This window comes from Odontesthes bonariensis, chromosome 3 (genome assembly GCF_027942865.1).
Source record: "Odontesthes bonariensis isolate fOdoBon6 chromosome 3, fOdoBon6.hap1, whole genome shotgun sequence".
Classification (NCBI taxonomy): domain Eukaryota; kingdom Metazoa; phylum Chordata; class Actinopteri; order Atheriniformes; family Atherinopsidae; genus Odontesthes; species Odontesthes bonariensis.
This window is the reverse complement of record NC_134508.1, coordinates 2,218,704-2,506,356: the sequence shown is the minus strand read 5'-3', so window position 1 is coordinate 2,506,356 and position 287,653 is coordinate 2,218,704. Positions and strand designations below refer to the sequence as shown.

The following is a 287,653-nucleotide window of genomic DNA, read 5'->3' as shown; positions in this document are numbered from 1 at the left end:
CAGACCTTCAGACCGAACCGCCGCTCAGAACTTGTTTCCTCGGTGTCTCCTTCTAACAGCTCCGACAAAGAAGCGGCAGGAAGGTTCCGCGGGAAGGCTCCACAGCGCCGCCCTCTGGTGGGAGGCTGAAACTGCTCACAGAGACGGGCTGAACCCGTGGCTCCCGGGAGTAGCCCCTGACCGCAGACTGGGGCGGAGATCAACGTTGAGGGGGCGGGGCTCAACATAGAACAACACATTGAACCACAGAAGAAGAATGTGTGGAGGAGAAGAAGTAGATTCGTGAAGAAGAGCATAGATATCTATGAAGAAGAGTTTGCAACAGTTTGCAAAATGGAAGTAAGCAAGGTTTTTCTTTTTTAATGTGCTATTTTGCTAGCCTGGCTGACACGTCCACATCTCGATGAGATGGTGGTCTGGGAACTAGGTGTGCATTTTCTCGTATTTGAGGCGTGGTTTACGAATGCCTAGAGCCGTTTATTGGGCGCTACGAATGTCTATCAAATGACGTCAGGTTCTTCCCATGCTGCTTTGCGCGCGATTCATAGCCAATTGTATCACTTATACCAGATGACGACAGAAATTCGACGAGGAAGAAGAAAAAAATGGAAAATAAAAGTAAACTTGCGCTCTAAGCTACTTAAATTGACAACAAAGTAGGCCTATATGCTATATTCTACATGATTTTTTATGAATTGAGTTGTGAATTTATTATATCAATGGAGAAATTGAGCAGCCTTGCTTTGTTGTCTACAGTAGTAGATCAACCCTCATCTTACTTTGAAGCTCCCAGATCAAGGAAGTGACGTCAACGAAGCTTTAGCAGCAGAAAAGCTATCAGGCTTGTGTTGATAATAATAAACTCCTGGACTATGTACAAACTTCCAAATGCATCGTTTTGTGAGTACAGACCATATTTGTACTACTGTAGAAGTTTGGTGTCATGGCATGTGATTTTAGTGTGGTAATTTTGGAGATACTGCCAGGGTCCGTTAGCGCTTGTACGAAGCTATTCAGGATAACTCAGTAACTCAGCTGATGTTCAGCCAATATCGGAAAAACTTCGGGTGGGCTACTTGGCTGGATGTCACGGTTCAAATGACCCCAGGGTGAATCTACTCCGAAACACTTTCTAAGGCTGCATCGAACGGTAACGTTGTGTCCGCTGTCATGTTGGATTAACGCTCTACAAGCTTCGGTGTAGCGCATAGACGTCGTCATCGTCTTGCTGCCCCCCCCCCCCCGTTCTGTGACTGGTTCCCAAACTCTGGCAAAAATAAGGGCGGCGGTTTCCAGGCTGACTTTGCAGTGAGAATGAAATCGAGCGCAAAGCAGCATGGGAATTCCCAGGCTACTATTTTGCAATATATGTGACAGACAAGGAAGGAAGTAACATTTTTTTCATTTTAAAATATGCTATGCTCTCTGTGACGATACACTGTGTTCTTAGTTATTAGCTTACACCCCGGAGAAGACTGAGAAACTCAGCGCTAACTTTCAACAGCATGTGGTGACTTCCGGTTTTCAAAAATAAACGAGAGCTGTCAATTTTTTATTTAAAAACAAAAAAGAGAGAGATGTGTGTCTCATAAAACAAGTTTAGTACTATGCCCCTACACTTGTTTTTTTTTTTTTTTTTTTTTTAATAAATATTAGCATTTTAGCACAATAGCTTCCAGGTCATGTGACCTATTGGGTAAAAATGAGCATAAATCAAATTTTGACAGTCCTCATGTTAGCAGACAGTTACCTGTTCTTCATCCATGCTCTTCAGCATCCGTGACATGACATGAATCCAAATTTGTTTTTGAAAAATGAAAAAATGATTTAATATTTGTGGTCTTGTGGATTTCTAATGATTACTTTTTTGTGTATTCTTTCCCCCTCTGATGTGTAGAGACACATTAGTATTCTGTTAGATGGTGACAAACCAACGGTGACAGAAAGCACCAACAGTGGACTATTTCACTGTCCCTTCTGCAGATACAAGGCTGCAAAACCAGCAATGGACAACCACATTAAAGACCATTCCTCGGTGAAATGCAGAGGTGCGTCACACATATTACACATTTTAATTAAAAGGATTTTTTCACAGGTATGAATCTTTTTCCTTTTATTAATGTCATGTTCATGGAATCCAGTCATGTTTATTTTTTGTTTTGTGTATGTTGTCTTGTTGGTGGTGATGTTACCTCCAACACCGAAGCTTCGAAGCATCCTTCAAACTCGCTGGAAAAATTGTCAATGGGTCTCATATTAAAGGCAGAGCTCAGACAGACACACCTGAGCTGACCGATCACGTCTCAGTCTGACAGGTGAGACGACCTGCCTGCTCAGCCAATCACGGCGCAGCTGTGCTTTACTGTGGGAGGGACTCAGATTCCCCTGCAGGTGTTCTGCACATGCTCAGAACTGCGCTGGCGCTCGCTTCCTCAGGCAGCTCAGCAGGTCAGAGGGGGTTTCCATGACAACGCTGCCCACACAGTCCAAAGGTCGCCTGGAGCAGCCACAGGTGAGTCGATCACATGATCCCCTGTCTGGCAGGGTGACACCTGATAGGCCAGAGCCGGCGGTGGTGATGTCACCTGATAGGCTGCGACCAGGCAACCGGGAGAGGAGGAGGAGGAAAAGAAGAGAAACAGACAGAAAGACAGAAGAAGAAGAGGAGTAAAAGAAGAGAAACAGACAGAAACACAGAAGAAGAGAAACAGACGACAGACAGACAGAAGAGGAAGAAAAGAAGGAAAACAGACAGAAACAGAAGAAGAAGAGGAAGAGGAGTAAAAGAAGAGAAACAGACAGAAGAGGAAGAAAAGAAGAGAAACAGAGAAGAAGAGGAAGAAAAGAAGAGAAACAGACGACAGACAGACAGAAGAGGAAGAAAAGAAGAGAAACAGACAGAAGAAGAAGAGGAAGAAAAGAAGGAAAACAGACAGAAAGACAACAAGAAGAAGAGAAACAGACAGAAGAAGAAGAGTTGAGGCGATGGAGCAGAGCGTGATCCGCCTGAGTCACTGTCAGAAGGAGATCTTCTGCCTCCTGGTCCCAGAGGAGTGCCCCAGCTGTGGGGGGCAGCTGGGGGGCAGCCGGCTGCAGGAGGCCCCGGTCAGCCTGCCCTGCCCCCTCACCAACGGCCACAAGAGCTCCTGCTGCCTGCTGGTGGCACCTGCACACGACAACCTGGACAGGTGAGGTGCACACGCTCCCCCACGGTCCAATCAGAGTCTGCCTACAGGACCAGGTCCAATCAGAGTCTGCCTACAGGACCGAGTACCGGCAGAACCGGGCCAGAGTGGGTCCGACCCACCCTGACCTGGTCCCTGACCCGGTCCGACCCGGGCTAACTGTGTCCTGTGTCTGCTCCACAGGGACTTTGACGGGACGTCGGACCTCCACACCGGCATCTCCAACACTGCAGGTAAGACCCACCTGGGTACCACATACGGTTCTGATTGGACCCATCTGTCTCTGTAAATCCTTTAAAGGTGAATTCTGTGGGGAAATGTTCAGAAATCCAACTCCAGATATCAACAGAACCGAAGGAAACACCAGATAACAGCTGAGCTGTGCTGCTCAGAACTTTACGGCAGGTCCGGACGCCTCAGGAACAGAACTCGGTACCGCTGGGTGGGACAGAGTCAGAGTGGTGTGAGTTCAGGAGCAGCAGAAGAAGAGGAAACAGTGGCAAACAATGGCCGCTTCTCAATATGCGAACTTGTCTGTACTTGCGTACTCGTGTACTTCTGAAACGTCATCACCGAAGGACCGAGTACTGTTTCCAATTCAAAGTACGCATCCAGACAAGTGCGCTCCACAGGGGCGCCGCTAGGGGTTTTGGGCCCCCAAACAGCCGGCCAGGAGGTCGGCGAAAATTTGTGATGCTATTTTACATAAAACTATGCATTTTAATGGTATTTCTGACTATCGTTCCCATATTTGTGAAAAAAGAAAAACATGACAGTTGAGGTCGGTAAACACTGAGCACGAGGAATCCAATGGAATTCATTTATTTACTCTGATTATAAACTCTAAATTAGGCTACCTGGAAAATACAAAACATAAACTTAATGTTTCCATAACACATAAAGTTATTGTTACCAGTAAATTGTAAATAAAATATATTTGTGATTATAAGTTAGTTAATAACTTAGTGTCATATTATTTTTTGTCAGTATTATAATTTTATTAGGGCCTCTCTGGGCCCCTCTTAATCATGGGCCCCTAGAATCCTTCTCCTTTTACCTCCTTTTACCTTTTACCCCCCTTTTTCGGCGCCCCTGACGCTCCACATTCCCGGATGTGTGCTGGCTCCGCCCATTATATCCAGTTTGCTTCTGAGGTGACTTCAGACAGCTTGCTGTCCCAGAAAGCAGTGCGGCACGAGCAATGATGAACCCAAACGGGCCGCAGGGCCGGTATGTTTGCTGACCTGTTCCGGTTACTATGGTTACTGAAACTGGCCTGCACAGCGTCAGCAATTAAAGGAAAGAATGAACACCTTAAAAGGGATAGTTCACCTCTTTTTGACATGAAGCTGTGTAACATCCCATATCAGCAGCATCATTTCTGAACATCTTCTTACCCCCTGCTGCGTCCTGTGAGCAGAGTTCCAGCCTCGTTTTGGTGTTGATGAAGGTAGTCCGGCTAGTTGGCTGGGGTTTAAAAAATAAAGCGTTTTGCTTCTCAGAACAATATGCGTTCAACAGAGTAATACATTTGCATCACAAAATGGTTCTCCAGGAAAAAGTCAGACCTCACAATCGCTTGGCCCTATTTTCTCTCCCTTCGTACAGACGTTAAAAGACACTTTTTGCTTGAAATAAGCAAAAAAAAATCTGCCAATGGAACTAGTGAAAATCAGCTTGTCAAGATTTCTTGAAATAAAATGTGATATTTAGGACTTTTGAGTTAAAAGTGATCTTGAAATTAGCTTAAAAACCTCTTCAAATGGAAAAAAAAGCTCATTTCATGTGAAATATGACTCAAAACAACTTCTCAAACTCAAACTTTTTCACTTAACAAGATATTCCAGATGTATTGTACTAAAACAAGTGTCTATATCTGGCTGAAATGGTGCTTGTTAGGCAGTTGTGTCTTATATTAAGTGTAATGAGATAAATTTTAATCCATGTGAACTGAACTGCTTCTTCTGAGATGTGAACAACACGTTCTGCTGCATCACTCATATCACAGCAGGCAGTGATACGCAGGGAGAGAAAATAGGGCCAAGAGATTGTGAGCTCTGACTTTTTCCTGGAGAACCATTTTGTGATGCAAATGTATTACTCTGTTGAACGCATATTGTTTTGAGAAGCAAAACGCTTTGTTTTTTAAACCCCAGCCAACTAGCCGGACTACCTTCATCAACACCAAAACGAGGCTGGAACTCTGCTCACAGGACGCAGCAGGGGGTAAGAAGATGTTCAGAAATGATGCTGCTGATATGGGATGTTACACAGCTTCATGTCAAAAGAGGCGAACTGTCCCTTTAAACCAGAAAGACTACGGTTTACATGTTTTCAAAATAAAAGCGCTGGTAGTGACATCGTACACGCTGCTATTAAAGAATGTTTTGATGTAAATATCCCGTCTTACATACTGCTTTATCTCTTGATGTTAACAAAAAGATCTCAAAAGATATTGACAAGATGTTATTAAACTTTATATGGAGGTTTAAGTTTTAGTTTTAAGTTTAAGTTAAGATGGGTTCTTGATAAATTGTTTAAACCAATTTATTTTGAAAGTATTATTTAAAGTGTAAAAGTCTGCAAAGTTAAGGCCACCATGATCATACGAGTTCATTATTACTGATTTTTTTTTTTTATATAGTATTCTTTAATAGCAGCATGTACGTTGTCACCAGCAGCGCTTTTATTTTGAAAACATGTAAACCGTAGTCTTTCCGGTTTAAAGCACGGACCAACTCCTGTCCAATCAGCGACGATTAATTTCGCCCGAGGGTACCTACCTTTTCCGTTTTGGTTAATGTTGTTGTGTTTTGCACTTCAGGGCCACCGTACATCAGTGATGTCACTACATGCAAATTAGGTGATTTATTCAATTAAATTCAATTTTTATTTATATAGCGCCAAATACAACAAATGTCATGTCAAGGCACTTAGATAATAAGGTCCAATTCAAACCAATTGGAATTCAATTCATTGTAATCATAATTATTTATAAAATAATCCAATTCGTTCATATAGAGCCAATTCAAAAACTATTTCCTTGCTAAGGAAACCAACAGATTGCACCGAAACTTGTCTTCAGTCCAATCTCCCGTCACATTTACCACCTTCCTAATCTCTGGGTCACACAGTATTTTTTCCCTTTTTTATCTCTGACCATTTTTTAAGCTGCTGCCTTTTTCTTTAGAAAAAACCTCGCAGCTGAAAGGATTAAACGTCTCAGAACCTCGACTAAGCCCGCGGTCGCAGAGCGAAGAGTTCGCGTTGGGTTGCAGGGAACTAAAATAGCTTTAGATGTCAGATGGAGCAAAGCCTTTCAGAGCTGCATGTCTGGTCAGGAGCAGTTCGTGGGGAGCTGATGTAAAGAGGCCAGAAGGAACCGGTCAGAACTCTGCCCGAAGCTTTTCGGATCAGCTGAAACATTTTCAGAGGATTTATTTGGACACCAAAACAAAACGTCACTAATAGCCCATCCCAGATGAGCAGTTTATCAGCATCATTTCTGAGAAAGGATGCTCCTGAAGTTGGTAACAGTACGTAAATAAAAGGAAACCGTTCAGAGATTAGTTGAATACGCGAGTTAAAGACAGTCGAACCGGAGGACAAAGTACCGCCCAGAGTAACTTTACAGTTTGAAAGTGAGTCTTTGAGATTGATCTGACAGATTTCTGCTTGCGTTTGATAATGATGCGTCCTCCACACTTAACAGAGTCAGTTCCGGTGTTCCACAGGGTTCTGGACTCGGACCAGTTCTGTTCTTCCTTTACATGCTTCCTCTGAGTAATACCTTCAGGTCTGTAAAGCTCTCTGGGTCACAGGATCACCGTGGAAACGTATGCCAAGTTCCCGATGACACAGGACGTGTGTTCAGAGAGAACAGAACGGGGTCCCAGTCCAGAACCCTGAGGAACACCAGAACCGACTCGCCATCATTTACATGTAGAAGCTGAAATCTGTCGGATAAATGTGAGAATCCTCATCATCACCTGCAGGCTTAAAGGGATAGTTCGCCTCTTTTGACATGAAGCTGTGTAACATCCCATATCAGCAGCATCATTTATGAACATCTTCTTACCCCCTGCTGCGTCCTGTGAGCAGAGTTCCAGCCTCGTTTTGGTGCTGATGAAGGTAGTCCGGCTAGTTGGCTGGGGTTTAAAAAATAAAGCGTTTTGCTTCTCAGAACAATATGCGTTCAACAGAGTAATACATTTGCATCACAAAATGGTTCTCCAGGAAAAAGTCAGACCTCACAATCTCTTGGCCCTATTTTCTCTCCCTTTTTTTTTTTGCGAGATCTCGCAAAAGTTTTTTTCCCACGTCAGTGAACCGGAAGTAAAACAGACACAGCGATGGAGGAGCCTACCCATCATCCGTGGGAGAAGTTTATTGATTTCTATTTTAGTATTGGCCTAACATATAAAGACATCAAATCCGTTCTTGCACGTAGACATGGCTTTGACATAAGTGAGAGACATCTGAAATCGCTGTCTGTTTTACTTCCGGTTCACTGACGTGGGAAAAAAACTTTTGCGAGATCTCGCAATACTTTTCGCGAGATCTCGCAATACTTCCATATCCCTTTAGGAGCTCCGTAAATATGGGATGTCATACAGCTTCATGTCAAAAGAGGCGAACTATCCCTTTAAAAAAAGAATGGAAACATCACCTGTTCAGCTTTAAAGGTGCTGCTGTTTGTGATCAATGAAACATGTGATTGATCTCATGATCATCCACCTCACAGGGAGGCAGCCCGGTCACCTGATGTATCACCAGTTCAGACTTCATCAGTTTGTTTTTGTTCAACATACCTGTGTGTGTGTGTGTGTGTGTGTGTGTGTGTGTGTGTGTGTGCGTGTGTGTGTGTGTGTGTGTGTGTGTGTGTGTGTGTAGGTGTGGTGTACAACTACACCCGGGACGGCGTGCGCAGGGATCAGAGCGGCTGGGAGCGCTGCGTCAGCGTCCCTCTGGTCCGACCCGACATGTTCCACCTGCTGGCTCAGTGGGACCAGTACCTGGAGCGCTTCTCTGAGGGCCCCACCTGGGACCCGGCCTGGCACAGGTAGCCCCCCGCCTGCCTCCGCTGTGTGCCCCGCAGGGGTGGAGCAGTGATTTTTAATGTGGGGGTGTTACAGGGGGGGGGCACATGAGCGCCACATCAAGCCCAGAGACATGACGCTGAAGTTGGCATCCGATTTGCGAATTAAATGGATGGGCATAAAGGGCCATTTCACTGCATTTTTTGCATTTTGATCGCCCTAAACTAAATCCTGTATGGAAACTACAGCTGTTACACTGCTCAAATCTGGATGGAATTATTCTAAAGAGAGTACAGAGACTTTAAAACACATTTTATGATTTGTTAAAACTTTATTTGGTCATTGAAAATTCAAAAAGGTGAAATCATCTTGCTGTAAAAGTTCCCCACGGGTGCGACGCCCATGGTCTGTCTGTCTGTGTCTCAGCTTCCACGAGGACGACCACAACTGCCTCAGCTTCTGCCTGCACTTCCTGAACGGCGTGCTGGCGGCGGAGGGCCACAGCCCGCTGAGCCGGGACGACTTCACCCGCTGCTTCATCCTGCCGAAGATGAGGAGGGTGACCAAGTACACGCGGCTGTACCGGCACATCCAGAGGCACCAGTTCTACCTGGTGGACAGAGCGCAGGACGCACACACCGCCGATTAACCGGCCCGTTACCATGGAAACGGGTCTAACGCACTCACCTGTATTGTACAAACAGTATTATATTTCATAATGAGCCACATTGTTGCTGTGTGTGTGTGTTACCTGCAGCCTAAAGGTGCCTTCCTGTAGTTTTATGAACTCTTTAACTTGAGCATTCTGCATTTTCTATGATGTGAATCTGCAACGAAGACTTTTACAGTAACCTATTAAAAAGTTTAAACTATTTTCAATGGTTCCACAATAAATACAGGGTTATTTTCCACAATGACCGGTACATTCATATCCCGAATGAGGACGTTTTAGAGAGATTATGTTTCCAGAGCAGCTGCAGATACTGAAACACAACCGGTTGTGATTGTAAGAGCTCTGGTGGTCTTCTTACTCTATTTAGATGGATGGATGGGTGGATGGATGGATAGATAGATAGATAGATAGATAGATAGATAGATAGATAGATAGATAGATAGAATAGAATAGAATAGAATAAAATAAATTTAAAATAAAATAAAAATAGTGAATAAACATTTGCCACATACAAATCTACAGTATTTTTTTTCCTCTCTGAAAGTAGAAAAGAATCTGAAAGAATCTTCTTTAAGACTTAATAGTTCAAACCGAGAGGAAATCGGTTCTTTACAGGCCGTAATTGAGCTTTTAAGTGTTGTATCATCTGTTAAGGTTAACGGGTCAAAGAGTGAAGCTCTGGAAGTCAGTTTCAGCTAAATAAACCTTCCAACTTCCAGTCCTGTGCACCCTTCATTGGCTCCCTGTCAGCTTTCGGGTGAAATTGAAGGTTTTATTGATTGTTTTTAAGTGTTTAAACTCTACGGGCCGTCTGCTGCAGCCCTACACTCCTCCCAGAGCCCTGAGGTCAGCTGACCAGCTCCTGTTGGCTGTTCCCAAAGCTGAAGACCAGAGGTGATGGAGGTGATGGAGCATCCAGTAGGGCTGTCAGTACTGCAAAATTTGGTATTGATCCAATACCAAGTAAATACAGTACAGCCAGTTTTACCGATACTTTTTACTACTACCATCTACTTTTGTGTAGGGGAGAGCAATGTATCATAATTAATTAAGTGAATGCATCATCAATATGCAAATTTGAATGAAAACTTGAATTTTCATGATTATTAAATTATTATGTAAGTTTTCCTTTAATTAATCATGTTTATGATGATAATAAAACACAGGAAAAAGTTTTCAGGCAAATAAAAACACTTTTATTAAGTAACTCAGAAATGTTTATAAATCAAATCAAATCAAATGTATTTATAACACATTTCATGTACAGAACAGTTCAAAGTGCTTCACATAAAATAAAAGCATTGCAGCAGGGAGTGGAAGAAGCATTAAAATACATAAAAGAATATAAAGAGAAACAAATAAAATAATTTAAATGAATTTAAAAACCAGCAACAGTCCAGATAAGTTCAAAGATATCGTGCAGATTTCATGCATAGACACATGAGAACAGAAATGTCTTTAACCTGGATTTAAAAATGTCTCCATTTGGTGAAAGTTTAATCTCCACTGGCAGTTTGTTCCACTTGTTTGCAGCATAACAGCTAAATGCTGCTTCTCCATGTTTAGTCTGGACTCTGGACTGGACCAGCTGACCTGAGTCCTTGGATCTAAGAGCTCTGCTGGCTTTTTTTTTTTTTTAATTTCTCTTTTTTTGTCTTGTTGCTGCTGTGGCAAGTGAATTTCCCCGTTGTGGGATAAATAAAGTACAATCTAATCTAATCAGTTTACAGAATACTCATTCAGAAATATAGAAATACAACAAACTCTGAAGAGAATCAACATAATAATGGGGTATTTTGGTATTGAGAATGAGGAGTCACGTGAGCCGGTCGGCCATGTTGGCAGGAGATGCTATTGGTTGCCAGGGGCAACGCCATCAGAACTTAACGGAGGTGCGCCAATATATTCCAGATATCTTTAAATTTCCCGCATTTGTCATTTCGGCAGGACAGAGACGAATACAATAAAAAAAAAGAAGGAAAGCAAAGCAATGCAGAAAGATAAGGCGAAAGAAAAGCGACCTTACAGGGACAAGCGCAAAGCAGCGGTGTTTGGAGAAGCTCTCGGGATCCTTACGGGCTCCCTGCAGCAGAATGGCACAGAGACCTGGACCAGTTACCTCCGTGCACATATAGGACATAGTAAAATATAGTAGTAAAAGTCACAAATCTTTTAGAATCTTACGAGACTTTCTGCTGTGGCTGGGTGCAGGACTTGGCCATCTACAAGCCAATACTTCACTGTGTTATCATCACCGCTCAGAAAGTTCTCATTCATCCCATATTCATCAAGCTCCCTCTTCAGCTCTCTGTTTTCTTCCATAAGACTGTTGATGACATCTCGCCTGGATGTGCAGAGTCCACGTCCCATGTCCTGGGCTGGTGATGGCGGCTGCTGCAGATGCTGGGTCCTGCGCTGCACTTGCCGCTGATATCGAGCTACATCTGTCTCTTTAACATCATTGTGGCCTAATCGCAGGGATGGTTTCCAGTCAGGATGGTTCTCCAACATCTCATATGACGGCTTACCTACAACAGAATAAACAGTTTATGAAAAAATCTATGCAATCGATGGCAAACCCATCACAGAACACATGCAAAATAAAGATACAGCCTGAGAGGGTAACGCTGCTCATGGAATGGCAAAAGGCCTGAGGGGGTACACATTAACACGTAGGGCTCGGGCACACGCGCTGCATTCTGGGATATGGTCGCCATATTGGAGGCACAATCTATCTTAAACAAACCGAGGCAAGACAGAGATCAAGGACCAAACAGTGAGAGAAAAGCATGTTAAAATGGAAGAAAGGATGTGGGATATACCGGGATACATTACAGAAGGAAGCCAGAGATCGGTACATACAGAAGATTGGCGTTATAAACGGACTGGACCCCAATGAAATACCGAGCAAGGAATGGAGTGTCGACGAAGATTTACTGCCTAAGTTCACCCTTTCGGACATAATTGCGTATATAGTATGTGGTGTCAGTGCTTATACTTTGCAACAGTTTCAATTCTAATGACACTTTACACTTTTGTCATGTTACTCTACTTGTAAATAAATAATGAAACACACACACTTGGCTGTATCTCAAAGCATATTTATTTCAGACGACTTCAACTTTGCACAACACTCCTGCTCATGGTGGTCAGAGTACAACATACAGACACAATCTTGTCACAGAATGTTTTGTCTTCACCTTCGCATGGCAAAACTATGTTGATAGGTACTTTTGCTGACAAAAAGGTGTTTCTGACAGTTCCAATCGCCCTTTCCACGTGAATTCGGAGATGGGCAATTTTCCTTGTATTTTCCACATTAAATTAAGATTAAGATCAGATTTATTGTCATGTATACATGCATACACACGAAATTTGTCCTCCGCTTTTAACCCATTGAGACATCCCTTGCTTCCAACTGACAGTGTCCTCTTGTGAAGGCGGGGATCTTTACCTCAGCACACAAAAGTCTGTAACTTACCAGAATGAAAATGCAGAGAACACACTCTCATCGACACCGGGATTGAGTGGAAAGTTATGTTTGGTCGTCTTACAGCAGCGATCCATGCTAGTCGACGACGCTTTGTTATCTCGGACACTTGGTCTCCGTGGGTGCGCCTCCAAGCAGGAAACCGGTAAAAAGATAAACCATTTACGATCCCCCCCCCATTCCTGTCACGGCTTACGCTATTGCACCCCGCGACACAGCAACGTGCGACCATAGACAATAAGTAAGATAGATAAACCAACGAAGAAAGTTAAAAGACCAGGCGGGAGTACGTCCTGCGCAGTGGAAAACAATGTAAACAAAACAGTTCTGCGCCTCCAGTATGGCCGCCGCTCACGTAGTGACGTCACATGGGGAGGGAGGAAACCATCTTTTGTTGCTCTCAAAGACGAACTCAAATTTTATTTTAACTCTTTAGAAGGACTGAACAGCCGATATGCCGAAATGATTATTGATTTAATGGCAACTTATCATTTTTTTCCCTCTTTTGGTTAGTTGTTGCACTGTGCCCCGCCTTTTCAATGTTTGTCTTTGATGTGTTGTTAAAATAAATAAAAAAATGGGGAGCAGCCAGGAGGAGGAACAGCCGGAGTCGGCCGGTGTTTCCAGTCGGACAGATATTTGGTGACACCACAGCGTCCAACCCCAAAACAAACCCTCGTGAAGCTGCCAGGTTAGCTCCACGGTGTTCAGCTGTGCTAACAGTTAGCTTCAGCCGTGCTAACAGTTAGCTTCGGTTAAGCTCCAGCTCTGACCCGGACCCGGCCGGTACCGGTACCGGCAGCATGCAGGCGGACTTCCGGCCTCCCCGGCGGCGCACACGGGTTCAGGAGGGCTTCGAGGCTCCGCTGCCGGTGACCCGGATCCCGGAGGAGCGGAGCCACTACCGGGCGGAACTCATCAACCAGCAGGTGCTGGTCCGGCACCCGGACCACATCCAGAAGGTCCACAACCAGGTCTGTCCCGGTCTGCTTTATGCAGAACCGAACAGCGCAGCTGGATCTCAGCCAGGTCCAGATGTGTATCACCATGGCAACCGAAGCTGGAAACCTCACCTCATCTCAAGCCAATTAGAGTCCAATTTAATCCAATTCATTAAATTCCAAATTAGTCCAGTTCACACAGAGCCAATTAAAAAAGTAGCTTAACTCAGGACACCAGCAGACTGCATCTAAACTTCTCTCTGATCCGATCCCCCGTCCTGAGCGTGCACTGTGGAGAGAAAAAACTCCCTTTGAACAGGGAGAAACCTCCATCAGAGCCAGGAACCAGGAACCATCTGCCTGGACCAGCTGGGGCTGAGAGGACAGAAAAGAGGGGACAACAAGCAGCGTAACACCAGGCCAGAGATACCTGCTGAGAGAGAGGCTGTGTTCGAAAAACCGCATACTACATACTACATACTACATACTACATACTTACATACTACATACATACTACATACTTACATACTACATACATACTACATACTTACATACTACATACTACATACTACATACATACTACATACTACATACTTACATACTACATACTACATACTTACATTCTACATACTTCCATACTGCATACTCATCGATCAGACAGTATGTAGAGCGTTTACCCACAATGCATTTCGCTCCTGCCCGAGCCGAAATCAGCCGGCCTGAAGCTGATTTCCCTTAAGCTCTAAACTCTGTAAACTTTAGCAACATTTGAAACATTTTCAGGTGAGAAAGTAGTCGTTTAGATCCCCAACGTGTTGAAAACCTGACAAAATACCGGCTGTTTACAGTTTTGTTCCCACGAGTTCGGCGCTACTAAAGCTAGCCGCAGTGAGCAACGCACTTCCGGTTATTTTCACAAAATAAAATACCCGTTGCCTTTTATCATAGGGAAAGCCATTACCATACAATTGGTGCTTTTGTTTTGAAAACAGGAAGTGAACCGACCCTCGTTGTAGCTAGCTTGAAACTTCCGTTTTGACAGGAAATGACGATCGACGACGTCACGTTACGTTGCATCTTGGGTAGTTTGAGTATGAGTAGTAACCTCATGATGCATACCCAACATTTCGGAGAATCTAGTATGCATCCGGGAACTTCTCGCTGACTCAAACTCGCTTACTAACTCAAAAAGTTAGTAGGAGTAGTAGGAGAAGTATGCGGTTTGGAACACAGCCTTTGTCTCAGCTGCTGTGTTACTGTCAGTGATTCTGATTGGTCAGCTGAGCTCACCTTTGTTCAGACTTGAGTTGTGGGACAGGTGAGGTGTCCAGCATCCGTTGCCCTGGTGACACATCAGGTAAGAGGTGAAGAGGTGCAGATCTGAACCTCTGACTCTGACCCAGGTCTCTCTGAGATCACCTGACTGTCGCAGTGCCTGTTTGCCCTGAGTTTAGCCTCACAGGCCCAACCGTCTTTTGCTCTTTTCAGGGTTACTTTGGGAAAGGCGTCCTGTCCAGAGCCAGACCCGACCACAGCATCTCAGACAAATGGGAGCGTGAGTTTACACCTGCACAATGACTTCACCGTCGGTCTGATCCAATCAGAGCCGCTCAGCGCAGTCAGCTGGTCTCTTTCTGTTACAGAACACGAAGGTTTGGTCCTCCCTGTCGTCTCTCTGTCCAGGTCAGTGACATCACTTCCTGTCGTTCTTCACTGGTGTCCGGTTTGTTTTTGTTTATTCTGATGACCCCCCCCCACTTCACAGGTACGAGGAGCTGCTCAGGTGGGCAGAGGCAGCTCTCTCTGCTCAGGGATTGGATGAAGAGGCTGCCAATCAAACCATGCTCAGACTGACTCAGGCGGTGGACTTGGAGGACGTGAGGAGGGGGATGGGCGGAGGCGAGGAGGCGGGGCACGAGAGAATGGAGGAGGCGGAGTCTGAGGCGGGGCCAGAGGCGAAGAGAAGCTGCAGGTAGAAACCTTCATTTCTAATCTTATTGAAGGAAGCAGTTCTGGCAGAACCAGTTCTGGACGGGTCCGGTAGTCCTACAGATCAGCTGTCACACACCTGAAAACACTCCTGTCATCATTCAGGTCGGATCCACAGGACCAGAACCCTGAACACGATCCTGATCCTGGCTCTGACCAGGACTCTGACTCCGGTCCAGATTCTGGTTCTGATTCAGCCTCTGAACCAGAACCTGCACCTTTAGTTCCAGGTCCTGGTTTTGTCTTGGTGGTCTCTGAAAATGAGGTGAGTCCTCATCTGAGGCTGTTATTTATGTGTGCTTGTTTGTGTTTACATGTTGTTGTTTAGATGTTGTTGTTTACGTGCTGGTTACGTGTTTTTGTTGTTTAGATATCGTTGTTGTTTAGATGTTGTTTACGTGCTGGTTACGTGTTGTTTAGATATCTTTGTAGTTTATGTGTTAGTTATTTACGTATTGTTTGTTACCAGTTGTTGTTTCGATACAGTTGTTGTTTAGATGTTGCAGTTTATGTGTTGCTGTTGACATGCTGTTGTGTTTTTCCAGGATGGAGGCGGAGTCAGGGAGGTCAGGCGGAGTCCCCTGTCATTTACAGAGTACCTGCAGCTCAGTCTGGAGGAGGTAACACACCTGCCAGCTCAACTGTGTGCTCACCTGTCTGCTCACCTGTGTGCTCACCTGTCTGCTCACCTGCGTGCTCACCTGTCTGCTCAGCTGTGTGCTCACCTGTCTGCTCACCTGTGTGCTCACCTGTCTGCTCACCTGCGTGCTCACCTGTCTGCTCACCTGCGTGCTCACCTGTCTGCTCACCTGTGTGCTCACCTGTCTGCTCACCTGTGTGCTCACCTCTGTACTCACCTGTGTGCTCATCTGTGTGCTCACCTGTGTACTCACCTGTGTGCTCACCTCTGTACTCACCTGTGTACTCACCTCTGTACTCACCTGTGTGCTCACCTGTCTGTTCACCTGTGTGCTCACCTGTGTGCTCACCTGTGTGCTCACCTGTATGCTCACCTCTGTACTCACCTGTCTGTTCACCTGTGTGCTCACCTCTGTACTCACCTGTGTGCTCACCTGTGTGCTCACCTGTGTGCTCACCTGTATGCTCACCTCTGTACTCACCTGTGTGCTCACCTGTGTGCTCACCTCTGTACTCACCTGTGTGCTCATCTGTGTGCTCACCTGTGTGCTCACCTGTGTACTCACCTGTGTGCTCACCTCTGTATTCACCCATGTGCTCACCCGTGTGCTCACCCGTGTGCTCACCTGTGTGCTCACCTCTGTACTCACCTGTGTGCTCACCTCTGTACTCACCTGTGTGCTCATCTGTGTGCTCACCTGTGTGCTCACCTGTGTACTCACCTGTGTGCTCACCTCTGTATTCACCCGTGTGCTCACCCGTGTGCTCACCCGTGTGCTCACCTGTGTGCTCACCTGTGTGCTCACCTCTGTACGCACCTGTGTGCTCACCTGTGTTCTCACCTGCGTGCTCACCTGTGTGCTCACCTGTGTGCTCACCTGTGTGCTCACCTGTGTGCTCACCTGTGTGCTCATCTGTGTGCTCACCTGTGTGCTCACCTGTGTACTCACCTGTGTGCTCACCTGTGTGCTCATCTGTGTGCTCACCTGTGTGCTCACCTGTGTACTCACCTGTGTGCTCACCTCTGTATTCACCCGTGTGCTCACCCGTGTGCTCACCCGTGTGCTCACCTGTGTGCTCACCTGTGTGCTCACCTCTGTACGCACCTGTGTGCTCACCTGTGTTCTCACCTGCGTGCTCACCTGTCTGCTCACCTGTGTGCTCACCTGTGTGCTCACCTCTGTGCTCACCTGTGTGCTCACCTGTCTGCTCATCTGTGTGCTCATCTGTGTGCTCACCTGTGTGCTCACCCGTCTGCTCACCTGTGTGCTCACCTGTGTGCTCACCCGTCTGCTCACCTGTCTGCTCACCTGTATGCTCACCTCTGTACTCACCTATGTGTTCACCCGTCTGCTCACCTGTGTACTCACCTCTGTACTCACCTGTGTGCTCACCCGTCTGCTCACCCGTCTGCTCACCTGTGTGCTCACCTGTGTGCTCACCCGTCTGCTCACCTGTGTACTCACCTCTGTACTCACCTGTGTGCTCACCCGTCTGCTCACCTGTGTACTCACCTCTGTACTCACCTGTGTGCTCACCCGTCTGCTCACCCGTCTGCTCACCTGTGTGCTCACCTGTGTGCTCACCTGTGTGCTCACCTGTATGCTCACCTCTGTACTCACTTGTGTGCTCACCCGTCTGCTCACCTGTGTACTCACCTCTGTACTCACCTGTGTGCTCACCTGTGTGCTCACCTGTATGCTCACCTCTGTACTCACTTGTGTGCTCACCTGTATGCTCACCTGTGTGCTCACCTGCCAGCTCATCTGTGTGCTCACCTGTGTGCTCACCTCTGTACTCACCCGTCTGCTCATCTGTGTGCTCACCTGTATGCTCACCTGCCAGCTCACCTGTGTGCTCACCTGTGTGCTCACCTCTGTACTCACCTGTGTGCTCACCTGTGTGCTCACCTGTATGCTCACCTCTGTACTCACCTGTGTGCTCACCTGTGTGCTCACCTGTATGCTCACCTCTGTACTCACCTGTGTGCTCACCTGTGTGCTCACCTGTGTACTCACCTGTGTGCTCACCTGTGTGCTCACCTGTGTACTCACCTGTGTGCTCACCTGTCTGCTCACCTGTGTGCTCACCTGGGTGCTCACCCGTGTGCTCACCTGTCTGCTCACCTGTGTACTCACCTGTGTGCTCACCTGGGTGCTCACCCGTGTGCTCACCTGTCTGCTCACCCGTGTACTCACCTGTGTGCTCTCCTGTGTGCGCACCTGTGTGCTCACCTGTGTGCTCACCTGTGTGCTCACCTGGGTGCTCACCCGTGTGCTCACCCGGGTGCTCACCCGGGTGCTCACCCGTGTGCTCACCCGTGTGCTCACCCGTGTGCTCACCCGTGTGCTCACCTGTCTGCTCACCTGTGTGCTCACCTGTGTGCTCACCTGTATTTCTGCACCAACAGGCATTCTTCCTGGTCTACAGCCTGGGCTGCCTGTCTGTCTACCTGCACCAGGTAACTCTCCGTCTCCAGCCTGTCTTCTGTCGATCTGTAGAATCAGAAAGTGACCTCATCCCTCTTCTGTCCTGTGATTGGTCAGGAGCCTCTGTCAGTCATCCAGCTTTGGAGGAAGCTCCGGACACTGCATCCCGACTTCATCAGCTCGTACGCAGCGTATCATCACTTCCGCAGCAGGGGGTGGGTCCCTAAAGGAGGGGGAGGAGCCAAGTACGGCGTTGATCTCAGTAAGACACACAAACACACCTGTCAGGTGGAGGCTACTGTGAACATGTGACCCGGTAAGCTGAGCTGCTACAGAATGCGAAGCTGACGTTACGCCGTGTTGAATTCTGGGAGTTTTCATTACTTGAGTTCTGGCCCAGGTTACTAATTAGACCATAAAAGTGGGTCAGATTCTGATCGGGTCTTTTGTGACTGGGGCGTGGTTAGTATTTGTGGGGGCGTGGTTTCTATTAATGTGGGCGGGATCTTTTGTGACGGGGGCGTGGTTAGTATTTGTGGGGCGTGGTTTCTCTTTATGGGGGTGGTGTCTTGTGTGACTGGGGCGTGGTTTCTATTTAAGGGGGCGGGGTCTTGTGTGACTGAGCGTGGCTTGTATTTATGGGGCGGGGTCTTGTGTTACTGGGGTGTGGTTTGTATTTATGGGGGCGGGGTCTTGTGTGGCTGGGCGTGACTTGTATTTATGGGGGCGGGGTCTTGTGTGGCTGGGGCGTGGTTTGTATTTATGGGGGCGGGGTCTTGTGTGACTGAGCGTGGCTTGTATTTATGGGGGCGGGGTCTTTTGTGGCTGGGGCGTGGTTTGTATTTATGGGGGCGGGGTCTTGTGTTACTGGGGTGTGGTTTGTATTTATGGGGGCGGGGTCTTGTGTGGCTGGGGTGTGGTTTGTATTTATGGGGGCGGGGTCTTGTGTGACTGAGCGTGACTTGTATTTATGGGGGCGGGGTCTTGTGTGGCTGGGGTGTGGTTTGTATTTATGGGGGCGGGGTCTTGTGTGACTGAGCGTGGCTTGTATTTATGGGGCGGGGTCTTGTGTTACTGGGGTGTGGTTTGTATTTATTGGGGCGGGGTCTTGTGTGACTGGGCGTGGATTGTATTTATGGGGGCGTGGTCTTGTGTGACTGGGGCGTGGCTTTTATTTATGGGGGCGGGGTCTTGTGTGACTGAGGCGTGACTTGTATTTGTGGGGGCGTGGCTTGTATTTGTGGGGGTGTGGCCTTGTATTTATGGGGGAGGGGCTTGTGTGACTGGGGCGTGACTTGTATTTGTGTGGGCGTGGCTTGTGTGACTGGGCGTGGTTTGTATTTATGGGGGCGGGGTCTTCAGTCACCGATCGAAAAACATTGATCATGACATTTTGTCGTGTGTCTGTTTTCAGTGCTGTACAGGAAGGGACCACCTTTCTACCACGCCAGGTAACACACACCATCATCACGCTGACGTCCTGTGTCGCAGGACTTCCTCGCAGCATCAATGTTTGGAACGCTCTGAGCTGCAGGTCGGTGACCTCACACCTCCTCAGATTGACCCTGTCCTCTCCCCGTAGTTACTCTGTGGTAATCGAGCGGACTGACGAGGCGTTTAGGGGCTCCACGTTGCGCCCGTTCTCATGGCGCTCTCTGGCTGCTCTCAGCAGGATCACGGCTAACGTCTCCAAGGTAACGGCGTGCCAGTTGTTTCCTGTCAAGACGCCGCAGTTCCTGTGTCTCTGATGGTGAACCGTGTTTATCTGACAGGAGCTGATGCTGTGTTACATCATCTACCCAGCCGACCTATCAGAGGCAGAGCTGGACTCACCTGTGTGCCTCAGCAGGCTGAAGGTTCAGGTAACTCCTCCTCCTGAGCTGGTCACGTGATCTGTGAAGTCACACTTTTAACATTCAAAGGAAATGTACTTACGATTTCTTGTGACCTGAAGTTCTTTTGCCTACCGATGTTGAACACACTTATTGTAAGTCGCTTTGGATAAAAGCGTCTGCAGAATGACCGTAATGTAATGTGATGATGAGGTTGAAGCACATGGATCACATTTACATAATCTTAAAGGTAGAGAGGGTGTCTGCTTCCTGAAGCCAAACTGGCAGCTGGTTCCACAGAGAGGGGCCTGATAACTGAAGGCTCTGCCTCCCAAACTGGCAGCTGGTTCCACAGAGAGGGGCCTGATAACTGAAGGCTCTGCCTCCCAAACTGGCAGCTGGTTCCACAGAGAGGAGCCTGATAACTGAAGGCTCTGCCTCCCAAACTGGCAGCTGGTTCCACAGAGAGGGGCCTGATAACTGAAGGCTCTGCCTCCCAAACTGGCAGCTGGTTCCACAGAGAGGGGCCTGATAACTGAAGGCTCTGCCTCCCAAACTGGCAGCTGGTTACACAGAGAGGGGCCTGATAACTGAAGGCTCTGCCTCCCAAACTGGCAGCTGGTTCCACAGAGAGGGGCCTGATAACTGAAGGCTCTGCCTCCCAAACTGGTAGCTGGTTCCACAAGAGAGGGGCCTGATAACTGAAGGCTCTGCCTCCCAAACTGGCAGCTGGTTCCACAGAGAGGGGCCTGATAACTGAAGGCTCTGTTGGGAAAATATCTTACAATGAGATCTTTAAGATATGATGGAGCTCGGTCATTAAGAGCTTTATATGTGAGGAGAAGAATCTTAAATTCTATTCTGAATTTAACAGGGAGCCAATGAAGAGAAGCTAAAACTGGAGAAATATGATCTCTGCTGTTAGTTCTCATCAGAACTCTGGCTGCAGCATTTTGGATCAGCTGGAGACTTTTCAGCCCAATAATAAAGAGTTACAGCAGTCCGACCCTGAAGTAATAGATGCATGGAGCAGTTTTTCTGCATGACAGACAGGATGTTCCTGATTTTAACAATATTACGAAGATTAAAGAAGGCGGTCCTGGAAACCCGACTGAGCCGATCTGCTCGGTCGGTGGGTTGGTGAAAGTTTGCTCATGTGGTTTTTGTGTCTCCTCAGGAAGTGATCGTCAACAGGTGGGTTTCCTCCAGAGAGCGAGCTGAGCAGGACGACATCTGATTGGCTGATTAGCAGTGATGTCACAGAGAGACTGGTGGGAGCCAATCAGAAAGAAGACGGATGTGGATCCAGAGGCTCCTTCAGCTCTGAGGACGAGCCTCGCTGAAGTGTAGAAACGCTCAGATGCTGTAAATCTGGTCCATTAGCTCTTCATCCTGACCGTTCATGTGTTTGGCTCCTCGGGATTCGCCACCTGAGAACCGCAAACCTCCTTCACTGAAGAGTGAATCAGCATTTCTGTTGTCAGCTCTTGTTCCCTCGCTGTAATCTTTCAGTTTTGTCCGTTTTCTTCCCTCTGAGCATCGCAGACTGCAGCTGTGGGTAAAACTGGTGACTGAGAGTCAGAGCTCATCTGTCTCCCTCTGAACACTACTCTGATGGAAATTTGATGAAGAGAGGCAAAGATTTCAAAAACTGTACAAGACTCCAGCTGTTCAGAAGACGGAGACAACAACAAATCTCTCTTCACCCCGTATGTTTGTTGTTTTGTGCAGGCTGATCTAACATGGTGAGACTGTGACTTTATAACTAAAGTTATCATTTCAAACAATAAAAAAGAAAGAAGTGAAATATGTTGTTTCTGCTGTTCTTATTTTGATCTTCATCTATCTCAGCACAGCTGGATAAAAAATTATCCTTTCTTTAGTAGAGGATGCTCTAATTTTTCATTCATTTGAATGGAAATGTTCCTACGAACAAAACAACACAGCTGACATCATCACTGTTCTCCCAGAACCAGTTTGAACCAGAGGACATGAATGAGGTTCTCAGGTAATAAAACCGCAGCCAGAATAATAAAAAAACACACTTTAATGCGTCTTTAAGCCATCCTATTAAACCAAAAACCGCGTTTTCAGGAAGTTTAAAAATACTTTTCTCACGTTATTGATTACCTTATTAATTAAACAATCTATGATACATCACCTGATAACTACTTTCCTTTTCTGTGCCCTCAGCTTGGAGATTTCTGTTTAATTTCTTAAAGACTACAGGACTTTTTGAAAGGATTTATTTTTTTTTATTTTTTATTTAGTGAAATGCTTATTTATTTGTCTATTTTTTTTTTTTTTATCACTCCTTCGTCGACGCTCCACACCCGCACCAGAGCTTTTTATAGTCGTTTATAGACGGTTTATAGACGCACATACATAATTGTACCGTTGGTGGCGGTAATGCAACATTACGGATGCTAACCGCCAATAAATTACAAGAAGAAGAAGAAGAAGAAGAACATCACCTGATCGCGCTGTGTTTTGATCTCACCGTACCAAGATCTCGCGATAACACCGTTCCTTAGTGGTCGCCATTTAAAACGACGACCCGGCTGACGTGCGAAGCCCAGAAAACTTCTTCCGTGAACAGGACAGAACCGACTGTAAGCAGATTCTCCTCTTCCGAGCCGCTTGTGAGGTAAAACTCCACTTTTGTAACTGCTGTGGAACCGATCGGCCGAGCAAAGTTCCGTTTGGAGCGGGAAAAACGTTGAGGCCTGGTGGGCTAGCTGTTAGCTGCTAGCTGCGGAGGCCCGGGGCTTCTCATCCGCCTGAGAGCGCGCTCAACCCGGACACGCGGTCACTGTGACGCCGAGGCTCCAGACCCAGAACTCCGAAGTGTTCTGTAGTGTGAGCGATTTTAGGATCTGGTCTTTAGGGGTGCCCAACCCCCATTGTTCACAGAGGCACATTATTTCTCACAAATTGAGGTAAACTAGTACATTTATAAATTTTGGAGCCGTATTAGTTTTGCTTTGAGTAGTGTTTTCCCCTACAACATTCAATTTTGACCTCTTCATTTCAAAAGACTGTGGCTCGACAGGGATAACAGAGAGCCTGAGACAAATATTGAAGATAATTCAACATTTATTTTGGGAGTAAAGAGTTAAAACAGAAACAAATGCTAGAAAATAAATCAAATGGTCACTAAAATAATGAATCCTTGAGCAAAAAAAAAAACCCCACACTTTGTAATCACCCAAGGCTAATAATATCAAGAATGCCTTTTGAAATTAAATAAATAAATAAAACACACAAAAATTAATAAATTAAATAAATAAATAAATATGTGCCGACCAATCAGACGAGATGTAGTTGATAAGTGGACTGCTCACAAACCTCATTTTGAAGCAGGGTTGCCAGATTGGCCAGTCGCACCAAAGTATTGCGCAGGGGCAGAGCAAGTTTTTTGCATAATATAATATTTTATAAATGTGCTGAGCCAGGGGGTGCCGAGCTATCTCACGGTGGTGCCTTGGCACCACTAAAAATACCTTAGCCTCGCCCCTGCTGGCCGCTGTTAGACATCCACAGGCGGCCGCTGTTAAACATCCGCAGGTGGCAGCTGTTAGACATCCACAGGCGGCCGCTGTTAGACATCCGCAGGCGGCCGCTGTTAAACATCCGCAGGTGGCAGCTGTTAGACATCCGCAGGCGGCCGCTGTTAAACATCCGCAGGTGGCAGCTGTTAGACATCCACAGGTGGCCGCTGTTAGACATCCACAGGTGGCCGCTGTTAAGCATCCACAGGTGGCCGCTGTTAGACATCCACAGGTGGCAGCTGTTAGACATCCACAGGCGGCCGCTGTTAGACATCCACAGGCGGCAGCTGTTAGACATCCACAGGTGGCAGCTGTTAGACATCCACAGGCGGCAGCTGTTAGACATCCACAGGCGGCAGCTGTTAGACATCCACAGGCGGCAGCTGTTAGACATCCACAGGCGGCCGCTGTTAGACATCCACAGGTGGCAGCTGTTAGACATCCACAGGCGGCAGCTGTTAGACATCCACAGGTGGCCGCTGTTAAGCATCCACAGGTGGCAGCTGTTAAACATCCACAGGCGGCAGCTGTTAGACATCCACAGGAGGCAGCTGTTAGACATCCACAGGTGGCAGCTGTTAGACATCCACAGGCGGCAGCTGTTAGACATCCACAGGTGGCCGCTGTTAAACATCCACAGGCGGCCGCTGTTAGACATCCACAGGTGGCAGCTGTTAGACATCCACAGGCGGCAGCTGTTAGACATCCACAGGTGGCCGCTGTTAGACATCCACAGGTGGCAGCTGTTAGACATCCACAGGTGGCAGCTGTTAGACATCCACAGGTGGCAGCTGTTAGACATCCACAGGTGGCAGCTGTTAGACATCCACAGGCGGCAGCTGTTAAACATCCACAGGCGGCAGCTGTTAGACATCCACAGGCGGCAGCTGTTAGACATCCACAGGTGGCAGCTGTTAGACATCCACAGGCGGCAGCTGTTAGACATCCACAGGTGGCCGCTGTTAAACATCCACAGGCGGCCGCTGTTAGACATCCACAGGTGGCAGCTGTTAAACATCCACAGGCGGCCGCTGTTAAACATCCACAGGTGGCAGCTGTTAGACATCCACAGTGGCCGGTACCTGCTAACTGTTTACTGTCTTGTATAAAGGTTTATCAGAAACTCTGACACCTCTCTTTATATGTGCAGAACCATGGCGGATGACCTGGACATCGAGGCGATGCTGGATGCTCCGTACAGGAAGGTGAATGTTGTTTTCTTCTCCGTATACCTCAGACTGTCAGCTGGACTCTGCTGCTCCTCACTCAGCTGAACTGGACCTGCAGAACCGTGAAAAGGTTCTCCAGCAGGGCTCGTTAGGCCACGTTTGTTTTGTGGTCTGAGCTCCTTTATTCTCCTTACACAGCCTGAACCCTCTGAGACGAGCTTTCTGTCATTTCCATAAGGAGTCTTCAGGAATAGTTCCCCAGGCTTCTTGAAGGACATCCCAAAGCTCTTCTTTGGATGTCGGCTGCCCTTCTGATTTTTGGAGTTATTTACCTCTTAAATTAAAATAAAGGTAGGCAGAACAGACTGAGGCTGTGTTCGAAACCGCATACTACTCCTACTTCTCCTACTAACTTTTTGAGTTGGTATACGAGTTTGAGTAAGCGAAAAGTTCCCGGATGCATACTAGATTCTCCTAAATGTTGGGTATGCATCATGAGGTTACTACTCATACTCAAACTACCCAAGATGCAACGTAACGTGACGTCGCCGATCGTCATTTCCTGTCAAAACGGCAGTTTCAAGCTAGCTACAACGAGGGTCGGTTCACTTCCTGTTTTCAAAACAAAAGCACCAATTGTATGGTAATGGCTTTCCCTATGATAAAAGGCAACGGGTATTTTATTTTGTGAAAATAACCGGAAGTGCGTTGCTCACTGCGGCTAGCTTTAGTAGCGCCGAATTCGTGGGAACAAAATTGTAAACAGCCGGTATTTTGTCAGGTTTTCAACACGTTGGGGATCTAAACGACTACTTTCTCATCTGAAACTGTTTCAAATGTTGCTAAAGTTTACAGAGTTTAGAGCTTAAGAGAAATCAGCTTCAGGCCGGCTGATTTCGGCTCGGGCAGGAGCGAAATGCATTGTGGGTAAACGCTCTGCATACTGTCTGATCGATGAGTATGTAGTATGCGGTTTCGATACTACAAGTCATCAGTATATTAATGCACTTTCTACACAAACTGATTAGTTGTGTTCAGAAATTAAACTAAATTCTCAGTAACTTGAAAAATAGTAAGAAAATCAATAAGATATATTTTTAGGGGTGGGCGAAAAAAATCGATTCAGGTACATATCGCGATTTATTTATTTATTTTTTATTTATTTATTTATTTATTTTTGTGATGATTTTAAAAATCGATTTTTCTCCCCGGAATCGATTATATTACATCAGATCCATGTCCAGAAAAACTTAATCAATTCATTACATTAAGTTATGATAAAACTAGCCCACATCTGTGCCGTGTAGACATTTCAATTAATTCTGTAACTGTAAACTTTAAAAAAATGCTGTACATGTTAAGTGCCTCTTTTTTGCCTCAGTTGAAATAAATGTCAGCTGCTGGACTGACTGACACAGTGTGATGTGCATTGTTTATGGGAACGACATTCATTCTAGAAGTTTGATTCAACTTGTTTGTTTCTTTTTTTTTTTTTTTTTTTCCAAAGATTTCTTTATTGGTTTTTCAAAGGTAAATACAAAGGTTTATGATCTTTTCATGTGATGTATGTCCAGAGCCCAACAAGTAAGGCAATTTGAGTGGCTGACATTAGGAATGATACCACACATTGGTTATAAAAACAACAAAGAACAAACCAGACCCCCCCCGCCCCCCAACCATATACAGTACACCATTTAACACAAACTAAACAGAAACATAACATGGACAAATAAATTATAAAAGTAATAATAACAACAACAATAATACCAAAACTTAAATTACAAGATAAAAACATACCTACACAATACACAAAGCCTGCAACCTTAGAAAAAGTTACCACAGTAATCCATTTCCTGTAACACATGCACACAGTTGTAGTCTGTCACAGAGGGGAGGTTCAACTCGTCAATGTTCTCAGACAAATATCCCCATGTTTTTGTGAACTTGCGGGCACAGAACTTGTTTGTTTCTTAAGAAGGAAAAGAAAATTGCAATTACTGATTATATCGAATCGCAATTATCAAGAATCGTGATACAATCGAATCGTGACCAAAGCATATCGTCCCACCCCTAATATATTTTCTAGTGTCTTAAAGTGACATCATGAGTGAAAACACTGATCAGAACCCAGAAATAATCAGGTAGGAAGCACAAAAGAAGGTCCCAGGTGTGTGTTCAGGTGTTTGCTCAGGTGTGTGGCAGCAGCAGAGTCGGGCTGACACATGATGATGATGATGATGATGATGGTGGTGGTGGTGGTGGCTCAGCATCTTCAGACTGTCATGAATAAACGAACATCTATCTCTCTTTGTAGACTTGCCTAACGATTTCTCACCTCTACTCCCCTGAATGCCACTGTGATCAGACACCAAGGTAGTAAAAAGCCCCATCATGCTTTGCTGTTCTGTGGTCCCCATGGCAACATGACTGGGTCCCCGGGTCACCCTAAACTACCCCCCCACCCCATCCCCCTCCACCCCCTTTTTTTGAGGAAGAGCAGAGGATTCTGGGAGTTGGTTAGTCAGAGAGATTGCTGGTTAATCACCTGACTCGGGCCCGGTGGGATCAGATTCCGGTCCCATCTGATTGGCTCTGATCCGAGGTCGGCCCACAGAGCAGGTTGGAGTGGGCGGGGCTTACCACTAGGTGCACAGAGCGTGTTGAGGCCGCTCTCTGGCTTCAGAGACGAGGACGGAGTGAGACGTCCCGTCTGTTTGAGCAGCTCTGCAGGAAGCGCCAGGCTGGGACAGGTTTAGTATGGAGGGCTCACCCTGGTTCTGGTTCTGGTTCTGGTTCTGGTCTGAGTGAGCGGCTGAGACTCCTGCCTCCTTCAGATGAGCCCCAGGAACTGAAGGACCGGACCCCCCCATTAAAAAAAGAGACTGACGTGTGACCCCACCCCTCACAGACAGAGAGACTGACCTCTGACCCCCCACAGAACAGCCTTTAAATGAATGTTCTTTAACTGTTCGTGTTCTCTCTGCCCGCCCCTCCCCCGCCCCCTGAATGTTCCGTCCGCCTCCTCACGCTGTTCTCTGTCGACCTGCTTAGGAGGACGCCAAGACCCTGAGCCCCAACGGGCAGGACGAGCGCACCAAGAGGTAACACCTGTCTGTCTCACCTGTCTAATCTGTCTCTGGCTCACCTGTCTGTGTCTCACCTGTCTCTGTGTCTCACCTGTCTCACCTGTCTCTGTGACTCACCTGTCTCTGTGTCTCACCTGTCTCTGTGTCTCACCTGTCTCTGTGACTCACCTGTCTCTGTCTCACCTGTCTCTGTGGCTCACCTGTCTCTGGCTCACCTGTCTCTGTGACTCACCTGTCTCTGTCTCACCTGTCTCTGTGTCTCACCTGTCTCTGTGACTCACCTGTCTCTGTGACTCACCTGTCTCTGGGACTCACCTGTCTCTGTGACTCACCTGTCTCTGGCTCACCTGTCTCTGTGTCTCACCTGTCTCTGTGTCTCACCTGTCTCTGTGTCTCACCTGTCACTGTGTCTCACCTGTCACTGTGTCTCACGTGTCTCTGTGTCTCACCTGTCTCTGGCTCACCTGTCTCTGTGTCTCACCTGTCTCTGTGTCTCACCTGTCTCTGGCTCACCTGTCTCTGTGTCTCACCTGTCTCTGTGTCTCACCTGTCTCTGGCTCACCTGTCTCAGTGTCTCACCTGTCTCTGTGTCTCACCTGTCTCTGGCTCACCTGTCTGTGTCTCACCTGTCTCTGGCGCTCACCTGTCTGTGTCTCACCTGTTTCTGGCTCACCTGTCTGTGTCTCACCTGTCTCTGTGTCTCACCTGTCTCTGGCTCACCTGTCTCTGGCTCACCTGTCTGTGTCTCACGTGTCTCTGTGTCTCACCTGTCTCTGTCTCACCTGTCTCTGTGTCTCGCCTGTCTCTGGCTCACCTGTCTCTGGCTCACCTGTTTCTGGCTCACCTGTCTGTGTCTCACCTGTCTCTGTGTCTCACCTGTCTCTGGCTCACCTGTCTCTGGCTCACCTGTCTCTGGCTCACCTGTCTCTGTGGCTCACCTGTCTCTGGCTCACCTGTCTCTGGCTCACCTGTCTCTGGCTCACCTGTCTCTGTGTCTCACATGTCTCTGGCTCACCTGTCTCTGGCTCACCTGTCTCTGTGTCTCACCTGTCTCTGTGTCTCACCTGTCTCTGGCTCACCTGTCTCTGTGTCTCACCTGTCTCTGTCTCACCTGTCTCTGTGTCTCACCTGTCTCTGGCTCACCTGTCTCTGGCTCACCTGTCTCTGTGTCTCACCTGTCTCTGTCTCACCTGTCTCTGTCTCACCTGTCTCTGTCTCACCTGTCTCTGTGACTCACCTGTCTCTGGCTCACCTGTCTCTGACTCACCTGTCTCTGTGTCTCACCTGTCTCTGTGACTCACCTGTCTCTGGCTCACCTGTCTCTGGCTCACCTGTCTCTGTGTCTCACCTGTCTCTGTGTCTCACCTGTCTCTGGCTCACCTGTCTCTGTGTCTCACCTGTCTCTGTGTCTCACCTGTCTCTGTGACTCACCTGTCTCTGGCTCACCTGTCTCTGTGTCTCACATGTCTCTGGCTCACCTGTCTCTGGCTCACCTGTCTCTGTGTCTCACCTGTCTCTGTGTCTCACCTGTCTCTGTGTCTCACCTGTCTCTGGCTCACCTGTCTCTGTGTCTCACCTGTCTCTGTCTCACCTGTCTCTGTGTCTCACCTGTCTCTGGCTCACCTGTCTCTGGCTCACCTGTCTCTGTGTCTCACCTGTCTCTGTCTCACCTGTCTCTGTCTCACCTGTCTCTGTGACTCACCTGTCTCTGGCTCACCTGTCTCTGACTCACCTGTCTCTGTGTCTCACCTGTCTCTGTGACTCACCTGTCTCTGGCTCACCTGTCTCTGGCTCACCTGTCTCTGTGTCTCACCTGTCTCTGTGTCTCACCTGTCTCTGGCTCACCTGTCTCTGTGTCTCACCTGTCTCTGTGTCTCACCTGTCTCTGTGACTCACCTGTCTCTGGCTCACCTGTCTCTGGCTCACCTGTCTCTGTGTCTCACCTGTCTCTGTGACTCACCTGTCTCTGGCTCACCTGTCTCTGGCTCACCTGTCTCTGTGTCTCACCTGTCTCTGTGTCTCACCTGTCTCTGGCTCACCTGTCTCTGTGTCTCACCTGTCTCTGTGTCTCACCTGTCTCTGTGTCTCACCTGTCTCTGGCTCACCTGTCTCTGGCTCACCTGTCTCTGTGGCTCACCTGTCTCTGGCTCACCTGTCTCTGGCTCACCTGTCTCTGGCTCACCTGTCTCTGTGTCTCACATGTCTCTGGCTCACCTGTCTCTGTGTCTCACCTGTCTCTGTGTCTCACCTGTCTCTGGCTCACCTGTCTCTGTGTCTCACCTGTCTCTGTCTCACCTGTCTCTGTGTCTCACCTGTCTCTGGCTCACCTGTCTCTGTGTCTCACCTGTCTCTGTGTCTCACCTGTCTCTGTGTCTCACCTGTCTCTGGCTCACCTGTCTCTGGCTCACCTGTCTCTGTGTCTCACCTGTCTCTGTGTCTCACCTGTCTCTGGCTCACCTGTCTCTGGCTCACCTGTCTCTGTGTCTCACCTGTCTCTGTGTCTCACCTGTCTCTGGCTCACCTGTCTCTGGCTCACCTGTCTCTGTGTCTCACCTGTCTCTGTGTCTCACCTGTCTCTGGCTCACCTGTCTCTGTGGCTCACCTGTCTCTGGCTCACCTGTCTCTGTGTCTCACCTGTCTCTGGCTCACCTGTCTCTGTGGCTCACCTGTCTCTGTGTCTCACCTGTCTCTGTGTCTCACCTGTCTCTGTGTCTCACCTGTCTCTGGCTCACCTGTCTCTGGCTCACCTGTCTCTGTGTCTCACCTGTCTCTGGCTCACCTGTCTCTGGCTCTCACCTGTCTCTGGCTCACCTGTCTCTGTGGCTCACCTGTCTCTGTGGCTCACCTGTCTCTGGCTCACCTGTCTCTGTGTCTCACCTGTCTCTGTGGCTCACCTGTCTCTGGCTCACCTGTCTCTGTGGCTCACCTGTCTCTGTGTCTCACCTGTCTCTGTGTCTCACCTGTCTCTGGCTTACCTGTCTCTGGCTCACCTGTTTCTGGCTCACCTGTCTCTGGCTCACCTGTCTCTGTGTCTCACCTGTCTCTGGCTCACCTGTCTCTGGTTCACCTGTCTCTGGCTCACCTGTCTCTGTGTCTCACCTGTCTCTGGCTCACCTGTCTCTGTGTCTCACCTGTCTCTGGCTCACCTGTCTCTGTGTCTCACCTGTCTCTAGCTCACCTGTCTCTGGCTCACCTGTCTCTGACTCACCTGTCTCTGTGTCTCACCTGTCTCTGTGTCTCACCTGTCTCTGTGTCTCACCTGTCTCTGGCTCACCTGTCTCTGTGTCTCACCTGTCTCTGTGTCTCACCTGTCTCTGTGGCTCACCTGTCTCTGGCTCACCTGTCTCTGGCTCACCTGTCTCTGTGTCTCACCTGTCTCTGTGGCTCACCTGTCTCTGGCTCACCTGTCTCTGTGTCTCACCTGTCTCTGTGTCTCACCTGTCTCTGGCTCACCTGTCTCTGGCTCACCTGTCTCTGGCTCACCTGTCTCTGTGGCTCACCTGTCTCTGTGGCTCACCTGTCTCTGTGTCTCACCTGTTTCTGTGTCTCACCTGTCTCTGGCTCACCTGTCTCTTGCTCACCTGTCTCTTGCTCACCTGTCTCTGGCTCACCTGTCTCTGGCTCACCTGTCTGTCCACCTCCATCTTCAGCCCAAAGGCTCAGGTGTTGGTCAGTGCCCCAGGTGGCTCCAGCTGAGGACACTTTTTTCTTGAAGCTGATTGGCTTTCTCCCGTGTGACAGGAAGAGGCAGAGCCGCGACAAAAAGCGCAGCCGCAGCCGGGAGCACAAGAGGAGCCGGAGTCAGGAGCGCAAACGCAGCCGCAGCCGAGAGAAGCGAAGGAGTCGCAGCCGAGAGCGCCACCACAGCCGAGAGCGCGGGGGCCGCTACAAGGACCACCACAAGCAGTGAGTCCACTTCCTGTTGGCCACAGCAAGAGCTCGCCGTGAGCGGCGGCTGCAGAATGTAACGGGAACACAAGGGGGCGGTGTTGAGTTCTGGTTTTCAAAGCAAAAGGGGAACATTAGAAAGAAAAGAAGAAGAAGAAGAGGTGAGCAATCTGAAGCTGACGGTCTGTTTATCTTCCAGCCGCCGCTGGTCCCGGAGCAAGAGTCCCGTCAGGCAGGAGAAGACTCCGATCAGGTGAGGCTGCCGGGTCTGAGCGCATCACGGTCCTCTGAGCGCATCGCGGTCCTCTGAGCGCATCACAGTCCTCTGAGCGCATCGCGGTCCTCTGAGCGCATCACAGTCCTCTGAGCGCATCGCGGTCCTCTGAGCGCATCACAGTCCTCTGAGCGCATCACAGTCCTCTGAGTCTGCGCTTGCTGCTGACACCCTGTTGTTGTTGTTTTGCAGGCTGCCCATAGACAACCTGACTCCAGAGGAGCGAGATGCTCGCACGGTGTTCTGCATGCAGCTGGCGGCCCGAATCCGACCCCGAGACCTGGAGGATTTTTTCTCTGCAGTGGGGAAGGTACGCCCGTTTGTTCCCACCTCTGCAGGGTCACCTGACCAGGAAGTCGGCTAACGCTTTCACAGTAAAATCTTAGGCTGTGTTCGAAAACGCATACTACTCCTACTACTCCTACTAACTTTTTGAGTTGGTATGCAAGTTTGAGTAAGCAGAAGTTCCCGGATGCATACTAGATTCTCTGAAATGTTGGGTATGCATCATGAGGTTACTACTCATACTCAAACTACCCAAGATGCAACGTAACGTGACGTCGCCGATCGTCATTTCCTGTCAAAACGGCAGTTTCAAGCTAGCTACAACGAGGGTAGGTTCACTTCCTGTTTTCAAAACAAAAGCACCAATTGTATGGTAATGGCTTTCCCTATGATAAAAGGCAACGGGTATTTTATTTTGTGAAAATAACCGGAAGTGCGTTGCTCACTGCGGCTAGCTTTAGTAGCGCCGAATTCGTGGGAACAAAATGGTAAACAGCCGGTATTTTGTCAGGTTTTCAACACGTTGGGGATCTAAACGACTACTTTCTCACCTGAAAATGTTTCAAATGTTGCTAAAGTTTACAGAGTTTAGAGCTTAAGGGAAATCAGCTTCAGGCCGGCTGATTTCAGATCGGGCAGGAGCGAAATGCATTGTGGGTAAACGCTCTGCATACTGTCTGATCGATCAGTATGTAGTATGCAGTTTCGAACACAGTCCTTATGTCCATGTTGAGGCTCAGCTAATCATCGCTGTTAGTGCTCTGATTACTCCCAATAACTCCAGTGATCCCCTGGTTCTGGGTGTCATGCTCATGATGACCGATGATGAGCTCTGCTGCTGCGTTCACTTGCACTGTTTTGGGTGGTTGGTTGCCGTGGTGACAGCCGCTGTGCTCCTTCCGCAGGTTCGGGACGTGAGGATGATCTCCGACAGGAACTCTCGCAGATCGAAGGGAATCGCCTACATTGAGTTTGTGGAGGCCAGCTCGGTCCCTCTGGCCATCGGACTGACGGGCCAAAGGCTGCTGGGAGTTCCCATCATCGTTCAGGCCTCCCAGGTACGTCCCGCTCGTGTTCAGCACCTTTAAACTCATGGCGTGTTTGGGCCACTGGGCTGAGCTGCAGGAGCGGCTCGTTAAGAAGGAAGTGGCGGTTTCTCTCTGAGGCCGTGATGACATCACACGGTGGAAACATCCAGATTAGGGCTGTAGCGATACACTAATCTCACGATACGATTCAATACATTTCGATACGATATGATTCGATACATTTGGATGCGTTTTGATACACTTCGATGCGTTTTGATACACTTCGATGCGTTTTGATACACTTCGATGCGTTTTGATACACTTCGATATGATTCGATACATTTGGATGCGTTTTGATACATTTGGATGCGTTTTGATACACTTCGATATGATTCGATACACTTACATAATTTTCTGGGTGAAAAAGGGACAGTGTGATTTGACATGAATCGTCGCTGATTGGACCGGTGGTCCGACCTTTGAACCGGAAGGACAACACCGCCAGACAAACAGAAACAAACGAACATGTCACAAACGTGAGAGCTGTGCACTTTATAACAACATTTTTATCAACTAATTTATCACTGTTTTGTAGAATGTGAGCCCCCCTGGCATTGTGTTGTATTACCTTAATGTTCTGTGTTTTCACTCATTGGAACGTCTGACTTTCAATACAGTTTGCTTTAAAAAAAAAAAAAATAGGTTTAATTTAAATTGAAAAAAAAATTATATATATATATATATATATATATATATATATATATATATATATAAAATAAAATAAAAAAAAATTTAAAATTATCGATCGCAGTATCAATAAAATTGCTCAGCCCTAATCCAGACTAACTAAATTCGGACCAGACTCAGAGTTTCTCCATCGCGCTCTGCCTCATGTTTTATTTTGGTTCCGTTTCCGGGTTTAACTGAGCTAGTGTCACCTGACCCCATCTCTTGCACTCTGATTGGCTGTAATTACCTCGCTGATGGCTCGCTCACAGCTCCGTCTGCTCCAGAAAGTGCAAGATATTCAGTCGTGGCGGCGAGCAGATCACGTCTTAGAGCTTTCACACACGGCGATCGATGGCGCCATTTGAACCGCCTCAGACTTACCAGTTTGTTTGTTTTTTTAGGGCTGGGCAACGATTAAAATGTTTAATCTAATTAATCACAGGATTTCCCTGATTAATCTCGATTAATCGCATTTGTACGCAGAATCCAAAAATGAATCCAAAAGTAGCGTATAGCTTTTAGCATTTAGCTTTATTTTAAATGTGCTGCCATATGAATGAAAGTGCCATAACATTTGTTGTGCAAACACACTTTTAACATCAGCATCTTTCTGTAGTTTTTATGTAGAAGTCTCGCTCCACTGTCTGTTTCCTTGAATGACTTGCTGCTATCAGTTGTGTGTTTTGCCTTTAAGTGATATTTTAGACTGGAACTACTACGCTGAGAAGACAATTCAACTTGGCAGTGTTTACAGATGACTTTGGTTCTGTCGACTCCGCCGTCTGGAAGAACTTTAAAATGAAAATGGCCGGGTAAAAGTTCCGTACCCTTCTCCATGTTTGGTGGATCCGCCGATTACTTTCTTTTCCTGTTCCACAGCAGACAGCAGCAGACTTTTACAAAATAAAAGCCTGTGAGCAGCAGACTTTTACAAAATAAAAGCCTGTGAGCAACAGACTTTTACAAAATAAAAGCCTGAGAGCAACAGACTTTTACAAAATAAAAGCCTGAGAGCAACAGACTTTTACAATAAGAAAATAAATAATAAAACCTGCGCTAATGCGCGATAAAATATTTATCGCCGTTAAATAATTAACGAGTTGACTTGCCCAGCCCTAGTTTTTTTTGTTTTTTTTTTGCGACCTCCAACGTTTTGGTGTGAAAATATTCAATATTTAAGCCACTGTTGTGCGTGTTTCCGTGCAGGCAGAGAAGAACAGAGCGGCGGCTGCAGCTGCAGCAGCCAACAACCTGCAGAAGGGATCAGCAGGACCAATGAGGCTGTACGTCGGCTCGCTGCACTTCAACATCACAGAGGAGATGCTGCGAGGAATCTTTGAGCCGTTTGGACGGGTGAGGCACATTCACGATTGGTTACTGATAGAAAGGAAGTGCCGTTATTTGGGTGACATATCATTGTGCAGGAGACTCGGAGCTTTCCAACGACACCGGTCATGACAGACTTCAGTAAACAGACGAAGCTCGGCATGGCGCGTTGGAATGCTAACTTTTTGGTAAATTCTGGCGAAAAGGACTGCTAAGTAAGCAAAATGTCATAAAATAAACATTTTAATTTATGTTTTCAACATTTTCTTTATGGCAGGTTGAAAGAAAAACATATTGAAGGAGTAGACTGGCCCGAAATCTCAAAATTGAACCACTCCATGAAAAATCACTGTTTTTGCCTGCCGGGTCTCGCCTTAAAAAAAAAAAAAATTAAATAATAATAAATTTAAAAAATCGATACGTGCGGCTGATAAATCGATACTTTATCGGGAAACGAAATATCGATATATTATATATATCTATACATATATATAATATATCCCGGGCTCTAAATTAACTTTTTTGATCACCAGCCAATGTGGCTAGTAAGTTTCTGAAGTTACCAGCCAATCAGAATTTCCACCAGCCACATATTTTTCCGTGCAAAAAAGACAGATGAGAGCCACTGAATTCATTTGATCAAGAAACATGTAAATAATAGTTAATCCACTTACTCGCACATCCATGCGAAGTCAGTGACAGGCCTTCCTTTTTTCCCCGATGGCGTGGGCATTGCGAAAAAGTAACTCCATCTTCTCAAACTCGGACGTCTTCATTGAGGCCAGGCTCCCTCCAGCGTCGCTCTCTTCGATACGACACGTTTTGGCGGTTTTCGTCCTCAGGCTCTCCTGATGACTTCGGGCGCTCTCATGATCCTTTACCGCCTCTACTTTGAAATTATTAGTTCCTGCCAAGAAATGATTCGTTTTGTGTTTTTCTTTAGCATACGTTCGGCAACCCTGACAGAACATTACGTTGTTTTCGTGATTATACACGAGCCACTCACGACCAGTTAAACATTTACAGTTACATTTCCTTTTATTTTGTTTTGTGAGGTTCAATATCATCCTCCTCCCTTCCTTTGGCAGGCAAATCTTTTCTCTTCACGGCCGGCTGTCCCAACCATCGCCACATTTTGTTTGTGTTTGCGTCTGTATTTGTATTTGTACCGGCGTCTATCGTATTTCCAAACCAAGAGTGACCCATGCCCGCTCCCCTCGTACGGCCGCCTCGGCGGATGCGTTCCCATAGAAACTGCGGTCGCGCATCCCGCGCATAGACTGTATATAATAATTTTGCGTCCCGCGAAATAGATGGTAAAGTTCCTCATTTATCATCGGCCAAGCCGGTTAGTGAGTTTTTTTTTTTTTTAATACACACCAAAAATAACTTTCACCCGCATTTGGCGGGTGTTAATTTAGAGCCCTGAATCTATCTATCTATCTATCTATCTATCTTATCTATCTTATCTATCTTATCTATCTATCTAATCTATCTATCTATGCTCTGACGGCTTGTTTTTGTGTGCGTCTTTCAGATTGAAAGCATCCAGCTGATGATGGACAGCGACTCTGGGCGCTCCAAAGGCTACGGCTTCATCACAGTGAGTGCCGCATCATCACAGTCACCAATCCCTCTGATTGGCTCACAGTCAGCTGTCACATGTGTGGTTGATGTCAGTTCGCAGACGCTGAGTGTGCTAAGAAGGCCCTGGAGCAGCTGAACGGCTTCGAGCTGGCCGGGCAGCCCATGAAGGTGGGTCACGTGACGGAGCGGACCGACCCCTCCATGGCGTCGTCCTTCCTGGACAACGACGAGCTGGAACGCACCGGCATCGACCTGGGAACCACGGGCCGCCTGCAGCTGATGGCCCGGCTGGCTGAGGGTGAGGCCACGCCCCCCCCGTCGCTCACGGCTCATGTCCGTGTGGTCGTCCATCACCTGTAACCTCTCGTGTGTGTGTGTGTGCAGGTACCGGTCTGCAGATGCCTCCTGCTGCTCAGCAGGCGCTACAGATGAGCGGCGCCATCGCCATCGGAGCCATGGCAGCCGTGTCAGGTAACACGCATCATCATCATCATCAGCTGTGAAAAGGCTGATGTTAGAGGACAGACATGATGACCCCTCATACCTGTCAGGGTTTAACCTGACATGGTCTGCCATACTTTTTATTTGTCCCTAAGAAGCAATAATCAGAGGGTCTGCTCTGCCTGGAAACATGGGGGAAAAAAAATGTGGCCATTTTAGTGTATGTACCCTTAATTTTTTGATAGAAAATGTTGGAAAATTACAATTTTCCACAAATCCTCAGTGGGTTGGGTAAGCTGTCAATAAATGCTGACAACATCCAATGAAATTCTAACTCTTAAAATACATTTCTACATGATTTTGGCTCAATTTAATGCAGAGAAATCAGTTGTTGGTTTTTTTTTTTTTTTTTATATTTTCATCTTTACTTCATTGGCAATCAATTATTCCCCCAAATTATGACATTAGTCAATATGCCATTCTGGTCACCAAACAATATACTCATTCCACAGAAGAAATAGGAAAAATCCAACCAAAACCATTGGATCTGTGATGATTTCACTGCTCGGCCTCGTTGGCGATCAACAGGCTCAGAACCTCAATAGAATTTTAGCTTATTCTCAAAATTCCGAAAGACAGACTGGATATTTTAGCATCGTGGCACACTGAGTTTGAAACAACCAACCGACGTTCACCAAGAGACACCAACAGTTTATCAGGTGCACGTCAGCTGACCTCTTGTCCTGTCTGTGTTCCAGCCGCCATGAATCCGGGTCTCAACATGAGCTCCGGAGCTCTGACCCTCCCGTCTCAGCCGATCGCCACTCACTGCTTCCAGCTGTCCAACATGTTCAACCCCAAAAGGTGAGCACTCACCTGTGTGTGTGTGTGTGTGTGTGTGTGTGTGTGTGTGTTCTGATGTGCGAGTCCAGTTTCAGGTGGAAGATGAAGGTGGACAGAAAAACAACAGAATTCTGATGCTGCACAGGTGCACTGGGACAAGGACCCTGGTCCAGTTAGATGGGCGAGTGAAGCCCGTCCTTAAGGGGTTGGACAGGGGCTGTGTTCGAAACCGCATACGACATACTACATGGTACATACTACATACTCATCGATCAGAGAGTATGCAGAGCGTTTACCCACAATGCATTTCGCTCCTGCCCGAGCCGAAATCAGCCGGCCTGAAGCTGATTTCTCTTAAGCTCTAAACTCTGTAAACTTTAGCAACATTTGAAACATTTTTAGGAGAGAAAGTAGTCGTTTAGATCCCCAACGTGTTGAAAACCTGACAAAATACCGGCCGTTTACAATTTTGTTCCCATGAATTCGGCGCTACTAAAGCTAGCCGCAGTGAGCAACGCACTTCCGGTTATTTTCACAAAATAAAATACCCGTTGCCTTTTATCATAGGGAAAGCCATTAGGATACAATTGGTGCTTTTGTTTTGAAAACAGGAAGTGAACCTACCCTCGTTGTAGCTAGCTTGAAACTGCCGTTTTGACAGGAAATGACGATCGGCGACTAGGGATGGGCATAATTAATCGATTAATCGATGATTGATCATTAAGAATTTGGTCGACGAAATTCACTTTGTTCGACGAACCGAATGTTTTTTTTTTTGTTTTTTTTTTCAAATTGTTACATGCGAGCTTCCGTACGTCATCGCCTAGTTCTTATCATGAAGAGGTCGCGGCGAAGTGTGGCGTGGGAACATTTTCGTTTAGAAAATGACATAGTGCACTGCAATCACTGCAATGCATATTACAAATACAATTCATCGACTACTACAATGATGTATCACTTAAACAATGCGCATCCAAGCCTTGTGATAGACGGTGGTGGTTCATCTTTATCTCAGCCTAGCATTGACTCGGTGTTAGCACAGAGCAGAAGGAGCTGCAGCGCACATCGAGCAGAGAAGATCACCGAACTGATGGCGAAGATGATTGAAACTGACATGCTCCCCATCAGTGCCGTGGAGGGCAAAGGTTTTCAGGACTTAGTACAGTTTCTGGAACCCGAATACACCATGCCGTCAAGACGCACCGTGACGAGGCGGATCGAAACTCATTACAAACAGCGGACGCAGGAGCTGGCTAGTAAGTTGACATGGGCCTAGTTATGCTATTTTTTAATATAAAAATGTTAATGATTAATCGATTATTAATCATTAATTCTCCCGACGATCGACGAAGAAATTTTCATCGAATGCCCATCCCTATCGGCGACGTCACGTTACGTTGCATCTTGGGTAGTTTGAGTATGAGTAGTAACCTCATGATGCATACCCAACATTTCGGAGAATCTAGTATGCATCCGGGAACTTCTCGCTTACTCAAACTCGCATACTAACTCAGAAAGTTAGTAGGAGTAGTAGGAGTAGTATGCGGTTTCGAACACAGCCAGGGGTTGGACAGCGGTTGGACAGGGGTTGGACAGAGGTTGGACAGGGGTTGGACAGAGGTTGGACAGAGGTTGGACAGAGGTTGGACAGGGGTTGGACAGGGGTTGGACAGGGGTTGGACAGAGGTTGGACAGGGGTTGGACAGGGGTTGGACAGAGGTTGGACAGAGGTTGGACAGAGGTTGGACAGAGGTTGGACAGAATGTGTAACGGTGTTTCTTTGTTTCAGCGAGGACGCTCCCGGGTGGGAGGTGGATATCCAACATGACGTCATCGACGAGTGCAACAAACACGGAGGAGTCGTCCATATCTACGTGGATAAAAACTCAAATGAGGTACGCGTCCTCTGCTGATGACATCACACCCTGACAGAGCGGTGTGTAGTGAGACATCCTGTCAGCGCAGAGCATCTCTGACCTTTGCTCTCTTTCAGGGGAATGTTTACGTCAAGTGTCCGTCGATCCCGGCCGCTATGGCCGCCGTCAACGCCCTCCACGGAAGATTCTTTGGCGGTAAGTCTCGCTATCTGTCATGTGACTGCTGTGTTGTGTGCTGCGGACCAATCGGAGAGCAGCTGTGACTGTCTCACCTGTGTTTCAGGTAAAATGATCACGGCGGCATATGTCCCTCTGCCCACCTACCACAACCTGTTCCCAGAGTCCGCCACCGCCACACAGCTGGTGGCGCCGCCCCCACGACGGTGACTCAGCAGCAGCACTGCCCTGTGATTGGACATTGAACATTAGAGCCCACCCCTCATTTACATCCTCTCCTGCTATTGGTCGACAGTAGTCTGTTTTATTGTAGTTTTTCAGGTCTGCAGAGGGTCACCTGGTCATGTGACCCACACCCTTTACTTCCTGTTTTCTTCTTCTCATGATATTTTCTGGGCGGGGTCTCCACATGGCCCCACCCTCACCCCTGAATACTGTCCAATGATTGGCTCTGTGAGCTGTGAGGGGGGCAGGGCCATGAGCTGTGTCAGCTGATTGGTTGGTTTGTATTTAACTGTTTTTCTAAACCAGATTTGATTTTGTAAATTTATTGATTAAATTTATTTTCATGTCGGCTGCGTCTCCTTCCTTTCACAGAACGCTGCAACAAATGACAACAAATGTCATCTCAGGGCACTTCCATGTACTTTATATACATGGAGAGGTGCATCATGGGAGCTCCCCCAGCAGGCTGGGCCTATATCAGCAGAACTATGGGATGTTTCAGGGTCACCTGAGCCATCCCTAACTATAAGCTTTAATGGATAGGAAAGTTCAGAGAGACAGGAAGCAGGGGGCAGAGAGAGGGGGAACAACATGCAGCACAGGGCCAGCTGCAGCGAGGACTATAGCCTCTGTACATGGGGCGCCTGCTCAGCCCACTACGCCACAAACCACCCCTGTTTTATTATTTATTTTATTTTGTAAAAGTCTGCTGCTCACAGGCTTTTATTTTGTAAAAGTCTGCTGCTGTCTGCTGTGGAACAGGAAAAGAAAGTAATCAGCAAATCCACCAAACCTGGAGAAGGGTACGGAACTTTTACTCTGAATTAATTTTTCAATTCTGCGTGCAGAATCATGCGATTAATTAGATTAAAAATTTTAATCGTTGCCCAGCCTTAATTATTTGGTTAATTATTCTTTCTTTTGATGTTTTTATTTGCGTTATTACTACTCGTAGTTTTTCAACCAAGCTGTTCTTTGCCATCAACAGTTGGTTGGACCTTTTTGGAGTTGGGGGGGGGGCATGGGAGAATTTTCTCAGCAATAAAGTGATGAGTTACAAGCAGAACCAGTTTTTCACTCCTTTACGCTGCAAACTGTAGATTAACGAGACGGCAACAGTCGATTAATCATCTTTATTTTTACAGTCAGAGGAAGCATCGGGCTGTTTAATCAGAGTAAACGCAGTCGCTTCACCTGCTCTGCTCGCCGCTCAGGAAGAGCAAAGATACAAATATAGGAGTCCAGTGAGTTCAAAATGAGGTCATGTGACCTCTGACGGAGTCTGTTCCCTCCTCGAGATGAAGGCGAGCTGCAGGCAGCAGGGCGCCGCTGATTGGTCAGCCGCTGCGGTGTCAGAGCTCACTCAGGTGGACGACCGTGATGGTGATGTCATCGCGGTACCTGCGGGCCAGGTCCGTCGGCAGGCTCAGCATCTTGGCCAGGCGGTTGGGGGCCACCGCTCCGTAGCCGTCGTCTCCCAGCGTGTGGCGCAGCAGGTGGGTGGCGGCGTTCTGGTCCTCCAGCACCGACAGGACGCGGCCCCTCCTCTCCAACAGGAGGCGCTGCAGGCCACCGAGCGTCATGTCCTCGCTGGGAACGATGGGTCTCTGCTGCTGAAGACCTGCGTCACAAAGCCCCAACACATGATCAGAATCCACTTCCTCAACCTGACCGCCAGGCAGGATTTACAAAAAGTGTAATAACACGAGGACTCTGCGTGCAATAACTGCCAGGCTGACACTTAAAGGGACAGTTCGCCTCTTCTGACATGAAGCTGTGTAACATTCCATATCAGCAGCATCATTTCTGAACATCTTACCCCCTGCTGCGTCCTGTGAGCAGAGTTCCAGCCTCGTTTTGGTGTTGATGAAGGTAGTCCGGCTAGTTGGCTGGGATTTAAAAAATAAAGCGTTTTGCTTCTCAGAACAATATGCGTTCAACAGAGTAATACATTTGCATCACAAAATCGTCCTCCAGAAAAAGTCAGACCTCACAATCGCTTGGCCCTATTTTCTCTCCCTGCGTATCACTGCCTGCTGTGATATGAGTGATGCAGCAGAAAGTGTTGTTCACATGGATTAAAATTTATCTCATTACACTTAATATAAGACACAACTGCCTAACAAGTACCATTTCAGCCAGATATAGGGACTTGTTTTAACACAATACATCTTGAATATCTTGTTAAGTGAAAAAGTTTTAGTTTGAGAAAAGTTGTTTTGAGTCATATTTCACATGAAACAAACTTTTTTTTTTTTCAATTGAAGAGGTTTTTAAGGTAATTTCAAGACCCCTTTAACTCAAAAGTCCTAAATATCATTTTATTTCAAGAAATCTTGACAAGCCGATTTTCACTAGTTCCATTGGCAGATTTTTTTGCTTATTTCAAGCAAAAAGTGTCTTTTAACGTCTGTACGAAGGGAGAGAAAATAGGGCCAAGCGATTGTGAGCTCTGACTTTTTCCTGGAGAACCATTTTGTGATGCAAATGTATTACTCTGTTGAACGCATATTGTTCTGAGAAGCAAAACGCTTTATTTTTTAAACCCCAGCCAACTAGCCGGACTACCTTCATCAACACCAAAACGAGGCTGGAACTCTGCTCACAGGACGCAGCAGGGGGTAAGAAGATGTTCATACATGATGTTGCTGATATGGGATGTTACACAGCTTCATGTCAGAAGAGGCGAACTGTCCCTTTAAGCCTTGTTTCCACTCTGCAGTCTGATACGGGTCGGGTCGCTTTGGGGTCAGCTCATTTAAAATAAAGCTAAATGCTAAAAGCTATACACTACTTTAGGATTCATTTTTGGATTTTGCGTACAAATGCGATTAATCGTGATTAATCAGGGAAATCATGTGATTAATTAGATTAAACATTTTAATCGTTGCCCAGCCCTAGAATGAAAAGTATGGTGTTGACCTGCTCTGTATGAAAAGTGCCCTGAGAGATGTGCACTCATATTGAAATAAATCTACATTCTGAAGCAACCCGTGTATTTTAGAAAACTACACTGAATTATAAGGCTTAACAGAAGATCGCGCTATTGTAGACTTAAGGCCGAGTTATACTTCTTTTAACTGCCCTTGCGCTTTCTTCTTGCGCGTGTGTTAATGGCTCGAGACGTTTATGCTTATTTAGCTTTGCCGGCACTTGCGTGTGCTTCTTGGCAATTCACCGCCAGGACAGGAGGTGGTAGATAGTGGCTTGCGTCTTTTTTTTTTTTTTCACGTTGCGTGAAGTTTAGAAAATTGAGGTGACACACAGAAGCACGCAAGGGGGGGCTTGCAACCGCGCAAGGCCTTGCGTTTCTTCTTGCGTCTGGCTTTGCCTCTTGCGTTACCGACTATAAACCAGGCTTTAACATGTAAGGTTAGAATTACATGATTTTAATAATGGGTCGTGATCTAAAGTGGGCCCATCTGAGGCATGAAACTCCAGGGCAAGGGTGTAAGTTACCATAGGAACAACTCTTCCAAAGTTTGGGAAAGACGGAGTTGTCCCTACCAATATTTTTGATAATATTCTAATAAAAACGTTTTTTTACATAATGCATTAAATATAATATTTTTCCCAAACTCATTCGTACTATTAAGCAATTGATTTGAAGCAAACTATTTTTCCGACGTGCCCTCTCATCGCAATGTTCAGTGTAACCTGAAAAGCAACAAGGTTAGATATGCTGCCATTTGGTCGGCTGAAGGGTTGCTGGGAAGCGTCCCGACCTTCTCCTACTACTCCTACTAACTTTTTGAGTTAGTATGCGAGATTGAGTGAGCGAGAAGTTCCTGGATGCATACTAGATTCTCTGAAATGTTGGGTATGCATCATGAGGTCATGACGCATTCTCAAACTACCCAAGATGCAACGTAACGTGACGTCTAGCTAGCTACAACGAGGGTAGGTTCACTTCCTGTTTTCAAAACAAAAGCACCAATTGTATCGTAAAGGCTTTCCCTATGATAAAAGGCAACAGGTATTTTGTGAAAATAACAGGAAGTGCGTTGCTCACTGCGGCTAGCTTTAGTAGCGCCGAATTCGTGGGAACAAAATTGTAAACAGCTGGTATTTTGTCAGGTTTTCAACACGTTGGGGATCTAAACGACTACTTTCTCACCTGAAAATGTTTCAAATGTTCCTAAGTTTACAGAGTTTAGAGCTTAAGGGAAATCAGCTTCAGGCCGGCTGATTTCGGCTCGGGCAGGAGCGAAATGCATTGTGGGTAAACGCTCTGCATACTGTCTGATCGATGAGTATGCAGTATGGAAGTATGTGGTATGTAGTATGCAGTATGTAGTATGTAGTATGCAGTATGTAGTTTGCAGTATGTAGTATGCAGTATGTAGTATGTAGTATGCATTATGGAAGTATGTAGTATGTAGTATGGAAGCAAGTAGTATGCAGTATGGAAGTATGTAGTATGCAGTATGTAGTATGTAGTATGTAGTATGTAGTATGTAGTATGGAAGTATGTAGTATGTAGTATGTAGAATGGAAGTAAGCACTATGGAAGTATGTAGTATGCAGTATGTAGTATGTAGTATCCGGTTTCAAACACAGCCGATGTCTCTGACCTGCCAGCTGTTCCCCAACCAGCTGGACCACCCTCTGTCGGTGCATCAGCTCCCACAGTCCGTCTGTCGCCAGGACCACAAACTTGTCTGCGGGCCTGATGAGGTGCCGCGTGACCTCCGGCTCGGCGCTCAGGTAAGGAGGGGTCAGGTAGTGTGGCGGCAGCGTCCGGACCGCCTCGTTGACCGCGGACAGGACGTCTGGTCTGGTTTCGTACACTCGGCTCAGCATCTCTGCCTTCCATTTGAAGCGGACGTCTCCGAACGCCCTGAAGGGCAGCAGCAGACCCAGGAGGCGGTCGTGCCGGACCACCGTCCTCTGCTCCGAGGACGGGTGCTCTCCCAGAATCCTTTGGAGCTCGTCTGGGTTTTCAGCGTTGTGGTCGTTGGTGAGGCTGACCGCCGTCCAACTCCCGTCCGCCTCCTGAACTCCCAGGATGGCCCGGCTGTCGCCAAGGTTGGCCACGTGAAGGACGCCGTTGGAGACGTGGATGACGCAGGCGGTGGAGCCGGACAGCGCCACCCGGAGGGGGGAGGAAAATGGCAAGCCCTCCCCAGGAAGGGACGCCCGTCTGTGGACAGAGAAATTGAAACATCTGGAGGTTTCAGACGGCGAAACCAAACATTTCTCTACCAACACAGGAGGCGGAACGGATCCTACAAACTGGACCTGCAGGTTCCAAAGGGTTCCAAAGGGTTCCAATGGGTCCCAATGGGTTCCAATGGGTTCCAATGGGTCCCAAGGGGTTCCAATGGATTCCAAAGGGTCCCAAAGGGTTCCAAAGGGTTCCAATGGGTTCCAATGGATTCCAATGGGTTCCAATGGGTCCCAAGGGGTTCCAATGGGTTCCAATGGGTTCCAAAGGGTTCCAAAGGGTTCCAATGGGTCCCAAAGGGTTCCAAAGGGTTCCATTGGGTTCCAAAGGGTTCCAAAGGGTCCCAATGGACCCGCAGGACCAGAACTGAGAGCACAGACCTGGGTGAGGACAGGGACAGGTGGACCTGGGCCTCCACCGACAGGTCGTAGTCAAGGCGCCGGAAAGCGCTGACCAGCGCTGAGGTCACTCTGTCGTCCTGCAGCCAATCAGAGAAGAGAGAGGAAATTATGTCACCACATGTGAAACATACAAAAATACTGGGGGGGGGGGGTGTTTGGAGGTTTGGGTCTCTATCGTTCTGGTGTGTGTGGTTTTGGGTATCTGGTTCTGGTATTTAGAGGTTTGGGTGTCTCTGGTTCTGGTATTTAGAGGTTTGGGTGTCTCTGGTTCTGGTGTGTGTGGGTTTTGGGTCTATCTGGTTCTGGTGTGTGTGGTTTTGGGTCTCTGGTTCTGGTATTTGAAGGTTTGGGTCTCTCTGGTTCTGGTGTGTGTGGGTTTGGAACACCTGGTTACCTCATCCTCGCCGCTCTCCTCGCCCTCCTCGCCGTCCTCCAGCCTCTCCTGCCAGTAGTTCCGGAGGCTCTGGAAGGAGATGGCCGACCCGTCGAGGCCGGTGTGGTCCTGGGGATATTTGTGCCACTCCAGCATTGGCGGCACCGCCCGCTCCTCCTCCACGGCGCTCTCCAGCTCCCGCAGCGTCCTCAGTGGCAGCATCGCCACGGTGACGTAGTAGAAGAGCCTCTGGTTGATGGCGTGTGCACACGCTGGACCTGCGTGACCGTCGAACACGCCGAACAGGACACCGCCGCGGCCCGGCAGGCAGGTGGCGCTGCTCCGGCGGTCCTCGCAAGGGTGGTTAGACGGCAGCATGTTGCTATGGAAACCCAGGACACCGTGGGAGGCGGGGCTTCGTAGGAAGGTGTGGCTGTACTCGTTGGCCTGGAAACAGATGACGAACCTGATGGCGTCTGTAGATCAAACTCTGACACTTTGAAAGTTTTTCGTTCTCACCTTTAAGATCCGGTTCACCTGAGCTGAGCCCATCTGCCCCCCCTCCTGTCCCACCTGGAACCTTCGCTCAATGCCTGATGGGTAATGGAGTCTGGGGAGCTCAGGCGGAGGGGGACAGGCGGGCAGGGAGCGCCGCTGCTGGAGCCCAAACCTGCAGCGCTCTCCGATGGTTCCGGTCCGTCCCAACATGGCCGCTGGGCAGAACCAGAGGAAGGAAGCCTGAGAGTGATGAGCAGAAACATCAGAAATACCCGAAATTATCTTTTTAAAGTCCAAACATGCAGAACCGTTCAGAGCCTTCAGTTATCAGGCCCCTCTCTGTGGAACCAGCTGCCAGTTTGGGAGGCAGAGCCTTCAGTTATCAGGCCCCTCTCTGTGGAACCAGCTGCCAGTTTGGGAGGCAGAGCCTTCAGTTATCAGGCCCCTCTCTGTGGAACCAGCTGCCAGTTTGGGAGGCAGAGCCTTCAGTTATCAGGCCCCTCTCTGAGGAACCAGCTACCAGTTTGGGAGGCAGAGCCTTCAGTTATCAGGCCCCTCTCTCTGGATCCAGCTGCCAGTTTGGGAGGCAGAGCCTTCAGTTATCAGGCCCCTCTCTGTGGAACCAGCTGTTTAATTTCTACCAGCTCTCTCCCTCCATCTCTTGTTCCGTCTGTCAGATGTTTAGTCGCTCTTCTTCCTTCTTTAGCAATAATGGTACATTTAACAAATTTAGTCTTTTTGTAGTTTTGGAGGCGAGGTTATCTGAACCGGAATCTCGGCTCCACACCATTGCAGTCACCCAATAGCTAACCAGGTCCCTGTAGCCAGTGTGGAGCCACCTAGAGTAGCTAATCCCGTTAGCTGTGGCTTCACGTTAGCCTATTTAAAACTGCTGGACTGACATTCATCTCTTTGTCTTTGAATATTTATTTGTTTTTCCATATTTTAGATTTTTATTTTCCCCAGTTTGTTTCTTTATCCTCATCTTGTTACAGTTTCCTGCACCTGCTCTGTCGGAGCTCTTTGTAACCTGTTTTTAACCTGTAACCAAAGCTGCTGCTGAAATAAACATATTATTAGTGTTATTATTATCATTTAGAACAACCTGTTTTTAACCTTTAAAAGCTTCTGTTGAAATAAACGTATTATTACTGTTATTATTATCATTTAGAACAACCTGTTTTTAACAGAGAGCTGATGAAGTCACCGTCATTATTAACCCCTTAACGCCTGAATTTATATATCTGTATATAAAAAAATGTTTTGTGTGTGTTTTAGCCTTTAAGTAGATGGTAAATAATGCTGAGATTATTAATTTCACTTTTGCACAAAAAATAAATAGAAATTTTGGTATGTTGCAAATTTGCAACAACAGGCATAATGGTCAATAATAAGATAACAACAACAACCTGTTGCAGATTTTATATAAATCTGCAACTCCGTCGCTTTGCGGTCCCACTAGAAACAAGTGCTTGTCGAAGGTTCCTAGGTCCGTAGTGAATATGAACTAACCGGCATTGGGGGAATAAAGATGCTATCTCAGCTGGTTGATTGATTCAAACGGTTTGTAGCATATATGCGACAATAAGCGTTAAGGGGTTAACCCTGTCCCAGTTTCCTGCACCACCGTGCACACACATGGTCTGAGGACAGGTAACGTGCACATGCTCTTCCTCTGTAAACACGGTTCATCTGGTCCTGGTCACCTGACCATCTGCCTCACCTGGAAGCTCGACTCTCTTTGTTTGACTTTTGTTGGGGAAACGAAGGCCGAGTGTTTAAATGGACCCAACAGAACCGAACCAGCAGAGGTTGGTCTGAGCTCTATGCAACACTCACCTGTGGCGTTCAGCTGTGGCGTTCCCCTGTGGCGTTCCCCTGTGGCGTTCACCTGTGGCGTTCCCCTGTGGCGTTCACCTGTGGCGTTCCCCTGTGGCGTTCCCCTGTGGCGTTCCCCTGTGGCGTTCACCTGTGGCGTTCCCCTGTGGCGTTCCCCTGTGGCGTTCACCTGTGGCGTTCACCTGTGGCGTTCCCCTGTGGCGTTCCCCTGTGGCGTTCAACTGTGGCGTTCACCCGGCTGTAGACTGTGCAGCTGCCCGTCCTCCTCCTTTAACGCCGGCTGATCTCAGAACACACGTTGGGACTGTTTGCTGGAGCCGCCTACTTCCTGGTTCCTTCTGTTTTCAGGCAGGAATCATTCACACTCTGACCTTTGGTTGCTCCAGTTTGTCAGTAATCGGTCACCTATAAACCTGAGTCACGGCTCATTTTGACCCACTTTTCTCTCCAGCGCTGCTTCAGCTCATTGAGGTCTGCAGCTTTGGTTTCTGCACAGCTCTCTGAAGGTCCCACCACAGCATCTCAGTCAGGCTGAGGTCTGGACTCTGACTGGACCGTTGCAACACTTAGATTTTTATTTATTTAGTCATTTATTATTATTATTATTATTATTAGTTAGTAGTAGTATTTTTTTATTAGAATTGGTATTATTATTGTTGTTGTTAATATACATATATATTATATTAATGATATATTAATATATCATTGTAAATATTAATAATATAATATAATGCTCACGTGGGCAATGACAGTGAGACCTGGAAGGGCGTGATTGGGAGGAACGGCCCCCCCGATCTGAATCAGAGTGGTGTTTTGTTATTGGACTTCTGTGCTCGTCACGGACTGTCCATAACGAACACCATGTTCAGGCATAAGGGTGTCCATATGTGCACTTGGCACCAGGACACCCTAGGCCGCAGCTCGATGACCGACTTTGTTGTATCGTCGGACTTGCGGCCGCATGTCCTGGACACTCGGGTGAAGAGAGGGGCGGAGCTGTCAACTGATCACCACCTGGTGGTGCGTTGGCTCCGCTGGTGGGGGAGGAAGCCGGTCAGACCTGGCAGGCCCAAACGTATTGTGAGGGTCTGTTGGGAACAGCTGGCGGAATCCCCTGTAAGGAGGAGTTTCAACTCCCACCTCCGGCAGAGCTTCAACCATGTCCCGGGGGAGGTGGAGGACATTGAGCCCGAATGGGACATGTTCCGTGCCTCCATCGTTGAGGCGGCCGACCGGAGCTGTGGCCGCAAGGTGGTCGGTGCCTGTCGTGGCGGCAACCCCCGAACCCGCTGGTGGACACCAGTGGTGAGGGAAGCCATCAAGCTGAAGAAGGAGTCCTATCGGGCCTTTTTGGCCAGTGGGACTCTGGAAGCAGCTGATGGGTACCGACAGGCCAAGCGGAACGCAGCCTCGGCGGTTGCTGAGGCAAAAACTCGGGCTTGGGAGGAGTTCGGGGAGGCCATGGAGAACGACTTCCGGACGGCCTCGAGGAGATTCTGGTCCACCATCCGGCGGCTCAGGGGGGGGAAGCGGTGCACCGTCAACACCGTGTATGGTGAGGGCGGGGCTCTGCTGACTTCAACTAGGGACGTCGTGAGTCGGTGGGGGGAATACTTCGAGGGCCTCCTCAATCCTACCTTTAAAAAGGGGGACCGGAGGGTGTGTTCCAACTATAGGGGGATCACACTCCTCAGCCTCCCTGGTAAGGTCTATTTGGGGGTACTGGAGAGGAGGATCCATCGGATAGTCGAATCTCGGATTCAGGAGGTGCAGTGTGGTTTTCGTCCTGGCCGTGGAACAGTGGACCAGCTCTATACCCTCCGCAGGATCCTGGAGGGAGCATGGGAGTTCGCCCAACCGGTCTACATGTGTTTTGTGGACTTGGAGAAGGCGTTCGACCGTGTCCCTCGGGGACTCTTGTGGGGGGTGCTCTGGGAGTATGGAGTGCCGGACTCCTTGATACGGGCTGTTCGGTCTCTGTATGACCGGTGTCAGAGTTTGGTCCGCATTACCGGCAGTAAGTCGGACATGTTTCCTGTGAGGGTTGGACTCCATCAGGGCTGCCATTCTGTTCATAATTAAAAAATAAATAAATAAATTGTATTCATCCCAAGGTACAATTGACCAGGAGGACATAGATAAGTTCTTGTCACAGGCACACCTGCCAACCCAGTCCGAGGAAAAACAAAAAAAAAACAGGGGGAGATGTCACATTAGAAGAGGTTCAGCAAGCTATTAAAAAAATGAGCTCTGGGACGTCCACTGGGGATGATGGACATAGACAGATGTTTATAAGGAATTTGTGGACCGAACAGCACCAAGGTTAGAAATAGTGTTCAGGGATGCAATTGAAAGTGGCCAAATGCCAGAAAGTATGCAATCGGCTGTAATTACTCTGATACATAAAAAGGTAAGAATGCGCAGCAATATGGAAGCTATTGCCCGGTGTCTCTAAATGTAGATGCAAAAATATTGGCCACGATATTGGATATAAGGCTAGAGGCGCACCTGCCCAGTCTTATTCATCTGGACCAAGTTGGTTTTATTAGAGGAAGGTCATCTGCAGATAAAGTTAGGAGATTACTTCATTTAATTTGGCAAGTAAGAAATAACCCTGAACCTGTGGTCGCTTTCTCTCTCGACGCTGAGAAGGCGTTTGAAAGAGTGGAATGGGGATATTTGTTTAGGACACTATTTAGGTTCGGATTAGGCTCCTCATTTATAAAATGGATTAGACTTCTATACTGTAACCCCAAGGCCTCAGTGTTAACAAATGGAAGAATGTCCCCACATTTCCTCCTTCACCGGGGTACAAGGCAGGGTTGTCCGCTGAGCCCCCTAATTTTTGCATTGGCGTTGGAACCCTTAGCAGCTGCCATTAGAAATTACACAAATATCAAAGGTATCCAAGCTGGAAAGATGGAACACAAATTACTTTTGTATGCGGATGACATTTTGCTACTGACCACAAATCCGGAAACAGCTGTCCCTCAGATTCTGTCTGTGATTGATACCTTCTCTCATATCTCAGGTTACAAAATAAATTGGGGAAAATCAGAAGCAATGCCCCTCTCTAGACTGTGTCCACCAAGTATTAGACAGAATTGGCAGTTTAAATGGCTTCCTTCAGGTCTAATGTATTTAGGGATAAAGCTTCCACCAGGTTTAAAAGATATAATGACAGAAAACATTCTCCCCGAGCTTTTGAAAATCGAGAGCACCCTACAAAACTGGGCTAAATTAGGGTTATCTCTGCTGGGAAAAATAAACATTCTTAAAATGATGGTTGTTCCACAGATTAACTATATCATACACCTACTACCCATGAGCTTCCCTCTTACACTACTTAAACTAGCTGTGTGCTGCAAATAGCCTATGTGCTGCAAAGGAGGACGGAGGTCTCAACCTGCCAAGAGTGGACTGGTACCACTATGCCATTTCTCTTAATCAGATGGCCAAAATATATACTGCAGAGGACCAAGCTCCGGGTTGGGTCTTGATTGAAAAAGAACTTACTGAGCCAATCCCGTTACAGGCTTTTATTTCACAAATTGAGGGAGAAATTCCATATAGGAACCCACTGTTGTTGTTTGCAAGGGAAACCTGGCAAGCATCACATCGTCTTATATAGACTAAACCCTTTTTTTTACTAGAAGGTCATCCCTTTGGCATAACAAACTATTGAAAGTGGGAAAAAAAACTCTCTATTGGAAGTCCTGGATTGAAGCAGGGATTAGTTATATTGGAGATGTTTTTGAAGGGGACAATTTTATGTCTTTTACACAAATTGCAACAAAATACAGAATCCCAAAACGAGACTTTTGGAAATATCTGCAATTAAGAAGCTGTGAAATGTCTGCACAACGAAAACTTCCCTTGTTACCTCAAACTGAGTTACAAAAACTAGTCCAGAGCAACCAGGGGACTAGGGGTGGGGCATCTAGATATTACAGTCTTATGAGACGATCCCACCCACCAAAATTTGAGGGTCTCAAGAGAGCGTGGGATGAGGATCTAACTACGGAGAAGTGGGAGGAAATAACCGGATCCTGGTATAAGACATCTAAAGAAATACAGATCCGCTTAATTACATATAAAATCACACATAGGCTTTATTGGACTCCTTGTAAGATGGCGAGACTAAAGCTCTGTGAATCCGACTTGTGCTGGAGATGTGAGACGACTAAGGGAACACTTTTACACATGTTGTATGAATGTGAAATGATACAAAACCTTTGGGAAAATGCAATATTGTTCATCAACAAAGTGTTCAAGACAAACTTATCTCAGAGCCCCGCCCAGTGTATTTTGGGCATAATAACAGAGGGAACAGACTTATCATTCCAGCAAACTTTATGGTGTAGATTGGCCCTTACTACAGGGTGCAGGGTTGTTCTAAGACACTGGAAAACCAAAAATATTACACCATTTAAAGAGTGGTTAGGAGAAATGAACAAAAGCTACGAGCAACTGATTTTCAGGCAGAACAATAAGGAGATATTCATGAAACTATGGGGTCCCTTCATAAGTGTTGGGCGAGATGGTTGATTGGTGGGGCAATGTTGTCCTAACTGTGACAAAAGTCTGATTTGTTGTCGGATGGTGACTGTGAGAGTGAGGGAGCCAGGTGAGATGCTGGAGATGTTAACCCTGTGTATGTAGATGTATGTAATCATTTTTATGTTTGGATTAGTTTATGTAAGCATTTTTTAGCGAGTAATGTTTTGTGTGTGGGTTGTTTTTTTTTTGTTTGTTTGTTTTTTTTGTTTTTTTTCTCATGTTATGTTGTTTTATTCTTGTCATTGTTCATGTATGTTGTTCCTTTTGTTGTACCGTTGAAAAGCAATAAAAAAGTGAATTACCAAAAAAAGGGCTGGATTGTAAAACTACAAAACAGGTGTTAGATCTCCAGTTTTAACCCCTGTACAGGTGGTCTAGTCCAGTTCTCTGTTTAAAGGGTCAGAGCCCACAGCTATTCAGATGACTGCCTATTGTACAATCTGGGAATGCTTAAATGTAGAAATTAAAGCTCCGCCTACATCGACTACGGGCAATCAACAAACATTACGTGTATGTTAAACAAAGAAAGAAACGGGCAACCGGGATTTTCTCATACAGAGTTCCCCCTGAAGGCTTTATAAGCAGCAGAGGGAAGGTCACCTGTTGTCTGAGACGGACACGGACAGAGGTACGTAAAGATAACTCTCTGAATATTTGTGTGTAATAACTGTGTATGAGGAAATGTTCTGGGCAAGCCGGAACAAGCAGGTGTCAGTCTGACAACAGAGAGACATGAAAGGAGGCAGGAGCAGGGAGAGAATGGCAGCTGCAACTCGTAGCTAAACCAGGTGTGCGAAGTGCGATATGGAATCACTTCGGCTTTAAGACCAATGAGCACGGTGACGCCGTTAACACGGAAGCACCACGGTGCCAACGGTGTTACAAAACATGTCGGACGGGTGGAAACACTTCCGACTCGGCAAAACACCTGAAAGACGAGCTCCAGACCTGCAGGGAAAGACAGAATATGAAGCTCAACCCACTACGCCACAGACCACCCCAAAGCATAAGCATTGAAACGCTTGATTTGGTTGTTCACCAACCCAGAGGCTCCAGTTAAAAAGAAGCAGAGTCACAAATGAATAGACAAATAAACTTGTTGGCCAATCAGATCAGTGTTTACCTTTAAAGGAGAATTCCAGCATTTTTACAAACATATCCCATCTGTTGGAGACCCAGGAAAGTTGGCCAAAGGGAAAAACGCGAGAAATTTTCATGCCTGCTGCGCAAAGTTTTCCAATTGCGCTGATTTCCATGGTCCTTTAAGACCATAATAGATGGTGAAAATCCTCTGTGCAGGCCTCTTATTGCGTGTTTCCACTAGAACGCAGTACAGTGGAAACCGCTTATAGTGATCACGTTGGTCCAGAGCCAATTTGAACACTATAAGCGGTTGATTACTAAAACCGAAGTTGTATTACAGTACAGGTATTTCACTTATTTTTTATGGAGAATATCATCTAAATGCCATTTGTATCGTTTTTCAATGAGAAAAACTAAATAAAACGGATAGCTTCAGCATTTACTGAATTTTATTATCATGCTAATTTAATTACAGTACTGCGCAGTGCGCAGACATACTGTAGGCTAACTCAAATACAGTACGTTACTTATTCTCTGCTGGGCCGCCGGTGCATTTTTTTTCTTTCAAGTCAGAAAATAAAGTTTGAATTCAATCCGCCTTTCAGCACCCCTGCTCGGATCTATGGTCCTCCGTGCCGGTGTTCTGTCGATTTGTGCTACTTGGTGTGAAAACAAAACTTAGAAAATCGGCTCGGCGCATGCGCAAAACCACAAAGTAGCAATTCTCGACAAGTAGGAGAAATCGAATGAACACCGGCCTCCCATCTTACAAGAACCAGCCTGGAGCTTCCAGCGGTCACACGCGCATTCAATCCGCTCTCCAGCACCCATCCTCGGACACATGCTCCTCCATGACTTCCTTTTTCCAGCCATGATTCGCGCGCTTGCTGCCCGGTGTCAACTCGTTACGTTAGCTAGCGAGGCAGAAGCAGACGTCCAGAAAGGAATCAAGGGAGTAAAAAATAAAATAGCTACACGTAGTTTTAAAATTATTTTTGCACATGTTTACATTCATAAAATGGCCAAAAATGAACATTATAAGCGGATTTCTTGATTACTATAAACAAATTATTTAAACAGCATTTGTATAGAAATGATTCCGTCCCAAGCCTTTTGATCTATATAAGCGGTTGATTACTATATCCGTGACCACTATAAGCGGTTTCCACTGTACCTGCAACCGGGTAGACTGTTGGTACCACCTCAGCCTCGGTTCCAAGCGGGCCGAAGCGTTACTAAAACGTAACGTCAGCCGACTGCCTTCCACTGATTGGGCGATGAGTGTCGTCACTGGAAGCATCATAACCGCGCGACGACCGACTAGAATTTAAATAAATACAAGAGTCAAGACAAGACTCCAAATTTTACCGCTTCAGTTTGTACCGCTACGAGATGGCTTCGCAGAGGAAATCCACTCCTTGGTCGGTCGAGGAGGTCCGGATTTGTACGTTGCTCGGCGCCGTGTAAATGACGTCACGGAGGTTTCGCGCAGCCGTGTTACGACGACCCCACCCACATCGAGGAGGCACAAAGTGATACTCGGTTGTAATGGAAGCACAACTAAACCGAGCTGTGCCGAGCTAGTGGAAATGCGCCATTAGACCTGTGAACTCTTCCTGTTACTCTCTGATTGACTCGTTTACCATCTCGTCTTCGGTGATGTTTCATCTTTGTTCTGATTAACTTATTTCCTGCAGGAATACTGACACCAACATGAGCCGCCAGCGTGGGCTGAAGATGACTTCCTGCCACCTGGGGTATCTCGACTTAACGCCTCAGTCCAGCCCACCCTTTACCCACCTTCTACCCTTGATGAAGACTCAGAGGAAAGTTCTGAGGAAGGTTCTGAAAGAAGCTCTGAAGAAAGCTCTGAAGGAAGCTCTGAAGGAAGCTCTGAAGGAAGCTCCAAAGGAGGCTCTGAAGGAAGCTCTGAAGGAAGCTCTAAAGGAGGCTCTGAAGGAAGCTCTGAAGGAAGTTCTGAAGGAAGCTCTGAAGGAAGCTCTGAAGGAAGCTCTGAAGGAAGCTCTGAAGGAAGCTCTGAAGGAAGTTCTGAAGGAAGCTCTGAAGGAAGCTCTGAAGGAAGCTCTAAAGGAGGTGTAGTAAATTCTGAGAGAGGTCAAAAACCGGTGTAAAAAATAGTGTTGCACCGATACCGATACCAGTATCGGGCGGGGCCCTGATCGGCATTAAAATGGCGGTATCGGTATCGGCGAGTACCAACAAATAGGGCGCCGATACCATTTCCGATACTTGTATGACACTTGAACGTCTCACGACACTCGCTACACTGTGTTGTGATCACTGTGCAGCTATCGCTATTGGCCTGCTCCAGACCAATGAGAGCGGGCCAATAGCCGCTCTTAACCAATGCCGGGGCAGCTTTTTCTATGTGTGAGGAGCAAGACGTCTGGCGACAGGCACTCAGTCAGCTGGGGAGGGTGTCGTTCGCAGTCATCTAGAGCTGCCGGCGACGAAGACAGCTAGCCAGGGGGAGTTTGCAGCGCGAGTGTGAGGAGGGGAGGCTGGGTGCCTCCTGTAGTCAAAACAGGGTCCACGATAGAGAGTGCTGGACCGCCATCGCTCCCTGTGCGGTCTTGACAGCGCACTACCAGCCGACAGCCAGTTACCGTCTTCGCCGTCCAGCAAAGCCCCGGGGAGTTGGACGGCGGCACAAGCTCAGACCCCGGGGGAGGGTCCTGCCAAGTGGGCGAGTTAAGTATTCCTCTCCTTTTAACTTCGTGTTTTAGTGTTTATGTATAGGTCGGCCTATTGTTATGTGGTATTGATTGGTGGGGTTGCGTGGGGAGGAGTGACGGGTCTGTGGTTAAACGGGCGCCATATGCTGCAGGTTAGCCGCGTGTTTTGTGGTGTGTTGACTCTGTGTGCTGTTTAAAGCGTGCCTTAAAGCCAGTGAAGCTAGCCTGACTTGTAGTGGGTTTTCATTCCGTGTGCTGTGTTAAGGGTTAGTCTGTCGTGTGTGTCGCAACCAAGGAAGACTGCGTTCCCAATCCTTCTCTCTCTCCATTAGATCGGAGCCCCCCACCCCGTGTGTTTTATGAACTTGTAAACTAATAAAGATTTAACATTTTACATCCAAGTAGTATGCAGCTCTTCATATATATATATATATATACCAATACCACTCTGTTTGAAAAAAAAAAAAATGTTTTTATATATATATATATATATTTTTTTTTCAAACAGAGTGGTATCGGTATCGGCCGATACTGCACAGCCAGGTATCGGTATCGGGGCCAAAAAATGGTATCGGTGCAACACTAGTAAAAAATGAGTGATGAAGAAAGCTGCTGAAACGGACGTAGTCAAACAAAAGAAATCTTTATTTCTGTCATCAGGTCCGTCTCAGTTACAGAAAATGCATCCTCTGGGAGAGTCAGTGGTCAAATCGAAAAACTCTCTCCCGGGACGAGAAAGTCCTTTACTTTTAAAGAAGATTCAAGGCCACTGGTCCAGGCGTAAAGCCAAGAGATATGTTCTAACTGCAGGAATGTGTTATATCAAATCTCCCTTATTTGGTAAACTGTTAAGAATTTGTTTTCAGTGTCTCTCAGTGCCTTGTACGGAAACGCGCGGAGGCGTCTTGAAATTAACCAGCTGTGGACTCATTAAACTCTGGTTCGTCCATTTTGTCTGTGGACTCAATGAACTCAGTTCAGATTTCCTCATGTGCCTTGGGCCCCATTTTGCCTGTGTGTCCATACACCTCAGAGGCTCTGAAGGAAGCTCTGAAGGAAGCTCTGATGGAAGCTCTGAAGGAAGCTCTGATGGAAGCTCTGAAGGAGGCTCTGAAGGAAGCTCTGAAGGAAGCTCTGAAGGAAGCTCTGAAGGAGGCTCTGAAGGAAGCTCTGAAGGAAGCTCTGAAGGAAGCTCTGAAGGAAGCTCTGATGGAAGCTCTGATGGAAGCTCTGAAGGAAGCTCTGAAGGAGGCTCTGAAGGAAGCTCTGATGGAAGCTCTGATGGAAGCTCTGAAGGAAGCTCTGAAGGAAGCTCTGAAGGAAGCTCTGAAGGAAGCTCTGAAGGAAGCTCTGATGGAAGCTCTGATGGAAGCTCTGAAGGAAGCTCTGAAGGAAGCTCTGATGGAAGCTCTGATGGAAGCTCTGAAGGAAGCTCTGAAGGAAGCTCTGAAGGAAGCTCTGATGGAAGCTCTGAAGGAAGCTCTGATGGAAGCTCTGAAGGAAGCTCTGAAGGAGGCTCTGAAGGAAGCTCTGAAGGAAGCTCTGATGGAAGCTCTGATGGAAGCTCTGAAGGAAGCTCTGAAGGAAGCTCTGAAGGAAGCTCCAAAGGAGGCTCTGAAGGAAGCTCTGAAGGAAGCTCTGAAGGAAGCTCTGATGGAAGCTCTGAAGGAAGCTCTGAAAGAAGGCTATGAAGGAAAGCTCTGAAGGAAGCTCCAAAGGAGGCTCTGAAGGAAGCTCTGAAGGAGGCTCTGAAAGAAGCTCTGAAGGAAGCTCTGAAGGAAGCTCTGAAGGAAGCTCTAACAGAGGCTCTGAAGGAAGCTCTAACAGAGGCTCTGAAGGAAGCTCTGATGGAAGCTCTGAAGGAAGCTCTGAAGGAAGCTCTGAAGGAAGCTCTGAAGGAAGCTCTAACAGAGGCTCTGAAGGAAGCTCTGATGGAAGCTCTGATGGAAGCTCTGAAGGAAGCTCTGAAGGAAGCTCTGAAGGAAGCTCTGAAGGAAGCTTTGAAGAAAGCTCTGAGGAAGCTCCAAAGGAGGCTCCTAAGTATGTGCCTTAGGAGCCTCCTAACTTTGTGCCTTAGGAGCCTCCTTAGGATGTGGCAAGAAAGGCTTTTTTCAGCTTTTCTTCTGCTTTTTCCTGTTTTCAGTAATAGAAAGCCTGTAAAGCTTTTTACTCAACTGTAAATTGTAAACTTACAATTTACAGAATTTTGATCATCAGATAAAATTGAATAAATTTGATGAAAGTCAGCTTGGTTTGCATTTATTTTGTGTCGGTTATCAATGTGTCACATGCAGGGGCGCCACCAGGGATTTTGGGCCCCATGAAAAAGATTTTTATTTGTGTGTATTAGTGTAAATGTAAATGTACTTTATTTATTCAGCCCTTTACAGACAATCCTTACAGTGTACCAAAGTGCTTTACAGCAGGTAATAAATAAAGAGAAGAATAAGTAAAAACAAATAAAAACAATAAAAGAACAGTGAAAGCAATAAAATACAACAAAATCGATTAAGATAAAATAAGATAAAAGTGTCGTCATACTACTGGGTATTAAAAGCCATCCTAAATAAGCAGGCTTTTAGCCCAGATCTGAAGAGGCCCAGGTCAGAAATAAGACGCAGCTGGACGGGGGGCTTATTCCAGAGCCTGGGGGCAGCTTTGGGAAAAGGCTCGCTCACCCCAGGGTTTGTATTCTGACCTGGGCACTTCCAGCAGAAACTGATCTGCTGACCTCAGAGCTCTGCCAGGACTGTTAAAAGCTCAGATAAATACGACGGGGCGAGGCCGTTAAGAGCTTTAAATACAAACATTAAGAGTTTAAAATCAGTTCTGTAAAGGACAGGAAGCCGATGGAGGGAGTTCAGAACAGGAGTGATGTGCACACGTCTGTTGGTGTTGGTTAAAGACGGGCAGCAGCGTTCTGCACCAGCTGAAGGCGGCTGAGAGAAGACTGGGAGACGCCCACATAAAGAGCATTAAAACAGTCTGACCTTCAACTTATCAGGGCACGGATGGCTTTCTCAAGGTCATGACCACTTAAACACATTTTAACTTTGGCCAGGAGACGCAGCTGGAGAAAACCAGTCCCGACGACGTTGTTCATTTGTTTGTCCGACCTCAGATTTCTGACGGTTGAACTTGAAGACGAGGTGCCAAAGCCAGCCGTCACAGTGTCCCCAAACACAATGTATTCAGTTCTGTCATCATTTAAATGAAGAAAATTTTGGGCCAACTACTGCTTAACTCTTTCGGTGCCAAAGACGTCTATAGACGTCAATTGCGTTTTTTAACGGAGCGGGCTGGGGGACAATCTAGCGGAGTTCGTCACTAAATCTTAGGCTTGTAAACACTAAACAGAGAATATACTGGCAAAATTACCCGTTAGGTGGCAGCAGTGCCACTTTGCACAAAAAAAAAAGCTTGTTTTCTCAATTTTTTGGGTCAAACAGCTGTTTTTGGTGAAACCAACCTATGTTCTACTGTCTATTACTAAAAGACTGAAAATGGTAGAAACAAACTTTTTTTTCCTGATCAAAGAAGAGAGTCTACTCTTTCTTTTGGTAATTTTGGTGTGTACATAGTCATAAGACACACTTTTCTGTGGGTCTTGGAAAATCAGTCAAAATACTGAAAAACACTTGGCAGTATGGGTGTCTCTGCACTGAAAATGGCTGGCAGCCAATGAGTTAGTATCAGCAATACAATTAAACATTGTGCACTGTTACTATTTGGCTTCAATGGTAGATAAATGTATAAATCGTCTGCATGCTCCAGGACTGAAGATGAATCTCACTCCGACCCTGCGACCATCTGTGAAACCTGTGAAACTGGTCTAACATGTCTCTGCTATGTTAACTTTTATTTAATGTTCTGTGGCGGTCTTACACCAGCTCAAATGTATGTCGTACATTTGGTGAATAAAGAGATTCTGATTCTGAAACCATCCCTTTTCCTGGTTTTTCTGTGTTTTAGCTGCAGGAAATCTATGATTTTATCAGTCTAAGCAGGAGTTGGATGATAATCGGCCACGTGATGTTTAATCTTAAAGAGGAAAACATTTTAAAAAGGGCTGGATTGTAAAACTACAAAACAGGTGTTAGATCTCCAGTTTTAACCCCTGTACAGGTGGTCTGGTCCGCTCTCTGTTTAAAGCGCCAGAGCCCACAGCTATTCAGATGACTACCTATTGTACGATCTGGGACTCCTTAAATGTACCCGCCACAGGAATTAAAGCTCCGCCTACATCGACTACAGCCAATCAACAAACGTTACGTGTATGTTAAACAAAGAAAGAAACGGGCAACCAGGATTTTCTCATACAGAGGGTTTTATAAGCCGCAGAACGGAGGTCACCTGTTGTCTGAGACGGACACGGACAGAGGTACGTAAAGATAACTCTCTGAATATTTGTGTATAATAACTGTGTATGAGGAAATGTTCTGGGCAAGCCGGAACAAGCAGGCGAGCGAGCAGGAGTCTGACAACAGAGAGACATGAAGGGAGGCAGGAGCAGGGAGAGAATGGCAGCTGCCACTTGTAGCTAAACCAGGTGTGCGAAGTGCGATATGGAATCACTTCGGCTTTAAGACCAATGAGCACGGTGACGCCGTTAACACGGAAGCACCACGGTGCAAACGGTGTTACAAAACATGTCGGACGGGTGGAAACACTTCCGACTCGGCAAAACACCTGAAAGACGAGCTCCAGACCTGCAGGGAAAGACAGAATGAAAAATCAGTGAATTTTAAAATAAATCCAGATAATTTAGCAGATTTTTGCACTTTGGCTACCCAAAGAATGGTGCAGGGCTGGAAACCGAAGTCACCTAAAGCAGTATCCCAGCAGTCTAGGTATTTAGGACACTTTCAGGCTCCAGAATGTGCAAAACGAAAGTCAGCAAACTTCAAAAGGACTCAGAAGCTCATAGTTTTGAAGGGTCACAAATAGGGATGGGAATCGAGAACCAGTGTTTCAGTTCCTTGGAATCGTTTGGCGATTTTGCAAACGATTCCCTTATCGATTCCAGTGGGCGCGAATGATGTCACAGCGCAACGTTGCGTGGCGAGTCCAGCGCAGCCAGCAGCCAACAGTAAACATGGCGCCCAAGCGGTACAAACGCTCGAAAGTTTGGTTACACATCCCTAAAAAAGACGACAACAGGGCAACTTGCAAAGTGAATATTTCACCAAAGGGAGGAAATACTACCAACATGCAATAACTATGAATGAATGATTAACATTGGTGAATCTGAACCCAGCAACGTTAGCAACGTTAGCATGTCCTCGGCTAACACTGCAGGTAACTAACTAACTAATACTGCCTATCATGTTAGCACCATTTGCCTGATTGTAAAAGCTGCTGTTAGTAACGGTTAAGGTTAAATGAATGCCTTCTCAGGCATTACATTTAGATGAAATCATGAGAGACAGAGCCTGACTGGCTCAGAGCCAGAGGCTGGTGGTACTACCCCCAGTTCACCTCTACCTCCAGCTTCTCCTTTCACCAGAGCAGGAAGAGTTAAATTACCCAGGCCATGATAGACCAATGTGGACCTCACCGTTGTTGGGTTTGTGAGGTCATGACTCGTGTTACTTCTAAACTAAACAAAGTTGATGCTAATCGAGCGGTTTGTTGTCCTTTTTCTCCAAATGAGAATCGATAAGGGAACCGACAAAGAACCGAATCGTTAAGCAGAATCGAAAATGGAATTGGAATCGTAAAAATCTTATCAATTCCCATCCCTAGTCACAAACTCCTTTAGTGTTGCTTTGAAGCATAAGCATTGAAACGCTTGAATTGGTTGTTTACCAACCCAGAGGCTCCAGTTAAAAAGAAGCAGAGTTGCGAATGAATAGATAAATAAACTTGTTGGCCAATCAGATCAGTGTTTACCTTTAAGACCATAATAGATGGTGAAAATCCTCTGTGCAGGCCTCTTAGACCTGCGAACCCTTCCTGTTACTCTCTGATTGACTCGTTTACCATCTCGTCTTCAGTGATGTTTCATCTTTGTTCAAATTAACTTATTTCTTGCAGGAATACTGACACCAACATGAGCCGCCAGCGCTACGAGTGGGCTGAAGATGACTTCCTGCCACCTGGGGTATCTCGACTTGACGCCTCACAACCAAATGATAATCAAACCTACATAATGTATCATGGTACTACCCGGGCGAATGCTCGAAGCATCAAGAGATCAGGCTTTCGACGGTCTTCAGGCGGGATGCTCGGCCCCGGTGTCTACCTCAGCAGAGACCTGAAGAAAGCCAGCCGCTATCCCATCGGCCACCCGAGGTATGACAGGGTTGTCATTAAAGTTATGGTCAACGTGGGCAAGGTGATTGTCATCAATCGACAGGGCCACCGGCTCCAGAAGACCTGGCATTACCACAGATACGATAGCGCCTGGGTGCCGCCCAACTGTGGGATGGTGAGGAGCGGCCTGGAGGAAGACTGTGTCTGGGATCCCAGAAGAATCACCATCCTTAAGTACATCAAACCAAAATCAGTCTCAGTCCAGCCCACCCTTTACCCACCTTCTACCGTTGATGAAGACTCCGAGGAAAGCTCAGAGGAAGACTCCGAGGAAAGCTCAGAGGAAGACTCCGAGGAAAGCTCAGAGGAAAGCTCTGAAGGAAGCTCTGAAGGAAGCTCTGAAGGAAGCTCTGAAGAAAGCTCTGAAGAAAGGCTTTTTTTCTGCTTTTTACTGTTTTTAGTAATAGAAAGCCTGTAAAGCTTTTTACTAAACTGTAAATTGTAAACTTACAATTTCCAGAATTTTGATCATCAGATGAAATTTAATAAATTTGATTAAAGTCAGCTTGGTTTGCATTTATTTTGTGTCGGGATTTTGGGCCCCATGGAAAAGGATTTTTATTTGTGAGTGTGGTTGTTTGTCTTGTTTGTCTTGTTTGTCTCGTTTGTCTCTGCGATGGGACTGGCGACCTGTCCAGGGTATTGTTTTGTATTCTTATCTGACATTTGTGATAAAGTTTAGCATTATTTTTAATTCAACACACAGTTGCTTCCTCCTTCCTCATGTGGGGGCACTGGGGCTGTTTCAGGGGCAGGTGGAGTTGGAGAACTGCAGCACTTGACGGAACGAGGCATCATTTTGACAGGGGGGGGGGTCAACTGATTGAATATGAACTGCTTGCTAAACGTTTGACTGCATTAATTATTGAACTAAAACAACAGTCCATCCATCCATGACATACTGTTGACCCTTTGATTCCTTGACAACAACACTCACCCTCTCCACCAGGTGCTAACCTTGCACAGAAGCACCTTCAGCAACAGAATCATTCCACCGCTGTGTAAGTCCTTTCTGCCTGTGGCCATCAGCCTGTTTTATTCATCTACCTCAGGTCGAGTGGGGGTCAGTGGAAACACTACGTCCTGAGGCCAAATGTCACTTTACCCAAATCTCTAAATCCCTGTATGTTTGTATATATTGTTTCATTGAGGCTGCTAAATTGCGCACTGCACAGATTGTATTCAGTTACTTATGTTATTTTATGTTAGCTTTATTTTAGTCTTATTTTTATTTTTATTGTATTTTATTTTATATTATTTTATTTTATTTTATTTTATTTTATTTTAATTCTTATTCTTATTCTTATTCTTATTCTTATTCTTATTCTTATTTTTATTTTTATTTTATTTTATTTTATTTTATTTTATTTTATCTTGTTCTTATTCTTATTTTATTTTATTTTATTCTTATTTTTATTGTTATTGTTATTGTTATTTTATATATTCACAGTTTATTTGATTTATTTTATTGGAAGATAACCTGCATTAAACGGCACCCTCAATAGGGGGCAGCGTCGGTACCGGAAGTAGAAGCGGATGACGTAGTTCCTGTTAGGGACGACGTGTGTTGGTCGTTTGAAGCTAATTTTTTGTGTTTCTGAACATTTTTTGGACAAAAGTTGAGAATCTGCGGACATGGTGAGACCTCCAGCCTGTCAGCCTGATAACTTGTTAGCCACTTGTTGCCGGTTAGCTCCTTTCAGTGTTAACGAGGCATATTAACCAGGTTTAGCCCGTTAGCTCGTTAGCTCTTTCCAGTGTAAACATGTTCGTTAATATTCAAAGGGCGAAAAGTTCGGGCTCATAAACTAAGACGAACTGTTCTGTAGACACCATTGTTCTGTTTGAATAGCTCAGTTTGGTTCCGTCCAGCTGCGGTGCTCTGTGCCAAGTTAAAATAACATTTTTTTTAATGGAGTTTGGTTTGAGCGCTCGGTGCTCTACGGAAGAGCATTAGGGCCAGGCATAAGAAAAAATATTTATATTTTTTAAAGTTTAAATAAAGTTGAAAACTTTATTTTCGACATTTCGACTTTATTCTCGACAGGCAAAATATAAATATTTTTTCTTATGCCTGGGCCTAATACTCTTTCGTAGTGCTCTGTGCCGAGTTAAAATCAAATTTTTTTTAATGGAGTTTGGTTTGAGCTGGCTGCAGTTATTTGGCCTGCTGATCAGAGTTCGTTCTCAGAACCCGTCACAATATGGGTGTAAAAGCAGCAGATTTATGAATGGAGTCTGGTTGTAGCAACTTCACCTGCTCAGGTGACGTAGTGATGACTTGTTTGACCCATGTTGTCTCTTTTTTGTGCAGGCGAGGAACGCAGAGAAGGCCATGTGAGTACTTCCTGTGTGTGTGTGTGTGTGTCTGTCTGTGTGTGTGTGTGTGTGTGTGTATGTGTGTGTGCGCCTGTGCACGTACAAGTACAGTAGATTGATTAATATTAACCAAGGAATACACTGGCTGTGTTCGAAACTGCATACTACATGCTACATACTGCATACTACATACTTGCATACTACATATTACATACTCATCGATCAGACAGTATGCAGTGCGTTTACCCACAATGCATTTCGCTCCTGCCCGAGCCGAAATCAGCCGGCCTGAAGCTGATTTCCCTTAAGCTCTAAACTCTGTAAACTTTAGCAACATTTGAAACATTTTCAGGTGAGAAAGTAGTCGTTTAGATCCCCAACGTGTTGAAAACCTGACAAAATACCGGCTGTTTACCATTTTGTTCCCACGAATTCGGCGCTACTAAAGCTAGCCGCAGTGAGCAACGCACTTCCGGTTATTTTCACAAAATAAAAATACCCGTTGCTTTTTATCATAGGGAAAGCCATTACCATACAATTGGTGCTTTTGTTTTGAAAACAGGAAGTGAACCTACCCTCGTTGTAGCTAGCTTGAAACTGCCGTTTTGACAGGAAATGACGATTGGCGACGTCACGTTACGTTGCATCTTGGGTAGTTTGAGTATGAGTAGTAACCTCATGATGCATACCCAACATTTCAGAGAATCTAGTATGCATCCGGGAACTTCTCGCTAACTCAAACTAGCATACTAACTCAAAAAGTTAGTATGAGTAGTAGGAGAAGTATGCGGTTTCGAACACAGCCAATGAGTCTTCCTGTAACATTAAACTGTGGTTCTGCTGGGTTCTGATTGGTTCTGCTGGGTCCTGGTTGGTTAATTTGTGCCCCTGCTCTCTTCCAGGACGGCTCTGGCCCGCTTCAGACAGGCTCAGCTGGAGGAAGGAAAAGTCAAGGTCGGGTTCGACTGGATTTTAAGAAGCGTCCGTGTGATGCTGACCCGTTTATCTGGTTCTGATGCTTTTGTGTGGTACTGACCCGTTTGTCTGCAGGAGAGGAGACCGTTTCTGGCTTCAGAGTGCAGTGAACTTCCCAAAGCTGAGAAATGGAGGCGACAGGTACCGACCCAGTTCTGCGGTGTCTGGTTCTGTGTGTTGGTGGCTGTGTTGACTTTGGTCTCTGTGACTGTTTCAGATCATCAGCGAGATTTCAAAGAAAGTTGCTCAGATCCAGAATGGTGAGTTCTGACCCGTCTGTCTGTCTCTGACCCGTCTGTCTCTGACCCGTCTGTCTGTCTCTGACCCGTCCGTCTGTCTGTCTGTCTCTGACCTGTCTGTCTGTCTGTCTCTGACCTGTCTGTCTGTCTCTGACCCGTCTGTCTGTCTGTCTCTGACCCGTCTGTCTGTCTCTGACCCGTCTGTCTGTCTGTCTCTGACCCGTCTGTCTGTCTGTCTCTGACCCGTCTGTCTCTCTGTCTCTGACCCGTCTGTCTGTCTCTGACCCGTCTGTCTGTCTGTCTCTGACCCGTCTGTCTGTCTGTCTCTGACCCGTCTGTCTCTCTGTCTCTGACCCGTCTGTCTCTCTGTCTCTGACCCGTCTGTCTGTCTGTCTCTGACCCGTCTCTCTGTCTCTGACCCGTCTCTCTGTCTCTGACCCGTCTGTCTGTCTCTGACCCGTCTGTCTGTCTGTCTCTGACCCGTCTGTCTGTCTGTCTCTGACCCGTCTGTCTCTCTGTCTCTGACCCGTCTGTCTCTCTGTCTCTGACCCGTCTGTCTGTCTGTCTCTGACCCGTCTCTCTGTCTCTGACCCGTCTGTCTCTCTGTCTCTGACCCGTCTGTCTGTCTGTCTCTGACCCGTCTCTCTGTCTCTGACCCGTCTCTCTGTCTCTGACCCGTCTGTCTCTCTGTCTCTGACCCGTCTCTCTGTCTCTGACCCGTCTCTCTGTCTCTGACCCGTCTCTCTGTCTCTGACCCATCTCTCTGGTTTGGACTTTGTCTTCCAGCCGGTCTCGGGGAGTTCAAGATTCGGGATCTGAACGATGAGATCAATAAGCTGCTCAGAGAAAAAGGTCACTGGGAGGTCCGGATCAAAGAGCTCCGTGGACCCGACTACGCGGTAATCAATAACTGGTGATCACGTGTCACCTGATCGATTGATTACGCTGATCGAACAGATTGATTGACTCCCGTCTGTGTTGCAGCGCATCGGGCCCAGGATGTTGGACCACGAGGGGAAGGAGGTTCCGGGGAACCGGGGCTACAAGTACTTCGGAGCGGCCCGGGACCTGCCGGGGGTCAGGGAGCTGTTCGAGAAAGAGCGTAGGTATCCGCGCCGCTTCCCGTTTCCATGGAAACGCTCTGCTGAGTGGTGCTTACCGGTCATGTGACCCCCCCCGCAGCTACTCCGGCGCAGAGGAAGACGAGGGGGGAGCTGATGAAGGAGGTGGATGCTGAGTACTACGGCTACAGGGACGAAGACGACGGCGTGCTGCTTCCTCTGGAGACACAGTACGAGAAACAAGGTGAGTGGAACCCTGAGGAGGCGTGGTCTCAGGTGACCATGATCACATCACCGCCGGTTTAAAGCCAAGACTTCTGACGCCCAACATGTTCTGCGTTCCAGCCGTGATGGAGGCCGTTCAGAAGTGGAGAACTGAGAAGGAGTCCCGGCTGTCTGGAGACAAGCCGGAGGAGGAAGAGGAGGAGAGCATCTACACCGTCCACAGCGAAGAGGTCGAGTTCCTCGTTCCAGTGTTCTTTAGTGTTCCACTGGGAGGTTGTTAACTTGTTAACTGTTCCAGTGGAGTTCTTTAGCTTTCCAGTGGGAGGTTGTTAACTGTTCCAGTGGATGGTTGTTTACTTGTTAACTGTTCCAGTGGATGGTTGTTTACTTTTTTAGTGTTCCAGTGGAAGGTTGTTTACTTGTTTAGTGTTCCAGTGGGAGGTTGTTTACTTTTTTAGTGTTCCAGTGGAAGGTTGTTTACTTGTTTACTGTTCCAGTGGGAGGTTGTTTTCTTGTTTACTGTTCCAGTGGGAGGTTGTTTACTTGTTAACTGTTCCAGTGGGAGGTTGTTTTCTTGTTTACTGTTCCAGTGGATGGTTGTTTAGTGTTCCAGTGGGAGGTTGTGAACTTGTTAACTGTTCCAGTGGATGGTTGTTTACTTGTTAACTGTTCCAGTGGATGGTTGTTTACTTTTTTAGTGTTCCAGTGGGAGGTTGTTTACTTGTTTAGTGTTCCAGTGGGAGGTTGTTTACTTGTTTAGTGTTCCAGTGGGAGGTTGTTTACTTGTTTAGTGTTCCAGTGGGAGGTTGTTTACTTTTTTAGTGTTCCAGTGGAAGGTTGTTTACTTGTTTACTGTTCCAGTGGGAGGTTGTTTTCTTGTTTACTGTTCCAGTGGGAGGTTGTTTACTTTTTTAGTGTTCCAGTGGATGGTTGTTTACCTGTTAAGTGTTCCAGTGGGAGGTTGTTTCCTTGTTTAGTGTTCCAGTGGATGGTTGTTTTCTTGTTTACTGTTCCAGTGGGAGGTTGTTTACTTGTTAAGTGTTCCAGTGGGAGGTTGTTTCCTTGTTTAGTGTTCCAGTGGGAGGTTGTTTACTTGTTTAGTGTTCCAGTGGGAGGTTGTTTCCTTGTTAAGTGTTCCAGTGGGAGGTTGTTTACTTGTTTAGTGTTCCAGTGGGAGGATGTTTCCTTGTTTAGTGTTCCAGTGGGAGGTTGTTTCCTTGTTTAGTGTTCTAGTGGGAGGTTGTTTCCTTGTTTAGTGTTCCAGTGGGAGGTTGTTTACTTGTTTAGTGTTCCAGTGGGAGGTTGTTTCCTTGTTTAGTGTTCCAGTGGGAGGTTGTTTCCTTGTTTAGTGTTCCAGTGGGAGGTTGTTTACTTGTTTAGTGTTCCAGTGGGAGGTTGTTTACTTGTTTACTGTTCCAGTGGGAGGTTGTTTACTTGTTTAGTGTTCCAGTGGGAGGATGTTTCCTTGTTTAGTGTTCCAGTGGGAGGTTGTTTCCTTGTTTAGTGTTCTAGTGGGAGGTTGTTTCCTTGTTTAGTGTTCCAGTGGGAGGTTGTTTACTTGTTTAGTGTTCCAGTGGATGGTTGTTTTCTTGTTTACTGTTCCAGTGGGAGGTTGTTTACTTGTTAAGTGTTCCAGTGGGAGGTTGTTTCCTTGTTTAGTGTTCCAGTGGGAGGTTGTTTACTTGTTTAGTGTTCCAGTGGGAGGTTGTTTCCTTGTTAAGTGTTCCAGTGGGAGGTTGTTTACTTGTTTAGTGTTCCAGTGGGAGGATGTTTCCTTGTTTAGTGTTCCAGTGGGAGGTTGTTTCCTTGTTTAGTGTTCTAGTGGGAGGTTGTTTCCTTGTTTAGTGTTCCAGTGGGAGGTTGTTTACTTGTTTAGTGTTCCAGTGGGAGGTTGTTTCCTTGTTTAGTGTTCCAGTGGGAGGTTGTTTCCTTGTTTAGTGTTCCAGTGGGAGGTTGTTTACTTGTTTAGTGTTCCAGTGGGAGGTTGTTTACTTGTTTACTGTTCCAGTGGGAGGTTGTTTACTTTAGTGTTCCAGTGGGAGGTTGTTTACCTGTTAAGTGTTCCAGTGGGAGGTTGTTTACTTGTTTAGTGTTCCAGTGGGAGGTTGTTTACTTGTTTAGTGTTCCAGTGGGAGGTTGTTTCCTTGTTTAGTGTTCCAGTGGGAGGTTGTTTACTTTAGTGTTCCAGTGGGAGGTTGTTTACTTGTTTAGTGTTCCAGTGGGAGGTTGTTTACTTGTTTAGTGTTCCAGTGGGAGGTTGTTTCCTTGTTTAGTGTTCCAGTGGGAGGTTGTTTACTTTAGTGTTCCAGTGGGAGGTTGTTTACTTGTTTAGTGTTCCAGTGGGAGGTTGTTTACTTGTTTAGTGTTCCAGTGGGAGGTTGTTTACTTGTTTAGTGTTCCAGTGGGAGGTTGTTTAATTGTTTAGTGTTCCAGTGGGAGGTTGTTTCCTTGTTTAGTGTTCCAGTGGGAGGTTGTTTACTTTAGTGTTCCAGTGGGAGGTTGTTTACTTTAGTGTTCCAGTGGGAGGTTGTTTAGTGTTCCTACTGATCAAAGGTTCCTCTTTGTTCTACCCGGTGGTTCTCATATTTTTCCAGGTGTTCCCTGTTCCTGGAAGGTAACAGAGTGTTTGATTTGTGTTTCTGTGCAGCCTGATGATCTGGAGAGTCGGGAGGAGTATGAAGGAGAGGAGGGAGGAGTCTCCTTCATCGCTCATGTACCTGTTCCCTCACAGAGAGAGGTGACACACACACTCCATTATACACATGATCCATTCTAGGAGTCCAAACTGGGTTCAGCATGTTCCCACAGAGGTTCTTTCACTCACCTGTCTCTGAACTTTCTTTCAGGTGGAGGAGGCTCTGGTCAGGAGGAAGAAGATGGAGCTTTTGCAGCGTTACGCCAGTGAGACTCTTCAGGCTCAGAGTCAGGAGGCCAGAACTCTGCTGGGAATCTGACCCGTTGTTCTGTCTTTGCTGGTGTAAATATCTGTCAGTGTTTCTTTTTGCTATGTTTTTCTTATTAAAACCTTCCTCAGGTCCGCTTGTTGTGTTTGTGTTTTGTTGAAACATCTGAAATGGATTTAAAGCTCTTTTTTAAAAATCTGTTCAGCATCTTCACCGAAATAAAATATGATTAATAACGCGCATGAACGCAGGTTTTATTATTGTAAAAGTCTGTTTAATGCATCACATTCACACAGCAAACACCACGAAGCATGGAGTAATAAAATAAAAATAAACTAGCAGCTAACATCACCGCTACAGGTGTGAAGCTAACGGAGCTAACCGGCGCTACTTCCTGTTTTACTGGTTTCAACATAAAAGCACATATTTCAAAATAAATTTAAAAAAACTCCTGCATTTACAGCCAAGTTGAATTGCCTTCTCAGCGTAGTAGTTCCAGTCTAAAATATCACTTAAAGGCAAAACACACAACTGATAGCAGCAAGTCATTCAAGGAAACAGACAGTGGAGCGAGGCTTCTACATAAAAACTACAGAAAGATGCTGATGTTAAAAGTGTGTTTGCACAACAAATGTTATGGCACTTTCATTCATATGGCAGCACATTTAAAATAAAGCTAAATGCTAAAAGCTATACGCTACTTTTGGATTCATTTTTGGATTCTGCGTACAAATGCGATTAATCGTGATTAATCAGGGAAATCATGTGATTAATTATATTAAAAGTTGTCCAGCTCTAGTACTTATTACTTATCAGTACTTGTTGTCTTCAGTTACTTTGGAGATGAAGGTCCACTTGCCGAAAGTCTCTTCCAACATGCGTGATGTCATGCGTGATGTCACACAGCAAACAGGAAGTTCTGCTGCATAAAAATGATTGTTTCTCGTCACACTCCTTTTTTTGTGGAGTTTGTAGCTGCTGCTCAACAGAGGAGCGTCTGTGCCCGTCATGTGGTGTCAGCGTGGCGGCTGATTGGTTGATTGGTGGCAGCATTCTGCAGCATGTGATTGGCAGATTAATGACAGAAGGGTGCACGTGTTGTCATGTGAGGAGAAAACCGCTGTCAGCTGCATTCAATCAGCAGCTGGGAGCTGAACTCTGTGGCTCTGAAATAAATCCGGCTCCAACGCAGAGTGGAAGTAAAATCTGTCGCTTACAGATCGGCTGGTTTCACACCTGCAAAGACGTTCCAACACTGAACTCAATGTCTGATCTTCAGTCCGGCAGAAACGTATCTGGTTCTGCTCCTGAACCCCAGCTGGGAGCGTTGACTCAGGCCCGGTCCTGGCTCATGTCTGATAGGTCCACGTGTACCAGAACCCGAACCCGGCTGTGTTGCTCTCGTCTCTGCGGTCCAGCCTGATGCTCGGCGTCCCAAAGGAACAAATTAGTTGAATTCAAAGATGAAAAACAACTGCAGATAGATGGAAAAAGGGAGTTACTGACTAAATCTGACTTCCTGATTTTCATCAAATGCAGGATCACATCAAGTGTTTGTGGTGACATCAGGTTTCAGATCACTAGAAGAAAATCTTTAAAAAAACAAATTTCAGTTGGAAGTGAATAAACTGTGTAGCATCACCAGAAGGGGGGTCTGTTTGTCTACGTTGTGAGTGGATGTAATTCAGTAGAAGAAGTAGTTGTTCTAACAGGAAACAACAACAACTGTGGTGGACTACCACAAGAGGAGAATGGAGAGAGCTCTTCTTCAGGAACTGTTTTCATCTCGGGGAATATCTGGGGTATCGTATCATATCTGGGATGATGCTGGTTAGTCACTGAGTTTATTGTTTGTCGACTCAGACCAGAAGCAGCTGCAGAGTCATATCTTTTTCAAAACATCTCCAGAGAAGATACATCTTTCACATCAGTTTAATAACCGTTTAATTCGTGTGTTCTTATTCATGGCTTCTGGAAACAGAGGAAATGGTTCTGATTGAGCTGCAGGAGGTAGAAACAGCGGCAACAATCTCTGATGCTGCAGAAGAAGAAACAACAACAACAATCTCTGATGCTGCAGAAGAAGAAACGACAACAACAATCTCTGATGCTGCAGAAGAAGAAACGACAACAACAATCTCTGATGCTGCAGAAGAAGAAACGACAGCAACAATCTCTGATGCTGCAGAAGAAGAAACAACAACAACAATCTCTGATGCTGCAGAAGAAGAAACGACAACAACAATCTCTGATGCTGCAGAAGAAGAAACGACAACAACAATCTCTGATGCTGCAGAAGAAGAAACGAGAACAACAATCTCTGATGCTGCAGAAGAAAAAAACAACAGCAACAATCTCTGATGCTGCAGAAGAAGAAACGACAGCAACAATCTCTGATGCTGCAGAAGAAAAAAACAACAACAACAATCTCTGATGCTGCAGAAGAAGAAACAACAACAACAATCTCTGATGCTGCAGAAGAAAAAAACAACAACAACAATCTCTGATGCTGCAGAAGAAGAAACGACAACAACAATCTCTGATGGTGCAGAAGAAGAAACGACAGCAACAATCTCTGATGCTGCAGAAGAAGAAACGACAACAACAATCTCCGATGCTGCAGAAGAAGAAACGACAACAACAATCTCCGATGCTGCAGAAGAAGAAACAACAACAACAATCTCTGATGGTGCAGAAGAAGAAACAACAACAACAATCTCTGATGCTGCAGAATAAAAAAAACAACAACAACAATCTCTGATGCTGCAGAAGAAAAAAACAACAGCAACAATCTCTGATGCTGCAGAAGAAGAAACGACAGCAACAATCTCTGATGCTGCAGAAGAAAAAAACAACAACAACAATCTCTGATGCTGCAGAAGAAGAAACAACAACAACAATCTCTGATGCTGCAGAAGAAAAAAACAACAACAACAATCTCTGATGCTGCAGAAGAAGAAACGACAGCAACAATCTCTGATGCTGCAGAAGAAGAAACGACAACAACAATCTCTGATGGTGCAGAAGAAGAAACAACAACAACAATCTCTGATGCTGCAGAATAAAAAAAACAACAACAACAATCTCCGATGCTGCAGAAGAAGAAACAACAACAACAATCTCTGATGCTGCAGAAGAAGAAACAACAACAACAATCTCTGATGCTGCAGAAGAAGAAACGACAGCAACAATCTCTGATGCTGCAGAAGAAGAAACGACAACAACAATCTCCGATGCTGCAGAAGAAGAAACGACAACAACAATCTCCGATGCTGCAGAAGAAGAAACAACAACAACAATCTCTGATGGTGCAGAAGAAGAAACAACAACAACAATCTCTGATGCTGCAGAATAAAAAAAACAACAACAACAATCTCCGATGCTGCAGAAGAAGAAACGACAACAACAATCTCTGATGCTGCAGAAGAAGAAACGACAGCAACAATCTCTGATGCTGCAGAAGAAGAAACGACAACAACAATCTCTGATGCTGTAGAAGAAGAAACAACAACAACAATCTCTGATGCTGCAGAAGAAGAAACGACAACAACAATCTCCGATGCTGCAGAAGAAGAAACGACAACAACAATCTCCGATGCTGCAGAAGAAGAAACGACAACAACAATCTCCGATGCTGCAGAAGAAGAAACAACAACAACAATCTCTGATGCTGCAGAAGAAGAAACGACAGCAACAATCTCTGATGCTGCAGAAGAAGAAACGACAACAACAATCTCTGATGCTGTAGAAGAAGAAACAACAACAACAATCTCTGATGCTGCAGAAGAAGAAACGACAGCAACAATCTCTGATGCTGCAGAAGAAGAAACTCGGAGTAGAGACTGAAAGACGTTGATGAGAAGGACAAACATGGATTTTTACTGGTCAGCAGTGTTTGTGTTGTTACTCTAAGCGCCTGAAGGGGGAGCCAAAGTTCCCGACTGCAGGTTTAAAAGGTCAACGTAAAGATCTTTGAGCTCTGAACACCTGGACACCTTCCGGATCCTTCAGTTCTTCCTCTGATGACTTCTGGGTGGATGCGTCTTTAAACACCATCGATCTGTGCTGATCAGTGATTGGCTGGGAGGCCCTCCTGGTCATCAGTCACTGGTCCGGCTGCAGACTCGGACCTGAGACACACCTGTCCCTGTCAAGTGTGTCTCCTCCTGGGGGCAAACAGAGGCCCCGCCCCACATCACAGGGGGCGGGGCCTCTGTTTGCTGGTTATAACTGTGACATCACTGGGGGCGGGGCCTCTGTTTGCTGGTTATAACTGACCGGCCGGCAGTCAGAGGGACAGACGGCGTCATGTGGTGTCGAGGTTTCCTGCAGCCGGCGGTCCGACACGCCTGCACCGGCCGACAGGTCAGAGAGTCGTCTCTTTTTCTGTCTTTCTGTCTTTCTGTCTCTTTCTGTCTTTCTTTCTTTTTCTCTCTTTCTGTTTCTTTCTCTCTCTTTCTGTCTTTCTGTCTCTTTTTCTCTTTTTCTGTCTTTCTTTCTCTCTTTTTCTGCCTCCTTTTTCTTTCCTTCCTTCCGTCTGCCTGCCTGTGGAGGTGTTTCTGTCTGCTTCAGCGGGTCTTTGGGATCTAAAAGCAGCGTACAGTTGCCCTTTGGTTGATGCCAAAAACTGTGTGATGAAATTATCTTTTTTAATAGTTTTTTTTCTCTGTTATTGAAGCCTGACAGACACTGAAAGTTCCCTTGTTTTTTGCTGTTTAATCTATAGTGTGTTGAACTTTTAAATGTTTTGCTGAAAGGGGTAAATGGATGATACTTTAAAATTAGGACTGGATGAGTTAACGCATTGTTATCGCGTTAACTCGTTTTTATCGCGTTAACTCGTTTTTGCTTGTTTTTTTTAAAATATTTTTTTGGGCTTTTTATGCCTTGAATGGATAGACAGTTGGAGAGAGACAGGAGGCAGGGGGCAGAGAGAGGGGGAACAACATGCAGCACAGGGCCGTCCGATGCGGGACTGGAACCGGGGCCAGCTGCAGCGAGGACTATAGCCTCTGTACATGGGGCGCCTGCTCAGCCCACTACGCCACCGACCACTCTGTTAACTCGTTAATTATTTAACACCGATAAATATTTTATTGCGCATTAACGCAGGTTTTGTTATTTATTTTATTTTGTAAAAGTCTGCTGCTCACAGGCTTTTATTTTGTAAAAGTCTGTCCCTCACAGGCTTTTATTTTGTAAAAGTCTGTTGCTCACAGGCTTTTATTTTGTTAAAGTCTGTTGCTCACAGGCTTTTATTTTGTAAAAGTCTGCTGCTGTCTGCTGTGGAACAGGAAAAGAAAGTAATCGGCGGATCCACCAAACATGGAGAAGGGTACGGAACTTTTACTCGGCCATTTTCATGTTAAAGTTCTTCCAGACGGCGGAGTCGACAGAACCAAAGTCATCTGTAAACTCTGCCAAGTTGAATTGTCTTCTCAGCGTAGTAGTTCCAGTCTAAAATATCACTTAAAGGCAAAACACACAACTGATAGCAGCAAGTCATTCAAGGAAACAGACAGTGGAGCGAGGCTTCTACATAAAAACTACAGAAAGATGCTGATGTTAAAAGTGTGTTTGCACAACAAATGTTATGGCACTTTCATTCATATGGCAGCACATTTAAAATAAAGCTAAATGCTAAAAGCTATACGCTACTTTTGGATTCATTTTTAGATTCTGCGTATAAATGCGATTAATCGTGATTAATCAGGGAAATCATGTGATTAATTAGATTAAAGATTTTAATCGTTGCCCAGCTCTATTTAAAATCTATTCTTTCTTAATAATAATAATAATAATGATAATAAAAATAAACCTGGCTGACTCCACCCGTGTGCCCCTGCAGGCCGGCGTCCTCTTCGACGTGGATGGCGTTCTCCTCCGTGGTGGTTCCGTGATTCCTGCCGCTCAGCGAGCTCTGAGGAAGCTGGTGGACCGGAACAACAACTTCCTGTTTCCTGTGGTCTTCGTCACCAACGCGGGAAGCTGTCAGAGACTCCACAAGGCGCAGCAGCTGTCCCGCCTGCTGGACGTCCAGGTAGGACCACCGGACAGGCAGAGTTTTTAGCGTAGTTTGTTTCATGGTTACCTGAGTCATGTGACCTCTGTGTCTTTCTGCAGATCTCACCTGAGCAGGTGGTGCTGTCGCACAGTCCTCTGCACATGATGAAGGGTTTCCATGATAAGTGTGTGCTGGTGTCAGGACAGGGACCGGTGACCCACATCGCCCACACGTATCCTTCACCTGTCACCTGGAGGCTCAGGTGGGATCTGAGCCGGTTAAAACCAGAACCAGAAGAGTTCATCTGTTCAGGATTTACTGAAAAGATGAGGCAGAAAAAAAGTTTTTCTATTAAATACAAAAAAATACAATTTAACATGAATAATAACACGATTAATAACATGGTTAATAACACGATTAATAACACGATTAATAACATGGTTAAAAACACGATTAATAACATGGTTAATAACACGATTAATAACACGATTAATAACACGATTAATAACACGATTAATAACATGGTTAATAACACGATTAATAACACGATTAATAACATGGTTAATAACACGATTAATAACACGATTAATAACATGGTTAATAACACGATTAATAACACGATTAATAACATGGTTAAAAACACGATTAATAACACGATTAATAACATGGTTAATAACACGGTTAAAAAAATGGATAATAACACGATTAATAACACGATTAATAACATGGTTAATAACACGGTTAAAAAAATGGATAATAACACGATTAATAACACGATTAATAACATGGTTAATAACACAATTAAAAACATGATTAAAAACACGATTAATAACACGATTAATAACACGATTAATAACATGGTTAATAACACAATTAAAAACATGATTAAAAACACGATTAAAAACACGATTAATAACACGATTAATAACACGATTAATAACATGGTTAATAACATGATTAATAACACGATTAATAACATGGTTAATAACACGGTTAAAAAAATGGATAATAACACGATTAATAACACGATTAATAACACGGTTAAAAAAATGATTAAAAACACGATTAATAACACGATTAATAACATGGTTAAAAACACGATTAATAACACGGTTAATAACATGGTTAAAAAAATGGATAATAACACGATTAATAACACGATTAATAACACGGTTAATAACATGGTTAATAACACGATTAAAAACATGATTAAAAACACGATTAATAACACGATTAATAACACGGTTAATAACATGGTTAATAACACGATTAATAACACGATTAATAACACGATTAATGACATGGTTAATAACACGGTTAATAACATGGTTAAAAAAATGGATAATAACACGATTAATAACACGATTAATAACATGGTTAATAACACGGTTAATAACATGGTTAAAAAAATGGATAATAACACGATTAATAACACGATTAATAACATGGTTAATAACACGATTAATAACATGATTAAAAACACGATTAATAACACGATTAACAGCATGATAAAGTGTGTGCTCAGTGTATTTCTGTGACTCTTATGTGATGACTTTTGGACTCTTGACACCGTCTTCGTCAGTTTGGGTTTCCAGAAGGTGGTGACCATCGAGCAGCTCACAGAGCAGCACCCCCTGCTGGACATGGTGGACCACAACAGGAGACCCACAACACCTGTGAGTTCTGAATGAGAGACCTGCTGCTACCCAGCAGGAAGTAACATTTACTCAGGTACAAGTTTGAAATGCTTGTTCTGTACTTCATGCTTCTTTACACATTAAATATGAACATTTAAAACAGTTCATAAGTTATTAAAGTATTTCAGAAGATTCCATATTGGTTATTGACTGAATTAAATTAAATGAAATTTTATTTATATAAAATAAGAGGGTCAGCGTTGGTAAATATCTTGAGACTCGGGCCCTTACAATCACTGACCAAGTTGGTAACCTGGGAGTGTTGATAGACTCAGATCTGACTTTCAGCAGCCACATCAAAGCTGTCACCAAGGCAGCTTTTTACCACCTCAGAAACATCAACAGAATTAAAGGTTTCCAGGAGAAACTCCTCCATGCATTCATCTCCAGCAGACTCCATCACTGTAACGCTCTTTTAACTGGACTTCCCACAAAGAGCATTAAACATCTGCAGCTCATCCAGAACGCTGCTGCTGGAGTTTTAACCCGGACTAAGAGATCAGAACACATCACAGCAGCTTTAAAATCTTTACTCTGGCTTCCAGTCAGTCACAGAATAGATTTTAAAAGCCTGCTGATGGTTTACATCTGTGATCTGTTCAGAGAATATAAAGCCAGCAGAGCTCTTAGATCCAAGGACTCAGGTCAGCTGGTCCAGTCCAGAGTCCAGACTAAACATGGAGAAGCAGCATTTAGCTGTTATGCTGCAAACAAGTGGAACAAACTGCCAGTGGAGATTAAACTTTCACCAAATGGAGACATTTTTAAATCCAGGTTAAAAACATTTCTGTTCTCATGTGTCTATGCATGAAATATCTTTGAACTTATCTGGACTGTTGCTTGTTTTTAAATTCATTTAAATGATTTTATTTGTTTCTCTTTATATTCTTTTATGTATTTTAATGCTTCTTCCACTCCCTGCTGCAATGCTTTTATTTTATCTGAAGCACTTTGAACTGTTTGTACATGAAATGTGCTATGTAAATAAATTTGATTTGATATATAGCGCCAAATGTCATGTCAGTTGGCATCTCTTCAGTTCAAGCCAATTACAATCCAATCCAATCACATGAATTAAAATCCAAATGAGTCCAATTCATACAGAGCCAATTAAAAAAAGTAGCCGAGCTAAGGAAACCAATAGACACTTGAAAGAAGTGTCTATTGTCTATAAGAAGGCAGTCCTAGAAACCTGTTTTATATGTGAGTCAGAGGACAGATCCTGGTCAGAAATAACTCCAAAGGTTCCTCACTGTAGGACCAGAAGCTGAAGAAATACAATCCAGAGTAACTATATAGCTAGACAATTTCTCCCTGAAGCGCTCAGGTCCAAAGAAAACGACTTCAGTTTGTCTGAATTTAGAAGCAGACAGTTCTGAGTCATCCAGGTCTTTATGTCTTTAAGACATGCTTGTAGTCTGACCAACCTATTGGGTTCATCTGGTTTTATAGATAAGTACAGCTGAGTATCATCAGCATAGCGATGGAAATTTATGCCATGCTGCCTAATTATGTTACCTAATGGAAGCATGTATAAAGTAAAAAGAATCGGTCCGGGCACAGAACCCTGGGGAACTCCATGACTTACTCTGGTGTGTGAGGAAGATTCTTCATTTACAAGAACAAACTGAAATCTATCAGATAAATATGACTTAAACCAGCCTAATGCAGTTCCTTTAATCCCAATAACATGTTCAAGTCTGTGTAATAAGATACTGTGATCGACCGTATCAAATGCAGCACTGAGATCCAACAGGACAAGCACAGACACAAGTCCGCTATCAGAGGCTAAGCGGAGATGATTGGTAACTTTCAGCAGTGCAGTTTCTGTGCTATGATGCACTCTGAATCCTGACTGAACTTAAACATAAAAGGGAGATTGGATATAGGTCTATAATGAGCCAACACTTCTGAATCAAGAGTAGGTTTTTTAAGTAAAGGTTTAATTACAGCAACCTTAAAAGTCTGAGGTACATATCCTGTCAACAAAGACAGATTGATCAAATCCAATATGGAAGTGTCAATTAAGGGGAAACCTCCTTGAACAGTCTGGTTGGGATCGGGTCTAAAATATACGGAAGCCCAGAGCGGACGTGGTACGTATAAACTTTTTTCTGATGGTTTTCTTGAGATAGCGAGTTAATTTACCAATGGTTTTCGAGGCCACTTTTTCTCCCCAGTCCGCCCCTGTTTATATGTGTTTATATGTATTTCTGTTAATGGTTTTTACCCATCTTTACCCCCTTTCATTGAAAACTGAATAAAGTAGCCTGGGAATCAAACATGGAATTTGGAGCGTTTGTGAAAATGCACAAAGCAAATCCCGCTGGTGTGACGAACATTTTGTTTTCTCCAGATAACGAGTTATTTATCTCGTTATCTCGAGAAAACGATAACGGCGCCTCTCGTGCATCGTTCGGTAACCATGGAGACGGCCTGGTCCCCTCAGCTGGTCACTGATGACGTCGACTGTATCAGCAGGATCACTGAGGTGCAAACGCCTGCTGAGCTGCAGGCGAGCCGGCCGTCTGCAAGACAAACAAACTGCGAACACATAAAACACGTAAAACACATATAAACACATATAAACAGGGGCGGACTGGGGAGAAAAAGTGGCCTCGAACACCTTCGGTAAATTAACTTGTTATCTCGAGACAACCATCAAAAAAAAGTTCATACGTACCACGTCCGCTCTGGGCTTCCGTAGAAACACAAGTTGATGGTTTAGAAGAGACTATTGCTGTTGTTAGCTCAGAGAGATCAACTGGGCAGAAGCCGTCTGAATACAAATCAAGTTCTAAAGATACTTCTAAAGCTGCTGTACTTGATGATACATCATTGATAATAGTGGGAAGGACTCCATCAATCTTTATTTATTTTACTCTATCTATACTTTATTGGTGATCCAATGAGCTGCCTGTTTCCTGTTCATAATCAATCGGGCAGAGTTCAGCTTACTGTGTGTGTGTGTTTGTTTGTTTCAGCCATCTCCTCTTCAGAGCCTGCCCCAAATACAAGGTAACACAACAAACATGCAACACAACCAACACGAGAACTAACTACAGTCCTTCTGGTTTCATGTCATGAGTCAATACTGTGGTGGCACTCCTTTAGTTCGTCTTTCTTTACTGTACCACTTCTCGAGTCAGTCGAAAAAACGCTCTTTTTCCACGCGAGTGACGAGACATGACAACTTTCTTTGTCTTTTAAAATGTTTACTTAAAAATAACAAAGCAAATTATAAGGTCTGGCTCACGTTCAAAAGACTGTTGCTTCCACCATGTTCTGACTCGAAATTTAAGGTACACACAGTCAATTACCAGAGTTAACGTTATATAGTGACGACACATCAAAAAATTTAGAACATGGAAACATTTTTAACCTTTTTACACAACCTAATTGTGTATTTCAAACTAACATACTCTAAGCATATGAATTACAATGAAATTATCATCATTCATTTTGAACTGTTTTTAACTTTTGTTTTTAACCCTTACAAATGCATTTACCCGTCTCTTCAGTTTTAAAGACAACAGTCTCCTGCACAGAGCCAGAATCCCTGCTGGTTAACTGTTAAATAACCTCAGGATGTAGAAACAGCTGCTGGGGCATGTGACCTCTAACGAGGTTAACTGTCAGCCGGTTGGTAACATAACGGGAAAGGCCTTCAGTCTGTTAGACGTATAGATGAGCAGCAGCTCACTAATCTGTGAGGAACAGAACAACTCGATAAGGTCAGCTTTCAATAAATAAACTGGATTTCAGCGTCTGTGTTCATGACATCTGAGAGAAATCTGTAGTCACTGAAACTGTGTTTCTGCAGCTAATTATCGTCCCACAGTCTGCTTCTGCTTGTTATGTTTTCTATATGAAGTATGATTCCATTTATCAGTAATAAAGAAACCCAGCTGGGACTGGCTCGGTTTCATGTTAGAAATAAAAGTGAAGAGGAGTAATTCCATAATTCTTCTTATTCTTTCCATCTTCCTTTTTCCTGGGCTGGTTTCATTGAGACAATGTGTGGTAAAGGTGCTTTGAAAAGTCATTTTCATGTCCTGAAATACTAAATAAACCGACTTAGAGTTGCACGTGCGTGCACCTCTTACAAATTATTCAATGAGACTCAGCTGCGCTCGTGTGTGGGAACACTTTGTCTGAAGAGGATTTCGGGAATGCCGATGGCACTACCCCGTCTGTCTTTGAGGAGTTGCACGAGTAACTAGTTTGTCTTTAATCTCTGAAAATTTCACCTTATTAACAATACAAACTGAACTGAATGCCGCCATCCAGCAGATTTAAATGCCGCCATCCAGCAGACTTAAATGCCGCCATCAAATGGACTTAAATGCCGCCATCCAGCAGATTTAAATGCCGCCATCCAGCAGACTTAAATGCCGCCATCAAATGGACTTAAATGCCGCCATCCAGCGGACTTAAATGCCGCCATCCAGCGGACTTAAATGCCGCCATCCAGCGGACTTAAATGCCGCCATCCAGCGGACTTAAATGCCGCCATCCAGCAGATTTAAATGCCGCCATCCAGCAGATTTAAATGCCGCCATCTAGCAGACTTAAATGGCGCCATCCAGCGGACTTAAATGCTGCCATCCAGCAGATTTAAATGCCGCCATCTAGCAGACTTAAATGGCGCCATCCAGCGGACTTAAATGCCGCCATCCAGCGGACTTAAATGCCGCCATCCAGCAGATTTAAATGCCGCCATCCAGCAGATTTAAATGCCGCCATCCAGCAGATTTAAATGCCGCCATCCAGCAGATTTAAATGCCGTCATCTAGCAGACTTAAATGCCGCCATCTAGCAGACTTAAATGCCGCCATCTAGCAGACTTAAATGCCGCCATCCAGCGGACTTAAATGCCGCCATCCAGCAGATTTAAATGGCGCCATCTAGCAGACTTAAATGGCGCCATCCAGCGGACTTAAATGGCGCCATCCAGCGGACTTAAATGCCGCCATCCAGCGGACTTAAATGCCGCCATCCAGCAGATTTAAATGCCGCCATCTAGCAGACTTAAATGCCGCCATCTAGCGGACTTAAATGCCGCCATCCAGCGGACTTAGATGCCGCCATCCAGCGGACTTAGATGCCGCCATCCAGCGGACTTAAATGCCGCCATCCAGCGGACTTAAATGCCGCCATCCAGCGGACTTAAATGCCGCCATCCAGCGGACTTAGATGCCGCCATCCAGCGGACTTAAATGCCGCCATCCAGCGGACTTAAATGCCGCCATCCAGCGGACTTAGATGCCGCCATCCAGCGGACTTAAATGCCGCCATCCAGCGGACTTAAATGCCGCCATCCAGCGGACTTAGATGCCGCCATCCAGCGGACTTAAATGCCGCCATCCAGCGGACTTAAATGCCGCCATCTGGCAGACTTAAATGCCGCCATCCAGCGGACTTAAATGCCGCCATCCAGCGGACTTAAATGCCGCCATCCAGCGGACTTAAATGCCGCCATCTGGCAGACTTAAATGCCGCCATCCAGCAGATTTAAATGCCGCCATTCAGCGGACTCTTCCTCCGTTATCCACTGTTGAAAAGTTGTCTTTGTAGCTCTGAACAGAGTCTCTGCAGATCTGAGCTTGTGCTTTGGTTGATGAGTTCTTTGATTCATCTGTGGACAAACTGAAGACATCAGCAGAAACCGTTAGTTCTCGTCATGTTCGTACTGAATTCCTGTGTTGCCACAGCGATCATCCTGTTTGGGGAGCCAGTCAGATGGGAGACCAACCTGCAGCTGCTCATTGACGTGCTCCTGACCAATGGGAGCCCTGGTTGTGTGCACGACACCCAGCTGTCGACCCAGCTGCCCATCCTCGCCTGCAACATGGACCTGCTCTGGATGGCCGAGGCCCCGTCACCACGGTAACAGCCAAACACTTCTCACTGGCGGTCAGGTAGAGGGCGGGGCTCTGAGGCGGCCTGTCGTTTCATCAGAATGAGCTGTTGTGTCCCTGCTGTGCGGCCACAGGTTTGGTCACGGGATGTTCATGCTGTGTCTGGAGTCGGTCTACAGGAAGCTGACGGGTCAAGAGCTGCAGTACGAGGTGCTGCTGGGGAAACCCAGCCTGCTCACATACCAGTACGCCGAGCAGCTGCTACGGCGGCAGAACCACAACCGCACGCTGTCCACGGTCTACGCTGTCGGGTAACCCAACTGTCTGCAACACAGTGCGCACATACTACATACTACATACTGCATACTGCATACTACATACTACATACTTTATACTACATACTGCATACTTCCATACTGCATACTGCATACTGCATACTACATACTACATACTGCATACTGCATACTACATACTACATACTTTATACTACATACTACATACTTTATACTACATACTGCATACTGCATACTGCATACTACATACTACATACTGCATACTATATACTACATACTGCATACTACATACTACATACTTTATACTACATACTGCATACTGCATACTACATACTACATACTTTATACTACATACTGCATACTTCCATACTGCATACTGCATACTGCATACTTCCATACTGCATACTACATACTACATACTGCATACTGCATACTACATACTACATACTTTATACTACATACTGCATACTTCCATACTGCATACTGCATACTGCATACTACATACTACATACTGCATACTGCATACTACATACTACATACTTTATACTACATACTACATACTTTATACTACATACTGCATACTGCATACTGCATACTACATACTACATACTGCATACTATATACTACATACTGCATACTACATACTACATACTTTATACTACATACTGCATACTGCATACTACATACTACATACTTTATACTACATACTGCATACTTCCATACTGCATACTGCATACTGCATACTTCCATACTGCATACTACATACTACATACTGCATACTGCATACTACATACTACATACTGCATACTTCCATCCTGCATACTGCATACTACATACTGCATACTGCATACTGCATACTACATACTACATACTACATACTACATACTTTATACTACATACTACATACTGCATACGTCCATACTACATACTACAGACTACATACTCATCGATCAGTATGCAGAACGTTTACCCACAATGCATTTCGCTCCTGCCCGAGCCGAAATCAGCCGGCCTGAAGCTGATTTCTCTTAAGCTCTAAACTCTGTAAACTTTAGCAACATTTGAAACATTTTCAGGAGAGAAAGTAGTCGTTTAGATCCCCAACGTGTTGAAAACCTGACAAAATACCGGCTATTTACAATTTTGTTCCCACGAATTCGGCGCTACTAAAGCTAGCCGCAGTGAGCAGCGCACTTCCGGTTATTTTCACCAAAATAAAATACCCGTTGCCTTTCATCATAGGGAAAGCCATTACCATACAATTGGTGCTTTTGTTTTGAAAACAGGAAGTGAACCTACCCTCGTTGTAGCTAGCTTGAAACTGCCGTTTTGACAGGAAATGAAGATCGGCGACGTCACGTTACGTTGCATCTTGGGTAGTTTGAGTATGAGTAGTAACCTCATGATGCATACCCAACATTTCGGAGAATCTAGTATGCATCCGGGAACTTCTCGCTTACTCTAACTCGTATACTAACTCAAAAAGTTAGTAGGAGTAGTAGGAGTAGTAGGAGAAGTATGCGGTTTCGAACACAGCCCATGTCTACTGATGCCCACACTGTCAGATAACCAAACCTAGTGTAACCCGTCTGTTGGGTTGGTTATAGTAGTAACCAACTGCTGAGTTTGGGACCCAGTGGGAATGTGTCGCCCTTGAGCATTATGAAAAAAAAACCCCAATAAACTATAAAATCCTAAAACTGTCAAACTCGGCACCATCTGAATGCACTAACACCACAGTAACCATAAAATAACACCATCTCTGTGTTGTTTTCCAGCGATAACCTGATGACGGACATCTATGGCGCTAACCTGTACAACCGCTACCTGGCTCAGCAGCGCGCTGCCACGGCAACCAGCTCCAAGCTGGTTGCCCAGGGGACGGGGAGTCAGCTGACGATGACAGAGGAGGAGCTGGCGTCTGCTGCTCGTTGTCGCTCCATACTGGTACGCAGAGACGGTTCCTCATAGAAAATTCAATTCAGTTTTATTTATAAAGCCCCAAATCACAACAAATGTCGTCTCAGGGCACTTTGGTCCAATTCAAGCCAATTAGAATCCGAGTCATTGTAATACAATCAGAAACCAATCCAATCAAATGAATCAAATTCAATTCAATTAAAGTAGCACAGCTCAGGAAACCAACAGATTGGATTGAAACTTGATGCTCCTGAAATCACTGCTGAGAGTTAAAGGAATACCTGGCTCAGCAGAGCTCGGACTCTTTGTCAGTTTGGCTACAGCGCTGAAGAGAAACCTGGGATTGTTCTTATTCTCTTCTATCAGTGATGAATGATACAGTTAGCTTCACAAAGGGCTTTTTATACGTTATTAAACTATCTTTCCAATCCAATTGAGACTCATCTAGATTACCATTTTCTTTCCAACTGTCTTGCAGTCTGCTTTAAAGCAACTGTGAATTTAACATAGGAGCCAGCCTCTTCTGACTGATTACTTTGCATTCCTGTCCACGTTGAAAAGTCACATGTTACATCCAAACGACCGAATCCCACAGCAGCAGAGTTCAAATACAGCAGAGCCGTGAAAACAGATCCTCTTCCTTTCCTCAGGTGTGCACAGGTGTCTATAACCCCCACTCTCCGTTGCCCAGCGACCAGAACAGTGGGGTCACAGAAATGGTGTTCCATGGTCACCGAGACCTGGTGCTGGAGCCGGACCTGGTGGAGCCGAGTCATGTGGTGCAGGATGTGGAGGCTGCTGTGGACCTGTTGCTGCAGCAGGAACACTCCTACACCTGAGGGACGCCTGAGGGACGCCTGAGGGACGCCTGAGGGACGCCTGAGGGACGCCTGAGGGACGCCTGAGGGACACCTGAGGGACATCTGTAACCTGTGACTATGGTGTCGTGCGTTAACAAACTAATACCACGCCTGAGGGACGCCTGAGGGACGCCTGAGGGACGCCTGAGGGACGCCTGAGGGACGCCTGAGGGACGCCTGAGGGACGCCTGAGGGACACCTGCTGACACCTGACGACACCTGACGGACACCAGAGACACCTGACGGACACCTGCTGACACCTGAAAGACACCTGACCGACACCTGCTGACACCTGACGGACACCAGAGACACCTGACGGACACCTGAAAGACACCTGCTGACACCTGCTGACACCTGACGGACACCTGCTGACACCTGACGGACACCAGAGACACCTGATGGACACCTGCTGACACCTGACGGACACCTGCTGACACCTGACGGACACCTGACGGACACCTATTGACACCTATTGACACCTGCTGACACCTGAGAGACACCTGCTGACACCTGACGGACACCAGAGACACCTGACGGACACCTGCTGACACCTAACGGACACCTGACGGACACCTGACGGACACCTGCTGACACCTGAAAGACACCTGACCGACACCTGCTGACACCTGACGGACACCAGAGACACCTGACGGACACCAGAGACACCTGACGACACCTGACGGACGCCTGCTGACACCTGACGGACACCTATTGACACCTGCTGACACCAGAGAGACACCTGCTGACACCTGAAAGACACCTGACGGACACCTGCTGACACCTGACGGACACCAGAGACACCTGACGGACACCTGAAAGACACCTGACGGACACCTGCTGACACCTGACGGACACCAGAGACACCTGACGGACACCTGTTGACACCTGACGGACACCAGAGACACCTGACGGACACCTGCTGACACCTGACGGACACCTGACGGACACCTGCTGACACCTGACGGACACCAGAGACACCTGACGGACACCAGAGACACCTGACGGACACCAGAGACACCTGACGACACCTGACGGACGCCTGCTGACACCTGACGGACTCCTGCTGACACCTGACGGACACCTACTGACACCTGCTGACACCTGACGGACACCTGACGACACCTGCTGACACCTGACGGACACCTGCTGACACCTGATGGACACCAGAGATACCTGACGGACACTAGAGACACCTGACGACACCTGAAGGACACCTGACGGACACCTGACGGACATCTGCTGACACCTGACGGACACCTGCTGACACCTGCTGACACCTGACGGACACCTGCTGACACCTGCTGACACCTGACGGACACCTGACGGACACCTGCTGACACCTGCTGACACCTGACGGACACCTGACGGACACCTACTGACACCTGACGGACACCTACTGACAGCTGACGGACACCTGCTGACACCTGACGGACACCAGAGACACCTGCTGACACCTGACGGACACCTGACGGACACCTGCTGACACCTGCTGACACCTGACGGACACCTGACGGACACCTGCTGACACCTGCTGACACCTGATGGACATCTGCTGACACCTGACGGACACCTGCTGACACCTGACGGACACCTGCTAACACCTGACGGACACCTGCTGACACCTGCTGACACCTGACGGACACCTGCTGACACTTGCTGACACCTGCTGACACCTGACGGACACCTGACGGACACCTGCTGACACCTGCTGACACCTGCTGACACCTGACGGACACCTGCTGACACCTGACGGACACCTGACGACACCTGCTGACACCTGACGGACACCTGCTGACACCTGATGGACACCAGAGACACCTGACGGACACTAGAGACACCTGACGACACCTGAAGGACACCTGACGGACACCTGACGGACATCTGCTGACACCTGACGGACACCTGCTGACACCTGCTGACACCTGACGGACACCTGCTGACACCTGCTGACACCTGACGGACACCTGACGGACACCTGCTGACACCTGCTGACACCTGACGGACACCTGACGGACACCTACTGACACCTGACGGACACCTACTGACAGCTGACGGACACCTGCTGACACCTGACGGACACCAGAGACACCTGCTGACACCTGACGGAAAACTGACGGACACCTGCTGACACCTGCTGACACCTGACGGACACCTGACGGACACCTGCTGACACCTGCTGACACCTGATGGACATCTGCTGACACCTGACGGACACCTGCTGACACCTGACGGACACCTGCTAACACCTGACGGACACCTGCTGACACCTGCTGACACCTGCTGACACCTGACGGACACCTGCTGACACTTGCTGACACCTGCTGACACCTGACGGACACCTGACGGACACCTGCTGACACCTGCTGACACCTGCTGACACCTGACGGACACCTGCTGACACCTGACGGACACCTACTGACACCTGACGGACACCTGCTGACACCTGATGGACACCTGCTGACACCTGCTGACACCTGCTGACACCTGCTGACACCTGACGGACACCTGACGGACACCTGCTGACACCTGCTGACACCTGACGGACACCTGACGGACACCTACTGACACCTGACGGACACCTACTGACACCTGCTGACACCTGACGAACACCTGCTGACACCTGACGGACACCTACTGACACCTGCTGACACCTGCTGACACCTGACTACACCTGACGGACACCTACTGACACCTACTGACACCTGCTGACACCTGCTGACACCTGACTACACCTGACGGACACCTGCTGACACCTGACGGACACCTGCTGACACCTGACGGACACCTACTGACACCTAACAGACACCTGCTGACACCTGACGGACACCTGCTGACACTTGACGGACACCTACTGACACCTGACGGACACCTACTGACACCTGACGGACACCTGCTGACACCTGACGGACACTTGCTGACACCTGACGGACACCTGCTGACACCTGACGGACACCTGACGGACACCTGCTGACACCTGACGGACACCTACTGACACCTGACGGACACCTGCTGACACCTGACGGACACCTACTGACACCTGCTGACACCTGACGAACACCTGCTGACACCTGACGGACACCTACTGACACCTGACGGACACCTGCTGACACCTGACGGACACCTACTGACACCTGCTGACACCTGACGAACACCTGCTGACACCTGACGGACACCTACTGACACCTGCTGACACCTGACGAACACCTGCTGACACCTGACGGACACCTACTGACACCTGCTGACACCTGACGAACACCTGCTGACACCTGACGGACACCTGCTGACACCTGACGGACACCTATTGACACCTGACGGACACCTACTGACACCTGACGGACACCTACTGACACCTGACGGACACCTACTGACACCTGACGGACACCTACTGACACCTGACGGACACCTGACGGACACCTGACGGACACCTGACGGACACCTGACGGACACCTGCTGACACCTGACGGACAACTGACGGACACCTGCTGACACCTGCTGACACCTGCTGACACCTGATGGACACCTGCTGACACCTGCTGACACCTGACGGACACCTGCTGACACCTGACAGACACCTGCTGACACCTGCTGACACCTGCTGACACCTGCTGACACCTGACGGACACCTGCTGACACCTGACAGACACCTGACGGACACCTGACGGACACCTGCTGACACCTGACGGACACCTACTGACACCTGACGGACACCTACTGACACCTGACGGACACCTACTGACACCTACTGACACCTGCTTACACCTGACGGACATCTACTGACACCTGACGGACGTCTGCTGACACCTGACAGACACCTACTGACACCTGACGGACACCTACTGATACCTACTGACACCTGCTGACACCTGACGGACACCTGCTGACACCTGCTGACACCTGACGGACACCTGCTGACACCTGACGGACACCTACTGACACCTACTGACACCTGCTGACACCTGCTGACACCTGACGGACACCTGCTGACACCTGCTGACACCTGCTGACACCTGCTGACACCTGACGGACACCTGCTGACACCTGCTGACACCTGATGGACACCTGACGGACACCTGATGGACACCTGCTGACACCTGCTGACACCTGCTGACACCTGACGGACACAGTACAATCCTGAATGCCAAAATAGAAGGCAGTGATTTTTTTTTTTTAAGGACCAGAAACTTACTGTTGAAGCCCTAATATTCACATTCAGTTCAGATGTAAAGTATGTAAAGTATGTAACCTGTGACTATGGTGTCGTGCGTTAACAAACTAATACCACCAGGGGGCGCTCCTGTTTAAAGAGTGAAGAACATCTGAAGGTGCTGATGGATAATCATGTGATTGGAGACCTGTGGACTGTGAAGTTTGTGGTTGTTTTATAACTGAGCTCTGTGAGGCTCAAACAGGAAAAAGCGTGTTCAGTTTTCATCCATCGGAGGCGGTTTGCTTTCCTGTTTCTTTTCTGACTTTGTAAACAATATTAAACTGTATTTTATACGGCTTAAAAACGCTTTAAAAGCTTTTAGATTTAGACAAAAGCCTGAAACATGTGAGTATCTTTTAGAACTGAAGCTGAAGCTGAAGATACTTTGGTTTAGAGAAGCCGAGTGTTTCTCCTGTTGGTGCTTTAAAGAGATCAACATTCAGATTATTTAAAGGTGAAGTAAATGTTCTCATCTGGACTCCCAACCTGCTGATGTTGTTGTAATCCATTCTAAATAATATAATATTTATAGTTTGTTGCATTAATATAAATAACAAGTCTTTATTAGATTCTCTGACAATAAATCTTGAAAATGATTCTTGGTCCTGTCGCACATCGGCATGTTTCATGTGTCTGCAAGTGATTAAATAAGTTTTATTGATGATACTTATATTTATTTTCCACTAAAGTCTGTGCACAGGTGTTATTATATTATTATATACCATTTCTCACATCCTGTTTGTGTCTTGAACTTTATTTTCATTTAATTTAATCTCATTTTTGGTTTAAAGCCCATTTTAAACGCTGTTAATTATATTTTAACACTGTTTTGGCTATTTTTATAAACAGTTCAAATGTTTTTTTTAGTGTATGAAATCTGATGTAATTCACTTTGATCCTCATTCTAACTGTCAGTATTAAATAGATCATGTTAGAAGCTGTTTTTATAAATGAGGATCAAAGTGATCAAAAATGAACATTTTACTGTTTTTTTTTTTGTTTTTTTAAAGAAAAGGCTAAAAAGTTTCTCAGATGTTAATATTTGATGTTTTTTCAAATTTATTTTAATAATTTTCTCAAAATGAAGCAAAGCGAATACGCAAACCTGGACTTGAGAAAGTAAAAATAAGCATTTTTATGCATTATCTGATATTTAATAAGAAAAAAATAAATCTGAAGGTCTGATTGATGGAAAATCATTTTTGTTTTGATGATGTTTGTATGAGCTCAAATTAAGTTGAATTAAAGAGAAAAGTTGAGATTTTTTACACCTAAATCATGTGCAGTGGATGTTTTTGGGATAAAATACTCCTCGCCTGTAATCTGAGGCAATCTTTTCAATCTCTTCTGTTTGTGTGTGTTATCTCTTCTTCTTATTAAGCATTTTTTTCTGTGTGTTTTCAGGCATTTTGATTCCTTTTTGCCTCATTTTGCTGTTTTTTTGTGTCAGTTTTAGTGCACGCTTTAATCTCTTTCTGTTTATTTGTGGACATTTAGCTTCTGTTTGTTGTTCCTTTGAGGCTCTTTATGCTAATTCTGTGTTTTCTTTGCTTTTATTGTTTCAGTTTTAAATTAAAATAATAATTTTCTCAAAATGAAGCAAAGCAAATACGTGAACCTGGACTTCAGAAAGTAAAAATAAGCATTTTTATGCATTATCTGATATTTTAGCCACTAAATATTTGATAAGAAAAAAATAAATCTGAAGGTTTTATTGATGGAAAATCATTTTTGTTTTGACGATGTTTGTATGAGCTCAAATTAAGTTGAATTAAAGAGAAAAGTTGTGATTTTTACAACTTATTAAGCGATTTTTCTGTGTTTTTTCAGGCATTTTCATTCATTTTTGCCTCATTTTGCTGTTTTTTATGTCAGTTTTTGTCATTTTAGTGCACGCTTCAAATGTCTTTCTGTTTATTTGTGGTCATTTCTTCTGTTTGTTGTTCCTTTGAGTCTCTTTATGCTAATTTTGTGTTTTCTTTGCTCTTCTTGTTTCAGTTTTAAATCAAAATAATTACTTAAACTCATAAAGCGCCTTTAACCTGACCCGAGCATGTTTGTGTGTATTTTTTAGGAACATTTCTCTCTCTTTGTGTTAGTTTTGCATCTGATTCTGGCCCTTTGTGCTCATTTGCATGTGTTTTCCCACTGGTTTCATCTCTTTCTGGTGGTTCTGCCTGCCTCCTGCATGTCTCTGTGCTCATTTGCATCTGTTTTCCCACTGGTTTCATCTCTTTCTAGTGGTTTTGTTTCTCTTTGTTTTCACTGGTTAACTTTCCAAGGAGAACTGATAACATAATCCCAAATAAAGCCTGTGGATCAGGGGGCCCTGATACCCTGGGGGCCCCTGGGTTAGTCGTGTTATCAATGATCAGCGGTGAGATTTATGTGTTGGGAGCTAAAAAATATCTCTAAAAACCGGAGCTTCTGAGTGGTACGTGAAGGCAGCATCCTGCAGCATCTGAAGGGGAGGCTGAGCAGCGCGCACACGCGCGTTCAGTCTGTTTACACCGCGTGAAGCCTTCAGGTGGTCCCACTCTGAGGTGTCCGCGCATCACATCCTCAGGAGGAATAAAAGAAGCTCAGAGAGCCGCGTCCACGCTGAACCTGCGCCGGGTGAGTCTCAGAGGTTTCCCCCTGAAGGGATGTCGGGATGCGCGTCCTGACGCGCCGCTGGTGCGCCGCTGGCGCCTTAAGGGAAATGAGTTGTGTTGGATTAGAATGGAGACTCTAACATGTTGGTTCCACATTTAAATGAGGCTTCTTCACGTTTCTATGAGTGTGATTTGTTCCACATGTGTTCCTGCTGATGGGCTGGTGTTCGGAGGGTTGTTGGAGCGGATTAGTGATGTTCGGAGGTTTCCCGATGCGTCGCTGAGGTGTTTCAGAGGAGTTTAGGAGCTCCTGAGGTGGTCACTGAGGTGGTCACGGGGCATATAGTTGTGGTTTGGGTTATAAAGGAGGTTTCAGGGTCCATGAGGTCAAAGTTATAAGTTTTCATGGCTTTCGTGAGATTTCAGGTGTCATCCTGTGGGTTCTGAGCACCGAGTCAAACTTTTTCTAAGTTTGGTTCTCGTGTCTGTGATTTATTTGGAGTCATCATTCACGTGTCTGTGAGTGATTTAAATAAGTTTTATTGATGATACCCACATTTATTTTCCACTAAAGTCTAAGCACAGGTGTTATTAACCATTTCTCACATCCTGTTTGTGTCTTGTACTTTATTTTCATTTAATTTAATCTCATTTTGTTTTAAAGCCTATTTTTAAATGCTGTTAATTATATTTTAACACCGTTTTGGCAATTTTTACAAGCAGTTCAGATAGTTTTTTTTTGTTTGTTTGTTTGTTTTGCCTTTCTGCCGTTGAGAGCCATGAAATAATTGTCATCTTTCCGGTAACTGCTGGTTTTTGCGGAGGCTGCTCCGCTCGGAGCTGCCGCCTCTCCCCAGATGTGATGCAGGTACCGCGGCTGAGTTCAGAGCGTACAGTGCGTCTGTGTCCCCGGTGGCAGCAAACCTCCCCCCATTGTCTCAGGCCTTCCTGTTATGGAGGTCAGCACCCCTCTGCCGTACAGTCCGTCTGTGGGACCCCCGCTTCCTGCCCCCTCTCCCTGTCTCTGTGTTTAGATTGTTGTTTTCCTGCCGGCTCTGTGTCACTCTGTTGTTTCTCAGATGTTTCACTTGTTTTTGTGGAAAAAAAAAACAGCTGCAGGGTTTGTGTGTGAGAGGCAGGAGTCAAATCCTCTGAAACATATCAGAATATATATGTATAAATCCACATATAACGCATTCAGTTTTTATGTTTAGGGGGAAACTACTCGATGAGCAGAACATTTGAAGCCATAGGCAGCAAAAAGTGTCCCAAATGCTCCGATTTTTTATTTATTTATTTATTTTTAAACATATCTTTATTGCTTTTTCAGAAAAGAAAAGCTTAGTACAGAAGCATGAAAGCGCCTTATATTACACAGAAGGTGGTGAACAAGCAAAAAAACAACCATACAGCAAAAACCCACACAGTGAAAGAAAAGAACAAAAAAAAAACAAAAAAACCAAACAAACAGGAAAACCTGAAAAAATCTATTAAAAACAGATTAATATTAAGTACAGACAAGGACCGAAACAAAAAGAAACCACACAGCGACATTAGAAGCTGTTCATCAGTTAAAGGGATAAGCAGATATCAGTGTTACTATGATGTTTAGTTGGTTTCATAACTCAAAGTGTGGCTCCCTCTGGGGATGTCAGACCAGACTCTCCAGACCAATATAATCTAAAAATAGATTCCAAGTTTTATACAATAAATGCTCCGATTCAGTTTATTTTCTGCCTTTTTCCATTTCAGTTGAATTTTTAACTATTGTGGGGATAACATAAGCAATCTCAATAGGTTTTCCTCCACTGTGGTAATGGCATTTAAAAAAAAATCATTTATTCGGCTGTAAAGCATCTTAAACTGGATAAAAGGGACTAAAAAATGTTTTCCTCTTGCCTGAAAAACGAGCTTTAAGAGTCCAGAGGTTGTGGAAATGTAAAACCAACGCAGAGAGGCTGACTGGAACTTAAATAGGTCATATTGTGCTTTGTTTTTCATCCGTTTCCGCCGGCGTTTTAGAGCTTTTGGGCGTGACAGAAGTCTGTGGAAGTCCACACCAGAGGGAGCTACTCTCTCCCACAGAAGATGCTGATCCTGAAGGCTTCACCTGTTGCTTAATGACATCACCACGGAACACATGTGCATAACATCTGCCTCAGGGGCAGCTGAACTCTGCTGCTGTTGGCCAATCAGCTGGCCGATCAGCTGGCCGATCAGCTGACCAATCAGCTGGCCAATCAGCTGATCGGTCAGAGCAGACTTTAGTTTCAGGAGGGCAGGCCTTAAAGGGGCAGGTGGCCTTCATGTTCATAAATGATGTTGCTGATATGGGATGTCATACAGCTTCATGTCAAAAGAGGCGAACTGTCCCTTTAACGTCAGCTGGTTTGGGTAAAAGTGCAGAGCAGGATGATGCCCCCAAAAAGCCTGGGTGTGCAGTAACGGCACCTTTTCATGGGACCAGGCTGAGATGGGACTGAACTCAGAGTTCTTGGTTTCTTACATTTTCTAGTTTCTCAGTTTTCTTTTTTGGATTTCAGCAGGTTTCTTTTCTACGTGCCTGAATGAGACATTTTAGACACGCGGTTAGATTCAATCCTTCCAGAATAAAGCGGGTAATTTAGCTGATAAACGCTGTTGTACTCGCTGTGATCTCAGTCAGAACAACTCGTGTCAAACCAAACAATTGGGTTGGGTTTGGTACGCTGGCAAAAAAGAAGTCCAATGTCCAATACCTGAAGATTGCGTTTTGATGGTTTATTTTTCCAGCTGGCAAGCAAATAATACAGATCCAACTTTTCTTTGTCCTCTGCTGCTTCTCCTGCTCTGGTAAAAAAAACCATAAGCCCCACCCCAATCCATCCTGGTCCTATACCAGTCTCTATACTCATAGGACATGATCCCACAGTTCTTCCTGTCTAACTTAAAGCAAAGAAACAAAAAACAAACAATTATTAACCTACAAATAAACTCTGTGAATAACCCCCCAAAATATAAAGTAACCCAAGAATAAATTTGAACAAAATTCAAAGTAATGAAGATAAGGAATAAATAGCTCCAACACAGCTGTTCAGGTGGTCTGAAACAGGAAGAACTGAATTAGGAAAGTGCTCGTAGATCGATTCATCAGGTTATTTAGAGAAGCGCGACGAGCTTTAAGCACTGCCAGAGCTCGGTGTCTGTAAGTGGAGCCCATTGAAGCTACTTGACTCCCTCTCAGTCGGAGCAGAGACGTGAAGTGAGAGGCGTTTCACAACAGCTTTATCACGCCGGCCGCTGAGTGAAGTGTTAAAAAGGAGGAAGAGCGAGTGTCAGCCGGAGGTTTGCAGCTCGACAGAAAGGCAGAAAGGCAGCTGGTTCTGGACCACAGGCAGACTCTGTGGAGCGCCCTGCAGACTTTCCTCTGTTTTTAAAAGCCACAGGGAGCCGACCGGCACATCACCCCACACCATAGGATCAACAAGGCTGCAGATAAAAGTCTTATCTGATGGCTGCCGGCCAAAGAGAGGGAAGCTCAAAGCCGACCGGGCTGCAGCTTCTCCTGAGAAGCATCACTTTCTCTCCCGACCGGCTTTTTGCTTCAGTCTGGAACACTCAGAGCGAGCAGCAGTGAAATCTGATGTTGTACTCAGAGACAGAAACAGATGTGCTGACCTCAGGAAACCCCGAGAAGGAAGATGTTATCAGTCCACATCACCGCATGTCATGCAAAACAAAACAAGATCTCGTTTTTGGTTGCCTCAGCAGCACAGAGAGAAGTCTGTGAGCCTTTAAACTACGTCTTTCTGACTGCTTTTAAAGTGCACCGCCCTTCTTTGTGCACGTTCTGGGAGGGAAACCCGACTCCTCCAGACTGTGAAAAACTAAGATAATTATGTAAGATAGAGAGATGAGCTGCTGAGGCTTCAGCTGGTGACTGTGGTCATCATGAATGAGCCTGATCTCTTTCTGGATTCCCTGATGGGTTCAACAGGAGCCGTCAGATCCAGATGTGGGTCCAGCTGAGCGTCTTTAAATGACTTTAACCGTCCGACAGTGAACCCTCCCCTTCGGGGAAACCAATGTTTGGCACCTCTGTTTGTGTTTGGTGTGAAAAAGCAAACAATTAGTTTTCCCTTTTTAAAGAATCTGATGGTGTGTGTTGGTCCTGGCAGTACTTTCTCATTCTGTGAAAACAGAATACAAATCTCCGTGAAGCTTTTATTCGACCTTTGACCCTCGCTGTGCTTTGACTTCTCGTCCCCGCTGCGTCGGAAGGACGCACGGCGGCCGTCAGAGTGACTTACGAGCTGTGGGCGGCGGGTCTCTGATGGGGAACCTGACGGCGTTCAGAGAGTCAGGAGGACGGACGGGACGCGTTTCACAGAGTCCCTCGTAAACCTTTTATGTCGTCAGTCTGCAGGTTAACGTCAGTGTGGGGAGAAACGTGCTGAAAGCATAACGACCTGCTGATAAATGTCGGTGGAACTTCAGCCTCTGAGGCCTCTGAGGCCGCTGGAAACGATGGTTTCTGTTACCGTGTGCAGCGTTCATTCAGCCGTAAGCTCACCCAGAACGCTGCTGCTGGAGTTTTAACCCGGACTGAGAGATCTGAACACATCACAGCAGCTCATGGTCAGATTCTGCAGAACTTTAACATCAATTATCACAGTTATGCAGACGATACACAGCTTTATGTGTCTCTGTCACCATGGTGACTGCAGCCCAGCAGACGCACTGTGTCAGCGTCTGGAGGAAGTAAACACCTGGATGAGAGAGAATTTTCTACAGTTAAATGAAGACCTGCAGATTACAGTGTGACGCCCTCATGTCATCAGACTTTCATGTTTCAGTCCTGGTTCTGTTGGACCTCAGCGCTGCGTTTGATACTGTAGATCACAGAATCCTGTTGCACAGGCTGGAAAACTGGGTTGGACTTTCTGGAGCGGTCCTTAACTGGTTCAGGTCCTACTTAGAAGGCCGGAGTTATTTTGTTACAGTTGGCAGCTATGAATCTGAGCGAGTGGCCATGACTTGTGGAGTCCCCCAGGGGTCAATTCTTGGACCTCTTCTGTTTAACTTGTATATGCTCCCTTTGGGTCAGATATTGCAGAATTTTAACATCAATTATCACAGTTTATGCAGACGATACACAACTTTATGCGTCTCTGTCACCATGATGACTGCAGCCCAGCAGACGTACTGTGTCAGTGTCTGGAGGAAGTAAACACCTGGATGAGAGAGAATTTTCTACAATTAAATGCTATTTTAATGCTTCTTCCACTCCCTGCTGCAATGCTTTTATTTTGTGTAAAGCACTTCGAATTGTTTGTACATGAAATGTGCTATATAAATAAATTTGATTTGATCAGATCAGATTTTTTTTTTATTGTCATGCATACACACAAAATTTGTCCTCTGCTTTTAACCCATCCAGGTTGGCACCTGTTTGACACACACATGCACACGCACACGCACACGCGCACGCACACGCGCACGCACACGCGCACGCACACGCGCACGCACACGCACACGCACATGCACATGCACACGCACACGCACATGCACACGGTCACACACTCAGAGACAGATGCCAACCTGGAGTGGTGGGCAGCCATTCAGTGCCCGGGGCGCATGGGGGGTACGGTGCCTTGCTCAAGGGCACCTCAGCCGAGACAAGGAGGTGGACTGACACCCCTCCAGCTATCAGTTCCACCAGTCTTTTTAGAGTGGCGAGAGTGGGAATCGAACCGCCAACCTTCCGGTTATTGGACGACCAACTCTAACCAACGAAGACCAAACTGAGATCATTCTGTTTCATCATCATCAACCATCAAACTTTATTATATAGCCTTTTAACACAGCCGTAGCTGAAACAAAGTGCTGTACAACACAAAATAAAACAAGGCTTAAAACACAAGAACAATGTAAAAACAACAACAATATTAAAATAATAAAAACAATAAAACAATACTAGAAACAGCGTCTCATGCTGGGTTAAAAGCCAGGGAATAAAAATGGGTCTTAAGACGGGTTTTAAAAATTGGCAGTGCAGGGGCCTGTCTAATGTGAAGCGGGAGGTCGTTCCACAGTTTCGGACCGGCAACAGAAAAGGCTCTGTCTCCTCTGAGCTTCCGCTTGGCCCTCGGTACCTCCAGGAGCAGCTGATCAGCTGACCTGAGGCACCGGGCAGGGGCATAAGGATGGAGCAGCTCAGAGAGGTAAGGCGGGGCGAGTCCATTTAAAGATTTAAAAACAAATAAAAGAATCTTAAAATGGACTCTAAAATGCACAGGCAGCCAGTGGAGGGAGGCTAAAAAGGGAGTGATGTGCTCCCTCTTACGTGTTCCAGTTAGGAGGCGAGCGGCAGCGTTTTGAACCAACTGGAGACGTGTGAGGGAGGACTGGCTGACTCCAAGATAAAGTGCATTGCAGTAATCCAGCCGTGATGTGATGAAGGCGTGGATTACTGTCTCAAAGTACGAGCGTGCGAGGAATGGCTTCACCTTTGCCAGCTGCCTGAGATAAAAAAAGCTGGACTTCACAACTGCACAAATTTGCCGGTCCAATTTAAAATCACTGTCCATCTTAAAACCCAAGTTTGTGACTGTTGGCTTCCTGTATTGCACCAAGGGGCCCAAGTCAACAGGAAGGGATTCACAGGAGCCACTGGGACCAAACACCATCACTTCTGTCTTCTTCTCGTTAAATTTTAAAAAGTTTAAGGACATCCAGACTTTAATGTCTTCAAGACATAACAGAAGTGGTTTCAGAGAGAAAGCATTTTTCTTCTTTAGGGGCACATAGATCTGGCTGGGAGCAAAGAGAAGAGGGTCAGCGTTGGTAAATATCTTGAGACTCGGGACCTTACAATCACTGACCAAGTTGGTAACCTGGGAGTGTTGATAGACTCAGATCTGACTTTCAGCAGCCACATCAAAGCTGTCACCAAGGCAGCTTTTTACCACCTCAGAAACATCAACAGAATTAAAGGTTTCCTCTCCCAAACAGACCAAGAGAAACTCATCCATGCATTCTTTGTTCTTCTTCTTCTTCTTCTGAACTCTGACCGACTCGGCCACTCTCGCTTTTCTTCCTTTTCGTCTCTGCATCTCATTCATTTCAGCTGAAGCTCTGCAGAATCTGGTTGTTCGGGACCCCGTGGCTGCGCTGGGTGTTCTGGAGGTGTGTGAGCCGCTAATAAACGAGCCGAGGCGTTTCATTGAAAGAGAAGAGAAAGCTGACTTCGGTCATTAAGGGTGACGGGGTAACCTTAGGCTGGTGTGGGCGCAGCTGTGCTGGGGTGTAACATGTTGTTTTACCATCCATCAGACTCAAAAAGTGACATTCCCACATGCAGAATGTACATTAGCACGTATAACAGCCATCTATGCTGCAGAGTCCGTGGGAGTCGATGCAGATGTTTTAGGCATCAACTCAGAAGACTCAGTTACTGTATGTCAGTTAAATAAATAAGATGAGTTCATGTTTTCAGTTCAAGTGCACCGATAAATCCAAAGGGTCAGAAACCGTGTCACAGAGGTCGAAGGGGAAACTTTAATGGAGGCTGGGAGCAATTTATGGTGAAGACGAGCGAAACCCAAAAGCTTTTGTTGCTGGATGGATGGAAGTGATGCAGAGAAACGAGTGTTTCTCTGTGTTTGCTTTAACCCTCCTGTTGTCTTGCAGGTCAAAAGAGACCCACCACCATGTTTAGCTGTAGAAAAAATACCTTAAACTATCTTTTTCCAACTTTAAATTTTATGAATTTTCCTAAAGGGACCCCATCATTAGCCCCTTAACGCCTGAATTTATATAGCTGTATATAAAAAAATGTTTTGTGTGTGTTTTAGCCTTTAAGTAGATGGTAAATAATGCTGAGATTATTAATTTCACTTTTGCACAAAAAATAAATCGAAATTTTGGTATGTTGCGACACCAGGCATAATGGACAATAATAAGATAACAAAATCTGCAACAGAACAATCGCTGCAGATTTTATATAAATCTGCAACAGGAAATAAGTCCGTCACTTTGCGGTCCCACTAGAAACAAGTGCTTGTCGAAGGTTCCTAGGTCAGTAGTGAATATGAACTAACCGGCATTGGGGGAATAAAGATGCTATCTCAGCTGGTTGATTGAGTCAAACGGTTTGTAGCTTATATGCGACAATAAGCGTTAAGGGGTGAGAAAAAGTCACACTTTATTTTTGTTTATGTTTCCATGTGGGCTGTACACCACTAGGGTACAAAGATGGTCTTATGGGTCATTTCTGACCCGTGAATTATAAAAACATTTAAACACCAGAAAAAAGTTCACTGTTTTTATTTTCCCTTTCAATATAATTAATTCAGAAGTAATTACTTCACATTTATATAATAGCAATAATAAACCTTTATTATGTAAAAGAAAACTGAGAAAACAAGAAAACTGTTGGTCTGACTGACAGTTGGTTTGTGGTAAAAAAGAAAAAAAGTGTAATCCTGAAAACTGGTGATTGTCTTTTTGTATTGTGTAACAAAAAATACATGATAAAAAATGTATTGAATTGAGTTGAATAGATAAATAACAGGTGGTTTCATCATACAAAATAGATTTATCTGTGTCGCTTTTACTGAACCCTTCTCCACGTGTGCCATTCGTCTCATGCGTTATCTTTTGAGACAGATTTAACCTCCCGTTTTAAGCTGGATTTAACATTAAAACGGAAGAAAATATTGACCAACATAAGAGCAAAGGCAATAGATTTTTAAATAAAGTATCACGTCCATGGGGTTTTCCCCATGTCTTTAGTTCTGTTGAGTTTCATCACGTCTTAGTTTTAAGTTTCATGTTTAGTTTAGTTTTGCCGTTGTTCCCCATGTTCTGGTCATTAGTTTGCAAATATTTCCAAAAGTCTCGTTTTGGGATTCTTTTATTTAGTTGCAAATTGTGCCAAAGACATAAAATTGTCACTCAAAAACATCTCCAATAAAACTAATCCCAGGGGTCCATCTTTGATGATAACGATTCAGACCTTTTTTTTATAAAGACAACAACAACAAAGCAAAATAAATTCTCAGTTTCTAACCAAACTATTTATTTCTCAGTTATGCAGCTGAGTTGATGACTGGAGTTGGAACTGATCCTAAAACCTTCAGCCAGGAGCACCGAGGCGCTGGTGGAAAACGTTAGTCTGGAATCCTGAAGTATCCTGAATGCAGCTGGAAATGACACAGACTTCACCGGAGAATGTGTCACACGTTGGCTCCATTCTGTGGGGAATTTAGTTCGTTCTTCCTGCAGTACGTAGAGTTTTTATGGATATAATAAAGAGAAAAACAGGGAGGCGTTGATGAATTGTACCTAAGCCCTTCAGTCGGCTTTAACCTTGTAGCACCCACAGTTGCAGATATGCAACTGCCAATAAACCAAAAATATTGGTTTATTCCCACCCATTTTTACATAAAATGTAATGTAAAAAAATATTACACATGAATGTAAATAATTTATGTAAATTTAAAAAATCAAATAATGTAATGTAAATAAAAATATAAATAAAAATACAATGTAAATAAATAATGTAAATGAATAAAAGGCTTGTTGCATATCTGCAACTGTGGGTGCTACAGGGTTAAAACGCATGATTCATGTCCTGTTGATGGGACTTTTCATTCTGTTCAACACAAACCATTCGGGGGAAAAAGTGGAATTTTTCTTTAACATCTCCCGACGCCACAGACGGACTGTAAATCCCCCGACCACACAGCAGAGATGGCCCCGCCCCCCGGCTCCTGGCGGCTTGATACATAAAAGCAGTTTCTCAGGGTTTCGTCATGCCGCTGCTGCACATTCAGGCTGTTCTGTGTCGAGAATATGACATAAAACATTCAGATTAAAATGTCAGGAGGGTGTAAATCTTTAACACCCACAGAAAATATGCAGACAGCGTTGAAGAGCCCAGAAAAACATCCTCTTCCTCCTCTGTGAAAGGCTCTTTCTCAGTGAATGAATTCCCTCCTCTTCTTCCTCCGGCCCACAGTCATCCAGCTCCTGCTTTCAGAGGGTCTGAAGCTGAGGAATTCCCACCCTACAGCTGTGGGATGGGACACCGCTGCCATTAAAACAGATCTCCATGTGAACCCTGCACATGTGCAGCCACACACAGGAATTTGTTGTCATTTAGAAGAATAAAAGGTTGATGCGCAGGGCTGGAAACCAAAGTGTTTGCAGGGTGGTTAGAAGGTACATAACAGCAGCCAGGGAAATCAGTCACATCGTTTTAAGGTTCATAAACTGGTTTGGTGTTGCTTTAAAGGGACAGTTCGCCTCTTCTGACATGAAGCTGTGTAACATCCCATATCAGCAGCATCATTTCTGAACATCTTCTTACCCCCTGCTGCGTCCTGTGAGCAGAGTTCCAGCCTCGTTTTGGTGTTGATGAAGGTAGTCCGGCTAGTTGGCTGGGGTTTAAAAAATAAAGCGTTTTGCTTCTCAGAACAATATGCGTTCAACAGAGTAATACATTTGCATCACAAAATGGTTCATCCAGAAAAAGTCAGACCTCACAATCTCTTGGCCCTATTTTCTCTCCCTTCGTATCACTGCCTGCTGTGATACGAGTGATGCAGCAGAACGTGTTGTTCACATCTCAGAAGAAGCAGTTCAGTTCACATGGATTAAAATTTATCTCATTACACTTAATATAAGACACAACTGCCTAACAAATACCATTTCAGCCAGATATTTCACATGAAATGAGCTTTTTTCCCCATTTGAAGAGATTTTTAAGCTAATTTCGAGATCACTTTTAACTCAAAAGTCCTAAATATCACATTTTATTTCAAGAAATCTTGACAAGCCAATTTTCACTAGTTCCATTGGCAGATTTTTTTTTGCTTATTTCAAGCAAAAAGTGTCTTTTAACGTCTGTACGAAGGGAGAGAAAATAGGGCCAAGAGATTGTGAGCTCTGACTTTTTCCTGGAGAACCATTTTGTGATGCAAATGTATTACTCTGTTGAACGCATATTGTTCTGAGAAGCAAAACGCTTTATTTTTTAAACCCCAGCCAACTAGCCGGACTACCTTCATCAACACCAAAACGAGGCTGGAACTCTGCTCACAGGACGCAGCAGGGGGTAAGAAGATGTTCAGAAATGATGCTGCTGATATGGGATGTTACACAGCTTCATGTCAGAAGAGGCGAACTGTCCCTTTAAGTCTGCTCAACATTTTCAGCTCCCTGCATCCCCAGCTGAGCCTACGGGTAACACCGGTCCCCGACTCTTACCTTCCAGGTAGAATCTAAGGTTAACTGAGCTGGACTGAACTTGCATCCTTCAGAAAAACAACACAAACCTCAACAAGAACTCGAGGAATGAAAAAAACAACTTGGATCCTTGTTTTGAGAATTAGGTTTGCAGGAGGTCCACTCCTGCCCAGCATGCACCTGGCCCCCAGAAACAGCTCAGACAGAGCTGTTACATCAAACTCAGGGAATAAAACTCCACGAGTCAGAGAAACATTGGTTTAAACCAGGAGATGGTGTGTGTTGATGAGTGCCAGGAAGGATTTTAGGCTCAGAAACGGGAGCAGAACAGAGTTAACTCAGCTGCACCCGCCGTGTTATTCTGCTGTTACTGCTGTTATCTGAGAATCAAGGGACTTCTGCACAAATATCTACAGCTATTGTTGTTAACAACATGAATCAGGCAGGATTCAGGGAAAAAGAACGAAAGCCAAAACAGTCCAGAAGTCAGGACAGAAAGCTGGACCGAGTCAAAGTGACTCACTGAGCACAGGTGTGGAGGAAAGCAAAATGGGTTTAAAGAAAGGAAACACGACACAATGAGTTCAGCTGCAGCTCTGAGACTGCAGAGCAGGTTAAATGAGGTTAAACAGGTTAATCAATCTCTTGGCCCTATTTTCTCTCCCTTTGTATCACTGCCTGCTGTGCAGACCGAGCAGCAAACACCGTAACAGGTGCAGCTGTCGCTAGGTGGCTGAACGCATTGATATGAAGGGAGAGAAAATAGGGCCAAGAGATTGTGAGCTCTGACTTTTTCCTGGAGAACCATTTTGTGATGCAAATGTATTACTCTTTTGAACGCATATTGTTCTGAGAAGCAAAACGCTTTATTTTTTAAACCCCAGCCAACTAACCGGACTACCTTCATCAACACCAAAACGAGGCTGGAACTCTGCTCACAGGACGCAGCAGGGGGTAAGAAGATGTTCAGAAATGATGCTGCTGATATGGGATGCTACACAGCTTCATGTCAGAAGAGGCGAACTGTCCCTTTAAGAATAAAACCATTTTAATTTACGAAGGAACGATTTTGACTCCAAAAACTGTAAAGTTTGGAGTTTTCAGAGGTTTGACAAACGCTCTGAAGGAGGAAATGCTTTTTTTGTGTTTGTTCTCTGTTGTTGTTGCAGCGTATGAGTGTGCAGAGGTCCGTGTGAAACAGAGTCCATCATGACCGAGCGAGTCGTAAGCTCGAGACAATCCCTGCTGTGGAAGTCGGTGTGTGTGTTGGTCCTGCTGCTGTTAGGATGCACTGACTGTGCTGCTGTTTTTCCTTCCTCCTCTGCTGTTTCCTGACTGTGTGAAAGAGGCGGAAGAACAAGAAAAATGAACATTTCTACTCTTTGTTTGTGTTGCGCTCTGACTGTAATCCCCTCGTGTCTTCTTTATCTCGTCCGTGATCCTGTGATGTGTCACAGTGTGAGATGGTTTTATAAAGACAGGAAACAACTGTGGAGATGTTCGGAGATTAAGGGCAGAAGCACAGAAAGGATCAAATGTTTAATCTAATTAATCACATGATTTCCCTGATTAATCTCATTTGTACGCAGAATCCAAAAATGAATCCAAAAGTAGCGTATAGCTTTTAGCATTTAGCTTTATTTTAAATGTGCTGCCATATGAATGAAAGTGCCATAACATTTGTTGTGCAAACACACTTTTAACATCAGCATCTTTCTGTAGTTTTTATGTAGAAGCCTCGCTCCACTGTCTGTTTCCTTGAATGACTTGCTGCTATCAGTTGTGTGTTTTGCCTTTAAGTGATATTTTAGACTGGAACTACTACGCTGAGAAGACAATTCAACTTGGCAGAGTTTACAGATGACTTTGGTTCTGTCGACTCCGCCGTCTGGAAGAACTTTAAAATGAAAATGGCCGAGTAAAAGTTCCGTACCCTTCTCCATGTTTGGTGGATCCGCCGATTACTTTCTTTTCCTGTTCCACAGCAGCAGACTTTTACAAAATAAAAGCCTGTGAGCAACAGACTTTTACAAAATAAAAGCCTGTGAGCTTTTTACAATAATAAAATAAGTAATAAAACTGCGGGTGCTGCGTGTTGTTCCCCCTCTCTCTGCCCCCTGCTTCCTGTCTCTCTGAACTTTCCATCCATTAAAGGCACAAAAGCCCCCCCCAAAATAATAATTAATGAGTTAACGCGATAATAACGAGTTAGCTCGCCCAGCCATAGATGAAATACAAAGTTAATCAGAGATTATTTGGCTACTTTCCGGGTTGTCTGTGACTTTATGTTGACAGCATTAATCCTCACCTCCTCCCGAGCCGCCTGTAAAGAGTTTTCAGGGTCTGTTTGGCTGATTTTTTCATGACAGCGTTCATCTCTGGGACTCTCAGAGTAACTGCTACACACTTCATCACAATGAAGACTTTTAGAAGCCAACGTCGGGATATGGTCAGATATGTGGGGTTAGTTGCTGAAGGCAGAGCAGACACAGTGTTGGGGGGGAAAGAGGCTTTGGGAGAGGAAGAGCTGCTCTCTCTGACTGACGGACCACCCAGCCAGGCTTACATCAGGGTCTCTGCCTGCGAGGACGTGACAGCTGAGCCGCCCGGCGTTGATGCATCAGCTGCCTCACAAGGAGCCATGACAGCCGGGTCACTGCTGAGGATGTGCGGCCTTAAACCCGAGGTCAGGGCCCCGGGAGGTCGCCGGCCTGGTTCCAGCGGGGGCCCCGCACTCAGGGAGATTAGCTGTGAGATGTCACTCTCACTTTTAGAAAGAGCTGCGTTTGTTGCCACGTTGTTAACGAGAAAAGGGAAGAGGTCCACGTCAGATCAGAGCCGAGGTGGGGGAGCTGATCGAGTGCTGCCATGCATTCACTGAAAAGCTCTAAAATCGTCCTTAAAGGGACAGTTCGCCTCTTCTGACATGAAGCTGTGTAACATCCCATATCAGCAACATCATTTCTGAACATCTTCTTCCCCCCTGCTGCGTCCTGTGAGCAGAGTTCCAGCCTCGTTTTGGTGCTGATGAAGGTAGTCCGGCTAGTTGGCTGGGGTTTAAAAAATAAAGCGTTTTGCTTCTCAGAACAATATGCGTTCAACAGAGTAATACATTTGCATCACAAAATGGTTCTCCAGGAAAAAGTCAGAGCTCACAATCTCTTGGCCCTATTTTCTCTCCCTTCGTATCGCTGCCTGCTGCCGCCTGCCGACAGCCGCGCCTGTTACGCTGTTTGCTGCTCGGTCTGCGCTTCGGTCTGCTCGGTCTACACAGCAGGCAGTGATACGAAGGGAGAGAAAATAGTTCAATTCATTCAAGGAAACAGTAGCTGTTTTCACACTGAGATCCGCTACCATCGCAGGTCCAAATTGCCATTTCGTCCCGCGTCGAGCAATGTGAACGCTTGGCGTGTTGGGGACCCGTGCCGCCTGAAGCCGAGTTCAGGGGGCGTGGCCTAGTGGCAGAGCGTCACACGAAACACATAAAATGCACCTTCCAGCAGAGGTCCATCTTTCACCGTCCCCGACATGTGGCGGTAAATAACGTCCTCTGCTCGGAGGCTGAGGAGCTCGCGGACCTCCTTGTCTCCCCAGTTGGCCATCTTACAAAATGTCTTGAACTTGCAGAGTAAAACAGAGTAAAACGTGTCCTCACCTGTCGCTGTTGTTCTGAATCAGCTGTCCATTCTGTCTTTTAAACTCCTCACGTCACGCCCACGTCCGACCCGTGTCGATTGTGTTCACACCAAACTCGGCAAAAAGACTAGGGTCCGACGCGGGTCGAAAGGTGAGTCGAGTTGACGCGGCAGCCCGGGTCGGCAGTGTGAAAGGAACAGCGGACACGCTAAATTCGCGAATTAAACGCGGGTTATTCCTCAGTGTGAAAGGGGCTAGACAGTGGAGCGAGGCTTCTACATAAAAACTACAGAAAGATGCTGATGTTAAAAGTGTGTTTGCACAACAAATGTTATGGCACTTTCATTCATATGGCAGCACATTTAAAATAAAGCTAAATGCTAAAAGCTATACGCTACTTTTGGATTCATTTTTGGATTCTGCGTACAAATGCGATTAATCGTGATTAATCAGGGAAATCATGTGATTAATTAGATTAAACATTTTAATCCTGCTCTTATGTCCTGTTCTCCTGCTCGTATATAAAGGAGTGAGGTGGTTATATAATTCAGCTCAACGCTGAACCGTGCAGCTTTCAGTGCGATGATCCGATCAGAAGTTTATCAAACATGGTTTCATCACCTGAGTGTTGCTGCTTAACCGGCTGCTCAATCACAAAGCTTCAGTCTCTACAAGCGAAGACAGCCACAGGTGGAGAATATAAGACTTAAAGAGATTACGTTGCTCAGTTAACATGAACTAATGCAGCCACTAAACCCATTTACAGCCAAGAAGTATGAGCAAAAGAACGAGATAAAGCGCTGATGTCAGCAGTGTGAAAAGAGTCCAGGCTGAATGAGACGTTTGGGCATCTTTCACTGCATATGCAATCTATCAGTTCAAGAAAAGGAGGCTTTGTGCTGCCAAATTAAACAGACTGATGACCTTTAGGAGCCATTAATCATTTTCCTGGATAATGGTAATCTGTGCTTTCTTTGTAGGATTTCATCACTTTCTGAATGATTCATGTAACCATTCTGCGGTTCTTACTGAATCTGTTCACTTCCTGGAAAGTGTTTGTATTTTATAAACAAGCTGCTAAAAAGCTAATGAACATATTAGATAAAGTATTTGGTAGAAATACTCTGTGTTCACCAAGTAAAACCCCTTTTCTGACAGATCGCAGCATCCCGGCTGTCTGTCTCACGTCACATCGCCCTTTTTGTCCATATTTGCTTGTTGTAGTAGAGCGGATAAAAGCAGAATTTGAGTGGAATTGTGCAAATTATGATAGAAGCATGAAATTTGGCGTATTTGTTCTCTAAAGGCTTCTGATCAAATCTATCCGATTGGACATTTGAAAATCCAAGATGGTGGGCATTTTTTCAAGATGGCTGCCAAATTAAGGCAAGGCAATGCAATTTTATTTATAGAGCACAATTCGTACACAAGGTAATTCAAAGTGCTTTACAGCTACTTAAATCACAAGAAGGCAATAAAATCATTATAAATAAATAAATAAATAAAAACCCATTAAAAATAATCATTAAATTAGCCTCCAAAATCTCCTTTGTTTGATCCTGGTGGCCATTCCTATGTTTTCAAGTATGGTGAGTTGGATTTTGTGACTTCAAATAGGGTAGAACACAGAAAAAATTATTTTTGCAAAACATTGATATGAGTATTTTTGCCCAATAAATAAATACGATAAATACGATGTCCATCCAATGTTTAAATAAAATCTTAAATTAGGCAAGGCTACATAGAAACCAGTTTAGCAAACAATTATTCAAAGTTGTTGTTCTTTTAAGAATTTCATGAAGTAATTCTTGATAATTGGAGGTAGTTGATAGTTGACTCAACAGTAGTTTACAGAGATGGGGACTCGAGTCACTGTGACTTGGACTCAAGTCGACTCGAGTTGCTGTTTTGATGACTTGTGACTTGACTTGACAAAAAATAAAAGACTTGAGACTCGACTCGGACTTGGAAGTTAAAGACTCGGCACTTGACTTGACTTGAGACACGATGACTTGAATGACTTGAGTGTTAAGCATCTAGCATAACTTCGAACTTTGTTCGTCATTTTGAAGACGCTTGTCAAATGAGCTAATATTATCCTGTTAGCCTAGCCGGTAGTTAGCTAACGTTAGCTTGATATGATACGGGGTGGACAGGTTGGACACATTGGCCAATGATGTTTACTGACAGTTACTTATATCTTTGTCTTTTCACTTTATTAGGATCATATTCTGCAGGTAAAATTGCAATAATAAGGTAACTTGACTTGAGTTGCCCAAGAAAAAATTACTTGGGACTTGCACATGTGTGACTTGGTCCCATCTCTGGTAGCTTATATAAAGAATACTGGCAGATACTGTATATTGATGTAAAAATACATTCTCTTTTTTCTAACATTTGCATCAGCATTCGCAGCAAATATTTATCTGGTTATTTTAATAGGCTATATTTTTCTGCTCCAGGGTCGTAAAAGCATCAGCCTTTGAAACTAAATGTCAGACCAGCCATGGCTGTTAGCTCTACAAGTAAATCAAGGACCACTGACTGGACCAAGTGTTGCATATGGCAACTAGATACAAAGGAAGATCTAAAGTCTCCCCAAACTATGTCTCTATACAAATACAATGCAGTGTATCTTAAAGAAAAATGTACACTTATGTCATTCAAATATATCAACTACACACATTTCTATGAAAAATGGAACTTCGGGAGGCTAGTTTGGCAGCCATCTTGAAAAATGGGCACCACCTTGGATTTTCACAGATTTCATCAACAGGTCCTAGAGAACAACCAAAACAAAGTTCATGCTTGTATCATAATTTGAACGATTTCTCTGTTATCTGCTCCACTATTGCATTGGAAAAGGAACTAAAGCCCCCCCCACACACACACTCTCCTCCCCCCAGCAGAGCGCTATCAGGCTCTATTGTATCATTGTGTTTGTGTAGCCGATTAATTAATAAGTGCTTATCAGGACTGAGGCAACAATAAAGTTTTTCTGCCCAGCGGAGCGCTTCCTTCCTCTCCACAACCATCCGAGAAAATCTGGGAGCTGGCGCCAAGTGTCGCGAACACAAGGCAGACGGTCCCTGAAAGCCTGACACAAGGCAGAATTATTCATTTCACTGATGCGTTCTGGTCCTGGACCATTCAGAGCTTTATAGACCAGCATCAGAACTTTAAAGTCCATCCTCTGATGGACAGGCAGCCGGTGTACAGACCTCAGAGCTGGACTGATGGGGTCCACTTCTTTGGTCTCAGTGAGGACTCGAGCAGCAGAGTTCTGACTGAGCTGCAGGTGTCTAACGGACTTTTTAGGTAAAGATGCTGTTACAGTAGTCAAGCCAACTGAAGATGAATGCATGGACTAGTTTCTCCAGGTCCTGCTGACACATCAGATCCTTTAACCTTGATATATTCTTAAGGTGATAGTAGGCTGACTTTGTTATTGCCTTAATGTGTTTTTTCAAGTCTGAGTCCATCACTACACCCAGATTTCTGGCCTGGTTGGTAGTTTTTAGGTGTAAAGATTGAAGTTCTGTGGTGACCTGTGATCGTTTCTCTTTGGCTCCAAAGACGATTACCTCAGTTTTGTTTTTGTTAAGCTGGAGAAAGTTGTGGCACATCTAGTCATTAATCTCCTCAATGCATTTACCAAGAGCCTGTACAGGGCCTCGGTCTCCTGGTGACATTGTAATGTAGAAACATTCTGACAGTGAGGACACCAGGTGATGCAGAGTTCCAGCTGTTATTTTGTCCCATTCTTCCTGCAAACAGGGGGGGGGGGGGGGGGACAGGTCAGGACTGCAGGCAGGCCAGTCCAGCACCCATACCCTCTTCTTCCTCAGCCATGCCTTTGGAACGTGTGCAGAATCTGCTTTTTAATGATATTCTGCTCTGCAGAGGGAGAAATATGCAGATCCCTTCCATTCTTTCTCTGAGGAACTTTGTTTTAGACACATTTGTGGACAAACTGGAGATCCTCTGAGCATCTCGCTCCACACAGACTCATCATGGAGGCTGCTTTACAATCACTTTCACCTGTTACTTTAAGTCCTTAATTTCCACAGCCCCAACATCTTTTGGCTTGTGGGTTGAAGTTCTAACATTCATAGAAAACAATATTCATTTATAACCTTCATGAAGAATGTAGTTCAAAGTATTTTTCAGGCCGAGAGGCCAAATAGACACAAAATGCTGTCGGTTTTCAGCTGGTAAAGATGTTTAGAATGGATTCACACCTGTGCGATCTGAGAAATATGTCATCAGAAAGGAGGAAAATGATGTTAAAATGTTAATTTCTGTCTTCCAACACTCCCAGAAGAAGGGAGGGAGCACACAGTGGCTGGAGTGTAAACCATCTCTGCCATTTATAGCCACATTCTACAATTGTTCCACAGATTGTGCATCACTGCCTGCTGGGCTCCACGTTGTCTGCAGACGTGCACGGAGCACGCTCGTGCACGGCAGAGTGTAAACAGATGAACACGCACACACTGCCTCCAGTCCCAAACTGATTGTTTTATTCCTCGGAGGAGAAGTTTATTTGACTCGCTGCGGGACAATGACGGCTTTATTTTAGAGGCCATTGTCTGCTGGAGGCGGTTTATTCATCTTTTTATTTTTAAACCGTCAGAGGGATGCGTGTCCACTTGCTCACAGGTGTTTGAGCAGCTCTGCAGCTGGAGATCGGCACATTAATTCCTGGTCTTTGTGATTTTCTATATTTCATAAAATGGGAAAAACAAACATAATTCATCGTATATAAAAGTTGTTCTGGATTTAGCTTTTGAATTGTTCGTTTCATCCGTCCGGAAGTAGATTTTGGGGGTTTTCATTTTTAGATGTTCTGTTTCTAAGTAAACTTAAACCTTTTATTTTGAGCGCATCAGTTCGACTCCTGTCTCTTTACTTAAAGGGACAGTTCGCCTCTTTTGACATGAAGCTGTATGACATCCCATATCAGCAACATCATTTCTGAACATCTTCTTACCCCCTGCTGCGTCCTGTGAGCAGAGTTCCAGCCTCGTTTTGGTGTTGATGAAGGTAGTCCGGCTAGTTGGCTGGGGTTTAAAAAATAAAGCGTTTTGCTTCTCAGAACAATATGCGTTCAACAGAGTAATACATTTGCATCACAAAATGGTTCTCCAGGAAAAAGTCAGACCTCACAATCTCTTGGCCCTATTTTCTCTCCCTGCGTATCACTGCCTGCTGCCGCCTGCCGACAGCCGCGCCTGTTACAGTGTTTGCTGCTCGGTCTGCACAGAAGTTTGTGGATAGGAACAGAATTATTTTAACCACTGAGTTGTTGTGTTTAACTGCAGTTTGGCTGCTAGATTAAGCTTCATGTTGCATTTGGTTTTCATCTCATGAAGACTGTAAGTGTCGGTAACATCTTCTCTGTGATGGAACACAGGCTGGTGTGTGTGGTTAGGTTTAGGCTCAATTCTTCTGGTTCAGACCCTGTAATTACTTCTTTTGCTGTGAAAATGTATTCATTACCAAAACAATGTCAACATCCTCAAACATTTTAATAAGGGAGCAAACAATTTAATGTCATTTAAAGGGATAGTTCGCCTCTTTTGACATGAAGCTGTATGACAGCAGGCAGTGATGCGAAGGGAGAGAAAATAGGGCCAAGAGATTGTGAGCTCTGACTTTTTCCTGGAGAACCATTTTGTGATGCAAATGTATTACTCTGTTGAACGCAGTAAAGGTTCCGTACCCTTCTCCATGTTTGGTGGATCCGCCGATTACTTTCTTTTCCTGTTCCACAGCAGACAGCAGCAGACTTTTACAGAATAAAAGCCTGTGAGCAACAGACTTTTACAAAATAAAAGCCTGTGAGCAACAGACTTTTACAAAATAAAAGCCTGTGAGCAACAAACTTTTACAAAATAAAAGCCTGTGAGCGACAGACTTTTACAAAATAAAAGCCTGTGAGCGACAAACTTTTACAAAATAAAAGCCTGTGAGCGACAAACTTTTACAAAATAAAAGCCTGTGAGCAACAGACTTTTACAAAATAAAAGCCTGTGAGCGACAAACTTTTACAAAATAAAAGCCTGTGAGCGACAGACTTTTACAAAATAAAAGCCTGTGAGCGACAAACTTTTACAAAATAAAAGCCTGTGAGCGACACACTTTTACAAAATAAAAGCCTGTGAGCGACAAACTTTTACAAAATAAAAGCCTGTGAGCGACAAACTTTTACAAAATAAAAGCCTGTGAGCAACAAACTTTTACAAAATAAAAGCCTGTGAGCGACAGACTTTTACAAAATAAAAGCCTGTGAGCAACAAACTTTTACAAAATAAAAGCCTGTGAGCGACAGACTTTTACAAAATAAAAGCCTGTGAGCAACAAACTTTTACAAAATAAAAGCCTGTGAGCGACAGACTTTTACAAAATAAAAGCCTGTGAGCGACAGACTTTTACAAAATAAAAGCCTGTGGGCAACAAACTTTTACAAAATAAAAGCCTGTGAGCGACAGACTTTTACAAAATAAAAGCCTGTGAGCAAAATACTTTTACAAAATAAAAGCCTGTGAGCAACAGACTTTTACAATACTAAAACCTGCGTTAATGCGCAATAAAATATTTATCGCGTTAAATAATTAACAAGTTAACGCGATAATAACACTTAACTCGCCCAGCCCTACTTTTTGTGCTTCAGCGTTCATACCGACTGCCGAAGCTGATCAAAAACCCAAAATTACTGCAGAGTGATTTTTTTTTTTTTCAAAACTTTGTTTATTGAATTTTCATCACATAAATGACAGTTACAGGAAAACAAGTGTCGAGTTTTTCATTAATATTATCATCACCACATTCAAATGGAGACAGACAATGTACAAGACACTTGTATATAAATATATAAACAAACAAACAAAATGATAAACCAAACAAAAACAACAACAAACAAAACAAACAAACAAACAAAAAAAAAAACAACAACAAAGCAGGTCACCTATATTAAATGAACAATTAGACAGTTATACAAATGGCATTAAAGTCATCAAAGTCACATTAAAGTATCACATGTATCTGTACAAAGCATGTCATTAAAACAGATCAGACCGTGGACAGAGGTTGTTTGTCAGTTTGGGATATTAGGAAAAGTCAACTTATTTGCATACTCAAAAAATGCCCCCCATGTTTTCCTGAAAGCAGCGGATGATCCCCTCAGTGTACAACGAATTTTCTCCATGTTAATAAAGTAAAGAATGTCCTTTATCCATTCATGGCTAGTTGGCGGGGTCCTGGATTTCCATTTCATAAAAATAAGACGTCTAGCTAAGAGGGTTACAAAAGCTACCAGGCTCTTCTTATAATTTGGTACAGCAGGTATGAGGGTGACCCCAAATAGGGCAGTGACTGCAGACGGTGTAAAAGAGACTGAGGTGATCTGTGAGATAGTATTAAAAATCTCCAACCAAAAGGTATTCAGTGAAGGGCACGCCCAAAGCATATGAAAATAGGTGGCTGGGAGCTGGCGACATCTATCACAAATAGGATCAACATCACCATATATTTTAGACAATCGGACTTTAGTAAAATGATAGCGATGAAGAACCTTACACTGTAGCAACCCATGCCTAGCAGATATGGAGGAAGAATGGACTCGCCGCAGACACTCATCCCAAACATCATCCGCAAGTTCACATTGTAAATCATTCTCCCATAGCGTCCTAATAGTACGGAGTGGGGCTGGGTTTAAAGAGTGAATGAGATTATACAGCACCGAGATCATGCCCCTCGTAGCAGGCAGCGGGGTCAAGAATGGGTCTAGGCCAGTAGGTTCTGGTAAATTAGGAAAGCTGGGGTAAACATTTCTAACAAAACTACGGATCTGTAGATATCTGAAAAAGTTATTTTTAGAAAGAGTAAACTTCTCTGAAAGCTCCTGGAAAGATGAGAATATGTCATCATTATACAGGTCCATGATTGTTCTGATACCCCGCGCCTGCCAGGAAGGGAACGCTCCATCTATTAGTGAAGGGTGAAATAACAGGTTTGGTGCCAGCGGGGCCAGTCGAGAAGGAGCCTGAAGGCCGAAATAACGTCTAAACTGTCTCCATATCTTTGCAGAGTGATTTGATGCTGGGCTGAACGGCAATTAAATAGTTTTCACAGCTTTAAAGGCGCTGTGCTGTTCGCCTGTAAGTATTAACAGTTTCCCAGCTGCACCCAGTCTGCTCTGATTGTTTTCCAGGAAATAAACTCCAAAACACCATTCACAATATCTTTAAAGTATCTTGGTGCTTTGCCCAGCATTGTTGGGCTTAATAGGCGAGTTACAGTGCAAAACAGATCGTATCTAACCGTCAAATTCAATTTACGATAACGTTGAGATGTTAATTTAGACCTCCTTATTCTAAAGGATTATTAGAACCATCTGTATGCTGTATATGTGGCAGCATGCCTTCGTTCTGGAGGCTCCGCCTTCTGACCGTCTGAGTGGAGGAGCAGCGAGTCCAACGAGTCCAGAACAGATGGGACTTATTAAATCAGCAGGTTAGAAAGGGAGGAGCTGAGGTGGGTTGAAAAGTGGAAGAAACCAAGTTAAGCAGGTTCAGTTTAACTCTGTGTGGAAAGCAGCTGATGGACGAGGCCTGAACTGAACCTGTTCTCATGGAGGACTGATGCTGACCTCACATATATACAACATATAGGCTTAAATGAAATGAAATATTAGATTATATTTTAGATGCTACTAAATCACAAAGCAAAACATGTTACAAAAAAGGACGATAATTTATAGAAAATAGAAATAGAAAAATACTTTATTCATTCAAATTAGTCAAGTTGCTCAAAAAATTATTAATATTTACAATGATTGTATATTAATAACAACAATAATAATACCAATTCTAATAAAAATACTTCTACTACTACTAATAATAATAATATTAAAAATAAATGACTAAATGAATAAATGAATAGATAAAAAAAACAATCAATCAATTTGAGAAGAACTCAGCAGTCACTGTTAAAAAGCCTGATGTCTAATGTCCAGAATGTGAAAGAATTTTAAATTTGTGCTTCAATTTCAAACTGTGTGAAAAGTAAATAATGATTTGATTTGAAATATTTTTAAAAATGTCAATAAAAACATTTTAGGGAAACTAAAAGAGGAAAAATGTAGAGCGTAGATATAAACGAATAGATCGATATGAGGTTCAATTATTACAGTTGGAAAGTGAAGCAGCAGCATTGATTTATTTCCTGTTCTATACAATAATTATGGTATAAAAACCTTTCTTACTTAATTTAAGATGTACTTGTTGGCATATTAATTTACTTATTGAGTAATTTATATCTTTTTATGGCAGTTTCAGTTCTAACTCTTATTAAAAAAGGGAAATAAGAGCCACAGAAATGATCCTCGTGAGATTTTAGAAGGATAAAATGTCTTCGGTGATGATGCTACACGTGTTAAACGCACTCGTTGTTCTTTTCTGCGTATAAACACACGTAAGCGGGTTAATTTCACAGTGAAACACATTCAGCGTTCCTTAATGATGGAGAGAAAGTCCAATTAATCTCACTCTCCACATCAATGTCTCTCACAGGAACTCAGTAATACCCTTTAATTCACTGTAATCTTTGCATCTCTGCCTCACACACGTGCACACACACACACGTGCACAGTTATCTGGAAATGCTTTAGTTAATGCCGAGCAGAGGAGCTCATAATGAAAGCTCCTCTGCTGAAGTATCTGCTTTGAAAACAGGAAAAAATAAAAAGGCTTTAAAGCTAAATTACAGTTTTAAAGTTGGAGACTTGTTTTGTTTCTTTAATCTCTGTGAAATGATTTAGGTGCAGCTCCGGGAAACACGTCGATGATTAGACGCTGAAACAGTTGTGAGAGGACGGAGCGTAAGATCAGGATCATAAATCTGACTTTAAGCTCTGATTATTGACCTCTCGGCTCTGTAAATCAGATCGGTTGCTCTCGAACTCTCTGGATTATTTTTGGCTCCTTCCTTCTGATGAAGCTGCTCTCAGTGACAGCAGCTTCATCAGAGCCAGCACATTTCTCCGTGTTCTCCTCTCAGGAATCCTAAAACAAGTTTCCAGGCCGAATGAGATTTAGAATCTCAGTTAAACGTTTGGAGAAATCCTCCAAAATGAAGCTGCCAAGAGTTGATCCTGATCAGATGAAGGAATCATTAACTCGCTCTCCTTCCAAGGATAAATCAACCTGATGAAGAAGTTGGGTTCATCAGAAGACAAAAACATTGATTTAGACCAGAGGTGTGAGCAGAATGGCATGTGTGGGGGGGCAGTTAGCTCATCTGGGGGGGCAGAAAACAATACCTGAAAAAAAAAAAAAAAAAAAAAAAAAAAAAAAAAAAAAAAAAAAAAATCGGTGGAAAACCACTACTACAACTTCAAGCATAATAATAATAATAATAATAATAAAAATAATGATAATAATAATAATAATAATTCAATTTGCCCTCAATTCAATTCAATCCCCGCACAGTGTTGTGCTATTTCTTTGTATTTTTTTATTTAACCTATATTTTACCAGGAAAATAGACCCGTTGAGATTAAAATTGTCTTTTACAAGGGCGTCCTGGCCAAGTGGCAGCACAAGTTACAAAATTAAAATTTCCGTTGCATTAAAATAACAAATCAAGTAAAACAATAACAAATCAAGTAAAACAATTACAGACAAGGGACTCGATCTCAAGTGTTCTCATCCTGGAATTAAAAATTGCTCAAAGGAATCAGTTCCGTTAATTTCCCCCCCCCCCCCAGCCCCCCCGTAGCCACGCCCCTGATTTAGACCGATCCTCCACACTGAAATGAGGAGGTTCGGGCATCAGGTCAGAGACCGAAGGAGCCAGAAGAACCAGCTGATGTGTTCAGAACATTCAGGCGTGCTCTGACGCCCCGTCGGCTTTGGCGGAACTGATTCATGCCGGTTTTCCACCACATGCTTCCACTCTGCTCACATTCTGTCTGTAGAACTTTCCTCTGTTCCACCTCAGAGGTTGTGAGCGAGTTCAGCCAACGTTTCTGCCTCGGTGCTGAACCCCTGCAGAAACCTGCTCTAACCTGCACCGTTCCTGCATCCCAGAAGGTGTTTGCATGTCTGCGGGATTTAAAACTCTGCAGCTTCCACGCTGTACTCAGTTTGTCGTGTTTCTGTGACAGCAGTTTCAGCTTTGATCATTAGTTCATCTTCGATCCGTTCAATTCAATGAATTTTTATTGATATAGTGCTAAATCACAACAAGTGAGATCACAGCACCTCAAAGAAACAGTCCAGTTACAATCTGATTGACTATAATACAATCATGATCCAATTATTTAAATTCCTAATTCATATAGAGCCTCTTTTAAAAAGTATCCCAGCTCAGGAAAGGGGCCTGATAACTGAAGGCTTTGCCTCCCAAACTGGCAGCTGGTTCCACAGAGAGGGGCCTGATAACTGAAGGCTCTGCCTCCCAAACTGGCAGCTGGTTCCACAGAGAGGGGCCTGATAACTGAAGGCTCTGCCTCCCAAACTGGCAGCTGGTTCCACAGAGAGGGGCCTGATAACTGAAGGCTCTGCCTCCCAAACTGGCAGCTGGTTCCACAGAGAGGGGCCTGATAACTGAAGGCTCTGCCTCCCAAACTGGCAGCTGGTTCCACAGAGAGGGGCCTGATAACTGAAGGCTCTGCCTCCCAAACTGGCAGCTGGTTCCACAGAGAGGGGCCTGATAACTGAAGGCTCTGCCTTATTTGCTTTAAATGTGAGGAGAAGAATCTTAAATTATATTCTATTCTAGATTCCAGACACACTTTCAGGATGAAAATCTTTTTTTGTCACAAAAAGGCTAAAGAAATCTCAAAATTTGGTATTTGGAGTCGGAATATGATCATCTTTCTTTGAATGACCATAAAAAATGACTTAATGATCCGTTCATACTGTAATTATCTGTAGACAGACGAGTGTTTCCTGAGCTGAAACAACTTTACTGCAGCAGAAACGTATATTTTCTGTTTTCTTCTTAATTCCCAGCTGACTTTTCTTTTGGCTCATTGCTGCTCAGATGGATGAAAAACACGTGAACCTTAAATCACTGCACAGCTCTGCATGTTAACAATGCGAGATTGAGTTTCACTGATAAGAACAATGAGCAGCAGACTCCCCAATCTGTCTGAAAACTGTTCCATGGAGGGAAACTTCTCTCCAGCAGGAAGTCAGAGCGACTTGGAGCGATGACGGTTTCCAGGTTGCAGGACGAACTTGTGGGTTTAATACTGCTGCTATTTATCAAGAGTTTTAGAGAATGTGCTTCAGTTTGGAGGCTGAATCTGGTGATTGTAATCACTGCACGAGGAATTAGAGGAAATATTCACCATTATTTTGATTGAAGTCTGTGGCTGTGTTTGAAACTACATACTGCATACTGATCGATCAGACAGTATGCAGAGCGTTTACCCACAATGCATCTCGCTCCTGCCCGAGCCGAAATCAGCCGGACCTGAAGCTGATTTCTCTTAAGCTCTAAACTCTGTAAACTTTAGCAACATTTGAAACATTTTCAGGCGAGAAAGTAGTCGTTTAGATCCCCAACGTGTTGAAAACCTGACAAAATACCGGCTGTTTACAATTTTGTTCCCACGAATTCGGCGCTACTAAAGCTAGCCGCAGTGAGCAACGCACTTCCTGTTATTTTCACAAAATAAAATACCCGTTGCCTTTTATCACAGGGAAAGCCATTACCATACAATTGGTGCTTTTGTTTTGAAAACAGGAAGTGAACCTACCCTCGTTGCAGCTAGCTTGAAACTGCCGTTTTGACAGTAAATGACGATCGGCGACGTCACGTTACGTTGCATCTTGGGTAGTTTGAGTATGAGTAGTAACCTCATGATGCATACCCAACATTTAGGAGAATCTAGTATGCATCCGGGAACTTAAAAAAGTTAAAGTTAGTATGAGTAGTAGGAGTAGTATGCGGTTTGGAACACAGTCTGAATCTTTGACATCACAGGAGCACAAAGTCCACGTGGAGCACTGAACTTTATCACTCTGAGAGGCCGAAGCACCACAGCAATGCGTCTGTGCTAACAACAGTGAAATGTGTATTTATTTTCCGGCCTTTTTGGTGTGATTTTAGGTTATTTTTCATGTCCAACGTGTTCTGTGAGTTTAGCTGACGACCCGGGACTCAGCCATCAGTGATCCAGACAAAAGGGGATTTTTTAAACACTTTATTACAGTTTGGCAAAAAGCTGACCAAAAGGTTTATTTAAGCTAAAGCTGGATCACAGGACAGAAGGGCTGATGGGAGGTTCTCACATCCAACTCCTCCACACCCGGTGGAGACTGAGTGAGAAGGCCTCAGTCTGAAGAAGCTGCTATCAGACGCTGCTTTGGTTTAAAAACGCTCTGGAGGTCTGAATGAAAACCCTGCCTCACAACACTCATTCAGCACCTCTGACTTTTTGGATCTGAGGTGATAATTTGTCTGAAAAAGAACAAAACGGATGATGTGGCGGCAGGTTCTGCCTCCTCGGTCTCCTTCATCATCAACACTCGGATAAAGAGGCCACAGCTGATTAGCCCGAACACAACTCATTCTGCCTGATTATCCCCTCCATCTCACCCGTTTGCCCTCCAGAACGTCATGTCTCTGGACTGCTGTCCTCAGTTAACTCTCTGGCTTTGATGTGAGCAGGAGGCCAGACTCCTGCTGTAGCCTCTTTACTGTTAGAGGTGACAGATATCGAGCCAAAGCTGGAGTTTGACATGTCGCGGCTCAGGACTTTGTTTCCGGCTGAGCTCATAACTGACGCTGACATGTTGGAAGCAGTCTGCTGCAGAAACATCTCAAACTGAGCTTCTGTCCCACATCAGACGGCCCTGATGTCTCTGCTGGCTGTGCAGATAAATGTGTTTCTGCTTTAAAACCATGAAATGAGATCATTCTGACTCCCACAGCTCCACTGTGTGTTGTTTCTGCTTCCTGTTCTTTAAATCAAATAAACACATAATCTGACCTGACTGGAGCAGTTAGAACACAAAAGGGTCCAGTTTGGGCAACTTTTTTCCACTTCAATGTTACACAAAACAAAACAAAACTAAAACTAAGTGGGTTTTTATTTTTATCACAGCTGTTAAAAGAAACGTCGTCCCAGTTTAGAGATCCGGATTCAACCTAATTTTAGCTCTATTGTTTCCTCTGAGCTCACACAATGAGAGTCTGGGTTAGTGAGCTCAGCGTAGTTTACAGAAAATCTGAGTCTTTTGTGTTAGACACAACATTTTTTATGTTTCTACCAGTTTTAGTCAACTTATGGATTCATTATGTGCATTTATACCAGGGCTGGGCAACGATTAAAATGTTTAATCTAATTAATCACATGATTTCCCTGATTAATCACGATTAATCGCATTTGTACGCAGAATCCAAAAATGAATCCAAAAGTAGCGTATAGCTTTTAGCATTTAGCTTTATTTTAAATGTGCTGCCATATGAATGAAAGTGCCATAACATTTGTTGTGCAAACACACTTTTAACATCAGCATCTTTCTGTAGTTTTTATGTAGAAGCCTCGCTCCACTGTCTGTTTCCTTGAATGACTTGCTGCTATCAGTTGTGTGTTTTGCCTTTAAGTGATATTTTAGACTGGAACTACTACGCTGAGAAGACAATTCAACTTGGCAGTGTTTACAGATGACTTTGGTTCTGTCGACTCCGCCGTCTGGAAGAACTTTAACATGAAAATGGCCGAGTAAAAGTTCCGTACCCTTCTCCATGTTTGGTGGATCCGCCGATTACTTTCTTTTCCTGTTCCACAGCAGACAGCAGCAGACTTTTACAAAATAAAAGCCTGTGAGCAACAGACTTTTACAGAATAAAAGCCAGTGAGTAACAGACTTTTACAAAATAAAAGCCTGTGAGCAACAGACTTTTACAAAATAAAAGCCTGTGAGCAACAGACTTTTACAAAATAAAATAAATAATAAACATGCATTAATGCGCAATAAAATATTTATTGGCGTTAAATAATTAACGAGTAAACTCGCCCAGCCCTAATTTAAAACATATGTAACCCATATGTAACCTAAAAAACAAACATTCACCTATCCATGGGGGGAAAAACGAGTTTAGGAAACTTCCCGCTACATGTTTCCTCAAGTTAGATGTTGAGTTTCTGCTGAAATGTGCGTTTGTTTTGGTTGCCACAGAAGACACATAATGTAGCTGCTGTTTCTCACTCTTTGTAAGGTAAACATGCTTTCAGTATGAGGCCTCGTCTGCGTCTTCATTTCCCACCGTTGGTTCTGACATTTTTCATCTGTTTCTTTGTTTGTTTGCTACGACTGCTAATGCTAAAGCTAACCCGTCCCGCCGCTGAGATTGAGTACGGTCACGTGACCAGACTGCACGGCTGCGTCTGATTGGTGGAACACAGTCAGGTGGTAGAGCCTTTGGCGGAAGTCTCTCTCTCTGTCAGAATAAAACATTAAAATGAGGCGTACGCGGGGGGATAAAAATAATGAGGCGTAGAATACCAAAGAGGTAAGAAGAAAAGTAACCAGCTCATTGTAGCCTAATGTAGCGGAGTAAGAGGACAGTTTCTGCTGCACACATCTACTCAAGTAAAAGTAAAAAGTATAGCTATTTAAAACTACTCCTAAAAGTATACCAGTAAAACAAACGATTTGTTGTTGTTTTCCGGGTCTCATCCGTGCATTTTTATTCTGGAGCTGGATATGAAGATTTGAATGTGCTCCCCACCTTCTGGGTGTGTGATATAAGGCCTGTAGCTGGTCATGGCTGGGATCCGTGTCAGAGCAGTGGGAGATAAGGAGGTTATCTCCCCTCCTCCGACACCTTATCGCTCCAGCACAGATTTAGACTGCAGATCACACACACTCTGGATGTCTGCTGGGAAACTTTTTGCTCTCTTTCACTTCATACGAAGGTTTTATTTGGCCAAAGTTTAGACTGATGCACCCCCCACCAGTAGCATTATTAAGATTCTTCTGACCACACAAACTTGGAAAAGTGTCTGTTTTCATTCACGTAATATTTTCCCGGGTCAAACCAAATTTAAGAGCTACTAAAACGTTCAGTGTTTGAGCTCAATTTATCAGCAACACGATCATTTCAAAGCGGAAACTGCAGGAGTTTAGAGGAGAACATGACTGATAAAACACTCGCTGTGTTCGAAACCGCATACTACATACTCATCTATCAGACAGTATGCAGAGCGTTGACCCACAATGCATTTCGCTCCTGCCCGAGCCGAAATCAGCCGGCCTGAAGCTGATTTCTCTTAAGCTCTAAACTCTGTAAACTTTAGCAACATTTGAAACATTTTCAGGTGAGAAAGTAGTCGTTTAGATCCCCAACGTGTTGAAAACCTGACAAAATACCGGCTGTTTACCATTTTGTTCCCACGAATTCGGTGCTACTAAAGCTAGCCGCAGTGAGCAACGCACTTCCTGTTATTTTCACAAAATAAAATACCTGTTGCCTTTTATCATAGGGAAAGCCATTACCATACAATTGGTGCTTTTGTTTTGAAAACAGGAAGTGAACCTACCCTCGTTGTAGCTAGCTTGAAACTGCCGTTTTGACAGGAAATGACGATCGGCGACGTCACGTTACGTTGCATCTTGGGTAGTTTGAGTATGAGTAGTAACCTCATGATGCATACCCAACATTTCGGAGAATCTAGTATGCATCCGGGAACTTCTGCTTACTCAAACTCGCATACTAACTCAGAAAGTTAGTAGGAGTAGTAGGAGAAGTATGTGGTTTGGAACACAGCCACTGGCTGTACCAGAGGTGGAGCAGGAACACCAACACCTGCGTGTTGCTTCAGGTTTTATGGGGTCAAAGATCATGAAAGACGAGCTACAAATCTCCTTTAAAGGGTCACAGAGTAACACGTTGATGATAGATCGCCGCTCGCTGCTGGGGGTCCCGCCACTCGTGCTCTGAGTGACAGCCGCCAGCAGGATTTAGGCGGCTTTTCTTTAACTCAACTCCTCACGGAGGAGGAGGCACAGAGCTGCCGAACAGAAAAGCTTGAATCTTCAGCTCCACTTCTTTGTTTCTGTGTCGGAGAAGTCGGGCTCTGCCTGTGTGGCTGCCTCCCTGCTGGTTGGTTGTTTTTTTGCTCGGCTGGTCCCAGTGTTCCCACCACAGCCAGTGAATAGATGTCCTTTCACTACTCGCTGAGGCGCCTAATGAGGAGGGGGTACTTAATGTGTTCGGTGGGGGGCTTCATGTGTTCAGTGGGGGCTTCATGTGTTCAGTGGGGGGCTTCATGTATTCGGTGGGGTACTTAATGTGTTCGCTGGGGGGCTTAAAGTGTTCGCTGGGGGGCTTCATATGTTCTCATCTCTGATTCCAAACAGTTCTTAATGTTCATCCTGCTGTAATTCGAACATTAATCTGCATCCTTTATAACCTGTTTGATGGCATCAGGCCACGGAGGCTCGATATTAGGATAAGATGGATTAAAGCAGCATGAGATGCCACACATATTTAAATGTTCCTTTTCTCTGGCTGAATTAGAGCCAGAGTCCACGTCTGCATGTTTGTTTGTATCAGTCCAGCTGAAGCATCTTTATAACCCTGCTCTCTGCTCGGAGGTAATCTTTAGCCTCCTAAAGTAATGCTGCATCCTTGTTTTATGCTTTATTTTCTTCTTTTATTGGGAATTCAGCTGGATTAACATCCACTTCACAGAGCACCTCGGAACATTTGAGTCCAGTTGGTCGAGTGAAAGCTGGATTCGTTCACTAGAACTCAGAAACTCAGTTCTGTGTGATTTCAGCCAAACTGACATATTTAGCTGCGTTTAAAACGCCTGTTTGGGTCAGACTTTTTTTCTTGTGAGGTAATAAAGTGGTGATGGGATGAAATAAAGAGCTTTAAAGCCCCAGACTGTTTCTGCCCCCGGGGGCACCTTCCAAACCACCAGCCGGGGCAGCAGAACCAAACGTCACAGGAAGTAGGTCGACTTTCCACAACGCCGTCGTGCTTTGAAGTGATGCTGAGCGTCTTCAGAAGAATTCCTCAGTTCTTCCGTCCTTGGACTTCAGTTTTCTTCCTGGTTTCTTAAAGGGACAGTTCGCCTCTTTTATGAAGCTGTGTGACATCCCATATCAGCAACATCATTTCTGAACATCTTCTTACCCCCTGCTGCGTCCTGTGAGCAGAGTTCCAGCCTCGTTTTGGTGCTGATGTTGGCTGTGTCAGTGTGAGGTTTGGCAGGACACGGACTTCAGAGGTAGAAAGCAAACTTGGTTGATTTTCAAACCAGGGTAACAAAAGGCTGAACCGGATGACAAAACTAAGCTGTGGTTTCAAAACATGAACATACTGTGGCACGAAAACAAAAAGACTTGGCATAACAAGACAATACTTAACTGCGTTTGGCGTTGGCGTGAAGGGTGAAGACGGAGAAGGAATTCACAAAAGGAAAGGGGAAACCTGGAAACTAAACACTGAACTGGGTGATTGGTGAATGAGTGCAGCTGGGGACAATGAACAGGTGACGTGAGTGAAACTAATGAACTGAACATGGGAAGTGAGGGGAAAGCAAATGGCAAAACTTACTCAAGTAAATGCAACTCGTTACTACCCACCTCTGGATGCAGGTAAATTAAGTCTCTGTGTCTTTTAAAATGATTTAGATTAAATGAAAAGGAAATGATTTAAAGTATTTTGAAGCAACTTAACATGTTTTTGTCCCACAGTAACAGAAAGAGTGTCAAAGAAAGGCTGCAGCTTAGAGTTTTGTGTAATTTCTGATTGTTTTACGAGAAAAATTGTAGTTTCTGTAATAAACGAGCTGCTTTACTCAACATAAACAGGCACGTTTCAGCTGGAGATTTGACTTCATGTGAAATGATAAAGCAACTCTTTGACTCTTAAGAAAACAAACCCTGAATAAACCCTCTTTTAGAAAACCTAATCTGAACCTTCACAGGGGTTAAATTTAAAAACTAATGAATCAAACTGTTGTGCGTCAGGTACTCTGAGCTGTCTGACAACCGTGATGAGAGTCAGTGTGAACGAGTGCAAAGCAGTCATGGGCTGTGTTCCAAACCGCATACTTCTCCTACTACTCATACTAACTTTCTGAGTCAGTAAGCGAGTTTGAGTCAGCGAGAAGTTCCCGGATGCACACTAGATTCTCCGAAATGTTGGGTATGCATCATGAGGTTACTACTCATACTCAAACTACCCAAGATGCAACGTAACGTGACATCGCCGATCGTCATTTCCTGTCAAAACGGCAGTTTCAAGCTAGCTACAACGATGGTAGCTTCACTTCCTGTTTTCAAAACAAAAGCACCAATTGTATGGTAATGGCTTTCCCTATGATAAAAGGCAACGGGTATTTTATTTTGTGAAAATAACCGGAAGTGCGTTGCTCACTGCGGCTAGCTTTAGTAGCGCCGAATTCGTGGGAACAAAATGGTAAACAGCCGGTATTTTGTCAGGTTTTCAACACGTTGGGGATCTAAACGACTACTTTCTCACCTGAAAATGTTTCAAATGTTGCTAAAGTTTACAGAGTTTAGAGCTTAAGAGAAATCAGCTTCAGGCCGGCTGATTTCGGCTCGGGCAGGAGCAAAATGCATTGTGGGTAAACGCTCTGCATCCTGTCTGATCGATCAGCATGCAGTATGTAGTATGTAGTATGCAGCATGCGGTTTCGAACACAGCCTTAGGCCTTGTCCACACGTAGCCGGGTATTTTTAAAACCGAATGTTTCCCCCCCTCCGTTTATAAAAAAATTTGTATCCACATTACCTCGTTTTCGAAAAAAACACCTTCCACACATAACCGAACATCTGCGTTTTCACCTGTCTTGACAACCCAAATGCATTTGCTGTTTTGCGCAATCTGCCCTCGTCAGCTAAATAATAAAGTGTGCACGCCACTTTTTTGAGCACACGGACAGGTGATCGTATGACAGTGGACTGCCCCTCGATATGAGGACGTAATAATTCCGACAGCGACAGGAGTGAGGAGTACGACTTGGGCGTGTAAAATCAAGGCTGTAAACAGCGCCTGCACAATAATAACCACCACAGTTCTCAAGGCATCCGTGCTTCTTCAGTAAACAAAGGTCGCACTTTAGACTTTTAAGCAGATTTGTTGTTGTTTTGGCGCATATTGTGACGTTCGAAAACGCAAAACTCCGGTTATCTCTGTCTACACGCAGCTGCATAAACGGAGTTTTCAAAAATCTTCACTTTGCCCGGAGTTTTTAAAAACATTCGTTTACGGTGCGTTTTTATGCGTTTTCATGTGGATGACAGGTCCAAACGTAGAAAAATATATTCGTTTTACCAGATACCCGGCTACGTGTGGATGGGGCCTTAGAGTCTGGCGTGACCTGAGACACAACTGCTCTTCACTCTACCGTCTAAACAAGGCAGAGAAAACTGTTAAGGCTTCCTGAAAAGCAAACGCTGCATATTTGTTCATTTCATTCTAAAAGACAACAGGACCCAACCATTAGCCAAACATTAATAACCAACAGAAAACCGATGGGCCGGCCAAAGTCAACAGAAAGAAGTGAGGTCGTTCAGACCAACTCACAGAGGGCCGTTTGGACCTGGCGTCCTGCCTCTAACCCAAGAACTAAACCAACATCAGCTGAGCTAAACACAGCAAAAACAGTCCCATCACAGAAAAGCTCAGGCAGGAGTCCCCAGAAATGCCCGTCTGTAAACACTGCCAAGTTGAATTGTCTTCTCAGCGTAGTAGTTCCAGTCTAACATATCACTTAAAGGCAAAACACACAACTGATAGCAGCAAGTCATTCAAGGAAACAGACAGTGGAGCGAGGCTTCTACATAAAAACTACAGAAAGATGCTGATGTTAAAAGTGTGTTTGCACAACAAATGTTATGGCACTTTCATTCATATGGCAGCACATTTAAAATAAAACTAAATGCTAAAAGCTATACGCTACTTTTGAATTCATTTTTGGATTCTGCGTACAAATGCGATTAATCGTGATTAATCAGGGAAATCATGTGATTAATTAGATTAAACATTTTAATCGTTGCCCAGCCATAAAAATCTCACGAGGATCATTTCTGTGGCTCTTATTTCCCTTTTTCAATAAGGGTTAGAACTGAAACTGCTATAAAAAAACATATAAATTACTCAATAAGTAAATTGATATGCCAACAAGTACATCTAAAATTAAGTAAGAAATGTTTTTATACCATAATTATTGTATAGAACAGGAAATAAATCAATGTTGCTGCTTCACTTTCCAACTGTAATAATTGAACCTCGTATCGATCTATTCGTTTATATCTACGCTCTGCATTTTTCCTCTTTTAGTTTCCCTAAATGGTTTTATTTATGCATTTTATTGATATTTTTAATAACATTTCAAACTAAATCATTATTTACTTTTCATACAGTTTGAAATTGAAGCACAAATTTAAAATTCTTTCACATTCTGGACATTAATTATCGTCCTTTTTGTGCATTTTTGGATTCTGCGTACAAATGCGATTGATCGTGATTAATCAGGGAAATCATGCGATTAATTAGATTAAAAGTTTTAATCGTTGCCCAGCCCTAAAAAAAAAAGGTAAAAATTGTAAATACTTCGTCTAAAACAGTTTCTCTTCTCTTGATATGTTTTTGTCTGTTTCTAAGAAGACTTGATGCACGTCAGGGTGAAAACAACATATATCCCAGATATTCCCAGAGATTAGAATGATTCCTAAAGAAGAGCTCACTCTGGTTTCCTCTTGTGGATGTCCACCACAGCTTTTGTTGTTTTTCCTTCCTGTTGGGAGGACTACTTCTTCTACTGAATTACCACTGATTATCGGCTTCTTGTAGCCACACAGCAGAGTTTATTCACTTCAATCCTTCAGTGGAAACCTGTCTGATTCACGTTTGTTTTGTGTTCTCAGAAGATGGAAACCTGATTGTTGTTGCCCAGTCAGGTCATTTTTCACAGGAAACAGCGGACAGCAGCAGAGAGGAACAGTGCAAACCCCAGAACAGCCGTATGTGTTCCTTGTTCCAAAGTCCAGTGCAGATCCATTTCTAATCATCCGCAGCGGTAATAAATCTGATGCACGCCTTTTAAATCAGCCAGAAACCCCAAAACTTTGGAGGCGTTCGCAGGTATGCCGATGAAGCGTCGCCTCTATTCAGACTCGAGGTTGGATGTGACATGTTTAGTTTTGTAAATGAGCATCAGCGGGTTGCCTGGAGGGTTTTTAAACTCACAGAAAGGAGAAAAAGCTCCCAGACGGGAGTTTGTTGTGGCAGTCCTAAACCCGGGTCCCCGCTGGTCGGCTCTTTATACTCCACCCTTCCCCAGAGCGCACAGGCGGAGGCCCGACATAAAAGCAGCCATCCATCTAAGCAGACAGCAGCCATACATCACTCGCACCACACATGAGTGATTATACTCGCACACAAAGGCAGAAAAGCACTTTTCATTCATGCATCTGCTGTCACACCTTCACAAACAGCTTTCTGAGCTGTAAACGAAGCGCTGAAACGCACACGGGAGCCTCGCCGCGCCCGAGCGGCGGCCTCGCCACGTCGTTCTCTGTCCGACAACGAGCAGCCGCTCGCCTTCCAGGAACAGCGTTACTCCCCCGTGGGAGAAAAGAAAGGAAGAACAGGGCGAAATGAGCTGTTCAAAGCAAACACGGCCTTCACACGACAGCACCTGTAACGCTCAGGTGTGAGAGGTGGAGGGCCTGCAGCAAAGGATCATGGGATACTTAATGCAACAGAAGCTAACTGTGTGGCTCTGGCTCCTCTGGGTTCACTGGTTTGTCAGCAGCTGTCAGCAGGTGAGGATAAAACAGACTGGAAAAACCCAAAAACAGGCTGAAAAACCCAAACAATGAGGATAAAACAGGCTAAAAAACCCAAAACGGGCTGAAAACAAAAACAATGAGGATAAAACAGGCTGAAAAACCCAAAACGGGCTGAAAACAAAAACAATGAGGATAAAACAGGCTGAAAAACCCAAACAATGAGGATAAAACAGGCTGAAAAACCCAAAACGGGCTGAAAACAAAAACAATGAGGATAAAACAGGCTGAAAAACCCAAAACGGGCTGAAAACAAAAACAATGAGGATAAAACAGGCTGAAAAACCCAAACAATGAGGATAAAACAGGTTAAAAAACCCAAACAATGAGGATAAAACAGGCTAAAAAACCCAAACAATGAGGATAAAACAGGTTAAAAACCCCAAACAATGAGGATAAAACAGGCTAAAAACCCAAACAATGAGGATAAAACAGGCTGAAAAACCCAAAACGGGCTGAAAACAAAAACAATGAGGATAAAACAGGCTGAAAAACCCAAACAATGAGGATAAAACAGGTTAAAAAACCCAAACAATGAGGCTAAAACAGGCTAAAAAACCCAAACAATGAGGATAAAACAGGCTGAAACTGAGGAGCCTCGGTCAGGATCTGTCGGCTTGATCTGTTTTTCTATGTTTTAAACTTTCTTAAATAAATATATCTTGTACTTTTAACACTTATTTCAGCCCATAAATGAACAACAAAGTATTACATGAATTACATGAAAAGTATGATTTAGGATGTTATTAATGAATTAAGAACATAATAATGGCACGTTGCCTTTATATTAGTGGCATTTGTCCAATAAATCTTTAGTATTCTTATAAAACAAAGTATCTATCTATCTATCTATCTATCTATCTATCTATCTATCTATCCATCGTCAAACTCATACCATTTTAAGGCCAAATTAAAGCTCAGGTGAAACTGTCAGAGTTCAGAATGTGACAGGCTTTTAGCAACATCTCCATCAGTATTTCCTCAGAAGTACAGCAGTACCCGTTGCCTTGGTAACACAATAATAAGGCAAACTGAGGACAGTCTGAGAGATAACACGCGGCGTGTTGTGAAGAATTCCTTCCCCGATAATGCAGTTGAAGGAAACATACGAGTATGAGACGAACTTTGAGGATTTGGGAGTGGTGTAGGAGTCAGGGGGCCCACTTCCTGTTCCTCTCTGAAGGAAGTCCATGACATCAGCGCCCTTCCTCTTCCCAGAAACCCCCAGAGAGAGGCAGGGAGAGGGATCCCACCTCCAGGCCTGGAACAGAGAGAAGCTGGGCTCACAGGGGGAGTTAAAGAGATAGTTTCCTCTTCCCAGAACGTCCCGTACACTTCGGCTCGGTTCCCACAAAACTATTTGTTTGTCTTGACTCTCAGTTCCAGTCATCCCCGTGGAAAAACACGAGTTTTTGCACAGAAAATTAAACCTGCCTGCCCTACGCTGCAGCTGGGGAGTGTTTATGTATCTCACTGGACTGAAGCGCTCTGAAAGGTTTTCTCAGGCAGGTTCAGGACTCACCAACGTGAGATCTGGACTTTACGGTCGGACACATGGTCATCAAATTTATCTGTCGACCAAAATAGTTCCCCCAAAATAGTTCTCTATAGTATAGTAGTATAACAGTTCTCCCAACACTGTCGGACATTTTAAACCTTGGCAAATAGACTGTTCAAAGGGCTGTTCAAAGGGCTGTTCATAGGGCTGTTCATAAGGCTGTTCATAAGGCTGTTCATAAGGCTGTTCATAGGGCTGTTCATAAGGCTGTTCATAAGGCTGTTCATAAGACTGTTCATAGGGCTGTTCATAAGGCTGTTCATAAGGCTGTTCATAGGGCTGTTCATTAGACTGTTCATAAGGCTGTTCATAGGGCTCTTCATAGGGCTGTTCATAGGGCTGTTCATAAGGCTGTTCATAAGGCTGTTCATAAGGCTGTTCATAGGGCTGTTCATAAGGCTGTTCATAAGGCTGTTCATAAGACTGTTCATAGGGCTGTTCATAAGGCTGTTCATAAGGCTGTTCATAGGGCTGTTCATTAGACTGTTCATAAGGCTGTTCATAGGGCTCTTCATAGGGCTGTTCATAGGGCTGTTCATAAGGCTGTTCATAAGGCTGTTCATAAGGCTGTTCATAAGGCTGTTCATAGGGCTGTTCATAGGGCTGTTCGGCTGTTCATAGGGCTGTTCATAAGGCTGTTCATAGGGCTGTTCGGCTGTTCATAGGGCTGTTCATAGGGCTGTTCGGCTGTTCATAGGGCTGTTCATAGGGCTGTTCATAGGGCTGTTCATAGGGCTGTTCATAGGGCTGTTCATAAGGCTGTTCATAAGGCTGTTCATAGGGCTCTTCATAGGGCTGTTCATAGGGCTGTTCATAAGGCTGTTCATAGGGCTGTTCGGCTGTTCATAGGGCTGTTCATAGGGCTGTTCATAGGGCTGTTCATAGGGCTGTTCATAAGGCTGTTCATAAGGCTGTTCATAGGGCTGTTCTTAAGGCTGTTCATCGGCTGTTCATAAGACTGTTCATAAGGCTGTTCGTAGGGCTGTTCATAAGGCTGTTCATAAGGCTGTTCATAGGGCTGTTCATAAGGCTGTTCATAAGGCTGTTCATAGGGCTGTTCATAAGGCTGTTCATAAGGCTGTTCATAGGGCTGTTCATAAGGCTGTTCATAAGACTGTTCATAAGAGTGTTCATAAGGCTGTTCATAGTGCTGTTCATAAGACTGTTCGTAAGGCTGTTCATAAGGCTGTTCGTAAGACTGTTCGTAAGGCTGTTCATAGGGCTGTTCATAAGGCTGTTCATAAGGCTGTTCATAAGGCTGTTCATAGGGCTGTTCATAGGGCTGTTCATAAGGCTGTTCATAGGGCTGTTCATAGGGCTGTTCATAAGGCTGTTCATAGGGCTGTTCATAAGGCTGTTCATAAGGCTGTTCATAGGGCTGTTCGTAAGGCTGTTCATAAGGCTGTTCATAGGGCTGTTCGTAAGGCTGTTCATAAGGCTGTTCATAGGGCTGTTCGTAAGGCTGTTCTTAAGGCAATTCATAGGGCTGTTCATAAGGCTGTTCGTAAGGCTGTTCGTAAGGCTGTTCATAGGGCTGTTCATAAGGCTGTTCATAGGGCTGTTCGTAAGGCTGTTCGTAGAGCTGTTCGTAAGGCTGTTCATAAGGCTGTTCATAGGGCTGTTCATAGGGCTGTTCCATCCCAGACGCCTCCGAGCCCAGAGAAGTGGACTCCGCCTCTGGACCAGGCTAACATCAGGCTAACATCAGGCTAACATCAGGCTAACATCAGGTTAACATCAGGCTAACACCAGGGTAACATCAGGCTAACATCAGGCTAACATCAGCTTAACATCAGGCTAACATCAGGTTAACATCAGGCTAACACCAGGCTAACATCAGGCTAACACCAGGCTAACATCAGGCTAACATCAGGCTAACACCAGGCTAACATCAGGTTAACATCAGGCTAACATCAGGTTAACATCAGGTTAACATCAGGTTAACACCAGGCTAACATCAGGCTAACATCAGGTTAACATCAGGCTACCACCAGGCCAACATCAGGCTAACATCAGGCTAACATCAGGCTAACATCAGGTTAACATCAGGTTAACATCAGGCTAACATCAGGTTAACATCAGGCTAACACCAGGCTAACACCAGGCTAACACCAGGCTAACATCAGGCTAACATCAGGCTAACATCAGGCTAACATCAGGCTTCTTCTCTGCACAGTAAAGGCTGTGAATGGAACTCTGGATCGTGGTGCTGGACAAAGGTTTCCCACAGTAATCCCTCGTCCGTGTGCTTCTATCAGCTGCTGATGAATGAGGGTTCTGGATGGTTCTGAGGGGTCAGAGGTCACGGGGGTCCAGCTTAGGCTCGCTCCCTCGTCCTTTACACTGAAACTCCTCCAGATTCCCTGAATGCTTTAATGATATTCTGCTCTGCAGAGGCAGAAATATGCAGATCCCTTCCAGTCTTTCTCTGAGGAACGTTGTTTTAAACACATCTGTGGACAAACTGGAGATCCTCTGAACATCTTTACTCCTCAGAAACTCATCATGGAGGCTTATTTAGGACCGGATCATGGTTACAATCGGCTGTTTGAAATAACTTGATTAATTTCAAAACCTAATTTCTAATTTCTATTTTCTGCAGGCCTTAAATGGCAGAATTTTTACTACCAAATTAAATTAAGTTAATGAGACAAAATATTTCATATCTTGAGCATTGAAGAACATTTAATGTTGAACAACGATCGGGGACAAAACATTTCAGAATGAGTTCAGCAGAGCGTGAGCTGAACATCAGTGGAGTGCGACCATCGAGCTGCTCTGGCCTCTTAAAAAGGATCCGTGATCCCATTACAGCAGTTGTTCTGTAATCAGTTTGTGTTGACACAGGTCTGCTTCTCCCAGCAGAAACGATGAAGTGAGAAGCAGACGGAGTCATTAATAATAAGATGGAAACATGCCTGGACTCACTGTTACCGTTCAGACATGTTATTAATAAATATGCACTGAAACAGAACACCTAGTTTCTGCTTCTCTCTGTCATTTTTCCTCTTATAACTGGATTTAATCTTTGGTTCGGTTTCTTATTTTACTCATTAGACTAAATCTATGAAGCTCTAACATCTGCACACCATGTTACCAAGGTTGGAAAAAGCGTGTCAGATCCCAGCTCGAACACTTGAGACGACTAAATTAGGGATAGATTCGTACACAGACAAGGAGAATTTGTTCTGGAGGACGTTGAGTAACTTCCAGGTGCAGCCAAGCAAGTAACAGCAAGTCTCACTTTGTTCAAATCCCTCCAGGAGAAAAACCTTGGAAAACTTTCACCATCACTCACACTTTTGTCCAGGATTCAAGAATTTTGTTTTGTTTTCCTGCGGAGAGTCTGACGTCTTCCAGCACGACTCTGAGGTCACATCTCTTTAAGCCTTTAAACGGGCCACAGCATCGACTTCGGCCGTTTCCAGACGCGGTTAAGAGTGCAAATAAATCACAACAAGGAAAGCTGCAGAATAATATCATTTAGCATCAGATGCTGTACAGCCTGCTGCTCTGAAGACAAGCAGAGGACCATTAGAACCTTTTTTTTAGTCATATTAGCTTGAACTGTCATGGGATTCTGGAAGTAGAATATTAAATAGGCTGTTTAGGAAAAATAATGAAATCTGTAGCTCCCTCTGAAGCCTGTAATCATGCTTACAAAAACCGAGCGCTCCCGGCTGTTTTTAACCAATCACGTTAGGGTGGAGGAATCCTACCTGTCAATCACAGCTTGTGCACACACTGCTGAGCGTGAGTCTGCCCCAGCTTGTGTGCGCTCACACTGGTGTGAACTCACGTGCACAACCTCGTCCATAGAGGGGGAGGGGTTTGGGGGGCGATTCGGAGCTTGTTAGAGGTTGGGGGAGGGACCTGAAAGTTGTATCAGTTCGAATTTTCCGACTTTAGACTCGTAATTTTGAAAACCTGCCGACGGCAGCTTTAAAGGGATAGTTCGCCTCTTCTGACATGAAGCTGTATAACATCCCATATCAGCAACATCATTTCTGAACATCTTCTTACCCCCTGCTGCGTCCTGTGAGCAGAGTTCCAGCCTCGTTTTGGTGCTGATGAAGGTAGTCCGGCTAGTTGGCTGGGGTTTAAAAAATAAAGCGTTTCGCTTCTCAAAACAATATGCGTTCAACAGAGTAATACATTTGCATCACAAAATGGTTCTCCAGGAAAAAGTCAGACCTCACAATTTTCAAATGTATTACTCTGTTGAACGCATATTGTTCTGAGAAGCAAAACGCTTTATTTTTTAAACCCCAGCCAACTAGCCGGACTACCTTCATCAACACCAAAACGAGGCTGGTGGATACCTGTGGGATCTGCTGCTTCTGATCAAAAGTGCTCCAGAAGTTCCATCGTTTCCTGCTTCAGGTGCGCTTTGAATTAACGTTCTACTGAAATTTAAAGAATTTTAAACATCACACGACTAAAACTTGTAATTAGGAACTGTGCAGTCATTCAATGAGCCTGTAGCAGCAGACAAAAAGCTCGAATCAAATCAAATAAAACCAAATCAAATTAATTTGTAGCACATTTCATGTACAAAACAATTCAAAGTGCTTCACATAAAATAAAAGCATTGCAGCAGGGAGTGGAAGAAGCATTAAAAATACATAAAAGAATATAAAGAGAAACAAATAAAATAATTTAAATGAATTTAAAAACAAGCAACAGTCCAGATAAGTTAAAAGATATGGTGCAGATTTCATGCATAGACACAGAGCCGGCCCAAGGCATATGCCAACTATGCGGTCGCTTAGGGCCCCCACGCCACCGTCTCCAGCCTGCTGATGTTATTTTCAAATAGTTAAATTAATGAGCCATACTTATACATCACTCTTTATGTAGAAGTTAATTAAACCATATTTATGAGTTTGCTATCCCTTTAAGGTTAAAAACAAGAATGACACCTGTATAATGTAAGATGATTACAAATAATGCTAATGATTGTGGGTCCGTTACACACATAACAGTGTAGCCTATGGAATAATGAGGCATCTGGAGCTGAGGTGATGGTAGGGGGGCCCCAAATGAAATTCTGCTTAAGGCCCCATAAAGGCTTGGGCCGGCCCTGCATAGACACATGAGAACAGAAATGTTTGATATTAAACTGTGAGAGCTGGGAAAGATTGTGAAGTTTGATTGATGACCTGTGATGGTAGATGGTTGTGGTCCTGAGGGATCCGAGCTGCTCAGAACAACTCAAACATCCTGCCAGCGGCTGTTCTTCGGATGGAGACGCCTCATCGATGAGAGAGGTCAGAGGTCAGGCTGGCTGGAGCTGAGAGACGGGTGACAGTAGCTCAGACACAACAGTCCCAAAACTGAGGTTAGAGGCGGGGTCCATGCTGGATGGATGTCCATCTCAGGTCCTTTCTGCAATAAACTGAGATCTGGTCCATGGAAGTAACTCACTCTCAGCGCTGTTTTCTGTGACTTGGCACCATAAATAAAGCTTTCATAGGCTGCTGGTGTTAGCCTCTAGCTGCTGGTGTTAGCCTCTAGCTGCTGGTGTTGATCTCTAGCTGCTGGTGTTAGCCTCTAGCTGTTGGTGTTAGGCTCTAGCTGCTGGTGTTAGCCTCTAGCTGCTGGTGTTAGCCTCTAGCTGCTGGTGTTAGGCTCTAGCTGCTGGTGTTAGCCTCTAGCTGCTGGTGTTAGCCTCTAGCTGCTGGTGTTGATCTCTAGCTGCTGGTGTTAGCCTCTAGCTGCTGGTGTTGATCTCTAGCTGCTGGTGTTAGCCTCTAGCTGCTGGTGTTGATCTCTAGCTGCTGGTGTTAGCCTCTAGCTGCTGGTGTTGATCTCTAGCTGCTGGTGTTAGGCTCTAGCTGCTGGTGTTAGCCTCTAGCTGCTGGTGTTAGTCTCTAGCTGCTGGTGTTAGCCTCTAGCTGCTGGTGTTGATCTCTAGCTGCTGGTGTTAGGCTCTAGCTGCTGGTGTTAGCCTCTAGCTGCTGGTGTAAGCATCTAGCTGCTGGTGTTAGCCTCTAGCTGCTGGTGTTAGCCTCTAGCTGCTGGTGTTGATCTCTAGCTGCTGGTGTTAGCCTCTAGCTGCTGGTGTTAGCCTCTAGCTGCTGGTGTTGATCTCTAGCTGCTGGTGTTAGCCTCTAGCTGCTGGTGTTGATCTCTAGCTGCTGGTGTTAGCCTCTAGCTGCTGGTGTTAGCCTCTAGCTGCTCGTTGACTTTTCTTGGCTTCAGTGTGAAACTAAAAAACAGTTTTCAGACACAAATAATTGTGTAATCCTGATAAAATAACCATGTCTCTGAACCTCAAAATTCCTGCATTAATACTCACATTAACTTTACTTGTTTTATTATCAGCCTCCAGCTTAATGCTAACAGGCAGCTAATGTGGCTGAAAAATAAATAGATTTAGTATTTAATGCTTACACCAGGCTTTATTACTGTGTCGAAGCTGCTCCTCACCTTAAGTCTCTTTAGATTTAAAGCTGAATTTAAACTGCCTGATATGGAGCCAACCTGTGCTGTGTCACCAGTCCAGCCTGCTGCTACGGGTGTAATGGTGCAATGAATCTTTGAGTTTCCATCTGCAGCCATAAATGTTGCAGATTATCCTCCCGTCAGGTGCTGAACACACAGTTTGTGAGAGAAAATATGGACCAAGGGAGACTCCAAAAGCTGGAACTTTACTTTACAACTTTAAGAAACGTACTTGTGTCTTTATCTTTATAAAACATCACAGCAGAAACTTCTAATAATCTTCTCAATAATGAAGCTAACAGCAAAGAAGCTGCACCCTTGTTTCGTGTCAACATGTTGCTGAATCTCAGTGGAACCCAGAAGATATCCTGAAAACGATAAAAACAAAGTGTGTGTGAAGGTCAGCCTCAGAGAACAGGAAGATGTTGGTCGGTTATCTCCAGTCATCCTGGCGCTCACATTCCTGCTGTTTTACAGCATCTGTGTTTGCTTTGTTACAGTTTCCACCTTTACACGACACGCGAGCCTCTTCGAATAAACCAAAGCAGTTGTGTGAAGTAAAATGTCCGACAATATTCTGAGATTTACTGTCCCCTTGTGCCTTTCGTGTTCCCATTTCCCTCCACCTGAGTACGAGCACATGTTTGTGTCTTTCAGGGGTCTGAATGGTGTGTTTGTTCGCTGTAATATCTCCTGAATGTGTCTCAGAAATGCAGCAAAACTCAGATCAGATTCACAGAGATGGGACCAAGTCACACGTGCAAGTCCCAAGTCTTAGCTTTCAAGTCTCAAGTAAGTCTCAAGTCTTAGCTTTCAAGTCTCAAGTCAGTCCCAAGTCTTAGCTTTCAAGTCTCAAGTAAGTCTCAAGTCTTAGCTTTCAAGTCTCAAGTCAGTCCCAAGTCTTAGCTTTCAAGTCTCAAGTAAGTCTCAAGTCTTAGCTTTCAAGTCTCAAGTTAGTCCCAAGTCTTAGCTTTCAAGTCTCAAGTAAGTCTCAAGTCTTAGCTTTCAAGTCTCAAGTAAGTCTCAAGTCTTAGCTTTCAAGTCTCAAGTCAGTCCCAAGTCTTAGCTTTCAAGTCTCAAGTAAGTCCCAAGTCTTAGCTTTCAAGTCTCAAGTAAGTCCCAAGTCTTAGCTTTCAAGTCTCAAGTCAGTCCCAAGTCTTAGCTTTCAAGTCTCAAGTAAGTCCCAAGTCTTAGCTTTCAAGTCTCAAGTCTGTCCCAAGTCTTAGCTTTCAAGTCTCAAGTAAGTCTCAAGTCTTAGCTTTCAAGTCTCAAGTAAGTCCCAAGTCTTAGCTTTCAAGTCTCAAGTAAGTCTCAAGTCTTAGCTTTCAAGTCTCAAGTCAGTCTCAAGTCTTAGCTTTCAAGTCTCAAGTAAGTCCCAAGTCTTAGCTTTCAAGTCTCAAGTAAGTCCCTAGTCTTAGCTTTCAAGTCTCAAGTAAGTCTCAAGTCTTAGCTTTCAAGTCTCAAGTAAGTCCCAAGTCTTAGCTTTCAAGTCTCAAGTCAGTCCCAAGTCTTAGCTTTCAAGTCTCAAGTAAGTCCCAAGTCTTAGCTTTCAAGTCTCAAGTAAGTCCCAAGTCTTAGCTTTCAAGTCTCAAGTCAGTCCCAAGTCTTAGCTTTCAAGTCTCAAGTAAGTCCCAAGTCTTAGCTTTCAAGTCTCAAGTCAGTCCCAAGTCTTAGCTTTCAAGTCTCAAGTCAAGTCACCTTATTATTGCAATTTTACCTGCAGAATCCGATCTTAATAAAGTGAAAAGACAAGATATAAGTAACTGTCCCCCACCCCGTATCATATCAAGCTAACGTTAGCTAACTACCGACTAGGCTAACAGGTTAATATTAGCTAATTTGACAAGCACTTACTGGTCAGAATGGATCTTCAAATGACGAACAAAGTTCGAAGTTATGCTAGATGCTGCCAAGTCATTCAAGTCATCGTGTCTCAAGTCAAGTGCCGAGTCTTTAACTTCCAAGTCCGAGTCGAGTCTCATGTCTTTTCTTTTTTTGTCAAGTCAAGTCACAAGTCATCAAAACAGCGACTCGAGTCGATCTGAGTCCCCATCTCTGCAGATTCAGAGTCGGGTGTTTCATCAGGTGTCTGTTGAGATGATAAATCCTGATTTCAGTTTATTTCTGAATGGGCAGAAATGATTGTTCGAGACGCAGGTTTTTAGATGAATTACTCTTTATTTGAGCCCCTCTCAAAGAATAAGGCAACATTTTGAGAAAATTCCTTTTCCAGAGTGGAAGGTTTTAATAAAAGAACATATCAGAGAGAGAAATGGTGCAGAATGCTACTGATCCGCTCCAGATGTCTCTTTGCTCGGGGTGATTTTCGATGTCAGGAGCTCTGTGGGTAAAGACTCTGTGTGCATTCCACGTGCGCTCATCTGTTTTGATTGTGCCGCAGTTGCGTAAGCTTCACATCACAGTCGTTACGAGCGTCTCTGTGTGTGTGTGTGTGACCTTCAACCTGAAGAATGTTGTTATGCTCTGCTCTCTCACAGAAGTAAACACGTCCTGGAGGTGTTTTCCAGCTGTGCAGGCAGGTACCAGGGTGCCCCAGGGTGCCCCAGGGTGCCCCAGGGTGCCCCAGGGTGCCCCAGGGGGCCTCTGGGGCAGAACTCAGCCCCACCCCAGCACCTGCTCTCTGGGCACTAACCTGGACTTTCCTCCCTAAGAGTCACGGAAACGTTTGGCAGTAAACGCAGAGGGTTAAATGGACAATATTTTCACAACTGTTTTTATCATTTTTAAAATGATTTGGTGAATATTCACAGCTGTGTTTGCATGAACTCGGGCTGCACGCAGCGAGTTCTGCATTCTTGGCAGATGACTGAACCATCAGTTCCAGAGGTGAATAAGGAAAAATTGGTAAAGTTTGTTTGGCATTTTGACACTTGTTTAAAAAGCAGAGTGGAGCTGGAGTCAGTTATGGTACATATTTCTAAGTGTTTAAGTTAGGGCTGGGCAACGATTAAAATGTTTAATCTAATTAATCACATGATTTCCCTGATTAATCACGATTAATCGCATTTGTACGCAGAATCCAAAAATGAATCCAAAAGTAGCGTATAGCTTTTAGCATTTAGCTTTATTTTAAATGTGCTGCCATATGAATGAAAGTGCCATAACATTTGTTGTGCAAACACACTTTTAACATCAGCATCTTTCTGTAGTTTTTATGTAGAAGCCTCGCTCCACTGTCTGTTTCCTTGAATGACTTGCTGCTATCAGTTGTGTGTTTTGCCTTTAAGTGATATTTTAGACTGGAACTACTACGCTGAGAAGACAATTCAACTTGGCAGAGTTTACAGATGACTTTGGTTCTGTCGACTCCGCCGTCTGGAAGAACTTTAAAATGAAAATGGCCGAGTAAAAGTTCCGTACCCTTCTCCATGTTTGGTGGATCCGCCGATTACTTTCTTTTCCTGTTCCACAGCAGACAGCAGCAGACTTTTACAGAATAAAAGCCTGTGAGCAACAGACTTTTACAGAATAAAAGCCTGTGAACAACAGACTTTTACAATAATAAAACAAATAATAAAACAGGGGTGCTGCATGTTGTTCCCCCTCTCTCTGCTCCCTACTTCCTGTCTCTCTGAACTTTCCTATCCATTAAAGTCACAAAAGCTCCAAAAAAATATTAAAAATTAAAAATAAAATTAAAAAAACGCGTTAATATATTATAATATGCGATAAAATATTTATCGGCGTTAAATAATTAACGAGTTAACTCGTCATTATCGCGTTAACTCGCCCAGCCCTAGTTTAAGCACAGCACCGCGTGTTAGCAGCTCCCAGAAAGGGAAACCATTCTCACCATCATGAGATGCAGCAGTGTCACAGTTAGAAACTGTGGGACTCAGACACATGTGTCAATGTGATGTTAATCCTTTAAAAAGAAACAGTAACAACTCCCTGAAAATATGTAGGGTTTGGAACCAGGAAGGGTGTCCACCTGCCTCGGCTGGCTGAGGTTGGGACGCCCTGATATATGCTCCTAGGAACAGGAAGAAGGAGTTTTACACCTGCAGGGTGGATGTGAGCAAGAAAATGTAAGTAAGGCTCAAAGTTTGAGGTGAAACAGACAAACTGGCATAACTTTATACTAAAAATCTTCCTCGGCAGCGACTTCAGACGCCCAAATAGGAGCTCTGAAGAACAGAAAAAGGGATTTCCTTCATTACGTCCCCTTTAGAAAAAGCAGGGAAAAGGATTGAGATGATTAGATTCGGGATTTTGCTTGAAGAAAGCCAGCTCTACATGAAAGAGGGTGAGATACGGAGGATTGTTTTAAGTAATAAGATGACAGGAGGGGTCAGTTGGAAGGGGAAGGAGTTATTAAATCTTGCTGAGGATTAGATGTTTGGCAGCGAGAGGTTTTAAAACCACAACGGCGGGCCGATAAAGATGAAACTGTTAGAGAGGAGGAAAAAGATAGATAGATAAAGAACATAAAGTTATAAATTAAAGAAGCTGAGAAGAAGTCAGGGTGCAGTGTCCTCTCTGCAGATAAATCACCCGGGAAGTTATATTAAGATGTTTCAGGTTCCCCACAAGTGGACGGCCACCTTTTCACCTCATTCTCCTGTAAACATAATAAAACTACTTAATCCCTGGACCAGGAGCTTTATTCTCCGGGGAGACGGAGGTCAGAGAAAGCATGTGAGGCATCCAGAGGCTCAGAGCTTTTACTGGGCAGGTCACAGTGTGTGATGGTAACAGGAGCAGCCGGCGGCAGCCGCTTCATCAGCAGGTCGTTTTACAGCCGGCGCTGAACGTGCCGACACGCCGCAGCCCGGGCGCATCACAGTGTGGCCATCTTAAAGTGTTCAAATAAGGTCGACATGAAAATCCCAAATTTACTTATATTTCATCAGCGGGTTTACAGGAAAGTCTCTTTATTTTATGTCCCTGTCCCTCCATCTTTTTTTTCATTTTTTATTTTTTTATTTATATAGCGCCAAATACAACAAATGTCATCTCAAGGCACTTAGATAATAAAGTCCAATTCAAGCCAATTGGAATTCAATTAATTGTAATCATAATTATTCATAAAATAATCCAATTTGTTCATATAGAGCCAATTCAAAAACTATTTCCCAGCTAAGGAAACCAACAGATTGCACTGAAACTTGTTTTCGGTCCAATCTCCCGTATCTCTCACATATCTCGACAAATGAAGATGGGATGAGCTGATAATCGTGGAAATATCCCGTCACACCCATCATAGATACTTAGGGACGGGAATCACTCCCAGTAGTTCGATGCCGTGGAAACGTTAACCCGCCTGCCTAACGATCCCGTTTATAGGCTCTGCTGACGTCTGACGCTTCGTATTTTGGCTCAGATCAGAATGTTTCCAACATGGCGTCGAGGCAGAAGCGCTCCAAAGTTTGGTTATATGTCACCAAAAAGGACAAAACTAGGGCCAGTTGCAACAGGTGCAGAGCTGTGATCACATCAAAGGGGGAAACACCTCCAACATGCTGAAACTTTTGACCACACAGCATGCAGCTACTTTGCACAAACCTAAGTCTTTGACACGCTGCTCAGCGATGGCGGCGGCTCTCGTGGGGGAGCTTGTGGCTCAGCGTCTTCCGTCTCAAAGGTCCCAGATAACGCAGGGCTCTCAAGTCTAAAGGCTGATTTGTGGTCGCCTATGGAGAGCCACGCAGACCCTCCCGGAGACGCTCTCCGTCGCTTGCGTACGTCGGCCAACACTTCTATCGTCGACGTCGCCAGATTGGGTCGTCTAACGTAGCGCCGCCTGCTGATCGGGAGGGGAACTGCCTTGGGTATCCGACATCCCGACGGAGAACTTCGAAAGGTTTAAAGCCTCTGCGTGACCACGGAGACGGATTGCGACGGAGAAGCATAACGAGGCCTTTAACCTTTCGAAGTTCTCCGTCGGGCTGTCGGATACCCAAGGCAGTTCCCCTCCCGATCAGCAGGCGGCGCTACGCTAGACGACCCAATCTCTTACGTCTGTGGTGAAAGTGGTTGATTGGTTGTTCACCTTCCGGCTCCGTTCCACTCCTCACAGCGAACAATGGCGACAGAGAGAGAAAGACTGTTTGAGTTGGAGCTTGTTGATGTTGAAATGCAAATAATTCTGACCAAATGTTGACCGGCACACAGTAAACTCTTTCAGAAATGGCGGCGTTGTTGTTCTGAGAGGAAGGAGCTAAACCGGGAAAGGGATTCCAGGAAATGATGTTGTTAGCCGACCAATCACAACCCTTGAGGTGTCCGCGAGTCTCCGTCTCCTCGATAGATAGATAGATAGATAGATAGATAGATAGATAGATAGATAGATAGATAGATAGGAATGTTGGCCGACGGTAGGGTCTCCGTAGGTGACCATAAATCAGGCTTAAATATCTCTGGCGTACCGCTATCGCTATGGAAACGGCAGGAAACAAGCACCTCCCCCATGAGTCTGAGCAGAGCAGTTATTAATAACAATAACACCCATTCCTGGGACCAGTCCAACTGGGAGGGGGGGACTTCAGATCTATGCTGTAATAATGTCAGCGACATACTGTATGAATAATTTCCATCTGATATTAGAGTTATTGTACTAAATAACTGGATGAGAACCGATAAGGAACCGAATCGATAAGTGATATCAATAACGGAACCAGAATTGCTAAATTCTTAACGATTCCCATCTCTACATACTTACTTTTTTCAGTATATAACTTGTATTTCGACGGTTGTTTTAGGTCACTCAGTGGCAGCGTGCGCAGGTGTTCTGGACGGTTCTTTGTTAGGTTCCAGGTCGTCTCAGCTTTGTTCCAGTCTGTTCAGAATTAGGCGCCATGATGGCGCCATGATGGATGGTCCACGCCTTTCAGCTCAGCCTTGTTAGAAGAGTCCAACTGAAACATTCTGAACAGAAACTGTAGTAAATCTGGACTTCAGTGTCCGACATGTTCAGGGACTAACGTGGCTTCACCTTCATGTATTACACCATGACACGAGTCGGAACTTTAGTTTTCAGAGGTGTGAAGTCTTCTGAAGGCGAAGCAGCCGAGTGTCGACGTCCCAAAAGTCAGAAAGAGACCAAACTTCCTGTTTGACCTGCAGTTCGTCTGAATCTCAGAATCAGAATCAGAATGAGAAAAGATTTTATTGCCAAGTAATTTTCACATCACAAGGAATTTGGCCTGGTCTGTTTGGTGCAATAAAAAAAAAAAAAATATATATATATATATATACTGTATATATAATAATAAAATAATAAAAAATATATGTACATATCTATCTATATATATATAGATATGTACAAATATATAAAGAAATAAAATAATAAAATGTAAAATAATAAAAATATATGTATATCTATATATATATATAGATATACATACAATCTGAACAGAAAACCGACATGGATAAACAGATGGTTTATTTTTAGATCAGTCGCCAAACGTCTGTGCTCTTACGTCTGTGTTCTGGAGAGTGCACGTGTGCGTGCACGTGTGCGTGCACGTGTGTGTGTTTGTGTTAGAATAACATGGATGTGTTTGTTTAGCGTGTTCATCAGTCAGACAGCAAACATAATGATGAGTTTCCTCCAGGGATTTATTTACAGACTCTTGTCTGTTCAGTCTTTGACTTGGTCTCGTGCACGCTCGTGCACGCTCACACACACACGTTTGTATGTGGGATGAGCAGAGAGGAAGAGGCGGTTTGTTCCCCGTCTGTCTCCCTGCTGACAGCTCTGAGGAGGTCATTTCCTCCACTCAAGTGATGAACAATGCTGATGTGTTAACGTTACATTTCACTGCATCCCAGCTGTTTACAGCTGTTTACAGCTGTATTTGTGTGTCTGTTTTTATACAGAAATGCCCACTAACACACGCCGTGTGTTCTCAGCTCTTATGAACAGGAGGATGTTTGCATTTTACACTCAAACTTCTGCCTTCCTCCCTTTTTTTCTTTCTTTTTACATAAAACCCCCAAAATAAATCTTTTAACTGTGTCCTGATTGATGAAATAAAATCAGACTTTTCCATTTTTCTGATCCTAAGTATGCTGCTAATCATCGGTGTTAGACAGTGTAACCGAGGACAGATGTAGCTGATTTTAAATGAGCAGTTTCAGATGATAATAACAGATGTAATCTGTCATCACCGAGAATTACAAAGGAATGTTTTCAAAGGGCTTCATCCCATGGCCACCATCGGCTGGCAAAATGACCACAAAGAGCCACTAAGTGATCACAAAGAGCCACAAAAGATCACAAAGCCACAAAATGACCCAAAAGAGACTCAAAAATAACAATAATGTAAATCAACATTACAAAGAAAACAAAGATAAAGAATAACGATGAAGAGATTCTAAATAATGTCAAAGAGACACTAAATCACTCTAAAATAGGCCCAAAAGTTACAAAATTACCACAAAGAGTCAAGTTTTCCTCAGAAAGACTAAATGATTACAAAGATACAAACCAACCACAAAATGACACCATAAATACACAAAAAAGACCATAAAGAGTCATAAGATGACCCTAAAAAGGTGGAAATTACCCCCCAAAAGAACAGTGAGGCTGTACTTAAGTCATGAGTCATCCTCCACTGCTTTGAAGTTTACAGCAACATTATGACACGAATTATAGATTCACTCTGAAAACATTTGGAGGTGAGACTTGATGCCCGTGTGGCAGAACTGTGAAGCCACAGAGTCGATCTGCACATGGAACCTGTTTGATAATCTTTCCCACATTTATGTTGCCGCAGTCTGAATGTCACGTCGAGGTTAAACTCCAACACGAAGCAGAAGCCGAGTTAAACCCGTCTGACTGTCTTTGGTGTCTCAGCAGGCGTCTCTCTAACCTGTTGAGGTCTTAAAAACCTGCTGACATGATGCTCACCAGTCGCCAGGATAGATTATGATAAATGATGCTTTCTCTCGGAGCTGCGCTTTAAGCTCTGGTGAGTTTTACCATCCCGTCTGGCACAGGAAGGCTGTGCTTAAAGAGTTAGCTTTGCATTTAGAGGCTTTTCAACACTTCCAGTCTGTTTGAGTCCTCGGGAGAGAATTATTGAGTAGGTCTGCTGTTCTGGGGGCCCGAAAAGATCAGGAGGCTCAGGGGCCGAAACATCTGTTTAAAGAGACCTGATGACAGTTGTGGTTGGAGGGTAAATCAAACAACTTAGAGATCTGAAAACACTGCAGGGGGGAAAATCACCACGATGAGACTCAAACATCACGATGAAAGGAATGAACATCAGACGGACGAAATAAATGACCACAAAGAGCCCCAAAATGACCACAAAATGACACAAAATGACCACAAAGAGCCACAAAATGACCACAAAGAGCCACAAAATGATCACAAAACGACGCAAAATGATCACAAAGAGCCACAAAATGACCACAAAGTGCCACAATATGACCACAGAGAGCCACAAAATAAACAAAAAGAGCCACAAAATGACCACAAAGTGCCACAATATGACCACAGAGAGCCACAAAATAAACACAAAGAGCCACAAAATAACACAATTAGCAAAAAAGGTAGAAAAAAATGACAGAAAACAAAGATAAAGAATAATGATGAAGAGAGGCTCTTTCTAACTGAAATCATCAGCTCCTCAACGGGCTAACCAACAGGCTAACCAAGAGGCTAACCAACGGGCTAACCAACGGGCTAACCAACGGGCTCACCAACGGGCTAACCAACGGGCTCACCAACGGGCTAACCAACGGGCTAACCAACGGGCTAACCAACGGGCTCACCAACGGGCTAACCAACGGGCTCACCAACGGGCTAACCAACGGGCTCACCAACGGGCTCACCAACGGGCTAACCAACGGGCTCACCAACGGGCTAACCAACGGGCTCACCAACGGGCTCACCAACGGGCTAACCAACAGGCTAACCAAGAGGCTAACCAACGGGCTCACCAACGGGCTCACCAACGGGCTCACCAACGGGCTCACCAACGGGCTGACCAACGGGCTAACCAACGGGCTCACCAACGGGCTCACCAACGGGCTCACCAACGGGCTCACCAACGGGCTCACCAACGGGCTGACCAACGGGCTGACCAACGGGCTCACCAACGGGCTCACCAACGGGCTCACCAACGGGCTGACCAACGGGCTAACCAACGGGCTCACCAACGGGCTCACCAACGGGCTGACCAACGGGCTGACCAACGGGCTCACCAACGGGCTCACCAACGGGCTCACCAACGGGCTGACCAACGGGCTCACCAACGGGCTCACCAACGGGCTCACCAACGGGCTGACCAACGGGCTAACCAACGGGCTCACCAACGGGCTGACCAACGGGCTAACCAACGGGCTCACCAACGGGCTCACCAACGGGCTCACCAACAGGCTAACCAACAGGCTAACCAACGGGCTCACCAACGGGCTCACCAACGGGCTAACCAACAGGCTAACCAACAGGCTAACCAACGGGCTACCTGTCTTTCCTCTCTCAGCAGAGCTCAAACTAAACTCTTAAAGCTTCAGAACAGGCTAACTGATGAATGCACCTGTTGACCTCTGAACTCAGTCCCACGTCAGGAGAGCCAACCAGTTGTAGCCGCTCACATTATCCCCACTTGTGTTGGATTCATTCAGGTGTCTCCTGAGTCCAAGCTGCTTAGGAACACGGGATAAGTTTGGAAAAACAAACTGTGAACTGGGTTTGTTTTGGTCTGTTTTTGGAGCTCCATCCTCCAAACCTCATCTCATCTGAATTTAATCAACTCTGAGTATCAGATTCTTCATCGTGCTGCTTTAATGTGTTTAATTCATTCAAACTGTGTTCGGTAAATAAATCATTTCCTTCATTTTCATTAAACACCAATAATAAAAGCTGTCTCAGAAGAGTGAAACCCGGGTACAAAGTGTCTCTGTGAGGCCAGAGGCCCAAAGCCTGACACATTATTCATTGTTCCACCTCCTTTCACTCCTTCACCTTGCCTCTGTTCTCCTGTGTTTGACTGCATGTGCTCAGCGTGAGGAATGTTTTATTAATGAGATAGTGGGCTGCTGCGGTTTGCCAAAAGAACATGCAGTGTTTTCTCAGATTAAAATGAGCATTTAGAGCACAGTATCTCCTGATGTGAATATAAACATTCCAGCAACATTCTGATCTGTTGAAGCAGTTTCAGGAGGAGCTGTCAGGGTAAAGGAAAGTCTGAGCATTTGGCCCGTTTTCCTTCTTTCTGAACCACTCCTGCATAGATTTGTTCATGTGCTAAAGATTTAGTTTTATTCATTCATCACTTCAAAGATTCAGTCCAATTACAATCCAAGTCATTGTGATCCTAATCCAATCAAATCTAAATGAGCCCAGTTCATAAAAAGCCAGTTTTCCAGAATGCATTCTTCGGCTGTGTTCGAAACCGCATACTTCTCCTACTACTCCTACTAACTTTCTGAGTTAGTATGCGAGTTTGAGTAAGCAAGAAGTTCCCGGATGCATACTAGATTCTCCGAAATGTTGGGTATGCATCATGAGGTTACTACTCATACTCAAACTACCCAAGATGCAACGTAACGTGACGTCGCCGATCGTCATTTCCTGTCAAAACGGCAGTTTCAAGCTAGCTACAACGAGGGTAGGTTCACTTCCTGTTTTCAAAACAAAAGCACCAATTGTATGGTAATGGCTTTCCCTATGATAAAAGGCAACGGGTATTTTATTTTGTGAAAATAACCGGAAGTGCGTTGCTCACTGCGGCTAGCTTTAGTAGCGCCGAATTCGTGGGAACAAAATTGTAAACAGCCGGTATTTTGTCAGGTTTTCAACACGTTGGGGATCTAAACGACTACTTTCTCTCCTGAAAATGTTTCAAATGTTGCTAAAGTTTACAGAGTTTAGAGCTTAAGGGAAATCAGCTTCAGGCCGGCTGATTTCGGCTCGGGCAGGAGCGAAATGCATTGTGGGTAAACGCTCTGCATACTGTCTGATCGTTGAGTATGTAGTACGCAGTATGTAGTATGTAGTATCGAACACAGCCTTTGATTTAATCTCAGTTACTTTGGGTCAGCTCTGTTGTTTTAAATGTGCTTTATAGATAAAGTTGGATTGAAATGTCCACTTTCAGGTCCCATGATACTCCCACTACCGTGCTTCACAGAAGTGTGAGGTGATGTGGACACGTTTAAGTGTCCCAGTTTAAGCCTGATGATGGAAAAATGGAATTAGAATAGATTCAAACAGAAGAGACGGTTTTATGATTGTGGTTTTCTTTCTCATCATCAGTTTTGTGTTAATCCTGCAGCCAACAGCTGTTTGTAAGGATGTGACTTCAATAAGACGTGTTGAGACTGTTCCGCTTTGTTCTGGCAGCAGATGATAGTTGGCTGATCAGTTTGAGAAGGTTTGGGAGGAAGGTGATCCTCCGCAGCTGTTTTCTTTTGGCCTTTTGTTTGTAATAACTTACATTTTTACGGGATTGTTTCCTCTGATCTCACAGAGTCGATGCTTCTGTTCCTGTTTTCCAGCCAGCAGTTTTGTTCTGTTCGTGATTTCAGAACTGAGACACCAAATAAAACAGACTTCCTTTACTTTCCTGCATTTTTTAAATATCTTTTGTGCGCAAAAATGTTGAAAAAGTCAAGAATTTCAGCAGTCCTGCTCCTCATGCTCGTGTTCGGAGGCAGTTCAGTTTGAAAAGGCTGAAAAATCAAACTCCTTCAGGAGTAAACACACATTATAAAACGTACTTAGCGTTTAACCTGTGTCCTCTTTGTCCCGTTTCCTCCCATCAGGTGCAGTCCAGCGTATCCAGTGACCAGCTGGACGGTCCTTCTTCCCTCTCCACATCAGTGAGGATCAACCAGAGATGACTTTAGCTGCAGGAGAACTCAGAGCCAGGAGAGCCGCCTCTCCTCAGATACTGATGGCGTTTCTCCTCCTGCTGCCCTGGCTGCAGCCTGCAGACTCCGACGCTGCCCCGCACAAATCCTGGAGCCAAACGGGGCCGCGGCTGCAGCTCTCCCACACAGGTAGGAGGCGCATCGGGGGTGAACAGGTGCAGAGGTGCCCGAACAGGCTGACAGTCGCCTTCCTGAACCCAGTGTAAAACTCGTTTATATGAGCAGGACAGCTGGTTTGATGGCAGTGACAAGTTAAAGCTTAGAGTTAGCTTAGAGTTAGCTTAGAGTTAGCTTAGAGTTAGCTCAGAGTTAGCTCAGAGTTAGCTCAGAGTTAGCCTAGAGTTAGCTTAGAGTTGGCTTAGAGTTAGCTTAGAGTTGGCTTAGAGTTGGCTTAGAGTTGGCTTAGAGTTGGCTTAGAGTTAGCTTAGAGTTAGCTTAGAGTTGGCTTAGAGTTGGCTCAGAGTTGGCTTAGAGTTAGTTTAGAGTTAGCTTATAGTTAACTTAGGGTTAGCTAAGAGTTAGCTTAGAGTTAGAGTGTTGTTGCTGTCGTAGCATCCCAGGATTCACCAGGAGAGTCGTCACATTTGCACTTAATTGATGCTCTTTAGACTTTTGTCAGATTTTTCTTCCTTCCAATAAAATCCAAATGATTTTCCAAACATTAGATGTGATGATGTATCGTAAAGCATCGGTTGTTTTTACCTCGTAAGCACCAGCGGTGGACGTAAACAGCACGTTTACCACTGAACCCGAGGGTCCAGGCAACAGGCCGACTCTGTGCATCACCAAGTTTGTACTCGGAATTTGTTTAAGAAATTCTAATATTTTACTTCAAAATCGACGAAAATCTGGCTTTGAATCTGCAGTCAACCAACTTTAAAGTTTACAGCTCCTCATCGAGCAGTTTATGGTACGTTTTATTTCCTCCAGCGGCCCGAGATTCATATCAGTTATTCTTCACACCCGGAACAGTTATTATAGAAGGCTTTATTTTTTGTTAAATGAAAGGTTTTCCATCATGAAGTAGTTGTTTTAGTAGACTTCTCTGTGGTCAAACCAGCTGGCCTAAACTCATACTTCCGGTGAATATTATCCAGCTGATCTGGTTTTCTTGTTTGTTTTTAATAATGTTATTTTAAAAGTTTGACAGTTTATCTACGTTTAAAAGGCCAAACAGACGCTGTCATAGATGGTTTCCTTTGTTTGCTTGAAGCACTTTGTGGCCTTTTTTCAGTATCGTCTCACTGACATAAGGAACTCTGCCTCTTGGTTCAATTAAATAAGAAAATAACATCGCACATTTTCCTCGAACTTCGGAGCCTCTTCAGTTTCAGCGGTTTGACCACAGAAATGTGAGCTGACTTCTACAGAAATAATCTGATTTACAGATGAGTGAAAAGGGAAAATTATTCAGTCTTAAAGCCAAACTTTTAGATGAAAACTGTCTGTAAGAGTAAACCTGAGGCTTCGGACCCTTGGTTGAGGCTTTGTGGGCCCTCGGAGAGTTAACTGCACCTCTTTATGCAGATGAGTTCCAACAGGAACAGGAAGTGTTGAACTCTATAAAACTCTATAAAAGTTAAACTCTAGAAAAGTTAAACTCTAGAAAACTTAAACTATAAAACTTAAACTCTAGAAAAGTTAAACTATAAAACTTAAACTATGAAAGTTAAACTCTTTGAAAGTTAAACTATAAAACTTAAACTCTATGAAAGTTAAACTCTTTGAAAGTTAAACTATAAAACTTAAACTATGAAAGTTAAACTAGAAAACTTAAACTCTATGAAAGTTAAACTCTATGAAAGTTAAACTAGAAAACTTAAACTCTATGAAAGTTAAACTCTAGAAAAGTTAAACTATAAAACTTAAACTATGAAAGTTAAACTCTATGAAAGTTAAACTCTAGAAAAGTTAAACTCTAGAAAAGTTAAACTATAAAACTTAAACTCTATGAAAGTTAAACTATAAAACTTAAACTATGAAAGTTAAACTCTATGAAAGTTAAACTCTAGAAAAGTTAAACTATAAAACTTAAACTCTATGAAAGTTAAACTATAAAAGTTAAACTCTAGAAAAGTTAAACTATAAAACTTAAACTCTATGAAAGTTAAACTATAAAACTTAAACTATGAAAGTTAAACTCTAGAAAAGTTAAACTATAAAACTTAAACTCCAGAAAAGTTAAACTATAAAAGTTAAACTCTATGAAAGTTAAACTATAAAACTTAAACTCTATGAAAGTTAAACTCTATGAAAGTTAAACTCTTTGAAAGTTAAACTATAAAACTTAAACTATGAAAGTTAAACTAGAAAACTTAAACTCTATGAAAGTTAAACTCTATGAAAGTTAAACTATAAAACTTAAACTATGAAAGTTAAACTCTATGAAAGTTAAACTCTAGAAAAGTTAAACTCTAGAAAAGTTAAACTATAAAACTTAAACTCTATGAAAGTTAAACTATAAAACTTAAACTATGAAAGTTAAACTCTATGAAAGTTAAACTCTAGAAAAGTTAAACTATAAAACTTAAACTCTATGAAAGTTAAACTATAAAAGTTAAACTCTAGAAAAGTTAAACTATAAAACTTAAACTCTATGAAAGTTAAACTATAAAACTTAAACTATGAAAGTTAAACTCTAGAAAAGTTAAACTATAAAACTTAAACTCCAGAAAAGTTAAACTATAAAAGTTAAACTCTATGAAAGTTAAACTATAAAACTTAAACTCTATGAAAGTTAAACTCTATGAAAGTTAAACTCTAGAAAAGTTAAACTATAAAACTTAAACTCTATGAAAGTTAAACTATAAAAGTTAAACTCTATGAAAGTTAAACTATAAAAGTTAAACTCTAGAAAAGTTAAACTATAAAACTTAAACTCTATGAAAGTTAAACTATAAAACTTAAACTATGAAAGTTAAACTCTAGAAAAGTTAAACTATAAAACTTAAACTCCAGAAAAGTTAAACTATAAAAGTTAAACTCTATGAAAGTTAAACTATAAAACTTAAACTCTGTAAAAGTTAAACTCTATGAAACTTAAACTCTATAAAACTTAAACTCTGTAAAAGTTAAACTCTATAAAACTTAAACTCTGTAAAAGTTAAACTCTATAAAACTTAAACTCTGTAAAAGTTAAACTCTATAAAACTTAAACTATAAAACTTAAACTCTATGAAAGTTAAACTCTATAAAAGTTAAACTATAAAACTTAAACTCTAGAAAAGTTAAACTCTATAAAACTTAAACTATAAAACTTAAACTCTATGAAAGTTAAACTCTATAAAAGTTAAACTATAAAACTTAAACTCTAGAAAAGTTAAACTCTATAGAAGCTTTCCAGTGAAACGCAGCGTTCTGCTTTGTTCTGCTTTCATGTTTTAATGCTGGAAGGATTTGATCTTTGATTAATTTCATGAGCGCAGACATAACAAAAGGAAAAGTGCATTAATATGGATGCTGAGGTGCATTCCTCCGGTGCTGAAACGCCACCAACCAGACAAATGAGTTTTCCATCTGCAGCTTATTGCGTCTAACGCTGCTCATTTGAACTCTTTAGGCCTGATTCGGGTGTTTTGTGGCCCGTTTGAACGGCAGCAGCGTTCAGGACTGTCATCCATCACAGGACTCAGAACCTCTGGACTGCTTTTAGCTCCTTTGTGCCTCTAAAAACAGAACAATCTGTCCCGTCTTCTCTGATTATAACTGTCACAACTTCCCAGCCTCCATCGCTGCAACACACTCAGGGAAAACTGGATGAAGTTCTGATTAAAGCGGAGTGTCAGAATGTTTCCTGGCTTTCCTTTTTGGGATGTTTGGACAGTCTGTGTCCGGTTAAAGGTTCCCCAGGCGACACTTTGCTGCTGGAGCTGCAGAGAACTTTATAACTTTATCCTAAAGATCAGTGAAGTAACGTCTCCTTGAAACAAAGAGATCTGGTGGATGAGACTTCCACAGAAACGTCTTTCAATAAAAGTCTCCATGAGCGCAGCGTGGAGGAATGAATGAGGCGTTCAGGGAGTTACAACAATGTGTGAAACTGTTCATTAATGATATTGCTAATATGGGATGTCATACAGCTTCATGTTAAAAGAGGCGAACTATCCCTTTAATTTCTAATAATATCCATGGTTATAAATGTTATGACAATAATTTACAAATATCTTAGGTTATACTGCAAAGCACAGGCTGACGGGCAGCCTGCCCTGGCTTGGCTAGCTGTCAGTGAAACGTCTTTTTTTCCACACCTCGCATTTGATCAAACTCCTCCCACATATTTCATGCTAAAATCTTCAAACTTGGCCAGGTTACTCTTAAGACACGGGGGGAAAAATTCATTGAAAAACTTTTCCAAACTCTGAACGGTGTGGGCGTGGCCAGGCGGGGAAAATCGTGTGATGGCGTTTGTGATTTGAAAGCCTTATCATCATCGTAAAGTCATGAAAGTTGGTACACACGCCCACCCTGACGACCTCGTACGTATGTAAAGAGTATCGTGTGTGGGCGGAGCAAAATGGCTCAGTGGCGCCCCCTAGAAATTTTCAAAAACCCCTCCGCATTGGGTTTATTATGTGCTTGTACGCACGCAGAGGGTATCGTGCGTGTGGGCAGAGCTGCGCGACTACGGCGTCCAGCGCATGCCCAACGTGCGCACATCTCAACGTATGCACACCTCGGTCATACAGCTGCTTGCAGCTTTCTAGTTATATATTATTATTATTATTATTATAATAATAATATAATAAAGTCACTCTAAAGAACTTATGAATAAAAAGTCATTTTAATTTAATTTATTATTATTTTATTGCCAGTTTTAATGACGTCACTTGATGTTGGCCTTTTTTAGTCCTTTTTACTTTAAAAAGTTTAGTTTATTTGTTTAATTTCTGTCAGTTTTACTGATTTCTGTCAGTTTTTTCTCATCATTTGAGGCGTTTTGACGCCGGCACAGGATACAGGTCCCAGCTGAGGCTTCTTCCTGTGAGGTGACGGTGCAAACCTCCACCCCTGAGCTGCCCTATTTCAGACAGCTCCGGTTTAAACAGAGGAAGGAACATTTTATGTTGCTCTATGAAATTAGACTACAAGACTCCAAGCTCAGGTTTACACTGAGGTTCAGCTCTTTGTTTTACTGTCTGACCGACATCAGACGCTTTGATGACGTCATGCCTTTGTCTCTGGGAGACAACAGCCGATTCTTCAGGTGACCAAAGGAGACTCAGACAATGTAAACATGGATTATTTTCAGCATCAGATCAAACAACCAGCAGCTTATTGTTGTTTTCCTGGTGAGATGACTCAGTTTCTTCTGTGGGGAGTCCTGAGCTGCAGGTTTCCTAACACGTCTTTAACTCTTGTTGGTGGAAACGTCACTGAGGCGGGATCACAGGGGACAAAAAAAAAGCTTTTAGTTGTAAAAAATCCACTTTTTAAGTATCATAAATAAATACAAGAGAATCTGTTGAGTTGTTTGTTAGTTTTACATCAGTAAAAGAGATGATTTAACCTGGTTAAAAGGAAAAATCCAGTCTTTGTTGAACAGCAACTCTTATAAAGTAGCTTCTAACTGCTGTTCAGGCGCCTCTGAGAGCATCTGATGCCGCACTGACCGCAGGGAAACTCACATTTTACAAATGTTTAACAACTCAAACTGGAACAAATTTAAAGAAAACGGCACAAAAAGTTAGACCCACGCCTTCGTAAATTCAATAATGTTCATCAACCCTTTAACTTATTTCTCAAAAAGATAGCTCACCATGTATATGTAATGATGCTGATTGATTTATCAAACATTAGATAAAGTATTTCAGCTCTTTTTTTGGTAAGTGACCGACAGAAGTGCTGATGAGCAAAGCCTCGTTTGTTGTGCTTCGATTTTCACAAAAACTTTCAATTAGTGCTGGGCGAGTTAACTCGTTAATTATATAACGCCGATAAATATTCTATTGCGCATTAATGCAGGTTTTATTTTATTTTATTATTTTTTTCTTGAAAAAAACAAACAATTTGGGGGACTTTTGTGCCTTTAATGGAAAGTTCAGAGAGACAGGAAGCAGGGGGCAGAGAGAGGGGGAACAACACGCAGCACAGGGCCGTCCGATGCAGCGAGGACTATAGCCTCTGTACATGGGGCGCCTGCTCAACCCACTATGCCACGGACCCCCCCTGTTTTATCATTTATTTTATTATTGTAAAAGTCTGCTGCTCACAGGCTTTTATTTTGTAAAAGTCTGCTGCTCACAGGCTTTTATTTTGTAAAAGTCTGTTGCTCACAGGCTTTTATTTTGTAAAAGTCTGCTGCTCACAGGCTTTTATTTTGTAAAAGTCTGTTGCTCACAGGCTTTTATTTTGTAAAAGTCTGCTGCTCACAGGCTTTTATTTTGTAAAAGTCTGTTGCTCACAGGCTTTTATTTTGTAAAAGTCTGCTGCTCACAGGCTTTTATTTTGTAAAAGTCTGCTGCTCACAGGCTTTTATTTTGTAAAAGTCTGTTGCTGTCTGCTGTGGAACAGGAAATAAAGTAATCGGCGGATCCACCAAACATGGAGAAGGGTACGGAACTTTTACTCGGCCATTTTCATTTTGAAGTTCTTCCAGACGGCGGAGTCGACAGAACCAAAGTCATCTGTAAACACTGCCAAGTTGAATTGTCTTCTCAGCGTAGTAGTTCCAGTCTAAAATATCACTTAAAGGCAAAACACACAACTGATAGCAGCAAGTCATTCAAGGAAACAGACAGTGGAGCGAGGCTTCTACATAAAAACTACAGAAAGATGCTGATGTTAAAAGTGTGTTTGCACAACAAATGTTATGGCACTTTCATTCATATGGCAGCACATTTAAAATAAAGCTAAATGCTAAAAGCTATACGCTACTTTTGGATTCATTTTTGGATTCTGCGTACAAATGCGATTAATCGTGATTAATCAGGGAAATCATGTGATTAATTAGATTAAACATTTTAATCGTTGCCCAGCCCTACTTTCAATGCATATTATTTTACTTAAAATGAGAAAGTTGTGCAGTTTACACTGAAATGTTGGGTTCCTGGGGTGGGTTCTGGACCCCCCGATCCCCCCCTGTGATTTCCGCCTCTGTTTCTGAAACAAAAACACTCTTCAGCTGTTGTGTCTTCATGCACGGTGCATAGTTTAGTTAATCCTTTATGTGAAGAGCGTTAAAGATACTTTACCTTCAACCTCTTCAGATGTGAAAAATGAAAAATGTGCTGGAATACGAAACTCTGAAAAACCCAGTTGAGTTCCAACACTGTGCATAATTCAGCCATCATTAGCAAGGAAAACACCATTTTTGATTAAAATCAGCTTCAGAACATCAAAGGGACAAATACAGGCTCTTTGATAATAAGAGCAGAGCACTTGACTCTCACTGAAATCATCAGTCTTCTGCCCACTTCCTGTCTCATTAACACACTTTTTTTCCTGAATGTTTCCCACTTGGCAGCGAGCGACTGCGGCGAAGCCAACAACTGTTTCCGATCCGGCAGCAGTTAGTGTTGATTAGTGAGACGTTTGTGTAGAGAGCAATATGCTGTGAGGATGAATGGATGACATGGAAGGACAGAATAAGTGAAGCAGGGACTGTGGAGTTCAACATAAAGTAAGAATAACCGGTGAGGTTTCAGGGGATAAAAGACGCTTCAGGAGTCTTAGCTTCGGGGGAAAGAAAACATGAATCTGTGGAAGGATGAAAGTTATTCAGCCAAGTCAAGTTTCACATTTAAACACGTTTTAAAACACATTATTGCATTTTTATATATAGAAAAATAAAGAAGAATGAAATAAAAAGCTGGGACAACAGATAATATAATAAATAACAAGAGTTCAACGGTAAAGGCTGGAAAAGCCTGAAAAGATCTCCGTCTTAAAATGAGATTTAAACAAGTGTAGCGATGAGCATGACCTGATCCGAAGGAGCTGCCACTGGGAGGGATCGGTCGGCTATATGACCTGGGAGGGATCGGTCGGCTATATGACCCGGGAGGGATCGGTCGGCTCTAGGACCTGGGAGGGATCGGTCGGCTCTATGACCTGGGAGGGATCGGTCGGCTCTAGGACCTGGGAGGGATCGGTCGGCTCTATGACCCGGGAGGGATTGGTCAGCTCTACGACCCGGGAGGGATCGGTCGGCTCTAGGACCCGGGAGGGATCGGTCGGCTCTAGGACCTGGGAGGGATCGGTCGGCTCTAAGACCTGGGAGGGATCGGTCGGCTCTACGACCCGGGAGGGATCGGTCGGCTCTACGACCTGGGAGGGATCGGTCGGCTCTACGACCCGGGAGGGATTGGTCAGCTCTAGGACCTGGGAGGGATCGGTCGTCTCTACGACCCGGGAGGGATCGGTCGGCTCTACGACCCGGGAGGGATCGGTCGTCTCTACGACCCGGGAGGGATCGGTCGGCTCTACGACCCGGGAGGGATCGGTCGGCTCTACGACCCGGGAGGGATCGGTCGGCTCTACGACCCGGGAGGGATCGGTCGGCTCTACGACCCGGGAGGGATCGGTCGGCTCTACGACCTGGGAGGGATCGGTCGGCTCTACGACCCAGCCTGGTTCCAAGTACAACCAAGAGCAGCTCATTGGCTGAGCTACGTACGAGGCGTGGGACATCTTAACAGATTCAGATAAATAATCCGGGACTAGTCGTTCAGGCACTAATACACTAACAAAAGGATTTTGATTTGTATGCAACATTGGACTGGGAGCCACTGGGAGCTGTAACTCTGGACCAAGCATGGACCCTTGAGGGACACCACTGGTCAGAAGGGGCTAACTGGGGGGAGCGCTAGCAGATGCTAACAGCAAACGGTCATCAGGAACGAACAATCTATCACACAAATGAGATTTAGACTGCTGTAAAACTGAAAAGATGAGAATTATGGAATAACCGCACTCGGAGGATGTTCATTAAGAATTTTGTTGAATCAGAAAAAAGCTTCATATGACACAAAACATTTTTTATTTAATAGCTGAACATCCTGGCTTTGAAAAACATGCCCAAAAAAAAAGTTTTAAAGAAATTCAGGAAATTCACTCAATGGTGAGGAAACACACCAGATTCATAGAAAGCAGCGAATATCCGAAAGGAAACGGGAGTCTAAGCACCACCCAAAGATGAGTCAGGTGCAGGCGTCATGATTCATTGGTAGAGATAAAGCAGGAAAATGACCCAAATTCAGGACTGACAGGCAGAAGAATCAGAGAGTTTATTGATATAATTAACTAGAGCTGCCATGGCAGGAAAAGCAGGAAACCAAATAGGATTAACAAGAAAACAAAACTAACGAAGACATAAGATTGACTGACGATCTGAAGAAGGTCGCTGGAGAAGGATTACAGACAGGAGCAGGTGAAGCCATCAGTAAGCAGATACAGGATACAGTAAGTGTGATACAGGAAGTGAGCAGAGCACACAGAGGATCAAACAGGATGTACGTAAAGAGCAACAAAGGAAAACTACCCGGAGACAAACAGACCAATTCAAAGCCAGAACACCCAAACTCATAGACCAGGGCACAGGTTCAGCTCGGCGGGCCCAACAGTTTTAAGGGCTCGCTGACCGAAAACTCATCACAAACAGACAGAAAACAATCACATCAGGGCTGCAAACAGCTCATAAACGCAGAGCTAACAGTTGTCTGACCGTCATTTATAAGGCAATCCTGACTCGGTTTGAGCCTTTCTGTCCCTTTCAGGCTCTGTCTGTCACAGAGACTTTTAACAAGCTGTGAAACCTGCTGCAGACTATCTGCTCAGGCTGGCTGACCGTCTTTGATCCTATGAGGACCGGCAGGTACTGCGTTTTAGACAGTTTATCTGAGCGTAGACATAAAAAGGAAGAAAGCTGCAGACAGTTATCAGAAACTTCTTGTTTACGGCGCTGGAACAGTGTTAAAAGCTCCCCATATGATACCGTTAGCATGAAAAGATCTCTGTACAGGTGGCTCTGGATGGATTTAAAGTAGGTTTATTTAATCTAATTAATCACATGATTTCCCTGATTAATCACGATTAATCGCATTTGTACGCAGAATCCAAAAATGAATCCAAAAGTAGTGTATAGCTTTTAGCATTTAGCTTTATTTTAAATGTGCTGCCATATGAATGAAAGTGCCATAACATTTGTTGTGCAAACACACTTTTAACATCAGCATCTTTCTGTAGTTTTTATGTAGAAGCCTCGCTCCACTGTCTGTTTCCTTGAATGACTTGCTGCTATCAGTTGTGTGTTTTGCCTTTAAGTGATATTTTAGACTGGAACTACTACGCTGAGAAGACAATTCAACTTGGCAGTGTTCACAGATGACTTTGGTTCTGTCCACTCCGCCGTCTGGAAGAACTTTAAAATGAAAATGGCCGAGTAAAAGTTCCGTACCCTTCTCCATGTTTGGTGGATCCGCCGATTACTTTCTTTTCCTGTTCCACAGCAGACAGCAACAGACTTTTACAAAATAAAAGCCTGCGAGCAACAGACTTTTACAGAATAAAAGCCTGTGAGCAGCAGACTTTTACAAAATAAAAGCCTGTGAGCAACAGACTTTTACAGAATAAAAGCCTGTGAGCAACAGACTTTTACAAAATAAAAGCCTGTGAGCAACAGACTTTTACAATACTAAAATAAATAATAAAACAGGGGGGTCCGTGGCTTAGTGGGCTGAGCAGGCGCCCCATGTACAGAGGCTATAGTCCTCGCTGCAGCTGGTTCGAGTACCACATCGGTACCTGTGCTGCATGTTGCTCCCCCTCTCTCTGCCCCCTGCTTCCTGTCTCTCTGAACTTTCCATTAAAGGCACAAAAGGCCCTAAAGTAAAACAATTAAAAAATAAAACATGCGTTAATGCGCAATAAAATATTTACCAGCGTTAAATAATTAACGCGTTAACGCAAGTTAGTAACGAGTTAACTCGCCCAGCCCTAGTTTAAAGCTTTGTTTCAGACGTATTTGGGATGTTCCATTCTCTTTAATACATTATTACAGGAATGCTTTGAGGGAATATCCTCAAATATGACTCAAAAGCGTAAATTAGCTGATAGATTTAAGGTTATTGTGACCTCACAAAGACTGTTTTTTTAAGCATGACTCAACAATTCTCAGATGTCTTATTGGATGAAGCAGCGACGTTTTACATCCTGACCTTCCTCACGCTGACCTCGTGTTTCCTGTTGGATTAATGGATCATTGTGTTAAAATCACGATCTCGGTCCTCTATAATCTCTTCTTCTGTGCTTTCTGAAGATAAATAGTGAATCCAGGAGAATCTGCCCAAGGTTTCCTTTTTTTGAGGAGTGTAAATCTCGTGATGTCACAGCTAAAATCAAAAGGCTTCGTTTTGTCATGCAGCCACGTGTGCGTTTGCTGTCGGAAACAGTAGCAGCTCGCTGGTTTTCACGGCCGTAAAGGGAAGCAATGAACTGGTTTAATGAACTGCGGGGATGTTCTCTGCTGCGTTTTTAGCTGCAGGATCCACAGCACACGGACTGTTAAGATTTAACGAGGCAGATACTCAGACTGACGCTTCAGGGGCAGAAACACGCACACTTACATGTGCTGCCGTTCATCTCCAGACTCACCGGGTTTTACTGCTTCACCTCTTCTGAAGCCCTGTTTCTGTGCACAACATCTTTAAATAAAAAGTCACAATGAGCTCCAACTCCAGCTGCCGGGCAGTGCTGCTTTTACCTCAGTGAAGGTTATAAATACTTCCTCCTCCTCCTCAGACACAGATCACAGATCACAGATATAGGCTGAAATACAGAGGGTGTGCGTCACTGGTGACCCCGAGTCTGACCCAAACAGGATTCCTGAGAGAGCGGCCCTCATCCTGCAGGGAGACCACACCCTGAAAGAAGAAGCCACTTCTCTCCAGGAAAAACATCCAGGACAGTAGAGATGGGAACTGGGAGCCGGCTCCCAGTAGTTCGATTGCGTGGAATCGTTAATCCACTTGCCTCACGATACCGTTTATAGGTTCTGATGACGTCTGACGTCATGTGCACGCTTCGTATTTTGGCCATGGATGTGTTATAAGTGGATACGGCGATTTTTTTTTTTCCCAGTGGCCACTCGTGGTATTGCAACAAAAAAATCCCCTGTGGCCCAAAAAGCGTTTTTCTCATAGAGTAAAAAAGATCCTGTAAAACTATTCACAGGACGTCTCCAGCTGTTATTTACTAATCTTTGTATTCTATGTTTTTAAGTCATGGGCTGTGTTCGATACCGCATACTACATACTGCATACTGCATACTGCATACTGCATACTTCCATACTACATACTACATACTACATACTGCATACTGCATACTGCATACTGCATACTTCCATACTACATACTACATACTGCATACTGCATACTACATGCTGCATACTACATACTGCATACTTCCATACTACATACTACATACTGCATACTACATACTGCATACTACATACTGCATACTGCATACTTCCATACTACATACTACATACTACATACTGCATACTACATGCTGCATACTGCATACTGCATACTTCCATACTACATACTACATACTGCATACTACATACTGCATACTACATACTGCATACTACATACTGCATACTACATACTGCATACTTCCATACTACATAGTGCATACTTCCATACTACATACTACATATTACATACTTCCAAACTACATAGTGCATACTTCCATACTACATACTGCATACTACATACTGCATACTTCCATACTACATACTACATACTGCATACTTCCATACTACATACTGCATACTTACATACTACATACTGCATACTTCCATACTACATACTACATACTGCATACTACATACTGCTTACTACATACTTCCATACTACATACTACATACTGCATACTTCCATACTACATACTACATACTGCATACTACATACTACATACTGCTTACTACATACTCATCGATCAGACAGTATGCAGAGCGTTTACCCACAATGCATTTTGCTCCTGCCCGAGCCGAAATCAGCCGGCCTGAAGCTGATTTCCCTTAAGCTCTAAACTCTGTAAACTTTAGCAACATTTGAAACATTTTCAGGCGAGAAAGTAGTCGTTCAGATCCCCAACGTGTTGAAAACCTGACAAAATACCGGCTGTTTACAATTTTGTTCCCACGAATTCGGCGCTACTAAAGCTAGCCGCAGTGAGCAACGCACTTCCTGTTATTTTCACAAAATAAAATATCCGTTGCCTTTTATCCATTACCATACAATTGGTGCTTTTGTTTTGAAAACAGGAAGTGAACCTACCCTCGTTGTAGCTAGCTTGAAACTGCCGTTTTGACAGGAAATGACGATCGGCGACGTCACGTTACGTTGCATCTTGGGTAGTTTGAGTATGAGTAGTAACCTCATGATGCAAACCCAACATTTCGGCGAATCTAGTATGCATCCAGGAACTTCTCGCTTACTCAAACTGGCATACTAACTCAAAAAGTTAGCATGAGTAGTAGGAGTAGTAGGAGAAGTATGCGGTTTGGAATACAGCCTTGGACTTTTTATCCGTCAAAAAGTTTTCTAACGGCCAGAAAAGTCTCCTTTCCCAGCGTGACGTCACAGCTGTGTACGTGCACTGTGATGTGTATGTACGTGCACGTCCTCATCGCCCCGGGGCATGATGGGAGGCCACAAAGCATCATGGGGGGTAACTCTGCTTTGCATGCTCTATGGGCCACATAATGCGGAAGTAAACCCGGAAAGTTTTTCAGCGTATGCGCCAGGCGAGCAACTCCGTTGAAATCAACGGTGGCCATTTTGCGGTCCTGTATCCAGATAATATAATACATCCATGAGGGAGACGCACTGTAAGTCTGCGTGTGTGCACGTGTAAGGCACGTCGGACCCTTTAAAGGTTTACCTCTGATGCCTCAGTGTGTTCTCTGCTCTGTTTTATCTTCTGGCGCTCACACACTTGCTGTTTCACATCCTTATAAATCTTAAAACGGGATCGCACACTTAAACGTGTGCAGGTGCATTCGCAGACTTTGTGTCTGTGGAGACTTGATGTACATTTCAGCACATTCCACAGTATTATACAGGTTTTATCATCCGCCCGAAGGCCTGAAACTGACTCTTCGCCTTCACAAAGCATGTCAGTCCAACAGAAACCGGTGACTTTGGGGAATTGTTTCAGTCTCGGTGTACTTTTTTCTTTTCTTACCTTTTAAATGTCTGCAAAAGAAAAGGTTCCTTTGGATGTTTTTCCTTTGCTTTGTGCAGGAATAAGGAGAAACACAGATCTTTCATAAACGGTTGGATGGCACTTTATGGTAAAAGTATAAAGATTTGAAAAGGTTACAACATGATGAAGAATTTCCTGTCGCTGACTTAGTTAAGCCGAGTGGTAGAGCTAGTTTAGGTAAGTTAGCTTCGTCTCGTCAGTGAGATGCAGAAAAGTCACTCAGTGGGGTCACATGGCACTGAAAGGATCGGATTATTGGATAAAATTACAATCAGACTGAGTTATTAAGTGCATGTAGACACCTTAATCTGACTAAGAACTGGATCGGATGGGATTCAGACCCCGAGATAACTGGGTTGAAAGTCACTCTAAACCTGCTTGTAGACGCTGAAGCACGTGGTGAATCAGCCTTTGCGACTTTAGGTTTGTTGTTGTTGTTGGTGGTGAAGAGGTCAACAGGAAGTGGCTCTATTAGCAACAGCTGGAATGGGTACAGCGCCACCTATCATACCGGGGTATGACACGCTTTGTGCCTCTGATCCCATTCATTCACCGCCATATATCCAAGGAGAATTACCCAACTTTAGCTGTAATCCAATTAATCTCACCATGTAGACCCACTGAGTGAGAAGGACATTAAAGGGTTAAAGTTCTCCTCCTCTGTGACATATTCTGATTCCGTTTTACTGCTCCATGATTACAGAAACTTCCAGTTATTTTAGCTTAAAGGTAGGGTAGGAGATCCTGGATTTTGAGTCCAGCGAAGCTGCATTTTGAAAATACACAGGTAAAAAGTCCCAACCCTTTTCTTCACTTTCCCCCCGAAGCCACGCCTCTAGAGTACATGAATGCGCACGAGCACGAAGGTGCACGAGCGCTGTTCTGACAGCAAGCATCGATCGTTGCCGTATTTAGTATTTAGTATTTAGTTTATGCTAACTATACGTTTAATAATGCTAGGTGCTAGCCAAGCTGGCTCTAGTTTAGCTTCCTGCCAAGCTTCTGGACGCGTAATTCGTTCACGGAGCAGGGTACGCGCACAGGGGGAAGGAGGAGCAGATTGCAGTTTGATAGACGGCATCAGTATCCAATCATTGTGAACGGTCCGTTCAGTATGATTGGATAGTGTTTTTCCTTGATTGTACGTTCTAGAGGCCACTAAAACTTTTCATATTTGTGTCAAAACTTTTAATTAATTGGTTGCAATGAGGGTGTGAAGAGTATTTCAAGCAATATGTAAAAAAATGTTCCAGAAAAAGATCCCCTACCCCACCTTTAAAGTCGGACATGTTGAGTTTTAAAGCTTTTGAAGCCGATCGGAACACAGTTCCACTGTGGAAGTTTGTTTAGTGAGTGAATCATACAGAAAGGGTCAGAATTACAAGCAATGAGATGTCAGACTTGTTCAATCGTTTGTGAGCTTGTGTGAGAAAGTATTCACAGCTACACGGCGGGTTCCTGGTTCTTTTTGTGGAGAACTCGGCCGACAGTGAACATTTAATCTTCTTAACAACTAAACTGATTTACACACTGAACTGTCCAGTGAACAAACCCTTACTTAATGTTCAGATTTTTGGTTGAAATCAGCATAAATGCACATTAACAACAACAGCTGAGCTGGTCATATGATCACCATCATGTGTTTAGACTCGCTAACATGCTAACATGCTAATAATCAAAAACAGAATAATCTTATAGATCTCTGCAGGAAATCTGCTTTGTAACAAGCGTCAGATTGTTGAAGTTACACAGAGAGGAGGGAACTGGTCCAGCTGTTTGCTGTCTGATTGGACTTCCAGGTATTTGCACATCTGTACCTCCATCTTCTCTCCACTGATGGGAGTCACACAAGTCCTGAAATCCGCCAACTCCTTTTTTATACTGATGTCGAGCTACAGATGCTTCAGCTCATGATTCAAACTGAACCCTCTGACACTCTGACACGTGGGAATACGTTTTCCATTTGATCGTAAATCAAAGCGCTCGACACATGGAGCTGATTTCTTTAGATCAATGTTTCCCATTTCGGTCCTTGAGGTAAACGGCCCTGCATGTTTCCCATGTTTCCCTGCTCCAACACACCTGATTCAAATGAACGGGTCCTCAGCCTTCTGCAGCGCTTAAGGAGCCGATCAATTTACCTCAAGGACCGGGGTTGGGAAACGCTGCCTGAGATAAAAGAAAAAAATAATCTTCAAAAATGGACATTTTAAAGTTTTCGCCATGATAAATGTCCTTTTAAAGGCTCGACGTTGCTCTGCACCTTTGTCCTGGTACATGAGAATCTGTGAATATGTTAATTATCAGCATGAGATGCTCCTGCAAGCCCCCAGAAAACTTCTTCATTTAGCAAGTTTAATATTTGAATATTATTAATTTCTTTACTTTACAATATTTCACTTACATTTAGTTCTTTCTTAATGATTTTATGCTAAATATAATTATTATAATTATCCTATATTTAGCCTACTTTAATCTGTTGTTTAGTTATTTATTTATTTGTTCATTTTTTAAACTATTTTATAGAGTTTTATGATATTTTATCATCGATCCCGTTAAAGTGCTTCTTGTATTGTAGTTATTTCCCTCAGCGCTGACGGTGGTGGTTAAGGCGCCGCTTTCCGTGCACTCACACACCCGTGTGTGCACGTTTGAGTGGATGTGTTCGCTCGTGGGTTTCGGGGACTCGGGTTGTGGATCAGAACCTTTCAGAATGAGGATGCACTCACAGAGGAAGTGACTGGATTTTATTTAGCTGTTCTTCAGACGTCTCTTTGAACTTATCAACGCGGTTGTGAAATACTGAAGCCAAGCGGCTGAACCATGGGCGTCAATTGGGTACGGCAGCTGCCACACCTTGGCTCCAGGGGAAAATGTAAATGTTCGTTTTTCTTTTTTTCTTTTTTTTTTTTAAATGAATTTATGGAATTACTCTGTGTCAATTTGTATTGATTATTCTATTATTTAATACATATAAATGAACTACAAATGAAATTCTGAACAACACAATCAATTGATCTAAGTATCATCTTCCCTTTTGAAATGTGGTATCCCCCATGTAAAATATGAAAAGAAAGCAGAAAACTTTAGATTTATTTATCACCAAAATAAGGGCAGGTGATGATGGGTCCAATGTTGCCCCAGCGGCAGAGGAAGGAGGACCAGGTAGTGAAGGCGGGATTCAGGCTGTTAGCCGCTAATGCTAATGCTAATGCTAACATGGAGACGGAGACGAGTCCATTGTTATGTTAGCAGCTATGTGAGTGAGACTGCACACAGATAAGCTACATAGCAGACTTTTGTGGTGATTATTGTATATTTATTGATTTATTGATACTGTAGTAATGTGACTATAGTGACCTTGCCATACCTTAGCTTTGGCTGAACTGTGAGGATTCAGTCCAGTGGAGCTGTGGGAGTGCATGTTGTGTGTGGGCTGTTGGATCATTGAATGCCCGTCAGATACTTCCAGCTGATGTGTAATTTGTGTAAAAATTCCCCATCGAGGCGGTTTCAGACGCACAGAATCATCGTTTCTGCTCAGCTTCTCCTCACGCAGAGAAGCTCCAGCGCGGAACGACACGTTTGGAGTGTTTTCACGACGTTTCCTCGGGTCTAAAGCGAAGCGTCGGTGCGTGTTCGGGGTTTATTGTTTCAGGGACGAACGTCTGAGCCGGTTTTCAGCAGACGGAGCTGCTGTTGGGTTTCTGACGCTCGTGTGGAAGAGATCCAACCAAAACACGCTGAGCTCATGTGGGACTGTGGGATGGGAAACTCAGACGCACACGCATGTGACAGCACTGATAGCTCTGACAGCCCACAGCCAGCAGCGAGTTATCCGCACACATCCAGCAGTGTGTTACCCGCACACATCCAGCAGCGTGTTACCCGCACACATCCAGCAGCGTGTTACCCACACACACACATCCAGCAGCGTGTTACCCGCACACATCCAGCAGCGTGTTACCCGCACACATCCAGCAGCGTGTTACCCACACACATCCAGCAGCGTGTTACCCACACACATCCAGCAGTGTGTTACCCGCACACATCCAGCAGCGTGTTACCCACACACATCCAGCAGTGTGTTACCCGCACACATCCAGCAGCGTGTTACCCGCACACATCCAGCAGCGTGTTACCCGCACACATCCAGCAGCGTGTTATCCGCACACATCCAGCAGCGTGTTACCCACACACATCCAGCAGTGTGTTACCCGCACACATCCAGCAGCGTGTTACCCGCACACATCCAGCAGCGTGTTACCCGCACACATCCAGCAGCGTGTTACCCGCACACATCCAGCAGCGTGTTACCCGCACACATCCAGCAGCGTGTTATCCGCACACATCCAGCCTTATTGTGACAGCTGCTCACTCAGACGCATAAAAACATCAACTGGCACATTCACAAGTGCACAAATTCCCAATTTATCCTTTCGACAGCTGCCAACACACATGCACATGCACATGCACATGCACATGCAGTTCAATCAGAGGTGTTTTGTCAAATTCGTGGCTCGTCTCATCATCAGATGGAAGCTCGCGTGTTGCTGCAGGAAATCTGTCAGAGCTGATCAAACATCCTCAAACATCCACCGAACCCAAAGATACGAGGTCAGGAATGTACAGCCACCCAGGAGGCGTTACCTCGTAGTGTCGCGCTGCGAACCTCGACCTTTGACCCCGCTGTGGTTGTAGTTTGTAGATTTTAGGGGAAAAGAAAGAAGGAAAACTAAAGAAGAGGAGAAGACATGATGGAGTGAAATGTCACGTGAAATTAATGGGAGGGGAGATCTTTTTCAGACTGAAAGTGTCAGTGAAGAAGAAAGGGAAGAAAAGAGGAGCTGGGAGGGAAGAAAGGAAGGGATGAAGGAGGGAGGGAAGAGGCGGAGGGATGACACGGTGGGCAGAGCGGTTTCCTGAGGTTAATGAAGCTGTCAGCCACCTGAGACGAAGCAGAGCCCAGAAGGACGAGGCCACGCCGGGTCGGCTGCTGTTAATTAAGACTGCGGTGTCTCCAGGTTCAGCTCTGGGTGTGCACGTGTGTGTGTGTGCACGTGTGTGTGTGTGCATGTGTGTGTTGCTCATGTTGTGGCTTCCTTTAAGAGCAGAAAACGACTCACTTTAGGGTTAAAACTTGGTGAAAAGTGAAGGTTAAGATGAGGTGTGTGCTGGCAGATTTAAAGTATTTCAGTCCAGTTGAATTCAGATTTTCCTTTTTGTCTTGAATGAAATATTCATCGTGTTGATTAAATTCTCTTCAGCATTAATTTATTTCTTCTTCTGACGTTCTGGCTCAGGTATGGAAGGATAAGGTTCAGATGTGACTTTTTGACATTAAAATATAGTTTCAGCCTCTTTCCCTTCAGTCTGAGAAGCTGGGGTTGATTTTCTGTTTGTTTGGGAAATATGTGCAGCGATTTATTAAAACGTGTGTAAATATAGTATGTCAGTTCAGTTCTGAGCAGCTTTAAAGTGAATATCTGCAGATGTTTCCATGGTAACAGCTGCAGAGATTCACTGAAACATGTTCCAACATGAACATAAACCCAGAATCTGAGGCAGAACCAGAGTTAGTTCAGTGAATATCTGCTCTGAGCTCCTTTCTCCTCCAGCACAGCCTGAACCCTCTCAGACGAGCTTTCTGTCCTTTCTTTAAGGAGTCTTCAGGAATAGTTCTCCAGGCTTCTTGAAGGACATCCCAAAGCTCTTCTTTGGATGTGGGCTGCCTTTTGTTGCGTTCTCTGCCAACATGATCCCACACTGCTTCAGTAATGTTGAGCTCCGGGCTCTGGGGAGGATTCATCCCTCCATCAGACCTGCTGCTGCTGATTTTCAGCCCACTTCTTGTGTCCTTTGGCACAGCTCAGCCTTTTCTCCCTGTTTCCCTTCCTTAAGAACGGCTTCTTGACAGCCACCCTTCCATGGAGCCCATTTCTGATGAGGCATTGGGCCAACAGCAGATGGATCAGCTGAAGGTCCAGATGCATCTCTCAGCTCCTGTGTCAGGTCTTTGCTGGATGTTTTCCTCTTTCTTAAGGACATCACTTTCAGATCCTGTTCATCTGCTGGAGATAGTTCTTTAGGCCTGACACTTCTTCTTCTGCCTCTTTAAAGGCTTGGAAGGAAACAGAAAGAAATGATGGAACTCTAGACTTCTGCACAGGACTGTATGTGATTACTTAATTATTTAAGAAATTATCGTCTCTTTCATCAACATTATGATTACCCTTTAGAACCAGTAGATGCATTTATTCATTTTTTCTTTTTGTTAATGTTATATACCAGATGGAAAGAGTGTTTATGTGTGGGATGGCACACACATAAACGCATATGTGAGGCGTACACATACAAAAAATCTGAAAAAAGTCACTTTTAGGGTCTTAAGAGATTTTAAGAGCAAAACACATTTTGGAGCTTGCTGAATGCAATTAGAATGAAATCTAAACGGGGTTTATGGTTTTGGTTCCCAAAGGAAAATGCGTCCCCAGTTGACTGGTTTTTGAGTTGACTAGAGTCCTCAATTTCAACATAAACAAACACACACACACACACACACAAACACACACACTCAGACTGGTTAACGTCGCTCAGTGGGGAGCTGACAGATGCCCGGGTGGTTACTGATAACTGAAGATTAAAGCGTGTTTGATGCGCTGCGTGTACTGATAGCACACACACACGTGCACACACACGTTCACACTCTCCCTGCAGGGAGGTTCTCGTGCACCTCAGCTCCGTCAGCTGTGATTAAACGCTGTTCTACCTTCCTCTGTTTGACCAGCAGTGTTTACCAAACCCTTCAGCAGTAACGTGTGTGTGTGTGTGCGCGTTCACGTGTCAGCGTGCACGTGCAGCACGTCCTCCACACCACAGCCTTTTCCCACACACGACCGTATCTCTGATAACATTAACACATCAGCTTCGGGCCAACATCAGGCTCATTATTACCTGATGACGGATAGAAAATAGCTGCAGGAACCAGATAATCAGATTCTATCCGCGACAGCTGCGAACCAGCAGAGCCGGGCTCAGAGGTGGGGAGTGTGAAATGGACCTCTAACGTCCTTATGTGCCGCCATCAGCATCCTCTGTGACCTTTAACACACACACACTTGGCATTATTTCCAAATAAAATTTTATGTATTTTTAGTGTCAAACCAGCAGCAGGCGGACATGATGACAGGGTGCAGATTACAGAGTTTCCTCCATGCGGCACCTTTCTGCCATCATCACTCAGAGGGGTCACATGGCACTGAAAGGATCGGATTATTGGCTAAATTACAATCAGACTGAGTTATTAAGTGCATGTAGACACCTTAATCTGACTAAGAACTGGATCGGATGGGATTCAGACCCCGAGATAACTGGGCTGAAAGTCACTCTAAACCTGCTTGTAGACGCTGAAGCACGTGGTGAATCAGACTTTGCGTTCTGCGCATGCTCCAGATGTTTTCCCGGGGTCGTGACCCGGAAGTCAAAGGAGACGATATTCCTGTTGTTGTCGCCGTCAGAAAGAAACAAACAACGCGATGGAGAATTACCCAACTATAGGTATAATCGAATTAACGACGCAATTGGAAAGAAAGTGAATGGAAAGAAAGCAACGCAAATGGAAAGAAAGTGAATGGAAAGAAAGCTAAAGGAAAGGAAAGAAAGCGATTGGAAAGGAAGTGAAAGGAAAGGAAAGAAAAAAAGGAAAGAAAGTGAAAGGAAAGAAAGTGAAAGGAAAGAAAGTGAAAGGAATTAAAGTGAAAGGAAAGAAAGTGAAAGGAATTAAAGTGAAAGGAAAGAAAGCGAAAGGAAAGAAAGCAAAAGGAAAGAAAGTGAAAGGAATTAAAGTGAAAGGAAAGAAAGCGAAAGGAAAGAAAGTGAAAGGAATTAAAGTGAAAGGAAAGAAAGTGAAAGGAATTAAAGTGAAAGGAAAGAAAGCGAAAGGAAAGAAAGCAAAAGGAAAGAAAGTGAAAGGAATTAAAGTGAAAGGAAAGAAAGCGAAAGGAAAGAAAGGGACGCAAATGGAAAGAAAGTGAAAGGAAAGAAAGCGAAAGGAAAGAAAACGACGCAAATGGAAAGAAAGTGAAAGGAAGGAAAGTGAAAGGAAAGAAAGCGACGCAAATGGAAAGAAAGCGAAAGGAAAGAAAGCGAAAGGAAAGAAAGCGACGCAAATGGAAAGAAAGTGAAAGGAAAGAAAGCGACGCAAATGGAAAGAAAGTGAAAGGAAAGAAAGTGAAAGGAAAGAAAGTGAAAGGAAAGAAAGTGAAAGGAATTAAAGTGAAAGGAAAGAAAGCGAAAGGAAAGAAAGCGAAAGGCAAGAAAGCAAAAGGAAAGAAAGTGAAAGGAATTAAAGTGAAAGGAAAGAAAGCGAAAGGAAAGAAAGGGACGCAAATGGAAAGAAAGTGAAAGGAAAGAAAGCGAAAGGAAAGAAAACGACGCAAATGGAAAGAAAGTGAAAGGAAGGAAAGTGAAAGGAAAGAAAGCGACGCAAATGGAAAGAAAGCGAAAGGAAAGAAAGCGAAAGGAAAGAAAGCGAAAGGAAAGAAAGCGAAAGGAAAGAAAGCGACGCAAATGGAAGGAAAGTGAAAGGAAAGAAAGCGACGCAAATGGAAAGAAAGCAAAAGGAAAGAAAGCGACGCAAATGGAAAGAAAGCGAAAGGAACGAAAGCGACGCAAATGGAAAGAAAGTGAAAGGAAAGAAAGCGAAAGGAAAGAAAGCGACGCAAATGGAAAGAAAGCGAAAGGAAAGAAAGCGACGCAAATGGAAAGAAAGCGAAAGGAAAGAAAGCGACGCCAATGGAAAGAAAGTGAAAGGAAGGAAAGTGAAAGGAAAGAAAGCGACGCAAATGGAAAGAAAGCAAAAGGAAAGAAAGTGAAAGGAAAGAAAGCGACGCAAATGGAAAGAAAGCGAAAGGAAAGAAAGCGACGCCAATGGAAAGAAAGTGAAAGGAAGGAAAGTGAAAGGAAAGAAAGCGACGCAAATGGAAAGAAAGTGAAAGGAAAGAAAGCGAAAGGAAAGAAAGCGAAAGTAGAAACAAACAACGCGATGGAGAATGCTCCGTTGGGCATCGAGTTTGTGCAACAAGCAGCTCATCACAGAGCAAATGTAGAGGGACGTAGCTTCATCTGGCTCTGCGTTCTCCATCTTTCTCCAATGCCTGAGTTTGTTGTTGTTGTTGGTGGTGAAGAGGTCAACAGGAAGTGGCTCTATTAGCAACAGCTGGAATGGGTACAGCGCCACCTATCATACCGGGGTATGACACGCTTTGTGCCTCTGATCCCATTCATTCACCGCCAGATATCCAAGGAGAATTACCCTCGCTCAGCTCAGTCTGATTGTAATTTAGCCAATAATCCGGTCCTCTCAGGGTCATGTGACCCCACTGAGTGAACTCTCAGTGTTCCACAGTCGTAAGGCACAAACCTTCTGATGATCCACACAAACAGCAGCCAGGTGCACTGATCTACGACACAAAACTCAATTCATCTGCTGCGGATCGACCTCTGAATCACCAGGAGTTTAATTCATGTTTTATTTCTTAGGAAACAGAAACATTTTAGTTGTTTTATTGTGCTTAAACAGTCATTTAAATGAGCAGAATACATAAAACAACCATGCTACATTCCTGCTGTCAGTTTGAAAAGTTGATTTAATGGGAACATGAGAGTTTTTGTTCCTTTTTCCCATAAACTGTAAGACGTGAGCAGGGCGGGGGAAGAATATTCCAGCCTGGCTCCCCGAGGACTCCTCCATCCAGCGTCCTCATTTCTCCTTTAAAATGCAGACAGAGTCGCGTTAGTCTGAGTTTCTGCTCACAAGCAGCACAGAATGGTTTCAATTCAGGCTGCAAATGAGAAATTAATTCCCAAAACAGTGTGTATGTATCCATCTTGGTTTTATCCAAACTCTCTGTTAAGGTGTGATGGGTTGTGGAAGATGAAGAGAAGCAGCTAAAAACTGAATCCTGACAGCAGTTTTTGTAGAGAAAAAAGGTGATAATAGTTTATTCTGTATAGATTTATGTTGCTGTTATATGTAGATGACAAAATAAAACATAAACCAGCTGACAAACATGTAGAAAAGCCGTCAGACGACCTGTTGCTGCGTCTCTCTGCAGCCTACATCGTTACTACCAGGGCCGCTGCTGGCATACAGCTGTACACTGTACATGGCTGTATGCCAACTGTACAATTCCTCCTTCTGTAGCTCATCAAACATAATCAAGTCAGCCTTTTACAAGAGGAAATATTACTAAAAAACACAGTTTACACAGTGTTACAATATTTCAACACATCAACAGATACAAAATAATGAACAATGTTTCAGAGGGAATATTGTAAAATAAAAAGTCAGAATCTTTAAATAAGAACACCTGATATGGTCTGATGAGTTATTCCCCTGATTGAGTAGCCTTTTAAACTAGCTTACCCACATTTTAGCCATTTAATGCCTAAGATAGTTTAGTTAATAGGCTTTAATAGGCAGAATAGGATATTGTCTTCATACTAGGGCTGCTCGATTATGGAAACAATCACAACGATTATTTTGTTCAATATTGAAATCCCGATTATGTAACACGATTATTTCACATGACTTTGGGAAATTTGGATTTATTGAAAAGACACCTTTCAACAATTCTTAAAAAAAAAAAAATCTGACATTTGTTGCACTTTTTGAATTATCAAAATAAATAGTATAACAGATATTCAAATAAAAGTATAAAAGTATTCAAGTAAAAATGATAACTTCAAATAAATAAAGCATAGCGCTTATCGTATGGACCATTTTCTTGAATCCAACATTGTCAACTGTGCTAGTGGGGCGCATATATTTAGCTAAGTGTAAGGCAACAGAATCTGTTATCATTTTGTGCCTTTCCGAATTCAACGGATAGGGAGTTGCGCCGCAGAGTGTGTCTGTTTTGGATGTCTGGGTTGAGGGGGTTGTGGATGGCTTTTTCTGTTTCTTTATTAAATTGTCATGGGTCACTCGGTGTTTAGCTTTCAAGTGGTTGAACAAATTCGTAGCGTTCCCTTGCGTTGCAGCCACCCTACCATATAGCAAATCTTGCACGTAGCACGTTTCTGCTCGTCGTCACATTCCTCGAAGCCAAACTGTTCCCAGACAACGGAGTTGGTTTTCCCTTTTTTTTTGCTCACGAAACGCTGCTGTGCCTGGCCTCCTTCTGCCATCTTTACTCGCGCTGAGTTTTTATTCCGGCGGATGATGCACGACCTGCCTTCCTCTGGCTGAGAGAGTTTGAGGCTTCGGGAGAGGCGGATGTGCACATGCGCGTGTCATTCAGAACGCAAGATACGAGTTCTGGCAAAACAGAACTTAATACTAATTTAAAAATAATCATTTTTTTTCTCGATTGTATTATTTAGGTGATCGTTGGGAGGCCAAATCCTTCCTTGGCACATATCAGTCGTGGTAGTCTGAAGGACGTTTATGTGGTTTTTTTACCGGGGCACAACACATGTTCACAGGGGCACGTGCCCCGGTAAAAAGTGTCTGATGATGTGCCTGGTTACTACAGTAGCTCAGAAGGCCAAACAAGCAGGATGTGAGACTGGATGAGTTAAAAGAAGTGAGCCAGCAGTTCGGCCTGATTAACACATTGAATACCGGCGGTTTTTACAGAATTATGTCGTAGAATCCCAGCGTTCTAAACCATTTTTTGACGTTTTTTGTACAGTCACAGCATATTATGTGATAGGGCCACTGAAACATGTTATGGCTCGTTTGAAAGCTGAGACTTTAAACTCTTTGTGGGTCAAAACTGCGTGTCTTTAGGTGCCGCCATTAGCGAGCTATCCTTAGCTAAACCAAGGCGGGTATACACCAAAATCAACAACAAACTGAGATATCGGGGCTTTTGTGAAACGTGCGCTCTTTCAGCCTGTCGCGCTTTAGATGCTTACATATCCGGGTCAGAGGATTTGCGTCGTGTCGCATGTTGCAAAGCTAACCTGTTCATAAGACCGCCTCCTTAGACTTGTCGCGTGTCTTCTTCTCCTTCTTGTTGTTTGTTTATGTTACTTTACCGCCACCCTCTGGAAACCGACACGTGCGATTGGACAAAATGCGGAAATGCACAACAATCAATGCAGCGTTATCAAAACTGTTCTTGAGTTGACGCAAAGCCATTGGCGTAATGATCAAAATGTCCAGATGATGACACCAGTTTTTGACTGCCATCTATGTCAGTTCTGTTCATCACATAATTACAAAAATCACACAGAATGTGCATTAGAATGTATAGATTCAGAATCCATAAAAAAACCTAAAAACGTATTTTTACCATGTGGGAGCCAACGCATGGGCAGTAAAAACGTAGTTTTACGTGACTTGGGAGTCAATGTGTTAATGGAAGTGAAGCGCTCTGAATGTTTCCGTCATTACGACAGCAGCGACTGTCACAGAGGCGGACGGCAGCCAGCCTGGCAGATTGAATGAGAGGTGCATAAATGTGACCTGACCAGTGAAATCATACCTGCTGGCGTTATTCTAAGAAGGGTGTTTAAAGCCCTGGAAGTTGACATGTTAAATGGAGGCAGTTAGTTGAACAGGAAACTCTTTAACTGTGATTTAAAGCCTCAGAGGCCATGAAGCGAGGCTCTGAAAAGAAGAAGATATGAAAAGTCATCCTTGGAGAGAGTTCAGAGACATTTAGAGATGAATGTTGAATGTTCCCGGTGAAAAAAGGGAATTACTGTTGAAATCCGCCTGTTTTGGTTTCCTCTGCTCTGTTGAGGTGTGTTTAGATCCGACTGACGCACACTTTTAACCCGTCAGACTCTCAAGCCAAGGCCGGGATTCAACATAAACAATTAAATCATTAACAGGACTGTGGGCGGAGAAATGGAGGCTCGGGCTGACGGTTCAGGAGACGTCATCTTTCCTTCGTCATCCCCTCAGACCAGCGATGCTCACTATTTATTTCCACATTGGCCACATTGGCAGAGCAAAATCAAGGGAACATACTAAAGTCCCCTTTTTGCAAATATGCATTTCTACATATAAAACATCCCACAAAAAAGAAACAGCACAGCCAATACATTTTCAATTCAGACCACATTTGCCTTAATACTGGGATGAGCGGAAGCTGGCATGCATGTCCTCGACTTTCTTCATGTTGTATTTGTAGTTTGTTGTTGTAATAATAGTGAGACATTCAGGATGAGCATGGTTTTTGTGCTGGTTTTTGTGCTGGTTTTTTTCCCTTTTTTAATCAAAAACCGATCCATTGTGCTTGCATCTCGCGCTGGCTAAAGGAGCTAGCGTGCGCTAGCTAGGTGGTTTAAGCGGGCTGCGTTGCCAGGTTTAACAGAGCCCCCTTTAGGAAACACCATTAAGCCTTAATTAATACTTGATAAAAATGCTTAATTCTACAAAAATCACAAAATTGATAAAATACTTAATACTCCTAGAATGGTTCAGGTCCTACTTGGAGGAGTTATTTTGTGACTATTGGAAGTAGCTATGAAGTGTCTATGACGTGGAGTTCCTCAGGGGTCAGTTCTTGGACCCCTTCTGTTCACTCTATACATGCTGCCTCTGGGTCAAATTCTGAAGAACTCTAAAGTCAACTACCACAGCTATGCAGATGACACACAGATATATCTGGCACTGTCTCCGGATGACTGCAGTCCTATAGAGTCATTGTGCGACTGCTTAGAGCAAGTCAAAAAGTGGATGAACCAAACTTTCCTTCAGTTAAATCAAGAAAAAACTGAGGTCATTGTGTTTGGCAACAAAGAGAAGAGGTTTGCTGTCAGTAAACACCTTGAGTCACTGTCTCTAGAAACTAAAGACCAAGTCCGGAACCTCGGCGTGCTGATAGACTCAGACCTGACCTTCAACAATCATATCAAATCAGTCACCAAATCAGCCTTTTATCAACTTAAGAACATATCCAGGATGAAGAGTTTCATGTCCCAAACAGATCAGGAGAAGCTGATTCATGCTACATGCTAAAGCTAACGGTGTTCTGACTGGACTCCCCCAAAAGAGTCTGCTACTCGTCTACAAATCACGGAATGGTTTAGGTCCAGAACACATGAATGACATGCTAGCAGAGTATAAACCCAGCAGAGCTCTGAGATCTGCTGACTCAGGTCAGATAGTGGAGCCCAGAGTTCAAACTGGACCCGGTGAAGCAGCTTTTAACTGTTATGCTGCACACAACTGGAACAAACTACCAGCAGAACTGAAACCAGCCACAACTGTGAGCACTTTGAAATCCAGGTTAAAAACATTTCTCTTTCCGTGTGCTTATGGTTGAGTTTATATTTTTCTTTTTCCCCTCTTCTTCTTTGATTGCTTTTAACTGTGTTTTTAATTTTTATTCTCTTTAAATTACTTGTTTTTATGCTGCTTTGTGCTGTTCTTTTAAATGTCTTCATGTAAAGCACATTGAGTTGCCTGTGGTATGAAATGCGCTGTATAAATAAAGATGCCTTGCCTTATTGTTAGCATATTGTTATAAGCTACTATGCAAGTGCGAGCCACCAGTTAGAGCTTGAGGAGACGCGCAATGAGTATCTCTGCCTCAGATGATCCAGAAGAAAACGTTCTGCAACAGATCAGAACAGGAACCATCTGCACCAACCTTTTCTGGGCTTTTAAATGCACGTTTCAGCCTGAATGTCTTTTATTTCCTCCCTGCTCCTGATGCTGGGCTGGCTGAAGGATCTGCCCTGCTATGCCAGACAGCGTGGTCCTTCATTTAGACAATAACAACAAAAAAAAGTCTTTAGTTTGAGAAAGAAGAAAGCCGGCATGCTCTTGTGAGAGTTTTAGAAAGTATGGAGGGAAAGAGGAGGGCAGCTCCTTTGTTTCTCTGGTTTCTTACAGTAAGTGGAGGGTAAGAGGCTGATTGATGGGTGAGGAGAGGAGGGCGGGGCTGAGGCAAAGAGAGGAAATAATGGACAAGGTTGTTCTGGGAAAAGTTTGGAGATTGAGACTTGTTTAATGAACCTGAAAGAGGGTGGAAGTGGGTGGGCTCGGGGGTCATATGTGTGGGTTTAGGGGGTAAATAAAGAGGGAAGATGAGTGTCGGGGTGTGGGGGGAAAGATGGGGAAAGATGTATCTACAGGTACTGAAAACCTGTGGATGTTTTGGAACTGAACTTTGGTGTTCAGAATGAAGCGTTGAGGGTGTTAAACCCAGAACAACTGAATACAGGGATAGAGTATTTCAAAAAGACTAAGAAATGATTAAACCAGGGAAAATACAAGGAAAAATCATGAATCATGAAAAGACCAGAAACCAAAAGACAGAAACATTCAAAACAGGGGTCAACAAAACACCAACTAAGAACAGAAAACAGAGTAAATCAAAGAGCAGAGAACCACAGAAAACGCTTAAAGTCAGGATACTCATAGCACAAAGAAGCTTGGATCACAACGGATGGAGGGAAGAGGAGATGGAGGGAATCCCAGCTGCAGTGAAAGCCGGTGATACTCTGAGGGTTCGGGCTCAGCTGGTGTAAATGCTCGCTGTCCTTGACTTCATCTCGCCGCCGGCTACCGGAGCCGTCAGGAAAAACAAACAGCATCTACCACCCAGACCAGAGAGAGTTTAGGCTGGAGCTGAAACCCGAGCTGGGGCCGAGCTTCAGTCAGTCAAACTTTATTTACACAAACCGACCGCATCAGAAACACGAGAACATCTGGAGGCCCGAGTCAGAGCCAGCGAGTGCGTCTCAGCGAGGCCGAGTGACCCCGAGAGAGACTGCACGACAGAATTATTCAAACATCACAAGGCACTAATTATAAGAACAAACATTTAATGCAGACTGCGTTAAGAGAGTCTTTAATTACAGCCACACTGAGCAGGTAGATGAACCCGGCTGTGGGTCATGTGTCCTGGCAGCGCCGTCATATAATCAGAGGAGGGAGACGCTGCTACCTGAAATCACCAGAACAACAAACAGAGGAGTCCGGTTTCAGACCGCAGAGGGAATTATGCGTTACTCTACACCTCAGTGTCACAGTCAGGAAGTGAAGTCCAGCTGATGGGAGGACGACCCAGCAAAGAAACGTCCCTTTTACAGCCCTTTCTTCTTCATTAAGGAGGCTTCTTGTCCCTTTTTGTGCCCCTTAAAACCAAACTTCATACGGTGTTTTTATTACGTATGCTAGAGGAATTATCCTTTTCCTCCTTGGAACTGCAGAGCACCTATGATATTTTTTCAGTTTCATACATAACAAACCCTAAGAAACCAAATCCTGTCCTTCTTCATGCTGGAGCTGACATTTCAGGGCTGCTGATCTGGAACTAGGTGTATCTGACCTCTTTAACAAAAGAATTAACAGCACAGCATTAGATCTATTGGATCTATTGGAGCCATTGGATCTATTGGATCCATTGGAGCTATTGGAGCTATTGGATCCATTGGATCTATTGGAGCAATTGGATCCATTGGAGCTATTGGATCCATTGGATCTATTGGAGCAATTGGATCCATTGGAGCTATTGGATCCATTGGATCCATTGGAGCTATTGGATCCATTGGATCCATTGGATCTATTGGATCCATTGGATCCATTGGAGCTATTGGATCCATTGGATCTATTGGAGCTATTGGATCCATTGGAGCTATTGGATCCATTGGATCCATTGGAGCTATTGGATCCATTGGATCCATTGGATCTATTGGAGCTATTGGATCCATTGGATCTATTGGATCCATTGGAAGGCTGGCGCTCAGCTCAGTGTAAGAGTGTCACATCCATGGGGTTTTCCCCATGTTTTTAGGTCTTAGTTTTGTGTTTTATCATGTTTTAGTTTTATCCCATGCCTTAGTTTCTAGTCCAGATCCGGTGTTCAGTTTATCCATGTTTTCCCCATAGTTTCTGTTGTTTCTCCATCACCTTCATTCACTTCACCTGTCGTATCATCATCAGCTGCACTCACTCCCCAATCACCCTCCACAGTATTTAGGTTCCCAGTTTGATTCATGCACTTTGTCAGATCCTTACTCCGTCTACACCGGTTCATCGTCTTCAAGCTAAGCTAAGCTAAGCTAAGCTAAGCTAAGCTTAAAACTTTGAAAAACATGTATTTGATGTGTTACTGAGATCAGAGGAAAAGTAGATGTAAAAGTGGGCATCATCTGCATAGAAATGAGAGCTTCGGCTGATTTCACCTCAAAGGAAACGGCTAAATGTAGATAAAGTCAACAATTTTCTCTCTTGAATTAATTCAAGTGCTAACTATATTAAGAAATATCAGAAAGATGGTTTACAGAGTTGTGTTCGGAGATTAAAACAAGTAAAAATAAGGTAGAGATGTTTCTTCATGTATCAGATCACACAACCAAAACGTAGTTTTATCTTCATTATACAGGACGCACTTATACTGCTTCAGCTTTTTAATTAAACCTAAAACCTTCCTGCTGTAGAAAAGCTGCTGTTTTGAATTCTAGACTTTCTGTATTTTGCCTTGAATCATGATGTTTTCATACTTTAATTAGGGACTGAGCAGTGAAACTGCTTCTTTCCGTCTTCTTCTTCTTTTCAAAAGGTGCTCGAAAAATTTTGCAAGCGCCACCTGCCAGTCGACGACATGAAAAAAATCTGGACTTTTTTTGTGGGGGAGTTGCTCATTGACTCTGTAGCGCCCCCTACGATACTTAAAAATGGTCCCCGCATTGGGGTTAGTTTCGCGTAGGACGACAAAATTCGGTACACTCGTTCATCATGCCCAGACGCACAAAAAAGTCTCATGCCGCCATGGTCCCACATTCACAGGAAGGCGGCCATTTTGGATGGAAGGTGTGTTTTGGTGCCATTTTTGACCGATTCCACGCCTTGCATAAGATCGAACTTGTCCTACAGATTTAATGCTACAGACTTCAAACTTGGCCAGGTTACTCTTAAGACATGGGGGGGGGGGGGGATCATGGAGAAACTTTTTCAAACCTGAAAGGGCGAGGGCGTGGCGACGTCTCAAAGTTTGATGACTCGCCATCACTCGCCACAAAAAATGAAGCTGCTTATAACTCCCACATATATTATCCAATCTGTCCCAAACTTCATACGGTGAATGCTGGACGCAGCCTGAACGCGCACATATTATCATAGTGACATCCACCTATAGCGCCACCTGCTGGTGGTTGGAAACGTCCTCGGTCCCGCTCAAGGCTGCTTGCAGCTTTAATTCACTCTTGTGGTTTTAAACCCAACACAAATCTCAGAAACTCTTTTGTTATTTTTAGCAAATTACAGAACATTTTAGCTTAAAGTCTCACGGGGAGTTTATAATGTGAGATGTTTATGATGTTTGTAAATGTGAGCGCTCATAGGGGAAACAATTAAAATGTGTTTGTGTTCCACTGGGAGTTATTCCTGTGCAAATGGAGGATTAGGTACTCTCCACCTTCTCCTCACAGGCCGCTGTGTCAGGACAACTTTGGTTTGGCTTCCATCCGTCCCCCCGGTCCTCCGTAAGCGTTAGCATGTGCTAACCGAGGCCGATGGGCTGCAGTCTCTGGACTCCGCAGACTCATGAAACAAAGAGTCTTTGTGTTTAACAAAGCAGTCTGTGGACACATTTTGGGGTTTCTTCTCATGGAAGATGCTACATTTGTGTAATTTCAGAGCAAAACACACTTTATATCTTCACAGGTAGAGTGATGATTTGTGTTTTATTCATGCTGTACAACAAGAAATATGAGTCAAACAGTTTGAATGCCTCACGTACACAGACCACCAGAGCTGCCGATGATGTGCTGCTAAAATTACACTTCCTGTGTCGACTCAGTTTAAGCCCCGAAGCCCAAATCGATCCGAGTTAACTCCCAAAAATGACTTTGAAACTTTAAATCTTCTGTTTCCATCTGAAGAAGCTGAGAAACTGAATATAGGAGGTCAGATTCCCTGCGGTGTAGCAGCGGGCCGGAGAGCCCCAGCTCAGCATGCCGGGACTTCAGAGTCAAACCGGAAGAACCGGTGTGAGGACAGCGATACGCACACATGTTCTGCTGAGATGCTGTGGTTAAATCAGAGAGAAAGCTTTTAGATTCATGTTGTTCTGTTTTCTAGAGGAGACCTGGTGCTGGTACAAAGGTCAGTTCAGAGCCGGCTCTGGAATAAGCCCCCCGTCCAGCTGCGTCTTATTTCTGACCTGGGCCTCTTCAGATCTGGGCTAAAAACCTGCTTATTTAGGATGGCTTTAATGCCCAGTAGTATGATGACACTTTTATCTTATTTTATCTTAATCGATTTTGTTGTATTTTATTGCTTTCACTGTTCTTTTATTGTTTTTATTTGTTTTTACTTCTTCTTCTCTTTATTTATTACCTGCTGTAAAGCACTTTGGTACACCGTAAGGATTGTCTGTAAAGGGCTGTAGAAATAAAGAACATTTACATTTAGTGCCGGAGGCTTCCTTCCACCATCACCTCTGAGTTGTCAGACATCGGCTGCCGGTTTTATCTCTAATCTCTGACTTTCCAAAGCCACCGATCCAAACTTTCACACTCACTCCACAACATGACTGAGCAGCTGCTCGGAGCTGAGAGATGAGTCGGGCTTTATCTGCCCTTTTGTCAGCAGAGTCCAACACTTTGGAGGCGTTAAAGAAGAGTCTCTCTGAAGATGTGCTCCATTATCACCGAGTTTAAGCGACGAACACATCTGCTGCATCTTTGTGGCGACCAGATTAACCAGCAGCTTCGAAAGAGGGGAGATACGGACGTCAACGCGAGCATCGTTTGCTGATTTAATTCAAAAAGAAGGTGTGAAATGCCTTTGATTCAGGATGGAGGAGAGGACATATCTGCAGTAAATATCTGAATATTCAGCCAAAACTGGATTACTAAAGCTGCATTTAGTCTTTAAATCCTCCAAATGAAGCAAAGCTTTAAAGAAAAGTGATGTTCAGAGTCTGTCTGGATCAGAGATATTCACTATTTATTCCACATTGGCAGCAAAATCAAGGGAAGAGCCACTTTTTCCACAACATACTAAAGTCCCCTTTTTGCAAATATGCATTTATACATTACCTTAATACTGGGATGAGAGGAAGCTGGCGTGCATGTTCTCGACTTTCTTCATGTTGTATTTGTAGTTTGTTGTTGTAATCATAGTGAGACATTCAGGATGAGCATGGTTTCTGTGCTGGTTTTTGTCCTTTTTTAATTAAAAAGCGATCCATTGTGCCTGCATCTCGGTGGCTAAAGGAAATAGCGTGCGCTAGCTAGGTGTTTTAAGCGGGCTGCGTTGCCAGGTTTAACAGTTCCCCCTTTAGGAAACACCATTAAGCCTTAATTAATACTTAATAAAAATACTTAATACTACGAAAACGCAAACTTAATAAAAATACTTAATACTGTGCAGTATTCGCTGTGTGTTATTTGAAAAAATGTATTATTGATAGCATATTGTTATAAGCTACTATGCGAGTGCGAGCCGCCAGTTAGAGCTTGAGGAGCCGCCCAATGAGTATCTCTGGTCTGGTTGCTTGGTGGAACCTTTGAGATGAACTCTGACATCGTTGCTGCCAGCTCCTCAGAAACACAACTCGGTCCATCTACATCCTGACCCCTCGTGTGTGTTCGCCGATGGAAGCCTCAGGCGTCGTGTTATAATGTGTTTGGTATCTGACGGGCGGTGATAATGGGAGATGTGTGACAGGTGGGGGATCCCGTCACCTCTTATCTAAGGTCTCTGAGCAGCAGAGGTGGGTAGAGCAGCCAAAGTCGTCCAAATAATTACTTGAGTAAGAGTAAAAAAGTGCTTGGTAAAAAACTACTCAAGTACTGAGTAACTGTTGAGTAACGTCTGATTTATTTGTTAACACAAGCATTCAATCAGACAGACAAAAATACTAAATAATCATCTTTAGGCAAATTAGAGTTCATCCAATTGATAAAATAAATTAAAATGAATTAATTAATTACAAAATAGCTTAGATTAAAAAATAATCCAGGTAAATTCTATTACTTCAATAAGAACTAGAAAGCTGTAAGCAGCCCACACGCACGTTACCCTCTGCATCATTTTTAAGCATCGTAGCGGGCGCTACAGAGTCAATGAGCAACTCCTGAAAATATAAAGTTTAGATTCTTTCATGTCGTCGACTGGCAGGTGGCGCTCGCAAAATTTCATGAGTTTTCGAGCACCTTTTGCAAAGAATAAGAAGAAGAAAGAAGAATCCTTACAGATACAATAGGGTCCTTTCACTGCTCGGTCCCTAATAAAAGAGACTTAGGAAATGTTTAAAACATATGTAACCTAAAAAACAAACATTCACCTATCCATGGGGGGGAAAACGAGTTTAGGAAACTTAGCGCTACATGTTTCCTCAAGTTAGATGTTGAGTTTCTGCTGAAATGTGCGTTTGTTTTGGTTGCCACAGAAGACACATAATGTAGCTGCTGTTTCTCACTCTTTGTAAGGTAAACATGCTTTCAGTATGAGGCCTCGTCTGCGTCTTCATTTCCCACCGTTGGTTCTGACATTTTTCATCTGTTTCTTTGTTTGTTTGCTACGACTGCTAATGCTAAAGCTAACCCGCCCCGCCGCTGAGATCGAGTACGGTCACGTGACCAGACTGCACGGCCGCGTCTGATTGGTGGAACACAGTCAGGTGGTAGAGCCTTTGGCGGAAGTCTCTCTCTCTGTCAGAATAAAACATTAAAATGAGGCGTACGCGGGGGGATAAAAATAATGAGGCGTAGAATACCAAAGAGGTAAGAAGAAAAGTAACCAGCTCATTGTAGCCTAATGTAGCGGAGTAAGAGGACAGTTTCTGCTGCACACATCTACTCAAGGAAAAGTAAAAAGTATAGAGATTTAAAACTACTCCTGGAAGTGTAATGTTTTCAAAAACTTACTCAAGTAAATGTAACTCGTTACTGCCCACCTCTGGATAGTGACACACTCTCTGCTCTCTCAGCACAGACGAGGCTGCTGTCAATCAAGAGATTTTGTGCAAAATAAAGGGACCTTATACACGAGGTGAATGTTCATTTTTCTTCTCAAACCCTTTAAATCTTCTTAAACGACCAACTGGCCGAGCATTGCTAACACCATCCCCACAACAAAGTTCGCACCAACCACATCCTTGAAACTTCTGTGGTGACTAAACATCAGTGGTAAAAAGTAGGGCTGGGCGAGTTAACGCGTTATTATCGCGTTAACTTTTCGTTAAAATTATTTAACGCTGATAGATATTTTATTGCACATTAACGCAGGTTTTATTATTTAATTTATTCTGTAAAAGTCTGTCGCTCACAGGCTTTTAATTTGTAAAAGTCTGTTGCTCACAGGCTTTTATTTTGTAAAAGTCTGTTGCTCACAGGCTTTTATTTTGTAAAAGTCTGCTGCTGTCTGCTGTGGAACAGGAAAAGAAAGTAATCGGCGGATCCACCAAACATGGAGAAGGGTACGGAACTTTTACTCGGCCATTTTCATTTTAAAGTTCTTCCAGACGGCGGAGTCGACAGAACCAAAGTCATCTGTAAACACTGCCAAGTTGAATTGTCTTCTCAGCGTAGTAGTTCCAGTCTAAAATATCACTTAAAGGCAAAACACACAACTGATAGCAGCAAGTCATTCAAGGAAACAGACAGTGGAGCGAGGCTTCTACATAAAAACTACAGAAAGATGCTGATGTTAAAAGTGTGTTTGCACAACAAATGTTATGGCACTTTCATTCATATGGCAGCACATTTAAAATAAAGCTAAATGCTAAAAGCTATACGCTACTTTTGGATTCATTTTGGGATTCTGCGTACAAATGAGATTAATCGTGATTAATCAGGGAAATCATGTGATTAATTAGATTAAACATTTTAATCGTTGCCCAGCTGGAGTAAAAATGTTAGGGTTAAAATGGGTTAGGGTTTTGTAAAGAATGTGAATGTATATATGTGTTGTGTCTCTGAGTAAAGATCCATTTTCTGTTCACATCTGCTGCATTTGATGTCCCTGACAAAGAAACCGGCTTGTTGAAGCAGACATGCTTTTTTTTCTGCACAAATGTCTGACACACGTTCAATGAAGCAAATCCAGTTTTAATCACCTCCCTGATTGCAGGCAATCAGTGTTGATCACAGGGAACAATCAGTCAGACAGATGTTTCACAGGAACACCAGGGTGAAAATAAAGGCCTTTCTGTTGCTTTCTGTTGCTTTCCATCATTCTTCTTCTCTTGTTTCCAGACTTAAAGTGATGAAACTGTCCAGCTGGACACGAGACAGTTAAACCACTTCATTATAAAGATCCAGTGATATTATAAAAGACTTCAGGATCCATTCTGCTTCAGCAGCAGTGAGTGAGAAACTAAGTGAACCCCTGATCCAAAAGCTGGTAGCAGCAGTGAGTGAGAAACTAAGTGAACCCCTGATCCAGCAGCTGGTAGCAGCAGTGTGTGAGAAACTAAGTGAACCCCTGATCCAGCAGCTGGTGGCAGCAGTAGGTGGGAAACTAAGTGAACCCCTGATCCAGCAGCTGGTAGCAGCAGCGAGTGAGAAACTAAGTGAACCCCTGATCCAGCAGCTGGTAGCAGCAGTGTGTGAGAAACTAAGTGAACCCCTGATCCAGCAGCTGGTGGCAGCAGTAGGTGGGAAACTAAGTGAACCCCTGATCCAGCAGCTGGTAGCAGCAGTGAGTGAGAAACTAAGTGAACCCCTGATCCAGCAGCTGGTAGCAGCAGTGTGTGAGAAACTAAGTGAACCCCTGATCCAGCAGCTGGTAGCAGCAGTGAGTGAGAAACTAAGTGAACCCCTGATCCAGCAGCTGGTAGCAGCAGTGTGAAACTAAGTGAACCCCTGATACAGCAGCTGGTAGTAGCAGTGAGAAACTAAGTGAACCCCTGATCCAGCAGCTGGTAGCAGCAGTGAGAAACTAAGTGAACCCCTGATCCAGCAGCTGGTAGCAGCAGTGTGAAACTAAGTGAACCCCTGATCCAGCAGCTGGTAGCAGCAGTGAGTGAGAAACTAAGTGAACCCCTGATCCAGCAGCTGGTAGCAGCAGTGAGAAACTAAGTGAACCCCTGATCCAGCAGCTGGTAGCAGCAGTGTGAAACTAAGTGAACCCCTGATCCAGCAGCTGGTAGCAGCAGTGAGTGAGAAACTAAGTGAACCCCTGATCCAGCAGCTGGTAGCAGCAGTGTGAAACTAAGTGAACCCCTGATCCAGCAGCTGGTAGCAGCAGTGAGTGAGAAACTAAGTGAACCCCTGATCCAGCAGCTGTCTCTCCAAAGCACATTGTTTAAAATGTCACTTCAGGAACAACATTTAGAGCAGAAACCCTGTTTTATAGTCGGTGTTAATACATTAATCAAATTATTGGCACAACAGTACATTTGATCAAAAAGGTAAAAGTATTGTTGCCCGTTTGGTGACCGCTGTTTGCTCTTTTTATGTCTTTGTCAGATGGACTGTTTTAAGCATCGGGGAGAACACGAGGCAGTTGTTCTTTATCTGCTGCTGCTCTCTTTATTCGTCTTGTGGCTGAACATAAAGTCGTTCTTTATGATTCTGGCCGAATGTCTGAGATTTTATCGTGCTGAACATTAAATCTGGGATCAGTCAGATCCCTTCCTGATGGATAAGTGTCTCCAGACCCAAAGAGCCAAGTCAAACTGCACTCTGCTCTACACACTTGTTCATGAACTACAAACAGAATCCCCCGGCTGCTGTGGCCTTTAATGGTGAAGAACCTGTTTTGTTAAAGCCTGATGGTTGAATGAGGGTTTTGTCTGGCCTGCAGAGAAACTTGATGGATGCAGAGAGATGGATAAAACAACTCAGACCCAGAACAAATGTAAAGAGGTAAAACATCACCCTAAAGAGCATCAAAAAGAGCCAAAAGAGCCAAAAACAGACATAAAATCCCCAGTAAAGATGCAAGATGACTGCAAAAGGATGCAGAGAGATTGATTTTTAGAGTTTTTCCTCTTCGCTCCATTCATGAGGATTATATGTGATCTGTTGGTTGCCATAGCAACCAAGCTTTTCATGAACTGGCGTAATATGACTGCAGTTGAACTGGATCAGATTTAGTTTTGATTGTTATTGAAGTCCTGGATGCAGAGACACCCCGGTTGGACTCTTTTGGGCAAAGATTCCCGTTTACCTCGCTTCCATTTTGGATCCGTGACCAAACAAATCGCCGCGTTTCTTTCAGATTTTGCCATCCTTTCGTTTCAGGATGACTCAAACTCACTGAGTACCTGCACTGTAAAGAATTTCCCTGTAAATTAACAGTAAAATACTGGCAGCCAGTATTTTACTGTTATTTATTTTAACAGTATATCACCGTGTTTTAGGTTTACAGTATATGACCATAGAATAATTGTAGGTGTTGTAGTTTTTTATGTAAAGCACTTTGAATTGTTTGTACATGAAATGTGCTATACAAATAAATTTGATTTGATTTGATTTTGATTTAATAGTTATTTTACAGTGCAACTACTGTTATTTATTTTAACAGTATAATACTCTTTTTTGGATTACCGTACATGACGGTAGGATAACTATGTTTTAATAATTTTACAGCCCATCTACCATAATTTATTTAACAGTATAATAACGTATTTGAACACCAATTCATTACAAATACTATTTTATGCTGTTAAATTACAGTTATCTACTATTGTTAAATGACTGTTTTAACTGTTAATTTACATGTGAGGGATGAATATTCAACAGTATTTTACAATTATTACAATTAATACAGTCGGATACTGTTGTAAATATACAGCAATCCGTTACAGTGTGTGTGTGCACGTCTGATTCACGATAACAGGACTAAATCAGGGGGTGTGGAGGCCGTGAGCTCCTGGTCGGTCGGCAGTAACCCAGACCATCAGGAGCGATCAGCATCACCTGGGAGGTGGCTGAGCAGCTACAGCCAGCCTCTGCACCTGTGCTTTGAAGCTCTTTGCTTCCATCTTCTTATGTCAGTGAAGTCCTCAGAAGGAACTGGCTGCAGGTTATTCATCAGCAGAATTCAATCTGAAGCTTCAGGGCGCTGAATGACAGACACGACGGTCCTGTGTGTGACGTACAGCATTTGGCCTCCTCTCCGGTGCTTTGTGCCATATTTTCCTCTGCGACCCCCCCGGGGAGCTCTCTGAAATATCCCCCGCTCGGTTTTCTGTTCATTATTCGCTGGGTTTCCCATCTGATGGATGGAATCTGGAGGCCTGAGCCAAGCTCAGCCCATAAATACATAGATGCTGCTTACCTTCTATGGCTGCAGCTCCATGTGGGCCCTGCAGATCATTTCATCTGTTCTCTGTGAAATGCGTTTTATAAGCTGCCCAAACAAGCCTGGACTTTCTGAGCTTCTTTTGTTCTTTCACAATAAACTGACGGCAGCCAGCAGGAGAATGTGCTCTGAATGTTCAGTTTGAGTTTTAGACTCATAGAGGCCAGGAAGCACATCTGCTTTAAGGTTAAGACTCGGTTTCTGGAGAGAAGGGGGACTTAGGTTTCTGGTTTCTGGAGAGAAGGGGGACTTAGGTTTCTGGTTTCTGGAGTGAAGGAGGGCTCAGGTTTTTGGTTTTTGGAGTGAAGGGGGCTCAGGTTTTTGGTTTCTGGAGGGAAGGAGGGCTCAGGTTTTTGGTTTTTGGAGTGAAGGGGGGCTCAGGTTTTTGGTTTCTGGAGGGAAGGAGGGCTCAGGTTTTTGGTTTTTGGAGTGAAGGGGGGCTCAGGTTTTTGGTTTTTGGAGGGAAGGGGGGCTCAGGTTTCTGGTTTCTGGAGGGAAGGAGGGCTCAGGTTTCTGGTTTCTGGAGGGAAGGAGGGCTCAGGTTTCTGGTTTCTGGAGGGAAGGAGGGCTCAGGTTTCTGGTTTCTGGAGTGAAGGGGGGCTCAGGTTTTTGGTTTCTGGAGTGAAGGGGGGCTCAGGTTTTTGGTTTCTGGAGGGAAGGGGGGCTCAGGTTTCTGGTTTCTGGAGGGAAGGAGGGCTCAGGTTTTTGGTTTCTGGAGTGAAGGAGGGCTCAGGTTTTTGGTTTCTGGAGTGAAGGGGGGCTCAGGTTTTTGGTTTCTGGAGGGAAGGAGGGCTCAGGTTTTTGGTTTTTGGAGTGAAGGAGGGCTCAGGTTTTTGGTTTCTGGAGTGAAGGAGGGCTCAGGTTTTTGGTTTCTGGAGGGAAGGAGGGCTCAGGTTTTTGGTTTCTGGAGTGAAGGGGGGCTCAGGTTTTTGGTTTCTGGAGTGAAGGGGGGCTCAGGTTTTTGGTTTCTGGAGGGAAGGGGGGCTCAGGTTTTTGGTTTCTGGAGGGAAGGAGGGCTCAGGTTTTTGGTTTCTGGAGTGAAGGGGGGCTCAGGTTTTTGGTTTCTGGAGTGAAGGGGGGCTCAGGTTTTTGGTTTCTGGAGGGAAGGGGGGCTCAGGTTTTTGGTTTCTGGAGGAAAGGAGGGCTCAGGTTTTTGGTTTCTGGAGGGAAGGAGGGCTCAGGTTTTTGGTTTCTGGAGGAAAGGAGGGCTCAGGTTTTTGGTTTCTGGAGGGAAGGGGGGCTCAGGTTTTTGGTTTCTGGAGGAAAGGAGGGCTCAGGTTTTTGGTTTCTGGAGGGAAGGGGGGCTCAGGTTTTTGGTTTCTGGAGGAAAGGAGGGCTCAGGTTTTTGGTTTCTGGAGGAAAGGAGGGCTCAGGTTTTTGGTTCTTGGAGGGAAGGGGGCTCAGGTTTTTGGTTTCTGGAGTGAAGGGGGCTCAGGTTTTTGGTGTTTGGAGTGAAGGGAGGCTCAGGTTATTGGTGTTTTTGGTTTTTTGGAGTGAAGGGGGGCTCAGGTTATTGGTGTTTTTGTTTTTTGGAGTGAAGGGGGCTCAGGTTTTTGGTGTTTGGAGTGAAGGGAGGCTCAGGTTATTGGTGTTTTTGGTTTTTTGGAGTGAAGGGGGGCTCAGGTTTTTGTTTTTTGGAGTAAAGGATGGCTCAGGTTATTGGTGTTTTTGGTTTTTGGAGTGAAGGAGGGCTCAGGTTTTTGGTTTTTGGAGTGAAGGAGGGCTCAGGTTTTTGGTGTTCTTGGTTTTTGGAGTGAAGGAGGACTCAGGTTTTTGGTGTTCTTGGTTTTTGGAGTGAAGGAGGACTCAGGTTATTGGTGTTTTTGGTTTTTGGAGTGAAGGGGGGCTCAGGTTATTGGTGTTTTTGGTTTTTGGAGTGAAGGGGGGCTCAGGTTATTGGTGTTTTTGGTTTTTTGGAGTGAAGGGGGCTCAGGTTTTTGTTTTTTGGAGTGAAGGAGGGCTCAGGTTATTGGTGTTTTTGGTTTTTGGAGTGAAGGAGGACTCAGGTTTTTGGTGTTCTTGGTTTTTGGAGTGAAGGAGGACTCAGGTTATTGGTGTTTTTGGTTTTTGGAGTGAAGGAGGACTCAGGTTTTTGGTTTCTGGAGTGAAGGGGGGCTCAGGTTTTTGGTTTCTGCACTGGTTTTAGCTGGAAGTGGCAGAATGTGAGCAGTAAGTAATGAGAATGTGTTGCCTGTTCTCCGACGGGGTCATTGTTCCCTGATTAACTGCCAAACATTTTTTAAATATCTACGAAGGACTTCCCAGATGGTTCTTTGTAACAAACGACTGGTTTGGGTTTTGCATATCAGCCAAAAGCGTCCACTTGTTGCTCTCCGTTTCGGTGGTCGTCTGACTAATGGATCAGGCGTTTGTTTATTCCTGATTAACCATGACCGTCTGAAGCAAAAGAGGATTTAATGTTATTTTCAGATGAGACAGATGTGTAAAAACAGTTCAGCTCGTTCCTGGTTTATTGTCCCATCCCTCCGCGGTGGCAAAGAAAAGCGAGTTCAGCCCAAATGAAACCTCCCTGCCATGAATCCGAGCCGGGCTTTAGCCCCGCCCACGGCGCTGAGCGGCTAATTTAAATCAGTCAGAATGGTGTCATCAGAGGTGGGTAGAGCAGCCACAAACTGTACTCAAGTAAAAGTACTGTTACTTTAGAATAATATGACTCAAGTAAAAGTAAAAAGTAGTCATCCAAGTAATTACTTGAGTAAGAGTAAAAAAGTACTCGAGTACTGAGTAACTGTTGAGTAACGTCTGATTTATTTGTTAACACAAGCATTCAATCAAACAGACAAAAATACTAAATAATCATCTTTAGGCCAATTAGAGTTCATCCAATTGATAAAATAAATTAAAATGAATTAATTAATTACAAAATAGCTTAAATTAAAAAATAATCCAGGTAAATTCAATTACTTCAATAAGAACTAGAAAGCTGCAAGCAGCCCACACGCACGTTACCCTCTGCATCATTTTTAAGCATCGTAGCGGGCGCTACAGAGTCAATGAGCAACTCCTGAAAATATAAAGTTTAGATTCTTTCATGTCGTCGACTGGCAGGTGGCGCTCGCAAAATTTCATGAGTTTTTGAGCACCGTTTGCAAAGAAGAAGAAGAAGAAGAAAGAAGAATCCTTACAGATACAATAGGGTCCTTTCACTTCTCGGTCCCTAATAAAAGAGACTTAGGAAATGTTTAAAACATATGTAACCCATATGTAACCTAAAAAACAAACATTCACCTATCCATGGGGGGAAAACGAGTTTAGGAAACTTAGCGCTACATGTTTCCTCAAGTTAGATGTTGAGTTTCTGCTGAAATGTGCGTTTGTTTTGGTTGCCACAGAAGACACATAATGTAGTTGCTGTTTCTCACTCTTTGTAAGGTAAACATGCTTTCAGTATGAGGCCTCGTCTGCGTCTTCATTTCCCACCGTTGGTTCTGACATTTTTCATCTGTTTCTTTGTTTGTTTGCTACGACTGCTAATGCTAAAGCTAACCCGTCCCGCCGCTGAGATCGAGTACGGTCACGTGACCAGACTGCACGGCTGCGTCTGATTGGTGGAACACAGTCAGGTGGTAGAGCCTTTGGCGGAAGTCTCTCTCTCTGTCAGAATAAAACATTAAAATGAGGCGTACGCGGGGGGATAAAAATAATGAGGCGCAGAATACCAAAGAGGTAAGAAGAAAAGTAACCAGCTCATTGTAGCCTAATGTAGCGGAGTAAGAGGACAGCTTCTGCTGCACACATCTACTCAAGGAAAAGGAAAAAGTATAGAGATTTAAAACTACTCCTAGAAGTATAATGTTTTCAAAAACTTACTCAAGTAAATGTAACTCGTTACCACCCACCTCTGGATATTAGTTAAGCAAATCTGAAGTTATCTCTTTTCAAAAAAGAAATGTGAATCTGGGATGTTTCCATTGGCTTGTTTAAGATACATAAACCAGACTGTGTTGTGCCTCCAGTGGTAGGGGGGGGGGGGGGTTAGGCTACCCTGGGAGTGGTTGTAATTCAGTAAAAGAAGTAGTTGAACAGGAAATGAAAATTACAGCTTATTAAAGCAGCTCCTTAAAGTTTGTGTGACGCTGGAATCTGTGCTGCTCCTCACATTCGCATCAGTTGCTCTGCGTGAATTGGACTAATTGGGAATTCGATCAATTTGATTTGATCGTATTGCAATGAATTGTATTGTAATTGGCTTGAATTGGACCAATCAACAACAGCTCTGGTGGACATCCACAAGAGGAAAATGGAGAGAGCTCTTCTTCAGGATTTATCTTAATCTCTGGGATATTAAATCATCTGAAAAACCACCCTGAGGAAGCATTAGTGGAAGTTTTGTTCAGTTTTTATAGAGATTTAAAACTACTCCTAGAAGTATAATGTTTTCAAAAACTCACTCAAGTAAATGTGACTCGTTACTACCCACCTCTGCTGGGGAGCAGTGACATCTTTTCATGTGTAAAGTTATCAGACTCCGGTTTGTTCGAACCATTTGAAAAAGGAAGTTGGTGGATACGTCCTTTAACAAACTTGGGGCAGGAGTGGAATCTCAGAGATTCTTTTGTAACAGCCTGGTTTTGTTTGAAAAGTGACTTTAGCTCAAAGTAAATCTGACAAATGGAAGCGCTAATAGGAGCTGGAACTGTGCGGTTAGACTTTCACTGGAAAACTGAGGAGTCGTGTCATCAATCACTCGCTTCGTCCTTTTATTCTGAAACTCTTAGAGACCGAGTTCGAATTAGGGCTGAACAAACAAACCCGACCACACAGGTGAGGCCTCCTCCATTATTCAGGGTTTCCTTCCACGGCCGCTTAGCACGCAGAATCTCTGCTGTCACCTGTGAGCTCCAGTGGAAGCAGCCGTGATTTATTTCTCTTTAAGCTCGTTTCTGTGGCGCTGAGGTGCAACAAACTGCCAGTGGAGATTAAACTTTCACCAAATGGAGACGTTTTTAAATCCAGGTTAAAAACATTTCTGTTCTCATGTGTCTATGCATGAAATCTGCACGATATCTTTGAACTTATCTGGAATGTTGCTTGTTTTTAAATTAATTTAAATTATTTTATTTGTTTCTCTTTATATTCTTTTATGTATTTTAATGCTTCTTCCACTCCCTGCTGCAATGCTTTTATTTTATGTGAAGCACTTTGAACTGTTTTGTACATGAAATGTGCTACAAATAAATTTGATTTGATTTGATTTGAAGCCAACGCAGCAGACTCTGAGGGCAGATACAGCGGCAGGATTTCAAGGTTAGTTAGCTGCTTTCACTCAGGGCTCGTTTCACATCTGGATTCCACAGATTTACATGCAGCTAACTTAAATAAACTGCAGGTGTAGAAGCCACGAGAACGTCATAAGAGATTATTACAATCCTCCTTTCACACAAAGCATATTAAAGAAGGTTTAACTTGGACAAAATAACTGCTTTTTTGAAGAATTGAAGAATACCAGAAATAGTGAAAATTGGCCTAAAGGTCAAAATAATGTCATTAAAATGTTTTCTTTGTGGTAAAAACTCCAGTTTGATACCCACAAATCCCATTTTTCATTAATTTAATCTGTAATTTAATAGTTAATTATAACTGTAGTGGCTATTTGTCCTCAGTGTAAATAATCAAAACGAATAAATGTCAAAACCATAATAAACTAAATGAAATCAAACGGCCACTGAGACAGCGAGGGAGGGAATTTACGCAGGTAAAATGAGTCCATTGTCCAGGTAAAAAAATAGGTTTCTTTAGGTTTATTGCTCCAACCAAGCAAATAAACAAAGAACAAAGGGCCTTTGCCGCCTCTCTTGCCCTGGTAAAAAACCATTAGCCCTCCCAGGTGCCTGCTCACCTGTGACTGCCTGCATAATTAAATACCCAAATTAACTCAAACAATACTAAATATCATAAACAACCAAAAAAGGTGTATTCCCCAAACTAAACCTATGTCAATCAAAACCTACCTAATCAAACTAAACTTTGTGTCGCCCACATTGCCCATAGCAATAGATTCTGTAAACTTTCTGTAAACTTTCTGTAAACTTTCTGTAAACTTTCTGTAAACTTTCTGTTAACTTTCTGTTAACTTTCTGTTAACTTTCTGTAAACTTTCTGTTAACTTTCTGTTAACTTTCTGTAAACTTTATGTTAACTTTCTGTTAACTTTCTGTAAACTTTCTGTCTTTCTGTAAACTTTCTGTAAACTTTCTGTCTTTCTGTAAACTTTCTGTAAACTTTCTGTAAACTTTCTGTAAACTTTCTGTAAACTTTCTGTCTTTCTGTAAACTTTCTGTAAACTTTCTGTAAACTTTCTGTAAACTTTCTGTCTTTCTGTAAACTTTCTGTAAACTTTCTGTCTTTCTGTAAACTTTCTGTAAACTTTCTGTAAACTTTCTGTAAACTTTCTGTCTTTCTGTGACTCCAGAACAACTTTTACTGCGTCAGATTCTGCATTTGGTTCTGTTTGTTGGACAAATGAACAAATATCAGGTTTAAGTTTTATTCCATTTTATAAAATTCCCAAACTTTTTCTGAATATTTAGTTTAACCAGTTGACTGATGAGGCTGTAAAGTTGGCTCCTCTGAGGAGAAACTGAAGTCGGCCAGAAGATTTTGGCTCAAACGATGACGTCTTTAGAAACTGTGTGACTGCAGGATTTATGCTGTGGGGTTTTCACATTATTGTTTCATTATAGTTACTAAAGTCTGTCATTTCTGGGTGGATTTATGAGGTGTTGGCCTGCAGTGGTTTGTCATCCTCGCTCCAGTTATCACTTACAGCTCGGGGAGGCCGGGCCGACAGCTTCAGAGTCAGAGCCGGAGCTTCGGGGTTAATTTGCTCTGCTTGTTCAGGTCGTTTTCTGCCTGCTTTAGCACCGAGTCCCCAGAGAGTCGAGAGACGAGTGGCGCTGCAGCCCGAGCCGTGAACTGCTGCTGACGTGTGGGGAGTTTAAGTGATGACTTCAGCTGGGAGGCAGGCAAAGCATCTACAGAACCGCAGAATAAACCTCATTTACTGGTCAGAATAAACCCACTTCATCTCATATAAAAGAGCTGATGCTCCAGGCTGGCCTGCAGCGTTGCATCATGGTGTATTAATATGAAAGCACAAAGCTTGGAGCTTATTTGAACTGGTTTAAATTGATCTCTAATGATTCATCATATGTTATAAACACAGTTCCAGTCTGTTTTTGGTCCCTCTAAAGGTTTAGTTTGCCACCAACTTCTAATCTTCACGCTCATATTTAATTAAGAAGTGAAATCTGATGAGCAGATAAACTCTTGGGTGAACTCTTTATCACTGACTCTGTAGCTGGAATTCCTTTCTCTCTCTTTTTATTTTCATTTAAAATTGTGCATCCGTAAAGTTTGAATGAAAACTGTTATAATCAGGAAGTTTAGCTGCTCCTTCAAATGATTTTTGCACATCAGGGGAAATGGAAACCAGACCCAGTACCCACATCCTGCTGCAACCATGGGTCACGTTAGCATCCTCATCACGTTAGCATCCACATTTAGCTGCTACCATGGGTCACGTTAGCATCCACATTTAGCTGCAACCATGGGTCACGTTAGCATCCTCATCACATTAGCATCCACATTTAGCTGCTACCATGGGTCACGTTAGCATCCACATCCAGCTGCTACCATGCTACCATGGGTCACGTTAGCATCCGCATCCAGCTGCTACCATGGATCACGTTAGCATCCACATCCAGCTGCTACCATGGATCACGTTAGCATCCACATCCAGCTGCTACCATGGATCACGTTAGCATCCACATCCAGCTGCTACCATGGGTCACGTTAGCATCCACATCCAGCTGCTACCATGCTACCATGGGTCACGTTAGCATCCGCATCCAGCTGCTACCATGGGTCATGTTAGCATCCACATCTGTGATGCATCCTGCTTCAGTGTAGCTGAGTATAAATGGTGATGGGAAACATTTACAACCATCACAGCTGAGAAGGATAAAGAGTTATCCATCCTTTATGCAGAGAAAGTAAAACACAGTGAAATGTTTGTTCCTGTCTGTCTTCCTGTTCAGATCTGAGGAACGGTTCAGTGACCTTCTGGAAAGGTGGGGTCAGCGGTGACTACCAGACCCTGCTGTTGGACGAGGATCAAGGCTGGCTGCTGGTGGGAGGGAAAGACTACATCTACCTGCTGAGCCCTGACAGCTTAGATCTGGAAACAGAGAAGGTGAGACAGGAAGGCATTCTGCTGATATTTCACTTTTCTCAGCTCTAAGCTGGTGACCTGTTCTTGGATTGGCATCCTGCCTCCTGCTCTGATGGAAAACATGTAATAATGGCCTCCGCTGACCTTTAGTCGAGTCTAAATAATCCTCGATGTTTTGCACTAAAGTAATTATTTGCATCAGTATCACTTTTTCTGTGAATTGCTTGAAACTTTTGAGATGGAGATGTTGGACTTTGTGTAGGCCAGTGTCTCCCCAACTGGATGACAACCTGTAAAGACGTATTAATTGATTTCCAACCCAAACCAGCACTCGCCCCCCCGTCGCCCCTCTTATCTTAAAGAGTTCAATATGTCTCTGGTTCTTTTCTCTGCTACAGAAAACTCATGTGAACCCCTTTATCTTTAAGCAACCACAGATCTGTGCTTTTATCTCAGGTTCTGGAGAAAGTCTCTGCAGTCGATATAATTTATGAAGGCCAGCAGTGGTTTAACAGCTTCTGCTTTTAGAGCTTTTCTTTGCACAGACGGGTCTTTTTAAGCTGACCTGCTGCTCAGTGCAGACAGATAAGATACTTCTGTTAGATTTAAAATGGAAATGAAACACGGGATGAAGTTAGCATATTTAGCAGTAAAGACTCTAACAAATCTTACAGTTATTACATTGTCAGTGAAGCGGTTTTAAAACTAGAAAGAGCTGTTCCTGTGAAACAGCAGTGAGAATGCTTATGAGATGAATGGGGATAGCTGACCATGCTAAAAAAGCTGAAAATAGTTAAATTTTAGCAGTAAAAACTGTTGCTGAGGTATTGGTTGAAGGAATTTTGTGATTTTTGTGAACTACCAAACTTAACGTTGGAGTTAGTCAGAGAATTTGAGAGGTTGATCTCGGTTCAAGGCTCATAGCAGAAATTCTGTAAATGTGAGCTCTTTAGTAGTTACATTGGCTGAAAGAGGACAATGTTTCCTACATTTTAAGGTATAATTTGTTTCTCTAAGTTAAACTGTATGAAAGTTAGAGGAATTAGTTTGAAAAAACTGAAAAATTTTAAACTTATCAGCACGCACTCAACTGTGTGCTCATTCATAAAAATCAAGAAGGAGAAAAATGTTCATGTTTTTGAAACTGTCATATTTCAAAATAAGCTGAAACAATTGGTAATGGCTGAATGTCTTGTGACCCGTTTGAGATAGATAGATAGATAGATAGATAGATAGATAGATAGATAGATAGATAGATAGATAGATAGATAGATACTTTATTGATCCCGAAGAAAATTCAGTTAGGTTCAGTTAGGTTGGAAAGAGGAAGATGATTTGGAAGAGCTGAAAGCAGTTTCCATTCATTTGAATGACGGGAAAATTTGAATAAAAGTTGAATATCTTAAAAAGTGTAAAAGTTAAAAACACCAAAAATGATAGCAGGAATCTGCTGAAAGAGCTGAACGTTTTGATGCCAAAATTGTAGAAATAGCTGAAAGTATGCAGGAGTAATTAGGTGCCGAAAACTGGCGGAATAATAATAATAAAGAGAAACAGGAACTTAATTGTAAGAATGCCTTAAAGCATTCTCACAATAAAAAGTCATCAAAGTTACAGTTTCTGGGAGCACCGTGCTCCCTCTGTGTTGGACCTCTCTTCTTACAGCTCTGTGTGCACAGACCATCCAACACACTCAGTGGGGTCACATGGCTCTGAAAGGATCGGATTATTGGCTAAATTACAATCAGACTGAGTTATTAAGTGCATGTAGACACCTTAATCTGACTAAGAACTGGATCGGATGGGATTCAGACCCCGAGATAACTGGGTTGAAAGTCACTCTAAACCTGCTTGTAGACGCTGAAGCACGTGGTGAATCAGACTTTGCGTTCTGCGCATGCTCCAGATGTTTTCCCGGGGTCGTGACCCGGAAGTCAAAGGAGACGATATTCCTGTTGTTGTCGCCGTCAGAAAGAAACAAACAACGCGATGGAGAATGCTCCGTTGGGCATCGAGTTTGTGCAACAAGCAGCTCATCACAGAGCAAATGTAGAGGGACGTAGCTTCATCTGGCTCTGCGTTCTCCATCTTTCTCCAATGCCTGAGTTTGTTGTTGTTGTTGGTGGTGAAGAGGTCAACAGGAAGTGGCTCTATTAGCAACAGCTGGAATGGGTACAGCGCCCCCTATCATACCGGGGTATGACACGCTTTGTGCCTCTGATCCCATTCATTCACCGCCACATATCCAAGGAGAATTACCCTTTAATAACTCAGTCTGATTGTAATTAAGCCAATAATCCGATCCTTTCAGGGCCATGTGACCCCGCTGAGTCTGACAGCAAAGTAGCTGCCACTGATGGAGCCAGTCACAGCCTCCTGCATCCTTTAGGGTCCTGGGTTGGAATTAAGGACTCTGCTCTTCACCTTTTTGGTCCCTCTGACCAACCTTTGAGGCTCATCAGTTCCCTGTGTGCATGCTGCCTCTTAGCCAACTTATTCAGCTCTACATGCCGACACAACCCTCAGATCTCAGCTAGTCTCTCCGACATTAAAGCCTGGATGGCTCAAAATGTCCTACATTTCAATGACTTGTCAGAGGTCATTGTGTTTGGCCCTTTAAACTCTTTTAGCCCCGTTGGTTCCAATGTTGGCAGCATTTCTGTAAGTTTTCATTCTCAGATCTAAACTGTTGTTTGTCTTCCAGCTGCTAACTTAGTAAAAGTTACGCCGGCTGTTCTCTGACTCGGGTTAGAGTCGGGCTTCCTCTGGTATCTCCAGTTGATTTTAAAACACTGCAGCTTCCCTTATTACGGGGCTTACAAGCACGATCTCATCACCCGTGAGGCGACCTTCCTGTGCTGGCTCCCCGTTAGATTTCGGGTTAATTCTAAAGTCTTAAATGATCCCACCTGGAATGTTCCCGCCCAACCGCTCAGATCCACAGATAATGTCCTGTTAACCATTCCCAGGTCCCAGTTTGTGAGTTTGGGCCTTTTCCATCTTATGGATCTCTGCGCTGCTGAAATCAAGGACTCAGACTCTGTGGCTACCGTCAAATCCCCCTTAAAGCTTTCCTCTCTGAGAAAGCCTTTGCTGGTGTCTCATATAGTTATCACACATTTTATCTTCTCGTGCACATCCATCTGACCCAGCTCACCTTAACCTTGTTAAGGCTTTTAAAGGCTCCTTATATGTTTCTTTTTAAAACGTGTTGCAGTTGTGCAGTTTTGAATAAAAAAGAGCAGCGTCAGGATACGCCGGACTACCGGAGGAGCAGGCAGTGAAGGTCACTTCGGCTTTATTTGGCAAAGTAAAGGCGCTGCTGAAGCAGGAAGCGGCAGAAGCAACTAACAGAAGAGGAACAATGAATGAATGTCTGACTGAGTTACCACAGAAACTGCAACATCAACAATGATCTGGAACAAAGGAAAACCAAGAAAAATATCTCCTGCTGGAGTGATGAGGGGATTAACAACAGGTAAGGCAATAAAACCAGTAAAGCTAATGGGAATGAACAGGATCTAACCAAAGGAAAAGGAAGGAAAACAAAGGAAAACAAAAGAAAAACCAAAGAAAAACCAAAGGAAAACCAAAGGAAAACCAAAGGAAACCAAAGGGAAACCAAAGGAAACCAAAGGGAAACCAAAGGAAACCAAAGGGAAACCAAAGGAAACCAAAAGGAAACCAAAAGAAAACCAAAGGAAAACCAAAGGAATACCAAAGGAAAACCAAAGGAAACCAAAAGAAAACCAAAGGGAAACCAAAGGAAACCAAAGGAAAACCAAAGGAAAACCAAACGAAACCAAAGGAAAACCAAAGAAAACCAAAGGAAACCAAAAGAAAACCAAAGGGAAACCAAAGGAAACCAAAGGAAACCAAAGGAAACCAAAGGAAACCAAAGGAAAACCAAACGAAACCAAAGGAAATCAAAGGAAACCAAAGAAAACCAAAGGAAAACCAAAGGAAACCAAAGGAAACCAAAGGAAAACAAAGGAAACCAAAAGAAACCAAAGGAAAACCAAAGGAAAACCAAACGAAACCAAAGGAAAACCAAAGGAAAACCAAAGGAAACCAAAGGAAAACCAAAGGAAAACCAAAGGAAAACAAAGGAAACCAAAGGAAAACCAAAGGAAACCAAAGGAAAACCAAAGGAAACCAAAAGAAAACCAAAGGAAAACCAAAGGAAACCAAAGGAAAACAAAGGAAAACCAAAGGAAACCAAAAGAAAACCAAAGGAAAACCAAAGGGAAACCAAAGGAAAAACAAAGAAAACCAAAGGAAAACAAAGGAAAACCAATGGAAAACCAAAGAAAACCAAAGGAAAACAAAAGAAACCAAAAGAAACCAAAGGAAAACCAAAAGAAAACCAAAGGAAACCAAAAGAAACCAAAAGAAAACCAAATGAAAACCAAAGGAAAACAAAGGAAAACCAAAAGAAACCAAAGGAAAACCAAAGAAAACCAAAGGAAACCAAAAGAAACCAAAGGAAACCAAAAGAAAACCAAATGAAAACCAAAGGAAAACCAAAAGAAAACAAAAGGAAACAAAAGAAAACCAAAAGAAAACCAAAGGAAAACCAAAGAAAACCAAAGGAAAACAAAGGAAAACAAAGGAAACCAAAAGAAAACCAAAAGAAAACCAAAGGAAAACCAAAGGAAACCAAAAGAAACCAAAGGAAAACCAAAAGAAAACCAAAGGAAACCAAAGGAAACCAAAGGAAACCAAAAGAAAACCAAAGGAAACCAAAAGAAACCAAAGGAAAACCAAAGGAAAACCAAAGGAAACCAAAAGAAACCAAAGGAAACCAAAAGAAAACCAAATGAAAACCAAAGGAAACAAAAGAAAACCAAAAGAAAACCAAAGGAAAACCAAAGGAAACAAAAGAAAACCAAAGGAAACCAAAGGAAACCAAAGGAAAACCAAAGGAAAACCAAAGGAAACCAAAGAAAACCAAAGGAAAACCAAAGGAAAACCAAAGGAAAACCAAAGGAAACAAAAGAAAACCAAAGGAAAACCAAAGGAAAGAAAAGAAAACCATGGACGTAACACATAGAAATGTAACTTAATGGTAAAAGGAAGGTTTGTGTTAAACCTGAGGCTGCTCGGTTCTGCAGCCTGTGTCTGACTGTCTGACTGTCTGACTGTCTGAAAACAATCGTTCGAAGCGTTTCTGAACTCTTCTGTTTTGTCCTCAGATTCACTGGCCGGCTGCCAGAGAACACGTGGAGCACTGCAGGCTGGCAGGAAAAAGTCTGGAGGTAAGAGTCGCTCTCTGAGGCATGAAATTATTGAACAAGCACGATGCAAACATGTTATTTTCCCGCTGTTCCTCACGTCTAATGCCAGCGCTGGCGTCTGTTTCTGACGTTAACGCGTGTGTCTGATTCTCAGAGAGACTGCGCCAACTTCGTGCGTCTGCTGCAGCCGTTCAATAAGACGCACGTTTACGCCTGTGGGACCGGCGCCTTCCACCCGCAGTGCACCTACCTGCAGCTGGGCCACAACAAAGAGGTGAGGAACTCTGTTTGGTGTCAGCTCTGCGGTGTGGAGCTTCAGTTTTACTCTGACAGCCAGCATCACCAAACATCTTTAAAGTGGAGACAGAGAACCAGCTTTTATCATTCAGATGTTTTTATTGAGCTTTTAGTTAATCAGGGAGTAGAAACTGATGGGATTTATGTTATCCATCAGTGTGCTGAGCCAGCAGAGCTAACACAGGAAAACACACACTGACAATAAGCTAAATAACACACACATGCAGATTATTTTTATATATATATATATATACAGATGAAGAAATGATGAAACGTCAGAATTTTAAACACAAAAAGGTAAAGAAATTAAAATGCAGGCCAAATGGGACAAAATGATCGATCACAACGTTTAGACCTCACATATCAGCCTCTGATATTTATTTATTTATTTAGTGAAATAGTCTTCTTGAGATTCAGATGAACTTCCAGCTGATTCCGAGCAGATTTAGTTGCTTAAATTTAGGGCTGGGCAACGATTAAAATGTTTAATCTAATTAATCACATGATTTCCCTGATTAATCACGATTAATCGCATTTGTACGCAGAATCCAAAAATGAATCCAAAAGTAGCGTATAGCTTTTAGCATTTAGCTTTATTTTAAATGTGCTGCCATATGAATGAAAGTGCCATAACATTAGTTGTGCAAACACACTTTTAACATCAGCATCTTTCTGTAGTTTTTATGTAGAAGCCTCGCTCCACTGTCTGTTTCCTTGAATGACTTGCTGCTATCAGTTGTGTGTTTTGCCTTTAAGTGATATTTTAGACTGGAACTACTACGCTGAGAAGACAATTCAACTTGGCAGTGTTTACAGATGACTTTGGTTCTGTCGACTCCGCCGTCTGGAAGAACTTTAACATGAAAATGGCCGAGTAAAAGTTCCGTACCCTTCTCCATGTTTGGTGGATCCGCCGATTACTTTCTTTTCCTGTTCCACAGCAGACAGCAACAGACTTTTACAAAATAAAAGCCTGTGAGCAACAGACTTTTACAAAATAAAAGCCTGTGAGCAACAGACTTTTACAAAATAAAAGCCTGTGAGCAACAGACTTTTACAAAATAAAAGCCTGTGAGCAACAGACTTTTACAATAATGAAAGCCTTAAAAAAATGTTTTAAAAAAATAATAAATTAATGAAATAAATAAAACCTGCATCAATAAAATATTTATCGGCGTTAAATAATTAACGAGTTAATGCGATAATAACGAGTTAACCGCCCAGCCCTATTTAAAAGATTAAAGAAAGTCTGGCTGCTTGGGAAGGACATTATAAGGAAATGGGGGGCAGTTAAAGACTTCTGGGCGGTACTGTAGGTCTATAAGTGTGTTGGGAACAGACCCAGAATAGATTTATAACTGAGGATATCTCAGAGTTTAAGTCTCATACAGTGTTTGGTGTTTATAAAGTTTCTGTATTAGATGCATCTAAGTATACAAAGACGCATTTATGTAAATAAAACGTGAAACTGGCGCCAACAAGTCTGTTTTCATGGCTGGTCTGATTTATGTCCCCCTCTCCTCTCCCCTCTCTCTGTGCTGCAGAAGCTGCTGTTCATGCTGTCTCCCACAGTGGAGTCGGGCCGAGGAAAATGTCCCTTCAGCCCCAGAGAGTCCTTCACTGCCAGGCTGACCGGTGGGTCTGCTCCTCTGTGCACCAAAACACACCCGAAGGCCGGCGGAAAAAGTTAAAGGGACAGTTCGCCTCTTTTGACATGAAGCTGTGTAACATCCCATATCAGCAACATCATTTCTGAACATCTTCTTACCCCCTGCTGCGTCCTGTGAGCAGAGTTCCAGCCTCGTTTTGGTGCTGATGAAGGTAGTCCGGCTAGTTGGCTGGGGTTTAAAAAATAAAGCGTTTTGCTTCTCAGAACAATATGCGTTCAACAGAGTAATACATTTGCATCACAAAATGGTTCTCCAGGAAAAAGTCAGACCTCACAATCTCTTGGCCCTATTTTCTCTCCCTTCGTATCACTGCCGACAGCCGCGCCTGTTACGCTGTTTGCTGCTCGGTCTGCACTTCTGTCTGCACGGTCTACACAGCAGGCAGTGATACGAATTTAATTTATTATCGAATAAAATATTTAGTTTATTTATTATTTAGTTGTTATTTAATTTTTTTTTTATAATTTAATGAATGATATTAAATTATTATTTAATAATAATAAAATAATAATTATATTTATCATGATGATATTTTATTATAATAAATATATTTTGAAATAATATATTTTTATAAAATATAAAAATATATAATATTTTATAAAAATATTATAAAAATATAAAAATGTATAAAATAAAATATATTTTATACATGGCGCAAGCCGGAGAGAAAATAGGGCCAAGAGATTGTGAGGTCTGACTTTTTCCTGGAGAACCATTTTGTGATGCAAATGTATTACTCTGTTGAACGCATATTGTTCTGAGAAGCAAAACGCTTTATTTTTTAAATCCCAGCCAACTAGCCGGACTACCTTCATCAACACCAAAACGAGGCTGGAACTCTGCTCACAGGACGCAGCAGGGGGTAAGAAGATGTTCAGAAATGATGTTGCTGATATGGGATGTTACACAGCTTCATGTCAAAAGATGCAAACTATCCCTTTAAGTGACTGCGTGTGCTTCTCCGGTGACAGTGACGCTGCGCGGCGTTTAAACCCTCGACTGTCGGCTCGGCCGAGGCGTGTGTGGTCTGAGTGAGCTGTTCCACATGCTGACGTCAGCCGCTGCCCCGCGACATAAAACACATAAAACACAGCCGGTCCATGAGGAGCGTTCAGACAGAGACTCCATGAGCAGCTTTAAGTCTTCCAGCAGAGGTTTCCTCATCTGGGGAAGCAGTGTTCACGTTTAAGAAAGATAGAAAAAGGAGCAGAGCATCTGGAAAATACTGAGTTACAGGTGAAAACAGAGCAAAAGCATGACATCAGCTTACTGTGGCTGCTCAGCCTGTTTACAGGCAGCTGAGTTAGACCAGTGGTTCCCCACCAGGAGGTCACCGGATGAATGCTCTGAGAGGATGAACCCAAAGCAAAACACTGACAATCAACTATTTATCTAAACTTTTTAAAGAGATCCTGGTTTTAAGTTCCGCTTTTTACAGAAAGAAATTAAATCAGGCCTCTAGGGAACGAGATAAGGAACCCTGAACCGTCTCCTCCTCGCCCCGATGAACCTTAACGAGTCACCAAACCATTAATGAAGACTTATAAGGGTTAAAATGCTGAATCCAAATGGACTGAGGCCTGATTTATTATTCTAAATCTTTCAGTTTCCACATAAAAACATCTTTCTGAGGCTGTGTTCGAAACCGCATACTTCTCCTACTTCTCCTACTAACTTTCTGAGTTAGTATGCGAGTTTGAGTAAGCAGAAGTTCCCGGATGCATGCTAGATTATCCTAAATGTTGGGTATGCATCATGAGGTTACTACTCATACTCAAACTACCCAAGATGCAACGTAACGTGACGTCGCCGATCGTCATTTCCTGTCAAAACGGCAGTTTCAAGCTAGCTACAACGAGGGTAGGTTCACTTCCTGTTTTCAAAACAAAAGCACCAATTGTATGGTAATGGCTTTCCCTATGATAAAAGGCAACGGGTATTTTATTTTGTGAAAATAACCGGAAGTGCGTTAGCTCACTGCGGCTAGCTTTAGTAGCGCCAAATTCGTGGGAACTAAATTGTAAATAGCCGGTATTTTGTCAGGTTTTCAACACGTTGGGGATCTAAACGACTACTTTCTCTCCTGAAAACGCTCTGCATACTGTCTGATCGATGAGTATGCAGTATGCAGTATGTAGTATGTAATATGCAGTATGCAGTATGTAGTATGTAGTATGCAGTATGTAGTATGTAGTATGCAGTATGTAGTATGCAGTATGTAGAATGTAGTATGCAGTATGTAGTATGCAGTATGTAGAATGTAGTATGTAGTATGCAGTATGTAGTATGCAGTATGCAGTATGTAGAATGTAGTATGCAGTATGTAGTATGCAGTATGCAGTATGTAGTATGTAGTATGTAGTATGCAGTATGTAGTATGCAGTATGCAGTATGTAGTATGCAGTATGTAGAATGTAGTATGCAGTATGTAGTATGTAGTATGTAGTATGCAGTATGCAGTATGTAGTTTGCAGTATGTAGTATGCAGTATGCAGTATGTAGTATGCAGTATGTAGAATGTAGTATGCAGTATGCAGTATGTAGTATGCAGTATGCAGTATGCAGTATGTAGTATGCAGTATGCAGTATGTAGTTTGCAGTATGTAGTATGCAGTATGTAGAATGCAGTATGTAGTATGCAGTATGTAGTATGCAGTATGCAGTATGCAGTATGCAGTATGTAGTATGCAGTATGCAGTATGCAGTATGTAGTTTGCAGTATGTAGTATGTAGTATGCAGTATGTAGAATGTAGTATGTAGTATGCAGTATGCAGTATGTAGTATGCAGTATGTAGTATGTAGTATGCAGTATGCAGTATGTAGTATGCAGTATGTAGTATGCAGTATGTAGTATGCAGTATGCAGTATGCAGTATGTAGTATGCAGTATGCAGTATGCAGTATGCAGTATGTAGTATGTAGTATGCAGTATGTAGTATGCAGTATGCAGTATGCAGTATGTAGTATGCAGTATGTAGTATGCAGTATGCAGTATGTGGTTTCGAACACAGCCTGGGTCTCTGCATACGAGCAGGATAACATCTTCTTCTCTCCTGGCTCTGACACAGTGTGATATTCATAGTTATGTTTAGTGTTTTTCCCCATTACATCAGGGTATAATGTGGTGCAGCAGACGTTCAAGTGTCTCCAGAACCTTAAATTAAGATGATGTGATAAAACTGTGGCTGCTTAGTTTCCATCGGTTGGACTCGGACAGCAAACTCTTTGGTTTTAGGTGTTATTAGAGGTCTGTGAAGGCCTCAGGAGGATGTTCTGGAGTCCTGCTGTTTGGAAACTGTGGTCAGAGGAAGCTCGTGCACGGCTGCTCGTGCGCGGCTGCAGTTTCAGGAGCCGGAGAGAGATTTACAGAAGCATTTAAGTTCCAGTAAGAATAATGTGTGAAGCTGTGAAACAGACTCTGCGTTGGTCGAGCGGTGCCTCGCTCCCAGAAAAACAAGCTCCAGGAGAACAAAGCCGTTCATTGTGTCTCTCTTTGTTTCCCCTCAGATGGGGAACTTTATGCAGGCACCTCGGTGGACTTCATGGGAGCCAACGCCGCCATCTTCCGCTCGTCGGTCCAGGGCAGCAGCCAGCATTACATCCGCACCGAAGCCTACGACCACAACTGGCTGAACGGTGAGAAGCTGCTGCAGGTTCACTTCCAGCTGGAATCAATCTGTAGAACTTAAAGGGACAGTTCGCCTCTTCTGACATGAAGCTGTATAACATCCCATATCAGCAGCATCATTTCTGAACATCTTCTTACCCCCTGCTGCGTCCTGTGAGCAGAGTTCCAGCCTCGTTTTGGTGCTGATGAAGGTAGTCCGGCTAGTTGGCTGGGGTTTAAAAAATAAAGCGTTTTGCTTCTCAGAACAATATGCGTTCAACAGAGTAATACATTTGCATCACAAAATGGTTCTCCAGGAAAAAGTCAGAGCTCACAATCTCTTGGCCCTATTTTCTCTCCCTTCGTATCACTGCCGGAGAGAAAATAGCACCAAGCGATTGTGAGGTCTGACTTTTTCCTGGATGAAAATGTTCATAAATGATGTTGCTGATATGGGATGTCATACAGCTTCATGTCAAAAGAGGCGAACTGTCCCTTTAAAGTTACGAATCTGTCGTCTTACTGACTTCACGGAGGATTAAAACCAAACGTATTTGGCTCTGCACCATAATACAGACACAAGTTTACATTATTTACATTCAGCGAGGCCTTAATATCGATAAAAACATTCATAACAAACAAACAAACAGAAAAGTGAGCCGTTTGCTTCAGGTTTCTGACTTTGCTGTTGATGCTGATGCAGCTTCATGATGAATGAGAACAGCAAAACTGTCCCACATGCAGAGAGCTCAGACATCAGGGTGTTTTAGGTGATTTACGTCTGTCATGTTTCTCAGAACCGGACTTCGTGGGCTCCTTCTCCATCCCCGACACTCACAGTCCAGACGACGACAAAGTCTATTTCTTCTTCAAGGAGAAGGCGGTGGAGGCCGGCCAGTGGGACAAGAGGGTCTACAGCCGGGTGGCTCGAGTCTGCAAGGTAGGGTCCGACTCCGAGGTGGACTGGATGTGCATGAAACAGTGTTTATGTTGCACTGCTGCACACAGACACACAGACTTACTGACTGCTGAGAACATGTATGAGAAACAGAAACATGACAACATTGGGCCTCATGCAGGAACATTTTCGTATTTTTATTCTAAATTTCTCCCTTTTTTCGTACGAACACGCCACGTCAGATTCAACAAACGCGCTTAACTTTGGAAAAAGTGTGTAAACCACCTGCGTAAATGATGAATGCCACCCGTGCGTATTTAAGTGCACGAGGATAGTAGATTTGCATACTCCATGCCCAAAATGATACCATATAAGGCTGTGCTTCCTCGCTCCTGTGCCAGGAAGTGTTGAGTCATGAGAACGGCATCAAGCCCCAAAAAGAACAACTTTACGGGCTCTGAGACTGAAGTTCTGCTTTAAGGCAAGGCAATTATATTTATAGAGCACAATTCGTACACAAGGCAATTCAAAGTGCTTCACAGCTACATAAAATCAGAAGAAGGAAATAAAATCATTAAAAAGGAATTAAATTAAATTAAAATAATAAAAAAATAATAAAAATTAAAAAACCCATTAAAACTAATCATTAATTAATTAAGTGAAGAATGCAGATAAAATACTTTCAGGTGTCATATGCACAGCTAAACAGAACTGTTTTCAGCCTGGATTTAAACATTGTCAGAGTTGAGGCCTGTCACATCTTCTGGAAGACTGTTCCAGATGTTAGGAGCATCAAACTGAAACGCAGCCTCACCTTGTTTAGTCCTGACTCTGGGCACCAGCAGGAGACCCCTCCCTGGGGCAGGAGGCCCCTCCCTGGGGCAGCAGACCCCTCCCTGGGGCAGGAGACCCCTCCCTGAGGCAGAAGGCCCCTCCCTGGGGCAGGAGACCCCTCCCTGAGGCAGAAGGCCCCTCCCTGGGGCAGCAGACCCCTCCCTGAGGCAGAAGGCCCCTCCCTGAGGCAGCAGACCCCTCCCTAGGGCAGGTGACCCCTCCCTGAGGCAGGAGACCCCTCCCTGAGGCAGCAGACCCCTCCCTGAGGCAGCAGACCCCTCCCTGAGGCAGGAGACCCCTCCCTGAAGTTCTCAGAGCCCGAGTTGGTTCATATGGCTCTAACATGTCAGAGATCCAGAAAGGAAAATCTGTCATTTTTAGCAGAGTCAGCAGTGGAATTACGGGACCTGCTAAAGCCAAGAAAAGGGAAGTTATTATGAGTGCTTCGTGTCACCTGTAGTTCATAATGTCACCGAAATAAAGAAGAAATGGTTTGATATGAAAATGGCTTAAAAAAGCTCGATGACGGCAACTAAAGCCGTGCAATCAGCTGTTGCCTCATCATGATGGCTCTTTGATGGGGGGTCCATGAGGGGGGTCTCCTGGCACCTTCTGGTCTGCCTGGGCTGGTTCAGGTGGAGACCCTCGTTCATGGCAATGTTGTGCAAATCTGGCATGCCTTCTCTGGGCTATAGAGCAGTTTGCCCCCCACCCCACCCCTGGCTCCAGCAAGCTGCATATTTACAGCAGCACAGTCCTTGAGACTCTAAATCAGGATGTCAGCCATTCGTCTGTCCACACAGTCTCGGAACACACGCTCTCTTCCAAGAGCCTGACGCGCTAAGGCATCCAAAAGTAGAAAATCAGCCGCTGGTTACACTTCCCATTGACCTTGTTATATACAGAGTCAAATTAACCTTCAATTAGTGCACAATTTAGGTCAAACAGAATAATGTCAGCATCATTAAGGGGTATAATGTATATATTTATTAGGGCTGGGCGAGTTAACTCGTTATTATCGCGTTAACTTGTTAATTGTTTAATGCCGATAAATATTTTATCGCACATTAACGCAGGTTTTCTTATTGTAAAAGTCTGCTGCGGAACCGGAAAAATGTGTGTGAAGCTAACGGAGCTAACCAGCGCTACTTCCTGTTTTACTTGTTTCAACATAAAAGCACGTATTTCAAAATAAATTTTAAAAAAGCCTCCTGCATTTACAGCCAAGTTGAATTGTCTTCTCAGCGTAGTAGTTCCAGTCTAAAATATCACTTAAAGGCAAAACACACAACTGATAGCAGCAAGTCATTCAAGGAAACAGACAGTGGAGCGAGGCTTCTACATAAAAACTACAGAAAGATGCTGATGTTAAAAGTGTGTTTGCACAACAAATGTTATGGCACTTTCATTCATATGGCAGCACATTTAAAATAAAACTAAATGCTAAAAGCTATACACTACTTTTGGATTCATTTTTGGATTCTGCGTACAAATGCAATTAATCGTGATTAATCAGAGAAATCATGTGATTAATCAGATTAAACATTTTAATCGTTGCCCAGCCCTAATATTTATTTATGTTTGCTTTAAAGTAATTAAATATACAATCCATTAGTCAAGCAAACTTGATTGGAATAACAGCGGACTACTTTAGGAAACTCCTACGACAGCTCTGGATCACTCGTAAATTCTGTTCGTACCTGAAAGAAAACGTAAAAATACAAAAAGATTGGTGAATACGCAACTTCTCTTAAATCACTCGTACGCACGACTTAAGAACAAATCTGTGCGTACGAGCGGTTGTTGCACGAGGCCCGACGTGTGGAAACCTGAACGACCGCAGCTGGAACGTCTCACAGCTCATTAAGTTAATCTCAGCGTCTGAACCCCGGAGCAGTTAAACCGCGTGTTTTCTAACAGACTGACCAGCCGTGAACGCTCATTTTAACCATAACCGTGTCCTCTCTGACCCTGCAACACTCCTCTGTGGGGCGGAGCGATTATGAAAGAAAGTTTTACTGGTAATGATGAGTTGGAGGGGAGTGAAAAGGTTCAGTGACTGTGGAAAACATCGTTTAGGACGAGATTCAAACCAGCAATCTGACGCATGAGGGCCTGTGGACCGGCACCTCCTGCCTTCCCTCCATCATTTGTGGTGAGACGGTGGAGAGTTTATCTGAGTTCACACTCCAGAAAACAAAGCTGAAGAATGTCTGGATGTGAAAAGACATCAGATCAGATAAATGAGAGGCTGAGGAAGGAGCTCGCCTTCACAACTTCCTTTAAATGTGGGAGTCCTGTCCTGAGTCTTTCCAGCAATAAAGTGCGATGTCAGCGTTTCTGGTTCAGTTGAACACATTACCAATAAAGATGGGATGATTCTGGCTTTGCCCAAAGGCAGTGGAGCTCCTCCCCCTCAGTGTTATGTGGGTGAATTCCTCCTGACGCCACTGGGACGCCATACGATGCAGGGGTCACTTCTGTCCACGGCGGGACATCAGTCCTCCAGCTTTGTGCAAACATGTAAATTATCTACAAATTAAACTCAACCGTCGCGGTTTTATGGTGGAGCGGGCGGTGGAGAACCCAGATGCAGGACTGTTACAGGAGAAAAGGGTAAGCAGGCAGTCTTGGAGGTTTTATTCAAAAGGAAACCAAAGACGCTGCCAAGGCAGGAGTCTTTAAAGGGACAGTTCGCCTCTTCTGACATGAAGCTGTATAACATCCCATATCAGCAGCATCATTTCTGAACATCTTCTTACCCCCTGCTGCGTCCTGTGAGCAGAGTTCCAGCCTCGTTTTGGCGTTGACAAAAAGGTAACACTTTCACTAACGATAAACTATCCCTTTAATCAAGTTGAGTAAATATAAAGCCTTTGATGTGTAGGGATGGGAATTGATAAGATTTTTACGATTCCAATTCCATTTTCGATTCTGCTTAACGATTCGGTTCTTTGTCGGTTCTCTTATCGATTCTCATTTGGAGAAAAAGGACAACAAACCGGTCGATTAGCATCAACTTTGTTTAGTTTAGAAGTAACACGAGTCATGACCTCACAAACCCAACAACGGTGAGGTCCACATTGGTCTATCATGGCCTGGGTAATTTAACTCTTCCTGCTCTGGTGAAAGGAGAAGCTGGAGGTAGAGGTGAACTGGGGGTAGTACCACCAGCCTCTGGCTCTGAGCCAGTCAGGCTCTGTCTCTCATGATTTCATCTAAATGTAATGCCTGAGAAGGCATTCATTTAACCTTAACCGTTACTAACAGCAGCTTTTACAATCAGGCAAATGCTGCTAACATGATGGGCAGTGTTTGTTAGTTAGTTGGGTAGTTAGTTAGTTAGTTAGTTACCTGCAGTGTTAGCCGAGGACATGCTAACGTTGCTAACGTTGCTGGGTTCAGATTCACCGACGTTAATCATTCATTCATAGTTATTGCATGTTGGTAGTATTTCCTCCCTTTGGTGAAATATTCACTTTGCAAGTTGCCCTGTTGGCGTGTTTTTTAGGGATGTGTAATCAAACTTTCGAGCGTTTGTACCGCTTGGGCGCCATGTTTACTGCTGGCTGCTGGCTGCGCTGGACTCGCCACGCAAAGCTGCGTGGTGACGTCATTCGCGCCCGCTGGAATCGATAAGGGAATCGTTTGCAAAATCGCCAAAACGATTCCAAGGAATTGAAACACTGGGAACCAGTTCTCAACAAGAACTGGTTTTCGATTACCATCCCTATTGATTTTTTTCATTTGATTTAATAAATGCTGGTAGAGCTCATTTATTTGTTCACTGAAATGAGTTGTGAGGCCGGAGGAAAAGGACTTCCAGAGAAGAAAGCGCAGATAGGTGGCAGATGATGGATGGTTTCATTTAAACTAAACAAAATCCTGAGGCAGGATAAGAGAAACTATAAACAGAAAGCACAAAGAGAAGAAGAAAGGACTACAGGAAACCACAGGGAAAATAGGACATCAGATGAGATGAGAGAGGTGACGCAGAGGGCTGATGGGTTGGGGGTTACCAGGTAACGGGTGTCAGAGAGACCAGGGGACAAGACCACGACAGCTGAGGACATCTAGGGTTAAAAAAGAGAATACAACATAATTAAAATAGAATAGAAGGAATAAAGCTCAAAGAAAATACCAAAGAAGAACAGAGAGCAAACCAGAGCAGAGACAAAGAAACCATGGCGCCCAACAGGCCCAAACATCTTCAGATAAATGTTCTCAAGCACAGAAACGTCGTCCTGTTAAGTAAAAGCACGTCTCCTTCTGATCCCATCGTTCTCCTGCTCATCTCTAACAGTCATTGTGGTCACATGACCCTGAAAGGATCGGATTATTGGCTAAATTACAATCAGACTGAGCTGAGCGAGGGTAATTCTCCTTGGATATGTGGCGGTGAATGAATGGGATCAGAGGCACAAAGCGTGTCATACCCCGGTATGATAGGTGGCGCTGTACCCATTCCAGCTGTTGCTAATAGAGCCACTTCCTGTTGACCTCTTCACCACCAACAACAACAACAAACTCAGGCATTGGAGAAAGATGGAGAACGCAGAGCCAGATGAAGCTACGTCCCTCTACATTTGGTCTGTGATGAGCTGCTTGTTGCACAAACTCGATGCCCAACGGAGCATTCTCCATCGCGTTGTTTGTTTCTTTCTGACGGCGACAACAACAGGAATATCGTCTCCTTTGACTTCCGGGTCACGACCCCGGGAAAACATCTGGAGCATGCGCAGAACGCAAAGTCTGATTCACCACGTGCTTCAGCGTCTACAAGCAGGTTTAGAGTGACTTTCAGCCCAGTTATCTCGGGGTCTGAATCCCATCCGATCCAGTTCTTAGTCAGATTAAGGTGTCTACATGCACTTAATAACTCAGTCTGATTGTGATTTAGCCAATAATCCGATCCTTTCAGTGCCATGTAACCCACTGAGTCTCTCTTCCTCTTCTCTCTGCCTCCAACCAGAACGACGTCGGGGGAAAGAGGAGTCTGATCAACCGCTGGACCACCTTCCTCAAAGCCCGGCTGGTCTGTTCTGTTCCCGGCCCGTCTGGGGTGGACACACAGTTTGATGAGCTCGGTAACAAAGAACTCTTCCCTCCTTTTCCTTCCTCTCTGGGATAGACCTCAAACATCCCCGTGTGACTCGCCTCTTCTCCAGCTCTATCTGAAGTCCTCCTACTGAAACTTCTTTCTTTCCACTTTCACAGTTTAGGTGTCAGAACGCTCGGTTTTAATGATGCAGATGTGGTGACTTCATTCCAGATGTTGAACTGTAAACAGCCTGTATGTTTTTCTAGAGGACATCTTTGTTCTGGAAACCAAGGACCCTCAAAACCCGACCATCTACGGTGTCTTCAGCACATCCAGGTGAGAGCAGCTTCGCTGTGTTCAGTCCTTTAAAAGGAGACTCAGGCTGTGTTTGAAACCACATACTTCTCCTACTACTCATACTAACTTTTTGAGTTAGTATGCGAGTTTGAGTAAGCGAGAAGTTCCCGGATGCATACTAGATTCTCTGAAATGTTGGGTATGCATCATGAGGTTACTACTCATACTCAAACTACACAAGATGCAACGTAACGTGACGTCGCCGATCGTCATTTCCTGTCAAAACGGCAGTTTCAAGCTAGCTACAACGAGGGTAGGTTCACTTCCTGTTTTCAAAACAAAAGCACCAATTGTATGGTAATGGCTTTCCCTGTGATAAAAGGCAACGGGTATTTTATTTTGTGAAAATAACCGGAAGTGCGTTGCTCACTGCGGCTAGCTTTAGTAGCGCCGAATTCATGGGAACAAAATTGTAAACAGCCGGTATTTTGTCAGGTTTTCAACACGTTGGGGATCTAAACGACTACTTTCTCACCTGAAAATGTTTCAAATGTTGCTAAAGTTTACAGAGTTTAGAGCTTAAGAGAAATCAGCTTCAGGCCGGCTGATTTCGGCTCGGGCAGGAGCGAAATGCATTGTGGGTAAACGCTCTGCATACTTATTTCTCTCTTGGTTCCCTCTCCTCGTGTCTTTAACCTTCTCTAACCCACCATCTCGTCTCCTTTGTCCCACAGCTCCATATTTCGGGGTTCGGCTGTGTGCCTGTACTCCATGGCTTCCATCCGGGCAGCTTTTAACGGCCCGTTCGCCCATAAGGAGGGTCCTGACTACCGCTGGGTGGAGCACAAAGGCCGCATCCCCTACCCGAGGCCTGGAACTGTGAGTTCAGACACACGTGGTTGTTGTTGTTTCACCATCTAACAGGAAGAAGTGCTGCAGGAGCGTCCCTATAGGCCGGGGCTCCTATAGGCTGGGGCTCCTTTAGGCCGGGGCTCCTATAGGCCGGGGCTCCTATAGGCCAGAGCTCCTATAGGCCGGGGCTCCTATAGGCCGGGGCTCCTATAGGCCGGGGCTCCTTTAGGCCGGGGCTCCTATAGGCCGGGGCTCCTTTAGGCCGGGGCTCCTATAGGCCGGGGCTCCTATAGGCCGGGGCTCCTATAGGCCGGGGCTCCTTTAGGCCGGGGCTCCTATAGGCCGGGGCTCCTATAGGCCGGGGCTCCTTTAGGCCGGGGCTCCTTTAGGCCGGGGCTCCTTTAGGCCGGGGCTCCTATAGGCCGGAGCTCCTTTAGGCCGGGGCTCCTATAGGCCGGAGCTCCTATAGGCCGGGGCTCCTATAGGCCGGGGCTCCTATAGGCCGGGGCTCCTTTAGGCCGGGGCTCCTATAGGCCGGGGCTCCTATAGGCCGGAGCTCCTTTAGGCCGGGGCTCCTATAGGCCGGGGCTCCTATAGGCCGGGGCTCCTATAGGCCGGGGCTCCTATAGGCCGGAGCTCCTATAGGCCGGAGCTCCTTTAGGCCGGGGCTCCTATAGGCCGGAGCTCCTGGGGCTCCTATAGGCCGGGGCTCCTATAGGCCGGGGCTCCTATAGGCCGGGGCTCCTTTAGGCCGGGGCTCCTATAGGCCGGGGCTCCTATAGGCCGGGGCTCCTTTAGGCCGGGGCTCCTATAGGCCGGGGCTCCTATAGGCCGGGGCTCCTTTAGGCCGGGGCTCCTATAGGCCGGGCTCCTATAGGCCGGAGCTCCTATAGGCCGGGGCTCCTATAGGCCGGGGCTCCTTTAGGCCGGGGCTCCTTTAGGCCGGGGCTCCTATAGGCCGGAGCTCCTTTAGGCCGGGGCTCCTATAGGCCGGGGCTCCTATAGGCCGGGGCTCCTATAGGCCGGGGCTCCTATAGGCCGGGGCTCCTATAGGCCGGAGCTCCTTTAGGCCGGGGCTCCTATAAGCCGGGGCTCCTATAGGCCGGGACTCCTATAGGCCGGGGCTCCTATAGGCCGGGGCTCCTATAGGCCGGAGCTCCTTTAGGCCGGGGCTCCTATAGGCCGGGGCTCCTTTAGGCCGGGGCTCCTTTAGGCCGGGGCTCCTATAGGCCGGGGCTCCTTTAGGCCGGGGCTCCTTTAGGCCGGGGCTCCTATAGGCCGGGCTCCTATAGGCCGGAGCTCCTATAGGCCGGGGCTCCTTTAGGCCGGGGCTCCTATAGGCCGGGGCTCCTTTAGGCCGGGGCTCCTATAGGCCGGAGCTCCTTTAGGCCGGGGCTCCTATAGGCCGGGGCTCCTATAGGCCGGGGCTCCTATAGGCCGGGGCTCCTATAGGCCGGAGCTCCTTTAGGCCGGGGCTCCTATAGGCCGGGTCTCCTATAGGCCGGGGCTCCTATAGGCCGGGGCTCCTATAGGCCGGGGCTCCTATAGGCCGGGGCTCCTTTAGGCCGGGGCTCCTATAGGCCGGGGCTCCTATAGGCCGGGGCTCCTATAGGCCGGGGCTCCTATAGGCCGGGGCTCCTTTAGGCTGGGGCTCCTATAGGCCGGGGCTCCTTTAGGCCGGGGCTCCTTTAGGCCGGGGCTCCTATAGGCCGGGGCTCCTATAGGCCGGGGCTCCTATATGCCGGAGCTCCTATAGGCCGGGGCTCCTATAGGCCGGGGCTCCTTTAGGCCGGGGCTCCTATAGGCCGGGGCTCCTATAGGCCGGGGCTCCTATAGGCCGGGGCTCCTTTAGGCTGGGGCTCCTATATGCCGGAGCTCCTATAGGCCGGGGCTCCTATAGGCCGGGGCTCCTATAGGCCGGGGCTCCTTTAGGCCGGGGCTCCTATAGGCCGGGGCTCCTATAGGCCGGGGCTCCTATAGGCCGGGGCTCCTTTAGGCCGGGGCTCCTTTAGGCCGGGGCTCCTTTAGGCCGGGGCTCCTATAGGCCGGGGCTCCTTTAGGCCGGAGCTCCTTTAGGCCGGGGCTCCTATAGGCCGGGGCTCCTATAGGCCGGAGCTCCTATAGGCCGGAGCTCCTATAGGCCGGAGCTCCTATAGGCCGGGGCTCCTATAGGCCGGGGCTCCTTTAGGCCGGGGCTCCTATAGGCCGGGGCTCCTATATGCCGGAGCTCCTATAGGCCGGGGCTCCTATAGGCCGGGGCTCCTTTAGGCCGGGGCTCCTATAGGCCGGGGCTCCTATAGGCCGGGGCTCCTATAGGCCGGGGCTCCTATAGGCCGGGGCTCCTTTAGGCTGGGGCTCCTATATGCCGGAGCTCCTATAGGCCGGGGCTCCTATAGGCCGGGGCTCCTATAGGCCGGGGCTCCTTTAGGCCGGGGCTCCTATAGGCCGGGGCTCCTATAGGCCGGGGCTCCTATAGGCCGGAGCTCCTATAAGCCGGGGCTCCTTTAGGCCGGGGCTCCTATAGGCCGGGGCTCCTATAGGCCGGAGCTCCTATAAGCCGGGGCTCCTTTAGGCCGGGGCTCCTATAGGCCGGGGCTCCTTTAGGCCGGGGCTCCTATAGGCCGGGGCTCCTATAAGCCGGGGCTCCTTTAGGCCGGGGCTCCTATAGGCCGGGGCTCCTTTAGGCCGGAGCTCCTTTAGGCCGGGGCTCCTATAGGCCGGGGCTCCTATAGGCCGGAGCTCCTATAGGCCGGAGCTCCTATAGGCCGGAGCTCCTATAGGCCGGGGCTCCTATAGGCCGGGGCTCCTTTAGGCCGGGGCTCCTATAGGCCGGGGCTCCTTTAGGCCGGGGCTCCTATAGGCCGGGGCTCCTATAGGCCGGGGCTCCTATAGGCCGGGGCTCCTTTAGGCCGGGGCTCCACCATCTTACAGGAGGCAGGAGTCGCTCTAATGAAAAGATGACACACACAGTCCTGTTTAAAGGTTTAAAAAGGTTTGAAATGTTCTTCAGATGCTCAGATTCTCATCCATCACTGAGTCCCACCGGGGAGCAGCCCTGCCATCAGTCATAATAACAGCAGATGTTCGGGCTCCCCGGAGGCCCGGTCTCAGCATCGTGGGGTCGGGTTAGGATTACATGAGGAGCCCGAATGGCCTCTGAGAAACCATCGGACGGTTTCCATTCCCTGTTGGCTACGCTGAGGTTAAATAAGGAGCTCAAACCATCCCCCGCCTTACCGGTGACTAACAGTCCCGTTAATCACGGATCAGCAGATTCATGATGCAACCTTCTGTCAGACGTGTCATGAAAGAAGTGAGGAGATATGGGGAGTTAGGGGGAGTTAGGGGGAGTAATGGGGGAGTTTGGGGGAGTACTGGGGGAGTTTGGGGGCTGCAGGACACCTGCACTTTCTTCATATCTGTTCAAACCACCTGAAACGCTGTTAGTTTGTTCTGCGGCGCCGTTCTGTTCATGTTGTTCCGGCAGAGCGTCGAACAGCCCGATAAACATAATCGTCCCACACTTTCAGGGCCGGGTCACAGAAAAATTGCACAATTTGTGCCCATCGGTACTAGGGATGGGAATTGATAAGATTTTTACGATTCCAATTCCATTTTCGATTCTGCTTAACGATTCGGTTCTTTATCGGTTCCCTTGTCGATTCTCATTTGGAGAAAAAGGACAACAAACCGGTCGATTAGCATCAACTTTGTTTAGTTTAGAAGTAACACGAGTCATGACCTCACAAACCCAACAACGGTGAGGCCCACATTGGTCTATCATGGCCTGGGTAATTTAACTCTTCCTGCTCTGGTGAAAGGAGAAGCTGGAGGTAGAGGTGAACTGGGGGTAGTACCACCAGCCTCTGGCTCTGAGCCAGTCAGGCTCTGTCTCTCATGATTTCATCTAAATGTAATGCCTGAGAAGGCATTCATTTAACCTTAACCGTTACTAACAGCAGCTTTTACAATCAGGCAAATGCTGCTAACATCATAGGCAGTGTTTGTTAGTTAGTTAGTTAGTTAGTTAGTTACCTGCAGTGTTAGCCGAGGACATGCTAACGTTGCTAACGTTGCTAACGTTGCTAACGTTGCTGGGTTCAGATTCACCAACGTTAATCATTCATTCATAGTTATTGCATGTTGGTAGTATTTCCTCCCTTTGGTGAAATATTCACTTTGCAAGTTGCCCTGTTGGCGTGTTTTTTAGGGATGTGTAATCAAACTTTCGAGCGTTTGTACCGCTTGGGCGCCATGTTTACTGCTGGCTGCTGGCTGCGCTGGACTCGCCACGCAAAGCTGCGTGGTGACGTCATTCGCGCCCGCTGGAATCGATAAGGGAATCGTTTGCAAAATCGCCAAAACGATTCCAAGGAATTGAAACACTGGGAACCGGTTCTCCACATTCCATGTCTGATTCATAGGCTACTTTATTCAGTTTTCAATGAAAGGGGGGTAACAATGGGTAAAAAGCTTTACCAGAAATACATATAAACACATATAAACACATATAAACAGGGGCGGACTGGGGAGAAAAAGTGGCCTCGAAAACCATCGGTAAATTAACTCGATATCTGGAGAAAACCATCAGAAAAAAAGTTTATACGTACCACGTCCGCTCTGGGCTTCCGTAGTGATGACGGCAAAAGGAAAGGAAACTTTTGCCACTTTCAGGATGCAGGAGGACGGAGTAGTTTTGTGCCAACGTGGAGGAACCAAACTAACTTTGGTGAACCAGCTCCTCGAGGAGATTCCACTTTTATTTTCTTAAACTGCCACCTGAGAGCTCAGGACCCATCAGTCTTTGCTGTTTGTTTGATGAATGAAGAACTTCCTGTGAGGTCAGACTCCAAACATCTGTAACGAAAATGATGAAGCATCGAGAGGTTCGACCTCTGGTGATTTAACTCCTGAGCTGCCGACTCCTTCGGGACTCTTCAGCTCGTCAGGCCGAGGTTCGAGTCTTATTTCTCTCTGCTCGCTGGAGGCCTCAGCCCTCTGAGGGAGGCTGAATCCTGGGTGTGATAGCAGGGAGGTGAGCTGGAGGCCTCGGCCCTCTGAGGGAGGCTGAATCCTGGGTGTGATAGCAGGGAGGTGAGCTGGAGGCCTCAGCCCTCTGAGGGAGGCTGAATCCTGGGTGTGATAGCAGGGAGGTGAGCTGGAGGCCTCAGCCCTCTGAGGGAGGCTGAATCCTGGGTGTGATAGCAGGGAGGTGAGCTGGAGGCCTCGGCCCTCTGAGGGAGGCTGAATCCTGGGTGTGATAGCAGGGAGGTGAGCTGGAGGCCTCAGCCCTCTGAGGGAGGCTGAATCCTGGGTGTGATAGCAGGGAGGTGAGCTGGAGGCCTCAGCCCTCTGAGGGAGGCTGAATCCTGGGTGTGATAGCAGGGAGGTGAGCTGGAGGCCCCAGCCCTCTGAGGGTGGCTGAATCCTGGGTCTGATAGCAGGGAGGTGAGCTGGAGGCCCCAGCCCTCTGAGGGAGGCTGAATCCTGGGTGTGATAGCAGGGAGGTGAGCTGGAGGCCTCAGCCCTCTGAGGGAGGCTGAATCCTGGGTGTGATAGCAGGGAGGTGAGCTGGAGGCCTCGGCCCTCTGAGGGAGGCTGAATCCTGGGTTTGAGATGCTGTGGTCATGGGCGTCAGTTTGATTTCAGAAGTGCTGGGTACAAGCTAGGCCCATTACTTCCGAATTGAGGTTTCATGATAAATAATAGGCATTGCATTAGATGATGCGTATTGACGCGATATTGTCCCCATATTAAAAGTTAAAAGCCATCTGTGCGGTCTTGTTTAGGCCGTCGGAAACATCCTGGGTTGGGACAAACTTAAGAGTAGGCCCTATTCGTATCTCAAAATCCGCATTTTAGTACAAGGCACGAGTTCGGTTATTGCGCAGCCCTTGACACACCAACAAATCTCAGACAAACCTCGACCAAGCAAGAGCGCATCAGGAGACGTAGCCTGGCTACAAGCAGCCCTCGCCCTGACAAAGTTTTCAAACATTGCCAGGCTATGAAACGACGGGCAAGAGTGAACGAGCAGCAACCCCTCTGTGAAATAAGTTTTCATTCATTGTCTATCTCACCTGGTATGCATCATAAACACTGACGAATCTTCACCTGCAACACCAGCGACGTCTTTCATCGCTCGTTACTGTAACAGACTGCAGACCAATCCAAAAGCGGCGTTTGCACTTTCTCTACTTTTTTAAAGTGGTGGGGACAAATCTGCTCGTCAGACAAAGTGCCGGGGACGCGTCCCAACCGTCCCCGGCGGAAATGACGCGCCTGGCTGTGGTCGTAACCTTCTGATCAGTAATGGCTTCCATACTGTGGACTCCTGCTTTCCCAAAGTTAATGCATCTCCTCAGCATCTCTCCTGCTCTCCATCTTCCTCGTGTTTCCTCACGGAGAACACATGACCTTCCCCACAGATCAGCAGGTTTGACACCACATGAAATCCATTCGTCAAAACCAACTCGCCTTTCTTTAATTTCCCGTCTTCGATTTCCTGAGAGCCCACAAAAATCCTCTTTTACCAGTTTTACTCTGAGTTTTTTACTGAGAATTTTACTCTGAGTTTTAGTTTGAGTTTATCTGTTTTCATAGATCATTTATTCTGAGGTAAAATGTTTGGTCATCGCAGTAAATAACAATATAAAGCTCTTCACTAATAGTCGTATAACAAAACGTTTGACCCTCCTGGCTCTTCCTCGCCAGGCTTTGATTCATATTTAGAAAACGTAAATAAGTATTTATGCTAATTTTTGGTCGTTTTTGTCTTTGTACACATTATGGGGAACGGACACAACTGTGCAAATCGTGTCTGACCCCGTAAAGAATAAGAAAAAGTGACAAACCAGCATCTTTCCTCATATTCACACATGAAAGTGATTCCTTTAGCAGAGTTTTCCTGCTGTGGATGTCCACCACAGCTGTTGTTTTTTTGTTTTAAGGTTAGAACAACGACTTCTTCCACTGAATTACAACCATTAGCATGCAGCCAACCTTTTTTATTAACTCTTTAATGGTGGATTGTTGTTTTACTGAAAGTTTTACTGTTTTTACTGTAAGTTTTACTAAAGCTCTGCTCCATCCTGTCTCCAGTGTCCCAGCGAGACCTACGACGCTCTGCACAAGTCGACCAAGGACTTCCCAGACGAGGTGGTGAGCTTCATGCGGCAGCACCAGCTGATGTGGGAGCCCGTCCTGCCCCTGGGGGGCAGACCCATCCTAACCCGAGTCAACTCGCCCTACATGCTGAAGAAGGTTGTGGTGGACCGAGTGGAGGCCGAGGACGGACCTTATGATGTCCTGCACCTGGGCACAGGTGAGATTTCTGAGTTTTACTGAGTTTTACTAGCCTGGGAATTCCCATGCTGCTTTGCGCTCGATTTCATTCTCACTGCAAAGTCAGCCTGGAAACCGCCGCCCTTATTTTTGCCTGTGTTAGGGAACCAATCACAGAACGGGGGGGGCAGCAAGACGATGACGACGTCTATGCGCTACACCGAAGCTTGTAGAGTGTTAATCCAACATGGCAGCGGACACAACGTTACCGTTCGATGCAGCCTTAGAAAGTGTTTCGGAGTAGATTCACCCTGGGGTCATTTGAACCGTGACATCCAGCCAAGTAGCCCACCCGAAGTTTTTCCGATATTGGCTGAACATCAGCTGAGTTACTGAGTTATCCCGAATAGCTTCGTACAAGCGCTAATGGAACCTGGCAGTATCTCCAAAATTACCACACTAAAATCACATGCCATGACACCAAACTTCTACAGTAGTACAAATATGGTCTGTACTCACAAAACAATGCATTTGGAAGTTTGTACATAGTCCGGGAGTTTATTATTATCAACACAAGCCTGATAGCTTTTCTGCTGCTAAAGCTGCGTCGACGTCACTTCTGGAGCTGGGAGCTTCAAAGTAAGATGAGGGTTGATCTACTACTGTAGACAACAAAGCAAGGCTGCTCAATTTCTCCATTGATATAATAAATTCACAACTCTACAACATAAAAATTCATAAAAATTCATGTAGAATATAGCATATACTTTGTTGTTTTTTGGGGATACTGCCAGGGTCCATTAGCGCTTGTACTAAGCTATTCGGGATAACTCAGTAACTCGGCTGATGTTCAGCCAAGATCGGAAAAACTTGGCTGGATGTCACGGTTCAAATGACCCTAGGGTGAATCTACTGCGAACCATCACTTTAAGTAGCTTAGAGCGCAGGTTTACTTTTATTTTACTTTTTTTTCTTCTTCTTCCTCGTCGAATTTCTGTCGACATCTGGTATAAGTGATACAATTGGCTATGAATCGCGCGCAAAGCAGCATGGGAAGAACCTGACGCCATTTGATAGACATTCGTAGCGCCCAATGAACGGCTCTAGGCATTCGTAAACCAAATACGAGAAAATGCACACCTAGTTCCCAGACCACCATCTCATCGAGATTGTGGACGCGTCAGCCAGGCTACTGTTTTACCAGTTTTACTGAGTTTTACCAGTTTTGCTGAGTTTTACCAGTTTTGCTGAGTTTTACCAGTTTTACTGAGTTTTACCAGTTTTGCTGAGTTTTACCAGTTTTACTGAGTTTTACCAGTTTTGCTGAGTTTTACCAGTTTTACTGTGGATGCTGCAGACAGACCTCATGATGTCCTGCACCTGGGCACAGGTGAGAGCCGGGAGGAGCAGATCTGTTTCAGATCGATTTCTTTTACAAAGACAAAATGACAGGAAGAATTCTGGCTCTTCTCGGTCTTTGAGGATGAATGAATGATGAAATAAGTGGTTCGTTTACTCACTTGTTGTCTGTAAACATCGTCCCTTTGCTTATCTTTTCATTATGAACCCTGAAGAGTGTCTTCATGACAGAGTGAATGAGCTCCTGAGTGTGTCAGAGTCTCATTAATCTGTATTTGTAGAGGTGAGTTCAGCTTTTGGTCCAGCTGCAGTAACTTGGTGTGTGTTTGAGACGTTTCTATGATCCCGGGTGTGATTAATGATGGGGGTAATTTAACTGCTGGTGACAGGTCGAGGGGCCAGAGGTGCGCCCACTGCTCCATATATCCCCTCTAAGTGGATTCCTCTCCAGCATCTTTCATCCCCCCATCAGCTGCACCTGCATGACTGATGTTCCTGCTGCTCTTTCAACTGTTCACATTTCACATTGAAGAATGTTTCCACATATATTTCCTGCACTGTCCGTTTGAGATGTATCAGATAGCATCGCTCGCATCAACGTGCTTTATTATAAGTTCTGCAGTTTACTTTGAGCTCTCACTGAGTGGCTCGTGTAGTTTTAAGCTCGTCTTTTGTCAATGAAGCTGAAAAAAATCTATGAAAAATGAGAATAAAAGTGTTCTGGCTGATTTATTACCAATAATTAGGGCTGGGCAACGATTAAAATGTTTAATCTAATTAATCACATGATTTCCCTGATTAATCACGATTAATCGCATTTGTACGCAGAATCCAAAAATGAATCCAAAAGTAGCGTATAGCTTTTAGCATTTAGCTTTATTTTAAATGTGCTGCCATATGAATGAAAGTGCCATAACATTTGTTGTGCAAACACACTTTTAACATCAGCATCTTTCTGTAGTTTTTATGTAGAAGCCTCGCTCCACTGTCTGTTTCCTTGAATGACTTGCTGCTATCAGTTGTGTGTTTTGCCTTTAAGTGATATTTTAGACTGGAACTACTACGCTGAGAAGACAATTCAACTTGGCTGTGTATACAGATGACTTTGGTTCTGTCGACTCCGCCGTCTGGAAGAACTTTAACATGAAAATGGCCGAGTAAAAGTTCCGTACCCTTCTCCATGTTTGGTGGATCCGCCGATTACTTTCTTTTCCTGTTCCACAGCAGACAGCAGCAGACTTTTACAAAATAAAAGCCTGTGAGCAACAGACTTTTACAGAATAAAAGCCTGTTAGAAACAGACTTTTACAAAATAAAAGCCTGTCAGCAACAGACTTTTACAAAATAAAAGCCTGTCAGCAACAGACTTTTACAAAATAAAAGCCTGTGAGCAACAGACTTTTACAAAATAAAAGCCTGTTATAAACAGACTTTTACAATAATAGAATAAATTATAAAACAGGGTTTTTGAATAATTTTGTTTATTTCACATATATCAGCACATTTTTTTCACAAAAATAAGAACGTGGACCCTTTAAAAAGATAAAACATCTGTTTTAAAAAAGGTTTAACGTTTTGACGTGTTTTTATGCTTTTTATAAACCTTAAACTTCTCTTTTCTTATCTGGACCAGGTTCAGATGAGCTGACGGTTCAATGTGTTCATAAAGTTTGGCAGAGAGGGTTCAGCCTGGCGCTCTTTGAACAGCATCTATTCTTCCCTCAGGGCTGGTAAAACTCACCCTGCTGTGCATTTATCTTTTACTTCTGCCCCCACCCACAATAAAAGACCCCCACAGCCTCCATGCATCCCATGTTATCTGCTTTTGCCTCCAGCAGCTGATGGAGAAACGCTGCAAACAGGGAAGATAAATGCAGGTCTTAGTGGTTTATTCACCTTTCAGACTTATTTTTTAATGCTTTGTGTTCCTATTTCACAGGTAAAATGTATTTTATAGAAAAATAAACTGGGCCTGAACCTTTTCTTTGTTTCTCAGTAAGGGAGTAAAGTAGAAACCAGGCTGTTTTATTATTTATTCCACACTTTCTTATTTGTTGGTTTCAAAACCTCAATAAAGAATTAGATGCAGAGTTTTTTCTGTGAGCCTTTCCTTCTGTTCTCACTCAGCTATCACTCAGTTTTCTTCCTCCTCTGATGTTTTCCAGACGACGGGAAAGTGGTGAAGGCGGTGTCGGTCATTAAAGACAACTGGGAGACAGAGGAGATCATCCTGGAGGAGCTGACGGTGTTCCAGGTGAGATCCAGCTGTTCCTGCAGGTGTTCCAGGTGAGATCCAGCTGTTCCTGCAGGTGTTCCAGGTGAGATCCAGCTGTTCCTGCAGGTGTTCCAGGTGAGATCCAGCTGTTCCTGCAGGTGTTCCAAGGACAGAAAGCCCGTCGCCCAGGACTCTCTGCTGGAATGTCTTTGGCTAACCTTTCAGAAATGATGTTCTTTCTGCTGCATATTATCCCACAGAACACTTCAGCCTCTAATCCAGAGCCAAACTCATATTTGTGATATTTATGGTTCTAATCAGCTGTGCCCATCTGGCGGCCCTGCACCATGTGATGTGCTCCGATGGGACATGTTTGTCTGGAAAACTTTAAACTTAAAAGCAGATATCAGGGCACATATTTCTCAGGAAAGGAAGAATAAATGAGGGGAAAAATGCAGGAACACGTCAGGACACAAATGCCAAAAATATGGAGAGCAAAGATGGAAATAGAGTGGAAGATAAATGAAGACGTGACGCTGAGCACAGCGAAACTAACAGGATGCATCATCCAAACAGAAATTAAATCAGGAACGAGCCCATTTCCATCAGACTCAGACTGTGTTCCAAACCGCATACTTCTCCTACTACTCATACTAACTTTCTGAGTTAGTATGCGAGTTTGAGTAAGCAGAAGGTCCCGGATGCATACTAGATTCTCCTAAATGTTGGGTATGCATCATGAGGTTACTACTCATACTCAAACTACCCAAGATGCAACGTAACGTGACGTCGCCGATCGTCATTTCCTGTCAAAACGGCAGTTTCAAGCTAGCTACAACGAGGGTAGGTTCACTTCCTGTTTTCAAAACAAAAGCACCAATTGTATCCTAATGGCTTTCCCTATGATAAAAGGCAACGGGTATTTTATTTTGTGAAAATAACAGGAAGTGCGTTGCTCACTGCGGCTAGCTTTAGTAGCGCCGAATTCGTGGGAACAAAATGGTAAACAGCCGGTATTTTGTCAGGTTTTCAACACGTTGGGGATCTAAACGACTACTTTCTCACCTGAAAATGTTTCAAATGTTGCTAAAGTTTACAGAGTTTAGAGCTTAAGGGAAATCAGCTTCAGGCCGGCTGATTTCGGCTCGGGCAGGAGCGAAATGCATTGTGGGTAAACGCTCTGCATACTGTCTGATCGATTAGTATGTAATATGTAGTATGTAGTATGCAGTATGTAGTATGTAGAATGTAGTATGCAGTATGCAGTATGCAGTATGTAGTATGCAGTATGTAGTATGCAGTATGCAGTATGTAGTATGCAGTATGCAGTATGTAGTATGCAGTATGCAGTATGCAGTATGTAGTATGTAGAATGTAGTATGCAGTATGCAGTATGCAGTATGCAGTATGTAGTATGCAGTATGTAGAATGTAGTATGCAGTATGCAGTATGCAGTATGTAGTATGCAGTATGCAGTATGTAGAATGTAGTATGCAGTATGCAGTATGCAGTATGCAGTATGCAGTATGCAGTATGCAGTATGCGGTTTGGAACACAGCCTCAGACTCGGGTTTTATTTGTTTTCTGGTGACGTTCGGCTCGCTTTGAGCCAGGAGAAGATCTCCTTTCCCCCCGTCCGGGTTTGCTTGGCTTTAAGCGGACAGCCGGCCCACCTTCTCTGGCCCTCCGGCGTATCCTGCTCCTCCTGTGGCCCCCCCGCCTCCTCTTCCCATCTGACCCGTCGCCTCAGCCTGGTCAGGGGTCGATGACTCCTTTTGTGAGACGCTGAAACAAGTCAGTGAGCCAGAAAAATGGAGCTTTGGGGTAATTTTAAGCCCTCTGAAGACCGAAAAAGACTTATTAGATTTGTAATCTCAGGAGCTGCTCCGACCCATCAGTCAGCTGGGGCATTTAATGCTGCTCGGAGGAATTCCTGGAGCTGGTGTTCCTGTTTCTGTCCGTCAGTCCTCATTCCAGCATTCCTGCAGGTCTCTGCAGACACATTTCTTACGTTAAAGCCTGTTTTTCACTATTATTCTTTTCTAATAATAAAAAAAAAGTGTTTAGTTACTTTACAGATTTAGATTTTTATTTAAAATATATTTAAAAAAACAATGAATACAGAAACAACTTAAATAATTAGACAGTTAGAATTACTCACATGAAAGACGAAAGTTATTTAAATCCATTTTAGTGTTTTTTTTGGTGTAAAATGCCCTCCAGTAACATTTATCACTGTTTTAGTGTCCGAGTTTCAGACACTTTGAACCAGTGCAATCAGAACTCAGTGGTAATTACACCGCAGAGTTCTGATTATAAAGCTGTTACCCGACAGGATGAGCCACGTTAGCTAACGGTTTGCTGTCACATATCATATATATAACATATAAGAAACTAGTTGTTTCCAACTGGAGTAACAAGAAGAACTAAATCACCGGTGGGTTTCAGTCACATGACCCGGTGTGTAACAGAACAGTGTTACAGAAACTGTTACATGAGAAAAGAAGACATCAGATGTTTCCCTCTCTGTCGGGCTGCATGTTATCGCTCCGTCACGCTTTCTTCATCGCTGTCCTGACAGCCTGATGGCGACGGAGACAAAGCAGCTGGACCGAGTGAATCACAACGTGCTTTCAGTCGATTCTGACTTCCACATCTCATCTGCAGCTCCATCAGATCTCTGTACACAATCCTCTGCTCTGAGATAAACATCATAAATAAGTCATGTTTGCTGTTTCAGCTGCTGTAGTGAAGCCCCGTGTAGAAAACTCCCTTTAGCTCCTTTAACTCAGAGAAATCATCTCTGGATTCGTGCATTTATGTCCCATAACATGCATTAAATTAAAGATTAAAGTAGAACACGTTTCTGCAAAATATCAGGCGTAAGTTGCAATTTAAGTCCTCTGCTTGAAATGAGTCATCTGGATTTTACTTTTAGATATTTTATTTTATTTTATTTTATTTATATATTTGATCTGTTCTTTTATTGTTTTTATTTGTTTTTTTACTTATTCTTCTCTTTATTTATTACCGGCTGTAAATCACTTTGGTACACCGTAAGGATTGTCTGTAAAGGGCTGGATAAATAAAATACATTTACATTTATATTTATACTTTATGAACAACAAGGAAACTTTAATATCCTGCTTTAAAAAGCAAATTAAATTAGTTGGTGATAGACAGAAAATTCTATAAAAATTAACTTAATTAAGGACAAAACCAGCTTTGTGTGAAAGTGTTCCTTTGGGGCAAGAACAATTAATATATAATAAACACCTGTTATTATTGTAGATAGAATCTTCTCACACATTCAGTCACATGACTTCATTCAGTCAGCGTCATCGTTTTTTCAGCCCGATCAGAAACCAGCTTTTCATCCCTGTTTTCATTAAAATGATCATTTTTACGTTGATTTACCAAATTATAGCCCAACATGTCCAGCAGCCTCTGAGATGTATGGATCCCTCAGGAGGGCAAAGAGTCCATCATCTGGAAGACATGTTGATATTCACTCCAATAACAGATGTTATCGCACCCAGATGTGCACATTCTGAGCGTACACTGCAGCCCTATAGTTTCCTGCAGGCTGTCATGGTGACCTCATGCTACGGTGAAAAAATGCAGCTTCAGTGATGAAGATGTGGAAATCGCTCTCAGGCAGCATGAATAGATGAAGTTAGTTCTACTGAGTTAGAAGAAAAGGAACAAGTGAGGCAGGAAAATGATCAAAATAGCCAATCATTTTGTTTGAAATGATGTAAATCAGGTTAAATGTGTGTTTTTTTTATGGTAGAAACGAGTAGAGGAAGTGAAAATATGCTGATTTTCTTCCAAATAAAACAATGCTCAGTTGAGTTGTGAGGGATACAATTCATACAAAGAAATATATTCATGGCAGTGTTGTACTTCATGGCTGTAATGAACATTTTCCTGACAGATGGACCGACATAGGAATAAATAACAGTGAAAACTGACCTTTACCTGAGCTCTCAGCGGGGCAGAGGGAGTAAAATCCGGTGAAAAAAGGGTGAAATCAGACCAACATCAGGCTAAAGTTCTGCTTTTTCTCCCACAGAGTCCCATCCTGAGTATGGAGCTGTCCACCAAGAGAGTAAGTCTTTCAGCCTGTGTCCAACTGTCAGTTCTGTGACTGGATGTGATCAGAAAACCCTTTTAAGCTTTATTGGTGTTGGCTTTCTTTGGTAAAAACTGTTTCAATGATTAAAGGAACAGTTCGCCTCTTCTGACCTGAAGCTGTGTAACATCCCATATCAGCAGCATCATTTCTGAACATCTTCTTACCCCCTGCTGCGTCCTGTGAGCAGAGTTCCAGCTGAGTTTTGGTGTTGATGAAGGTAGTCCGGCTAGTTGGCTGGGGTTTAAAAAATAAAGCGTTTTGCTTCTCAGAACAATATGCGTTCAACAGAGTAATACATTTGCATCACAAAATGGTTCTCCAGGAAAAAGTCAGAGCTCACAATCTCTTGGGCCTATTTTCTCTCCCTTCGTATCACTGCCTGCTGCCGCCTGCCGACAGCCGCGCCTGTTACGCTGTTTGCTGCTCGGTCTGCACAGAAGTTGGTGGATAGGAACAGAATTATTTTAACCACTGAGTTGTTGTGTTTAACTGCAGTTTGGCTGCTAGATTAAGCTTCATGTTGCATTTGGTTTTCATCTCTTGAAGACTGTAAGTGTCGGTAACATCACAGGCTGGTGTGTGTGGTTAGGTTTAGGCTCAATTCTTCTGGTTCAGACCCTGTAATTACTTCTTTTGCTGTGAAAATGTATTCATTACCAAAACAATGTCAACATCCTCAAACATTTTAATAAGGGAGCTGTTGCCAAACAATTTAATGTCATTTAAAGGGATAGTTCGCCTCTTTTGACATGAAGCTGTATGACAGCAGGCAGTGATGCGAAGGGAGAGAAAATAGGGCCAAGAGATTGTGAGGTCTGACTTTTTCCTGGAGAACCATTTTGTGATGCAAATGTATTACTCTGTTGAACGCATATTGTTCTGAGAAGCAAGACGCTTTATTTTTTAAACCCCAGCCAACTAGCCGGACTACCTTCATCAACACCAAAACGAGGCTGGAACTCTGCTCACAGGACGCAGCAGGGGGTAAGAAGATGTTCAGAAATGATGCTGCTGATATGGGATGTTACACAGCTTCATGTCAGAAGAGGCGAACTGTCCCTTTAAGCAACTGTGGTTCAGACTCTGAAAGGTTGAGTTTAAGTTGCCAAAAAGATGAACCACAGCGGAACCCAGTGAGTTTCCTCATTATGGGATATATTCCCTCATATCAGTGAGATCCTGATAGTTCTAAATAAAGACAAATAAAGATGGTCAAAAGTAACATATACATATGTTTACATATGTGTAAAAGTGAAAAAAGAGCAAAAGACTTAATAATGAGTATTTAAAGATAAAAATCTGTCTTTTTAACATCAAACTGAACATCAGGCTGATAGTTTAATCTAAATATTAAAATGTCTCACATTCACCATTTAGTGAATAAATATTAGTTTCTGAGACCTTTAAATCATTGCTTTCTGTTTTAAATGGCACAGTGAGAGGTAACCATGAGCAGATGTGAATAATATGGAGTCAGGAGGACTGAAGGACTGTGAGACATGACTCTCTCCTGTCCTGCAGCAACAGCTGTACGTCTCCAGCGAGCGCGGCGTGGCCCAGCTGGGGCTGCAGAGGTGCGAGCTGTACGGGGCCGACTGCGCCCAGTGCTGCCTGGCCCGGGACCCCTACTGCGCCTGGGACGGGCAGACCTGCTCCAGATACTTCCCCACCAGCAAGAGGTAGGGCCGCCCAGGGAGGGGGGGGGGCATCAGCCGAGGTCACAGCAACGTTCAGACTCATTCTCATGCTCACATTTCTGAAACATGGAGGCCAACATCAGTGTGTTAAACTATTAAAAGTTGTTTCCTGGGAGCCAAACCCTGCCGTCCAGCAAAGATTGGATGAAACCGGACTAAGCTGTGAACATAGAAATGATCAGAAGGCTGAATTAAAGCCCAGCCACGTGTTGTTTTTACCTTTACGTGTTGATGATGTCATCGACTCCTCAGGCAGAAAAAGGCTTCTGTGCTGGAGTCGGTTTTAATGCCCCGTGGCACAGATTGAACAACCAGAATTCATTTTATTCATAAACTCTTCCCCAACATTGCTTTCACACATCTGTCCACGATACAGATAAAATACCCAAAGAAACCTTTCAGTTTTGCTTTAATGGCATTTTTCACATCGAACATCGCGTGTGCAAAGGTTTCCGTCTGCCATCTGATCTGTTTGTGGAGAGGAAGTGAAAATGCAAAGCTGCTGCCACCATGTTTCCCTCCTCTGCGTCCTCGCTCCCAGACGTCTCCTCTTCAGCTCATTCTGTGCATCCGCTGAGCTTTTTACAGCTGGACAGATGCTGCCTTCTCCCTTTTATAACAGCCGTTACAAAGTTCCAGAGTTAGGAACACAGATCTCATGAGCAGCTCATCGTTTAAACTTACCTCCGGGGGGCGGAGCCTGTCCATCACGGGGCCAACGGGAACCGGTGACGGTTCTTTGACCAGCACGCCGCCGTGCAGCCCTCATTTAAACGAGTGAAAAGAAAAAGCTCCAGAAGACGCAAATAAAGACAAAAAAATATAAAATACAACCGGAGCTGCTGCATCACACTGGAAAAAATGCCCCTCCAAAAATAAGTAAAATAACAACAAATAAAAGACGTTTTTGCTTGAAATAAGCAAAAAAATCTGCCAATGGAACTAGTGAAAATCGGCTTGTCAAGATTTCTTGATATCAGATGTGATATTTAGGACTTTTGAGTTAAAAGTGATCTTGAAATTAGCTTAAAAACCTCTTCAAATGTAAAAAAAAAGCCTGTTTCATGTGAAATGTGACTCAAAACAATTTGTTTTCAAGACTTTTTCATTTAACAAGATATTCCAGATGTATTGTCTTCAAACAAGTCCCTATATCTGGCTGAAATGGTATTTCAAATCAAATCAAATCAAATTTATTTATAGCACATTTCATGTACAAACAGTTCAAAGTGCTTCACATAAAATAAAAGCATTGCAGCAGGGAGTGGAAGAAGCATTAAAAATACATAAAATAATATAAAGAGAAACAAATAAAATCATTTAAATGAATTTAAAAACAAGCAACAGTCCAGATAAGTTCAAAGATAGCGTGCAGATTTCATGCATAGACACATGAGAACAGAAATGTCTTTAACCTGGATTTAAAAATGTCTCCATTTGGTGAAAGTTTAATCTCCACTGACAGTTTGTTCCACTTGTTAGGCAGTTGTGTCTTATATTAAGTGTAATGAGATACTCAATGAGACAAATATACTTGGTAAGATTTAGATTTTTTCCAGTGCAGACGACCTCATTCTCCAATAAAACGGTAAATAAAGCAAATTAAAACCCTGAAATAAACTGACCAGCGAACCTTTCTTTTCCTCCTTTATGAGGATGGAACTGTCCTCCTAAATAAAATAAATAAGGTGAACAGTTTCACTCACAGAATGAAGCTTTTGTTGCCTTTAAGCTGATTTCCAGACGGAAATAATTCAAAACTCTGCGCAGGAACTTTATTTAGACTCCAGGAGCGTTAGAAGATGGAGAGGCCCCGTCATTAGTGCATCACTCCCAGCTGCTTTCCCAACAGCTTCTGTGGGGCTGAGCTTATTATGCGCTCACATTAACGTGCACATCCATCAGAACCAGAGCCGCCGCAGCGTCTGATGACTTCATCTGGAAGGAAAAGAAACAGAAAGCAGTCCGACGGGCTCTGAAGGAGTGAATTCCTCCGGTCTGGGACGCCCTGCGGTTCGCTCTGACAGCAGGAAGACGCTCCTCGCTGAGGCTGAAACAACACGCCGTGTTTTCCCTGCCTCGCCTCGCTCCGGGTTTCCTTGTTCGCAGACGCAGAAGCTCGATGTGGGCTCAGAGGGGCCGGCAGGAGGAGGATTTAATGGTGTTATCCAAGCTAAACAGCAGCAGCTATCTGCTGCTGTCAGCCGGGCTCAGAGCGATGAGTCCGGAGTGAATAACCCTCAGCTCACTCTGATCATCCCAACACAGCAGAGAGAAGAAGAAGCTCTGAGCCGGCGTCTGAGAGCTTTAAATAAAGTCTGTAAATCACATCATTAGCTCTTATTAAAGCCTTGTTTCCTCCACTAACCTGCTGTGGAACCACCCGCGAGCTTTTTACAGCTCAATCCTCGTTTGTTTGAATGGAGCGATCGTATACGGACTGAAGTGGCCCGCCGGGGTCAGGGGTCACAGAGGGCCCAATTAAAGTCAAAATCAAATCAAATCAAATTTATTTTGTATTTATTTTATATTTGGTGCCGGTTCTGAGCTGTTCAGACCACGAGGATGAAATGATTCATAAATGATGAAGCTTTGAAAGCTTTGTTTATCACACAGAAAACCCTGCACCCTCAGCTCATCTGAGCCTCCTCCATATAAGTAAAGAGATGTTTAAAGTTTATAAAAAGCATAAAAACACGTCATCAGTCAACACCAGGTATTCTGAGAGAGAAATGAAAGCGTGGGACTGACATTTAAACCATTTAAACCTTTTTAAAAACAGCTGTTTTATCTTTTTAAAGGTCCACGTTCTTATTTTTGTGAAAAGATGTGCTGATATATGTGAAATAAACAAAATAATTCAAAAAGATGTGAAGCAGCTACTTATTAGAGACTCTAATGAGACTTAAAGGGACAGTTCGCCTCTTCTGACATGAAGCTGTGTAACATCCCATATCAGCAACATCATTTCTGAACATCTTCTTACCCCCTGCTGCGTCCTGTGAGCAGAGTTCCAGCCTCGTTTTGGTGTTGATGAAGGTAGTCCGGCTAGTTGGCTGGGGTTTAAAAAATAAAGCGTTTTGCTTCTCAGAACAATATGCGTTCCACAGAGTAATACATTTGCATCACAAAATGGTTCTCCAGGAAAAAGTCAGACCTCACAATCTCTTGGCCCTATTTTCTCTCCCTTCGTATCACTGCCTGCTGTGCAGACAGAGCAGCATCAAATCAAATCAAATTTATTTGTAGCACATTTCATGTACAAACAGTTCAAAGTGCTTCACATAAAATAAAAACATTGCAGCAGAGAGTGGAAGAAGCATTAAAATACTTAAAAGAATATAAAGAGAAACAAATAAAATGATTAAAATGAATTTAAAAACAAGCAACAGTCCAGATAAGTTCAAAGATATCGTGCAGATTTCATGCATCGACACATGAGAACAGAAATGTTTTTAACCTGGATTTAAAAATGTCTCCATTTGGTGAAAGTTTAATCTCCACTGGCAGTTTGTTCCACTTGTTTGCAGCATAACAGCTAAATGCTGCTTCTCCATGTTTAGTCTGGACTCTGGACTGGACCAGCTGACCTGAGTCCTTGGATGTAAAGCCCCGTTTCCACTATGCAGTACGGTACGGGCGGGTCGGTTCAGTACGGGTCGGTGCAGAACGGTACGGGTCGGTTCAGTACGGTACGGGTCGGTTCAGAACGGTACGGGTCGGTTCAGTACGGTACGGGTCGGTTCAGTACGGTACGGGTCGGTTCAGAACGGTACGGGTCGGTTCAGTCCGGTACGGGTCGGTTCAGTACGGTACGGGTCGGTTCAGAACGGTACGGGTCGGTTCAGTACGGTACGGGTCGGTTCAGAACGGTACGGGTCGGTTCAGTCCGGTACGGGTCGGTTCAGTACGGTACGGGTCGGTTCAGTACGGTACGGGTCGGTGCAGAATGGTACGGGTGGGTTCAGTACGGGTCGGTTCAGTACGGGTCGGTTCAGTACGGTACGGGTCGGTTCAGTACGGGTCGGTTCAGTACGGTACGGGTCGGTTCAGTACGGTACGGGTCGGGTCTCTTTGGGGTCAGCTTGCGTTCCCACTGTACAAAGGGAACCCTCAGGGGTGGGCGGAGTGCGTGCCGAAGGGTAAATGGCAAATAACAGCAAACATCCATAATGTGGAACCAGCTCCCAGCTTCTTCAGCTTAACGCCACACCGGCTCGCGGTCCGGGTGAAACCACTCTCTGACATTTCTGCTGCAATCAGCTGGAAAACTTTTTGGTTTGGCCCAGCGCCATCGAGCTGCCGCTGCACCGCCTCCTCACCGACACCGGAGAGCAGAGCCTGGAACCGGTCCTGTGGGCTCGCTACCCCAAGCAGAAGGGCTACAGACATGGGAACGGGTTCCATGGTAACGGGTTCCATGGGAACGGGTTCCATGGGAACGGGTTCCATGGGACCTTTACGCTTTGGTGGTAGTGGAAACACTGAAATAAGAGAACCGTTCTGAACCGACCCGTACCGGGCTGCATAGTGGAAACGGGGCTATAGAGATAAAGCTTTAACTGACTCCTTCAGTTCCAGCCTATCCCTGTTGTCACTGGGCGGGGGGGCAGATACACCCTGCAAGGGTCAGATGTTAGAAAGTGTCAGCCTCCAGCTCCAAACTGAGCGGCTCAGACTCAGAGAAGCAAACGCCTGGTCGGGTCCCAGGACTTCCTGCATAAGAATATGTTTCACATTCAAACACACACACACACACACACACACACACACACACACACACACACACATTCTCTCACACACACACACACTCTCTCACTCACACTCATACACACACACACACACTCACACACACACACACACACACACACACACATTCTCGCACTTATTGCTGAGTAAGGACCGAGGAAAACCACTCACAAAGTGAGGACCAGTATTTCTAGTTCACTTAGAAACAAACAAAGTGTCATTCCAGACACTCGCTGGCGTAGTGATCCGATACACTGCTTCAGATTCTGAGAAGCACAAAAGATTCAGAAACAGATTTTAATCTGTGTTAAACTTTAGGGGGAAAAAATTGACACTTAGGACATTCTGAGGTCCTACTGGGAAAATTAGAGGATAGCATCTATATAACCTGAGGACCAGCCGCGGCTATTCAGAGACAGCACGGGAAGCCGGGCAGCCTCTCCCATTCTCTGGCCAAACTGCCACATCTCAATGTTAAATTGACGATAAAACAGTTATTCACAAAACACAAGATATGCCCAATACTGCATTTACTTTCATAACTCCAACATGTTGTCCTGTAGCTTAATGAAGTGATTTGTTCTGAAATCGCCGCCGTTCACTGAGGAATCACGTTATGAAGCCGCCACTAACAGCCAGGCTTAGCCGAGGGCTGCCCGGCTTCAGGAGGGGGCGGGAGAGTCAAGTTTTTTTCTACAATTCTAGCTCATCATTGGCTAAATCGACAAAAACTCATCACTTCCGAGGCTGCTCGGCGTCTCTGGGGGTAGATTAGACGTGGGCGTGTCAATATGAGGGGCTGTGTCGTGATGATTGGAGTTAGTGTTTCTGCATCATGAGAGATTCTGTGGCAGCCGAACTTTTAAGCGGGGAGAAGCACGCTGGAACTTCAGTCCCAAAGCGGATAGGAAAGAGACTGGTTGTCTGTGAAAGTGCTGTAACACTTTTAGTTGTTTCTTTCCAGAATTCATGCTGCCCATTCACAAATGTTACCTTTTTTAAGAATACTTACCACCACCATCAAACTCTAAGTATTCATTATGACAGGGAAAAATGCTCCACAGATTCTGATCCAGCCACAGATCCAGCCATTTACAGGCCTTAAGGCGGTAGCATGGTTGCCACGTCTGTCACGGCGGTGTCGCACCGTGACGTCAAAATGACGTTTCAGGCCTGGCGCTTCCCTTGAAAAGACGGCGCAGCTCGTTTTCGTGCACCAGTCGATTTTTGTAACTTGGCGGCGCCGAGCACAACGAACCGGATGGACCGATGTGAGACCAGGCTCAGTGAGGAGGTGCGTCTGTACAGCAGCTGTACGAAACTGCAGGGAAACAGCACAGGGAGCACGTAAACTCCCAAAACTGGTGCACAGAGATGGGCAGAACTTTGGGGAAAGAGGGAGAGTTCTGTAAGAATGTGTGGAAGAAGCTACGGGACAGATACGTGAAGGCAAAGAAGAGGGCAGAGACTCCAAGTGGTGATGGCGGGGGCTTCAAACCTTCACCTCTTTTAACTGAATTAAAAAATTAAAATGATCCGAAAACTGCAGCAGTATCATTAATTACAGTGTTCCTGCTCTTCATTGTTTTCTTCTCCACTTTCCTGGTTGTAGAGTAGCGGTAACCTTCACGTAGCAGCGCCCCCTCTGTGACGGAGAAAATTGCAACTACTGGCGCGCAACGACTTGCGCCTCTATATAGGGTCCTATGGCGGGCACGAACTCGTGACGTCATCAACACCGCTCGCGCGAGCAGACGCGGCAACCATGCTAGAGCCTTTAGATTCCATCATACTTGATTTTGGCCTTGCTGTGTGAATTTTCAAAGTCTATACCTTCTTTCTGTGTATTTGCTGGGCATACTTGTCATACTAGACACAGCTATGTTATAACTAATTCTTTTTAACTTTGCTATCTTCTGCTTTGGGATGGCACGAGCCGCTACAACCCTGAAGGCGTAATATGGGCTTCCCCTGTTTTAAAAGTCACTGCTGAGGTCATCTAGAGGGAAACAAAGTGAGGACCGGCCAAAATGTCTTCACTATGTAAAAATGTCCTCACTATGTAAAAATGTCCTCACTATGTTGGTTTAAAAACTTGACTTGGTCCTCACTCAACACTTAGTGCAAGAACACACACACGCACACACACACACACACACACACACCAGATGACGCATGTTTTCTCCAAACGTCTTTAGAATAAATCAGACGGAGCTGTTATGATCGGTGGAGTTCAGAGGTGTTTAAAATAGAAACACTTGGAAGTAGATGGTGACGCATTATAATCTGTGTGTGTGTGTGTGTGTGTGTGTGTGTGTGTGTGTATGTGTGTGTGTCTCTGTGCACATCAGGCGGGCCCGCAGACAGGATGTGAAGTATGGAGACCCCCGGAGTCAGTGCCCAGCCACAGAGGACGGTAAGTATGTCCTCCGTCTGCCACTGTGTGAGTAACTCTGCTGGAAAGGTTTCCATCAGCGACGGCGTCGCAGACGGCGTGCCGCGTGGGTCTTTAGGTTCAGCAACATGCACGGCCTGACCGTGACTGATGGACGGAAAGTAAAACGAAGAGACATCTGAGGGGGTCCTGGAGTTTGGGAACCCCTGTGGTCTCTGAGGACTGAGGCCCCCCCCCCCACAGTGTTACTCAGTGACACCTGAACCCTTCAGTGGTTTTATTCATGCATCTGATCTGAGGATCACACAGAAGCACATATATCTGAAGTGTTGCTATAAAATAATCACACATTTACTGAGGATACACAAGATTAGAGCAGCAGTTTGTCCCTATTTTAATCCATCACTTTGTTGTATATTATATTATATATATATATATATATATATATATATATATATATTATATTATTATATTATATATATATATATTATTATATATTATTATTATTATATTATATATAATATATATTATATTATTTTGATGAGCTAATGAATGTAAAAACATTATTCAGAACATATTACTTGTTGCTGGTTTGATGTTAATGCTGCAGAGAAGAAGTCTTTGAAACACAAAAATATGGAAATATTTGTCTTTTTTACCTAAAAACAGGAGAACAGAAGTAATTACTGCCTCATATTTATTTCAGCTGCACATTCAGACACTAAGAACACATTCAGTCGTTTCATCGGAGCTTAAACTTTCCCCTACAGCAGAGTGTCAGCTCCCTCTAGTGGCTGTTCTGTGTAACTGCAGCTCCAGAAGTGGAAAGGTTTGAAAACAAAAAGCCTGTAAAGCTTCACACCCTCTGTAAAACGCTGAATGTTTGTCCGTCTCCTCCTTCCTCTCGGGCAGATGAGGCGGTGGTGAAGGTGGTGAAGGTGGTGTACGGCGTGGAGGGAAACTCCACCTTCCTGGAGTGCCTCCCTGGGTCTCCGCAGGCCGAGCTCAGCTGGACGGTGGAGCTGCCGGACGGCCAGCAGAGGAGTCTGGGTCCGAAACAGGACGGCGTTTGGGTGAGTTTCCTGTTTCCTCTCTTCTTCTCTGACCGAGTCGCTCAGCTTCTCACCACAAACATCATATTTACTCATGAAAGTAACTTTAAATCTCCGGGCTCAGCATCTGAGTTGTTTAAGGAAACTTTCATCATCAGAAATGTGTTTTACCTGCTTCTTTTTCTGTGGGGTCACGTTTGCGCCAACATCTCGACTCCTTAAAGGGACAGTTCATCTCTTTTGACATGAAGCTGTGTAACATCCCATATCAGCAACATCATTTCTGAACATCTTCTTACCCCCCGCTGCGTCCTGTGAGCAGAGTTCCAGCCTCGTTTTGGTGCTGATGAAGGTAGTCCGGCTAGTTGGCTGGGGTTTAAAAAATAAAGCGTTTTGCTTCTCAGAACAACATGCGTTCAACAGAGTAATACATTTGCATCACAAAATGGTTCTCCAGGAAAAAGTCAGACCTCACAATCTCTTGGCCCTATTTTCTCTCCCTGCGTATCACTGCCTGCTGCCGCCTGCCGACAGCCGCGCCTGTTACGCTGTTTGCTGCTCGGTCTGCACAGAAGTTGGTGGATAGGAACAGAATTATTTTAACCACTGAGTTGTTGTGTTTAACTGCAGTTTGGCTGCTAGATTAAGCTTCATGTTGCATTTGGTTTTCATCTCATGAAGACTGTAAGTGTCGGTAACATCTTCTCTGTGATGGAACACAGGCTGGTGTGTGTGGTTAGGTTTAGGCTCAATTCTTCTGGTTCAGACCCTGTAATTACTTCTTTTGCTGTGAAAATGTATTCATTACCAAAACAATGTCAACATCCTCAAACATTTTAATAAGGGAGCTGTTGCCAAACAATTTAATGTCATTTAAAGGGATAGTTCGCCTCTTTTGACATGAAGCTGTATGACAGCAGGCAGTGATGCGAAGGGAGAGAAAATAGGGCCAAGAGATTGTGAGGTCTGACTTTTTCCTGGAGAACCATTTTGTGATGCAAATGTATTACTCTGTTGAACGCATATTGTTCTGAGAAGCAAAAGGCTTTATTTTTTAAACCCCAGCCAACTAGCCGGACTACCTTCATCAACACCAAAACGAGGCTGGAACTCTGCTCACAGGACGCAGCAGGGGGTAAGAAGATGTTCAGAAATGATGTTGCTGATATGGGATGTTACACAGCTTCATGTCAGAAGAGGCGAACTGTCCCTTTAAGCAACTGTGGTTCAGACTCTGAAAGGTTGAGTTTAAGTTGCCAAAAAGATGAACCACAGCGGAACCCAGTGAGTTTCCTCATTATGGGATATATTCCCTCATATCAGTGAGATCCTGATAGTTCTAAATAAAGACAAATAAAGATGGTCAAAAGTAACATATACATATGTTTACATATGTGTAAAAGTGAAAAAAGAGCAAAAGACTTAATAATGAGTATTTAAAGATAAAAATCTGTCTTTTTAACATCAAACTGAACATCAGGCTGATAGTTTAATCTAAATATTAAAATGTCTCACACTCACCATTTAGTGAATAAATATTAGTTTCTGAGACCTTTAAATCATTGCTTTCTGTTTTAAATGGCACAGTGAGAGGTAACCATGAGCAGATGTGAATAATATGGAGTCAGGAGGACTGAAGGACTGTGAGAAATGACTCTCACTGGGTTCCGCTGTGGTTCATCTTTTTGGCAACTTAAACTCAACCTTTCAGAGTCAAAACCACAGTTGCTTAAAGGGACAGTTCGCCTCTTCTGACATGAAGCTGTGTAACATCCCATATCAGCAGCATCATTTCTGAACATCTTCTTACCCCCTGCTGCGTCCTGTGAGCAGAGTTCCAGCCTCGTTTTGGTGTTGATGAAGGTAGTCCGGCTAGTTGGCTGGGGTTTAAAAGACAAAGCGTTTTGCTTCTCAGAACAATATGCGTTCAACAGAGTAATACATTTGCATCACAAAATGGTTCTCCAGGAAAAAGTCAGACCTCACAATCTCTTGGCCCTATTTTCTCTCCCTTCGCATCACTGCCTGCTGTGCAGACCGAGCAGCAAACACCGTAACAGGCGCGGCTGTCGGCAGGCGGCATAAATTATAAATCATAAATGATGTTGCTAGTATGGGATGCCATACAGTTTCATGTCAAAAGAGGCGAACTGTCCCTTGATTATTAAACGGTTTCCCAGCCTCCCTGCCCCTGGCGTGTTGGTGTTTAAATCTTCTTCTTCTTCTTCTTCTTCTTCTTCTTCTTCTTCTTCTTCTTCTTCTTCTTCTTCTTCTTCTTCTTCTTCTCTGCCTCCTCAGGACGACGGCCGCCTGCTGCACATGCAGCGGGGGCTGCTGCTTCAGCGCCCGCAGCCGGCCGACGCCGGCCTCTACAGCTGCCTCAGCCACGAGCACTCCTACCGGCAGGTTCTGGCTCGGTACCACGTGCACATCATCCCCGACCACAGCCTCCTGCCGGCCCGCCACCCGCAGTACTACGGCCGCCCGGGGAAGCCCGGCCCGGTGGGAGGAGCCAGCTCCGGCTTTCTGGGCCAGTCGGGGGCCCCTCACCCGGGGGCCCCTCTGCCGGGCCTCAGGAACACGTGGCCGGCCCCGCATCCCCAGCAGCTCCCTCTGAAGAGCTACAAAGACCTGCACGGGGGGGGCAACGGGCTGAGCGTGGACGAGTACTGCGAGCAGCTGTGGTACCGCGAGAAGCGCCGACAGCAGAAGCTGCGCGCCCTGAAGCTGAAGCAGGAGAGCCGGAAAGCCCGGGTCCGGAGGAACAACCCGCCGGAGGGCCTCTAGGGCCCGGAGACTCTTTAAGGACAGTCGATCCCACAGAGGACGAGGACCCCGAGGACCCCGAGGACCCCGAGAACCCCGAGACACTTTGCTCCTCCGGCAAAACCCGGAAACAGCAGCTCGTCCTCAATGCTTCCACATTTAGGAGACGAACAATGTAGGAAAAGTTTGTCGTGTTTTTAGCAGTTAGCTTGCTTTTAGCAGTTAGCTTGCTTTTAGCAGTTAGCTTGTTTTTAGCAGTTGGCTTGCTTTTAGCAGTTAGCTTGCTTTTAGCAGTTAGCTTGTTTTTAGCAGTTAGCTTGCTTTTAGCAGTTGGCTTGCTTTTAGCAGTTAGCTTGCTTTTAGTAGTTAGCTTGTTTTTAGCAGTTGGCTTGCTTTTAGCAGTTAGCTTGCTTTTAGCAGTTAGCTTGTTTTGAGCAGTTAGCTTGCTTTTAGCAGTTAGCTTGCGTTTAGCAGTTAGCTTGTTTTGAGCAGTTAGCTTGCTTTTAGCAGTTAGCTTGTTTTTAGCAGTTAGCTTGTTTTAGCAGTTAGCTTGTTTTTAGCAGTTAGCTGGCTTTTAGCAGTTAGCTTGTTTTTTAGCAGCTAGCTGGCTTTTAGCAGTTAGCTTGTTTTTTAGCAGCTAGCTTGCTTTAAGCAGGTAGCTTGTTTTTAGCAGTTAGCTTGCTTTTAGCAGTTAGCTTGTTTTTAGCAGCTAGCTTGCTTTTAGCAGTTAGCTTGCTTTTAGCAGTTAGCTTGCTTTTAGCTGTTAGCTTGTTTTTAGCAGTTAGCTTGTTAGTTATATCTAAAAGTGTCGCGTATTAACGGTGTTACAAATAAGATTATTACATGTATTATAAGGTGTTAATAAGCAGAAATGCTGCAAAGGGAAGTCGGTTTTTGGCTGAAAAACTTCCTCCTTTGCGCTGATTTAACCCCTGAAACTAATCTAAGCTCATTAATCACGTGGCATATTTAGCTGTTTTACCTTTAAAATTCTTCCTTTGTGTCTTAAAATGACTGATTCAGCGTAACCGCACCGACTCTCCGGCAGTTTCTGCTGGTTTCTGACGTGAAACAGTTCGAATGACGATGATGATGTCAGATGAAACGACAAGAAAACAGTCACCACATCCCGTGTTACCATGGCGATTCACTCCACTGCGTCAGGAAATGTTTGATGTTTTTATCTGTTTTTAACGTTTGTTAACAATCGGCTGGAAAAACCAAAAAACTGATGATGAAAGGTTGATAAATTAGTGTCTGAATGAGAGCAGAAGGACCTGAAAAATGAACCTTTTTAATGACGCTTCCTTTCAAAAGGTCCCTGATTCCAAAGATAATCTCAGTGAAAACTGGTTTAAATTGGAAGGAGACAAAACTGTTTGTCTTTTACACCAGACATTCATGTTTTATAGCAGGAAGTGTTTCATTTTCTAATGAGGTAGATTCAGAGTGTGAAAGTGCTGCAGTTTCTACTGCAGGTAGAAAATATATGAAAAATAGCAAAAATATGAATTCTCTTTGAATATCAGGCACTTAGAAAATGTCGTAGATCAGAGACGATCCTTTAAAGTTCATCTTTCTAATCAAACTACTTAATGATTTTTATCAAACGTTTATAATCAAACCAAGTTTTAGTTTTAATGAGACTAAAATAGTTAATAATTGGTTTTAATTTACTAATATTCACAATAATTTTCCTTTTTCTGCCAAATTACAGTATGTGCAAAAAGCCTTTAACCACCAAACCTCATTTCTTCATATATTTATAAAAAGGTTCAGAGTTAGTTCAGTTCTGAGCAGCTTTAAAGTGAATATCTGTAGATGTTTCCATGGTAACAGCTGCAGAGATTCACTGAAACATGTTCCAACATGAACATAAACCCAGAATCTGAGGCAGAACCAGAGTTAGTTCAGTTCTGAGCAGCTTTAAAGTGAATATCTGCAGATGTTTCCATGGTAACAGCTGCAGAGATTCACTGAAACATGTTCCAACATGAACATAAACCCAGAATCTGAGGCAGAACCAGAGTTAGTTCAGTTCTGAGCAGCTTTAAAGTGAATATCTGCTCTGAGCTCCTTTCTCCTCCAGCACAGCCTGAACCCTCTCAGACGAGCTTTCTGTCCTTTCTTTAAGGAGTCTTCAGGAATAGTTCTCCAGGCTTCTTGAAGGACATCCCAAAGCTCTTCTTTGGATGTGGGCTGCCTTTTGTTGCGTTCTCTGCCAACATGATCCCACACTGCTTCAGTAATGTTGAGCTCCGGGCTCTGGGGAGGATTCATCCCTCCATCAGACCTGCTGCCACTGATTTTCAGCCCACTTCTTGTGTCCTTTGGCCCAGCTCAGCCTTTTCTCCCTGTTTCCCTTCCTTAAGAACGGCTTCCTGACAGCCACCCTTCCATGGAGCCCATTTCTGATGAGGCTTGGGCCAACAGCAGATGGATCAGCTGAAGGTCCAGATGCATCTCTCAGCTCCTGTGTCAGGTCTTTGCTGGATGTTTTCCTCTTTCTTAAGGACATCACTTTCAGATCCTGTTCATCTGCTGTAGATAGTTCTTTAGGCCTGACACTTCTTCTTCTGTTCTCCACTTGTCCAGTTTCCTCAAATGTTTTAAGGACACACTGCACACCATGCTGAGATATGCCAAGTTTTCAGCTAGCAGCTCTTTGGGAATCACCTTGTTGCTGCAGAAATCCTGTTTTCTGTCTGTCACACTGTGTTATCTTTGCTGTTTTTCACACATGCAGCTAAAGAAATGGGAACAAATCTTAATTCCAGTCTAAAACCCACAAAGAGCTTCTAGATGATTCATTTCTGGTGACATAAAACAGTTTAATCATTTCATTTATTTTAATTGTTCCATAATTAGTCATTAGATTATATCTTATATTCCTTTTTTAAGCTTTAAATTGAATCTTATTTACTTTTTCTTGATGTTGAATAAAATATAATTCTTATTAGTGTCTGTTTTTTTTCCTACTTTTCTACTTTTAGACATGATAACATTAATTTTTTTGGGATTAGGATTTTTTTTTAACTGAATTTCATATATTAATTTGACTCTTTTGGTAACTGAAAGCAGTTTTAACGCAGCTAAAGAAATGGGAACAAATGATGTGTCTCTGTGACAGGCTGCTGGGAACAAAGTGCCTAAAGATCCAGTTTAAAATGTGGACACAACACTGGTTCATCCCTTGAGTTAGGAGCCTTTTTCCTGCCTGAATGGTTCACAGCTCAGAGTTAAGTGGCTTAATGAAGAAAAAACACATTCCTCTGAAGATGCTCAGGTACAAGGACTGGACTGAAGATGAGGGAAGAAGCAGAGAAACTCTGAGAGAGCTTCAGGAAGCTGCAGAACTGCTGATCAGGACACTTTAAAGGTTACAGAAAGTTTGGCTGCTGGGAAGGAAAATTTAAATATATAAATATATAAATATGAAATTCCACAGCATTTATAATCACAGTTAGAGACAGAAGGAGAAACAGGAACAATGCTTCATATTAACTAAAACATGTTTTCTACATGTATTTATGTTTGTTTTGGGATCTGAGATTCAAGATAAATTAAGGTGAATTAAGGTGGATTTAAGGTGGATTTAAGGTGGATTAAGGCCTCAGAGGAGACGCACACATGGAATGGACCTTGCTTGAAATACCATGTAAAGCTCTCTCACGTCCATGTATATTATAAAACTCTATTTTTGATAGTTTGTCCAGTAGAATCGATCCCATTTGATCCGTTTTATATAAACTTGTGTGTTTCTTTTTTAGTTTATGTAAACTCGAAGGCGTTTACGTAACTGGAACAAATAACCCAAGAATGCTGAAAGGGCTTATTTTACTCTAACTCGATGAGCTTTGAGATAAACTGTGTTTTTACTGTATGTGAACAAGCCACAGATGAAATCTGACCTTTGGAATAAAACAAATAAAAACGTGTGTGGTTTTTATGGTGTGTTTTTGTTTGGCCGTAAGAAAGAATGAGATCCCTGGAGTTTGGGTCAGGTTTTCCACAGAAGTTCTGGTGAAGATCTACTTCTATCGCGGTGCTTTTAGACCCGACTGCTGATATCTACAGTGAGCCGGGGAGCTCCTCAGGGCTCCATCCTGGGTCCGGTTTTCTTTGCTTTTGTTGCCTTTCGGCTCATTTGTTCGGAAATAAGGTTCCATTCTTTTTCTCTGCAGATGATAGAAAAACTACAGCCTCTGCTTTACTGTTGAGATGAATTTAAAGCAGGGCTGGGCAACGATTAACACGTTTAATCTAATTAATCACATGATTTCCCTGATTAATCACGATTAATCGCATTTGTACGCAGAATCCAAAAATGAATCCAAAAGTAGCGTATAGCTTTTAGCATTTAGCTTTATTTTAAATGTGCTGCCATGTGAATGAAAGTGCCATAACATTTGTTGTGCAAACACACTTTTAACATCAGCATCTTTCTGTAGTTTTTATGTAGAAGCCTCGCTCCACTGTCTGTTTCCTTGAATGACTTGCTGCTATCAGTTGTGTGTTTTGCCTTTAAGTGATATTTTAGACTGGAACTACTACGCTGAGAAGACAATTCAACTTGGCAGAGTTTACAGATGACTTTGGTTCTGTCGACTCCGCCGTCTGGAAGAACTTTAAAATGAAAATGGCCGAGTAAAAGTTCCGTACCCTTCTCCATGTTTGGTGGATCCGCCGATTACTTTCTTTTCCTGTTCCACAGCAGACAGCAGCAGACTTTTACAGAATAAAAGCCTGTGAGCAACAGACTTTTACAATGATAAAATAAACAATACAACCTGCGTTAATGCTCGATAGAATATTTATTGGCGTTAAATAATTAACGAGTTTACAACTCGTTAATTATTTCTTCACCAGAACTTCTGTGGAAAACCTAATCACTATTTCCCCGATTAATCGTGATTAATCGGGGAAATCATGTGATTAATTAGATTAAACATTTTAATCGTTGCCCAGCCCTATTATTTTCATTAAATATGAATCTTCTTGTCTGAGAGCAGCGTATTAGGAACCTAAGCTCAGCCGTGTCGGTGGCTGGAAGAGCTTTTTAATTTCACACATTAGCTGTACTGCTGTTTGGACTTTAATTTATCTCTAAAGTTGTTGGTTTTTCCACTACTAACTCTTCTCTTATCACAGAATCATGAGATTAATATTTGTGATATTTCAGTCAAATGTTACGAAACAAAGAAAATGTGGAAAATGCAGGTTTGTTTCATGTTGGGGTTGAGTTTTGTGCATTTTTCTCAGCCAGCAAAAGGAATTAAATTGGAATTAAGCTGGAATTAAAGGGACAGTTCGCCTCTTTTATGAAGCTGTGTAACATCCCATATCAGCAACATCATTTCTGAACATCTTCTTACCCCCTGCTGCGTCCTGTGAGCAGAGTTCCAGCCTCGTTTTGGTGCTGATGAAGGTAGTCCGGCTAGTTGGCTGGGGTTTAAAAAATAAAGCGTTTTGCTTCTCAGAACAATATGCGTTCAAAAGAGTAATACATTTGCATCACAAAATGGTTCTCCAGGAAAAAGTCAGACCTCACAATCTCTTGGCCCTATTTTCTCTCCCTTCATATCACTGCCTGCTGCCGCCTGCCGCCTGCCGACAGCTGCACCTGTTACAGTGTTTGCTGCTCGGTCTGCACAGCAGGCAGTGATACGAAGGGAGAGAAAATAGGGCCAAGAGATTGTGACTTTTTCCTGGAGAACGATTTTGTGATGCAAATGTATTACTCTGTTGAACGCATATTGTTCTGAGAAGCAAAACGCTTTATTTTTTAAACCCCAGCCAACTAGCCGGACTACCTTCATCAGCACCAAAACGAGGCTGGAACTCTGCTCACAGGACGCAGCAGGGGGTAAGAAGATGTTCAGAAATGATGTTGCTGATATGGGATGTCATACAGCTTCATGTTAGAAGAGGCGAACTGTCCCTTTAAATTTTTTTGTGTTCAAATTGTCCTTATTTTGAAACGTCTCACCGGAAGCTCCTCTGTTGCGATAATTGATGGGAAAAGAAGCTGCTGAACTCTCCCAGCTTCAGACACCTCCATCAGGACCGGAGGAGGAGGCACCGCTTCATGGACACTTCACCCTCCGGAGGGAAGTTTATCTGCAGCTCAGGCCTGTGACGGAGTCCCAACACACGGACCTGTTTCTCACAGCTGAACCATGAACCCGCTTTGGGGTGTTCTGCTTCTCTTTCTGCGGACAGCGGAGCTCCGGAGTGTCCTCACAGCTCCGGAGTTTCAGACCGACCTGCAGCGGGCGGAGGATGCTGCTTCCCCGGACAGGAACTCCCCGAACCGGGCTGAAAGTTTCGGACTTTACAATCTGAAAAGAGTGGTTCGGGGAGCCAGAGACGGGAGCTCCAGGAAGGGAGACCCGCTTCCCCAGAACAGTTACGGACACCCGCGTCCACACGACCCGAGCGGCTACTTCACCACCCCGCGGACCCGCCCGGCCTCTGCCCGGCTGGGGAACTCCTCGGCCGGACTCCTCCACCCGCTGTTCCCGGTGGTCACCGGCGGATCCTACTGGGCGTTCGCGGTGATGCTGCTCGCGCTCGTGCTGTTCGCCGCGGGCCTCGTGGGGAACCTCGCGCTCATGTGCATCGTGTGGCACAACTTCTACCTGAAGAGCGCGTGGAACTGCGTCCTCGCGGGGCTGGCTTTCTGGGACTTCCTCGTGCTCTTCTTCTGCCTCCCCGTGGTCGTCTTCCACGAGCTGACTCTGAAGCGGTTGCTAGGAGACCTGTCCTGCCGGCTCGTGCCCTACCTGGAGGTGAGGAAAGGTGGAACGCAGGGGCGAGCCTAGGGTATTTTTAGTGGTGCCAAGGCCCCACCGTGAGATAGCTCGGCACCCCCTGGCTCAGCACATTTTTTAAATATTATATTATGCAAAAACCCTTTTTTTTTGCTTAAGGATGCATTATTTTAGTGACAATTTTATCTATTTTCTAGCATTTGTTTCTGTTTGAACTCTTTGCTCCCAAAATCAATGTTGAGTTATCTTCAATATTTGTCTCAGGCTCTCTGTTATCCCTGTCAGGCCCACAGTCTTTTCAAATGAAGAGGTCAAAATTGATTGTTGTAGGGGAAAACACTACTCAAAGCGAAACTAATACGGCTCCAAAATTTATAAATGCACTAGTTCGCCTCAATTAGTGAGAAATAATGTGCCTCTGTGAGCACTGGGGGGGGGCTGGGCCCCCCTAAAGACCAGATCCTAAAATCGCCCCTGGCTGATGGCACATTATAGTGAATTATTTATAATTTAATAATTATTTGTTTTATTTCGGTTTATGGCAGCAAGCGTCACGAGGACCTGATTTATTGTCCCGCCTGTGTTTTATTCTGATTTATTTGTTTTATTCTGATTTATTCCACCGTAGGAGCTCATATATGCGTTAAATATCACCACCTGTGTGTTAGAAAACACTTAAACACTATAAATAAAAGGACTTGAAGGGCTTAAATGTTTTAAAAAAAACTTCTTCTTCATGTTAAAACTAAAATAAATACAATAACACGACATGCATTAAAGGGACAGTTCGCCTCTTCTGACATGAAGCTGTGTAACATCCCATATCAGCAGCATCATTTCTGAACATCTTCTTACCCCCTGCTGCGTCCTGTGAGCAGAGTTCCAGCCTCGTTTTGGTGCTGATGAAGGTAGTCCGGCTAGTTGGCTGGGGTTTAAAAAATAAAGCGTTTTGCTTCTCAGAACAATATGCGTTCAACAGAGTAATACATTTGCATCACAAAATGGTTCTCCAGGAAAAAGTCAGACCTCACAATCTCTTGGCCCTATTTTCTCTCCCTTCGTATCACTGCCTGCTGTGCAGACCGAGCAGCAAACACTGTAACAGGCGCGGCTGTCGGCAGGCGGCAGCAGGCAGTGATACGAAGGGAGAGAAAATAGGGCCAAGAGATTGTGAGGTCTGACTTTTTCAGATGTAAAATGTACTTTATTTCTACAGCAGTTTACAGACACTCCTTACGATGTACCAAAGTGCTTTACAACAGGTAATAAATAAAGAGTAAAAACAAATAAAAACTCCCTGCTGCAATGCTTTTATTTCATGTGAAGCACTTTGAATTGTTTTGTACATGAAATGTGCTATATAAATAAATTTGATTTGATTTGATAAAAGAACAGTGAAAGCAATAAAATACAACAAAATCAAATAAGATAAAATAAGATAAAAGTGTCATCATACTACTGGGTATTAAAAGCAATCCTAAATAAGTAGGTTTTTAGCCTAGATTTGAAGATGTATTACAAATTTAAATGTATTACTCTGTTGAACGCATATTGTTCTGAGAAGCAAAACGCTTTATTTTTTAAACCCCAGCCAACTAGCCGGACTACCTTCATCAACACCAAAACGAGGCTGGAACTCTGCTCACAGGACGCAGCAGGGGGTAAGAAGATGTTCAGAAATGATGTTGCTGATATGGGATGTTACACAGCTTCATGTCAAAAGAGGCGAACTGTCCCTTTAATACATGTGTTATTGTATTTATTTTAGTTTTAACACGAAGAAGAAGTTTTTAAAAACATTTAAACTCTTCAAGTCCTTTTATTTATAGTGTTTAAGTGTTTTCTAACACACAGGTGGTGATATTTAACGCATATATGAGCTCCTACGGTGGAATAAATCAGAATAAAACAAATAAATCAGAATAAAACAAATAAATCAGAATAAAACAGGCAATAAATCAGCTCCCTGTGACGTTTGCTGCCATAAACCGAATTAAAACAAATAATTTTTTTAATCATTTTAATCGTCAAAAGAGGCGAACTATCCCTTTAAGGTTAATGTGAGCTACAATAAGAGTGTTTCACTGGTCAGATGATTTCTTTCCTTTCACTAAAGCTCAGATATAAAGACGTGTGGACACGTCAGAGCTGTGTTTACGCCCCACTTTAGACTCATTGCAAATGATTTCCACTTTGTTTAAGGGACCTCCAGGTCTGTGATGAATGGCCCGTTTGTGCCTTTGTTGCCGGTTTCAGCAGACTTTACCCTGAACAAATGTGCTGTTATGGGCTGTTTGACCTCTTCGGTTCTGTTTATGAACCATCAGGCGAGGTCTGGGGGGCCCTTCTTCCTCAGACCACCGAAGCACACAGCCGGGCTGTTAGTGCACAGCTGCAGGATCCGTCAGATCCAGACCGACGAGTTTATGTTGACTTCCGTTGATCTGAGCAAAGGAACAAACAGATAAATCTTCCCGTTATCTAAAACATACGCAGCTCTTTCATATTCTGAGGCAGGATGCACTAGTTTTCAGCCAGAAAGTGATTTTCAACACATTTTGTGGAAGTTTTACAAGTAAAATTAGTTTAATTTGTTCACTTCTAAATTGTTTTTAGGATTTAAAAAAGATGTAAAATGTTTAAGCTTAAAAAAAAAGGCAACTTTTCACAAAAAGATGTTCAAGTTATCAATATATTCACTTTCCAACCAACGTGAATAAGAATGAAAATACAACCAGCAGTTATTCTTTACCATCAGCCATAGAAATGTCAATAATAGTTGATTAAATTCAGCCCTAAATGTTGTGAAAAAGGACTGTTTGGGATTATTTTTACACACATTCCTTTAAACGGTCGATTCTCACTTTCTCACCATTAATACGTTAAATCTTTAGCTTATAAAATGGGAGGAAAATAGTAAAAATGAGAATTGTTCCCAACGATCATCACGAATATTAAACAAAGAGAAAATGTTTTTTTGTTTTTTTTTTGACATTCTGTTTATTGGATTTTTCCGTATTCAAGACAATAATAATTGAATAACTCATTGTGAACATATTTTCAACCCCCCCCACTCCCTCCCCCCCGTTTCCCATCACTTCACTGGTATGTATGTCTACAGAAACGTACTTAAATACAAATTATAATACAATAGGATCATAACATAAAATAGGCACACAGAAACAAACAAAAAGTAAATAAATAAATGATATAATAAAACACATGAAGAGAAGTACATAGTGAAAAAACAGAGATAAATATATAAAAGAAAAGCCAAATAAAATATAAATGGTTTCTCTGTCAGCAGCTATATCTGCTTTGGTGTCAGATGCTCAGTCAGATTTCCCCATATTCCCTCAAATGTATCCGGTCTTTGTTTTAGATTGTACATTATTTTCTCGTTAGGGATACAAGAGGTCAGTTAGAGAAAATGTCTTTAATTTTTTATCGATTATACAGCGTCAAAAGATTTTCCATTAATAAGCGAACAGGTTTAATCAGATATCCTGAGGACAGTCGGCTGACTTTAGCTCTGGGGAATGATTTCATTCAGAACTGTAGCGTTTCTGTTCACCTCGCCAGGCTCCAGGTCCTGCAGCCTGGAAAGTCCTTGTTTTTGGCTCTAAACCAGAGTTTTCAGCCTGGAAAGTCCTTGTTTTTGGCTCTAAACCAGAGCTTTCAGCCTGGAAAGTCCTTGTTTTTGGCTCTAAACCAGCTTTCAGCCTGGAAAGTCCTTGTTTTTGGCTCTAAACCAGCTCGGAGCTTTCAGCCTGGAAAGTCCTTGTTTTTGGCTCTAAACCAGCTCAGAGCTTTCAGAGCCTGGAAAGTCCTTGTTTTTGGCTCTAAAGCAGCTCGGAGCTTTCAGCCTGGAAAGTCCTTGTTTTTGGCTCTAAACCAGCTCAGAGCTTTCAGCCTGGAAAGTCCTTGTTTTTGAATCTAAACCAGCTCAGAGCTTTCAGCCTGGAAAGTCCTTGTTTTTGGCTCTAAACCAGCTCAGAGCTTTCAGCCTGGAAAGTCCTTGTTTTTGGCTCTAAACCAGAGCTTTCAGCCTGGAAAGTCCTTGTTTTTGGCTCTAAAGCAGCTCAGAGCTTTCAGCCTGGAAAGTCCTTGTTTTTGGCTCTAAACCAGCTCAGAGCTTTCAGCCTGGAAAGTCCTTGTTTTTGGCTCTAAAGCAGCTGGGAGCTTTCAGATCTCTGAAGTGGAGCTTTGCTAATTTGTAATAACAGCTTGTCTGGCCTCCTCCACTCTTTGTTGCTTCCACCATTTTTATGCAAATGAGCGAATCCATTTCCTGCTAATTAATGAAGGTTTTTCTTAAACGGCTCTTTTACTGAGCCGTGTTTGAAGCGGGTCAGGCTGCTTAAAGCTGCCAGCTGTCTCTGTGCTCTGTTAGTTCAGCCATTCTCATGCTAATTGAGGCTCTGTCTTAATTATCTGGAGTTGTGTCTTAACTCTTCGAGGTCATTAAGCAGTCAGAGGGAGCACAAGTCCCCGTAACGATAGTCCGTGTTTCTGGCCAAAACCACCGACTTTAATGTGCACGAGGCTCCAATAACTGTCCCCTGCATGCAGGGTAAGAGGTGTTACTACATAATGGGCTTTTCTATCCCCCTGCGAGCCTTTTTATTTCCACGTTTCTGCTCTGAATGTTAATGTAGTCGCAGTTATGTAGCTCGGACAACTTTTTCTGCTGGTTAAGCACAACAAAGCAGAGGAAATCCCCAAAGTTGTGCTTAAAGTACCAAAAGACCAAAGTAAGTTACTTAATGAGGCGTTTCTGCAGCACGTACTCGCTTCAGATCGAGACTGTTTCTGGAAATCCTCAGACAGACTGAGTCAGAATCTGTGACGAGACTGTAAATAATTGTATTAAATATGGGGAAGAAACAGCTTAAAAAGACAGAGAAATAAGATCTATTCAGTTTCTGTGTTCTGCACCTCAGAACAGAACTGGTTTTATACGGAATCAAACTTTAAAACAACTTAAAACTTTAAATCAACACAAAATAAATCAAATGGTGAAAAATAAGAGATGTTCAGACTGTTATGCACGAAAGAATGAGAAATAATTCACTGACTTATTATTGAATGACAGTTGATTATGACTAAAAGTTACGTTAATTATTTTAAAATGATATTTTTAAGCTTAATTTTAGCCTTTATGTCTCATCGGCTGTGCTTTGGAAAATGAGTTTAGTTAAAGTGAGTCATGGTTTGACGGATAACAGTGAGTTAAACTGAGTTAAACTGACCGATAACAGTGAGTTAAACTGAGTTAAACTGACCGATAACAGTGAGTTAAACTGAGTTAAACTGACTGATAACACTGAGTTAAACTGACTGATAACAGTGAGTTAAACTGAGTTAAACTGACCGATAACACTGAGTTAAACTGACTGATAACAGTGAGTTAAACTGAGTTAAACTGAGTTAAACTGACTGATAACAGTAAGTTAAACTGAGTTAAACTGAGTTAAACTGACTGATAACACTGAGTTAAACTGACTGATAACAGTAAGTTAAACTGAGTTAAACTGACTGATAACAGTGAGTTAAACTGAGTTAAACTGAGTTAAACTGACTGATAACAGTAAGTTAAACTGAGTTAAACTGACTGATAACAGTGAGTTAAACTGAGTTAAACTGACTGATAACACTGAGTTAAACTGAGTTAAACTGAGTTAAACTGAGTTAAACTGAGTTAAACTGACTGATAACACTGAGTTAAACTGACTGATAACAGTGAGTTAAACTGACGGATAGCACTGAGTTAAACTGAGTTAAACTGAGTTAAACTGACCGATAACAGTGAGTTAAACTGAGTTAAACTGACCGATAACAGTGAGTTAAACTGAGTTAAACTGAGTTAAACTGACCGATAACAGTGAGTTAAACTGAGTTAAACTGACCGATAACAGTGAGTTAAACTGAGTTAAACTGAGTTAAACTGACCGATAACAGTGAGTTAAACTGAGTTAAACTGAGTTAAACTGACCGATAACAGTGAGTTAAACTGAGTTAAACTGACTGATAACAGTGAGTTAAACTGCGTTAAACTGACTGATAACAGTGAGTTAAACTGAGTTAAACTGACTGATAACACTGAGTTAAATTGAGTTAAACTGAGTTAATGTTACAGCTGCTGTCTTCAGCTTCATTCCCACAGAAATTAAACTCGAAGGCTCGGCAGGAATGATGGGAAAGTGTTTTCCGGTGATGTCATTAAATAAAACAGGAAAAGTTCTGTTAAAGCTCACTGATTTGGAGACTTGTTCATGCTGGAACTCATTTGTGGAGCGACTGATGCATGAAGCTGTGTAGCGTTTGGTGCTGCCCCCTCACAGCTGGGACATAAGTTCTCATTATTTTCTCACTCTTTGTGGTTTCTCTGTCAGGTGAGCTCTCTGGGCGTGGCCACATTCAGCCTCTGCGCTCTGAGCATCGACCGCTTCCACGCCGCCACCGGCCCGTTCCCGCACCAGGCCCCGAAGGTGGAGCACTGCCAGTCCATCCTGTCCAAGCTGTTGGTCATCTGGCTGGGCTCCCTGGTGCTGGCTGCCCCGGAGCTGCTGCTGTGGCAGCTGCTGCAGGAAACCGTCCGCCTGCCGGCGCCGCCCTCCCACCTGCCCCAGCCCGCAGGCTCGCTCATGGCCGCCTTAAGGGGCCCAACCGACACATTTAAGGTGGACATCTGTGTCCGTGAGCCGTCCGAGGAGCTGCCGGAGAGCATCTACGCCCTGGTGCTGACCTACCACGAGGCCCGCACCTGGTGGTTCTTCGGCTGCTACCTCTGCTTGCCGCTGCTCTTCACCATGGCGTGCGACCTGGTGACCCGGCAGGTGTTGGCCCAGCGCCAGCCGCAGAAACCCGTCAGCGACAAGGCGGCCGGCAGGAGCTCCTCCTCCTCCTGCTCGTCTTCGTCCTCCGTGAAGAAGAAGCAGCACGCCAGGGAGCCCAGGCTGCGCGCCACCGTGATGGCGCTCACGCTGCTGTACGCCGCCTGCAACCTGCCGCAGAGCGTCTGCAGCATCACGCTGGCCTACGTGTCGGGGGCGGTGATGGCCGCCCTGCCGGCCGCGGTGCTGCCCGCTCTGGCCCTGGGGGAGCAGTTCCTGCTGTTCGTGCGCTGCTCGGCGACGCCGGTGCTGCTGCTGTGTCTGTGCCGCTCGCTGGGCCGGGCCTTCATGGACTGCTGCTGCTGCTGCTGCGACGAGTGCCTCCCCGACTCCGGCTCGTCCTCCTCGTCCTCGGCCTCCACCGCCGCCACCTCCGCCCTGTCTTCGCCCGCCTCGCCCTCGCCGTCGTCCCTGTCGCCCTCCAGCAAAGAGGAAGCGATGAAGATGGCGCTGCCGGCAGAACCGGCCGTCTACGACAGAGTAAAAGACTCTTCGGCGGCTCTCGGGACGCCCTGCTGAGGTCCAGAACTCGTTTCTTTAAAGGATCATTTGGGTTTAGGACAACTTGGTTCTTTATTTTTGTATTTTTTAATGATTTTTTTGGGGCTTTTTATGCCTTTATTATATAGGACAGTGAAGAGAGACAGGAAGCAGGGGGCAGAGAGAGGGGGAACAACACGCAGCACAGGGCCGTCCGATGCGGGATTCAAACCGAGGCCAGCTCACTACACCACAGACCGCCCCAATTTTTGTATTTTTTATCGTTGTTATATTTTGTTTAGTAAGTCAAAAGCTGAGATCTGTGAACACTGTTTGTGTCACTGAAAAGAACCGAGATAAAAAATGATAATTTAGAGACAAACCGACGCGTTACAGAACTGTCACATCAGCACTTTGTGATGTCAGAATCAGAATCAGCTTTATTGGCCAGGTTTGACTAAACAAACAAGGAATTTGGCTCCGGTTAAACTTCACTCGACAATAACATAAAAGAATAAAAATTAGAAATGCAGAACAGTAAGAATGGAATTGAGTATGGGTGGTAAATAGGGATGTGTATGAGAATAATAAATACAGTATGTACATTTGCAAAAAATGGACACTGTGGGTGGGAATGCGCCTTCTTGTTGTCCCTGTCGGTGTACCGTTGTCATGGACACCTCAGCAGGTCTTTAGAAAGTCAGAATCAGACAAATTCTTCTTTATTCTTTGATTTTTTTTTTTTTTGTCTTTTATGTTTATTGCCAATTTAATTAAACTCAAACAAGAACATGAGGAATCTTAGAAATGCTACAAAAAGCTGTTTACATTCAACAGTGTTTTGATTTCATCAGATGAGATGAAACAACGAGATCATAAACACAAAATCAACCTTCATTTGTTGACCTGCGTTATGAACGTTAACTTTATTAACTCGTTGCCTCCCTCCTAAATAATCTTCACTAACTCGGAAGCTATTAGTTCATCGTCATTATTATATTATTATTATAACTTTTATTGACTAAGGAGAAGCAGCACAGTTACAACACACTTCACAAACACAACGTACAAAACCCGTACAGATCAAATCAGAGGATAAATTAAACAAGTTAAGGTGCTAAAAGAGTTAAAAAGGGATCAGAAACCTGTAGATCAGAAACAGATGTGCAAAGATGTTGAATAAAACATGTCGGTGTGTAAATATGGGGGAAGCAGACCAAGAAGAGCCAGTTACTGAGTCTGCATGTGGTGTTTTTAAACCTGGACTGTGTTCGAAACCACATACTGCATACTACATACTGCATACTGCATACTGCATACTACATACTGCATACTGCATACTACATACTACATACTTCCATACTGCATACTACATACTGCATACTGCATACTACATACTGCATACTGCATACTGCATACTGCATACTACATACTACATACTGCATACTACATACTACATACTACATACTGCATACTGCATACTGCATACTACATACTGCATACTGCATACTACATACTACATACTGCATACTACATACTTCATACTGCATACTACATACTGCATACTGCATACTACATACTGCATACTGCATACTGCATACTACATACTGCATACTGCATACTGCATACTGCATACTACATACTACATACTGCATACTGCATACTGCATACTACATACTACATACTGCATACTACATACTGCATACTGCATACTACATACTGCATACTGCATACTGCATACTACATACTGCATACTACATACTGCATACTGCATACTGCATACTGCATACTACATACTACATACTACATACTACATACTACATACTTCATACTGCATACTGCATACTACATACTACATACTGCATACTACATACTACATACTACATACTTCATACTACATACTACATACTTCATACTGCATACTACATACTGCATACTACATACTGCATACTGCATACTGCATACTACATACTGCATACTGCATACTACATACTGCATACTACATACTACATACTACATACTGCATACTGCATACTACATACTGCATACTACATACTTCCATACTGCATACTACATACTGCCTACTACATACTGCATACTGCATGCTACATACTTCCATAATGCATACTACATACTGCATACTACATACTACATACTGCATACTACATACTGCATACTACATACTGCATACTACATACTTCATACTGCATACTACATACTTCCATACTACATACTGCATACTACATACTGCATACTGCATACTACATACTACATACTGCATACTCATCGATCAGACAGTATGCAGAGCATTTACCCACAATGCATTTCGCTCCTGCCCGAGCAGAAATCAGCCGGCCTGAAGCTGATTTCTCTTAAGCTCTAAACTCTGTAAACTTTAGCAACATTTGAAACATTTTCAGGTGAGAAAGTAGTCGTTTAGATCCCCAACGTGTTGAAAACCTGACAAAATACCGGCTGTTTACCATTTTGTTCCCACGAATTCGGCGCTACTAAAGCTAGCCGCAGTGAGCAACGCTCTTCCGGTTATTTTCACAAAATAAAATACCCGTTGCCTTTTATCATAGGGAAAGCCATTACCATACAATTGGTGCTTTTGTTTTGAAAACAGGAAGTGAACCTACCCTCGTTGTAGCTAGCTTGAAACTGCCGTTTTGACAGGAAATGACGATCGGCGACGTCACGTTACGTTGCATCTTGGGTAGTTTGAGTATGAGTAGTAACCTCATGATGCATACCCAACATTTAGGAGAATCTAGTATGCATCCGGGAACTTCTGCTTACTCAAACTCGCATACTAACTCAGAAAGTTAGTAGGAGAAGTATGCGGTTTGGAACACAGCCATAGAATACGTTTATCTACTCACCAGCAGCGTCGTACATTGATGACATCATCCCAGTCGACGGGTGTGTAGAACGCCCCCCGATAGCCCCGGATAACAACAACACGGCAGCTCTGAGCTAACAGTGCTACAGTACGCGTTCATTCAGTCATTGGTAATGAAATAAAGACAGATAATGCCTTATTTAGAGGCTGTATTGTACGCCGATCTCCAGTGAGCTAAATATCTTCCGAAATACGCCGACTTTCACCAAACTGTTATTGGAGAGTAGATGAACGCATTTTATGCCAGAAATAAGGTCCAGGTTTAAGAAAAAACAACGAACTTCTCCTTTTAAAAGGTTTATTCTTTTTACTTTCACTGCCGAAGTGGGCTGAACTTAATGTGATTGATCCAGGTTAAAGTTCTGCTTTTGTTACTGAATACACCAGAAGTATTGTTTATGTTATCATTTTTATTTTATAGTGTTATAATGTTATTTTCTTTTAAATAACTGCTGTGAAAAGATCTTGAAGCAAAAAAGACCTATCTGTATCTTTTTTTATAATGAGCTTTATTGAAAAAGGTGGTACATACAAACAATTATACATCGAACAGCAGACATGTGTTCCAACATTTAGGTATCAACAGAAATAAATAAATGATAAATAAGCCGTAGTAAATTAAAGTCATTATTAGTAACACTGCCGGACTTTATCTAACACGTGTGAGCGTCACCAGGATGCGTGTAAAGCTCGTAAATAACCGTTATAATCCGTGATTATCATGAACGCGGCAGCTACACGAAGTTGATTCTGAGATAAAAAAATAAAAGTTCTTGTTTGTCATTTATAAACAACAGTTTTCTCAGATCTCAGTTTCTTTTTTTTTTAAACTATTGATGTAGAAATAAGTTGTAATGCTCCTTTAACGTGTAAAGCGTAGAACAGATCTGATGATTAAACGTGTTTTCTTCCTTTAGAACAGGATGTAGGTGGATTTGTTTTGGTCATCTGTGACTTGTTGTTGTTTTTGCATGTTTCTGTGAGTCATAGCCTTCAGGATGTAAAACATTACGTGTTCTGAGTGCTGTATGAAAGAGAAACCGGACCTTTCGGGCAGTGGAACCACAGAAGAAGAGCTTCTGATGTTGGAGGACATTTTAAATGGTGTTTTTAATGCTGTTTTTTTTTATTTCATTACTGTTTTTTAATAGAATGTGATTTTTATTTTTTTTAGCAGATAAAAGTTTTTACTTGTGAACATTTCCATCAGTTTTTTTTTACCTGTAGAACGTTTTCTGACTGACTCGGTTCATCTTTTTAAGGTTTTTATGACTTGCTGATTGCAGAAGAATCTACAATGTGAAGCTCGGACATATCTGTGATCCTGTATCATTTTTCTGATTAATCAAACAATAAAGTCTATGAAAGGAGGATAGCCAGTAATGGACTGATCAAAGGCCACTGGGAGGAATGGTCTGAACTGGGAGGAATGGTCTGAACTGGGAGGAATGGTCTGAACTGGGAGGAATGGTCTGAACTGGGAGGAATGGTCTGTACTGGGAGGAATGGTCTGAACTGGGAGGTATGGTCTGTACTGGGAGGAATGGTCTGTACTGGGAGGAATGGTCTGAACTGGGAGAAATGTTCTGAACTGGGAGGAATGGTCTGAACTGGGAGGAATGGTCTGAACTGGGAGGAATGGTCTGAACTGGGAGAAATGTTCTGAACTGGGAGGAATGGTCTGAACTGGGAGGAATGGTCTGAACTGGGAGGTATGTTCTGAACTGGGAGGAATGGTCTGAACTGGGAGGAATGGTTGGTGTGTGTTCTGAACTGGGAGGAATGGTCTGAACTGGGAGGTATGTTCTGAACTGGGAGGAATGTTCTGAACTGGGAGGTATGTTCTGAACTGGGAGGAATGGTCTGAACTGGGAGGTATGTTCTGAACTGGGAGGAATGGTCTGAACTGGGAGGAATGGTCTGAACTGGGAGGAATGGTTGGTGTGTGTTCTGAACTGGGAGGAATGATCTGAACTGGGAGGAATGTTCTGAACTGGGAGGAATGGTCTGAACTGGGAGGTATGTTCTGAACTGGGAGGAATGGTCTGAACTGGGAGGAATGGTCTGTACTGGGAGGAATGGTCTGAACTGGGAGGAATGGTCTGTACTGGGAGGAATGGTCTGAACTGGGAGGAATGGTCTGTACTGGGAGGAATGGTCTGAACTGGGAGGAATGGTCTGTACTGGGAGGAATGGTCTGAACTGGGAGGAATGGTTGGTGTCTGCTATGAACTGGGAGGAATGGTTAGTGTGTGTTCTGAACTGGAAGGAATGATCTGAACTGGGAGGAATGGTTGGTGTTTGTTCTGAACTGGGAGGAATGGTTGGTGTGTGTTCTGAACTGGGAGGAATGGTTAGTGTCTGCTCTGAACTGGGAGGAATGGTCTGTACTGGGAGGAATGGTCTGTACTGGGAGGAATGGTCTGAACTGGGAGGAATGGTCTGAACTGGGAGGAATGGTCTGTACTGGGAGGAATGGTCTGAACTGGGAGGAATGGTCTGTACTGGGAGGAATGGTCTGAACTGGGAGGAATGGTCTGTACTGGGAGGAATGGTTAGTGTCTGCTCTGAACTGGGAGGAATGGTCTGTACTGGGAGGAATGGTCTGTACTGGGAGGAATGCCGCTCGGCTGGGCTCTGAACACCCACTGTAGGAAGAGGCTCTTCATGGCCGCCTCTGACGCTCCTTTCTGTTATTATTCCATCACTGAAGGTCACAGCTTCACAACAACAGTCGGCCTTTGAGCTTCTGCAGGCAGAACGAACACAGACGCTCTGTGAACAGACGGGAATTCTTCACTTCGCCGCCTGTTCCAGAACTTTCTCACCTCCTTCTTCTTCTTCTTCTTCTTCTTCTTTCTGATTGGTCGGGATCTGGACATCTGCCTGTAGGTTGTGCAACAGCTGTGCAACAATCAGGAAAACGAGGTTTTTCTCCTCTGATTGGATGCTTTGTTGGCGCAACATATCAGCGTATCAACGTGTTTTCAGAGTGTTTTACTCTCCTGGATAGACCGTGTGCTTTATGCACAGTTTATCCATCGTTCTGCGCCTCATGAACGGCACCAACGCACCAACACTGATGTCACAATACACTGTTCAAAAAAAGCTGGAGGACCAGAGAACTATTTTAACAGGGGAGAAAAAACCAGTGATGACATCACAGAAATGTTCCATAATAAAAATACAGTTTAAGCCTTTACTTTCACATCCTCTTATCTTTCATTTAGTGTTTTTACTGTTGCTGAATGTTAATCAGATTTCCTTTTAATAAGTTCAGTCCATTGATCCCTGCGGTTTAAATCCTGGTGTCGCTTTAACGTTCTCACTGAAACTTTGTGGCGGGCTGATCGGCGGACGCCGTTTTCTTTATTTAATTTCTTTATTTGTTAGTTTTCTGGTGTCCGGTTCATCCCTTTTTGTTTTCAAAGTACTCGTGGGGAGCGGTTGTGTATTAGTCGTACTTATTTAGGTTTTGTGTTTGTGTTTAGGAGTTTTTTTTCAATCTTTTTTCATCTTTTGGTGCTTTTATTGTGCCTTTTGGTCGGTGGGGGGTGTCACTGACTGCTCACCTGAATGATGAGATCAGTGTCTTGTTATTTGTATCTAATTTTTTAAAAGCATTTACATTATTAAACTTCAACTGTTCAGATTTGCATGTTTTCCCCGTGTATGGGTTCATGTCAGGTTAACTGGTGACTAAACTGACTGAGTGTGAGCGTGGATGGACCGGTCACCTGTTGGCTGCACCCTGCCTCTCGTCCAATGACAGCTGGGAGGAATCAAGCAGTTAAAGAAGAAGCGTCGGCGTGTATTTGCTTTCTGAGGGAGAAATAAAACCGCCTAACAGGACTAACAGGACACTGCTGAATGTGATTCACATCAGAGGAGGATTTATTCGTGGGTAAAATAAGCAGATATACTGAATACCTGCACATACACACACAGCAATAAGTCTACAAAAATAAATAAATAAATAAGATAATAAAATAAAAAATAAAATTACATTAATATATATTTATATTTCATTTAAAAAATGATAATAAAAAAATAAGAATAATAAATTTATTGCTTATTATTTTACACAGACACACGATTCTTTTCTTATTTTAGTTTTTATTCTATTTTTGTATATGATAACTTATGAAGTGTATTTTTGTTTTGTTTCATTTAGTCTAATAATGCTAATAAAGAAACTTTGAATTTGAATCTACACAGTGACCATTTTACAGTGACTGATAACTGTTGATTCTTAAAGCTGCAAAATAATTCCCCATTTTGGGATGAATGAAGCATTATTCGGTTCAGTTTCACACACTGGATCTGTAACATCACACACTGGATCTGTAACATCACACACTGGATCTGTAACATCACACACTGGATCTGTAACATCACACACTGGATCTGTAACATCACACACTGGATCTGTAACATCACACACTGGACCTGTAACATCACACACTGGATCTGTAACATCACACACTGGATCTGTAACATCACACACTGGATCTGTAACATCACACACTGGACCTGTAACATCACACACTGGATCTGTAACATCACACACTGGATCTGTAACATCACACACTGGATCTGTAACATCACACACTGGATCTGTAACATCACACACTGGATCTGTAACATCACACGCTGAATCTGTAACATCACACACTGGATCTGTAACATCACACACTGGACCTGTAACATCACACACTGGATCTGTAACATCACACGCTGAATCTGTAACATCACACACTGGATCTGTAACATCACACGCTGGATCTGTAACATCACACACTGGATCTGTAACATCACACACTGGATCTGTAACATCACACACTGGATCTGTAACATCACACACTGGACCTGTAACATCACACGCTGGATCTGTAACATCACACGCTGGATCTGTAACATCACACACTGGATCTGTAACATCACACACTGGATCTGTAAGATCACACACTGGATCTGTAACATCACACGCTGGATCTGTAACATCACACACTGGATCTGTAACATCACACACTGGATCTGTAACATCACACACTGGATCTGTAACATCACACACTGGATCTGTAACATCACACGCTGGATCTGTAACATCACACACTGGATCTGTAACATCACACACTGGATCTGTAAGATCACACACTGGATCTGTAACATCACACGCTGGATCTGTAACATCACACACTGGATCTGTAACATCACACACTGAATCTGTAACATCACACACTGGATCTGTAACATCACACACTGGATCTGTAACATCACACACTGGATCTGTAACATCACACACTGGACCTGTAACATCACACACTGAATCTGTAACATCACACACTGGATCTGTAACATCACACACTGAATCTGTAACATCACACACTGGATCTGTAACATCACACGCTGGATCTGTAACATCACACGCTGGACCTGCTGTCCGGCTGGATCTCAGGACAGAAGATGAAATTCAGTCTGTCTGCAGTGCAAAATCTTCCAGCTCCACATTAAAGACTCAGAAACTGTTCGGCTGCTGTGTCGTCCTCAGTCTGCTCTCAGCACAGACTCAGTTTATATCGTCAGAATGCTGATCCTGTGAGAACATGCTGCTGTTCTCCGTCTTTTCTCCTGTGTTTAGTTCACCATCGAGGCTCAGAAGGAGATGGCAGAAAGGTTTAATCCCTGTTGTTACTCCGAACACTTTTGCACCACAGATGGTTTTACACTTTTTCTTACACGATGTTTTCAACAATCGTATTTTTCTACTTCACCTTCACCCACTTCTGGTTAAGATTAGACGTTAAAAGGTCACGGTTAGAGTTAAAATGAATGTGGATGGTGAGGTCTGCATTTTTATTTTCATGTCACCCAGATGCTGCCTGACAGAATATAACAACAGTCCAGGTGTGAGTGACCTAATCATCATTTACAATCATGGAACGTGGTTCCACATGTGGACAAACACAGTTTCAGGTGAGACTGGACTGAGAATAAATTGGGAAATAAAGAAATGCTAAATCTGTTTTTGATCTGTTTACTTTTTGTCCTTAAAAAGATAACAAAAAGAACTGATAATAAAGGGAAAGCAGCATCGTTCTGTGGCCACACTGAAGCAAATAAACCAGGATGCTACTGTTATTGCCATCATTATAAACAACATTTAAAGAAAAAAATAGGAGAAAACTGAAGCTTATCTGGCAGCTGAAGAGGGAGTCCAGTTTGAAACCCCTTTTTTAAACCTTTCTAAAAAATAAATAAAATAACTCAGTACAGAAAATGTTTGTCTCTCTCTCTCTCTCTCTCTCTCTCTCTCTCTCTCTCTCTCTTTTTTTTGTGTAACGAGTAACTAAACCGAACAATGAAAATGTATCGGAGTAAAAGTATGCAATTAAGTTCGGAAACATTGTGAAGTAAAAGTGAAAGTTGTCAAAAAATTTTTAACTCGAGGAAAGTACAAAGTATTCCAAAATATACTTAAGTACAGTAGTGAAGTATTTTCACTTTGTTACTATACAACACTGAATATTTCTATCCACATGTCATATTTATCATCATTACTACCTGCTTCACATCTTCACACAGCAGTTTTTGATCATTTCCTGTGTAAAAGCAGGTTAGATGTAGATATGTTGTCCTTCTGTGTGATGAATATATATACACACTATATGGATCAACTCACGCCCTTTCTAAAACATGTGCTCGAGTTATCAAAAATAAGTAAAAAATGCAGTTAAATGCTTTGAGTTTCTCCTTTTAGCTGAAGGGTAATGCATAGCTCTGAGTTCATAAAGTGGCTTTATTCTGTTACACTGACCGATTCAGAGGGAGGGAACCGAGTTTCAGGGATTTCTTTTAATAATAAACTACAAACTGGTCACATCGATGATCTAAATGTTCACAAAACACCAGCTGAGGGAGCTCTGACAGACCTGATTCTGGAGAGAAATAAGGTCCACACCTAAGTCTACGATGGTATAGTTACGTTACTATAGTTACGATGGTAAAGTTACGTTGCTATAGTTACGATGGTATAGTTACGTTGGGATAAAACACTGCTACTGCTCTCAGTCAAAAGCTTTTTTATAGATTTTTATAATTTTGCTAGCAGCAAACATGAAATCTTTAGCTTGAACCTTTTAAAGTATCCAGTTTAGAGATGTGTTGAGTATCATTATCCAGCTGTAGATGCCATTTGGGTTTTTATCTTTTTTTTTTTTAAGAGAATTGATCCTTGCTTCCAGAATTTGCAGCTTTTTAAGTTCCTTTTTCTCGCAACCAGTGAAATATTCTCGATGATCTAAATGCACACACAACACCAGCTGAGGGAGCCCTGAGTGACCTGATTCTGGAGAGAAATGAGTCCACACCTCCAAACCGGAGCCAAACGGGGCGGCTCTGTTTGGGCTGGAGCTGGCTCAGGGTTCGTCCTCCTGGAACAGAAAGCCGGCAGTTGTTCCGGGTGTCTCGTGGCCTTACTTGGCTGAGAATCTGGGACAAACAGGGTGCCGATTTGGGCTCAAAATGTGTGTTAATTATGTGCAATTTCATGGGAAACCGACACATTTCTGAAGGATGCCAACATTTTTCAAACGATTTACTTTGATAGATTCCTTTAAGAGGACAAAGAAGAAGTCTTCTTCTTCTTCTGTGCCTTTTAAGTGATTTTGGGCTGAATTCTGCAGTGCTTCTCATTTATTGTGTTTGATTAGTTCTGATCAGAGATGACACTGTGTCTGATACTCTGAGATCATGCAGGATATGTGGGGGCCACCATGATGGAATATCTCACAGGGCATGTGAAAGGTTACCATGGTGATTCCCACCTTTTTCATCAGACCGGGGGGAGGTCCGCTCACAGCACCGCTCTGCAGAGCAGACAGAGGGAGACAGATGCTGGAAATGCAGCAAAGGACAAACTAATACTGCATGAAAACTCATTTTAAATCAAAAACATCTTGAACTGTAAGCTGCGGAACCTTCTGCTGGAGGCTCAGATTGGTTTATTAGTTCTCTGCTGCGTGTTATAAAGTTTTTATGGCAGGTTAAAGAGACCCTAGAACACCATCACAATGACAGTCCCATCGGGGGAAAGAGGACAAAATGTTTTTATTTATAAAGAAACAACTGTGGGCTGAAAAGTAGTTTAAACCAAAGAAAAAAACGAGGATTATTTTACAGGATCAAATTCACTGTGTGAGAATCTGAATATTTTCCCAACTTAAACTGCTGTTGTGTAAAAATCCTAATCATTACAAAGGTATTGATTAGGTCAGCTTCACATGACCAGTTTAGACCTCGAATGCTCCAGAGAGCGTTGGGTTTCAGAAGTTTCAGAAGACTCCCGTCGTTCTCTATGGGTGTTTTAATCCATAAAATCCATTTTTTTAATCCATAAACGCCTTTTAAATCATTACTAGAAGTCACAGTAGCACATTTTGTTTTGAGGATCTCAAAACAAATAACAGCAACACATCCCCCATCAGGCCAGAGGGAGAAGCACTAGAGGAAGTGGAGAGTTTCACCTATCTTAGAAGTGTAGTGGACAAGATGGGTGGGACCGATGCTGACGTAAAGGTACGGGTTGGAAAGGCAAGGGCAGCTTTCCACCAGCTGAGAAGTGTCTGGTTTCATCTGAACTGCCACGCAACACCAAGATCAGGATTTTTGACTCCATGGTAAAGCCTATACTTCTGTATGGCGCGGAGACCTGGAGGACAACAGCCAACACCATGAATAAAATCCAGACCTTCATCAATACCTGCCTAAGGCGGATCCTAAGAGTATTTTGGCCAAACACCATCGACAACCTGGAGCTGTGGCACCAAACAAGACAACAGCCTGTAGAACATGAGATCCTCCAAAGGCGATGGAAGTGGGTTGGCCATACCCTTCGCAAACCTGCAACAAACACAGCAGGACAGGCCCTCTTCTGGAATCCACAAGGGAGAAGGAAGCGGGCAGACCAAGAAACAGCTGGCGCCGTGACTTAGATGCAGATGTGAAGAGGTCTGGCTATACATGGGGACAACTAGAAAAGAAGGCCCAGGATCGCGATGACTGGACAGCTCTTGTTCGTGGCCTATGCCCAAAGTTGGGCGGTAGGCTATGACGATGACGACAGTAGCACATGATCCATCACGCTGCACTTTTGTATGAGTTTTGTGCATTGGCACCTGTAATAAACCCAATCTCTGCGCCTGATTCACAGATGAAACTGATCTTCTCATCTGGTTACAAATGATTTTCCCTTTTGATGTGCTTGTTAGACATATTTCTATCACAGACACCGGCTTTAATCAGATGAAGTATGAAGCAGTAGAGACGTTAACTGTTGACTTCCAGTGTTATCCATTGAAGTAAGTTAGAAAGTTTGGAGTACAAACCATAAATTCTGAATGCTTTCATTTAGCTGACGACACCTGTAGGCCTCTCATAGTCTGCAGTCTGAGTTTCACTTTAAGGGCTGCGGCTGTAAGCTGAGCTTCTTCCTTTGAGCTGAAATATTTGTCCTCCCACATCGTTGTGCCTGGGCAAAGAGAAGGAGGAGGGGAGGCCTCAATAAGGCCCGCTTTGTTCAGGCATCCCCCTCTCTGGCTCAGAGAGAGAAACACTTGAACAAAGCTGCATATCAATCGCCATCCGCTGAGGGAGTTGCTAAGCTACAACACCCACCGCCTCCCACCAGCTGCCCCAGTCGCTGAGGAGAAAGAAGAAAGAGGGCTGAGATGCAAGGGAGGAAGAACGGCCGTGGTGCACCCAGATAAGCAGAAACTCAAACTCCTCTCTTCTTGGTTGCCTCGGAAACCAGCTGGGACACAGCAGTGAGGTGGCCTCAAACCAGCAGCCAACCAGACGGAAGCCTGAGCACGGATCCTGAAAGATCCTGCTGGGCTCACGTGGGTTCTGAATCATTTTTCACCTAAACTGCCTGAAAACTGAATCAACTAATCAATAATTATTTATGCCTTAGGGTTCTAACTAATTATAATCATGCAAAGTGAGTTGATTTGTAAACTGTGAGTAACAAAAATAGTTTTTAATCATTCATCAGGTCGGTTTATAAAATTACTCTGCATCAGTCTCTCAGTTTAATTTCTGTTTTGCTAAACAGTACAGTTACAATATTACAGTTACAATAGTACAGTTACAATACTATAGTTACGCTAGTACAGTTACGATAGTATAGTTACGTAGGAACAAAACACTGCTACTGCTCTCAGTCAAAAGCTTTTATATAGATTTTTATAATTTTGCCAGCAGCAAACATTGAACCTTTTAAAGGGACAGTACACCTCTTCTGACATGAAGCTGTGTAACATCCCATATCAGCAACATCATTTCTGAACATCTTCTTACCCCCTGCTGCGTCCTGTGAGCAGAGTTCCAGCCTCGTTTTGGTGTTGATGAAGGTAGTCCGGCTAGTTGGCTGGGGTTTAAAAAATAAAGTGTTTTGCTTCTCAGAACAATATGCGTTCAACAGAGTAATACATTTGCATCACAAAATGGTTCTCCAGGAAAAAGTCAGAGCTCACAATCTCTTGGCCCTATTTTCTCTCTCTTCATATCACTGCCTGCTGTGCAGACCGAGCAGCAAACACCGTAACAGGCGCGGCTGTCGCTAGGTGGCTGAACGCAGTGATATGAAGGGAGAGAAAATAGGGCCAAGAGATTGTGAGGTCTGACTTTTTCCTGGAGAACCATTTTGTGATGCAAATGTATTACTCTGTTGAACGCATATTGTTCTGAGAAGCAAAACGCTTTATTTTTTAAACCCCAGCCAACTAGCCGGACTACCTTCATCAGCACCAAAACGAGGCTGGAACTCTGCTCACAGGACGCAGCAGGGGGGAAGAAGATGTTCAGAAATGATGTTGCTGATATGGGATGTTACACAGCTTCATGTCAGAAGAGGCGAACTGTCCCTTTAAAGTATTCAGTTTAGAGGTGTGTTGAGTATCATTATCCAGCTATAGATGCCATTTGGGTTTCATCTTTATCTTTTTAAGAGAACTGATCTTTGCTTCCAGAATTTGCAGCTTTTTAAGTTCTTTTTTTTCGCAACCAGTGAGATATTCTCTGCCGCACCATACATGATCAATCCAATGAAAGTGGTTCTTTTCAGTAAATTTTTCACCTTTTTTCTTTAAATGTGCTTTTGCTCATTGACACCAACTGTTATAAGTCAATCAGTCCAGAGAACTTGTTTCTAAAAGTCATCAGGCTTGTTTAGACGGTCACATTCACACTCGCAGCATCGTCACTCCCCCACACACACAACTCTGATGAGTCTTTTTGCTGTTAAATGTACGCTTAGATTCGGTTTTCTTGAAATTTAACGAGCAGAAAATGTTTGCTGACCTCGACTCAGACTCAGATTTTCTTTTAAACTGCTCTTTGTTAATCAGAGCCTGAGGAAACGGATGCACTGCCTGAAATAGCTTCTCCTGATTTCTGGGCATCAGTTATTGTTATTTTAAGAATATTAGGTCAAAAACATCAACTCCAACATTAAAAAGGTGAAGTTTTGGGCTTTTAGAGATCATTTCTTGTCAGAACTAACAGCCTTGGCGCCTTATTGCACCGATGCCCTCTCTTTCCTCTCTTTCCTCTGACAGTTGTGCTCTGATGCCTGTCGGGTTCTTTCTTCATCACCAGCAGGCTCAGGAAACACACAACACACTGTCTGTTTGCATCACCCAACCATCATTACCAAGACGACATCTCACTGCCAATCAGCAATGCGAATAGAGTCCAGTCCCGAAACACTGTTGGATGAAAGTAGAGCCAGCAGTGCGCCGGCAGGCAGGCAAAGTGGGCGGCTGTTTAGGACCCTGAGGACACCGCAGCGCTGTCGGCCCGTCTTAATGCCGTCATTGTTGCCCTTTAGAGCCAACAAAATGTTGTTTCATCCTATGACATTCAGGGGTTCTGGAACCCAAAGATTTTTATTCTAGCGGCTCTGAATTGGTCAATTCATCATCATAAATGTTTTCTTTGACGAGTTGTGCTTCTAAACTTTGAACAAAGCCAACAGTTTATTTAGGAAAGCTGAACGAATCACATCCTCAACTACATCTTTATGTTGATGGTAATAACAATGAACGGACTGAATATGTTTCCTGATCACATATTTTGATTAAATGTACATTTTCATAGTTGGAATAGTGACTTTTTTATATCAACATCATGACAGGATACTTCAGTTATACACTGCCTCAAAACATGTCAGGATTTAACTAAGATCACCTGAGATCATGAGATCTTTAAGATGTGATGGAGCTCGGTCATTAAGAGCTTTATATGTGAGGAGAAGAATCTTAAATTCTATTCTGAGTTTAACAGGGAGCCAATGAAGAGAAGCTAAAACTGGAGAAATACGATCTCTGCTGTTAGATCTGGCTGCAGCATTTTGGATCAACTGGAGGCTTTTCAGCCCAATAATAAAGAGTTACAGTAGTCCAATCCTGAAGTAACAAATGCATGAATTAGTTTTTCTGCATCACTCTCAGACAGGATGTTCCTGATTTTAACAATATTACGAAGGTGAAAGAAGGCAGTCCTAGAAACCTGTTTTACATGTGAGTCAGAGGACAGATCCTGGTCAGAAGTAACTCCAAAGGTTCCTCACTGTAGGACCAGAAGCCGAGGAAATACCATCTGGAGCAGGGATGTCCAAAGTCGGTCCTCGAGGGCCGCTGTCCTGCAGGTTTTAGATGTTGCCCTGCTTCAGCACACCTGATGCAGATCATCAACAGGCTTGTGCAGAACTTAACAATCTGTTGAAGAGATCCATTTAATCTGAATCAGGTGTGTTGAAGCAGGGCAACATCTAAAACCTGCAGGACAGCGGCCCTCGAGGACCGACTTTGGACATCCTTGATCTAGAGTAACTATATAACCGGACGGTTTCTCCCTGAAACGCTCAGGTCCAAAGATAACGACTTCAGTTTGTCTGAATTTAGCAGCAGACAGTTCTGAGTCATCCAGGTCTTTATGTCTTTAAGACATGCTTGTAGTCTGACCAACCTATTGGGTTCATCTGGTTTTATAGATAAGTACAGCTGAGTATCATCAGCATAGCAGTTCATATATAATATTCATTAATCAGACTTAAACATTTGGTGAAATCACATAAAGCAAATGGACCGGAGATCAAACTGACTAAAGCAGCTGAGGAGTCTAATGCCTTGTGGGTGAGCGAACTGGGCGACCAGAGCGGATTCCAGCGATTAAAGCTAATATTATGGTAATGAGCTATGACGCGGTTGGCGAAAACCAATGACAATCCACAGATCGTAGGGGTCCGACAATCCGCGGGGTTCGCGGAAACAGACGTGTAAACTTTGTTTCCTATCCAAACAATAGTCGTTTAATCCTGAGACTGTTGCAATTGCCGTGTCGAGTGCTTCAATACAATAGTGTAGTAACCCCACGCATACCTTTCTCACTGCAATTAAGTTTTATTTTGGATTTATTTCGGATTTAGTTTATTTTTCACAGCTGCCTCTGCTATTCCTGCTCTTCTCAGGTGTACCTAATGTAGTTTTACATCATTTGTAACGTTATGTATATGTTGTATAACAAATTGTAAATAACAACACGTTTATTCGTGTCCCTGCCCTCTCTTTCCTTATGTTCTTTTTCGCGGGGCCTTTAATAATTGAACATTCTAAATGTGACATCACGAGCGAACAAAGCTGCCAAAGCGAATTCTCAAGCGAAGCTTCTCCAGCGACCTCCGCTCCCAGGCAGCGTCGGTCGCCCTAGGTGTACACGTAGCATAAAAATAACCACGTATCAGTGGGCCAATGGGAACATAGATTAAGTTTATATTAGTTTATATTTTCCTAAACAGAACAAAGTTGGTCAGTGAAGATAATAATTCCAATGATCCAATCGTGTTTACCACCGCTGAGGGTACTGAGGCTCAGGAAAAGAGTTCTGGAAGTTTCCATAGTTAAGTGTTAATAGTGTTTTTTTTTACTTCCCCTGGTCCCACAGACGGTTCCATCCAGCCCTGCTTGACGCTGGATTCCTGCAGAGTCTGTTGGACTTTAAGCTGCCCATCAGCTGCAGGGGATCCGGATGCTTCCTCGCCCCCCGTCACCGGGTCACAGAGGCGGTCTGGTTCGCTCTGTTCAGTGTCAGACGGCAGGCGGTGGAAACTGGCCGGAGGCCCACCGGCACGCTGGGGGAGGACTGCCCGGGCCACTTTCTCACTGAGCTCTAAAGGAAGACATGGGAAACATCAGTGAGGCCTACAAATGAACTCTGGGGGTCCCTTTCAGCTCCGAGCAAACAGAGCTTTCATTAACTTGATGGCACTCAGGCAGGAAAAAGTAAAAAAGCCCAAATTCAAAGGGAGTCTTTCAATAGTTCGGGTCCGCAGACGGTTTAACCCAAAGTAAATGTTTGTTTATTCTTTGTTTTGTGTTCTCAAAGTAGGGCCGGGCAATACCACAATCATTTGTATTTGATACCAAGAGTCTTTCTTTATCAAAAGCATCTAATACACCGAGAACAGACGAGCTGGAACGCAGCATTGATTTGGAAATAACTTTTATTACTGTTGCTGCAGCGAATGGAAACCCTGTCCGGGGTGGACCCCTACAGGGCAAAGCAGCAACAACACATGGATGGATGTTTACTTTCAGCAGCAGAATATCAACAATAAAGCATTTTTCTTTTGTCTTTTTGGTTAAAACATGTCCCGGTTGCATGATTTGTTTGAATAAAAAGTAACTCAGCAGAGAGGAAAAAGGTTTGCATTACCACGTAATGACCCCACAACACGAGGATTTACAACATAAAACGAGACTTAATGGTACTGGTGCTTAAGAATCTGCTCACATCTGTTTAAAAACAGCTATATGCACTGTTCTGAGTGGATGTGGCTCGGGAAACAGAGCAACCACCCATCATTACGCAGCTCCTCCACTACATGCTGAAATGTATGTGAGACGCTGCTTTGAATACAAGTTTCTGCTAAACAGAAACATTTAGATGAGTTTGGCTGTACTGAAGCTGAAAATACCAGCATCTCAATATTTACTTATTAATTTGGGATGGTAATTAGTTGTGACATGTTGTTTAATGGTTGTAAGTCTCTTCTTCACCACACGGGGGCAGTGTTGCTCCACATCAGAGGACCTGACAGATCAATTATTATTATTATTTACAACCCAACAGAAAGGGCAGCTGAAATGTTTGTGAATCATATTTGTATAATTGATTTTTTTTTAAGGCAAGGCCAGTTTATTTGTACAGCACCATTCAACAACAAGGTGATTCAAAGTGCTTTACAGATGCATTAAAACAGTAGAAATAAAAAGCATGATTTAAATTTTAAACAAAAAATAAATAAATAAGAACAATAGATAAAATCAGATAAAATCAGGAGTTAAAATGTGACTAAGTTTTGAAACTCCAGCTTCAGATTTGGAGCTTTATTCAGCTGAAAATAGGTGTGTCTTCAGCCTGGACTTAAACACACTGAGCGTTTCAGCTGATCTGAGGCTTTCTGGGAGTTTGTTCCAGACATGTGGAGCATAGAAGCTGAATGCAGCTCCTCCATGTCTGGTTCTGACTCTGGGAACTGATAGAAGACCGGATCCAGATGAGCTGAGGGGTCTGGGAGGTTCATACTGGGTCAGGAGGTCACTGATGCATTCTGGTCCTGGACCATTCAGAGCTTTATAGAGCAGCATCAGAACTTTAAAGTCTATCCTCTGATGGACAGGCAGCCGGTGTAAAGACCTCAGAGCTGGACTGATGGGGTCCACTTTTTTGGTCTCAGTGAGGACTCGAGCAGCAGAGTTCTGACTGAGCTGCAGGTGTCTAACGGACTTTTTAGGTAAAGATGCTGTTACAGTAGTCAAGCCTACTGAATACTATAGGTACGATACTATAGTTACGATACTAGTATAGTTACAATAGTAACTTGAGTGATTATTTTCATAAAGCTCAGCTGTTTTAAAGCTTCTTTAAGATGTTTCCATTTGCAGTAAGAGAATTAAACACTGTCTATAGTAGTCTATAGTATAGGTACGATAGTATAGTTTCAATATTGTAGGTACGATGGTACAGTTACGATACTATAGTTATGAAACTACAGTTACTATACTAGTATAGTTACGATACTATAGTTACAATAGTAACTTGAGAGATTATTTTTATAAAGCTCAGCTGCATTAAAGCTTCTTTAAGATGAAGAGAATCCAACGCTGAGGACACAGGAAGTAAAGATGTGCCTGCTGGTGGACGGCTGGAGGAGGACCGGTTACATCTGCTTCTTTGTTTGCAGGTTGTCTGCGTCTCTTTGGGTTTCTTCCCACAGTAAAAAGACACACACGTTAGGTTAGGTTAATTGATTATTCTACTTGGCTGTAAGCGTGCGCAGTTGTTTGTCTCAGTGTGATAGACTGGTGACCCATCCAGGGTGCATTCCACCTCTCACTGCAGCCCCCTGCAACCCTCAGACACAGCAGCTAACGGATGGATGCTTGGGCTGTAGTATCCAACACAGGCTGCTGTTTGGACCATTCATATCAGAGAGGCCAGGCCGACAGAAACACCTCTCTGTGCAGCAGGACAGTTTTACGGCCATGCAAACATCCTCCAGAACGATGTCAGACGTCTTCCTGTGGATATACGTGTCGCAGCTTTCTGGTACGTGAATGGAAAAGCTCTTATTGTACAAACTCTACTCTGTCAAACATCTGCAGTTTTCTGTCCGACTGCTCGGAGGCCAGAATACAGTTTTACCAGCAAACATCACCACTGGGAGTTTTCCCGTCTGTGTGTGTGTGTTGGATTTGAAGGCTGGATGTTTATACAGTTTCCTAACAGAGGCCAGCAGAAAACATCCATATTTAGACTCCAGGAAGGTCCAACAGCTCAGCCTGTTTATGGCTGTCAGACACAAGACACAACCCAGAGAGTTATACATGGTGTGTGATCAAGTGAAGATAGCTTTCATACAGCACACAGGCTCTTCTCTTTGTAAGAGGTCGAGAGAATTCCACTGTGGGGTCCAGGTCTTCAGTAGACCTGAGGTGGACTGTCAGGTCTGCTTCTGTGGATAGAATCTCTGAAGTAATGGTTTCCTGTGGGACGTCCTCAGTCTCTCTCCTGGTTAAAGGAGGAATCTCGGCTTCTTCTCTCCAGCGCTGCTTCAGCTCATTGAGGCCTGCAGAGTCTGAGATGTAGCTCTTGGGTTTCTGACCTTGTGGTGACCTTTAACCTTTAATATGCTAACTGAGGCCCGCAGAGTCTGAGATGTAGCTCTTGGGTTTCTGACCTTGGGGTGACCTTTAACCTTTAACATGCTAACTGAGGCCCGCAGAGTCTGAGATGTAGCTCTTGGGTTTCTAACCTTGGGGTGACCTTTAACCTTTAACATGCTGACTGAGGCCTGCAGAGTCTGAGATGTAGCTCTTGGGTTTCTGACCTTGGGGTGACCTTTAACCTTTAACATGCTAACTGAGGCCCGCAGAGTCTGAGATGTAGCTCTTGGGTTTCTGACCTTGGGGTGACCTTTAACCTTTAACATGCTAACTGAGGCCTGCAGAGTCTGAGATGTAGCTCTTGGGTTTCTGACCTTGGGGTGACCTTTAACCTTTAACATGCTAACTGAGGCCCGCAGAGTCTGAGATGTAGCTCTTGGGTTTCTAACCTTGGGGTGACCTTTAACCTTTAACATGCTGACTGAGGCCCGCAGAGTCTGAGATGTAGCTCTTGGGTTTCTGACCTTGGGGTGACCTTTAACCTTTAACATGCTAACTGAGGCCCGCAGAGTCTGAGATGTAGCTCTTGGGTTTCTGACCTTGGGGTGACCTTTAACCTTTAACATGCTAACTGAGGCCCGCAGAGTCTGAGATGTAGCTCTTGGGTTTCTGACCTTGGGGTGACCTTTAACCTTTAACATGCTGACTGAGGCCTGCAGAGTCTGAGATGTAGCTCTTGGGTTTCTAACCTTGGGGTGACCTTTAACCTTTAACATGCTGACTGAGGCCTGCAGAGTCTGAGATGTAGCTCTTGGGTTTCTGACCTTGGGGTGACCTTTAACCTTTAACATGCTAACTGACGCCTGCAGAGTCTGAGATGTAGCTCTTGGGTTTCTGACCTTGGGGTGACCTTTAACCTTTAACATGCTGACTGAGGCCTGCAGAGTCTGAGATGTAGCTCTTGGGTTTCTGACCTTGTGTTGACCTTTAACCTTTAACATGCTAACTGAGGCCTGCAGAGTCTGAGATGTAGCTCTTGGGTTTCTGACCTTGGGGTGACCTTTAACCTTTAACATGCTAACTGACGCCTGCAGAGTCTGAGATGTAGCTCTTGGGTTTCTGACCTTGGGGTGACCTTTAACGTTTAACATGCTAACTGAGGCCCGCAGAGTCTGAGATGTAGCTCTTGGGTTTCTGACCTTGGGGTGACCTTTAACCTTTAACATGCTAACTGAGGCCCGCAGAGTCTGAGATGTAGCTCTTGGGTTTCTGACCTTGGGGTGACCTTTAACCTTTAACATGCTAACTGACGCCTGCAGAGTCTGAGATGTAGCTCTTGGGTTTCTGACCTTGGGGTGACCTTTAACCTTTAACATGCTAACTGAGGCCCGCAGAGTCTGAGATGTAGCTCTTGGGTTTCTGACCTTGAGGTGACCTTTAACATGCTAACTGAGGCCTACAGAGTCTGAGATGTAGCTCTTTGGTTTCTGACCTTGGGGTGACCTTTAACCTTTAACATGCTAACTGAGGCCCGCAGAGTCTGAGATGTAGCTCTTGGGTTTCTGACCTTGGGGTGACCTTTAACCTTTAACATGCTAACTGAGGCCCGCAGAGTCTGAGATGTAGCTCTTGGGTTTCTGACCTTGGGGTGACCTTTAACCTTTAACATGCTAACTGACGCCTGCAGAGTCTGAGATGTAGCTCTTGGGTTTCTGACCTTGGGGTGACCTTTAACCTTTAACATGCTAACTGAGGCCCGCAGAGTCTGAGATGTAGCTCTTGGGTTTCTGACCTTGAGGTGACCTTTAACATGCTAACTGAGGCCTACAGAGTCTGAGATGTAGCTCTTTGGTTTCTGACCTTGGGGTGACCTTTAACCTTTAACATGCTAACTGAGGCCCGCAGAGTCTGAGATGTAGCTCTTGGGTTTCTGACCTTGGGGTGACCTTTAACCTTTAACATGCTGACTGAGGCCTGCAGAGTCTGAGATGTAGCTCTTGGGTTTCTGACCTTGGGGTGACCTTTAACCTTTAACATGCTAACTGAGGCCTGCAGAGTCTGAGATGTAGCTCTTGGGTTTCTGACCTTGGGGTGACCTTTAACGTTTAACATGCTAACTGAGGCCCGCAGAGTCTGAGATGTAGCTCTTGGGTTTCTGACCTTGGGGTGACCTTTAACCTTTAACATGCTAACTGAGGCCTGCAGAGTCTGAGATGTAGCTCTTGGGTTTCTGACCTTGGGGTGACCTTTAACCTTTAACATGCTGACTGAGGCCCGCAGAGTCTGAGATGTAGCTCTTGGGTTTCTGACCTTGAGGTGACCTTTAACCTTTAACATGCTAACTGAGGCCCGCAGAGTCTGAGATGTAGCTCTTGGGTTTCTGACCTTTAGCCTTTAACCATTCACGGTCAGTATAAACTCAAAATATTAACTGGTAAACAGTATATGACGAAGCATTTCTTTGTAAATTGCTAAGTTTTTAGCATTAGCTCCCCGCAAGAAAATAAACACAAAACTCACCAAAACCGGGGTTGCTAGGGTTGTATCTGTTTCCTTGTCAATTCCCAAACCGGTAAATATCGTTGCTGCGTCCAGCATTCTGATTCTTAAAGGGACAGCGACGTGACTTTTCTGTTACCATTCTTTAACATGAAATGATTCTTTTATTGAAATTTTTTAACTTTGACTTATGTCACATTTTAACATGGGTTACACAAACATCAGCAGATTCTGATGGTTCTGGTCTTCAGAATAACTTTTCTTTAATTCAGCTGGATAGATGCCAGAATCCCATTTTTTCTGTAGTTGAACACAACAGAGCAGATGATTCCTGTCTACAAAATGGTCCACGACTCCCCTGTTCTCTGACTCCTGCCCATCTCTAACACATCACACAGTCATCAGAGGATTTCTGTTGCTGCCATGACTCACACTCGTTCTGACAGAGGTAGAAACAATGAACATGAATGGAGCCGGGCCCCTGTGGTGCTCCGGTGTTACTCACCACAGCATCAGACACGGAGCTCCCTCGCCTCTCAGACTGAAGCCTCTCTGACAGTTAGCCATCCTGGAAACAGTCACCGGCATCCTTCCCACTCAGCTCACAGCCTTCAGCAGACGCCGAGGTGCTTTGGGAGCTGAGATGTTACCCTGTTGGATAACACCGCACTGCTGCCTCCGGCCACGAAGGAGTTCAAGTCCTGTTGAGAAATAAGGGCAGAGTTCAGGATAGCGGGCGGACTGAAGTAGCATTAGCAGCAGAACATGTGATGCACGGACAGTCAGTTGATCTGCATTCTGACCTCTGAGATTTCAGGAATAACTAAAAGAGCTGCATGAAAAGAATGAAGAGCTGATCATTTGCATCAAAAGAGCCAGTTGAGCAAGCTGTAACCTACATTTTGAATACTTTTTTAAAATTTATTATTATTATTTATTTTTTTTCAGGGCTGGGCAGCAATTAAAATGTTTAATCTAATTAATCACACAATTTCCCTGATTAATCACGATTAATCGCATTTGTACGCAGAATCCCAAAATGAATCCAAAAGTAGCGTATAGCTTTTAGCATTTAGCTTTATTTTAAATGTGCTGCCATATGAATGAAAGTGCCATAACATTTGTTGTGCAAACACACTTTTAACATCAGCATCTTTCTGTAGTTTTTATGTAGAAGCCTCGCTCCACTGTCTGTTTCCTTGAATGACTTGCTGCTATCAGTTGTGTGTTTTGCCTTTAAGTGATATTTTAGACTGGAACTACTACGCTGAGAAGACAATTCAACTTGGCAGTGAATGCAGAAATTTTTTGTTAAATTTATTTTGAAATACGTGCTTTTATGTTGAAACCAATAAAACAGGAAGTAGCGCCGGTTAGCTCCGTTAGCTTCACACCTGTAGCGGTGATGTTAGCTGCTAGTTTATCTTTATTTTATTGCTCCATGCTTCGTGGTGTTTGCTGTAACTGTGTGAATGTGATGCATTCAACAGACTTTTACAATAATAAAACCTGCGTTAATGCGCCATAAAATATTTATCGGCGTTAAATAATTAACAAGTTAACCCGATAATAACGAGTTAACTCGCCCAGCCCTAGTTATCTTTGTTGTTTTTCATAGATGCAACTAAAGAAATGGGGAACATTCCTCTGAAAATGATCAGGTACAAGCTGGACTGAAAATGAGTGAAAAAGCAGAAAGAGAACTATCGCTCAAGATCATTTTAAAGCAATACAATGTAACTTCTCGAAAAAGCCCACTGGGAGACAGGCCAATCGTAATATTAAAACTCATTCTAGCCGCACAATTTTTTCAAGCTGTTATTTTAAGGTAGAAATGTTACATAGTATTGCTTTAAAGGATTAAAGAAAGTCTGGCTGCTTGGAAGGAAAACATAAAGAAACAATAACTGTACCGGTTGCACTGTCCCATATTTTGTGCAGTGAGTGGAGTTGTGACAAGTCAAACATGAAAAAGATCCTGATTAAAGGGACACTCCACCCATTTGCATTAGGCTTTGCATTGTTAGAAACCCAGTCATACTTTTGAATGGTCATGCAACACTCTCATTTCCCCCTGAGACGGGAGAAATCCGTATTCACCTCTTTACACTTCCTCCTACAATGACGCAAAAATCGTCATTTTGCATCATTGTAGGAGGAAGTGTAAGAGGGGTGGATTTCTGTTGAGACTACAAGCGCTAGTTCCCACCCTTCAACACCGCCCATAGGGGGGTTGGACCTAATGCGCTAACAGACCTATCACAGATCAGTGCCAGTGCTTTGGAGAGCTGCAGCTAACATGGTCGAAGGTACCGAATACTCAGACAGATGCAATACGGAGAACTGGGATTTAGAAGAAGATATGGCTCGAGCTGGTGCCTGTGCTCTAACTGTGCGCCAATGGACACAGAACAAGAGTCTGTCTGCTGCCGAGAATTCCAGCGGTGCCAATTTCTTCTGGACGAAATCACGGAATCGGA

The 287,653-nt window shown here is 44.1% G+C and overlaps 10 protein-coding genes across 11 annotated transcripts in view; 8 read left to right on the top strand and 2 right to left on the bottom strand.

Annotated features, from left to right (window-relative positions):
* Window positions 1–82, bottom strand: part of mkrn2 (makorin, ring finger protein, 2) — a 14,747-nt gene extending 14,665 nt beyond the window's left edge. The window contains exon 1 of the mRNA XM_075460093.1: window positions 1–82. This exon is cut by the window's left edge and continues 34 nt beyond it. The gene's annotated coding sequence lies outside the window, so the exon portion shown is untranslated.
* Window positions 83–2,970: 2,888 nt separating this feature from the next.
* On the top strand, window positions 2,971–9,427 carry LOC142376650 (MKRN2 opposite strand protein-like). The gene is made up of 4 exons (XM_075460094.1): window positions 2,971–3,188; window positions 3,369–3,418; window positions 8,079–8,247; window positions 8,651–9,427. Exons 1-4 carry the CDS (start codon window positions 2,986–2,988, stop codon window positions 8,871–8,873), a joined length of 645 nt encoding a protein of 214 aa, XP_075316209.1. The 5' UTR covers window positions 2,971–2,985; the 3' UTR covers window positions 8,874–9,427.
* Window positions 9,428–12,808: 3,381 nt separating this feature from the next.
* tsen2 (TSEN2 tRNA splicing endonuclease subunit) lies at window positions 12,809–22,024 on the top strand. Its single transcript, XM_075460092.1, has 12 exons — window positions 12,809–13,361; window positions 14,817–14,883; window positions 14,972–15,011; window positions 15,094–15,300; window positions 15,423–15,582; window positions 15,863–15,937; window positions 18,367–18,417; window positions 18,503–18,647; window positions 19,800–19,836; window positions 19,968–20,079; window positions 20,158–20,247; window positions 21,395–22,024. Exons 1-12 carry the CDS (start codon window positions 13,191–13,193, stop codon window positions 21,452–21,454), a joined length of 1,215 nt encoding a protein of 404 aa, XP_075316207.1. The 5' UTR covers window positions 12,809–13,190; the 3' UTR covers window positions 21,455–22,024.
* A 711-nt stretch (window positions 22,025–22,735) lies between these two features.
* Window positions 22,736–41,052, top strand: LOC142376647 (RNA-binding protein 39-like). 2 transcript variants are annotated; one of them, XM_075460088.1, is made up of 15 exons: window positions 22,736–22,864; window positions 24,919–24,973; window positions 27,989–28,038; window positions 31,765–31,929; window positions 32,111–32,164; window positions 32,378–32,495; window positions 33,376–33,528; window positions 35,434–35,580; window positions 37,091–37,156; window positions 37,234–37,438; window positions 37,525–37,611; window positions 38,340–38,445; window positions 40,214–40,319; window positions 40,418–40,496; window positions 40,585–41,052. In XM_075460088.1, exons 2-15 carry the CDS (start codon window positions 24,923–24,925, stop codon window positions 40,686–40,688), a joined length of 1,491 nt encoding a protein of 496 aa, XP_075316203.1. In that variant the 5' UTR covers window positions 22,736–22,864; window positions 24,919–24,922; the 3' UTR covers window positions 40,689–41,052. The 2 variants fall into 2 exon arrangements, with proteins under 2 accessions (XP_075316203.1, XP_075316204.1); XM_075460089.1 differs by having other exon boundaries at window positions 22,755–22,829.
* A 1,003-nt stretch (window positions 41,053–42,055) lies between these two features.
* On the bottom strand, window positions 42,056–47,196 carry LOC142377976 (pyruvate dehydrogenase [acetyl-transferring]-phosphatase 1, mitochondrial-like). Its single transcript, XM_075462311.1, has 5 exons — window positions 47,164–47,196; window positions 46,666–47,091; window positions 46,269–46,348; window positions 45,278–45,846; window positions 42,056–42,324 (listed from the first exon to the last, which is right to left on the bottom strand). The coding sequence occupies exons 1-5, from the start codon at window positions 47,194–47,196 to the stop codon at window positions 42,056–42,058; spliced, it is 1,377 nt and encodes a 458-aa protein (XP_075318426.1).
* A 14,406-nt stretch (window positions 47,197–61,602) lies between these two features.
* On the top strand, window positions 61,603–64,053 carry LOC142377975 (uncharacterized). The gene is made up of 2 exons (XM_075462310.1): window positions 61,603–61,701; window positions 63,357–64,053. The coding sequence occupies exon 2, from the start codon at window positions 63,373–63,375 to the stop codon at window positions 64,051–64,053; it is 681 nt and encodes a 226-aa protein (XP_075318425.1). The 5' UTR covers window positions 61,603–61,701; window positions 63,357–63,372.
* A 1,104-nt stretch (window positions 64,054–65,157) lies between these two features.
* Window positions 65,158–71,492, top strand: isy1 (ISY1 spliceosome associated protein). The gene is made up of 11 exons (XM_075461946.1): window positions 65,158–65,273; window positions 65,950–65,972; window positions 66,857–66,908; window positions 67,005–67,070; window positions 67,147–67,189; window positions 67,955–68,067; window positions 68,153–68,270; window positions 68,351–68,473; window positions 68,575–68,684; window positions 71,102–71,191; window positions 71,301–71,492. The coding sequence occupies exons 1-11, from the start codon at window positions 65,271–65,273 to the stop codon at window positions 71,406–71,408; spliced, it is 849 nt and encodes a 282-aa protein (XP_075318061.1). The 5' UTR covers window positions 65,158–65,270; the 3' UTR covers window positions 71,409–71,492.
* A 4,173-nt stretch (window positions 71,493–75,665) lies between these two features.
* Window positions 75,666–87,971, top strand: LOC142377974 (haloacid dehalogenase-like hydrolase domain-containing 5). The gene is made up of 9 exons (XM_075462309.1): window positions 75,666–75,722; window positions 77,206–77,397; window positions 77,481–77,593; window positions 78,944–79,037; window positions 82,043–82,076; window positions 84,773–84,947; window positions 85,054–85,230; window positions 86,991–87,159; window positions 87,783–87,971. The coding sequence occupies exons 1-9, from the start codon at window positions 75,666–75,668 to the stop codon at window positions 87,969–87,971; spliced, it is 1,200 nt and encodes a 399-aa protein (XP_075318424.1).
* A 6,678-nt stretch (window positions 87,972–94,649) lies between these two features.
* On the top strand, window positions 94,650–248,726 carry LOC142376646 (semaphorin-3D). The gene is made up of 18 exons (XM_075460087.1): window positions 94,650–94,815; window positions 153,264–153,500; window positions 201,871–202,025; window positions 207,200–207,262; window positions 207,396–207,515; window positions 209,083–209,173; window positions 212,716–212,844; window positions 213,613–213,755; window positions 219,520–219,634; window positions 219,855–219,924; window positions 220,620–220,764; window positions 227,839–228,061; window positions 231,546–231,634; window positions 235,671–235,706; window positions 237,255–237,412; window positions 244,531–244,595; window positions 245,487–245,647; window positions 247,925–248,726. Exons 2-18 carry the CDS (start codon window positions 153,338–153,340, stop codon window positions 248,411–248,413), a joined length of 2,415 nt encoding a protein of 804 aa, XP_075316202.1. The 5' UTR covers window positions 94,650–94,815; window positions 153,264–153,337; the 3' UTR covers window positions 248,414–248,726.
* Window positions 248,727–254,458: 5,732 nt separating this feature from the next.
* On the top strand, window positions 254,459–263,886 carry LOC142377637 (G-protein coupled receptor 37-like 1). Its single transcript, XM_075461945.1, has 2 exons — window positions 254,459–255,183; window positions 261,561–263,886. The coding sequence occupies exons 1-2, from the start codon at window positions 254,572–254,574 to the stop codon at window positions 262,578–262,580; spliced, it is 1,632 nt and encodes a 543-aa protein (XP_075318060.1). The 5' UTR covers window positions 254,459–254,571; the 3' UTR covers window positions 262,581–263,886.
* Window positions 263,887–287,653: the final 23,767 nt, after the last annotated feature.

What these genes read in the sequence shown, in the direction of transcription:
- LOC142376650 (XM_075460094.1), top strand. Translation starts at nt 2,986, where the DNA reads ATGGAGCAGAGCGTGATCCGCCTGAGTCACTGTCAGAAGGAGATCTTC. An exon ending in CGGCATCTCCAACACTGCAG is followed by an intron (nt 3,419 to 8,078) that starts GTAAGACCCACC and finishes GTGTGTGTGTAG; the next exon opens with GTGTGGTGTACAACTACACC. An exon ending in TGGGACCCGGCCTGGCACAG is followed by an intron (nt 8,248 to 8,650) that starts GTAGCCCCCCGC and finishes TCTGTGTCTCAG; the next exon opens with CTTCCACGAGGACGACCACA.
- tsen2 (XM_075460092.1), top strand. Translation starts at nt 13,191, where the DNA reads ATGCAGGCGGACTTCCGGCCTCCCCGGCGGCGCACACGGGTTCAGGAG. An exon ending in GAGGCGAAGAGAAGCTGCAG is followed by an intron (nt 15,301 to 15,422) that starts GTAGAAACCTTC and finishes GTCATCATTCAG; the next exon opens with GTCGGATCCACAGGACCAGA. An exon ending in TCAGCAGGCTGAAGGTTCAG is followed by an intron (nt 20,248 to 21,394) that starts GTAACTCCTCCT and finishes GTGTCTCCTCAG; the next exon opens with GAAGTGATCGTCAACAGGTG.
- LOC142376647 (XM_075460088.1), top strand. Translation starts at nt 24,923, where the DNA reads ATGGCGGATGACCTGGACATCGAGGCGATGCTGGATGCTCCGTACAGG. An exon ending in TGGATGCTCCGTACAGGAAG is followed by an intron (nt 24,974 to 27,988) that starts GTGAATGTTGTT and finishes CGACCTGCTTAG; the next exon opens with GAGGACGCCAAGACCCTGAG. An exon ending in CAGGACGAGCGCACCAAGAG is followed by an intron (nt 28,039 to 31,764) that starts GTAACACCTGTC and finishes CCCGTGTGACAG; the next exon opens with GAAGAGGCAGAGCCGCGACA.
- LOC142377976 (XM_075462311.1), bottom strand. Translation starts at nt 47,196, where the DNA reads ATGGGCTCAGCTCAGGTGAACCGGATCTTAAAG. An exon ending in AGGTGAACCGGATCTTAAAG is followed by an intron (nt 47,092 to 47,163) that starts GTGAGAACGAAA and finishes ATCTGTTTCCAG; the next exon opens with GCCAACGAGTACAGCCACAC. An exon ending in AGGAGAGCGGCGAGGATGAG is followed by an intron (nt 46,349 to 46,665) that starts GTAACCAGGTGT and finishes GATTGGCTGCAG; the next exon opens with GACGACAGAGTGACCTCAGC.
- LOC142377975 (XM_075462310.1), top strand. Translation starts at nt 63,373, where the DNA reads ATGAGCCGCCAGCGCTACGAGTGGGCTGAAGATGACTTCCTGCCACCT.
- isy1 (XM_075461946.1), top strand. An exon ending in GACACAGTACGAGAAACAAG is followed by an intron (nt 68,474 to 68,574) that starts GTGAGTGGAACC and finishes TCTGCGTTCCAG; the next exon opens with CCGTGATGGAGGCCGTTCAG. An exon ending in CTGTTCCCTCACAGAGAGAG is followed by an intron (nt 71,192 to 71,300) that starts GTGACACACACA and finishes ACTTTCTTTCAG; the next exon opens with GTGGAGGAGGCTCTGGTCAG.
- LOC142377974 (XM_075462309.1), top strand. Translation starts at nt 75,666, where the DNA reads ATGTGGTGTCGAGGTTTCCTGCAGCCGGCGGTCCGACACGCCTGCACC. An exon ending in GTGACCCACATCGCCCACAC is followed by an intron (nt 77,594 to 78,943) that starts GTATCCTTCACC and finishes CGTCTTCGTCAG; the next exon opens with TTTGGGTTTCCAGAAGGTGG. An exon ending in GCCGAGGCCCCGTCACCACG is followed by an intron (nt 84,948 to 85,053) that starts GTAACAGCCAAA and finishes GTGCGGCCACAG; the next exon opens with GTTTGGTCACGGGATGTTCA.
- LOC142376646 (XM_075460087.1), top strand. Translation starts at nt 153,338, where the DNA reads ATGACTTTAGCTGCAGGAGAACTCAGAGCCAGGAGAGCCGCCTCTCCT. An exon ending in CCTACCCGAGGCCTGGAACT is followed by an intron (nt 220,765 to 227,838) that starts GTGAGTTCAGAC and finishes TCCTGTCTCCAG; the next exon opens with TGTCCCAGCGAGACCTACGA. An exon ending in TGGAGCTGTCCACCAAGAGA is followed by an intron (nt 235,707 to 237,254) that starts GTAAGTCTTTCA and finishes CCTGTCCTGCAG; the next exon opens with CAACAGCTGTACGTCTCCAG.
- LOC142377637 (XM_075461945.1), top strand. Translation starts at nt 254,572, where the DNA reads ATGAACCCGCTTTGGGGTGTTCTGCTTCTCTTTCTGCGGACAGCGGAG. An exon ending in GGCTCGTGCCCTACCTGGAG is followed by an intron (nt 255,184 to 261,560) that starts GTGAGGAAAGGT and finishes TTTCTCTGTCAG; the next exon opens with GTGAGCTCTCTGGGCGTGGC.